General features: G+C 53.7%; 7 protein-coding genes across 12 annotated transcripts; 3 read left to right on the top strand and 4 right to left on the bottom strand.

Annotated features, from left to right (window-relative positions):
• The first annotated feature begins 22,740 nt into the window (after positions 1-22,740).
• ZFAND2A (zinc finger AN1-type containing 2A) lies at positions 22,741-33,325 on the top strand. Of its 2 annotated transcripts, none has more exons than XM_045993778.1 (7): positions 22,741-22,947; positions 24,147-24,244; positions 24,895-24,989; positions 26,868-26,996; positions 30,396-30,547; positions 31,484-31,567; positions 31,919-33,323. In XM_045993778.1, exons 2-7 carry the CDS (start codon positions 24,190-24,192, stop codon positions 31,935-31,937), a joined length of 534 nt encoding a protein of 177 aa, XP_045849734.1. In that variant the 5' UTR covers positions 22,741-22,947; positions 24,147-24,189; the 3' UTR covers positions 31,938-33,323. The 2 variants fall into 2 exon arrangements, with proteins under 2 accessions (XP_045849734.1, XP_045849735.1); XM_045993779.1 differs by lacking the exon at positions 22,741-22,947 and adding an exon at positions 22,956-23,123 and having other exon boundaries at positions 31,919-33,325.
• Positions 33,326-44,067: 10,742 nt separating this feature from the next.
• Positions 44,068-169,136, top strand: C21H7orf50 (chromosome 21 C7orf50 homolog). Its single transcript, XM_045994173.1, has 5 exons — positions 44,068-44,107; positions 53,979-54,108; positions 159,509-159,708; positions 163,525-163,606; positions 168,381-169,136. The coding sequence occupies exons 2-5, from the start codon at positions 53,980-53,982 to the stop codon at positions 168,561-168,563; spliced, it is 594 nt and encodes a 197-aa protein (XP_045850129.1). The 5' UTR covers positions 44,068-44,107; position 53,979; the 3' UTR covers positions 168,564-169,136.
• On the bottom strand, positions 87,461-92,013 carry GPER1 (G protein-coupled estrogen receptor 1). 2 transcript variants are annotated; one of them, XM_045994169.1, is made up of 2 exons: positions 91,790-92,013; positions 87,461-89,727 (listed from the first exon to the last, which is right to left on the bottom strand). In XM_045994169.1, the coding sequence occupies exon 2, from the start codon at positions 89,402-89,404 to the stop codon at positions 88,325-88,327; it is 1,080 nt and encodes a 359-aa protein (XP_045850125.1). In that variant the 5' UTR covers positions 89,405-89,727; positions 91,790-92,013; the 3' UTR covers positions 87,461-88,324. The 2 variants fall into 2 exon arrangements, with proteins under 2 accessions (XP_045850125.1, XP_045850124.1); XM_045994168.1 differs by having other exon boundaries at positions 87,461-89,895.
• LOC123934167 lies at positions 97,999-108,240 on the bottom strand. Of its 2 annotated transcripts, XM_045994166.1 has the most exons (3): positions 107,949-108,240; positions 105,970-106,063; positions 97,999-100,274 (listed from the first exon to the last, which is right to left on the bottom strand). In XM_045994166.1, the coding sequence occupies exons 1-3, from the start codon at positions 108,211-108,213 to the stop codon at positions 99,269-99,271; spliced, it is 1,365 nt and encodes a 454-aa protein (XP_045850122.1). In that variant the 5' UTR covers positions 108,214-108,240; the 3' UTR covers positions 97,999-99,268. The 2 variants fall into 2 exon arrangements, with proteins under 2 accessions (XP_045850122.1, XP_045850123.1); XM_045994167.1 differs by lacking the exon at positions 105,970-106,063 and having other exon boundaries at positions 107,949-108,084.
• On the bottom strand, positions 114,285-132,893 carry GPR146 (G protein-coupled receptor 146). Of its 3 annotated transcripts, none has more exons than XM_045994170.1 (2): positions 132,767-132,893; positions 114,285-120,031 (listed from the first exon to the last, which is right to left on the bottom strand). In XM_045994170.1, the coding sequence occupies exons 1-2, from the start codon at positions 132,813-132,815 to the stop codon at positions 119,010-119,012; spliced, it is 1,071 nt and encodes a 356-aa protein (XP_045850126.1). In that variant the 5' UTR covers positions 132,816-132,893; the 3' UTR covers positions 114,285-119,009. The 3 variants fall into 3 exon arrangements, with proteins under 3 accessions (XP_045850126.1, XP_045850128.1, XP_045850127.1); XM_045994172.1 differs by lacking the exon at positions 132,767-132,893 and adding an exon at positions 132,310-132,543; XM_045994171.1 differs by lacking the exon at positions 132,767-132,893 and adding an exon at positions 122,527-122,823.
• Positions 169,137-172,276: 3,140 nt separating the features above from the next.
• Positions 172,277-177,711, bottom strand: LOC123933955 (cytochrome P450 2W1). The gene is made up of 9 exons (XM_045993754.1): positions 177,535-177,711; positions 175,937-176,099; positions 175,489-175,638; positions 175,259-175,416; positions 174,113-174,286; positions 173,624-173,762; positions 173,342-173,526; positions 172,999-173,140; positions 172,277-172,704 (listed from the first exon to the last, which is right to left on the bottom strand). Exons 1-9 carry the CDS (start codon positions 177,709-177,711, stop codon positions 172,490-172,492), a joined length of 1,503 nt encoding a protein of 500 aa, XP_045849710.1. The 3' UTR covers positions 172,277-172,489.
• Positions 177,712-184,889: 7,178 nt separating this feature from the next.
• On the top strand, positions 184,890-192,954 carry LOC123933941 (cytochrome c oxidase assembly protein COX19). The gene is made up of 3 exons (XM_045993729.1): positions 184,890-185,085; positions 185,458-185,569; positions 190,024-192,954. The coding sequence occupies exons 1-3, from the start codon at positions 185,004-185,006 to the stop codon at positions 190,106-190,108; spliced, it is 279 nt and encodes a 92-aa protein (XP_045849685.1). The 5' UTR covers positions 184,890-185,003; the 3' UTR covers positions 190,109-192,954.
• The last annotated feature ends 11,859 nt before the right edge of the window (positions 192,955-204,813 follow it).

The raw sequence follows: 204,813 nt of genomic DNA on the forward strand, positions 1-204,813 counted from the left end.
GCTATTAGTTCCAGGATTTTTATTATTTATTTATTTATTTAGTCAATTCTTGGGGACTTTTGACAATCATGTCATCTGCAAACAAAGACAGATTTATTTCTTCCTTCTCAAACTGTATAGTTTATTTCCTTTTCCTACCTTATGGCATTAGCTAGGACTTCTACCATGATGTCAAATGGGAGTAATGAGGAGGGACATTCTCATCTTGTTTCTGATCATAGTTCACTTAGGTAATATTCATTTTTTCTATGACTCTTCATTCCTGGGAGAGCTGGGCCACCCAACTACACTGACTTGGAAAGCTGGATCTGTTCCTGGGCTCCTTAATTCCCCAACAGGAGCCAGAGAGCACTGAATTTGTAAGATATAGGACATTCCACCACACCCGTTTTCTTGGCAGCACTGCCCTAATGTCCTGACTTAGGGACTCCCATCCACCTGCTGAGTGTCACACTCAGGGATCCTGAAAACCCAGATCCCTAGTGGCTGCCCCCATTTGTCCATGGAACCACAGCCTTGGCTTTTTCTATTTCAGTCCTACTTGCTGGGATCTTCACATGCTCCTGGTTGAAGGTTTCCATTGCCCATTGGTGGTTCTGTCTGCCCAGAAGACATTCACCAGTTGTCTCTCTGAAAGACCTCATCCTTGGGCAAGGTTTTAACAAGGATTCTACAAAGTTGGTTGTCCTTCATGGGAAGAGGTCCTTGCTCTTTCCAATTTAAATAAATGGAAGGAGAGTGATTTTAACAACATGTAGGAGTCATTCGTCACTGCTTAGACTTCCTGCCTAAAGAGGTATTGGTGAAATAAGATTAATCCATCCACTCATGCACATAGTAATCAGCAGTCAAGGCTTCTCTCTGTGCTAGGCTCCATGCATGGCATGGGGATAATTCACAAATCATTCTTCCTTTGCTACCAATGTAGCTGGAATGAGCATCTGCATGAAGATGCAGTGCTTTGGAAATGCAGGATTTCTTACATCTTTTTCTACTACTTACCTTCAGAATAAATCTTTAAGTACAGCATTATCAAATTCTTTACAGATGCATGCTACACAAAGCATTCTCATTGTCTGTCATAAATATAATATCTTTTAAAATCTCCAACACAACGTATGAGCATGTTTCTTCTCATAAATCTAGGCTGCCTGTCTCAGATCATATTCTGCTTTTCAAGCAATTTTATAGCTAAATCCTCCCATATAATTTGTAATAGTTTTTTTTACAAAGGACATGAAGCTAACTATGATCCTTTACTGACTTATGTAGCATTTTCCACTTTCCTGTTTTTAGAATCCTTATCCCTTTCAAGTGGAATTCTAAAAATATCAGTTAAGCCACCAACTAATTTCTAATCCTTGCTTCTATTAATATTGGCAGAAGGGCAGTTCATCCCCTAGCCTTTGTCCTTGCTTGATTAAGCAATTCTAATCTTTTCCTGACAATTTGATTGGTGACAATATAACTGAGCCTGACTGGAACACCAGGCAAGCAGGTACTCTTGCCTATGGAGGTCCTGAAACCAGATTAGCTACAGGAAGCTGTTCAAGTAACTCTTCTATATTTTTTCCCTTCCTACCCATTCTTTCTTTGGGCAAGAAACCACAATTCCTATCCTAAATGCCAGGTTAACATTTTAAAATATAGATTAATTTTAAATTCTCGCTATCCGCAACTTTCATGGTACAGAGGTAGGCCTCCAGATTTTGTTAATAGCTTAAAAAATCTCGTCATAGTGAGGTAACTTGGGCAAACCCTGTAACCTCAAGGTTTCCTCTCTAAGTGGAGAAGGCTTCTCTGATGAATGATGTTTCTGAGAAGATCTAAAGGACTGGCTGGCACACACTGTGATGAACCACCCAGAGGGTTTCAAGATAGTGGTTCACTCCCCAGCTGCATCTCTTTCCAAGGGCACTTCGACAGACTAAAGGAAACCTTCTCACCAGAAGTCATACCACTTCTTGAGGGAGCCTGTACTGAATAGCTAGTTAATGCAGGGCTACAGTGGCCCAGCCCCTTTGCTTCAACTTGGGACTACCAATAAAGGGCATCCAACCCTACACTCCTAGAGTGCAGTCTGCTACAACTAATTGCACTTCAACCTCACCCTCTGGCCTACCCCACTTCCCTCATGTCCTTAAAGGTGTTGTTCATGAATGTACTGCTTACTAAGTCCCTGCAGCAACTCTCCATCTCAGAGTCCATTCCCAGGGAATGACAGTTGGTACAAAGTGTAGGTCCAGGAAGGAAAATCTAATATGGGACCTCTGAGCTGGATCACCTACTAGCTGGCAATGGTGACGAGAACCCTCCACTGGAGGTCATAGGTGGAGTTCTGATGATCCCTGACACATGTAGTGAAACAATTGTTAAAGCTGTTAATCCTGGGGTGCCTGGGTGGCTTAGTGGGTTAAGCATCTGCCTTCAGCTCAGGCCATGATCTCAGGGTCCTGGGATCGAGGCCTGCATCGGGCTCTCTGCTCAGCAGGGAGCTTGCTCCCCCCCCCTCCCCTGCCTACCTCTCTGGCTACTTGTGATCTTAATCTGTCAAATAAATAGACAAAATCTTTAAAAAAAAGCTGTTAACTCTATCTGACTTCAAGACTTATTAAAACCTACAATAATAATTACAGCAGGGTCTCACCTAAAAATAGACAGATAGATCAATGGGACAGAACAAAACTTGAGAACAGACCACACAAACATAGTCAATTTATCTTTGACAAAGAAGCAAAGGAACGTTAATGGAGGAAAATAGTTTTCTCATCAAATGGTGCAGGAACAATTGGACATCCACATGCAAAAAATGAATCTAGACACGACTTCATAACTTTCACAAAAATTTACACAAACTGGATCATAACTTAAAAACACCTAATTGTAAGATCCAAAAGCATAATACTTCTAGAAGAAAATAGGAAAAAAATCTAGGCGACCGTGGGTTTGGAAATGAATTTTTTATTTTTATATTTTTAAGATTTTATTTATTTATTTGAGAGAGAGAAAGAAAGAACAGGAGCTGGAGTGAGGGTAGAAAGAGAGGGAGAAGCAGATTTCCTGTTGACCAGGGAGCACAATGCAGGTCTTGATCTCAGGACCCTGAGGATCACAACCTGAACTGAAAGCAGACACAACTGACTGAGTGAGTCACCAGTCAGCCAGTCACCCTGGCAATGAATTTTTAAATACAACACGGAAGCCATGATCAATGAAGAAAAATATTGACGAGTTAAACTTTATTAAAATTAAAAACTTCTGCTCTGTGAAAAACATGCTAAAAGAATGAAGACAGACATAGACTGGGAGAGAATATTTACAAAGTAAGTATCTGATAAAGGATTTGTATCCAAAATATACAAATGCAACGAGAAAAAAAAACAACCCGATTTAAAAATGGGCAAAAATCTGACAGACACACCAAAGGAGATGCACAGATGGCAAGTAAGCACATGGAAAGATACTCCACATCAGGAGTTGTTAGGGGAGTGCAAATTATAACAACAACAAGTGCCACTACACAGTTACTAGAGTGACAAAATCCAGAACATGTGCAACACTATAAGCTGGTGAAGATACAGAGCAACAGGAAATCCCACTCATTGCTACTGAAGGACAGTTAGGCAGTTTCTTTCAAAGCTAAACATACTCTTACCATATGACACGGCAGTGGCACTGCTAAGTATTTACCCGATCAAACTGTAAACATACATCCACACAAAACCTACACACAAATGTTTACAGGAGTTTTATTCATAATTTCCAAACCTGGAAAAAACTCAGGTGTTCTTCAATAGATAAACCAATGAATTGTGGTCCATCTAGACAATGGAATATTACTCACCACTGAAAAGAAATGAGCTATCAGGCCATTAGAAGACATGGAGGAACCTTAAATGCTGAGTATAAGTGGAAAAAGAAAGCAATCTGAAAAGGCTATACCCAGTATGATTCCAACCACATGATGGTCTGGAAAAGGCAAAACTGTGGTGATAGTGGGGAAAAAAAAAACAATGGCTGCCAGAGTTTCCAGAGGGAAGGATGAATAGGCGGAGCACTGAAGATTTTTAGGGCAGATACTATTCTGAACGGTAATGTAATGGTGGATACATTTGACAAATGACATGCTTTTGTCAAAATCAATAGAACTGGACAACACAAAGAAACAACTTTAACATAAACCATTGGTTTTAGTTAGTAATAATGTATCAATATTGGTTCATGGATTGTAACAAATGTACCTCACCAATGCAATGTAGTAGTAGGGGAAATTGTACAGGAGAGGCAGTATATGGAAACTCTTTGTACTGTCTGCCCAAGTTTTCCTGTAAACCTAAAACTATCTTACAAAATAAAATCTACTAATTTAAAAAATATCAAAACAGTGGTAAGGAATGACATTAGCTGGTGCGTTTGGAAGGTGTGGGCAATTTGTAAGTATCAGACGCTGGACAGGGTGGCTGTTGCTGGAAGCTGTCAATGCACTAGAAGAAGAAAAGGCTGAGGTTGGTTAATCACCAAATCAAGGTGAAGTGTAGACACCCCAGGGCTTCTCTACTGGCACTCAGAGAGACCCCACATTTTGCAGGAGAAACTGAGAGTTGGGCCCAAGACAATGATATGGTCAGCAGAGATCCAGAAAAGGTTGAATTCTCAAGCCTAGCGAATCCCTTATGCTAAGGTCAGGGTCCCAACTAGAAGAAGGGGGACCCTGAAACTTGGGGGTGGGAACAACTAGGTTGATACACTCAAAAATCTTTGAGTCCCAGGTCCCCCTGAATGCTCTAGGTTTCTAGTAGTGGTCTACTTCACCCTAACAAGGCTATAGTCCCCACTTTCCCTTCTGGCTGTCAGGCTGACATGAAGGTTCAAATCACAATTTAACCCAGCCAAGGAAGAGCTGGGCGTGGCCAGGGAAGAGACTGTACCCTGAAGGAGCTGCACAATGTTGCCAAGATGTGCCACCAAGATATACTGGATCAAGGGGCAGAATATCACATGGGTTAAGAGAGGGTTTATCAATACAGAAACACTTTCCCAGGACGTAGGCTTTAACACAGTGGGGGGCCCTGGGAATTTGCATCTAGGAAGATTCTTGGAAGTTTGGAAAAAGCGATGACCCACACTAATTGAAACATAAATGTCGTAACTGCTGTAGCAAATGGTGGAAGAAGAAATCAAGTCTCAGAGAAGAGGGCATGCAATGTAAATATACCTCATAAGGCTGGAAACAAAACACCAGCCAACCACATTTCCCAGAAGGGCTCAGAGACACTGCATTCATCAGGTGAATAAGGACTGGGCTGGTGGGGCACCAGCATCACTGAGGAGCTCAGCAGTGTCTGTGATCTGTAAGCCAGAGCAGGCAAAGGAGATGCTGTCATAGAATGGGCTCCCTTACAGCAACGAGGATATCAGGATCCCAGAATCATACTTAATAATCAAAAGCAAGGTAGGTGCAATTCTTGTAGGAGCAGCAAGGCTGGAGTGTTGAAGAGGGAGGGAGTGACCTGTACAATGCCATGAAGATGATTAATAAAATGTGGTGTTCTTTTTTTTTTTAAAGATTTTTATTTATTTATTTGACAGAGAGAGAGAGAGATCACAAGTAGGCAGAGAGGCAGGCAGAGAGAGAGGAGGAAGCAGGCTCCCTGCGGAGCAGAGAGCCCGATGCGGGGCTCGATCCCAGGACCCTGAGATCATGACCCGAGCCGAAGGCAGCGGCTTAATCCACTGAGCCACCCAGGCGCCCCAAAATGTGGTATTCTTAAGGGAAAGATGGGTAGCCAATAAGATATTACCTAATTACACAATCAAGAGAATTCATTATTGAATGGGTAACAAGGGCTAAGGGAAGCCACCCCAAAGAGAAGTCACAGTCCTTTGCTCCATTTCCAGATCCGAGCTAGTCTTGGACCTGTGCCCCTTCCCTGAACCCCGACTAAAGGAGAAGCTAGGTCCTTATGAGGAATAAATAACACAAACCACAACAAATGCAAACTGTCATCATGTCTCTGGGCTTTCCCCAAAAGAATCTACAGCCATTGGTCACTCTCAGGCACTGAGGAAAGGGAATTACTCAGATATTCCGGGGACTGAAAGACCCAGGGTCCAAATTGAGGTCCACAGACCTCTGTGTCCCAGAGCTGCCTCAACTGAGACCTCTTGCTGCCTTTCTGTCCTTCAGCCTCCCTGAGGACTATTGCCTCAGGGACACAGAGCAGGCCAACAACAGGCAATCCCTGCTTCTCCTTCATCAAATCACCTGCCTACAAGACTTGTTTTTCTCTTCTGAGGACCAAAACTTGTCTCCATTTTTATGGCCACTGAGAATTTAAAAGGTGGTTTATTCTACTTGTGCTGAGCCTCACAGAGGGCAGGTTGAAGCAAGGTTGTTATCTACAACCATTAAAGCACTGCCTCTGCAAGGATGTTAAAATGTCAGCAGTACAAATGCCGGGTATACTTCTTTAACATGTTAACCATAGAATATTAATAGTCAAGAAAGTTCTTAGTCAGAAAATCAAGGTTTTTTCCTTTTAAAAACATGCAACTGTGATTTTCTTTTTTTCACTTTTTAAAGTAGGCTCCGTGAACATGGGGCTTGAGCTTACAATCCTGAGATCAAAACCTGAGCTGAGATCAAGAGTCAGACGCTTAACTGACTGAGCCACCCAGGAACCCCATCAACTGTGATCTTCACACCCAAGTTCATAGCAGCATGATTCACAAAAGCCAACCCAGGTATCTCTCAGTGAGTTAGTGGATAAACATGATGTGGTCCATCTGCACAAGGGTGTATTATTCAGTCTTAAAAAGGAAGAAAACACTGATACCTGTTACACGGTGGATAAACTCTGAGGACATTATGCTCATTGACATAAGCCAGACACAGAAGGACAGATACTCTGTCCACTCACATGAGGTCCCTGGAGTCACTAATTCACAGAGACAGAGAGTGAGAAGAGAGGGTGCCAGAGTGGATGGGAAGTGAGTGTTTAATGGGACAGAGCTTCAGTTTTGCAAGATGGAACAGTTCTAGAGATCTTTTGCACAATGTGCACATAGTTACACTACTGCACACTTACCAGTGGTTAAAATGGTAAATTTTATGTTATGTGCTTTTTGCCACAATAGAATAAAACCCAAGTAACCACGTGCTGTCAGTATAAATTCCATTCCTTATCAAGAGAGCAGCAAACACTCACAGGTCGGTCTGCTTCCTCTATTTACCACGTAGGAGGCAATACATCACAGCCTCTATTGCCATTACTAATGAGGCTCCAGAATTCAGTGTAGCACCTATTCAGGGTGCCCTGACATAGACAACCTATCTCGCGACTCATTCCTTTGAGCGCAAACATGTCAATACACAAACTCCATTTGCTTAGCCAGGAGAAAACCCAGCCTTTGTGACAAAATTAGAGCATTAAGTGGGGGCGATTTTACCACTGGCACACCGTTACATTCGCCACACGACTATTGACTCTAGTTCAATCCAGCTAAAGCCAGTGTGTTCTAATGGCAGCAACCAAGTCTCTTGGTGCGCTCCTTATTTATGATGCCCACGGGGATTGAGTAACTGCCAATTACTATTGCAGGGAAGGAGGTAAAGAACCTTAAATGTGTTTTATACCTTTACTCTGAAAGAGCATATCGGGCAGAATGGAAAGGAATGGGGTCCTGTGTGCGCGACACTCAATTTCAATGCACTGTGTCCATAGCACATGTGGCCTGCCTCCCTGCCTGATTCTCACCCCCCCACTGGCGAGGTTAGGAAGACTTACAGCTGTTTAAAGTGTGCTCCTGAAGCTGATGTGTAACTGCCCTTGCGTGTGCCTGTTTTACAGAGCTGCACTGCCTCCTTGCTGGGTCTGTTTGCCTTTCGTGAAATCTCGGCTGCTTCAGTCTCCATGTGCGAGCTCAGCGCCCTGTACCTTCGTCCTCCCTCCCACTTAGACTCAGCAGGACTGGATTCCAATCACAGGCGTGTTTCAGGTGTACTGCAAGCAAGCTCACGGGAGGCACTTGGACACGCTGAGTCAGTGACAAGTGATGTGATGCATCAAGGGATGCACGAGGTGCGCATGAGCACCACCTGCTCTTAGCGGAAGGGCAGCTAGTTCAGCTCCACACAGGCGAGTGAAAGACGGGCAAGAGGTCTGCAGTTGCAGCTGCTGTACCACGGACAGAAAAGCCAGCCCGTCGCGGCCTAGTGACCAAGTGACTGACTCTCCCTCTCCCAACTACCAGCACTCATGGTCAGGGCTGCAAACACCATCCCAGGCCAGAGAGGATTTAATCACAGGGAGACCCAGGGAGAGCCCAGCTGTGTGTGGCTGACGGATGTGTGGCCATCTACGTGTCCAACTGCCCCCTCACGTGGCCACACACAGAGCAGCAGCCCCCCATCAAATCTCATATTTCTGCCACTGTGTCTGTCCTTGGCACTCACTACGAACTGCTCAGATGCATTTGAGGAGGCCCTCTCTGCCTGTCCGCAGTGGTAGGAAAGGCCTGAGGGTGTCTGGATAGAAAAGGAAATTGGCCACACGGTGAAGCTCATGTGACGTGCTCTAGCCCCCTTGGTCCACTTGCCCATCAAAAAGTAGAGCAGCTCCAAATGGGAGAGCCCCAGCTTCCTCCTCAGCCTAAACTGGAGCCAGTATAGGACAGAACTCCAAATTCCTCATTAAATCTTTGGGGTTTTGTGCAGGTGGTGGGGGAGGGATAAGCTCCTTCCCTGAACCACTGAACCACTGGTTCGGCTCTGAGATTAAAGCAGCAGAGACTGGGGTTCTGTTCATGCCGCGGTGCCTGCCCGACTCACAGACAGGCCCTGCTGGCTGTGCAGGAAGGTCCTAAAGTGCCTGGGATGCCCCCTACCAAATATGACTCGTACCAAAACACGGACTCCAACTGCTAAGCTGAGTTCTTGCCAGGAGCTGTTCACTGAGCGGCCAGAGGTTGTCAGTTGAGGGAGTGAACCACCAAGCTGTCTTGCTGGGGAGGTCAGCACCCCTCTGCCTGGGACCCAAAGGCCTGTTGGGAAGGGCCTGGAAATTTATCGCTACAATTAGTATCTGTTTTTATAGTTTCAGTTGCTGGCAGAGAAGGACACAAGAGCTCTTTCCAAAGAATACTCCAGGGGGCCCCTGGTGCTGCCTGGGCCTCGGGGAGCGGCTGGCAGGGACTGCTGCCTAGGAGGTCCACACCTGCCCCTTTCCGCCCTCCCCCTCCGAGTACACACTTCCCCCCTTCCCTCATTTCTTCTTCCCCTTCAGGTACAACTCTTTTCATCTAACCACAATGCTTTTGGAATGGCCACAACAACCCACCTCAGCCTGGCATGGGGCTGGACTGGCAGTAACAAAAAGGACGATTCCTCATCTCAAAAGAACAAAGTCTGTATGAACAACACTGAAAACAGACCTGAGTCCCTCTGGGAAAAGTGTGCAGGGTCAGGCCCTTCATTCAAATCTGACTCAGGAGGGCTGTTTCCCTCAAAGACTCCAAGGCCCAGAGCAGACTCGCCCCAGCAGCGGGGCCTTCAGGGTGAGCACTGCCTGCTGACATCGCTGGGCTCTGCTGAGGAGTCTACACCCCCTATGCTATGCCCACAGTGTGACCCCCTTCTCCCATGCACATATTTCCAAGTTCCCGTCCCTGTCAAAGACTCACCTTGTATAACTGCTCCCCATCCTGCAGACATCCGCAGCATCTCATCCATATGACTCATCCTCTCTGCACTGGGCATTGCTTTGGGGTTGGACTTTCGGGTTTTGTTGTTGTTGTCGTTGTTGTTGTTTTCAAATATACATGTATTCACTCTCCAAGCAGCTTACAAGCTCAAATCTTATGCTTCCCCGCCCTCCTGACAGTACCCAGTGAAGCATGTTGCATGAAGCAGGCCTCCAACAGATCCCTGGTGGGGATGGCCTAAATGTTCCTCCCGGGCTGAAGGGAGGAAGGCACAGGGTGTCCCAAAGCCCAGCTGGTCCGTGCCCAGCACTAGGTGTGACAACTACAAAGAGCCAGAGTCTTCACTTTCCTCAGGGCTGGGCTGGTGGGTCATTGATTCCTCCTCATTTAAAACTAGTATTTGTGAAAAAAGAGACAATGTTGCAGTCCTAGCCAATATGCATGGCTTAAACTAATGAACAAATCCAGCAGCCAACCAGGAGGAGTTATTCCACAAAAACCCTGACGCTGCCTCCAGGATGGAGCCGCCAGGGCGCAGGCGGCTTTAATATTTAACGCAGCGATTCAAGGGGGTAGCAAAGGGGCCTGGCCAGAAATGAAACATCAAGTCACTTGGAAATCAGGATAATTATTACTTATTCAGAACCCACTCAGGAACCAACACAAAGTTGGAAACAAATTGGAGACTCTGTATCATTGTTATTTCATCCTGAACTAGATTCTTTTTCCTGAGTTCTCATGGTCCTAAAACTATGGATGCTCAGCAGTGACCAGATCAGGGTGACATTTAAAAATAAAGAACACCAGTGCTATAGTGGAAATGCCACAATGCTGTGGAGTGAGTATAACCATTGCCACGTGAAAACGGGCAGATTTTCTAAGCCATGTGGGAATGATGTCCCGTGATGCCCAAAGACGGAGATGGTGGCCACAAACAGTCAGTTAAAAACACATTTCCTATTTCTCCCAGTTGGTACAGCATAAAGACTTAAATTCAAAATACCGTGCTGTTCCCTACCTTACACTGCTATATGCTCCTCTCCATTTCAGACAGCAACCCGATGCCTCGATACCAGTGGCCATCTCCTTGCATGGTGACATCTCTGTGAATCAAGATATTTTTACCTGTAGTTATAGAAGTTGCCAGATTTTTCAATTTCAGGGTAATGTATACAGCCCACAAGACACTTTCATGCCTCCCTCGGTGGAAATGAGGGAATGGAAATGGGGGCTTGCTTCCTGTTAAGTAATGAGGGCAGCTGCCATTGCTGCTCTGCTCCAAGATACAGCAACTGGGTGCTTTCTTGACAGGCTTGCAAAAGAAATCAAAATCTTGTTATCAAGCAGACAAAGGGAACGCCACCTTAAAGTTTTAAATTAAAATCATTTTAAGTTGACAGAAGAGCTGTAAAGCCAGCTCAGAGGGGCCTGCATCCCTGGGCCAGCTCCCCCTAACATTAACACTTCTTTTTTTTAATTTTAAAGATTTTATTTATTTATTTGACAGACAGAGATCACAAGTAGGCAGAGAGGCAGGCAGAGAGAGAGGAGGAGGAAGCAGACTCCCTGCCAAGCAGAGAGCCCAATGCGGGGCTTGATCCCAGGACCCTGGGATCATGACCTGAGCCAAAGGCAGAGGCTTTAACCCACTGAGCCAGCCACGCAGGCGCCTCAAACATTAACACTACTGAAGACCAAGAAGCAAGTGCAAGTAAGCACTGCTAAATGAGCCACAGTATTTGTGTGGACTTCCCAGTTCCCCACTCACATGCATTTGCCCAAGTCTTCCTTGCAGGCCTGGTACCGCCCCTGCTTGTCTTCCACGGTCACCCACTCAGGGAGACCCACGATCAACAGCAGGGTCTGCCAAGGATACAACATCATTTCCAGAGGTTTCCAACTCCCACCACCCACTGGACCCAAAGATTCCTCACGGTGGGGAGAGGAGCATTTGGATCCATCTCACGGCAACAGGTGAGTGCCACATGCAAAGGATGTGATGCTGGAGGTTAAAGGAAGTCCAGGCACAGCTTTGCTTGTGTGACACTGGAGGAATCATTCTAACAGGAGGTTTGAAAGGTCCTCACAAGGCTGAGTGTTTCTGCCACATTTTCAATGCAGGCTCGCTTTCACTTTTTTTTTTCTTCACTAATTTTGTATTTGCATTTCCAGTCATATACCACATTTTACATGGAAAATTACGAAAAAGCAGAAACTAGCTCCTCACTGTTGGGGGCTCAATGGGCACCGAGCAAAGGGTTCTCCAAGGTCATTTCTAACAATATTTAGAAAGATATTGAAACGGAAGACCTTGCCCTGGTTTGTTATTGAAGGATGGACTAAGAAAGAGTCATGTGACACAAGTTCTATGATACAAGGGGTCCCATATGCTAGATAACCACACATCACAAAATTACGAGATGGAGAAAGAAAATATTAGTGCATCTCTGCTCCACTCAACTGCTTTCCATTCACTGGGGAACGTGAGCAAGTGTATTTTTATTCCACAGGGCTTTTGCTTACTTAAAAATGTGTCATGAGGCAAATCATAAGCCGCATCTCCTGTAGTTTACCTTATGATCACTTTCTGGAATTAAAATCTCTGTCTAGCTGACTTCGTGTCTATGAAATATTTATGCTCTGCTCACATGTCTGGGGGAATACAATTTGATTTCTGTTGGCAATTTCGACTCAAAGTATCATGCCTCCCTCTGTGACTCTCAGATTCACAGAGCCAAAGCCTTTGCAGAGACCTACAACAATGTCACTTAGAGGACAGAGTACTCATACTGGCTGCCATCTGCAGCCCTGGCAGCAGGGGTCAGCAATCCCACCCAGCAGGTCTTTGCTCCTAGTGCTCCTCCGACAGTCTCCAGTAGGAAAATTGGCCTTACTTGAGTTTAGGTCATTGCTGTATTCATTATGAGGCCACTCCATGTAAATGTCTATGTGGCCACTAAGACTTTGAGGAGACACATTTCCTTTTCTTAAGGCTGCACTAAGACACTTCCCCTTCCTCCCTGAGAGTCCTTAGGGTGAAGCCCTGATGTCATCGGAGCATCTCTTTCTGGTTTTGTCACCTGAAGGAGCATACCTAACACGATAAGGTGCATAAGCACCATCGACAAAAGGTTAAAGGGCACAGTCCTTGTCCTCGGGGGATTATGGTCTAACACAAGAATTATATCTCTAGGAGAGCAGATATACAACTGAGCATTAGATAAGTGAATTCCTCTGTTCCCCTCCTTCAGCCTCACCTCCAACCTCTACCACCATGCTAATCATTGTTCCTCATGGACAAATATTTCAGTTCTCCCCTTCTGGGCACCTGCTGGGACTGTGCTTTCTGGACCCCCTGCTGGACTGTGGGCCTGGCTTCAACCAGTGAGCTCTGAGACTTCCAGGCAGGAGGATTTAAGACCAGTGGGAAGCTCTTGCGGCCAATTTTTTTCTTTCTGCCTAGGCAACTAGCAAGACTTCCAGTATTGATCACTCTGTCATCTCAGGCTTAGGAGGTGAGGACAATGTGGAGCAGAGTTTGTGTATACATCAGGGACAGGACATCTGAGCAGGAATCAACCTTTGTTGTTTTGAGCTGCATTGACTTTGGGATTGTCTGTTACATAGCATAACCCCAAGTATCCTGAATGTTAGACCACATAAGACCATTCTTAAAAGTTGTAAACATTCGTCTAGGTAAATTTCTTGCAGCCTTCCGGTCCTCGTGTGGAATTCAGCACAGCACAGGGTGCTGCTTGTCACCTGTGGCCTCTCCTCTATGCTGCTTCAACATTCTTTTCCAACTCGCTATAGGTTTTCTGTTTCCTCCTTCTCCTCCTGTTACCTAGTTGCAGGCCCTCCTCATACCTGATTCCGGCCACTTCTTACTCTCTTTTGGGGACACTTTATTCATTATCTTGGCTTTAAATAGTATTCCAGTTTTAATTCTGTGTCCTCCCCACTCATACAACTTCGTCAGAACTCAACATGACCCCAAGAGACCTGCCTCACTGCCAAATTGCTACCCCTGAAAACCTCCCCATTCCTGCCACTTCAGCTTCTTCAAGCTTGAACTGGTGTGCCTGTTTCTTCAGTCCTTCATGCCCAATCAGCCAAGGAGGTCTCCTGATTCTTTTTGTTTTCTTCACCTACATACGTCCTGAATTTATATCCCTTTCTTCACTGTACAAGCTCCCTCCACCATACCAGCACCCTCAACAGTTCAGGACTCCAGCTTACAATCCTAGCTCCTCTCTGAACCTCCCAAATATCCTGAAACTCATTCCTAGATTTGTCTCCCCAGACATCCGTCATATGTACAAATTCCTTGGACAATGTTTTGTCTTCTTTACCAGTCAAATGAAGTTCAGATTTCTCTCCCTCAAATTCTAAATCTTCTACCTTTATCTAGTAAGCTTAACTTTGAAATTTGTGCTTTACTCGTTGGTCTATTTCTCTTCTTTTCCCTGAATTGCCAACTCATGATGAATAGTGAATACCATTGTTTTTAGGATTCCAGCATTCTTGTCCCTCCTTGATCTGGTAATGGCACAGTGTCTTTGGAGTACCATCTCTCCCTCATTTCGTGTGATTCTGGCAGGCTGTCAGACAGTGGCCACGGAGTGAACATTAGCGTATGGTAATCTTGTGTCCCAGTTTTCCTAGCAGGGTCCCAGCTTATGCCTATTGTCCCAAGAAAACTATTAGCAGCACCCCATTTTCACCCTCAAAATTGTCTCTGTAGCCCAGGTTGCTGACAACTATGCTTCCGTCACAAGAGCAGGCTGTTCCGCCATAGAACAGAGACGCCAGCATTCAGAGGGAAGGTGGGGAGGACCTTGTCTAAATTCCTGGATCCAGGCACATCTCAAGTCTAGGAGCCAATAAATTCCCCTTCTGGGAAAAATCTATTTTGAGATGAGTTCTTGTTATCTGCAACCAAAAATCCTGGCAGACATATGGCTTGGCTTCAGCAGTTCCCTCCCCAGTCCACATCCCCCGTCTTTAAGGATCTGCTGGAGCACCCCCACCACCACTGTGAAAATTGCCTAAATAGTCCATCCCAAATTTTTCAGGCTTGTGCTGGGAAGTTTTTATTCTCTGATCACCAATCGTGATTACAGGCTCTGCCCTGCAACCTCATAAATACAATGTTTACACTTAATGTCCAGTTGTTTCAGGATGTGGGCCTTTTCCCCCCCACAATCAAAACTATAAGCTCCTGGGAAAAGACAGGCACCCCATTTAATCTTTTCTTATATTTTTCTTGAAGCCAAACAGGGTGCTGTGTACACAGCAGGCGCCCAATAAATATTTGTTGAGGATATGAGTTACAAATGTAAAGGTAATATTGACTATGTGTCAGAGGAGGAGAGAGTGTCTTGTGGAAAAGGGGCAGCGGGATGTCACCTGAACCGGGCTAGGCCAGCAGAGTGGGACCAGAAGAATACACTTCACTGTTTTTCTTTATGGGTAAGAGCTTCTTTGCTTCTTTCATCCAGATTCCATTCCTTCACCTTATCCTATTAACCCAGTTGTCTGACGTCCTCTTCTGTCTCTGGGACCATTCCAGAACAATGGTGACCTCTTCATCACAAACCCCAGTAGACACTTGCAGGTTTTGTCTTGTTCTCTCAGCAGCAGAAGCCGGTTAGCCGATTCTCCCTCTTTAAATCTTCATCTTCCCTTGACTTCCTCTCCTTTTTTTTCCTCTTGAGTTCTCTGGTTGCTCATTCTCAGTCTGGTTTTCCAGCGCTGGCTGTCCTAAGGTATAGGCCTGCATCCTCTTCTCCTCCATATCTTGTCCTCCCCTAGACAATCTCATCAACACGCTGTATGCTGATGACTCACAACTTTAGTTCCCAGGTTGGACCTCTTCTCTGAGTCCCAGATGCATGTATCCAATTGCTTATTCACCCTCTTTTCTCTTTTGTCTCATAGCTGGTATGTCCTGAATTGAAATACTTTTTCCAATTATAGGTAACAGTATCTTTGGCTACCAATGGGAAAAAAAGACCAAAAAAAAATCTTAAACAATAAGAATGTGTGTAATCTCATATTATAGGAAGTCCAGAGGCAAGGAAACCAATCAGCAGCTCAACATCACCATCTCTACCTGACTTCTTCCACATTTCTCCTCTGTCAGCTCAGCATAAGGACATGGTCCTTAATGTTGGCCCTTCCTGTTAGTGAAAAGGTTACTATTTCCAAGCATCCCCCAAATACCTTACTGAAAATGGGTTTGTTCTAATGAGTATCTCTTTTTTATTAGGGAGGAAATCTTTTCCCAGAAGGCCCTCTTCCCCTGAAAGCCTGGATCACATGCTCATGCCCTACCTACAGGAGAAGCTGTGAAGATGAGTAAGGTTTCTACATTTCTGTGGTCACTGTCATCTCTTACCTAGACTGCAGTAACAGCTTATTTGCTCTCCCATTTCTGCTCCTGCTTCTCCTCAATCTATCTTACACAGACCGCAGCTGAACAAATGTTTTAAAGTACACTGTGTGTGGGGGCATAATGTCAATGTATTTTCTTTTCTCCATTATTGAGAAGTTTTCCACCATCCAGACTAGGCCAGGAGGTGACACTTACGGCTGCAAAGAAAGGTCTGCCCAAAGAAGTTATTGTTCAGTTCTGAGTTTTAAACCTAAACTTCTAAGAGCTTATAGCAAGCTACAGTCTTAAAAGCAAGACTTTTAAGAGAGAGAAAAAGGAACCAGGAGCCAAAGCTTTGGAGATTTACTCTAGAGCAAGAAACCCAAAGATAGGATGTGAGAGAAACTTCCTGTAACATAGGGAGAAAATTATCTCCAGGGCTAGGGAGAAGTTTGAAGAACTTTGAAAGGGAAGACACCTGTCTAGGTCCCTGAGAATGGACCCGATACTCATCCTACAACCCTCAGTTGAGATGACAAACAATTTAGATGAGTAGGGGGTAATATAAAAGTAGAGGGGTCCATGCCTGATTTCCCCCTCTACCTCCAGAAGAGGCACACTTCTTTGTGCCAATGCAGGGAGAGTGCAGAAGAGGATACCTAGGATGTGGTCGGACAGGGAGAGGACCTGAGGTGGTGCTTCCCGAGCCATAGTCCTCATAAAAGCTATAGGAAACTCCCAAACCCCCATGCGTGCTGACATGGGACCCTGAGAGGTCACTGAAATAGATGTAACCTAGGGTCTGGACAGGTTGACGTTGCACGTAATGAACTCATGGTAAGAGGCCAGCAGCAGCAAAAGCTACCCATGAGCAGAGGTGGTGGGACAGGTCTCACCATCTCCAGGGGCCAAGGAGGAACTGACTGGCACGTATGTCAGAGCCTCTGCTGCCATGAGATTATCTATCCAGCTTCCCCAACCCAGATGGCACCGAAGGAGAAAGGAAGTAGTTGGAGGAAGAAGGCTTGGAATGACCAAGATTGGAGCCCAACAGTGACTGAGGTGCAGATGAACTGGACCCAAACAGACAACAAACAAAAACTGGAGGCTGGGCTATGCTAACCGACAGGAAGAGCTGTTGGCCCGTGGCAGTCTAGAGGCTCCAAAAGAAAGTTGAGTTCCATTTTAGAAAACAGAGAAACTTAAATTATTTTTTGTATAGCTGTGTGAAGTATATGTAAATTTTGTGCCCTGTCCACTACATTCATGATAAAGTCGCATGGTCTGGTCCCTGCCTGCATCTCCACCCTCATCACTAGCTAGTATAGGTAGCAGAGAAAGAATTGCAAATGTGTATTCAGGAGCCTGTGTTTCAGACATTTCTATACTTTCGTCATCCTGTATTTAAAATCAGAGATCATAACAGTGACCTGTTGGTGAAGAACACTTGGCCCCTTGATAGAGGAATGTATAGCTGGACATGCACTGTGGCCTCTTCCTTTGAAGCAGACTTCTTGAGGTTTGCTAACCAAGGCTCCAAGGTCTGTCTCTGCTCCCCTGTGGAGCGTCATGAATATTACAAAGTCCTTCCTTCCCTGCTGACAAGGCAGTTCTCAGAGGGCATTTTAGGAAGCCCTTAATCTTGATGTGGTTAAGAAGCTTAGATGTATGGAGGTCACTTAACTTCCGCTTGGTGACTTTTTGTATGAATGCAGACTTCAGTTAAAAGGCAAAAGCTGTGTTTTAAAAATCTGGCTTGATAATTTTTTGTTCCCACAACAATTTGGTGTGGTCTTAGCTAGATCAGGACCACAAAGAATAACAGAGGTAGACCAAGTGCGCTCCCTGGTAAAGCCTCTGGGTGTCCACTCACATCTTCTCCTGACTTATCCCCATGTGCCAGCTCCTGCTGTGGGCAAATTCTGGTTCTCACAAGGCATGCAAATGCCCATCCATGTATATGTGCACACATGCGATTATTGTGTCTGTGTCTGGGGAGGTGAGATAGTATCCAACCAATTACCTTTTTCTTTGGTTAAAAACTCATTTATGAATCTGGTTGTTTTGAAAACGTTTATTCAAAATTTGGATGTTTTTTGATTGAAATACTTTTTTACGTTTTGAGGAGATAAAACTGTAACACTGAACTATTTTAAAAATTTTACTTTTAAAGAATGTAATCTTGGGGGTGCCTAGATGGCTCAGTCAAGTGCCCCACTCTTGATTTCTGCTCAGGCCATGATCTCAGGGTCCTGAGATTGAGCCCCATTTCAGGCTCTGATTCTCTCTCTCTCTCAAAAAAAAAAAAAAGTTAACTTTGTTTTTTCCTGGCAGTGTGTCACTACCTATGGTAGGCAGCATAGTGTCCCACCTCCCACGCCAGTGTCCATGTCCCAATCCCTGGAACCACGTATCTGTTATTTCACATGTCAAAATGGACTTTGTGGATATGGTCATGTTAATGATCCTGAGTGCGGAGATAATCTTAGATTGCACAGGCAGGCCCAATACAATCCTTTTATGTGAAAGGGGGAGAGTAACAGTCAGACAAGGTGTGGCGACAGAAGTAGTGGTTAAGGTAATGTGATGGGCCAAAGATTATGGCCAACCTTAAGAAGCTGGAAAAGGCATGGAAGGTGTGTCCGGCAGCCCCCAGAAAGAACGTTGCTTTAACCTCTTGATTTTAGGCCTGTGAGGTGAATTTTCAGCTTCTGACCTCCAGAACAGTGAGATAGTTAAGTCTGTGTTTTAGTCCACTTAACTTGCAGTAATTTGTTACAGCAGCAGTAAGAAATATACTACCAAGTGCAAAATTAGGAATTTGCAGCATGGCAAATTTGATTCCACGCAAGAATTTGAATTTCTCTTCTAAAACTCAGTAGTTAATGTATATATGAAACTTTACATTTTAGTGTTACAATTGGTTGTAGCAAGACCCAGATAATCTGGGAATATGTTGCTCTAAAGATTCTTCACTTCAACATTCGGCATAAAATTTACAGGAAAGGGCAATATCTAACCCACTTTCTGATAGTAATTGATTCATTTAATTATGACTTATTTTTTAACACTCTGGTTACTTAACATTCTTCACTTTTGGAAATCTAAGTATCTATAGTATTGAAGTAGTGGGTATTTGCGTTTATCAGAAGACCTGAGAAATTAAAGTTCTGCACTAGGACTGTTAAAAAAAGATAATAATACACAGGAGATTTTTGACCCACAAATGACGATGATCTTAAAAGCCTGTATTTGTATTTATGCTTCCTTAGTAAATTACCTTCTTTTAAAGAATCCTTCTGGAAAAAATTGAAGGGTTTGACTGGCACTGGATTTTGACCAATTTGAAGAACGGGGAGGGAGTTTGTGGAAGTAGCGCCTACAACTGCTCAAGGATGTGGAGCGCTGAGGGGGTGAGCACAAAGCAGGTGTGAAGGTGGAAATGATGGCCAGAGTGGTTTCTTACATTAAGCAAATACAAAGACTGAAAAATAAGAAAATAGAATAATGTAACCTGGATTTTTATTGCTGGAGAACTTATTTATAAACACAAAAAGAGAAGATTCCAAAAATCCTGATGTGTTGGATTGGAATCAAAAGTAAAGATATGTTTTCCTAAAAAATATAAGTGCAAGTATAGGCAATTATAGATGTGTATGTATATATAAGCAAATATACATACATTTCCTTCCAACTGAGAAGATCTCGAAGCAATGACACTCTAGTAGCAATAAGCACACCACACACTCCAATCTTGACTTTTTTTTTTTCAAAGATTTTATTTATTTGTCGGCTGGAAGCAGGGAGGGGGAAGATAGTGCAAGTGAGCACGTGCACAAGCAGGGGAAGCCGAAGGCAGAGGGAGAAATACACTCTCTGATGAGGAAGTAGCCCGATGTGGGATTTGATCCTAGGACCCAGGGATCATGACCTGAGCTGAAGACAGACACTACCCAGACGTCCCTCAAATCTTGATTTTTAAATACCATCCTCCACTAAGAAGAAACAAAGCTCCTTGGAGAAATGGCTAGGCAAGGAAGGGAGCAAAGAATGACAGGATGACAGGGACGTGTCAGAAAGACTCAAGAGCCAGCTAAATGTGGCTCTCTGCCATCAAAATGAACAATGACAGCAATAGGGCACGACCATTGAATAAAAGAGAAATCCATATGTCCGTGTGTATAAATAAATAAAAAACAAACTAAAGGGAATCCTCTTCCTAATAGAATGCCAACTAAGAAATGTGAGATGAACAATGGAAATTTTAAAAAGCACTATTTGGGGGGCATCTGGGGGGCTCAGTGATAAAGCAGGTGACTCTTGATCTCAGGGTTGTGAGTTCAAGCCCCACACTGGGTGTAGAGCTTACTTTAAAAATACAGTTAAAAAAATAAAAAGCATTCTTTGGCAATGATTGTAGTGATCCAGGCAAGTCACTGATAGAACTTCATGTCATTAGGCAAAGGGTGATAAAGAATAAAATAAGGGTGGAATTTTGGAATATCTCTCTACAAAATACTAATCAATTTACAAATGAAAAAAAAGAAATCTAGCAGACATCTACATGACTAGGTAATCAAGATGACAAGATGAGTATCACCCATGATAAGATGTGCTGTGGCACAGCACCATTCCTGAGGTATTCCTACCAATAAACATGACCTGCATTTGGTCCTCAGGAAACATCCACAGATTCGGAGAGATCTCATATGCCTTAGTCTATGGTCTTTAATAAAAATTATTAGGGACAAGAAGGACGGAAGACCTGTCCCAGCATGAAGGAGACTGCACATATGATCATGGATGGGACCCTGAAGCAGAAAGGAAGAAAGAGACACTGACAGTTGGCAAAGTCCAATGGAGTCTGTGGACTGGACCTTAATATCGCTTTGATACTGATTGCCTCACATGGATGGTTACAGACTGGTTACGTAGGAGTGTCTGCTTTGGGGAAATATACATGCAAACATTTCAGGTGATGGAGGAACAAGTCTATAGCACATTCTCAAATGGTTCAGAAAAAGACTAAGGAAAATGGGTATGTACATGTACGAACACACACATGCACGATTCTTGTTATTTGTGAACTTGCCTATCTGCTAAATTTATTTGTAACTCCAAAATCAATACTTGCAGTACTTCAGCAATTATTGGCCAACATGTGCTGAGTGGCAAAAAACTTGAGTTGCCCAAGAAACACACTTCCAGTCAGGGTGGGACAAGATGACACGGTCTTTTTTGTTCAGCACTGATGTGGTAAATAAGCTTCCGTTCCATTGCCTATTTAGTGTTACGGTCTTCACATTTTTGGGCTTTCTGGTGGCAATCTTGCAGTTTCACGTGGCCCTTAAGCTAGTGCTTAAGGGCTGTCCAGTTTCCTAAGTACCAGGGCTGCGATGCACCTTACAGAGAAGAGCGGCAGACAGGCTGGGTTCTGGCCTGACTTACATACAGCACTGCTGGCCATGAGTTCAATGTGAACAAATCAACAACGCATCAGTGCAAGTTGTCTTTAAACAGAAACACACGTAAAACAAGGTTAGGGGGTGACGCCTGGGCGTGACCAGAAGCTTCCAGGGAACCTGACCAGGTACCCCCAGAGCATCCGCTCATTCAGTTCGCTGAGACTTCACACAGTAACCCGCTGGGAGACAGAAAACCCACCACGTACATTGAGGGGGGGGGCAGGAGGGCACAATGGAACCGGTAAGGAGATATGGTAAAGCGACCCCATGAGAGGACTGCGGTGGGTCCCAGTGAAGATATGCAGAAAGGGGACACAGTGAGGAGAGGCAGGAAGGGGACCCAGTGAAAGGATGCGGGGGGGGGGACCCACTGGAGGGAAATGGTGAGGCGGGCCGATGAAGGGACATGGTGAGGAGATGCGGGGAGGGGTGGTGGGAAGGGGATGCGAGGAGAGAACACCGTGAGGGGACGTGGGAAGCGGAACCAGTGAAGTGATGCGAGGAGGGTCCCACTGACGGGACCTGCTAAGGGGACCTCTGTGAGGGGACCCACTGAGGGGACCGCGGTGAGAGGACCCGATGAGGGGACCGCGGTGAGGGGACTCGCTGAGGGGACAGCGGTGAGAGGACCCGGGGAGGGGACCGCAGTGAGAGGACCGCAGTGAGAGGACCGCGGTGAGGGACGCGGCAGCGCCCGGGTAGCCCACTGGGCAAAAACAGGGAAGCTCTCCGTCGAAAGCTTTCCCCAGGGTCAAGGTCCCTACCCCACTCGGGGCGCCGCTCGGCAGTGCCGGCTGCGTACCTCACGGTGTCCCCTCTGCGGCGCGGGCTCTGGCTCCCTCTGCGCACAGCTCCCCGTACGGCCGACCCTCCGCACGACTGCCGGGGGCCTCAGCTTCGCCGCGGTGACTCAGCTTTCCCGCGCCGCGTAGTCGGCCAAGAGCGCCTGCGCGGAGCCCCCTCACCGTGACTCAGCGGCTCCCAGAAGCCGCGGGACTGTTCGAGAAAGGAGGCGGTGGAGCGAAGAGTGGCGGGTCCACGGGGCCGCGGGAGGTTGGGATTGGCCGGCCGGGTCGTGACGTCATCGGGGCGCGCCGGGAACGCAGAGCATCCGCGGGGCGGGATTGGCCGGCCGGGTGGTGACGTTATCGGGGCGCGCCGGGCAGGTACTGGCCGCGGCGTCTCTCTCAGCCCTAGGAAGCGAATAAATGGCTGGAACCTCGGCGGTATGGGCTGCTTCGCACTCCCGCGGGCTTGGACGGCGGGGCGCCGCGCGGCGGATCCCATTTTCCCCGGCTTTTTGGACTCGTCCCCTGCAGCTGACCGCTGGAAGGGACACCCATCTTCCCGTCTCCGCCGCCTCCGGCTCGCCTCCGCAGCCACCCGGGCGCCGACGAGAGCCAGGTCCGGGGACAGGCGCGGGGCCCCGGGTCGCACGGCAGGGAGGGCTCCGGGTGCCAGCCGAACGAGACCACGGCCGGGGGCTGGGCCCGATGAGACAGCGACGCGCTCACCTGCCATGGGCCTGAGCTCCGGGGCGCGGGCAGTGGAGACGTCGTGCGCGTTCGGGACCGGAGTGGGTGGGTGCTGGGACGGGAGTCACAGAGTTCTCTGAGGGTATGGAGAAGCCGTGACGGTCGGGGCAAAGGCCTCTTCGGAGGAGTGATTATGAACCACGATCCGAGGGGAGGAGCGGGGCGGGGGGGACTGGGGACAGCGCGGCGGACGCTCCCCGGAGTGGACCCTCCGGACCTGACTTCTGGCGGGGGAGGGGAACCTGGGGACAGCACGGTGTACGCTGCCCGGCGCCGGGAGTGAATCCTCCAGACCTGACTTCTGGCGGGGGGCGGGGGCGGGGAACTGGGGACAGCATGGCGTAGGCTGCCTGGAGTGGTCCCTCCGGACCTGACTTCTAGGAGGGGTTCTTGAGAGGGTTGTGAGTGCTAGGTCCTGGAGGGGATCTCATGAGGCCTGTTAACAGACTCCAATTCCCTCTGGAGCGCAGTAGCTTCACCCTTCGTCCACCTAGTTTCTCCGTGAGTTAAGCGATTGCTCTTCTCCCTCATCAACTCTGGGTTGTCATTAGGGAGCAAGTTCTGAGTAAACCTCAATGCATGAGGGAGTAGAGAACAGCAGGGGCAGAGCTGAAGCTCTTCTAATTTCCCGTGATTTGGCACCTGGCAACGGTTTTGTGTATGTCAACAAGTATACTCACTCCATGAAACTGTGGCCCAACTTTTGGCCCGCGTTTGTGTAAGTTGAATATGGAAAACCCCTGTCAGCGTGAGTCAGAACGGTTTAAAGGAAACCTGAAGTCCGGGTGAGATTCTTCAAGGAGGAAATTAAAAGACCTAAGAAACAGTGGCTGTCCTAATAGGGTGGATTCTGAAGGAGCTGATACTTATCAGCTTTTTTTTTTTTTCTCTTTGCTGAAAAGCAGCAAGAATTTGTGATGCTTTATTTAGTGCCCTGTGGGGGCCCAGGATGACTTGGGCGTTGAATGCTTCCCACAGAGCATGTTTATTTTCTTATCCCTAAGTTATGAACTCTGGGGACTGAAATGATGGCCATCTTTCCTTACCTAACTGTTTTAATTCTTGTAGGTGATCCATCTCTCTGTCATCTGTGTTTGGACACTTACAAATAATGGAGTTCCCTGATTTGGGGAAGCATTGTTCAGAAAAAACTTGCAAACAGCTAGGTAAGCACTATTAAGAGAATGTTGATAGACAATGTGTGTTTTGTTGGCTGTTTAGTCGAGAAGAACAGACTGTTTTATTAATTAGCTATTCTCTGGGTCTTCGCTCTGGTGGCTTTTCAACATTGAGAGGCTGGCCTGAGGCTCAGGTTCTGTTTAGCATTGTTACTCAGTGTCTGCTGAAGGCCAGGTACCAGGGCCAGGGCCAAGTGGATACAAATGTGCTGCTTATATATTTGTGATATTACATGGGATGGGTCTCTTTTGAAAAGATAGCTTTATAGGGGCATCTGGGTGGCTCGGACAGTTAAGCATCCAACTCTTGGTTTTTGGCCCAGGCTGGTGAGAAGGAGCCCTGAGTTGGGCTCCCGAGCTCAGTGGGGAGTCTGCTTAAGTTTCTCTCTGTGCCCTCCCCTTACCCCCTGCGGCCTCTCTCTAAAAGAAAGAAATTAAATTTTTTTAAAAAAGAAAGAAAAGATAGCTTTATAAGTTCTTCAGTTTTGCTGGCATTGTGAAAGTTATGATTCCTGATGTTTTTCTCCTCAAGGGTATATTTGGTAGGCGTAAAGAAATCAGTATAGGTAAATACCTGTTTAATGTGCTCTAGAATTCTTTTGTCCTAATCTTTAAAATGGTATTTTTTTTTGTTTTAGATTTTCTTCCCTTAAAATGTGATGCATGTAAACAAGATTTCTGTAAAGCCCATTTTACTTGTGCTGCACATAAATGTCCATTTGCATTCATGAAGGTAATTTATCATACTTTATTCCAAGCAGTCTTGTTTTTCATTGTCTACAGCTGTGCTGTCCTAGTAGTAGACATTAGCCACATATAGCTAATAATTTCATTCAAATGAAGTGAGACTTAAAATCCAGTTTCTCAGTCACATTAGCTACATTTCAGTTGTTCAGCGGTCATATGTGGCCAGTGACTACTGTGTTGGACAGTGCCGATGTGGTGCGTTTCCACCATCATGGGGAGTTCTACATGGCACAGCTCTAAAGCAACAGGTTTCATGTTTAGGGGCTCTTGAAGTCAAATTGTATCTAAACCTTCAGAGCTTGCTTTGCATGTTAAAATATTCTGTTCCTTTGATTCATTATACTGAGAAAAAACAGGAGTATCTTTGTGAAGTGCAAGAAATACTTGACAAGGTATCTAATACTTAACAAAGTATCTAATCTGGGAGGTATTAAAAATGTTTATCTAGGGGTGCCTGGGTGGCTCAGTGGGTTAAAGCCTCTGCCTTCAGCTCAGGTCATGATCCCGGAGTCCTGGGATCGAGTTCCACATCGGGCTCTCTGCTTAGTAGGGAACCTGCTTCCCCCTTTCTCTCTGCCTGCCTCTCTGCCTACTTGTGATCTCTGTCAAATAAATAAATAAAATCTTTTTTTAAAAAATGCTTATCTGGGTAACTGTGCAGTCTTGAGAATCTTTTTAGTGACAAATAGTACCTGGTAGAAACGGGAAGATGAACAGGACTCTAAGAAAATCAACCTGTGTGAGTCCAGAGGTGTGATCCCTCTGTTACTGACTTTGCACGTGGCCCCCAGCCTATATTCATTTTGTTTCTGGTGGTTCAGAGGTTATTTTAGTGACTTCTTTGGGTCCGTACTGCCGCTTCCCTAGTGGCAGTTAAAAACATTAATGACTTAGCATTATTACGTGCTTTCATTAGTGTTGGCCAAGGCCTGACCCTCCAGCATTTTCTAGGTCATCATGAGGGTGTGGGGGAGGGTGACTCATATTTACCAGGATGACTAGGCCACAGGACCCAGTTTATTGGTTGGCTGTGACCTCCCCATGTCTCTAGATAGGGAGAGTCTGGCTGGAGATCATTAGTAATGCTTTATTTCTCAATTTGGCAGACTTGTCACCTGACTTCTGGGTGCCCCTTCAGCTCAGCCCCTACAGACAGTTAGGTCCCATTAATTCTGTGATTATCTGTTTGGATGTCAGTTGTCACCTCTGTTTTCTTGCTGAGCTAAGTTTCTTTAGCTCCTGCCTTGGTTCTGAGGTTTTTAACTGCTGGGCATGCAGCTGCTGGGTGCCTCATTCTTCCCTCCAGAGCCACACAGTCTTGGGCTTGGCTGGTCATTATGTACCTGAGACCTCAGCCTAGCCGTGTGTTCCCTTGTCAGGTGAGTGAGTCTCCCTGCGTGTGAGAGCCACAAAAGGATTAGATAGGCTGTTGGCAATTGAAGGGAACCAGAGGGTCTTTATGGCTAGTGTTTTCTTCTTTTTCTCCATTCTGAGGGGTTCGGGCTGCTTCACCACTCACTGAGATGATGCTGGACAGAGCCAGAGTGCCCTGAGACCAGATCAGTTTCTCCAGCTTCTCTCCTTGACTGCCATTTACTAATTGTTTCAGGGTCATTTCCACAGTTAGGTAATAGTCTGTTATGTTTAAATTCCACTGGATTCTACCTTTGGCGGCTCTATCCTGAATCCGTAAGGTTGCCTTACTGTAAATCCTTTGTGTTAACTGTATCTCCTTCTAATGAGCAGTCAGAAGATCAGTGTGTGTACCCTATGTGATTTTCAATGCGCTGTGCTGTTGTACCTTTTTCTTTGGTGAGTTTTGGTTGTCTGAATCTGGAATATTCTCTTATATCATTATTTTTAGGATGTTCAGGTCCCAGTGTGCCCACTTTGTAACAACCCAGTCCCAGTAAAAAAGGGAGAGATACCAGATGTGGTGGTTGGTGAGCACATTGATCGAGACTGTAATTGTCATCCTGGGAAGAAAGAGAAGGTAAGAACAAATTACGTCCACTCTGTGACTATTGGTTTTCCCTAGCGGGGGAAGGTCGGTTATCTAACTGTGGTCTGTAGTACTCATCATTTGTGTACAAAATAAAATCTTCGTGATGTGTCAGTGTTTCCCCATGTTGTCATGGCTTGGCTTCATACGGTTATATGAACATACTCTGAATATCTGAATCTACATTGGGATTTGTTTCCCTTATAGGTTTCTTGCCTTTTTCTCTCAAGATGGAGCATTAAGGTGTTTCTAGAATCATTCTGTTAATGTGTACTTTTCCTAAGCTCCTTCTAGGAAAACGTAAAAGGATAATAGAATTTGAACATTCAGTGTTCCTGCTTTTGTAGTGTTGGTATCTTTGTGAAAGCGCTCCGTTTGTTCATTTGGAGTAAATCATGTTAGGAAAAACAGTAGACCCTATTCTCCACAGCAGGTGCTTTCAACTTGTTTGTTGGCTCCGACTCCTCCTGAAATACAATGAAAATGACAGGAGGCAGATTTTTCTGCTCGTCTTGTTTGTTTGGGGTACTTCCTTTTTCTCCAAGTGTGTGTCTTGTTGTCTTTTAAGTGTCTTGTTCCGTATAGTTTTGGGCATTGCCTATTGACCACAGTGTGGGCTGAGCGTGGAGTTCCCTCCCCCTGTTCCCATGTGGTCAGGTCTCTTGCCACCCCTGCCCTCCTAGCAGACACGGTGTATGCTCCTGGACCAGTGTCCCAGTTCTCCACAGGTGAGAGATTCCCTCTGCATTCCTCTTATGCTAGATCCTAGTTTCCTGCATCTAGCTCCCCTACGAGAGCTCTCTAATCTCCTGTGTCTTGTGTTTTTCTTTCTTCGTTTTCCCCTTATTTGGGGGGAGGCATATGTTCCACATGCGAAGGACCATGGAAGATAAGTGGGAGGTTGTGTATGTCGCAGGGTCTTTGTTCTCTGTTCCTCCTTGCTCAGCTGCCTGGGGGTAGCAGCCTGGCTTTAGAATCTTTGTTTGAATATTTGCAGGGGCTGGTTTGTTTTCTCGTTGGGAATTTCCCAGCTGTTCTCCATTGGGCCTTTGTGGGACCAGTTTTCTGCCTGGCAGCTTGGAGGCTCTCTCCCCACCCCACCCCTCCCCTCTTCTGCCCATCCCCAAGTTTGGAAACTTCACCCTGACTGTTCCTCGTGTGGATCCGTCCTCATCTGTCATCCTCTGTAGACAGTGGGCCCTTCCAAACTGGAAGCTCCAGTGTTTCCATCTGGAATGCCATCTTGGATTCTTTGATTTCCTCTAGACTCCTGTCCCTTGGGTGCTGGACTTCTTGGCTAGATCTCCTTATTTCCTCTGTATGTTTCCTTTTCCTGTGAATTCTGCATCCAAGGTGTTTCTTGTGCATTCCCAGTGAATGTGCTCCTCACATGCTAGGCTGAAGCCGAGTGCTCACTCTCACGGCGGGGGCAGTGTGGACTCTCGCCTTTGCTGTGGGTCATCTGCCTGGTCCACCTTCTGTGCTCTGTGATTTCAGGTCTTTCTCTTGGGCTAATCGGATTCCCCAGAGAAGGCATTCTGTTCCCCGCCCGGAGAGCGTGCTGTGGCTTCCAGAATTGTGGAGCTAGGTGGAAAGAGTTCTCGCATCTCCTCCGCAGGGAGCGTGAAGTCCTTACTGCCTTCTGAGTGCCCATCCCGTGTTTCTTGTGCTCCCCCTGCCCGTTGCTGGCCCTCCCAGGCCAGCAGCCTCTCTCAGACCCTCAGCCAAGCATGCGCCTGCTGCTGGGCTCAGGTGCAGCACTGCAGGTCTGTTCTCAGACACACTGCCACTCCCGTGGTGGTCCCATGGCACCCTGAGCGGCTGCTACAGCCGGTTTCAGAGATGTTGGGAGTTTTGTTTATGAATAGGGGTGTTTCTTGACCTTCCCCACCAGCTTACGGGTTTTCCTTTCTTGTATCTGCCAGGGTTCATTATTACTTGAGTGCTTTTTTCCCCTAAAATCTTGTAACTTTTGTGTTTTTTTTTTTAATCCTTATCATGGTCCTTCTGGGTTTATCCCTTTTCAGAAAATCTGCTTCTTATCATTTTCATTGTATTTCAGGAGTCAGAGCCAGTATACGTGTTCAGTTTTCCTTAACCAGAAGTCCAAGGACCCTCAAACTGAACTTGCCCTTGGTTGACAGCACGTAATGTGTGCCCTCTCCCCTCAGACTGCAGATTCTCAGATGCTCAGGCCTTCCTGGGGTTTGGTCTCGGCCAGCTCTATGGCTTTCCCTTCCCAAAGGCCCTACCAGGTTACTCAGGTGGTTTTTCCGAGATGCCCTACTCCCTCTTTCTTGTTTTTCTCCAAAATAAGTACATGGGCTTTGAAGGAGCTCGACTTCAGGAAATGGGCATTTGTCAGGCTTAAATCTCAGTTTCCAGTCATGAATCCTGGTTTATAGTTATGAACTACCTGGTTATGTTACATTATTTAATGTAATAAGCCAAAGTTTTGTTAACCCCTCTTGCTGTTTTCAGCCTCCAACATGACAGAATAAGCTCTGTATGCCTTAGCCTAACACCCAAAACCTTTTATTCACTAGCCAATCCCAGTCCCCCTCCATGACCCCATTCTCGCTGTGAGTCCTTAGGGCTTTGCCCTCCAATCATTCTGGAACTTCTAAAACCTGCTTGACTCTATATAAGACCACAGCTGCACTTGGCATGCTTTCCTTCTGAACTGACAGGGTCAGTTGACAGGGTCTTCCTTGTTCTTGGCTCACCCCAGATTCGGGACCCAAGCCCATCCCCTGTCCCCACCCCTGCATGCCTGCGCTGTGTGCACTACTCCAGTTGCTCGAGGCAGCCCGTGCCTACCCGTCTTTGCTGGAGAGCTGCCCTTGGGCTTCTAGATGGGTACCTTTTGGCCAGCATCCTTGCTTTACAGAGTCAGCAGTGCCTGGGTATTTATATCACTCCTTCACCCCATCCCTACTGCCCCCTGCAAAAAAAAAAAAAAAACCCCGAACCCCAAAAACATAATGGGTATAGAGACTACAGATTCTTCAGCTCCGTGGAATGTCTCCAGAGCCTCTGGAACCAGCTGCCTTCTGTATAACTGGCATGATTCCACAGTCTTGGCCACCTTCTCTCTGTGTCCCTGGTCCCCACTCCTGTGGAGGGTTTTTTTTGTGTGTGGTGTTTTGTTTTGTCTGGCCTGAGAACACCTCCAGTCGTCCCACATGAATCCCCAACTTAAGATGCTGTTTTTTTGTTTGTTAAAACTTTGCTGTCTCCTTAGTACTCACCTGTGTGCTTGGCAGATGTTTGAATGAAATCTTGACATCTTCATTCCTTGTAGCTAAGAACCATTTCTCGTTTAAATGTTGGTAGTCTTATTGGGGCTTGTTAAATAATTGCTTATTGAAGCAATTCTTGCTTTTTCAGATTTTTACATTCCGGTGCTCAAAAGAGGGGTGCAGGAAGAAAGAGATGATGCAGGTGGCTTGTGACCAGTGCCGTGGGAGTTTCTGTATTCAGCATAGACACCCTCTGGATCACAGCTGCAAGCACGGGGGCCACCCCATTGGCGTAGCCGGGTGAGAAGCGAGGCTGCCTGTGACGTGCTGGCTCATGTACAGGGACACCCATGGGACCGCCTGACCTCTGTGGTGGGGATAGGGCAACTCTGATCATTTACTGAACTAAGTTGTTGAGGTGAAATATTTGTTGTAGGAGTTTGGATGAATATAATCTAAATTAAAATTGGATCTTAAATTAAAGTTGGATTTCTGTTGTGTTTTTTCCTGTGGCTGCCAAAACAAAGCACCACGGCCTGGGCACCTTCACCAGCAGTTCAATCTCCCTGCTCTGGAGGCACAAGTCTGAGACGGACGTGTGGCGGGGCGGGCTCCTCCTGGAGGCTCTGGGGTGAGCCGGTCCAGGCTGCGCCCGAGCTACAAGTGGTTTGCCGGCAGCCCTTGGCATACTTTGGCTGTGGGCATCTCTCCCCATAACCTGTGTGTCCATCACTTAAGTTTTCCTTATGTGTCTATGTCCAAATGTCCCCATTTTATGAGGACATGGTCACACTGGCTTAGGCAGCCCGTGCCTACCCGTCTTTGCTGGAGAGCTGCCCTTGGGCTTCTAGATGGGTACCTTTTGGCCAGCATCCTTGCTTTACAGAGTCGGCAGTGCCTGGGAATTTATATCACTCCTTCACCCCATCCAAGGGTGGATTAGGGTCCCACCCTTCTCCTGTCTGAGCACATTTCAGCTAATTACACCTGTGATGACCTTACTTACTTCCAAATGTCAGGTTCTGAGGTCTTGAGTGTCGGGGACGTAATTCAACCCGTTCATGAGTGGTATAACAGAGCACCTTTCTCAAGTCAGTGAAAACGTTTGCCTAAACTGGCTGTGGAATGCTGAAGTTTACCTTTTCGTTCCTGGTAGTTTCTCGGGCTGCCGCGCATGCAGCTCTCCAGATGAGCGATGAAGGGGTCGATGACTGTTGGTCTGACCTTTCTGTGTAGGTGTGCAGCTGCCCGAGCCTCTGAATCCAAGCCATCGGGAGCGTTAAACACACTGTCCACCAGTTGGCTGGCTCGTCGACTCAGGTATGGGTCTGGACGGCATGCACTAAGGGCAGGTGCTTTATGCCGGGGGCCGTGGTTCTTGTCTGAGTGCCCAGCGCTGCAGAGTTGTTGCAGTACTGTTAACAACTGACCGGTTAAAATGATGTGCTCATCCGTCGGCTCAGTGTAAGCAAGGCTGAGCGATCTGGATGTGAGTTTTCTCAGGCCCTGAGTTACCAGCGCAGTTCATTCCAGAACAGACCATATCTAGCAGTAACAGGTCTACGGCTGGTTGCCGAAATACCTTATTTAGCCTAGAGCTTTTATGTGATCAGTTGCTTCTGGTTAATCAAGACCTAAAAAAAAATAAGCTGTTCTTCTGTTCTCTTTCAGGTGGAAAGTGAAGAGGTGATGGGACTGTGTCAGCCCACAGTGGCGTGGTGGCTTGTGTGTATCACTGTAGCAGGGCAGGTAGTGTTGGCGCTGTAGTGGCTCTGTACTTCTCCTGGCAGACAGTGTGGAATGCCATTAAAACTTTCCCAGTAAATGTACGTGTTTTGGCAGGATAAACAGAAGGATTTTGATATTCTAAGCTAGGCTAAGCTACTCCATCAACCTGCTTCCTCCAAATAAAGTGACATTAAGGTTGATCTCGTGCACTCAGATCCTTCAGAGGGCGGCTCTGCCCTGGCCTGAGTCTCTCAAGAACAACCCAGCGTTCTGGAAGCCTCTGTCACTTACACAACCATACAGTCAGACAGCTGATTTATTCTGTCTTCATCTTATGGCTTTTGTGGTGACAGGTACCTGAACCCAGGAAAGGTTGGGGAGGCCATGGGCCTACTGTGTTAAGGTCCTTGTTCAGAGGTGGCTCTTACACACAGTCCTTGTTCCACTGAGCAAACAGCTCTGTGACCATACAGACTCAAGTGCTGGGCTTACACTGACAGCCTCAGTCCATGAAGGAGCCCCATGTCCTGCGACCCTGGGCACTGGGAAACTGAAGCAAGATGTCATTTGAGTTGGGTTCTGATCTTAACCCACTGGTCATCCACCTAAACATCCAGACCTCCCCCTTGCTCCTGTCCAGGCGATGACTTCTGCTTTCAGAGCCTCAAAATGCAAAACGGGGAGAGGCTTCTGTTCAGTTTCCATTCCAAAAATAGGTGATCAAAACTATTTCTGTGGGCTTAGTTGGTGGTGCGTGTTCTGAACCTGTGGTTCTCACACTTCCCAGGCTCATAATTGTGTGGAAGGCTCCTCCGAAGGGTGCTGGTCCCCTCTCCCAGAGTCTTCTGGTTCTGTGGGGCTGATGGGCCTTGAAAATTTGCATTTCTAGCAAGTTCCCAGCTGATGCTGCCGGTCTGGGGACCCCACTCGGACAAATAACTTCCCTGTACCCGTGTTGTCCAGTACATGGTCACTAGCCACAGTTTATGGAGCATGGGAAATGCATTCAGCCCAACTGGGGTTGAATTTTTAGTTGCATTTAACTTAAAGGCAATTAACTTGATGTACTTTTTAGAAAACTCTTTAGTATGTTAACTATGGTATGTGAGTCTTCTTTCAACTGTTAAATTTTAAATACAGGTCAACCCTTTCTCATGAAAACATAATACCCAAATTGAGAATCGAAAACACTGAGCTTTGAAGACAATACCAAAAAACTATGTGATTGTTGAGATTATTATTTACATGTTGAAATGCTAAAATTTTGGGTATGATGTATTAAATAAAGCAATAAAGTTAATCTTACCTGTTCTTGTTTTAACTATGGCTACTAGAAACTTTAGAAACAGGTAGGTGGCTGGCATTATATTTCTTTCTTTTTTTTTTTTTTTAGATTTTATTTATTTGACAGAGAGATCACAAGTAGGCAGCAAGACAGAGAGGGGGGAAGCAGGCTCCCTGCAGAGCAGAGCGCCTGATGCCGGGCTCCATACCAGGACCCTGAGATAATGACCTGAGCTGAAGGCAAATGCTTAACCCACTGAGCCATCCAGGTGCCCCCGATTTCTTTCTTTCTTTCTTTTTTTTTTTTTTAAACAGTTTCCGGGTATTTTTGTTTTGCTTGAGAGATAAAGAGTGAGCGCAAGCAGGAGGAGCAGCAGAGGGAGAAGCAGCCTGATTCTCTGCTGAGCATCGAGCCGAATGCAGGGCTTGATCCCAGGACCCTGGGATCATGACCTGAGCGGTAGGCAGACACTTAACCAACTGAACCACCCAGGTGCCCTCCAGCATGTTACATTTTTTTAGTGTTAGAAGTTTGCATGCATTTTTGAGAAAAATATAACACGGTTTTGTGCTCTGCGTTCATCTGTGCAAGGTAGGAAGGGACCTACTTTCCTTATCTGTTGGGGTGCTTCTGTGGCAATGTTTGAGAAGCACCAGGCGGTAGGAGGAGCTTCCGAGCAGGATGGGATTGCATTTGCTCAGCCACTTGAGGACCTGGAGCAAGCTGGAACCTGCTGGCTGTAGTTGATCTGCGGACAGCCACAGGGGTGATTGGGCGTGAGTGCTGTTCTATTAACAGGTGCCACGGGCACCTGTGTGTTCCCTGCCATCGAACATCTTCTCCAGGGCAGAGGGTCCTTGGAAGCTCAGGTTGGATGTCTCAGACAGAAACCCGAAGCTTTGCTGAGAGCCATGGACCTCCAGTGTTCACTCTATCCTGAGTCCTCTGCCCAGCCCACGAACCCACCATCCCCTCATCTCCTAGACAAGTGGGTGTAAAAGCCAACCTTTTGAGGGTGTCTTGCCTACCTTGTCCTAGGGAATTTGGATTTGTGGCTGATGGGAGTGACTGTTGATGTATAAGCTGGGTGTTTTCTTGCTGGCTGGGACAGACACAAAGTGGGTACTCCGTCTATCTTGGCACCTGGACCCAGTCAGCAGGTGACAAACGCCATGGGAGGTAAAACTCCCTGCCTGGGTTGCCTTCTTGCTTTTCCCTGAATTGGCCTTGGGCTGGCACCAACCAGCTCTTCCTGGGCAAGGCCCAGAGCCAGACTGCCCGTCATTCCTGGTGTCTGGCATCTTGTCTGCAGCCTGGGGGAACTGGCTGCTGCCTGCCCAGCGGCATGCGGGCTGCAACATCAGACGTTCACAAGGCATCACCAGAGGCCGTCCATCTTGGTGGTGGTGAGGGCTGATGGGAATGTTGGTTGCTTTGGGGAAGTCGGGTGCAGTGTCACAGGGAAGGTGCATACAATAGCCATCAGCCCCACGTCAGCGTTTGTAAGTCATCTATGATGGGAGGGATTGGGGAAATTTTAAATTTATTTTTAATTAATCTTCCATATTCATTCTTTGCAATAAGCCTAAGACCAAACTCAAAACATAGGCTCTGAGACTGGTCAGTGGCTGAACTGGCCTTGGTTTTCCAAGCTTCTGGTCTGAGAGTCAGGGTCTCTGGCATTCGTCCAGTGTTGCAGATGTCTGGAGGCGGTGGTGGTCTGTTCTGGGGAACATGCTGAGGGAAACGGGTCTGACTTCTCTATTTGGTCTGCCAAGAACTTTCCGCAGGGAGGTGTTGATTTGCTTTTCTGTATCTTCCTGAAATGATGTAAAGACTTGTGATCGCGGTAGAGAGTGTAGAAAGTGCAGGGGGGAGGAGAGGATCCGGCTGAGGCAAGAGGTGGTCTGCTGTTGATTTCTAATTTTTTTTGTCCGAGTGTGTCTGCCTCTCTAGGACGTTAGGGGGAGCTCTGCCCAAATCCACAGTTGCAGAGTTTATGCACATCCCTGTTCGAGGTGATGAGCTCTCTTTCGAATGCACCACCAGCTAAGATTTTCTTAGAATAAATACGACAAAAGCAACCTTTTTTTTTTAAAGATTTTATTTATTTATTTGACAGAGAGAGAGATCACAAGTAGGCAGAGAGGCAGGCAGAGAGAGAGGAGGAAGCAGGCTCGCCGCGGAGCAGAGAACCTGATGCGGGGCTCAATCCCAGGACCGTGAGATCATGACCTGAGCCGAAGGCAGCGGCTTAATCCACTGAGCCACCCAGGCGCCCCAAAAGCAACCTTTTAAAATGGTCTGTAGTAAAACAGCAAAAACATGCCAACCGGCAGAGCAGTTGGTTAATTTTACATTCTGTAAAATTATCATTCTGAACTGAAAGCTACTTGTGTAAATAGCTTCGCTTTGGCGCAGTCTTAAGAAGAAAGTGCACCTACGTGTATCTGTGGGCCAGTGTCTCCCTTCCTTCTTTCCTGTGAACATTCTCTGGAGAAGGAGAGCATTGAGAGGGGCTGCTGTTTCCATAGCACTCAGGAAGCTTATGGGATGCCAGGGAAAAGGTCAGGTTCTCTGTATTGAGCGACCAGCTGTTGCTGCATACGTGCTGCCCAGATGTGAGATCATGGCTGTCATTTGGCCATTTGTTCGTGTCATTCGCCTACCACAGGCAGACTCTTTGGTCTTTTGGGGCATGTGCCCTCCTGCCCATCTCCCCGCTGTCATATACCCCTGTCTCATGGAGGGCAGTGACCCTTGTACGGTTTGGCTAAAGCAGGGGTTCTCAAACTTGTTCTGAGCCTGGAACCCTGCCGCGGTGGTGTGTCTGTGCTGGGAGCCTGCTGAGCTGGAGGCCGCGGTAACCTTAGCAGACAGGATCAGATGCGCCACGTCCTGGAATCCATCTCAGCATCCAAGGGTGAGATGGAGTTTGTAGGAAGCATGACAAGTGGAGAAAACAGTATCACTGTCATTTTTGCTGAATTAGGAAAATTGTAAATTAGGAAAGCAGTTTTACTGACTTGAGACTAGAGACCCGTAGGGGGCGCCCAGGAGTGTTTGGCAGGAGTTGGGCTGGATGTGTGTGGTTGGAATTCCTGCTGCAACGGCGGGAGATGGGGCACCATTGTCATGTTTCCTGATGGTTACTTATTTCAGCTATAAGCCTGGAGCAGGATCATTTGGGATTTGACCTTTCTTTACTTGGTAAACGGATTTTTTAGAGCAGCTTTGGGTTTCACGGCAAAACTGAGCAGAAAGCACAGCCCGTATCCGTGCTGCTCCCCAGCCTCCCCCATATCCACACCCGCACTGCTTTGGTTTGCTGTGGTTATCCAGAGAGTAGGGAAGTCGGCCTCAGCACACGTTGCTTCCAAAAGCATGAACTCCATCACAGTAACGAATTCCAGAGCCGTTGCGTGTGATCGCACCTCAGATGTGGCTGGAAGGAATACAGCACGTGCAGATTTGACGTGTTCTCCTGTTGTGAGGTTGGCACTTTTATGGTTGCACTATTACGTGACTTAGTTACGAGACCGGTATGAGGCTCCCACCTGGCAGATGGGGAGACTAGCTACCAGGCTGTAGGATGCTGAGGAATCCTTGAGGGAATTTTAAAATTCCCTGGGAAATTCCCTGGGAGGGCGCCTTGGGGGCTCAGCCGGTTAAGCGTGGACTCTCGGTTTTGGCTCAGGTCATCATCTTGGGGTCCTGTGATCAAGTCCCACGTTGGGCTCCATGCTCAGCACAGAGCTTGAGATTATCTCTCCCTCTGCCCCTCCCCTTGCTCACATGTACCCTCTCTTTCTCAAATAAATGAATCTTTTTAAAAAAATGAAATAAATAATCAGATTACAGACATTGGGGGCTCCATCCGTGGACCATGTGACTCTTGATCTCAGCATTGTGAGTTCAAACCCCATGTTGGGCATAAATAATACGTTAAAAAATTTACAAACATGGGGGCGCTTGGGTGGCTCAGTGGGTTAAAGCCTCTGCCTTCGGCTCGGGTCATGATCCCAGGGTCCTGGGATCGAGCCCCGCATCGGGCTCTCTGCTTGGCGGGGAGCCTGCTTCCCCCTCTCTCTCTGCTTGCCTCTCTGCCTACTTGTGATCTCTGTCTGCCAAATAAATAAATAAAATCTTTAAAAAAAATTACAAACATGTTACTTTCAAAATGAATAATACAGTAATCTGATCCACAACCTAAAGTGGTATTTCTGGCCATTATAAGGTAGAGAATGCATTAGGAGAACAGAGTGGGTGACCTGGGTGCCTGGTTGTGGATCCCTGAAATGGATGGGGGCAGGAGACGTGGAAAATCTGTTGCTGTTAAGTTAACAAGATGTACAGGGTGACTGAGAGGAGTGGGGATAGCATCTTGCTTTTCTTGATGGCACTTAGGCTCTGTGGGGGGTGGGCAGGGTAGTGAGCAAGGGAAGAGGTTTGAAAGGAAGAATCCAGAGTTGGGCTGTGAGCATGTCCTCTTTGAGATATTTACTGGACTACTGTGTAGAGAAGCCATGTAGGCAGGTGGGTAAGCGAGTCCAGGGGGCAGGGTTGAGACCAGAAACAAGATTTAGAGTCACTGGCATATGGTTGGATGGAAAGCCATGGCAACAGATGAAATCACAGAGTGGAAGAGAGGGAGAGGGAACGAAGACCTGGCACTGGGCCCAGACTGAGTGCTAGGGAATAGAGATCTGGAGGAAAGGGGAAGACAAGTGTAGTATCTCAGATCTCTGTAACATAGTGCTCAGTAAAGTAGGATGTGAGATATAATTTCCGTAAGGTCATAAAACATATGTAGCTCCTCTAACAATGTAAGAATTTCAAGAGGTGACAAGATACAAAACTAACGCACTGGCATCAATAGCCCTCATTGCCATAAATGACGATCAGAAGATATAAAGAGCAAAATCCCATTAACAATGGCAGTAAAGACAAAATACTTAGGGATAAACCCAACAAGATCTATGCAAGATCTAGAGCGGACAAAACTTTAAAACACGAAAGACACAAAAGTAGACACAAACCACCAGGCCTGTTCTTGGAAGACAGCATCATAAAGATGTCCATTTTGCCTAAGTTAATTTAATTTTATTTTTAAAAATTATATCCACCAATTTATTATTCTCCCTTATTTTTAGTTCTTTATATATAAAAAGTAAAAATAGCAAAACGACACACAACCTGGACAACAATGAGTCCTGTTAAAGAGAGTTGGTACACAGCCACTTTAACATAAAGACCAACTCTGCTCCAAAAAGTAGAAAAGATTCCCACTCCCTAAAAAATGTTATCAGTTGCTATAAGATTTTATTTATTTATTTGGCAGACAGAGATCACAAGTAGGCAGGGAGGCTGTCAGAGAGAGTGGGGGGAAGCAGGCTCCCTGCTGAGCAGAGAGCCCGATGTGGAACTCGATCCCAGGACCCTGAGATCATGACCTGAGCCGAAGGCAGAGGCTTTAACCCACTCAGCCAGCCAGGCGCCCCAGATGTTGTTGTCTTAATGGTCAGAACCATTTCCAACTTCATCACCTCTCTTTGTCATTTTTTGTTTGTTTTTTGTTTTTTAAAGATTTTACATTTATTTATTTGACAGACAGAGATCACAAGTAGGCAGAGAGGCAGGCAGAGAGAGAGAGAGGAGGAAGCAGGCTCCTGGCCAAGCAGAGAGCCTGATGCGGGACTCGATCCTAGGACCCTGGGATCAGGACCTGAGCCGAAGGCAGAGGCTTTAACCCACTGAGCCACCCAGGCGCCCCTTGTTTTGTTTTTGATAGCAGTTTTGACAAGTGTCTTTGTAAGAGGAGTTAATCTATTTGGAAACTTGGCAGTTTCCAAGTTTTCTATTTTCCTTCTAAGTGTCCTTGCAAAGTGTGTGACTATAGAGCTCAAGGCTTAGAACGGTTGTGTCTTTTCTGATTTTTCTGTGGTGTGCTGTTCGTTTTGGCTTGCCTAAATTAATTTTAAATCTAAGAGGATCGCAATAAAAATACCAACGAGCTGCTTCTCTGGAGCTCCACAAGTTGGCATCAGAGTCATGGAAAACTACACGTGGAGGAAGAGTGAAGGAGCCGCAGGACGAGAGCCCTGCTTGGTCTCACAGTGCACTGTAAAGCCTCCTGCGGAGAACATGTGGCGGGCACAGCAGCGGGTGGCCCATGCAGTGGAACAGGAAACCCTGAAACCCAAGTGCATGTGGGAACTCGGGTGTGATAAAAGGTGTATCTTGGGCGTGTGGGGGGCTCTGTCGGTGAAGCGTCTGCCCTCAGCTCAGGTCAAGATCCCAGGGTCCTGGGATTGAGCCTTGCCTCGGGCTCCCTGCTCAGTGGAGAGTGTGCTTCTCCCTCCGCCCTTCCCTCCCCAACTCCTGTGTGCGTGCTCTCTCTCCTGCAAAAATAAATTAATAATTAAATCTTATGAAAAAAAAAAAAAGATGTATCTCAAGTCTGTGGAACCAAGATGGGTTCTTTGAACAGTAGTGTTGGTTCAAGCAGGCAGCCACTTAGAGAAAGGTCACACTGGGTCTATACCCTAAGACACACACACACAGGGACCCCCATCAGAAATGTGAATGTAAGAAGTGAAACCAAACAGTGTATGGGAAGAAAACTTGGGTGAATTCCTCCAAAACTGTGTATGGTAAGGCCTTCCCAACAATGATTCAAAAGTCAGAGGGATGAAGGAGAGGGTTGTTAGTGTCAAATCACGGTTGCATGGTGGTGACCGAAAGGTGACAGACAAGGACAAGGTATTTGCACATACATCACAGGTGAAGGTTGATATCTCTAATAAAGAATGGACAAACATTAAGGGGAAAAATGATCAGAAACCAGATAGGGGGCGCCTGGGTGGCTCAGTCGCCTAAGTGTCTGCCTTCAGCTCGGGTTGAGATCCCAGAGTCCAGGGATCAAGCCCCGCATCAGGCTCTCTGCTCAGCAGGGAGTTTGCTTCTGATTCTCCCTCTGCCTCTCTCCCTGCTCATGCTCTCTCTCTCTCTCTGTCTCTAATAAATAAATAAAACCTCAAAAAAATAAAGTTGAAAATAGTTTTTTTAAAAAAGCAGATAGGAAGATGGGTGAAGAATGAAGTGACGTAAGAGTATATAAAGATGATCCTGGGATATAGAAAGGGATGTTCCACCTCACTTGAGTTAGGAAAGATGCAAATTAAGACCACGCTGAGGTCCCGTTTCTCAGATTAGATGAGCAGAAATCCAAACTCAAACGGCATATTCTATTGACAAGGCTGTAAGCAAGAGAGATGTCCACACATTGCTGGTGGGGATGCCAAATTGTCAACCATTATGAAGGAAGATCCGGCTATACCCAGCAAAACGGTATTTGGCAGTCCACCCCAGGAGTCAAGCCTGAAGGCATACCACCACAAACAGTAAAATACACGTATGCACAATTGTTCAGAGCAGCCCAATTTACAATCGCAGAGCTGGAGACTGAACGCCTGCGTATGGACGCTGATTAAATGAGCCATAGTCAGTCCACCCATGGGGCCCTGCCAACCCATAAGAAACCATAAGAGGATGCTTGTAAACTGATGGAAGATTTCTAGGATGGATTGTTGGTTTGAAGGAGCATGGTGCAGAGGAATGTGCGCAGTGCTGCCTTCGGTATAGGGAAGAAATATCCACACACCTGCTTGTTTTTGCCAGAGGAAGCTCAGAAAGGATAAACCAGAAACTAATGAGGTTGGCTACCTGCGTGAGGTTGGGTGGATGGGAATGAGGTAGAGGGTTGCGAGCAATAGAATACTTTCTTGTGCCATCTTAACGTTTGGACTCCTGCTATTGCTTCACAGATTCAACAACGTTCAGCAAGACGGCAGGGGGTGGGGAGCTCCATGACTGGAGAGACACAGACACCAACAAACAGCCATTTTTGACGTGAATAACTACATTTATGGAGGAACAAACAATTTTTTTCATAAGAAACCCACAAAATTCACCATTTTAACCATCTTAAAGTGGATACTTCAGTACCACTTAGTACCTTTGCAGTGTTGGGTAATTATCACCACCATCTAGTTCCAGAACATTCTCAGTGTCCCCAAAGGAAACTTCATACCCATTAATACTCCCCATTCTCTCCACAACACCAGCCCCCAGCAACTACTAATCTACTTTCTGTCTCTGGATTTGCTTATTGTGGACATTTCATGTAAATAGAATCACACAATATGTGGTTTCAAAGAGACTGTGGCTTCCTTCTTATATGCCCTCCTGCCCACTTGCCCCAGGGAAGCCAGCCGCCATATGAGCTGCCCTGGACAGGGGTCCCCATGACAGGGAACTCAGGAAGGCCTTTGCCAATGGCCAGGGAGAACTGAGGCCCTAAACCCAGTGACCCTCGGAGAGTGAATCCTTCCAATTGCCACGTATGAGCTGGGAAATGGACTGTCGCCCAGACAAGACTTCTGATGAAACCAGAGTCCTGGCAGACACCTTGACTTCAGCTTTGTGAGGGACCATGAATCAGAGGCACAGGGCTAAGGCACACGGGTGTTCCTGACCCCTCAGAGACTTGAAGCTGCTTCAAGTCAAGCTGCTTGACATGAAGCTGCTAAATTTATTGTTTTAAATTTTGTGTTCATTTGTTATGCAGAAATAGAATATACAATTTTCTGCCTTTTGGATTTGGGAGGCAGCATAGACCATATTTAATATGATCACTATTCATTTACTGGGAAACTTGGAAGTCTGTTGGTGTTGAGTGAGGCCCAAAGCAAAGGAAGGCTCTGCACCAGATCCAGTTTGTGGCACAAGCTGTCCTGCACTTGGGCCACATAATTTGGAAGGTCCAATAGAACTAGAGAGGTATGTACATGGTAGCTGAAACTGTGTGTGTGTGGTCCCTGGCACCATCTCCTAGAGCTTGGCACGAAGCCATGCCCTCTGCTGCAGAGAATTGCAGAACATCCTAAGCAGCTCTGGAGGTGCTACCTTGCCTTAGAGATTGAGCACCTGGCCGTGGACATCATCTGAGGATGTGACTAGAGCTGTCCATCAGGAGCAGGTCATTTTCAGAGCCCTGAAGTTACAACGTTCGGTGAATGTGTCAGCAGTCCCTTGTATGGTGAAAGTGGTATCTTATTTTTCTGGGTTTCCTATCACATTATGTTGTCTCCTTGTGTACAAGGCTGTTTCCTATTGAATGCTGGACATAATATGAGTAATTACAATTTGGGCTACGGGAATACTATACTTTTCTTCGGGAGGTTTTACCCTTTTTTCTTTGAGCAGGCTAGCAGCATCCACAGTAAACCCTGAATCACCTGAGTGCAGTTTCAGAAGTTGAGGTGAATTTATTTTTTTTAAAGATTTTATTTATTTATTTGACAGAGAGAGATCACAAGTAGAGAGGCAGGCAGAGAGAGAGAGAGAGAGAGAGAGAGGGAAGCAGGCTCCCTGCCGAGCAGAGAGCCCCACGCGGGACTCGATCCCAGGACCCCGAGATTATGACCCGAGCCGAAGGCAGCGGCTTAACCCACTGAGCCACCCAAGTGCCCCAGTTGAGGTGAATTTAATCTGGATTTTATGAAGTCCTTACAAGCCTGGTCTACTCAGGTCCTAGTCATTCTTACAGTGTAGCTGTTCAGGGTCTCAACTCAAAGATGGGACATTTACAAGAACCCTATCCCTTAGGAGCCGTAGCCCACCTGTCAATCTCTCTTCAGGTTCTCAGCCTTCCTGCTGCCTCTTCCAGAACCGACTGACCCCTGAGTGGAAAATGTTGCTTAACGTAAGGGGTAGTACTCTGGGTTTCCTTTTATCCCATCAGAATATTTCACTCTGATGGCACAAAACAGCATTTCTTTTAAAGTTTTTAAAGTAATCTCTGTACCCAGCATGGGGCTCAAATTCATGACCCCATGATCATTCATGATCAAGACTGGCATCTTCCACTGACTGAGCCAGCCAGGTGTCCCAAAACCAGAATTATTTTTAAACGATTATATTTTGGCCAGGTTTTTTTTTTCCCCCCGTTCTCAATGGGAGGCTGACCGAAATTATCAGAGCTTTTCCTTTTTTTTTAAAGGCAAAACTAAACAATATATTACACATTTATATACTTTTACATTACATTATATGCTGTTTAAGCTTATGGGAGGAAAACTCTTGGCCGTGTGGCCGCGAGGCCGTCGAGGCAGTCTGAAAACAGGACGGTTTTCCTGAAGTGATCAAGGCTGGACGTGCTCACACGGGCGTGAGCGGGAGGGCGGGGAGCGACCGCACCCGCACCGCACTGCACCAGGGGTAAGGTGGCGTGTTATCCGAGCCGCACCTGCGCGCGCGGGCAGCTACCCTCATACCTGGAAGCAGTGGAGGCACCACAGAACCGCGCCTGCTCCCGCCGCGGCCCAGCGCTGCCCGCCCGGCGCGGCGCTCCCGTCCCTAGGCCCCAGGGCACCGAGGCAGCGACAGTCACCCCACTCGGGCACCTGCCAGCCACGTGGGGCCGCCCAGGAGACCCCTAAGCCGAAGAAGACGAATCTGGTGCGCCCAGACAGACCTCTCGGGGCGGTCCGCCTGGGGTCCGCCGGCCTCCGCAGCCAGAAATGGGATGCGGCGCCCCAGCCCAGGCTGCCCGCGTAAGGGGCGTTGCTAGGCAACTCGCGGCTCCCGGCAACAGGCAGCGCCCAGAGATGACGCCAACAGACCGCGTCCGCACTTGGACCAGCCTCCTCGCGGCCGCCGCATGCTATTGGCCGGCGGGCAGACGGAGGCGGGCCTCGGCCAATGGGCGACGCGGCTCCGGAGGGCGGGACCGCGTTACTAGGGCGGTGCGCCTGCCGGAAGCCCGCGGCGGCGGCCACGCGCAGGTAGGCGAGGGTGGCGTGGTCGGGGGTCGCTGGGCGGCTTCCACGTGGTTGCGGGGACTCGGCGGTTGGCGGGAGGGACTGGCGGAGTCCCGCAGACTGCACGCGGGGTTCGAGCCTCCGGCTGCCCCGGGCTGTACCCCCCGAGCCTGTCATTCCCTTCGCCACAAGCCGCCCCTTGACTAAAGCCTGCGGTGGGCACCCGCGCGTGCGCCTGTCCCAGGCCAGGGCTCGGGGCAGAACGACGCCACCTGAGACTCTCGCGTTCTGCGGGGACAGAATTAATAAGTAAGGTGGTGGTGGGCGCCTGCAGGGAGATGAGGCGGAGCAGGGCGTGGAGAGCGGTTCACGTCGGTGTCCGCACACACAGCGGTGGAGGGGCTCCGGGCGCAGCAGCAGCCGCTGCGGCGGGAGCACAGGCCGGAGGGCGGGGGACAGGGGGGATGTCTTGCAGCCACGTGCGTCCGGAGGCCTAGGTGAGGTCGTGGACTCCTCCCCGAGCACAGTGGGAAGCCTTGGGAGGGTGTCGGGCAGAGCCTGACTTGAGCATTCTCTGAGGCATTCCGCAGGCTGTGTTGGAAATGGACTGGAGGGTCAGGGGCGGGGGCTCTTGAGAAACGCAGGTGGGAGGGTGGTAATGGTACGGAGAGTGGAAGGGAGTCACTGCCCTCTGGACATGCTTTAGAGACAGGCCAGCGGGACTAACCGACACCAGAGTCGTGGAACACCACAGTCTTTAGCTTGAGCTAGAATCTGGATTTCTCCAGATGGCCGTTTGTTGACAGGACAAATTCACAGGAAGATGGGTTTGTGGAGGACCATCAGAAGTATCCATGTTGATGCCTTGTGTTTGAGACGGTGTGTGAGGGAGTAGGTGATATAGTGTACTAGTGCAGTTTCGGGAGAAGTTCGAGGTGGCCAGGTTGCCTATGGATAGTTGGTGTTTAGAGCAGCACAGCAGGCTGAGATCAGTTAGCGGATGAATGTAGGCAGAGAGGAAACTGGGCTCATACACTGGAGCCCTTTAGTGCCGAGGGCCAGGGAGGTGAAGGGGTAGGAGGGAAAGCAGGTGATAGTGGGGTCTGTTTGGAAGCCAAGAGGAAAAAAGAATGTGGAGACAGAAGTGAGCATCAGCTGTCAGATGCTGCTGTTAGGTCAAATAAGGTGAGTGCTGAGAATCTGCTATAGGGTTTCATGTCTGCGAGGAGCAAGCCAGACCGTAGTTTACCGTAGTTAAAGAGGTAAGGCTGGATTTTAATCAGTAGTAACTGTTGCAGTAGGGATAAGAGCTGCGTGAACTGAACTCACCTTGGATTTGTCCAGAGGTGACTGAGGGAATAGGGACGGGAAGGGGGAGTGGCACTTAGTAGACTTAGGAAGTGAAAAACTACAAAAACCGGGGCAGGGGTGTTGGTTTTTGTGAAACCCATGTGGGTTTGCTAATTGGCACTTGTCAAAGGTAGGCTCCTACTCTTCCACAGAGCTGTCCGATGGGGCCCCATCCTTGGGTGTCGCAACATTGACTTTTCTCAGGCAAGCACTTTTTTTTTTTTTTTTAAAGATTCTATTTATTTATTTGACAGAGAGAGATCACAGGTAGTCAGAGAGGCAGCCAGAGAGAGAGGAAGGGAAGCAGGCTCCCCGCTGAGCAGAGAGCCAGATGTGGGGCTCGATCCCAGGACCCTGGGATCATGACCTGAGCGGAAAGCAGAGGCTTTAACCTACCGAGCCACCCAGGTGCCCTGGCAAGCACTTTTTAAGGGTGCCAGGATCATCGTAGGGATGGGGTCTTGAGATGTTAGAAACTGTATTAGTGTTTTCTTCAAGTCTTTGTGGGCCAAGGTTGAGGGCCGGTAGAGAGAGGAGCCTGGCTAGAGTTGGGTCATGGAGAGAGTCTTTGTCCTTATGGTGTGGTTGGTGATCTTGAGAACAGCTGAAGAGTGGCAGAAGTCTGGTGGGAAGGGTGTGGGAGGGAACAGGAGGGAAGGGGTTATGCAGTGCAGGTAGGTGGCTCTTGAGCAGGAGGAAGCAGAAATGGGGTAAACAGCATGTGAGATCAAGAGAGTTTTTATGATGTGGGAAATTTTGGTTGATTGAGTAGAGGGGAAGCTGGACCCATGCAAGAGGGGAATTGCTCAGTGATGTGACTGCGTAGGCGGGGCATGGAACCCAGCGCCAGAGTGGAGGGTTTGGCCTCCGTCGGAAAATGACAGGATCCATCATAACAGGAGAAAAGGGTGGAGGGTAGATGTGGGAGCTTGCAGAAGTTCCCTTCCAGTTGCTTTGATTTCCTCTGTGATCAGGAATTAAGGTCCTGTGAGAGAAGGGAGAAGACATTAGCAGTTTGAGAGGAGAGTCTTGTCCTGGTGAGTGGCTGCGGTGGAGAAATGTGGTGGGACCACCAGTGAGGCTGAAGGACTATTGGACCCTGGGGTGCTGGGGGGGGGGCAGTGGGCTGCAAAGAGGGGAGGTGGGCTTGGTGAGTGAGAAATTTGGAGCTTTTCTAGTAACTGGGCTTCAAGTTTGGCATTTGGAGGAGGGAGAGGGAAGGGTAAGGTACCAGGAGAGCAAAATCCAGAGGCTGTTCTATGTGGGCAAGTCAGAATGCAGACCAGTTTTGGATCAGAATGAACAAGAACAAAGTCCCAGTCCCAGCACAGGAGCTAGGATTCCGCTCCTGGATTCCCTGGACAGATTTCCTCGAGGGTTGTGGATTGTGAGGGCGCACACCCTCCTCCAAGGGCCCTTCCCTGCAGCCTGCCTGACAGGACACATCAGAGGTATCCTGCTCTGGGTGAGAGGGGGGCATTGGGGGCTATGGGTGGGGATTTCAGATTTAAGAAGACTCTTTTCCTATAGGCTGATTTATTTTTTAAAGATCCTGTGGAGTTTCTTTTCAGTCCTGGAGACCCAGCAGCCTCAGCCCATTGGCCTTGACACTTCCTGACTAGTGACTGTAGCCAAGCCCAGATGGTTAGCTGGTCTCTGTGCGTCTGATGTGGGTCCACAGCTTTCTGCTGGTAGAAGGGTTTGTTTGCTCCCCTGAAGAGTTTTGAGCTGGTATTTTAAAAGAAAGGTTGTGTTTCTGCTTTTGTTGTAGAAATTACAGAAAAGTAGAAGGGGGAAAAACCATACTTATAATTCTGTCTCTAAAATGTTAATTTTTTTTTTTTTAAGATTTCATTTATTCATTTGACAGAGAGAGACACACGGGGAAAGAGGGGACACAAGCAGGGGCACAGGGAGAGGGAGAAGTAGGCTTCCTGCTGAGCAGGCAGCCTGATGAGGGGCTCAGTGCCAGGATTCTGAGATCATGACCTGAACCAAAGGCAGATGCCCAAAGACTGAATCTCCCAGGTACCCCCAAATGTTAATATTTTAATGTATTTCCTTCTAGTGTTTTTCTTCGTACATACGTGTGTATCATTTTTCCTACAAAAGGAGGGTCACATTATACATATGTAGGTTTCCGCCCATCTTTTCCCTTTATGTTGTACCCTGAGCTCTTCCTGCCATGACTGAGTGCTTGGTGTGCTCAGGGCAGCCGTGCTCCTGTGCGTGAATGAGTCATTCATTTGCCTGGTCCCCTATTGTTGGGTAGTTACGGGGTTTTCCGCTTTTTAATTGAAGAGGCGTTATCATTCCTTGTACAGTGCCATTGTCGTCCTTATATTTGAATCTCCGTCCATGATTATTTCATCAGGATAAGTTCTAGAAGTGGAATTACGGGCTAAAGCACTTGATAAATGTTATGAAATTGCCTTTTAGAAGGACTGTGCCAATTTATTCTCCTGTCAGTAGGCACGATAATGGCCTTTTCATCATTCTCTGGCTAACCCTGAATAATAGAATTTCAAAAATCGTTTATATAAAAAAAAGGCATTTTTAACCTATGCAATTAGCTAAGTAATACGTGCATACAGCTGGAAACCTGCAGCGGTAGCGGGAGATGGAAAAGAACAGCGGCCCACGGCTGGGCGGGGCTGCGCCTCGGAGGCAAGCGTTGTCCTCGGTCAGCTTTGCAAACCAGGATCACTTCCAGAACTTACGCTGGCGAAGCCTTATGAACAGCTAGATGTTTTGCAGAAAAGCCTGTGAGGAAAAAGAAACACGAAGGAGGGGTCTCAAGCTTTCTGAGGTTGGGGCGCCAGGCCACTGAGCTGCTGCCGGCTTTGGAAGAAGGCGGCGAAGCTCCACCACGGCAGCTTTCCTCGGCACTCTTCCTGGGTGTTGTCAGCTCTTGGGGACGTAGAGGAGCATTTGTTGGCTCTGGTTATGCCGGATGCTTGGACACGCTCTCGCGCCCCTCACGGCTGCTCTGAAGTAGGGTTACTGCTAAGGGTAAAAAAAGGAAGAAGGAAAACTGATACAGGGGTATCATATAGTTTAATTTATTACAGATCATTTTCGAGAGATTAGAGGGGTTTTTTCCTTTCTTTGTGTGTTTTAGTGCTTCATAGGGTTCTGTGACCATCACCGCAACCTGATTCCAGAACATTTTCCTTCTCCCAAAAGAAACCCAGTACTGTTCACAGTCACTCCCTACCCCTGTCCCTCCACCCCCACCCCGAACGAACACCAGGCTACCTTTCTGTCTCTCTAATCACTCATTCTGGAGATTTCATATAAGCGAGATTATACCATCTGTAGTATCCCATGACTGGCCTGTCTCACATAGCAGGATGTTTTCAAGATTTATCCAGTCAATGCTTCAGTCCCCCCTTTTTTTGGCCAAATAATGTTCCATTGCCTGGGCATACATTTTGTGATCTGGTTATCAGTTGTGGACGTTCAGGTTGTTTTCATCTTTTGGATGTTATGATTAATGTTATGAACATTCATGTTTGAATTTTTATGTGGATATGTTCATTTTCTTTGGTGGAATTGTTGGGTCATATGGTAACACAGTTAACTTTTTGAGGGTCCACTAGGCTGTGGTACAATGTGGCTGTACCATTTTATATCCCACCAGCAGTGAAGAAGGTTCTGAGTTTTCCACATCATCAGTATTTATGATTATCTGTCTTTTTGCTTATAGCCAACTTAGTGACTGTGAAGTGGTGAGTCATTTGATTTATATTTCCCTAACGATAAATGATGTTAAGCATCTTTTCTTGTCCTCATTGGCCATTTGTATGTCATCTGTGGGGTAATCTGTATTCAAGTTCTTTGTCCATTTCCAAATGGGACTTTTTGTTGTTGTTGTTGAGATATAAAAATTCTTCATACATGGTGTTCACAAGTCTCTTTTAAGTTAAATGACTTGCGAATATTTTTTTTCCAATTCTTGACATTGTCTTTGTACTTTCTTGCTGACATCATTTGCAACACAAAATTTTCTAATTTTGAGGAGTTCACAATTTATGTTTTCTTTTGCTTCTTATGTTTTTGGTGTCATACCTGAGTCTGTTGCCTTATCCAGGGTCTTCAAGATTTACTCCTATGTTTTAGCTCTTACATTTAGGTTTTTGATCCATTTTGAGTTAATGTTTGTGTTTGGTGTGAGGTAGGGCTCTCAGTTCATTCTTTTGCATGTGGAAGTCCAGGTGTCCCAGCACCTTTCGTTAAAAAGTCTGTTCTTTCCCATTAAATTGTCTTGGCACCCTTGTTGAAAATCACCATAAATGTAAGGAAATGTCGTTTTCTGTAACAAACATTGATTGTCTCAAAGTCATGAGACACCATCTCTTAGAACTATTAAAAGAAACCTTTTTATAATATGGAAAATTCTTTCTTTTTAGCAAATAGACTTAGTGATTAAACTTTTTAATGATAACTTACAGAATGAATAAAGATTTAACTTTTATGGCAACTGGTATGTAAATATTTGCTAAACTTTCCTTATTTCTCCAACGAGGTAATTGGCTGACAGAGTCCTTTGTCTTTTCAAAGCCCTTGTGTCAACAGTCTCTTGTTCTTTCACGATTTCTTATTACACTGCTAATTGAAATTTGTAGCCTCTGGCTTTGAATACTTTTTTTAGATAAGGCTTAATTAAAGACTGTGGAGCTTGGAATTTTTCTGATTCTACAACAGTAAAACACTTTCATTGTGCTATAATCAGTCACAGCCTCAAATGGGGTAGAGGGAGCCCTCCATGCTGGCGCTCTGTCCTCTTGGATGTGGCCCTGTGATCACCTGACTGTTTCCTGGGTGTTCAGCACAGCTTGATATCCCAGGTTCATCTTATACTTTACTTGCTCCAGACCAGGAATCTTAAGGAGCTCCGTACCCCCCACCCACACCCCTTTTTAAAAATAGAGAATGCTATTTAGAACCCAAATCTGGGCTTTTCATGTCTGCATTGCTTCTAGGCCCTTTACAATGTGATCACTCTTTATAGTTGCCCATCCCAGAACGCTTTCCCACTTCTGTTTGCCTTTGGGTAGCACTCACCATCTTCTCACGTATCCTGTATTTGCGTCCCCCCATAAGCATGTGAACTGTGTGTGGATAGGTCTTTTGGACAGCCTGGCCCAGCCTCGAGCAGCTCATGGCCCATGCTCAGCACTCTGCAGGTGGTGACAGTTAACCGGCAAGTGAAGACACAGGAGCGGAGCGTGCCTGCGGTGTGATTGCCGGGATTGTTGGGTGAGGGCGTGTGCGGGCTTAATTCCACCAGCTAATACCTCCATGTAGTTGTCCCCTTATGTCTCCGCGGAAGCAGTTTTGCTTTGGGGGAAATTTACATTTCAGTACCTCTGTTCACAGTGAGAGGATGGGCTCAGGACACACCCAGTTCTTGGTTGCCTAGCTCTGCCTGTGCTGCCTGCTCTGTCCTTCACTGGCCTCCCGGAGGCGTCCTGCCACTGTGACTGTCTCGCTGCTGGTCTGTCACCCGTGCTCACTTTCTTCTGTTTTATATTCTTGGCAACCCTGTGTAAAAGTGTTTTCCATTTACTTAAATACATAGGTCTGTCTTTCCCACTAGAAGGGAAGCTTCATGAAATCAAGGCTTTTATTTGCCATGCTGCTTGCCCTGTGCTCAGCATCTAGCACAGTGCCTGGCACAGAACTGGCTCTCAAAAAATATTTGCTGAGTGAGTTGTATTTCTAATATCTATTGATAGAGTCTAAAATGAATTCTGGTGTCAAGAGAAGAGAACATTGGGTTTCTGTCTCTTTACCTACATACACAGCCTTGAACGGCATGTCTAAAATTATATTTTAAAAAATATGAACATAAATATGCAGTAGATACATGTATTGTGTGTGTGTGTGTGAGTGTAAAATCTGGAATATGGAGGATGAAGCCACTGGGAGTGAGTTTAGGATAAATAAAATGAAATACATTTTTTTAATTTATTAGGATAAAAGCTAGTATTAGTAGGCCTTGTAGGTAGAGTTTTAAAGAACCGGTATTAAAAAGTAATCTTCATTTTTTTTCAAGTATAAAACCTTGAAAACAAAAACGAAGCTTTAAATAAATAGAAAGTTCCCTGTAACCCCACCCCCAGATATAAATAAAGGTAAATGTTTTGTTTATATCCTTCAGACATTTTATATGTATGTATACGTAAGTATGTGTATATATGTTTTTGTGTATCTTATATATCTCCTCTGTTACTGTTTTTTAAATATTTTAAAAAGTTTTTTAAAGATTTTATTTATTGTCATAAGAGAGAGGGAGAGAGAGAGAACACAAGCAGGAGGAGTGGCAGGCAGAGGGAAAGGGAGAAGCAGACTTCCCACTGAGTAGGGAGCCCAATGCAGGGCTGGATCCCAGGACCCTGGGATCATGACCTGAGCTGAAGGCAGATGCTTAACTGACTGAGCCACCCAGATGTCCCAGTATTGTTTTCTTAAAAATAAAATTGTATAATACTAAACATCGTGCTCTATATTTTCCATTCTGTATCTGTAACACTATCTCATTTATTTTAATTATCAAGTTGATTTCCATTTTGCTGGTTTATTCTGATATATTTATTTAACCCTTTGTTAATGTGTGATTGGGTTGTTTCTACTAAAACCACATGTATGAAAAGCAGTATGTAGGGGCACCTGGGTGGCTCAGTGAGTTAAAGCTTCTGCCTTTGGCTTAGGTCATGATCCCAGGGTTCTGGGATCGAGCCCCGTATTGGGCTCTCTGCTCGGCAGGGAGCCTGCCCCCCCCCCCGCCTGCCTCTCTGCCTACTTGTGATCTCTGTCTGTCAAATAAATAAATAAAATCTTAAAAAAAAAAGAAAAGAAAAGCAGTATGTATATGTTTGCAGGTGCTGGTTATTATCATCTCAACTCCAAAAGCACATTTTACACTCCACATTGCGGTGCTCTGCAAAGTGCTTTTCTGTTTTCAGCTCCTTTTTGGCTCCACCCAAAGAGGGCAACGGGGAGACTGGCGCGGTGGGGTGGGTGGGGGTGAGGTGGGATGGGCAGCGGGTGGTGGCACTTCTTGCTCTTGCTGTTCCGGTCAGTGCCACCCAGCAGTGGCCTTCATTGCAGCAGCAGGAGCTTGTTCAGTTCCCCACAGCTCCCTCCAAGAATCAGCCTGGTTCACCACTCAGAGGTCTGTCCTTAGAAATTCTCCAGAAATGCCCCCTGACCCCGAACTTCCCCACCCATTAGATGGCTCCCTTCGATGTCTGCCTTCAGATATTCCCCCTCAGACATCTTCCTTCAGACCTCCCTCCCTCGGAATTCCTCCACAGAGGCTCTCCCTCAGAGGTCCTTCCTCAGAGGTCTCTCCTGATGTCCCTCCTCAGACATCCCTCCTTAAATGTCCTTCCTCTGATGTCCCTCCCTAAGAGTTCCTCCCTCAGATGCCCTCCCTTGGAGGTCCTTCCTCAAAGTTCCCCTCTCTGACCTCTTTCCTCAGATGTTTTCCCACAGACCGCCTCCCTGAGATGTCCTCTCTCAGAAGTCCTTCTTTAGATGCTCCCCCCACAGAAGTCTCCCTCAGATGTCCCTCCCTCACACATCCTCCTTCGGATTTCCCTCCATCTGATGTCCCTCCTTCAGATCGCTTCCCTCAAATATCCTCCTTCAGATGTCCCCCTCTCAGAATTCCTTCCACAGAGGTCCCTCCTTCAGTTGTGCCCCCCCAGACCTCCTCCTTCAGACATCCCTCCTTCAGATATCTGATGTCTCTCCTTTAGATGTCCCTCCCTCAGAATTCCCTCCAATGCCTTCCCTTGGAGGTCCTTCCTCAGAGGTCCCCTCTCTGACCTCTTCCCTCAGATGTCTTTCCCACAGATACCCTCCCCGAGATGTCCTCCGTCAGAAGTCCTCCCTTAGATGTCGTCTCCCTCAGACATCCCCTCCCCCTGGACATCCTCCCTCAGACTTCCTCCTTCAGAGGAATCCTCTCAGAGGTCCCAGCAGCAGCCAGTGCCCCTCAGTGGAGGGCTCTCCTCTATGACCTCTCTGACATGTTTCCAGGTTCTGGTACTTCATCCAGTTCTTGGTTCCCCTGCAGTACAATCCCACAAATGAAATGGGTTTTAGAATTCACAGGCTTCTTTCTGTTCTTTTACATGGAGTTCTAGATACTATTGTGCTTGAGAAAGACATAATCAGACACTTCTCAGATTGTGTGTCCTTCCTTCTATGTGTCCCTGGTTGATGCTTCTTTCACAATCCAAGGAGGCCATCCCAGACACATCATGGTCCCCTCCACCCCTTGGTGACCGAATGCGCTAGTGGCAGGGTGCATGATGGTCACCTGCGGCCTGTGAGGCTGCAGCTTCTCCAGCTGATGGGAAAGGAGAACTGGGGATTTGACTTTGTTTTAATTTGTATATACCATATTTTCTGAAATACCTTTGTACTTCCTCAGCAGTGGAAGAGTCCGCTTCCTCCTCTGTTTAAAATGTCCCGTAGCCTGAGACCTTATATTTCCCATGTATTTAGCAAGTTGCCTTCTCTGTTACAGGATGGCAAAACAGAAGAGAAAAGTTACCGAAGTGACAGAGAAAAAGAACAAAAAACTGAAGAAAGCGTCGGCAAAAGAGAACCTGCTGGCACCCGAAGCCATGCCAGGGACCAAGCAAGCGCACCCCGAGGTAGGCGCACGTGGGGTCGTGTTGGCCTCACCTCGTTTCTTCGCCGGGAGGGCAGGCAGCTGGGGCTTGGATTGCTGGTGTCTGTCCAGGAGGAGCAGAGGATGGAACAAGGGACATGTGGACACACTCGGTGCCTTCTAGAGGCCACTGTAAGGCAAATAAGAGGTCAGCAAATTTTAGGTTTGAGCAGCCGCCTGATCTGCAGGCCGCCGTTTGGGGTGCCGTGCTGCAAAGGGCCCTGAATGGACGGGCTCGGCCCCGCGGTGGTGGCACAGTGGCAGGGCGGCATGGGCTGGAGCTGGCCCTTCGAGCAGTGCTCTCAGGGGAGGGCCGGCACGGGGTACACAAGGAGGGACGCCTTGGGGGATGTGTGGAACGTGGCCTGAGACTCTACTCAGGAATTCAGATCATAACATAAAAATGTTCATGTCTAGCGTGACGTACGTCTGCCACAAAAATAGGTACGTGCATTTAAATTTGTTTTCTGTTACCACCACATTCTGAGTGTTAACATTTCTCTTTATTGAGTGGTCTTTTCAGTTCCTACCATGCAGATGATCAAAATGGCGTAAGATATTATAAGTTCTGACAAATTGTTGCACATAAAGTAAAAATTTGAGCAGGTATACAGCACGTAGTGATGCGGCAGGCTTTCCTTGTTCATGCGTCTGTGGGTGAGCATCCCTGTTCCTCGAGTGGGACAAGGCTGAGTGTGGGTGTTGGTCCTGTTTCCCACGTTTGCCTGTAAGCCCTGAACAGCCTCATTCACATCAGTGAGTGAAGATGGAAGTTTGGTCGTAACAACATTCTTAAATCCTCAAACTCGGAGATGGTTAATGTGATTTGGGGCACATTTTATCAAAATTTATTTTTAAAGATCTGCCATTAGATGACAACTTGACTAGATCTTTCTTCAGTTCTCTTGAAGAAAGAATTGGAAACCACCTGACTTGGTCAAGGATGTGTTGCTGGGGTAGTTGGGGTTGACTTCTGCAACACCAGTATTTCAAATTCTGTCATTGTTCAGTGCCCCCAAGGTGTGTATGCCCTCAGCAGTGTTTCCTGGTAAGATTGAGGTGACAGGTGGCTTTTTAAAAAAAGATTTATTTATTTTAGAGAGCGAGAGCGCGTATGCTCACATGAGCAGGGGAAGGGGCAGAGGGAGAGGGAAAGAGAGAATCCAAGCAGACTCCACGAGGAGCTCACGACCCTGAGATCATGACCAACCCAAGCGGAAATCGGATGCTCAGTCCGGCGCCCCAGCAGGTGGCTTTTCTCCACAAAACAGGGAAAGGACCATTGTGTAGCAGGAGGAGGAGAGGAGGGCCCACCTGACAACCAGCCAACTTCCTGGCTGCGGGCCATTCTAGCCTTTTCTCGGAGCAGTTCAGAATGAGTGCTAGTGGCATCAGGGGCCTGGGAGTGCGCTCCTGAGACCACCTGTGCCATGTGGCTGCCCGGGTGAGTCTCTGTGTCCTTCAGGGTATGTACGGCCGCTTTGATGACTGTTGGTCCAGATCACTTGAGGCCTGCATCCCCTGAGGCATCTCTGTGCTTCTGAAAGGCACTGTGAGCTCAGTCATCTCCCCGTGGCCGTAGCAGTCCAGGGGCCCTGGGATGGGCTAGGTGAGTGCCGGGTGTGTGCAGAGAGAAGATGCTAAGCTGCGGTGGGGCCTGGGAGGTGTGGGGGTGAGCAGGGGGCGGGACCCTCTCTGGTTCCGGGTACCCTTTTCCTGCATGCTCTTGGCAGAGAGCCTACCAGATGTGGCAGCTCATCTGATCACAAGGCCAGTCTGCTCCTGTGTGGAAGTGTGGCAGTTCACACAGCGTCGGTGTCAGGAACCTGCCTGGCATCAGTGGCGCGTGCGTCTTGCTCTGAGTGCGGGCTCTTCACAAACCTGTGACCCCTCCCCACCCCGGGCCAATTCTTGTTAGGCTCTGTGCTCTGCCACTCAAGTCCTGACCGGGTCTATTCTTCCTGCTTTCCAGCTCCAGGTGGAAGCTGGCATCCGGAGAGCTCCTCGAGCTCCTGCTCAGTGCTTCAGTGCACCCCTGGTTCCTACAGAGCCGCAGGTACACATGATTTTCTTGGGCTCTTTCTAGGATACCTTCCTGCTTCTTCTAGACTCCTCCAATTTCTTTTTCTTTTTCTTTTCTTTCTTTCTTTGTTTTTTTTTTTTTTTTTTTTAAGATTTTATTTATTTATTCATGAGAGACACAGAGAGGCAAAGGGAGAAGCAGGATCCCTGCAGAGCAGGAGCCCAATGCGGGACTTGATCCCAAGACCCTGGGATCATGACCTGAGCCTAAGGCAGATGCCTAACCAACTGAGCCAACCAGGTGCCCTAGACAGGGGTGGCTGAGTGGCTCAGTCAGTTGAGCATCTGGTTCTTGGTTTTGGCTCAAGTCATGATCTCAGGGTCTTGAGATCAAACCCCCTGTCAGGCTCTGCGCTCAGTGCAGAGTCTGCCTGAGATTGTCCCGCTCCCTCCCCCTCTGCCCCCCAAAGTTGTACACATACACACTTGCTCTCTGTCTCACACATAAAAAAATAAATCTTTAAAATATAAAATAAACCCCGTACTATCACCTTGGTGAGTTTTAATTTTGTCATAGAACTTCCAGCTTTCCTTTCTTGATCTCTGCTGGCGGGACCCACAGATAATGTGGGTTTATGGTAGACGCCAGCATGGGTTAGAATTTCTGCCTAAGATGCAAGGTGATACTCTCTGTGTTAAGTTCAGGTCATTTTGTTAAAAGTATGTGATTGTTTTTTGTTATTAAAGTACATGTTGATTGTACTTATATATATTCCATATATGTTCTCATATATATTATACTTACATATATTACAAATAAATTTAGAAGACAGAAGAGGAGCTTCCAGTTTCTCTTTTGATGACTAGATTTTTGTTTGGTTTGTAACATAGTGGAGGAGGTTCCTGGTAGAGGCGCATACACTTTTTCTTCCTTTTCTGTCCCTGGGTGTTGAGGCTTGGTGGCAGGCTGGCCCAGCGGAGGAGCAGGAAGTAGGCTTTGAAACCTACTTGTGGCCTGCAGGGGCTCACGAGTGATTGCAAAACTGGGACTGGCCAGCAGGGGTCGCAGCCCCTCTGCCTACAGGCAGCCAGCGCTTGTTTGCCCCAAAGAGCTGCAGTCCAGCGTGTTTCCAGGCCCCGGGAGGATTTTTTAGGTGGGTCTTCCAGTGAGGTGCTGTGCTTGCGGGCTTGTGTCCCGAAGACCCCTTCTTATACTGCCAGTCTCCCAGGGAAGTGGAGACTTCTCTGGGAGGACACACCTTGGACTATGCTGATGAAAGTATTTCTTCACTCTGTGGTTCTCATGGGAAATTATGGAAAAGCGATGTCAGGCAGTTTTCTAAAGAGAGAACATTGACCGCTGCACCTAATCTTAAGGAGGGCGGGTGGACCAGGCCTGGAGAGCACATCCTATTACCCTGGGAGCTCGTGGAAAAGTACTGTGCTGTCCCCCCACTGCCCTGGCTCCAGGATCAACCTCTGGAATCCACATGAAGAACAGAGAAGCCTCTGTCCCCACTTGGACCACTGTGCTGTCCTCCCGGGACTGTCCGTCTGGATAGGCCTGTGGGACCCTGTGTGGCCACTTCCCATAGCACAAGCACCCTGAGCCTGTGCCAGGAGGGCTGACGTTTCCCCAGTGCTCGCCCTCTGTGGCCCCTGGGGGCAACTTCCTCGGAGCCAGACTTCCCACTGGGATGGGGGGGCGCTCGGCACACCCAGTGGGCTCATCTCTGTTTGTCTTTCATGCATTCTGGAACGTAGAAAGCCGTCTGTACAGCCCTGGACACCCCAAACCTCCCGTTCCACTCCTTCGTTTGCGTGGCTCACTAGCCCATTAACTTGCCAAGGCCCGTGCGGGTCTGCATCTCAGAGAAGAGTGTGTGTGTGATGTCCTGGGATGGGGCAGAGCCCTCCTGCTGCCTTCCTCGGTGCCTTGGTAACTGGTTCTGGCTGGCTGGCCACAGGCTTTACTAAGGACCTACCGCCTTAGTAGGTCCTACACCTAGCAGGAGCTACACCTTCTCCCGCCGTTGTGCTGGGTGGGTAACCCAGGGGTCCAGGATGGAGTCCACAGGCCTGTCTTCTTCCATCCTTCTTCTGAGGATGATATCTTGGACCACAGAGTCTCTGCCCATTTCCTGGCTTCTTGAAACTGTCCTGTGAGCCTGGGCTTCGGGACTGGGCAGTCAGACCTTCAAGTTGCTGGACCCCTTCCACTGAGAGGGTGCGAAGATTAAATCTTAGACAGCAGGTGTATTCAGAGGGGCTGCGACCCTATTATCAGCTGGCACAGGAAAGGGCAGGAGGTCGTGGTATTGCTCCTACAGGTCTCCCCAGCCCTGCTGAGGGATCCTCCATGGTTTAGTGTCTGTCCCAGACACTGAGCCACATGCCTGGGAAATGGCCTCCCGCAGCTGTCCCCTTGGGCCAGTCAGGCCGCTACATGCCTTGACCAGCACGTGGGAGGGGCTGCTGTGGTGCCCACAGCCTGGGCTGTCTGGAGACAGGAAAGGGGTGGCTGACAGTGAGCAGGGGCCATCTCCCTTCGTCTCTCGGGTGAGACCCCCTGTGTTTGCAGAGCACCGGAGTTCTCATGGGACAGCCCTGGGGTGCCCCAGGCCCAGGTGTGGCTGGTGAGTCGACCAGAGAGGCTGGTACTTGCTCGGTCACCTGGCCAGCTGGGATAGAGAAAAGACTCACAGTTGGGTTTCCTGCGTCTGGCTACCTGTTGGAGCACCCGAAGAAGACCAGGACGGGGAGCTGCAGCGTTGCCTGCCCTGGCCCTTTAGGGTAACTGAGTGGGGAGGGAGTGCCAGTCAGTGGGCCGCTCAGCCACGTGCTTCGGCAGCAGTGCCCGGCACCGTATAAGGAGTATACCCAGCTCCTTTCTGGCATCTGCTCTCACACTGTAAATGTTGGTGATGTGCTTGGGAGAAAGACCTCGGATTTGACGAGCAGACCGTCCCACATTGGGAATGACAGTGCATTCCTGAAGTCTGGAGGGCATGGTGACAGTAATAGCCACTTTTCTTCTTTCAGAATGTAATGTGCTGTGCATAAGCTGTTGGGCTCCCAAGTTCCTTACGTGCCCCCTGTGTTTTCACAGGCCCTGCAGTGGCCGGTGACAGCTGGGCTGGACGTGGCCCGGGCTCCACACTGCCACACTCAGAGTGCTCGGAGTGTTGCTTATTTGGAAGAGAAGCAGCTACTCCATATGGACCATCTTTTTTCCTTCCTATGTAATCTCGAAAATGGGATAGGAGCTATGGGCATCAAGCCAACAAGCACTTTATAAAACCATTGAACGAGGTTGTGAACTTTATGGCCTTGAGAATTTGCTCAGAGCCAAAATACTTCATTCCAGTGGTATTTTGCTTAAGAGAGATTACTGGTCTGGCAGTAGATTTTTTTGTTGTTAAACTGGTGGGGGTGAGGGGATGCTAATCTTTATAGGCAGCTCCCTGGGAGCCTAAATTGTTTTTCCAGCAGAAAATCCCCTCTGCCATTGTTTTGTTTTCTACTTGGTGACTACTGAACACTTAAGTTGCCAACCAGCTGTGGTTATAAACCGACCGACTTCAGGGCTAAGGGAGTTGAGAGGAAAGGCAGACTCAGAGAAGTTCCGTGACTCCCCTGAGGCCCATGGTAAGTTGGTAGGAGGCCGAGATCCTCTTGTCCTGCCTCGGTAAGCTAGCTCGGCCTCCTCCTGAGTTCTTTCCTTTTTGTGGCTGAGTAACATTCCGCTGTACTTAGCACGCATTCGGTCCTCTGTTCACCAGATTGCAGACATTTGGGGTGTTTCCAGTTTGGGGCTAGAATGAGCATGCTGTAAATATGTGTGTGCGAGGATTTCTGTTTTCATTTCTCTTGGGTAAATTCTTAGGACTCAGGTGGACCACGTGGTAAGTGTGTGTTTACTTTTTAAGAAGCTGCTAAGCTGTCTCGAAAGTGGCCACCCCAGTGCACGTTCTTACCAGCAGTGCATGAGGGTTCCATATGCTCTGTGTATCTGTCCACACTTGGTATTGTCAGTTTTTAAAATTTTGGCCACTCTCGGGAATGTAGTTATGTCTTGCTGTGTGTGTGGTTTTAAAAGACACCTTTTTTGAGGTATAATTGACTTGGAATAAACCGTTCGTACTTAAAGTATAATTTCTTGTGGTTTTTCACTAGCATTCCTTGATCTCTGGTGGCATGAGCATCTTGTGTGCCTTCTGGCTGCCGTAAGTTAAGTTATCTTTGGTGAAGTGTTTGCTCAGCTCTCTTCTCCATTTTTGTTGGGTTGTTTTCTTATGGTTGAGTTTTGAGAGTTGGTTACATATTTTGGATACAGATCTTTTATCTGATTTCTGTTTTGCAAGCATATTTCCCCTAGTCTGTAGCTGCCCTTCTCATTTTGTGAGCAGTGGCTTTTGAAGAGCAGAAATTCTGAATTTTGATCAAGTCTGGTTTCATCAGTGTTTCTTTATGGTTTGCACTTTCTGTTAACGTGTCCTTTGGCTGACTGTGTCCTGCAGGTGGCTCTTCCTCATTGGTTGTAAGTTCTACTTAACATTTCCCTGGAGCGTGAGTGCCGTGTCCTCTCAGCCTCGCTGGTAACAGTCATTTACCTTGTTTCTGTGTTTACCTGTGGAAACGCCTGCCGAGCGCACGTGTGTCTGCTGTGTATATGCGCGTGACTGCTTCTCGTGGGCTCACACCTGGAAATGGAGTGGCGGGTGGGAGGATCGGTAGGTGAACACGTGGTACACAGTGTCCAGGGACCTCACTGCTTCTGTGTCTGGCGATCTGGTGGGTGCAGAGTAGGACCTGCTTGTTGGTTTGTTTAGAGAGTTGGGGGGCAGAGGCAGAGAGAGAGGGAATCCTCAAGTGGACTCCCTGCTGAGTGCAGAGTCCAACACAGAGCTCTGTCCGAGTAGAGCCTCTTTTAATTTGTATTTTCCTAATCACGAGGGACCAAGATGGTTTCTAGTCATTCTTTAAGGATTTGTCTTTCTTCTTGAATTTCCTCATCACATCTTTTGTCTTTTTTTTTTTTTATATATTTTATTTATTTGACAGAGAGAAATCACAACTAGGCAGAGAGGCAGGCAGAGAGAGAGGAGGAAGCAGGCTCCCCGCGGAGCAGAGAGCCTAATGTGGGGCTCGATCCCAGGACCCTGGGATCATGACTTGAGCCGAAGGCAGCGGCTTAATCCACTGAGCCACCCAGGCGCCCCTCTTTTGTCTTTTTTTAAAGAAACGTTTTCTTTTTGTGTGTGTATTACACGTACTTTCTTCCAACTTGACTTTGATGCTGACGCTCTCCGTGTGTGCAGGCTGATGTCAAACCTGTCTGGTATCGTTTTCCCCTTATGATAAAGGCTGCCTTCTCTCTTCCACAATTATGAACATACTGTCTTACATATTTTTTCTAAGTTTTGTTGCATAATAGCCCATTAACTTGTCATGCCGTTATTTATTTAACCCGCTTCTTGCCACATTGTGTTATTCTTCAGTTTTTATAAAAGTGTGTTTTAATACTGAATGGAGTAAGTACTTATTGTTTTGGGGATGGTGTTCTTGGCCTTTGTCACATATTTTCTTCTTTGTATGAGATTTGGAATTGGCTTTCAGGTTTCATGATAAGTCCTTTGTGGTTTATTGGGGAGTTGTTTTTAATATCCTTCATGTAAATGTCATGCTTTTCTCTGAGGAGATCTCTGTATCTCTCCAGGAATGAGTGACCTGGACAAGGCTCCTGCAGCCGACACAGGGCAGACTCCATTGGTCTGTTTTTTGAGTTACATAACATCAAGCTACAACTTGGCGGTGGTGGCTGGTTCGTGACGAGCTATGGTCCTGTTGTTGCCCGTGCCAGATATACCCCAGACCCCTTGGTGCCTGCTCTGGCCTTCCTGCTGTCCCTGCTCGGCCACATGGTGTGGCCCTCCTTTCCTTCTGCCCCACATTCCTTTCTGAAATTGAGCTTTCTGGCCTGACCAACCTTTTAATTTTTTTCTACTTCTTTTCTCACATTCTCCATGTTGACCCCTCACCTAACTTTTCTATAGCCCATCAAACCTAGTGGCAGCTCACTGGGATCAAACTGGGACATTTAACCTGTTCAGCAAGTATGTATTAAAAATTGTTTTTTGTTCTGCTGCATACACGAGTTTTATTGAATGTTGAATTAACATATGTTTTCATATTTAAGATAAACATTTCATATTTATCAGACTGCTCGTTATTGTATATATTATTCCATCAACTCTAATAATAAATTTGTTTTATAGAGGAAGGTGAATCAAGCAAGGTGATTTTTTTTTTTTTTAAATGAAGGTTGGGGTAGCGTTTAGAGGACTTTGGGGTGGCCTTCTGTTTGTAGTAACCTGCAATGGCTTTTCTCACATATAACTTATAGCAAAGCACACAGTATGTAAAACTGTACTTGTATTAGATAGATGGTTAATTTACCATGTTGCTTAATATATGGGTTTATAATCACATCAGTCACTGTTGGGGTGGAAAAATTGCACGAAACATGAGAAAACCCAATGATGAATGGGTTCTGACCTTGGAAGTAAGTAGTATTTCTCACTGATTTCCTCCTATTTGCATTAAGTAGCAAACACTGATTGGATTGGCCTAAGAAGGGGAGCCTGACGCAGTCCTGACCTTAGGTTGGATGTTTCCAGAGGAACGGAAAGGGCCTGTGTCTGTGGCCATTTTTCATTTCCATATGTGCTTGCAAAGCATTTGGTAAAATTTAACATCCATACATGGTTAAAAACAATCTCTCAACCGCCCCCCCGCCCCCACCGAATAATCCTCTTCCCCTTAAAAAAAACCAGTAAAGGTTTATTACAGAATCAGATACCTCTTTTTTTTTTAATTAAAAAAAATATTTTATTTGTTTATTTGTCAGAGAGAGCGAGAGGGAGTGAGAGAGGAAGAGCGCACAAGCAGGGGGAGCAGCAGGCAGAGGGAGAAGCAAGCTCCCTGCAGAGCAGGACCCCGGGATCATGACCTGAGCCAAAGGCAGATGCTTAACCAACTGAGCCACCCAGGCATCCCCAGGCACATCTTTTTAGATCTTACTTCAGCAGAAAGGTGCTCCCAGAATTGTCAAAAGGCTGAGGAGATTCAGGGTGGCTCTGCCACTGGGCTCTCCACCTTGGGGGGCCCTAGCCTTTGAGTCCCTCCCCTCGTCCTGGGAGGCCACCAGAGCCAAAGTTCGGACTTGTGGGCACCTGCAGATCGCCTCAGGACAGAATGGCCCTCATGTCTTGCCATGTCTCTGGGTTCTAGATTCTGGGAACCACTCAGTTTGGGCCTGGGGGTTCCCTACTCTTGTTAGTTCTTGGACACTTTAAGAAAGTGGCTGGTTTTTGTACTTGGCCAGCGTTTTGGTCACCATGCCTCTCCCCCACCTCAGAGAGTTGATCTAAATCAAATCAGGGCTTGGCCAGCTAGGAGCCATCTGAGGCTCTGTGGGCCGTGTGGTCTGTGTCACTGCTCAGGCTGTGTGTGGAGGAACAGGGCACCAACAGTGTGTAAGCAAACGGCCACAGCCAAATAAAGTTTATTTACCAAAATAGGCGGGCATGGGGCACTTGGCCCAGAGTTTGCATTCCTGGTCTAAACAGTCTGGCCCACCCGTGCTGGGCCCTGGCCCCCACAGCTGCTCCCAACCCACATTTGTTCCTTGCTCTGGAGCAGCACTCCCTGATGGAGGTCTGGCAGCTCAGGCTGCATATCTCCCGGCCCCAAGTGACTGGGTCTCCACAGTGTGAAAGGAAGCCCAGGGCCTGTACTTTGGGTAAGGGACGGCCCTTCTCGGGGGCCCTGGGAAGGCTGGCAGGCCTCTGGGTTTGTCCTAGGGACTGCTGAGGGCCCTGTGTCATGGGGGGGAGGTTGCCTTGGGCACTGCCACAGAGGGCTAAGGAGAAAAAGAACACGACGTCTCTGAGCAGCAAGAGAACATTTGATTTGAAATATAAAATTAGTATCTACGTAGACAGGAAGTGGAACCACCAGTGGGTGCTAGTGTGCTGAGCTGGGACACCTGCGGCCTCTTCTGGACACAAGCCCCAATGGTCCAGGATGCAAGTGGGTGGTCCTCTAGCCACCTGCATTCCCCCAGTCCCTGGTTCCTGTGTCCCATGGGGAGGTGACTGCTGAGATCCTGGCTGCAGCTTGTCGGGGGAAACGAACATAGAGCACAGAGCACAGAGGCCCTGACCGGTGATCTCAGAGGGAACCCTGTCTCGGGGTTTAAAGGCTGGTAGTACACCTTAAAGGCTGCAGAGGCTAAAACCTTTTGGTGCTGTGATAGGGGGCATCTGGCTTCTCGCTGCCCAGCCTCCATGTGGGGGCGGTTAGGGGCCAGGTGTCCCGAGGGCCACTGGGAGGAGCTGACCTCAGGGTGGTGGAGGGGGCTGTGCATGAGTCCCTGCGGCTGCCTCTGCATCCCTGAGGGGCTTTCTGGTGCCACAGCAGGCTCTGCGAGCTCGTGTGGGTGCTCTCTTGCTCTCGCTGTCAGCGAGCAGAAAGCACAGGGAGGTAGATGTTGGCCTTGAATGAGGTGGTGCTTTGGAAATGTGGAGCCCTTGAGTACAGGCAGCGACTGTACCTGTGCTGGGGCATGCTCCAGCCAGCGCAGGGTGGGTGTGTAGGGGGCGTGCTGGAGGACTCCTGTGGGGAGGGGGATGGAGACTGGGACACAGGAGGCCCCTTCCAGTCCTCCAGACCCTATCCCACCCACGGTGTGTCCTCTTGGAGCGTGGTGATCCCTCAGCAACCTCTGGTTCGCACCCCAGGGTCTTCTTCCAGCTGCAGCCGAGCGTCCGTGTTCGGGATGGTGGGTTTGGGGGTGGGCCTGCCTGGGAGGGAGCCTTTGTTCCTGCTGGAGCTGCCCCTAGCAGGTGCCCAGGGCCAGCTCGTCTAGAGGGCCTGGTTAGAATGAACTGTACCTTTGGAGTGCTCACTTAGATGTTTTCTGCAAAAGAGTTTATTTTATTTTTTACTTCTCTAAGTAGGCTGCATGCCCAGTGTGGAGCCCAGTAGAGTTTATTTTTGATAAAATTATAGATACATAGGAAGTTGCAAAAAATTATAGGGCCAGTGTGCCCTTTGCCCGGTTTCCCACCAATCACAGACCACAGTGTCAAAACCAGAAATGGACGTTGGCGTGATCCACAGAGCTCTTTCTGACTTTACTAGCTTTTGTGTACTCATGCACGTGTACCTGTGTGTGTGTTCACGTGTGCACGTGCTCGCATCTGCGCGCACACATGCCCTGGTGTGTGTGCTTGTGTTTGTGCTTACGTGTGGTGCTCACATGTGTGCCTGTGTGCACGCACGCATGTGCCTGTGGGTGTACGTGCACATGCAGCCTTATCGCCGGTGTAGGTGGCTGGGGCCACCACCGCAGTCGGGGTGCAGAAGTCCTCTGTCACCGCACAGCTCCCTGGTACCCTCCCTTTCTAGCCATTTGCTAACCGAGCACAGGGCATTTGGGTTGTTTCCAGGTCTTTGCTTTTATGAATAAAGCTTTTACGAACATCCGTGAGCACGAGTGCTCATTTCTCTGGGGTAAACGCCCAGGAGGATAACTGCTGGGTCGTTTGCTACGTGCAAGTTTGGTTTCCCAGCGAACGGCTGTCCCAGCTTATGTTCCCACCACCATCCCCCCCAAGATGAGCCCCTCCACCTTCTCACCGGCATTTGGTGTTTCTCTGGTTTTTATTTCAGTCATTCTGATGGTGGTGCTCACAAAGGTGCCCTGGGAAGTAGGAGAGGGGAAATGAAAACTTGGTTTTCCCGGGTTTGGCGATTTGTGCCCTTGGCATGCTCAGTTCTAGAAACTGCTGGTGGGCTGGTATAGGGGCATTGTCCTGGCTTTGTGGCGGGGCTGTCCTGCTGGGGCCAGGTTTGACGTGGCCTCTACCCTGCCCCTGTGTGACATCCTGTCTTTCTCCAGGAGTTTTCGGGAGCGGCAGGCCTCCCTTGGCATCGTTGGGAGGTGGCTGTGACCGTGGGGCCCATGAGGCCCATGGTCAGTTAGGCTGGTCTCAAGCATGTGTGCCTCATGGTCTCTACAATGGGTTTTCTCCACTCATTTGTCAAATCTGAAGAATTACAGAAAAGTTGGAAGCTGATCAGCTTTCCCTGCTGCCATGGAGACCTGGCAGCCCTCATTCTGGGCCAGAAAAACCAGGGTCCTCCCCCAACCCCCAGTCCAGCTGTCTGCACGTCCGTTGCTAATGCATTCCCTGCTGTTGCTGCCAGCCAGCCAGCGAGATGTTTGTAGCTTTACTTCCTTGTGCTCAGCAGAAAGTAACTCAGCGAAGTGGATTTTAAAAAAAAAAAGCAGTGTTTGTTGTTTTTCCTGACTTATACATGACCAGTGTGAAAAAAAGAAAAGAGAAGCTACAGGAAACGACACAAAAGAAATCAGAAAGAGGCGAACCATAAGAGACTATGGACTCTAAAAAACAACCTGAGGGTTTTGAAGGGTCCTGGGTGGGCGGTTGGGGGAACAGGTGGTGGGTAATGGGGAGGGCACGTTTTGCATGGAGCACTGGGTGTTTTGCAAAAACAATGAATACTGTTATGCTGAAAAAATAAATAAAATGAGAAAAAAAAAAAGAAATCAGAAAGACTGATAACCCTCCAGTGAATATCTTGGAGTATATCCTCAGTATTTTCACAATGATTCTGTGTAACAGAGTACCCACATCAGCCCTGGGCACTGTAATTTGTTTTCCACGTTTTCTAGTATGATAGAAAGGTAGCTCACGGTTGCTTTAATTTCATTTTCCTTGATTACAGCCATGAAAGGTCATTTTCCATGTACATATTGGTCATTTGCTTTCGTGGATACCTATAGGGTTTTTTTGTTGTTGTTTATTTTTTTCCCATTTCTGTCGCAAAGCCTGCCTTCTCTGTATTGATCAGAAAACTTGCTCCTTATGCTAAGAGCTCTTCGTCTTTGCTTTATGCTTCAGATAGTTTTCCAGTCGAGTTCTTCTTGTTCATGGCTTCCTCTCTGCCTCTCCTAAACTGCTCCCTTCGGGCTCTGCATTGGCCTCCCGGGACTCTGTGCACAGACCCCCTCTCCAGACCCTGTCCTGCCCTGTGCCCCCTTGGGGTTCTGTTTCTCCAGCCATTACAGGAATTTGAGGGGCGTGCAGCGAGGCGTCCCCTTGCTGCCTCAGAAAGCCAGTGGCCTCCTGGTTGAGGACTTGGGGACTGCAAGGCAGGCAGTGGGACCCCTGCTTCTGGGCTACGTCTGAGCTTGGAGGGCTGCTCCACCTCGTGGCTGACAGAGACCCCAGATTTTGACGGCCGGTTGTTTGGCTTTTGATGTGGAGTACAAAGGAAAAAGGAAATGTAGACAAAATTAAATTTCCTTAAAACCTGCAGCTCATTAACAAATATTTGAGACGGGCAGAGTAGAGCATTCCTCCAGGAAGCTCCCAATCTTATAATGCCTTGCTAGAGGGGAAAACAACCCTAGCTTGACAATAGCTAGGCCTCCAGGATCTTGGGAGGTCTCTTTAGCAGATGGCAATCCTTTCAGAAACTTCCTCTTCACCTCCCGCAGCAGCTCAGTAGAATATAGTCAGTTGCCCCCCACAATCCCAGGCCAGCGGCAGCCCGTCCTGACCCTGCGTTTTCATAAAAACCACTTTTTGCACCTAAGATGTCTCAGGAACTCTTGGCCAGCAGCTCCAAACCCCAACATTTCCATAGCAGTTTTCACTGGTGATGTGCGTTCTTTTTTGTCTGCTGCCTGCAGACGCGTTTGGAGGGGAAGCGAAGAACGGCTGCGTGGGGCTTACAAGCTCATGCCATTTCGGGTGAAGTCCTCCCACAGACCAGGTGCTGGGGTCTCCCCGCTGCTGTCCAAGAGTGGGTGGCAGCCAGCTTGCCTCGGGTGGGTTGGTCGTTTTTTCCAGTCTCCTGGCCGGACCGGGCTCTGTTGTTTGCCTGCCTGCAGTCCCTCAGCCCCGTGAGACAGGCCGAGGCGTGGCCGTCACACTGTGGCGCTGGGGCATGAGTCATTCTCAGCAGTGTCTGGGGAGCGGGTGCGTGTGGTTCAGGTCCCGTCAGATGAAGGAGGGAAGGAGGGAAGCGGTTGCCTGGTAGATAGAAAAGTGTCCTGGCTGGTGTCTGCCCTAGGTTATGTGTGGGGCCCCGAGATGTCATCACACACAGACCCTGGAAGCCGGTCCCAGCTGAAGGTGTGGTGGTGGGGAAAGGCTGTGACCCTCAGCCCCAGTCCAGGCTCTTGATGTTCACCCTAGAACTGTGAGCATCACTTAAACATTTTCAGTTTTCGGGTGCCTGGGTGGCTCAGCTGGTTAGGCAACTGCCTTCGGCTCAAGTCATGATCCCGGAATCCCAGGATCGACTCCAGCATCAGGCTCCCAGCTCCGTGGGGAGTCTGCTTCTCCCTCTGACCTCTCCCCTCTCCTGCTCTCTCTCATAGTCTCTTTCAAAGTAATTAATTAGATAATTAATTAATTTGAAAAAAAAGTTTTTAGTTTTCATGCCTGGAAGCTACACTCTGTACTTGAGGGAAGCTGTGGGCTTGCATGCTGACCGGGGAGTCAGGCGGCATGTGAGCCGTGACTGTTAGAATGAACTTGGAGTTAGTTGCCATGTGGGAGTGACCAGAGAAGGGCTCCGTGCCGTACGTGTAGGTTATGCTCCTGAGATGATCTGTAGGCCCACGGTTTTCAGCCCATGATGAAACTGGAAGTAATACATATATATGCGTGTGTAAATATTAAAGCAGCACATGTATGTTTATCGGTCTGGCTGATGGGTTGGCAAGAGAAATACCCCCTTCTTCAAACACATAAACGTGCTTGAAGAAATGTGACATCAGAATTATGTGACGTAACTAGGAGCAAGCAGGTTTGCAAGAAATAAAGAAGCTCAAAGCCAGACTGGTGAGTGAAGCTGGAGCGGGTGGCCCCAAAGGCATCAGAACCCAGCCTCCACTATAAGACTTCTGCCCCAACAGCACAGCTGTGTGCTGTGCATGCTTGTGTGCAGACGGTGCAGCTGAGCTCCTGCCCCAACAACATGGCTGTGCGTGGCATGTGCTCGTGTGCAGGCAGTGGAGCTGAGCTCCTACCCCAAATCCAAAAGCCACGTGTGCTTCACTCATGAATTAGAAAATCCTGTCCCTTGGGCAGACACAGCAGCAAGCCAGGGTGGGTGAAGAAAGAGTCTGTGACACAGAATCGGAATCCCAGACCTACAGTGTGTGTCGGAACCAGACCCAAATCCATACCAACCCACAACACGGGAGCCCCGGGTAAGAAAGTCATGGGGGGAGCACCTGAGTGGCTCAATTAGTTAAGCAGCTGCCTTTGGTTCAGGTCATGATACCAGGGTCCTGGGATTGAGCCCCAAATCGGGCTCTCTGCTCAGTGGGGAGCCTGCTTCTCCCTCTCCCACTGCCTGCTGCTTTGCCTACTGTGCTCTCTCCCTGTGTCTCTGTCAAGTAAGCAAAATCTTCAAAAAAAACAAAAAAAAAACAAAAAAGAAAGTAAGTCACAGGGACATGTGTTCGGACCAGTAGGATTCACGGACCCTCCAGCAGGGACAAAGGCAAAACTACCCCACGGGGTCTTCCCAAAGAAAATAGCTCTCCTGAAAAAGCGCAGTCTACAGGAGGAGAGACCTGTCCTCAAAGTCAGCAGGTAAGGCAGGGGACAGGATTCACAAGAAGTACGAGGCAGAGGACCGGGGAGAATTTAAATGGGTTTAAAGCATTTGGGTAATAACGGGAGAGCCAGCATTCTGTCCTTCTTCCCTCCAGCCTGAGAATAAATGGGAAGAGTTGAAAGGAATCAAACAAATTTGTAAAAGTGAAACTCACATCCTGGAGTTCCATGGTAGGCCAGGCTTGGCTAAGAGGTGCTCACATGCCCAGCAGACACACAGTGATGTGTCTCCGGGAAACCTGGGAGGGGAAGTCAGAGGGCGAGGAGGGCAGTATTTGAGGATAAACTGGCTGAGAAATTTGTGGCGTTGATAGTGGTGTGAGCGTCAATGAGGGGTGCATCCAGTCCCAGACTCAAGTGGTGTGCTGAATAAAGCAGCCGAGCAGCACCATGGGAGCAGGCAAGCTGCTGGAAAGGCGAGGCGGGTGGCTAGGGCAGGAATGGGCTTGCTGGGCCCTACCTCTGCTGGGCTGGGGTGTGGGGCCCAGGCCTGGACAGGCAGCGTCCCATGCTGTTGCCACGAGTCCCAGCAGATGGGGGCATGAGGTCGTGGCTGCCTAAAGCTGCAGTGGGAGATGGGTGTCACGGGGAGGACACAGCAGACGACGGGAATGGTCCCCAGGAGTTTTCAGGCATCTCTAAGTTGTGAACCATTGGTGTTCTTTTAGTGGAAAACTTGGCTGGGGGAAAGGATGAAAAATGAAAATCTTGATATCTTTTTTCCCCGAGACTCTGCAGTGCAGCCTGGGAATGACTGGGGATGCGCTCTAGTGGGCTGCTGAGCGGCGATGCTCGGGCAGGGCTGGGCGCACACAGGCCTCTGCACATCTGTGTTCTCATGGCCAGTGCGCACGCCACCTGCTGTCATTCTTGGCCACCAGTTTTCCCCACCTTCCTCCTCCTGCCCGTTCCTGGGGGTGGGGAGCATTCTCCCCGCTGCCCCCTGGAGGCTGGTGGCAGCAACCGCCCCGCCTCAGGCCCTTGCCCTTCGTGGGTGGGGTTTGGGAGCGCTCTAGTCTGTCTCCCTGCAGACTCTGCACTGTGACTTGCTTCCTCTTCCCTGTTCATTTACTTAACCCAGCTGTCCCTGGACACCACGGTGGCAATGTGAGGGAGGAGCCTCTCCCTCCAGACCCCACAGCAGGGCATTTGTCTGGGAGTGAGGGGCTCAGTCAGGACCCCCTCTCCCCATGTAGGACTCTCCTCCACTTGTCACGGACACCATGGATCTGACCACTTCCACCCAGTCCCAGCCCCATCACCTTCACCGAGAGGGGCCACTGCTTCCTCCCTCCTTCGTGACCGTGGGAGGTCTCTCTGTCGCACCACCCTGCCTGTGTGAGAGGTGGCTTCTCGGTATATGCAACACGGCCAGAAGCTTGTGGTACCCTCCAGGCCTCCATGTACCTGTTCCCATGCCTTTTGGCCTCTCCTTCACCGTCTGGCCGCGTGTCCCCGAAGACAGATGGCATCTCTGCTTGCTCCTCACCCTCGCCCCCAGCACACAGGAACACAGCAGATGCTCACGTGTTTCTTGACTGGCTCATTGTGGGGCCTTTGTTCTGGGTGTGGTCTGGATTGTGCGCGTGGATTGTCCATGACACCCAGGCACACCTTGGGGGAACGATGCACTTGCCTGTCTTTGCCGAGAGAGATTTTGGTAACATCCCCCGGGACCTGGGGGACCTGCCTCTGCACGTGTGAACAGCCTGTTGTGTGTGCCTTGTGCCATGCCGGGGCTTGTGTGCCTCTGCGGCCTGTGGTGGCTGAGCTGACTGGGGTCCAGAACACCGAGGAACGAGAAAATCCTTCGTTTCACATAGGTGCCTGTGGTGTGCGCCCTGGAAATGCTTTGTTCACTGGATAAGTAGCTTCGAAACAGTGAACAAGCAAAGTTGACAAGGGAAGCCCCCCCCCCCCCCAGTTCCACCCTCCTGACATCCAGGGTGTTCCCTTCTTTTTAAAGATTTACTTATTTATTTGAGAGAGAGAGTGCACGCATGTGCAGGGGGAGGGGCAGAGGGGAAGGAAGAGAGAATCTCAAGCTGACTCCTCCTTGAGCGCAGAGCCCAATATGGGGCTTGGGCTCATGACCCTGAGATCCCGACCTGAGCTGAAGCCAAGAGTCAGGTAGGCACTGCCCCCGATGGCGCCCCTAGTGTGTTCCATCTTTAAGTGTCCCTTCCATTCCCAAGATACCGATCTCAGGCTGCGTCTTTCCCCCACTTGAGCTCTTCCTGCACACTTGATTTATACATGACCGTTTTTCATGCCATTCTTAACTCAATTTTTGGAAACAAAGCCTCCCACCCCACACTTTATAAAAATAAAACACAGCCATGGTGAAAAATTCAGAAAACGTGGAGAAGTTGAGAAACATTCAGTATGTTACCATATTTATAAGTGTTTTCAAAGACATGGTTGGCTTTCGGGGGGGGCGCATGTCGCTGTCACAGCTTGTGAGGTAAGAATCACAGCCTTACCCTCAAGTCATCCTTTTGCCATTTTGGAGACAACCCCACTCCACCGGAGCTGGATGGCTCTGTCCTGCTTTCCTTGAGGCCCAGCATTGTCACTCCCTGTCCCAGACAGCCCTGGAGGCCCAAGGCTGGGTCTGTCCCCTCCTTGCCCAGGAAAGCAGGGCCAGCAGGAACCTGGTCTCTTGAATGAATCTCTGCTTCAGTGGCTTGTTTTTTGTTTTGTTTTGTTTTGTTTTGTTTTGGGGCGGGGGTTGGTTTTTTTCCTCTTGGCTTTAGAAGGCAGATTTCATAGAGTCTGTGTCTTGAAACTTTCCGTCCTGCTGTACATCAGGAGTTTTAAAGCTTATGGGAGCTTCTGCCCCAAAGGTACCAGGAGATGACTTGTGACATGCGTGTGCTCCTTTCTGGCTGGATTTGCCCGCGACCTCCGGGCTGTCCCCGTTATCAGAACCAATTTTCTAATATTCTTTGGCACGTATTTGTAAGCCAAGAGGCAGAAGTGGGGTGCTTCCTGCCTTGCCCCTTCTTCTGCTGAAATTATCTCCGCTTCCTGGCTGTTCAAAGGAAGCCACTAAATATATTGTTTCCAGTTGAGTGGATGCTACATTTACTTAAGGAAGCTTATTTCATTATAGCATTCACTAATGTTCATAAGGAAGATTAGTCACTGGCTAATCAGACAGTGTATGCAAGGCAGTTCTCCAGTTTTGGGTCTAAAATACCAGAATGGGCAGATTAGGCTGAATATTTGTTCAGTCTTTTCAAAATTATTTTTGTAATGGTATGAAAAGATTTCCCAGGATGAAGTATTCACAGCTGGGAAAACAGTTGTTGCTTTGAAGATGGTTTTCCCAGGCACAGAGCTCACGTCTCCTGCTGTTAGGAGCATAAACAGTGTCTAGTTTAAACTTGCCATTCTTGTGGTCAGTTTTGATGGCATAGAGTGGCCTTTTTCCGGCAGAGCTGCATGGTCCTCTCTCAGGAATATACTTTTATGAACCTGGAGGAAACCATACTGCCGTTGGCAGATACATAAGGGAGTGCGGTTGCAAAGGTGTGGCTGTCTGACTTCATAGGTACTTCTTGCTGATACGTAATATCTTTTAAGGCTAAGAATCACAGTGGAGGTTGGGGACCTGACTCACAGTGGCCAGGTCAGGTTGACCTGGACGATGCCATCCTTACCTCCTTGAAGCCTCCATTGGTCCCAGAGCCCCGCACATTCTCCAGGACTGAGCATAGCTGCCACCTGAAGCCAGGCACATCGGCCCACTGAGCCAGCTGGCTTGGGTACAGGATCGTGGTTCAGGATCAGCACGGAGGTGTATGACTGCAGGACATTAGCAGGCTGGAATGAATCTCCAGGTGCCACCACTGGGGATACCGCAGTTGCCGCACAGGGCTCGGTGTGCAAAATGGGCTCGGTGACTGTTTTGGGAAGGAACCAGAAAGTAGGATCTAAGCATGAGGTTTATGCACATGTCTGGGGTGTAGGCCAACTCTTTTAACACGGAAGCCTTGAGATGCTGTTCCTTAAACAGGCAACATGTTTGTTTCACAGCCTCGGGCTGAGTGGCCCAGGCCTGGGTTGTCCAGGGACCTGCATCCTGTTCATCTTACCTCCCTGCCTTCCCCTGGGGTGGTGTCCCTGCTGTGTGGTCAGTGGCGGCTCACTGTGCTAGTGTTTCCGTTCCGGGCCGGGGGATAGATGGATTGAGGGCCAGTGACTTTGTCTTCACGGAGATGACTGTGAAGCCTCAGGCGTGCCCTCTGCCTACACCCTGCTGACCCCACCTTAGTCATCTGCTCCTGTCTGGCTGCGGCTGAGGCCTTTCCTGTCATCTCCAACTGGGCAGCTAGGAGCCTGGTCAAAACTTGGGGGCTCTATTCCCGAAAGCAGGAAGGGGAGTATGCTCACCAGGGGAGTCTCTCATGGGCGCGATTGCCTCACCGTCAAGTTCACAGAGGAGGGCTATAGGCAACGGGATGGGGTATGACCTGGGGCACCAGGCTTGTCTCTGATGACTGTCAAAGGGAGATCACGCAGGGATGGCGCGCAGGGCGGCTGTGAGGGTGCCAGCGGTGATGGATGGAAGGGTGACCGGTGCCTGCCGTCAGTGAGGCTGAAGACGCGGTTGTTGCTCCTTTCTTGTGTGGTTCGTGTAAGGACACATGTCCTCTGGGGAGGGTGGGATTAATGTTTGTGTGGGAGGCATAGGCACGATTTGAATAAATCTCTACATTTGCTGAGGGCACTTTTATGAATTGGTGTTCTGTTTATGTTGTTACTTAGAAAAGCTGGTAGATTCTGCGGTTTTTTGTTGTTTTTTTTTTTAAGATTTTATGTATATTTTTTGAAATAGAGTGTGTGAAAGAGAGCGATCACGAGCAAGGGGAGGGGCAGAGAGAGAAGCAGACTACCCACTGAACAGGGAGTCTAATGCAGGACTCAATCCCAGGACCCCTGAGATTATGACCTGAGTTGAAGGGATGCTTAACCAACTGAGCCACCCCAAGCCGGAACCCCACAGAAGCTTCCTGCTCCTCCTACCCCCAACCCGAGGTGGAGTGACCCCTCTGTGCTCCAACAGCACATCTGAGAAGTCGGGGTGATCACAAACCTGGCTTGAGGGGGCAGTAAGAGAACCCTAGACCACGCATGGCAAACGCATAGCACGGCATTGTGTCAGTACCATCACTGTGATTTGTTCTTTGAACCAAGTAATACATGAAAATGGGGTCTGGGTTTCTTGTGTCTTGGATTTCATCCCAGGGGGTCAGGCTTCATGAGCAGTTTGATCAGCAAACGTCTGATGGTACGTCTGCACTTGGAGAATTGAAACACAAGGGATGATGTGTGCGACTGCGTGATGACAGCCTTGCCAGCCACGGGGATGGCATGGTGATCACGTTTGTCTGTGTGCTGACACATAATGAGCCCTGGTGGCTCCTGACGGCAGGGTTTCTGTCCTTGCACGTGGTGGGGGGCAGACGGTGGTGCCTCGCAGAGCAGCTTCTGCTTCTGGCTGATGGACCCTCGTGAAGTGCAGAGACTCGCTTGTATGGCCCATCTGTGATGGAAATAGTGTTGAAGGAGGTTAGCCATTCCTGAGGACCAGAAGTGGGGGTCTCACGCTTGCACGCCCGCCTCTCCCAGGGGCATGTGGTCTCTGCCACCCTTTTCAGGATGGAGTGGTCTCTCCACTGAGCCAGATCGCATGGGTGGTATGCTCCCAGAGGGCAGGCTGGGGGGACCCCGGTCAGCCAAGATGTGGGTGATGCACAAGGGAGTGTGTAGGAGCCTGAGAATGTGTGTGTGCGCGCTTGCGCGTGTGTGCGGCTCCACTCTCAGAGTGCCCTAGCACTGTGTGGCCACATTCAGGCCCAAGTTTGTGTCCTGCCCAGTCCCAGCAGAACAGTGTGCCTGGCTCTGAGAGCCTGGGGCTGCGTTTTGCGGTGCAGGGCCTGACAGCGGTCTCTGTTCTCAAAGCTGCAGCTCATCCCCGGTCCAGGCGAACAAGTGCTGTTGCCAGGCAGCTGGGCTGTGATGTGGGTGCTGGACGCACGGGCCGCCTGGTGCCCCCACCCTGCTCTCTCAATGGCACGGGTACCACTGGCGTGTCTGAATAGGAATCATACATTTGTAACTTGGAGCAGACGGTGGAGATGTTCCTGCGCAGATAGATGGAGTTTCCCTGTCGTATGTATTTTGTAGGGAAGAAATTCTAACCTGTGGTATTTTCTGTCTTTCCTGCTGCCCCCACATCCTCTTGAAACAAACACCCTCAACTCCCACATTGGCAGCTTATGCGAGTAAACCCTCTGAAAATTAGAACTGTCCTGAGTTCACACAACCTCATGGAACTTTGGTTTTAAAAAGAAAACAGAACTTTTTTCAAGAAAAACAAACAAGGGGGATTGTACTTTCAGAACTCAGATCCGGAGTGCTCGCATCCGAGCAGGGCGCTCACTTGACTAGTAAGTGGCTTGTTGCTGAACTGGGAGCCACACAGCCCTGTGGAGTCCGGGCACAGGATGAACTCCAGGAACTGGCCCTGGAGCCCGTCCACCGATAGGCAGCTAGGGAGAAGGATAATTTGCTTGCAGGAAATGCAGTCTTGGGGTGGCTTTGTCGGTTAAGTATCCAACTCTTGATTTCAGCTCAGATCATAGCTTCAAGGTTGTGGGATCGATGCCCCCTTGGGCTCAGAACCCCCTTCGGATCCTCTCTCCCCCGCTACCCCTTCTCTAAAAATAAAATAAAAAAAAATAGAAAATGTAGTCTTGGTTTTTTTCTTTCTCAGTTTTTGTATTTATTACTAGTGGGCTAAACTGTACTTAAGAGTTTTTAAGGCAAAACTGTCTATCTCTGGAGCTTAAAGGAAGCAAGAAACCAGAAATCTTTCTAGGTGTCCGTGAGGGAATGAACTAATGTAAGCTTGATAGGGCGACTGGGGGCTGAGTGGCTTGGCCCTCGGGGTCCCTGGGGTTGCAGGGGGTGGGAGCAGGGCCGGGTGACCCCAAGGAGGGAACCAGGAAATGCAGGGAAGCAGTAACTCAGGGCAGGGAGGGAGGGAGGTGGCACCGACAAAGGTGGTGTGTTTCTGTCACTTTTCCTGGCTCTCCCCAACCTGCCCTGCCCCCTCCACCCGCTGTGATCTTCCTTCTCAAGTTTGCCCTCTTAGGGGCCACTTCTCTCCAGATGGTGTTCTGAGGCATGGAGGGGCTGCTGCTTATCTTTTTTACTCAAGCTTCTAGTTCTGCGTCTCGTGTTACTAACGTTCTGTCTGATCTTAGCTTTACCTGACTTCAGCGTTAGGAACAAGAGCGCAGAGTGTGGGGCGGCCTTGCAGTGCTCCTTTGCTCTTACTGAAGAAGTGAGGCCATCTTAATCTGGGCAATGGCAGTGGCTATCAGTGTTAAATTCTCCTTTGAATCTTTGGTTTTAAACCAAGTAGCTGCAGGTTTATTTATAGCTGAACCTGTAAAGGAACCTCCCCGTTCTGTTCTTCTTATGAAAGATGCAGGTAGGGGAGTGTGTGCAGCCTAGACGAAGCCGCAGCCGCTCAGGAGATGGAAGGACGCTGGCTCTTGCTCTCATCCCCACCTGGTTTCTCTGTGGAGTTGTGCTGCTTCCCTGTTCATCCCATTACACAGTTCCGTTGTGCTCGTATTCCAGCTTTATGTGGATGCACTTGCATTTTGCGTGTCTTGCTTTGTTTTACTTTTTCAGCTAAACTTTTATCTGTATTCATTATCCGTGCAGTGGCGTATGGCTCTGGAGTGCCCCTGTTTTGTGTGGTTTACCCATTATTCTGGTGGTGGTCATTTGACTTGTTTCCAGGTTTTGGCGATCATAAACAATGCTGCAATGAGTGCTTCCATACGTGTGTCCTGTCCCACATGTGCACACGTTTCTCTGGGGCTGTGTGTACATAGTTGTAGAATTGCTGGGTCTTGGGCTTAGGGGATCTTCATCGTCACTGGATAAACCCGCGACATTGTTGTCTGTCTGTTGCTGTATAATAAATTACTGTGAAATGTAGTGGTTTAACATAACCAGGTTTGTGTGGCTCTGGGTCCGGGTGGGGCTTAGCTGGGTCTAGGGGCTCAGTCTCTCAAACTGCTGGTGGGTGTGGCTGGGGTTGTGGTCTCACCCGAAGGTCCGAGGGAGTGCTGGGGGTGGGCCTCTGCGTGCAGCCTCACTCCCTGGCTGTTGTGAAGATTCACCCTCACTGGCTCTTACACCGAGGGTCTCGCTTTCTTGCCGGCTGTTGGCCCAAGGCTGCCCTCAGCGCCTTGCCCTGTGGGCCTCTCCATGGGAAGTTCACAGTATGGCACCTGCTCTGTCACCGTGAGAGAGAAAGAGATCTTTTACAGCTGCTCTCAGAGGTGATTTCCCGTCACTTTTGCTGCAGTCTCTGGGCTAGAATCGTGTTGCAGGGTCCAGCCCCCATACAAGGGTGTGGTTGTCGGGATGCGGGGACCCTTGAGACCATTGTAGAAGCAGCCTGCCCCACCCCCAGTGTCTTCTCAAAAGTACAGACCCAACAATGTTCCCACAGCGGCGGATGAGAGTTCACAATAGGCCTTTTGTACAGTACTTAGTCTCATCAGACTTTTAATAATATCAGGAGTTTGAGTAACATCTCTTTGTGGGCTTTTACTATTTTGATGGTTGTGTATTTAGAGATAAAGTTGACTTGGAACACCCAGCTTTGAAGTGTTTTGGTAAACGCAAGCACCTCTGTGCCAGAATGCCTGGGCCTGGTGCCTGGCTGTCCACGGGCTGACCTCCTCCCGCGCTGGCCTCCTGAGTGACTGGGCTGCGGGTGTGGTTGCCACCGCTCTGATGTGTCGCCCCACACAGACCCCGCAGACCTCAAGCCCCTACCCACTCAGTATCCTGCTGGAACGTCCTAACAGTGGACTCAGGCGTCACTGAGACTCCAGTGCTTCATCTCCGTGGAGCCGTCCACTCAGCCTTCCCCGAGGTGGGCGGTGAGAGCACCGGTGCCCCAGCTGCTCAGGCAGAACGCTTTGCTTGTAGTTGTTCTTTCTTATTGTCGTAAAACACACGTAATGTGAAATAGAGCATCTTCACCACTTCTCAGTGTCCAGCTTAGGGGCACCGAGCCCATCCACGTTGCTGTGCAGCCGTTCCCCCATCCGGCTCCAGAATGTTCCACCGCCCCCACGGAGACCCTGTCCCTGTGATGCACGGACCCCCGCCTGCTCCCCCACCCTGGCCCCGCCGTCCGCTCTCAGTGTCTCTGAGTCTGACGACTCCGTGTCCTCGCACAAGGGTGTCTCCGTGTGTGTGCTTTCATCTTCATGTTTGTCTCTTGATGCCGCTGCTTCCCCCGCCCCCGTCCAGTTGATTAGCGAGTGCAGTGACTTCGGAATATCCTGGAGCCTGGCCATGTCCTGACCCAGGTTCTCACCCTTCCCGGCCTTCCTCCCTACCTCTCTCAAGGCTACTCTGAGCGCTGCTGTCGGTTAGTCGTTTCCGGTGGGAGCCCCATTCGGCTTCGGGCCTGGGGGTCCCGCTCCCCTCTGCTGTCTTCCACACTGAATAGATGGTCAGCATCCAGTTGAGGAAACTCTTCTACACCTCGCGTTCTCGAGTTTTTATCATGAATGGGTGTTGAATTTTGTCAGGTGCTTTTTCTGCATCAGTTTTTGTGCTCATGTGATTTTTCCTTGTTAGCCCATGGACTACGGCACATGACACAGATGGATACGAGCGTTGAGCCAGCCTTGTGTCCCTGTGTTGAGCCCTCGGTGCTCCCAGTGGATAGTGACCTTCATGTACTGCTGAGTTCCATTGCCAGGATTTTAAGGACTTCTGCATCTGGATTCGTGAGACATGGATCCGCAGGGTTTTGGCACCGTCTCTGTCTGATTTTGACTCAGGGTATTTGGTGTCAGTTCTTGTAATGCTTGGTTAGCGTCAGCAGTGAACTCTCCGGGCCTGGAGGCTTCTTTCTCAGGGGCTTTCATGTCGTGGCTTGGTTGTCCTCGGTGCCGTGGTACTCCTGGAACGATCTGTTTCACAGGACTTGGAGATTGTGGAAGTTTGTGCTTTGGGAACCTTCGCTCTACTTCCTGTTTCTTTTTATAGTTTCATGTTCCCCGCAGATAGTCTCAAGTTTGATGCTTGTTTCTCTAAGTGCAATAAGCAGTTGTTTTAGGCGTGGCGCAGGGTCTTCGAGTGTGGAGTCCGTCGGAGCCTGTCTGTGCCCCGCTCTCACTGCGTCCCTGGCTGTCTTCCCAAACCTCCTCGTCCCCGCGCCCCCAGAAATCTTTGCAGGTGTTTCCGTCGCCTGCGCTGGCTACGTTCTCCTGGAAGCCTGTGCTGGCTCCGCGGCGTGTCTGGGGTGTGGCAGACGATACCCCTAAGGCCTGCCCCTGGCTGGCAGCCTGGCCCCACCACACCGCCGCGGCCATTTCCTCTGCCCCCGGCACTTGGAGGGTGCAGCGACGGTCGCGGGGCTCAGGTCGCAGGTCATTGGGTAGCCGTTCCAGCTCAGCCTTTTGCAGCCTCAACTCACTGTGGGCCGCGTTGGGTGACAGGCCCTCAGGACATCACAGCTCCTCTCCCCTGATGCTGCGCTTTTCTAGAAATCCCCCTGCCAGGTATAGAAATGATGTATGTCACCCGACTGAACTGCATCTACTGTTGTCAGGGGCAGGTTGATGGGGCCACCTGGCAGATTTGGGTGTTGCCCTGGAACCTGATCTTCGATCCCAGGGCACAGGTTGCGGTCCCTCTGGGGCAGTTCCGTGCAGTGGCCTGCTCTGATTTTCTTCATTTGGCAGAATTTACATTTTTGAGTCCGCGAAGGGAAATGCTGTGTTGTTTGCTGAAGACAGAGTGTCCTGGGCAGGGCTGTGTCTCCAATGAGCGATGTGCTCTCCTTCCTTGCTGGCTTCAGGAGTTTGCTTTGACCCTCTTGGAAAAGACTGGTCTCTTGGGGTGGGGTGGGCGGATGCTGAGGACTTGCCTGTGCTCCAGCTGACCACTCAGAGCCACACTGAGGCGCTGAGAGCCCCTTCCTCTGGGGGCTCAAGTCCCAGGAGAAGTGGGGCCGGGAGGCAGAAGGTGGGCGAGCACGTTAGGAGCTGTCCAGGCAGGGTCAGGAGGAAGGAAGAAGGCATAGGAACTTGTAAGGGACCTCTTGTCAGTAGATGTCCGCATTCAGCAGAACCAGCACCCCTGGGAGAGACTGGGGGACCTGGCTGCTTCTGATACTAGCTGGCATCTTTCCAGGACTCCCTACAGCTGATTGCTTGTGATAAGTGTTAGGTTGATTCCATCCTGCGATAAAGGCCTAGAATTACAGTTAGATTTGATGCACTTTTGTTTTGTGTTCCTTTGGCTTTTAGAACCCTTGTTCCCAGACAGAACCCCCACCCACTGGACAATGGCAAAAATCAGATTAACTCACAGCTGCCAGCGCTTTTCTGCGGACTCAGAACTGGGTGTGGAGGCGAGGCCCGGGCCAGTGCGCATGCTGGTGGGCCTGTGTGGTGAGCACCCAGGCTCCAGACGGTTGATTGGGGAGGGCGGGAGCCATGGATGGAGCCGCGCCAGGCCTCGTGTTCCTGGGAGCGGGTACTCCATCTGTCCCTGCTTGGGTGGGTCCCCCTGCGGCTGTCCTGCTGTCTTAGACAGGGCCAGCCCACTTATATCTGGGAGTCTTCTCTCTTTGGCAAGGGCTTGCTGACTGATGGTGGCTGCGTGGTCCTGGAGGTTGTCCTGTGGGTGGACAGGGGAGTGGGTTGGGCACCTGGGAGGGAGAGGCAGTCTGGGACCTGGTGGGCATTGTACCCACGACACTGCTTCCTCCCTCCCTCCCTCCTTCCCTTCCAGTTTCTGGTGATTGCTGGGCTGGCTGACCCCCACCCTCCAGGAGCCAGGAAGTTGGAGTGCCCACCCTCCCCATCCACAGCCAGGCTGGGCCTCAGGGATGGGCTCTGGAAAGGCGCGCTGCTCATGAGTTGTGAGAAGAGGCACAGGCCTCTCTTCCTGGCGCAGGCGGTGAGCTTGGGTACAAAGATGGGCCTTGGTGTCCAGATACCTCCCCTGACCTGAGAGGAGAGACGGGAACGCAATGGGTATGATGCACCTTGAGCCTCTGCAAGCCCAGGAGGGGCTCTGTCACAGACAGAATGTGCGTGGTGGAGGTGGAGGTAAGAAGAGGTCTGGTAAGGAAGCCTCTTTTTGCTCGGGTCCTGAGCGTCTGGCCCTGTGAAGCTGCCCCAGCACAGTACTCAGCAGAGAGATGGAGAGATGGCTGTTGACCTGCTTCCTTTCTGAGCAGGGGGCTGGAGACTCAGCTGCAGAGACTAGTGCCCTTGGGCTGCTGGCCCTGCCTGACCCCCCTGGCCGCTTCTCACAGCCCTTAGTAAGTTCAGCTTTACTGCTTTTTTTTTTTTTTTTTTTAAGATGACTTATTTATTTATTTGAGAGAGAGAGAAAGAGAAAGAGCACAAGCATGGGGAGCAGCAGAGGGAGAGGCAGATGCCCTGCTGAATAGGGAGCCCGAGGTGGGCTCCATCCCAGGATCCTGGGATCATGACCTGAACTAAAGGCAGACACTTAACTGACTAAGCCCCCAGATGTCCCTTCAGCTTTACTTCTTACTCAAGTTCTTTCGGTCTGTTTCTGATTTGCCAGCATATCAGAAGACACCCAAATGCTTAGTTTCCCACTGTGGAAAAGAAAGTAAAGCCTGAAATCTGGGGCAGTCTGCAGGAGAGAAGGGGCTGGTTACGAGAAGGCAGCTTCTGGGACCCTGCGTGGCTCCGCCTGTCTGTTGGAAGGTGCTGCTGTTGCCTGGTGGGAGGGCCTCGGGAGCATCGGCAGACGGGGAGGATGGTGGGGAGGATGGTGGGAGCGCCAGCAGACGGGGAGGTCACCGAGCAGGGCAGAACTGCTATGGCAACACATGGCCTAGGCAGGGTGGTGGCTTCATTTTTAAACAGCAGCTTTTTTTGAGACATAATTTACGTAACAGAAATTCACCTTTTTAAAGTATGTACTTAGTGGTTTTTAGTGTATTCACAGAGTTATTTGACTGTTACTACGATCTAATTTCAGAATATTTTCTTTGCCCCCAAAAGAAACCTGGTCCCTGGTAGCGTCCCTTCCCGTTTCCCCAGCCCCTGCGCCCACTGTCTGCTCCATCACTGCGGATGGTCCTGCTGAGTAGAGTCACAGACCACGTGGCCCTTCATGTCTGGCTGCCTTCTCTGAACCTCAAGGCTCCAGGGTTCGTCCACGCCGTGGCAGGTGTCCATGGTTCATTCCCTTACGTGGCCAAGTAGGATCCGATTGTGTGGCCAGACCACATCAGCTGTTGGTGGACCTTTGAGCTATTGGCCATTGCGAATGGTGCTGCTGTGAATATTCACCGTACAAGTTTTTGTTTGAACACCTGTTTCAATTCTTTGGGGACCACACCCAGGCCTGGAATGGACATTCCACACGTTTTATCCTGTTTGCTTTGACATTTGTGTGCATGCTTGTCCTCAGTCTGTGTCCTTCTGTGGAGATCTGCCAGCCATGAATACTGAAGGGTGTGTTTTCTTAGAAGAAGGGTATTTTCTTGTGTGCCTGGGACAGTTCTCAGCACCAAGCCATTCCTGCTGTCCCTTGGCCCCACAGCAGTAGCCGTGCAGCATTTCCTTCTAGCAGAGCATCCTGCTGAGGTCCCATGCTGCACTGACTTGCTTTATGTCTTTACCCGTCCTTAATTTGGGACACTTCCTCTGCCTTTGTCTCTTTGAGATAACATTTTGGGTCATTACCGCATCTCCATTTTGGATTTTCTGATACTTCCTCCTGACTAGGTTGAGGTCACGATCCCAGGTAGGACATGGAAACATTGTGGCCTATTTAGGTCCCACATCTGAACTGCCCTTCCCCTTGTGGGGCCTTGTTGGCTCTCCGTGAAGGGCTGTCCTAACTCCCTGCTATGCGGTGCCTCTCTCTCCCGTGGGAAAGCAGCCAGAGGCAGGGGGAGCATGAGGCCTCTACAGATGTCTTGCTCCTGTCGAATTCCTGGGTTTAGCCTTCATTAGGGATTCTCACCCGTCTCGAGCTTCGCTGGGACCCCTGCAGTAGCCTCCTCCATCGCCAGCCTGTGGGAACCCTCTACTCTCAGGGTGCAAGGCTCACTTACCCATTGCCGCGTGTGACCGTATTGTGTTTATTTCAATATTCACTTCACATACATTATGTTTACTTGTATTCGTTACTGGAATGGGCGCATGGATTCTTATCTTTCAGTAGTCTATAATTGTGTTGATGCTCAAAGTGCCCTGGATTTGGCTAGTGAGATCCCTTCAGGCAGGTCCCAGTGTCCTTTTGATATAACTGTGTCATTCTTTTGAAGCTTTCCTTTCTTCTGAAGGAACACCGTGTGCCGTGCTCACCTTGTACTCCTGCCCTGCCTGAATCAGCCATTTATCTGGGGAGCCTGGTTTCTTCTCTGGGGGACAGCCTGGGCACTGCTGGGCCCGCAGCCGCTCAGGCCCTTCCTGCCCCTTTGAGCAGCTGGAACTAGGGAACATAGGATCACGCATGTGCACACACCACGCACGCATGCATGTGCCATGTACACATGCACATCTATGGCCCCTGTGCTGTCCTGCACATATGCTTAGTTTAGAGATCTTGGGGTTCACTGCACACCGCCGGTTCCATCCACCCTCAGGCCCTCCCCTGCCCTTCTCCCTTCCACATTGCATCTCCCACCATCCACTTGAGAAAACCCTGGGTTCACTGATGAACAATCTCTGTTCAGAATGCACATAACGGTTTCAGGACTGCTTCACCGTAGCACCTTGAAAGACGCCAGGGGACATCCCAGTGAGGCTGTCATGACCTGTATGCCTCCACCCCTCCCAGGAGGGCACAGGGTCTGGACAGTGTCACCCTTGTAATCAAGAGTTAATTATTATGCACAAAGAAAATTCGGAAGTCCTGTTCAGTGCTAGCGCCAGTGGGTTTTGTGTGCTTACAGCTCTGTACTTTTGAGCTCTTGGTAGGGTCACAGAGCATCAGTGCCTGGGAGGGCCCGGTTACCAGGAAGCAGCAAGGTAACCGAACACCCTGATTTGATCTTGTGGCGTTCCTGACAAAGTAATTAAATCAGCCTCTGCTCTCAGACAAATGCTTCTGAGGATGGCCTCCACTGGAATGGGCCAGGCAGCCCGAGCACACAGGCTCCATCGTCTCTGACACAGGGTCTGGGATCCTGGGCTCAGAAAAGACTCCAGCAGCTGCCTGTCCAGCCTCGGGCTCAGTAAGAATTCCTTTCTGTTGAGTCAGGACCTCTACCTTGCACTTGGCCTTCTAGCAACTGTCCAGTGGACCCTTGGGGAAGTCGTGCTACCGGTTTACACATCAGGAGATGGGCTTCAAGAGGTTAGAGGTAGGAGCTGTGTCCGACCTTGTTGGACCTGTGCCCAGGGCAAGCACCGGCTGTGCCTGGCCTGGTGCAGAGCCCCTTCAGGAGTGGGGCCCACCTTTTCCAGCTCTCTACCACGGGGAGGGCAGCCCATGTGGAGGGCCACCTGGGGGTAGCACGGTCCTGTTCTTGACCGATGCTCTGGGGCTTTGGTCAGACATAGTTCCTGCCCAAGACATCTTTGGAGGGACTGTCCATTCTGCTCCTTCTTGCCAAGAACATCCTGTGTGGTGTACCTTTGGGAAAGGATCAGGCCTGTGACCCTGATTGACCTCTTGATCCCTGAGTCCTTAGAGGAAGGGATGTGGGTTTTGGAGACGTGGGCTGTGGGTCTTGGCTATATCATTACCATTCAAGCTTTCAGGCAGTGCCAGACTCTGAGTAATGGGGACAGTGTGTGCCTCATGGGGTTGTTGGAAGGGTCAGAGAGCAGGCCTGACGCCCTAGTGGTGCCCTCTGTCTCCGCTCTCACCGCCCCCCCAATTTGCCAGAGCTACAACGAGACAACATGGGTCTCCAGGCTCTGTGCAGTCTTCGCGCCCTCCCTGCCGCTGCTGCTCCTGCTGGGAACGGTGTGTGTGTTTGATAGACCCCTGCACGGAGTCACATGCTCGAAGCTGGGGCACAGGTCTGTGTGTCCGCTCTGCAGCTTGGAGTTGTCAGCACTGAGGTCAATGGGGGGACTTGGCAAGGAGCAGGGTTTGCAAGCTGGGTCCCGGGCATGCCATCTGCTCTGACCAGGCCCTGGGCTGGGGCAGAGCCCATCCTGAGAAGCTGTTTCACGGGGGGCTCAGAGGACGTGTGAGGGAAGGAATGTTAGAACCTCTTCCGGCTTTTATAGGACGAGGTGTCTGTACCCCATGTAGATTCACGACTTTTGGAGGTTCTGGAGAGGCAGAGAGTGGAGGGAGGACTCGTCCTTGGAAGTTGCTCCCCTCACCTTGGCTGCAGGGTGTCTGTCCTGTGACAACGCAGCGGGAGAGCTCACGTGGCCACCCTGTAGTGATGTCCCGTGCACCAGAGCCGCTGGTGCGTGGCAACTGTCCTCAGTGGTTGGGTGGTTTTCCGGGCCTGCAACAGGGATGTTTATTTAGAAAGTGAGTCTGAAGTGGGACTTGGGTGCTAGAGATGGCATTTCTGCAAGGTCACAGTTGGGCAATGCAAATATTTACTTGGGGCAGACACCCTCTTTCTTAGAGATTTACACCCATAAAAACCACTGAAACTTCAAATGGCTCATTTCCCTATCACCCTATCACCTAAACATTGTCTCGCCTCCCCCGCAGGAAGCCCTGCCTGTGTGAACATCCTTGAGGACCCCTGTCTTCTGGGGAGATGGGCCCCCTGAGTGGGGTGGCAGGAGGGATGGGGCTCACGTTTTTCCTGCCCCAGCCCACATTGGAGGCAAGGGTTCCCCACTCTCAGTCCACAGTGGAGGCCAGGGGTCCCCACATTCGGTCCCCACTGGAGGCCAGGGGTACCACTCTCCACTCACAGTGGAGGCCAGGGGTCCCCACTCTCAGGCCACATTGGAGGCCAGGGATCCCCAGTCTCAGTCCACATTGGAGGCCAGGGGTCCCCACTCAGCTCACGTTGGAGGCCAGGGCTCCCCACTTTCAGCCCACATTGGAGGTCAGGGGTCCCCACTCTCAGTCCACATTGGAGGTCAGGGCTCCCCAGTCTCAAACCATAAGGAGGCCAGGGGTCCCTAACCCCAGCCCACATCGGAGGGCCAGATCCCCGGCTCCCGTGCATTAGAGGACAGAAGCCCCCTCTGCTTCCCCAGCTGCCTTGTGAGCACTCTAAGCTACTGCAGGCCCCGTGCCTGATGCTGATAGCACAGAGCCTTCCAGAAGAGCTAGGGCACGTGGTGCACTCCCAGGAATGTTTGCTCTGACACCCAGAGCTTGTGCAGCTGAGCATCAGATGCCCTGGAGATGCCAGGTGCGTGTGGGTGATGGGGTTTAGATGTTGGCCCTGGGAGGGAGTGCTAGCTGGGTCGTGAGCCTGGTGACACCAGGGACAGGGGTGCCCTTGTGAGGAAAGACTGGTTTTGCTGCCGAGGCTCAAGGACTGTTCCCCCCACCCCGAACAACTCAGAGAATTGAGAATCAGGACGTGGCTATGTTTTATTGAGAAGGGCTGGACGTTCCTAGCAGTCACTAGTTTTCTTTTGTACATTTTAAGGAGGACTGTTTACATTGCCATCATCGTTGTCCCCACTGTTGTTCTCAGAGGCCAACTTCCTCCCACATGCGCTGGCTCCCCAGCCTGTAACCCCATGGTCTCCTTCCTGATGGTGTAGGTGCAGAGATGCCCAGGAACAGAGAGCAGAAGGCCGGTGACTTGGACAGCAGCAGGGCTTCTGGTTGCAGAAGTGCTCCGGGTCATGTGGCGACTGTCGGCGGGGCCACCCTGAGGGGTATGTGTATGAAGAAGCACTTATCCCTTCCTCTCTGACTTGAGGGCACTTGTTAGTATGCCCAGTAAACCGTAAGCCACAGACGAGGCAGATGGTCGACGGTTTCCAGTTCAGGTCTGCTGAGTGTGTTCTGTCTGCAGCATTCATTTTACCCGAGGATGGCAGATTTATGGGAGACCGACCTTGAAACTAAGGTCTCTCCTCCAAAATGTCCCCTCTGTTTTGCTTGCATTGGCCAACATGAGAAATGTCGTTTGCTGTGGGACACAGTGTGTGCAGAGTAGACTGCAAGCTCATGCTGGTCCCCATCCCTGTGCCAGCTCACGCCAGTCCCATGCCCTGCAGCCGTGAATGTGGGCAGGGAGCCCCAGTGCTGTGAGCTCGGCCCAAGGTCAAGGTGGCTTGCAGTGAGGGCTCTTCAGAGCCCAGGTGTGCCCGCAGCTGGGGCACGGGTGGGCCAGCCTGTTCTTACTGGGCTCAGAGCACAGTGTGGCCCAGCTGTTCCTCCCACCTTGCCCTGGGGGTAACCCAGCATGGGATCCCTGTGGGTACAGCCCCGCCACCTCTACACGGCGCTGCTGAACCTCACGTCTGACTGCTCCGTGCTGTCCGGAAGGACCGCCTTCAGGGCAGCGTGGCAGAAGCGGTTCAGAGCTGACATGTTGGTTTTTTGCTCTATGTACATTCTCAGTTTGTCCCGAAAAGTCTCCCCCAGAAAGCTGTAGATGAGGGGGTTCAGGCAGCTGTTGGAGAAAGCTGCCAGGTTGACAATGTGGCCCGTTAGTGGGTAGGCGTGGCGGAAGGACTGCGTGCAGGGAGCGGCTCCCGGTGGGCTGCGCTGCAGGAGGTGGACGCTGATGAAGACGTTCTCCGGCAGCCAGCAGATGAAGAACACAAGGACCACTGCGAAGATCATGCGCAGGGCTTTCTGCCGCCTGGGGCGCAGGCCTCGATGCTTGTGAGCCTTGACGAGCACGCGGACAATGAGCGAGTAGCACAGGCCGATGATGGCGAAGGGGATGACGAACCCCAAGGTCACTTCCAGCCACTGGATCTCTTTGACGTCTGCGAAGCAGAAGCAGACCTCCTCCGTGTGCTGCAGGTGCACCGCGGTAAAGGGCACCAGCGTGGCCGAGACAGACGCCATCCAGATGAGGCCGCAGCTGAGCCGGGCGTGGTGCTTGGTGCGGAACAGGCTGGACCGCATGGCCTTGGCCAGGGCGATGTACCGGTCAAAGCTCATCCACGTGAGGAAGAAGACGCTGCTGTACATGTTGATCTGCAGGAAGAGTGACATGAAGGTGCACAGCACGGCAATGTCGTAGTACTGCTCATCCAGGTTGAACACCTCGATCAGGGAGTCAGCCACCAGGATGAGGTCAGCCGCTGCCAGGTTGATGAAGTACAAGTCTGGGATCGTCATCTTCTCCCGGAAGCTGATGTTCACCACCAGTATCAGGATGTTCCCCACAAAGCCGATGGGGAAGAGGAAGATGGTGTACAGGCAGGAAAGGAAAAGCCCGATCACATACTGCTGGTACTCAGAGAGCTCGCCCGTCTGGTTAGCCAGGACGGTGCCAGTGAGCGCATGGGACAGGTTGAGTTCCGGGGAGGTGCTGTTGGAGGCACCTGGTTGCATCTCCATGCCAGGGAACGGCACTGGGGAAGTCACGTCCGTGTCCCCAGAGGTGCACCTTTCAAGGTTTGCTGCGTGGCTACCAGAAATCCGACTTAAACGAAAGCTCCATCTCTAGAAAGAAAGGTGACACTCTTTGAAGTGAGCCAGATGTCTGTAAGAGCGGAAGTCATCGCGGGCACCACTGCAAGCAGTGTGGGTCCGTTTTGCAGAAAGCTGAGCAATCGGAGAAGGTGGTCCATGTCCACACAGCGGGCAGCACCCTGGCCTGCCGTCAGCTTGGTGTCAGCTGTCGTGTTCCACGCGCGGGGTGGCGCCCACTACCTGTGCACCTGAGAGAAGCAGACGGAAGAGGAGTCAGGCTTTGGTTCAAGTCTTTAGGGCTTCCTGGCGAGGACAGTCTCTGTGCCCGATGGCCATTGGGATGGCAGGCACGTGAGTGTGCAGGGAAGGCCAGGACTTGAGATCCTTCGCGTCTTGGAGAGGTGGTTGTCACTGAGCTGAGGGAGAAGAATTAAGTGTAGAAAATGCCCCACATTCTGTCCCCAGGGCTCCTGGCCGCTCAGTCTGACCGGAGCCTGGACTGTGAGTCATCCTAACGCGCAGTGGACGCCTATTTTTTAAAATAGTTGAATAGCAGGCTTATGAAGTAACATGGATGTTGGGTATGGAAATCTCAGGAAAAGTACTGTTTGCCAGCAGAGGAAATAAAATTTATTTCAGCAGCTGTTAGAAAGAGAGCTGAGATGGGAAGGGAAAAACCCAGCTTCTCTGAAGATAGCCCAGAACGCTTTGTGGAAACTGCTTAAGCAGAATCTCTTACAGTAAAATAGATAAAAGAAATCTGGTTTTGTTTTTTGTTTTTTTTTGCTAACTAAGCTTGGGTGCTCCAAATGAAACTTTTTTCGTGATATGAAATGAAAGAGAAAACATAATAAAAATGGTACTTGCATAAATTATTATAAAATCTAATATATTTTTGTAATGTTTGTAACCTAGAAGCTGGATATAAAAGAAAAAAAAACAAAATCCTAAGCAAAGCCCTTTAGACCTTTGCCGCCGACAGGTCTAGCCTCCGGGGCCCTCCACCACAACCTGGTTTGTCTGTGGTCTCAATAGACAAGTCAGCCAGGGTTCGCTGGGCAGCTGGGGAGGGGTGCCTTTGCATTGAGGGGGTGGGTGGGGGCCCATTGCAGATGACGAGAAGCCCCAAGGAAGCCGGCCTGGCACGTTAAAATGGACTTGAATTTTTTTCTGTTGAGAGTTCTTGTTTTACCCTGTGAGATCATTAGGACTCATTTCTGAAGTGTTGCCAACCCAGACTAGACATTTATTGAACCACTGCTTGAAAATACTGCTTTAAAAAGGGGGGGGGGGCAGAAAAACCTAAGTCGCAGCCTTGGGGTTAGTTACGATGTAAAAAGTATTCAGTTAGCTTTGCTTAGCTGGGGTTGATAAGTTACTTATTTTGCATTTTTTACTCATCTTTAGTAGATAATACCAATTTGAACCACATAAATGTCATCGTTCCCAGATACTATCTGTAACGTTAAAAGCCTCTGTTTTTAATTTCTTTGTAAAAAGTGCTCCAAGTACTTGTTTTGCTCTCTAAATGTGGAAACTTGGGGCTGTTTTCAATGCTTCCAGAGGAGGGCTTGAAGGTGAAGACGCTCACAGCGCACACTCGTCCTCCTCAGTGCTTGTCAAGATAGGCTGTGTGGAAAGAGCTTTAAAGCGAGTCCGCCACTTCTTTCCCACAGACACGAGTCTTTTGATCCTTGGCAAATACCGTTACTTTCATAGTAGCCTAGAACGGACTCAGAAAGTAGCGTGGGTTTCCTACCTCCACAGCACCCTCCTGAGAGTTGACCATGACTTTTTAAAGATGAGCATGAAACAGTTTTGTATCATTTTTGTTTCATGTTTCCACTGCTTGTCTAGTTCTAGAAAACTAAAGCCACATTTGTCAAAGCTACTGGGTGTGTGTCTTCATGAAAGAATACTAATCCTCCCAGACGTGTGGCTTGGGCGAGCATTTTCATTGAGTGAGACATGATGCTGTAGACAGAGCTGTCTGACTGTCCTAATGTGAGACAGCCCCTGGCTTGAACGAAATACGACAGAATACTGCATATTATTTTCGGCATGCACTATAGAAAGAACCTTTGTGCTTAGCCTCCCCGGCTACGGTCATGCTGAGATTGTTAGAGCCCCATCTGGGTCCTTATGTGGAGGTGAAGGGCTGTAGCCTCAATGGCCCTCTCACCAGAGGGTGGCCTGCATGCCCACGTCTGCTGCACCCTACGTGAGACCACTGAGCCAGGTGTCTGCCTGGTGGTCCCCGTGGTGGCACCAACCCTAGCACAGAAACAGGAACCCAGGACGGAGACTCACCTGCAGCACAGCCAGTTTGGAGCAGACCCTTCCCCCGTCCCTCAGAGGGCTTGTCAGCCAGCCTCAGCCACCGTGCTCGTGCTCGGGGCCGGCGGGAGGCGCAGCGGCAGCTCTCCCTTGGGCGGTAGGGATTCTAGACTTGCTTCCACCCGTTGAAAAATGCCGGCGCAGTGGTCCTGGGACGGGAAGCCTAGTGCATGAGGCTGACCCGCCAGAATACCCATCATCGCTCCGTCATTGCGCTGGACACCGGGACACCCAGGCACTGCAGGCTTTATAGGCTTCCCAGGGCCGCCCATTGTGCTCTGCACCGCTGGACGGCCTCCGAGAAGGCCAGCATTAACCATTTTTTTGCTGGCCTTTTTTCTCCCACACTGTGGCGATGAGCTCAGTCCCATTACACATTTTTATGGATGTTTCCAGACTTACCTGCTTTTCTTCACCCACTGATAGGACTTTTTTAAGTGTGAAAACATTGTAATTAGGTCTTGTGTACCTTTCAGATGATGACCCATCGTCATTTGCTGGAACTGAAATGGTCTTGCTCGTTTTTAAAATGAGACACTAGATTTCCTAAGCTGAGAGAGGATTGTACTAATTATACTTGGAGAATTGAACCTAGAACTTTCATAAAGGCATTTCCAGAAAGACATATAAACCCAAGAGATAACAGGTATTTGGGGCAAGTACATTAGGAATCAGAGTTGTTTTTCTGCTCTCAGTGTTAGCCTGTCTCAGCTCTCACTTTCTCTTTGCTCCTGAAACCGCCTGAGTGCACTTGTCCTGCAGGAGTCAGTGACCCATCCAAGAGGCCCTGCTCCTCCTCCTCGCCACGGCCGCGGCCCTTGTGCAGTCAGGGTGAATTCTATCCCAGTCCCTGGGACACCGCCCCCATAATGCCTGACCATCCTGCAGGTAGCTGCTGTCTCCTGCCCACCATCCCCACCCCCAGCCAGTGGTTGGGTTCACCATCGGCTCAGGGAAAGGCCGGCAGAGTCGTCCCAGTCCCCAGGTGCATGCATATCAGGTCTGAGGCCTGTAGGACCGGCCGCACCCTGGCTGCTCACGCCAAGTTGTGCAGTGTTCGTGGACATCACTTTTTTTTTTTTTTAAGATTTTATTTTATTTATTTGACAGAGAGAGAGAGATCACAAGTAGGCAGAGAGGCAGGCAGAGAGAGAGGAGGAAGCAGGCTCCCCGCGGAGCAGAGAGCCCGACGTGGGGCTCGATCTCAGGACCCTGAGATCATGACCTGAGCCGAAGGCAGCGGCTTAATCCACTGAGCCACCCAGGCGCCCCTGGACATCACATTTTAATTGATCTCATACTTTCCTCTTGGTGACCTTTTACTTTCTGAGTTTTTTGAAGCTGTGGGATTGACCTGAGCGTGATCTTTTGGGTGACTTGAGTGTGAAAAAAGCACACGGCTTGTGGTGTTGGCAGCACGGAGGCCGGCACATGCTCCTCCCGGAGGACAGAGGCTGGTTCCGGGCTTAGAGCAGAGGTGTCCAGTTGGACAAGGGCATGGCGGCCACGGGGTCCCCCTGCGGTGATGGGCCCTGCAGGCCACCAGGTAGCTTCCCTGCAAGCTTTCTGTTTTGTCAGGAGCCTGTCTCAAACGCTTGAAGGTATTCTGAATGGTAATAATCTAACATCTTTCAGATTTGTGTTTATACACATGTATTTCAACAGAAAATACTATGTTTTTTATGGAAACATACTAATATCCAGTGTTCTTTCCAGGTTTAGAATCCAGACATAATTCTAATCTGTAATTCTTCAAATTCTGAATGACTTGGTAACGTGGACAAGGCCGGTGTGATCTCACACCTACCTGGAAGCCACAGACTCCCAACAAGTCCAGCACTAACAATGCCCAAGGACACCATTTTGAAAGAAATGAGTCATGAGAAAGTATAACTTCCTGTTGTGTTAAAAAAATAAATAAAAATCCAAACCTTGAAATAGCCAAGACATGTCACGTAAAAATAGCCACTGCCCACTCGCCCCAGCCCAAGGCCTGTGGCCCCTCCGGTCCTGGTGGCTGAGGAGGTGCTTCCCGCGGCTCCAGGCGCACTATCCCTGCAGCTCCCCCCGAGTTCCCGGCACTGTGGCTGGCATGCCGGCTCCGTGCTTGCCTTAGGCTCATGAGGGCTGCCAGCTGGTGACCCTGGGTGGCTAGTAACCTGTCAGCCCTCACACGACAGGACCCTGCCTTAGGGATTTCAGTCCCCAAACTCAAGCTGATGTTTGCATGCATCAGGGAAGGGAACATCTTACAGATGTCTCTGTAGAGCAGAAAGACCTTTCGATGTTAAAATCTACTCTCCAGTGGGCGTTTACTCACGCCAGGCTCTGTTTGCTGACCGCATTATACCCATGGCTCACGTAGCCCTCACTGAGCACCCTGGCAGGTGGGGGCTGGTCCTGTCCCTGCCGTACAGATGAGAAGCCTGAGCTCAGGTGCATTTGGCCTAGGCCTCGGTCTGGCTGACTCTGGCCCACGGTCCTTGTCATTGCACTGAATGCTTCCCACATGGCCAGTCCCCTTGTAACAAGGTTGTCTTGAGGCTGAGTTGGACTTCTTTACGGATTTTTATCCATCCCCAGAATCGGATGATGGGGAAACTTCAGAGGGAGTCTGGTCTGCTTGGCGTTCATTTAGTTAAATTTGCAGATGTAGTCCGGTAACAGGTAGCACATAAAGAACAGACATGCGGTAAAGCCAGAAGGTCTGCCTGAGTGAGGGCCCCACCAGAAAGAACCCTTACCCCCATTTCCAGTTCCTCCAGGCCTGGTGCGGTGTCCCCCATCCCCGCCACCACTGCTCTTCTGTAGCAAAGAATTGTCCCCCTGGCTGCAGAGGGACCCCTGTGGTGAGACACGTATCGCCCCAGTGGGAACAAGCCTGGAACCGCCAGGTTCCCATCTTCTCCCTCCGCAGTTAGTCGCTCTGGGGCCCTCGGTAGAGTGGTGGTAGAGTGGGGGCACTACCTGATGCCCATAGAGGAGCTATGAACACCGGGACACCTGGCCTGCGCCGTCCTTGTCCTCGGGCGGGGCCGTGTGCCCAGAGCACGTGCTTGCGCCACCCTTCACCAGGATGGCCTGGTCAGCAAGACGCGAGCGGCGTCCCGGGCAGCCGGGCTCCTGTTTCCTCTGGGTGCATCGCAAGGAGAGAGAAGCTCAGTCCCGATGTTTGTAGGCTCAGTGGCAGGATTCGGCTCATGGCTGAGACCCCAAGTGCTGTGGCAGCTGCACTTCGGAGTCTGCCGGCGCTGGGAAGCACAGCATGGCCTGTGTGCTGCTTATGGGGGAAGCTCATGGGCACCGTGGCTGCGCCCGCTCTTGAGAGGCAGCCCTGCACACTCAGCCTCTCATGCGTTTTCTCTTGATTATCCTGAGTGGGGGGGAGCAGAGAGCCCTTCCCCTGCATTCTTTGTGACCTTTGCAAAGCCCTTGGGGGCTTTTGTGGGCTTTGGGCTCACACGCCCCCAAGCATTCAGGCTATAAAAACAGAGGCCAGGGCCCAGGGAGGGGGCAGGGACGGGCTCACCTTGGGGAAGTGTGTGGATGGACGTCCTGCACCGTCTTCATCGGCTGCAGGCTGGCACGCAGAGGTATGTGCTGTTGGGGAGTACTCTGGGCCCCCATTGGGTAGCCGTTGGCCAGGGCCGAGTGTCAGAGCCTCCGATTCTGAGTGTGTGTGTGGCCCAGGGAGCAGAGGAGCGACCACCAGGCACTTCCTTCCAGGTGAGCTTCTCTCTGGAAACTCAGCCTGGAACCTGTGTTGGCAGGAGTGGACGCATTGGCGCTGTCCTCCCGTCCTCTCTGGGGCTACCAGTCAGCGAGACCCAAGTGGCAGTCCCGTGTGTGTGCAGAGCTGTGTGTCCAGACAGTAGCGTGCCAAGCCACTGCTGTCTACACTCCAAAGCTGTTCCCTAGAAAAAGCGGACAGGCCTTCTGCAGACCCACTGTCCGGCCCCTTCCATTACAGGATGGGATGTTGACGGTGCAGCTTCTTTCCTGCATCAGAGGCACCTTCATGCCCACCCACCCTGGGGGTATTTCATGACATAAAGGAGCCGTCCCCATGGTTTTACTGGTGTTGACTTTTTGGACAGCTGGGCTCCTCTCAGCCGTTGCCTAGAGCTTTCTGGACATTTCCTCTAATTTTCTGAGAGCGGTGTGCCAGTGGCACCCAGAATGCCGTGTGTGTGGCCCACGGAAGCTCAGTCAGATGGTGCCCACCAGGCTCTGCCCCAAGGAGGGCTGTTTGTGGGTGGCATGTTCTAGAATGCCAGGCTGGTGGCCTGGGTCCTCAGGGAGAGGCTGGGAGCCTCAGGAAGTGGCTGCCCCTCACCCTCCATCCTCTTCATTCTGAGCCATCCTTTTCAAATCGAGGTTTCATGGGCACCTTCTGGCCTAAAGCAACCCCCCACGGTGGAAAACCACAGTTCTGTGTGTTTTCTCCTCTGTGGCTCTTGACCTTTCTCTCAGCTTGGTCCTTGAGGAGCTCCTGTTCTCAGTGTGTCCTGTCTGTCCCAGGGCAAGGGGTGAACAGATGACACCCACGCAGGGCTGGTGGTGGGGGCCGGGGGCACCTTGGTGCTCTAGGGTCGGTTTCCCCACCTCCTCTCCCATCACCACAGTACCTTTTAGTGTCTCAGACACTGGGCTTCCTCATAGGATTTGTTTAAAGAAAGGATCCTGTGGCTCACAAGAAAAAGTTTGAGAACCACCGATTTACATTCCTGTGGTTGAGTTCTAAAACTATTCCTTTAGCCAAAATACTGAGAAACTCAGTGGGATCAGATTCTCCGGGCTTGGCTTACGTGTTTGCTGTCCCAGCCTGAGTTGGCCATTTCTTAGAGGAGCCTGAGCACATGTGAGCCTAACCCCTCCTTATGTTCTAAAACTGGCAGGCTGTTGGCTTCTATTATTGTGTATTTATACATTAATTTAGACCGTTCCACTTCTGGCCATAAATGAGTAACGCCAGGGAACTTGCCGTAAACCGTTAAAAGCTGGATAAGATAGAGGACACGGCTGTTTCCAGACACTGGGGCAGGGGGCAGTGCAGGCTCTTGGTCTCAGAGAGAAGGAAGGAGGCACAGTGAGCCCCCTCGTCCGGGGGCAGGAAGGGATCTGAGCAGCTCAGGTGACTAGACCACATTGAGGTGACGGGATTAGGTTTCTGGGAGGCCAAAGGAGCTGGAATGGCAGGAGATGGGGCTGGAGACAGGGAGCCATGTCAAAAAAGAGCAGAGAGCTGAACCTGTACGTGCCTGGTGGGAACAGTCAAGGCTGGACTGAGAACAGCTACAGGCCAGCTCCAAGCTGAACAACTTCCAGAGTTTAGGTAGGCCTGGGCCACGTTCTCATTCCACCTGGTCAGACCCGAGATGTTTCTGAGCATTTGTGACAACGAGGAGAGAACCCAGAATGGGACACACCAGACCCTGACTAACAAAGCTTAAACACAACTCTCCAGAGAATCCCACGGATCCGCAGGGAACAACGTGCCTGCTGGAGTAAATGTCAGTACTCTTCAAGAGAAGAGAGTAGGGGCACCTGGGGGGCTCAGTCGGTGAAGTGTCTGCCTTCGGCTCTAGTCATGATCCTAAGGTCCGGGGATCGAGCCCCGCATCAGGGAGCCCGCTTCTACCTCTCCCTCTGCGGCTCCTCACCACTCATGTTCTTTCTTTCTCTCTCTTTTGCTTGCCCTTTCAAATAAATAAAATCTTTTTTTTTTTAAATGAGAGTGAAATTTAACACCCAGCAAGGGAAATTCATGACATCCAGCATCTAGTAAAAATTACTCTATCGTGTGTGAAGGAGCAGCCTTGACATGTCAGTCCTGATGCCATTTGTCTTGCTTGACCCTCCTGGCAGAAGGGAGCGCACTGACTTCCAGATGCTCCCAGCTCCGTCCTTTGTGCGCCCTGCCAGCCCCTGTGGGCCTCGCGCCTGCCTGTGGTCCAGGGCCAAGGCTCCTGGAGTGTGTGAGCACACAGAGGAGCAGAAACAGAAGGGAGCGGGTTTTTAAAGCATTAGGATTTTAGTGGTGTTTTACAGAAGCTACTTAACAATGTAATCCAAATTCTTTTTTTTCCAAAGAAATAATGCAGATGTATCAACATCGAAGAGGCAAGTTTTTGTCCTGTAGTTTGCAGAATAACATAAAATAGTCATTAAAACAGAAGCTATCCAGACAACAGAGTATTGGCCCTAAAAAGAAACCAGCTACCAAGACATGGAGGAACTTGACATGCATGTTCCCAAGTGACAGAGGCCAGTGTGAGCTGGCTCCGGACTGTGGGATGCCAGCTGGGCGGTCTGGAAAAAGCAGGACTGCGGGGACAGTAAAGATGGGTGGGGGCCCAGGCCCGGGGGCAGGGATGAAGGGGCAGAGCACCGGGGCTTTTCAGGCAGTGGGTCCTCTGTGACGCCATAACGAAGGCTGTGTGTCCGCATAAACCCATCGGAACCATGGAATGTCCAGCGCCAGGAGTGAGCCCAGACTCGTGAACTGTGGACTCGGCGTGACAGCGATGTGTCAGTGGAGATCCATCACTTGTGACAGACACTCCATCAGGGAGACGTCAGTGTGGGGGCAGGGCGTGGAGGGAACCTCTTCATTCCTTTTAATTTTATTGTGACCCTAAAATTGCTCTCAAGAGGTTTTCATAAAAAACCAAAGCTGTCAAAGGTACAGATTCCCACAACCAGAGACCCCTTTCCCTTCCACGCCTCCTTTCTCTATTCGACCAAGAAGATCTTAATGTAAACCTAGCAAGAATGGTTAAGTGTGAATTCTGCATTAAGATTAACTACTGAACTTCGTATTTTATGTTTGGTACCTTATGGTGGGCACCAACCACCTGCCAGGTCGCAGGGAGCCAGGAGCACTGTGTGACACTTGATCAGTGTGTGGGTGGTACTCTCAGACCTCCAGTGAGGATGGTACACTTAGAGAGATAAAACCGAGCTCCTTCGCACTCAGCAGTATGTCTGTGGTCCAGACTCTCTGACAGTGTTAAAGGTTAACCAGTTAACGACCCTTTAGGGCTAGATTATAATATGACCCCAAAGTTATTTGAACAATGTGTTTATTTTCAAGATTCTGTCGTCTGGCTGGGAAGGGGCAGAGAAGGATGCCAACTCAGGCTCACGGAATTGCCCACCAGCATGTAGGACGTCTCCACCTGGTCGGCCCTGTTTCTGGCCAGCTTTGGCCGCCACAGTCGCGGAGCCCTTGATTTGCAGGGTTTCCTTTAGGTGCAAGCCTTTGCTTTGATCTGGGGTGTGGAGCCACATGCCAGGCAGCTGGTTTGCCATGCCTTCCAGACAATCCCGTCTTCCCCGTTGGTGCTCACCGCGCAGACTGGAGTTTCAACAGATGGTCCTGTCCCCTCCCTGCCAGGAAGACCCCCTCTCTTGTCCGGCTTGCTCATCCACTGCAGGCGGAGCCCTGCCTTAACCACCGACTCTCTTTAAGGAGAAGCTGTCGCTGGGCTCTGCCTTCCTGCACCGCTGGGTGAGGCGCTCTGGAAGGCTCAGCAGTGCCAGCCTGCAAGGCCTGTGGAGGAAGAGGATGGCCAGGGAATTCACGCAGCTCTCCCCAAACAGGACCAGCTCTGCCAGGTTCATGAGCAGCTCGTCCCTGGGGGAACCGATGTCCCTCTGCAGCTTCAGGCGGGCCCGCTGCAGGAGTGCAATGTTGTAGAGGAGGCGGCAGGCGAACGTGGTCAGGGCCATGGCCAGCACAACACAGGGAGTGGAGGCGGCATCCCTCTGGGGAGGGGCCGCCCGCCAGGCCAGCTGGACAACGAGCAGGATGAAGAACGCCAGCTTCAGGACAAGGGCCAGCCCGAAGCCCAGGCTGACCTTGACGATTTCATACTCGGGCCAGGCAGTCAGCGGATCCACCTGGCACAGGGTGGTTCTGGACAGCTCCCCAGATGTGCCCAGCAGGGCTGCCAGTCCCAGGGAGCTGCAGAAGGCACAGCCCCCGATGACAGCTAGGCTCTCCACGGGCCTCTGGGCCACCTTGGTGGCCACGGGCAGGCAGGGCGCAGAGCCCTGCTGCAGGAATGCAAAGAGCATCACCAGCTGCACATACTGCACGTTGAAGTAGCAGACGTTGGCCAGGAAAGAGAGAGTGGCACAGCTCAGGTTGGTGACGACCATGTAGTCTGGCCGGCTGATGGCGGTAAGGGACAGCAGCGTCACCAACACATTGGTGATCGTGAGGTCCGAGAGGAATGCGTCCAGGCCGCCCCACCTGGCACGGCCCTTGATGAAGGTGGTCAGGTTGAAGAACCCAGCCGCCAAGCTCACCGGGACCCCCAGAGCCATGTAGACGTGCAGGCACCTAGAGACGATGCTCTGCGCGGCAATGACGTCCTCGAATGCTGTGGACACACGACTCGGGTACTGGACCCACGACATGTTGTGCAAGCTCATCCTGGCTGCGTCCAAGCTGCAATGGAAGCACACCACGCTATTACCAGCCATCACCCTGGGGTCATGAGAAGGGTGGGGGTGGGGGGTATGCCTGGAGGAGGGCCTCCTCCAAGGAGGGTGGGAACAGATATTGGTGTGACTGCCAGCTTCCCTGTGGGGGTTCTAGAGCAGGGGCCTGGATGCCCGTCCGCCTCTCCTCCCCCCACATCGGAACGAAGCTTACTGCTCTTAAGAGACAGCTTCTTGGAATGAGGTCACGTCTTAGTCCTGCCGCTAAAGCTTGTGCGCCAGGGGCCCCGATCTCCTAAAGGACTGCCGGGGAGCAGAGTTGCGGGACCCAGATTTAGAGCTCCTCCTGGGCATCATGCTCACTCAGGGCCTCAGCGTCAGGCAGGGGAACGGCCGGAATCTGCATTTTGCGACATGTGTTCATGTCACCGTCCAGCTTCTGGACCCAGAGACCCGCACTCCATCGTGTTGACTGTGGAGACGGAAAGGGGGGCGTGTGTGGACGCTGGCCCTGAGGATCACAGCCCTTCCTGCTCTTTCAACCAGGAGCTGTTGGTTTGAGCGGAGCTATAAAGTCCTGTCTTGGGGCTTTAAATCACAATGTGGACAGACTCACAGCCTTCCTGGCTGGTCTTTTGTCACCAAAATTGTTTGGTTTCTGTATACATGGATCCTCCTCTTCAGTTTTAACCAAAGAGCCCATGAGGTCACGTAGCTGCTTATTCAGAGGAGGTTGAGGGGGTAAAATTGGAGAGTTGATGTTCATGGAATGCTCACGCATAGGCCTGGCCCCACAGCCTGCTTTCGTGTTCTCCCCCGGGGTGCGGCCTGGGGCCCAGCTGGCAGAGTCACACGGTGTGATCACGGACTTCCGAAGGAGAGAGCACAAGCGCATGGCCTCTCTTCCTGGCTACCCACCACCAGAGCCATCTCAGTAGCAGACTTTGCATCTGGAAGCACCTGTTATACACACAGGGGGTCTGACAGGTGGCCCCTTGCGTATGCAGAGGTGTCATGGGTGTCCCTCCTTCCTGGACGCGCCCAGTGCCCAGATGCATTGTCCTGGTCTGCCTGACAGCCACGGACACACCATGTGGAGGTGGCTCGCATGTGCTTGCCTTCTCTGGCACGTCAGCGGCTGTCCGTCCCACAGGCCTGCGGAGGTGACTTGAATGCACACATTTCTCCATGTCTGTGTCTGGCTGGCATCATCTGAGAGATGCAGGGAATTGCGCTGTTTTCCATCTGCTTCTGCTGAAGGTGATGAGTGATTGCCAGGACGCAGAATGCCTTCAAAATTAAGAATAGTGACCCGACAGAGAGGAAGTGATTTGGAATGTTAATCTTTAATTAAGGCAAATTGGAAAGAAGATCTTGTGAACATTGACCACAGGTCAGGAAACAGCATTAGGCTGGGCCAGCGTCTGATCTCTGCATCTGACTAGTGTTCCGGGCATTTCCTGGGGACAACTATACTCTCTCTGGTTTCGGGGGCGCTCATTGTCAGAGGCCCCCGGCTTGTGGCAGTCAGCTCCGTTACATGATTTGGTAGCCAGGCTCTGGGTCACCCAGCCAGGTGGACAGAGGGTGTGCATCCCCAAATCTGGCCTTGAGAGAAGGTCCCAGACTCATCAGCTTGTTAACTGCTTCTTGCCTTATCCTATGCTTTTCTCCAGAGGCAAGGGGCCTTCTTTGGAGTGGGGTGAGCTCCAGCCTCATGCTCCCTTCTGTTTGCTCTGTGAGTTGTCTGGTGAGAGGTCATGCACCTGCAGGCCCACAGCCAGGAGTGGGTGTGCTGCCGTCGACACTGCTCACAGCGCCTGTTGACCGGAGTTCTTGGTCCCAGCTCCTCCGTCTGCACGCTAGGCTCATTCAAGGAGAGGAAGTCGCCCAAGGATGGGTGGGGTGCACAGGCCCCCAGTGTGCCAGCAGCACACAAAGTGGGGTGCTGCTCCCTGCCACTGGCGCCATGCTCCCTCTCCTGTATTTAACACAGGCATGTGATTCTTTTGCCCCAGGGTGAGGACAAAGGGTAGAATTCTAGCACCTTTTTATGCCTTCAGGATTGGGACCCAGGGGAAGGCATCCCAGCAGGTGAGACCTGATGCGCTTCCGAATTCCCTGGCCTTGCGATGGCCAGCCTGGGAAGGGTCGGTGGGCTCTCAGCTTTGCCCCCTTCTGGGCCCAAGGAGCACGGAGCTTCTCCCAGCGGACCGGCTCTGCGGCGGCCTCACCCACCCCACTCACTCTGTCTCAGGCCTGAGCCTTCGCTGAGCCGGGTGGCCACCAGCCCTCCCCTCACCACCACTTACAGGTTTTATTTAGAAAGATAATAAAACATGGAAGATACCTTCTCCTGAAATTGTCCGTGATGACGGCTCTTCCAGTGAACCCCCACCCACATCCCTGACTTTTGTCTCTTCTGTTTGTGGCTTCTCTTTGGCTTTGACAGTCCTATGCCTCCTGCCCCAGAGGGGAGCGATGGGGAGCTGGGGTCGCGGGAGTCGGGGCCTCCGCCGACAAGCCGAGTATTCACCACTGCTGCACATTGTGGGGAGCACTTTACACGGGATGATTTCCTCAAACCGTAGCTCTCCACAGGAGGTGGGGACAGTTGAAATCCCACGCTGTGGTGGAGGTGAGCACGTCACAGAGCAATGGGGTCATTCGTTCAGTGAGCCAGTAGGTAACGATGGCATCAAGATCAGAACCTGATGGTTTGGCCCGAGAACCTGTACATTTTTAAAATTTACATGCGCCAAAACGTACCCTTTTTGGTGTATACCACGGATGCATCTGGTCACATAAACGCCATAACGCACAGTGGACAGACAGGGCCATCAGCCCCTAGATTCCTCTGTGCCATTTCTCGGTGCTCAGCCCATCCTTGTGCCACACCCCAGGCAACCCCGCACTGTTGTCCCTCCCATTCGGACACTGCCAGGACATCACAGGAGCAGACTCCGGGTGTGTGGTGCCTTCTGCATCTGGCACGTTCCCACTGGGCGGCTGGCGACGGAGGCTTCCCCATGATGCACGGGCAGAGCTCACTCTTCGCTGTCACTGAGCTATGTCCCAACTGCGCGTCTGCCGTTCCGCTGATGTGAGCCATTTCCAGGTGCGGGTGCTTACAAACCAGCCACTTGAAATATTTGTGTATACATTTTTATATACGACCATATGGCTCCTTGTAGGTGAGCAGAAAACTTTTTCTCTTGGGTGAATACTTAGTAGCGGGATGCTAGGTCTTGCTTTTTTAAGAATTTTGTTTGGTAAATTTGACATGGATCACGTTATAATACGGTGTGCGGCACGTGGCTGTGATACAGTGACGTGTTGATGATCAGCCCGAGCTCATCGGCAGTGCAGTAGGGCCTTGGGTCAGTCACTTCCTGTTTCCTGTCTGTGCCCTCTCCTGATCCCCTTCCCACCCTTTCACTGGTTTGTTCTTGTTTTTGTTAAGATTGATTGATTGATTGATTTGAGAGAGAGAGAAGGTGTGTGCCAGCGTGGGAAGGGCAGAGGGAGAGGGAGAGAGAATCTCCAGCAGACTCCCCTCTGAGCGTGGAGCCCGATGCAGGGCTCAATCTCACGACCCTGAGATCATGACCTGAGCTGAAACCAAGGGTCAGAGCTGACTTAACTGACTGTGCCCCCCAGGTGCCCTGGTCTGCTTTTTAAATAGCTTTAACTTCTTTCGACTGTGCGGCTGTGATGTCCTGTGGTACTTGTCCTCTCTGCCTCGCAGAGCGTGGCGTGCTGCGGACCCATGTGTGCTGCCGTGAAGGGCAGCGTGTCCTCCCTCCCGGCCAGGTGCAGTCCCACTGTGTGCGTGTGTGCTGCCCCGTCTCGGTCCGTGCAGCAGCTGAGGGGCGCTGGGCTCGTGTCTGCAAGTGTGCGTCAGACTTGCGAGGCTGCCGGTGTTCGCCTGAGAGGCTGTGATATTTTGTGTCCCCTGCTAGAGCCTACGCTTTCCAGCACGGTCTTAGCTGAGGCTCCGAATTCCCCTGGAAGCCAGCCTGACCCTCTGAAGCACAGCCTTACCTTGTTCTGGTGCCAGTTTCAGGCCAAGAACCAGAGCTTTGGGGGCCCTTTTCTGAGTCACACAAAAGGGCTGCCAGGGTCCAGCTCTGGGGTCCCCTGGGAGCTCTCCGAGGCCAGAGCCTTGAGAATTTTGTGTTCTTTACACCAGCTCGTGGCTGTAGCTCCTTAAATAGGCTTTCAGAATGGGAGGGGCGTGTGGGGTGGCTTCCTGAGGGTTTGTGCACCCTTGGCCCCCCTGGGCTCTAGGTGGCCATCCAGCCTTTGCTCCGCTGGGCCCTCTCCCAGCAGCCCCTCCTCACACATTCTGTGTTACAGGGCCACATTTATGTCCCTAGGAGCTCTGCTCAGGCACTGAGCAGCGGGGTGGTTCTGTGTTTTCCCTGCATCCACATGGCCCTTCTTGTCATCCCCGTGGACGAGCAACAACTCCAGTTGCTAGAACCTCCTCACTGTGGATGCTTACAGAGTCTCTGCAGTTTTGATGTCCTTTTTTGCTGGGTGCTTTCCAGTTCTGGGCTCATTTCACATGTGATCCCAGAAAAGCTTGCAAACTCTTTCTATATGGAAAGAGCATAAGCCTTTGAGGTCAGGATTTTGCTCAGTGACTGTGCTGCGTCCTCAGCCTGGCCGGCGCGACCCTCTGCCTGGGGCTCCCCATGGCCCCATCGGTCTCAGATGTGAACCTCGACTGTCACCAGGACTCCTGTCACTCACGAGCTCTGGCTAAGGCTGCCTCTCCACCACCAGCTCCTGACGTTGCAGGCGCATGAGAATGTGATGGGCGCACTCCCTGCTCCATGTTCATCTAGTGAGTTACAGGACGGAGCACAGGGAAAGGAAACTGCCTCTTGTCCCTGTCCCTTGGGAGGATTCCTTCCTACCCTGTCCCAAGGCACCAACCCATTCCCTCTTGGCCAGCTCTTCCCGCTCTCGCTCCCTCTGGCAGGACTTGGCTTTTTTAGCGCCTTCTGGTCTCAGCTGCGTAAATGTTTCCATTCCATCCGTCTTCTGTGCTCCTGGCCGACAGGCAGCCGTGGGCCTGATGAGTCACCGTTCAGCCCATACATGGCCAAGCCCTGTGCTGTCCAGCCTGGCCAGTTTTACGGTGCTGTGATGTGGGGAGCACGAGCTTTCGTGGACACTGGGCATAGGGTACCACCCAAGACTCAGGCCAGATGGCGTGTGGGAGCCGGCTACAGGCTCCCACCTCTAGACCCCATCTGGGGGCTGGGAAGGGAGTGTGACCAGCTCTGTGGCCCCCCTTACCCATACTGCATTCGTGGGGATCTGGTACCAGGCGTCTCCCTCCTCGCCTTCCTGGTGGTCCTAAGGTGCAAATACCTGAGCCATTCTGAATGTCTTCTATGGGTTTTGGGGAAAATAACTTCGGAAGTGTGAAGATGAAAAGGTTTCCACTTTGCTCCTTTTGTGTCTTCTGAGACCACCTCTGTCTCTCCTGGACACACTTACATGCACGCACGTGCCTCCAGGAGACACAGCTGCTCCCAGTCTGATCCGGTGCTGGGCAGTCCGTTCCTCATACAGTGGACGCCCCTGCCTGGACAGGGACTGCCTCGCCGCCAGCCCTGCAGCTTTCATGGACACATCTTGTGTCCCTGTGTTAAGTCAGAGGCCAGAGCCCACCATGAGAGGCTTACCTGTGTGACAGCTGAGCTCCGGACCTCTGGGTGCTCGCAGAATCTTCCTCTGACACACAGCGCACTCCCCGATGTCCCTGTGGCTTCTCAGCAGCTGTTCAGGGACATGGTGAGAGCCCCTTGTCTGTACTCAAGGGCCCTTCTTTGCAGAACCACCTTCCCCCTCGACCACCGCCATGAGAAGCTTCCCACTGGTTCAGATGGTTCCGAGGGCAGAGACAATGGGGGTCTCCTAGCCTAGGGATGCCCATTTGTGTCTGCTGGCTGCTCTGTGGGCCTAGGTGTTTGCCAGCACATCCCAGTGCCCTGGGGGCAGCCTTTCCCCCACAGAGCTGAGCCTGAGAGAACTGCGCTCTGCAAACCCACTCCTGGTCTAGAGACGTACACTCCATCTACCTGTCCCCGCACACTTACCGAGCGCTTACGAGGAGGCTGGCCCTGCTCGCCAGGTGCCACTATCCTGTCCTCATGGGCCATCTGTGCCTTAGCTCGAGAACACCTGGCCCCTGGACCTCCAGAACCTCTGGGGACAGGCTAGGCTGTCCCCTCGCATGGTGAGCGAGACCATGCACCCCACGGAGCATCGCGCCAGCAGGGCCTGCTATAGGGTTTGGGCTTGGGTGGGTGATTTGGAGGAGGATCTGAGGAAGTGGGTGCTCTCTGTCAGAAAGCAGGGGCTGTACCACGACCAGGGTCCTCAGTGGTCCTGCCTGATGGGGATGTGGCATCTTTGGTAAAGGGGCAGAGCGTACACTTGTACTGGACGGGAGGGTGTGACTGTTCTGTGGCCTTTTGCAGCCTGCTTCATGCCGGTCCCAGGACTACATGGCACACTGCACGGCCAGGTTGGCGGCCAGACCCTGGTTTTGTTTCTCCCTCCCGCACACAGCCCCCGTGGGGATGCCACATCATGCTCTGGACCACAGCACCTGGCCGCCACATGGCCCTGCGGACCCCTCCCCAGCAGTCTCAGCTGTTTCGTCCAGCCCCACCCTCCGTGGCCCTGACCCTCCTCGGGGCCCTGATTGAGGGGCACTTGCAGAGCCCAGCCCTGTCACCGGAGGTCCTGGAGGGCTGTGCTCTGTGGGCTTCCGTTGCTGCCCTGTCCCAGCAGCCCCTGTGTGAGGTGGACGGCCCCGCATCTCACTCCATAGGCCTGTGGTCTTGGACAGATGAATGAGCTCTTGGGTATGTGTCCACAGCATGGCACCCCTGAGCGCCTTTAGGAAGATTCTGTCAGACCAGGTGGCACATGGGGGGCACTCGGGTGGTTCCTTTCCACTTACAGAGAGGAGTCAGGTGGTCACGGAGACCCTTTCCTTCCATGCCATACCGAGTGGCCCTGAACACAAAGCATGCCTTGTGCAGAAGGCTGGCTGCCTGCTTGCCTGGAAAACTCAGGCCTTTCCTTCCTTCCTAGGCTCCTCCCTCTGGGCGGAAACACCACAGGGTCTGGGTGCCCCGCCCCGCCCCCACTGCAGTTCTGGAAAGGGCCCCCCATCCCAGGCTTCATGCCCCATGAAACCTATATGTTCCAGATGTGCCTCCTGAAAGACATTCGCTGTCCTCTGCCAGAACGGAACCTCTCGCGTTGCACCCCGGATGGAGAGCCAGTGTGAGGGTGTGTCTCTGGCAGCTCCCGTCGGCACCCAGATGTGCCAGCGGACAGTTGACAGGCCTCTCCCAGCTCTGTCCTCGGGACACAGAACTAGAGCCACTGTGGGTCTTTACTTATGAGGGGACCTGAGGGCTCTGCGCTATCACTTGCAGGTTGAAATGCTGGCAAAATAAATCTCATTTTCGTTTTCACTGGAGCCAAGCTATCGCATAAAGAAGCCTTCATTTTCAGAGAGAAATGGCGCTTAGCTGTGAAATCACCCATCAGCCCACACTGTCAGCCCGAGCTCAGGCCACAGTCCCCGGCGTGGGGACCCCCAGAGGCAGGGAGAGAGAGAAAGCCAAGAGGGCCAGCAGCTCACCTGGGCGAGGCGCGCACACTGTGTCCGTCCCCAGTCCTGCCTGTGCTCTGTGCTCACAGGGACGGCAGGCACAGACTGTCGCTCCTGTACGGAAGACAGGAATCCAGCCGAAGTCGTTGAAACCACACACACTGCATTTTAAAGAGAGTGTGGTTTGGCCACGTGACCCAGAAAAATTCAGCTCGGCCCACGTAGAGAGGTAAGCTTTGCCTCGGAGACAGAAAAAGTGAGGTGTGTGCTTGCGCCTCCCGGGGTCTGTGGCCATCCAGCGGTTTCCCTGCAGACTCCACACACTGGCCTGTTCACCAGATGGTCCCTCCCAGAAGGCCGGCAACGTCTGCAACTTAAAATAGGACCTAAAACCCCACCCATAACACAAGGAAAAGTTCTCCCAACCTGTGTAGCCCAAGGAAAGTCCCCCAAAGCCTTTCCCTTAGTGCACTCCACCCCAACCGGGTACTGCCGTCTGTCCTCCGGCAGCAGGGTGGATCAGCAAGCCAGAGGCCTGAGCACACAGCCCTGCAGGCCTGGGCCTGGAGCCTCCGTCAGGATCAGGCAGAGTCAGAGCGCTGTTACATGCAAGGGTCATCCACATCTGGTCACCATGCCCTGGCAAGGGGCTGGGCACGGGGCAGGTAAGAATTGTGGAGGGAGAATGGTCCGGAGCCCTGGGGGAGTGAGGAAGTGGCCCCGGGGGCCCCAGATCCCTGAAGGAGATGACCTGCATAAAGGAAGCAGGAGCTCAGAATGGACCTAGAGGCTGGTGAGGCTTCCCTGGCGGCTGTCCCCAGGCCAACCCCAGCTGGAGACACGACACACAGAGTCCTCCTTATGTGTCTGCACCCATGGCAGCTGGCCCTGTGTAAGATTGAGGAGCACTTGGGGGACGTTCCATGCAGCACCCGGCCCACCAGGGTCCCTGATGGCCTCCACAGCTGCATAAGCTCCAGAGAAAACCCGCCGAGCCTCCAGGGAGGCAGAGAGTGCCCCGGAGCCCCTTCAGTCGCTGAGCCCAGACTGGGACCAGGGACCACATGTCGTCTGATGTCTCTTACAACTTGGACTCCCCACATGGGTCCTGCAGTGTTGTTGGTGATAAGCACTTGAGAGCAAGCCAGCCTGGGGCCTCCGTGCCCAGAGCTCTGAGTCCAAGCAGAGCTTAGGAGCTTGCTCAGAAGTGGGGAAGCCTCGCTGAGGTTTGAGGACCGCCAATGGGGGCTAATCTCTCCAGATGGGAGACCGGAGGCCTGGACAGGGGCAGCTGGGTCTCTGTCAGTGTCGCTGACCAGCATTCGCTGCTCAGCTCCCAGGGTAACGAGGTGCCTTGCCGTTAGAGCCGTGTGGCCATCGGCTCTGCCCACTGGTACCTACAGAGAGGCCCTCAGCCTGGAGTCAGGCCCTGACAAGAGTGCATGGCCGCAGGGGAAGCGAGGTCCCCAACCCCCATCACACAAGCGAGCAGAGGCACCCTGAGCTACTGTGTGGCTGGTATGCCTCCTCAGCCTCCCGGTGTCCAAGCCCTTGTGCACGACCCTGGCCAGCTCTCTGGGCTCTGAGTCTGAACGTGCAACTTAAAGCTGGTGGTCACGGGCCTCCCGCCCTTTGTCTTGTGAATGGGTTTGCAGAGCTGTGCCTGCTTGTTGGAAGGGTGCCTCAGGATTATGGAGCTGGTGGGTGGGCCTCATCAGGCTCATCAGAAGCCTGACTGGGGACAGGGGGTGCGGTGGGAGCCCCGCCCCATGTGGATGGTGCTCATGTGTGGGTTCTGCTGGCGTCATGGGGGTGTTGCTCCCGTAAGTGAGATCTGAGGCCCCTCCAGGCAGAGTGAGTTCCCAGGGAGCAGCAACCACCTCTGTCTTAGGCTCTAGGGCATCCTGCCTCCTGCTCGCATGAGCTCAGGGCTTGGGGGTTTTGAGAGCCGTGAGTTAGAGATGTAAGCCTACCCTCTGGGCTCTCCCAGCCTTGCAGGGAAACATCTGAGCTACTGGTCCAGCTGGCCTCTCCCGCCCTGACCTCCTGGTCTTCCGTTAAGCTGAGAAAACCACACTGTCTTCCCCAGCTGTATCCGCTGGGAGACCTGGTGTATGGTTTGGCTTCATTCTGCAATGTCCAGAAATGTGTTCCATCTGCGCCGTGGCTGCTGCTGGCAGACAGGCAGTGTCCGTCTCTAGGCCGCGAGCTCGCACTGCCGGCCGCCGGTCCCTGGCCACTGGGCCGTGAGAACCACCACAACACTGGAGCCTCCTGTTCTCGTGGGCGCCTTGCCCGCTGGGCCCAGCCCCCCACTTGCCTGGGCTCCCACCGAGCCGTCAAGGCTCGGGATGAACAGAGCTGCTAAGAGAAGTACCCACGCACAAAGCCTGAATTTCTGGTGCTGAGCAGAGGGGAGAGCCCAAGGCTTTGAGATGGGGGTTGTGAGGGCAGGCCGGCTGGCTCCCAGCTCCCGTTCGCTCTGGCCGGAGGGCAGTAAGTCCAGCAGCGCTGCACAGGGTACCTGAGGGTTAGAGGAGTTGGCAGTCCTGGACGTGTGAAGCCAGAGACCATCTGTAAACGCAGGTTTCTGCCACACGGTGTGACCTGCACAAATTGAAGGTCCCACATGGGTCTGAGTTGGGCCGGCCTCTGCAGCCCAGCCCCAGGACCAGCCTGGCCTGGATCCCTCTCCTGCCCACTGTCCATCTATCTCCGGACACCCCAGCGCCCTCCTCCCGGGGTGCCTCGAGGCCTTGTCCCCGCCTTCTGTCACACCCTATCTTTGCATTTCTGTGGATCTGATTTACTCCCCACAGAACTGTCTGCGCCCTGGGTCTGTGTGCTTCGTATCAGGGTTGGGGTGCAGGAGGACATGACTTCCGGGGTGGAGCGCTGTGCCGCCTCGTTCCTGGCCTGGCCCATCCCGTGTTTGCCCCACGCTTCCTCAGTGCCAAGGGCAGACACTGGCGAAGAGGTTGGAGTGTGTTGGAACTCTGCACACGCGGAGTGCTCACAGATACTGGACGTGAGTGAAAGTGGGAAAGAAGGTGTGGCCTCGAGCCCACGCCCTCCCCTGGACCCTCCCAGAGCACGGGGCCTGCCTGTCAGCTAGCAGCACTGTTCCGCTTGTGCGGGAACCGGCAGCGGTCTCCCTGTGCCCACTGCTCCTCCTGTGTTCCTCGCCCCGTGTTGAGAAGGCGATGGGACAGCCCGTTCGGGAAACAGTGGCTCTCCTGCCCACTCCTCTGTCCTAGAACACACCATCTTGGGAAGTGTTGTCCTTGTGTGTGAGCATAGGATGGTCAGGCTTCACGTTCTCTGCAGTGAGAGCATCTTTCCTGGTCTTTGCCCACGGCCCAGCCCCGGTTGTGGACGTGACTGTGCTGTACTGCGTGGCCTTCAGAATCTGGCACACTCACGGTCACCCGTGTTCGCGGCAGCTCTCCTCACAGTGGCTGTGGTGGGAGCGGCCTGAGGGTCCGTCAGTGGAGGAACGGGTGAGAAACATATCCCCACACGGTATACAGAAAGGACTGGTGGACTGATGCCTCCCCCAGGCTGGAGGGACCTTAGCAGCAGCCGCTCCATGGGAGAAGCCTGCCCCAGGGGACCATGTGTTCTGTGACTCCCCTGAGAGTTGTATCTGGGAGAAGCCGGTCCACACAGACAGGAAGATGAGTGGTTGCAAGGCGCTGCAGGGAGCCGCCTCATGTATCCTGTTCTAAAATACCAGCTCCGGGGCGCCTGGGTGGCTCAGTGGTTTAAAAGCCTCTGCCTTCGGCTCAGGTCATGATCTCAGGGTCCTGGAATCGAGTCCCGCATCGGGCTCTCTGCTCGGCAGGGAGCCTGCTTCCTCCTCTCTCCCTCTCTCCCTCTCTCCCTCTCTCCCTCTCTGCCTGCCTCTCTGCCTACTTGTGATCTCTGTCTGTCAAATAAATAAATAAAATCTTTAAAAAAAAAAAAATACCAGCTCCGACGGCCCCTGCGAGTGTCTAGACTTTTGTCACTAAGACATTTGTACATGTTTAAAATTGGCTTTATTTGAGCCAGATGCCATGTAACTCCACTGTTACGAAAATGCGGGTCGCTAACACTAGAAGCCCTCACTGTGGCCCACTCCAGTGGCCACTCCGTCGTCTCACCGGCGCGTCTGTAGCCGATCCCTGTACTGGACTTCTGGCTCTGCTCGCCACCAGGCTGTTTGTTTTGCTTTCCTTGTCCTGCTGCTGTGTGGTCAGCAAGAAGAAGGGAGAGTAGGCTGATTACGGACTGACTCATCTCAGTTCCAGCCCAGGCCACAGCGTGTTTCTCTGCGGCTGTGGGGGACGATGGGAGCCTTGGCGGGCGAGCCCACAGGTGCTCCCAGGACAGGGAGCCGAGCCAGTGCCGCAGCAGGCAGTCCATCTGCCCGCGTGCCCGCGGCCGTCCGGCTAGCTCTTTCCCGATTGATCTCCGTGCTCATCTGGCCTCGTGGTCATTCGAGAGTCTTGGAGCAAACCCATAGTGCCAAGTAACAGGGCCTTTGCAAACTCTGGGGGAACTTGCTTGGGGTGTTTGGACAAATGTTTTCCTGAAGAAGACCATGTTCGGGTTATTTGTGGTCTGAACCTGGCTTCCAACACCCGCAACCTATCTCCGCAGCCATGTGGCGAGCGCAGTCCTATCCTTAGGGCCCCAGTGTTCGGCCCGGTCAGCCCTGCCTGGCGGGCCGTCTCCTCACAGATGAGGAGCTGCATGTGCAGAGGTCAGAGGTATCCACAAAGGCTTGGGGGGAGTGCGGGCTCCTCCTCCTGGGGGGTGGGGACAGGGGGCGGGCACTTTTCGGGAGTGCCCTTTGCACCATGTGGAATTGTGAGTCCAAGCGTTTCCTTGATTATGGAGCCTTGGGAGCAGGCAGAGCCTCACAGAGACGGGCCCCTCCGTCTGTGACGGAAACATCTGGATGCTTCAGGCGATGGGCAGCTCCCGAGTGGCAGAGGCTGGACCCATGTGGCCTTCCAGCTGGCCATGCAAGAGAGAGCAGGCCTAGAGAGCATGCAAGAGATAGTGGCCAGAGTGCTTCCCCCCTCCAGACTCTAGCATTCACCTGTGCCTTTTTATTTTATTATTGTTATTTATTTGACAGAGATCACAAGCAGGTGGAGAAGCAGGCAGAGAGAGAGAGAGAGGGAAGCAGGCTCCCCACTGAGCAGAGAGCCCGATGAGGGGCTCGTTCCCAGGACCTAGAGATCATGACCTGAGCTGAAGGCAGAGGCTTTAACCCACTGAGCCACCCAGGCGCGCCTCACCTGTGCCTTTTTAGACGGAAACTTTTCCAACAGTTTTTAAAAGGCATGTATAATCTTACGGTTACGTCTTATGTACCTTTCTAGCCATGGCCCTTCTTTAGCTCCCTGAGGTGTAGACATTGCAGTGAGCGCTCAGCTTCACTTGGATATGAGAAATTCCAGGGAGAGGGTGCCCTGTGGACGGCAGCGTGCAAAGCCTTAACTGCACAGCAGTCCAGCATCACGGGCCTACACCTGGCTACTGTCCCTGCTGGCTCCAGCATGGCCACCTGGGGCTGCGTGGGCTTGGCGTGGCCAGCGTGTGTGTGTGTGCATGTGGGCGTACACATATATGTGGGTGCCCACACCTGGCGGACTGCGTGCTCGTCTCCACTGCTGCCAGGGCTGTGTCTTGGTAAAGGCACAGTTTGCTGTGCATTCTGTGAGCCTCGTGCAGTCTGGGCCTGTGTCTGCAGGGATAGCTTGTGAAGGACAGTCCCTTCGGGGATGAGTAGCAGGCTGTCTGCATTTCAGCAGCTGGTTTGGGGGTGAAAGCCGCCGTGAAAAATCACTGAATTACATCACCAAATGTGACCCACCCAACCCCAACCATATCAGCGCTGAAACCCGTGAGAAGCACCCTCTCGTGGCATGAACATGGGTCCCAGCGGCCCGGCGCACCGTGGCCCATAGTCAGCCGCCCTGCTGAGTGAAGGTCTGCCGGCGGCCACTGGATGGAGCTCCACAAACATGCCTGCTCTCCGAGGCTGGAAGGGGGTTCTGAGTCACAGTTGGTCGGCGGAAACTCTAGAATGTCCCGGCCGGTCTCCCAGCATCTCCGGCCCTGGCGTCTTATTTCCCAGGTTCACATGATGTCAACAGCAGATGGGCTGAAAGAGCCTCTCGTTAAGTGGTTTTAAGTATCAGGAGAAAGGTCGAGAATGCAATAGGCACTCAACAGATGCTTTGTACTGAGGACTCCTGTCTTACATACACGATTGACAGAACAAGGCAAATCATAAAAAGTCTTTAAACTGTATCTTATTTATTAAGATATTATGGGTATCTTCAAATTCTTTCATTCCTGGATGACTCAGTCACTTTTCAGCTTTATGAGAGCTCATTGTGTGCACAGCATGTTGACCACTTGCCGAGGGGCTCACACCCCACCCCCCCACGCCCCCAGAACTGCTGGGGCCACCAGGACATTCATTCTGTCTTCAGCCCTCAGGATGTGGTCAGCAATCTTTAAATTTTTATTCTCAGGGAAGAGTAACATTTGCAAGAGTCATAAGGCTGTCTCTGCTGGCCCTCGTGGACAACCTGTGTGGTGGTGTTCGCGGCACACTCTGCCACCATCTGAGGCTGGCCACGAACGGTCAGATTACTGTCATTGTAACCGAGGAGCTACAGAGAAACAACCAGAGATGGCAGGATCTGTGCCACTAGGGGAAATGCCGATTTTAGGTTAATACGTTCTGATCTACATTCTATGCCCCTGGAAATACACATTTGAAGAATTCCAAAATCGGGTAATACATATCAAATAATTTAAATCTTCAAATGTCTGGGTTTTTTCTTTAGCAGGTTTTTCTTCCTCATTTATGTAGAATTTTAGGCCAATGGGTACATCATAAGATTTAACAGATGAGAAATGAAAAAGCCCCCAAATTCTCCAACTGATTTTAAATTGAAGAACGGGACTTATAATTTAGCATCTTAAGCATTTATTCCAGATTTATCCTTTATCAAGTGTTTTCTATAAAAGAATGAATGTTTGACTTATCAATATGTCTGCCCCAAATAGCAGCACGTCTGGTTTCCTATGATAAATTCTATAACCTTCACGAAATAAACCTAAGATTAAACTCATCTTTTGGAATTTTAAGCATGGCAAGATAGATGTGTGTTTGTGGATTAACAAAATCAATGAGCTTGGAATATATAACCTTTCACTGGGAGAAATATAGATTGGTCAATTAAAAATATATATGTAATCTTTATTTAGCATTGAGTTCACAGTCTACTTTAGCTTTTTCCAAATAGTTCCTCATTCTTCTCTCAGCCCAAAAGTCTTTCCATTTTTTTGGCCAGTTCGCAGGAGCACTGGAAGCCCCATACCTGGAAGAGAAGTGTCAGGTCACAGCAGATTGATCCGAGATGAATTTAGCACAAAAATGTGGATGAACAAATGTGAAATGGACAGTAGGTTCTGCAGCATGTGAGGTTGGTGGCAGAGGTGTCCCCAGCAGGGAGAAGAGCGTGTCTCACGTCTGTGAGACCCAGGTATGCTGCAGAACCAGTGGGGGGGGGTCTCCGTTAGAGGTAAGGGTCTGCACGGGAGCCCCATCCTGCCTTGGGTCTGTGCTCCACCAGGAAGAGCTGCCAGGCTGCCACGTGCCTCGGGGGCCCCCTGTCACCAGCACACATGGGTGTTGGGATGGGGGAGGGACCTCTGGCGGGACCTTCTTGGGCCCCCAGAAGGGGGGTCTGGAGGTCACCAGAAACAAACCAGTTTGCAACCAGAGACACTGAGAAATGGAGAACAAATCAATAATTTTAGGTCCCTCTCCTGTTGGAGGGACCCCAGCTAGGGTGAGGGACTGTGCCCCTCCGCTCTGTGCTCTTGGCATTTCCCTCTCTCCTAAGGAGCTCTTTCTCCTCAAGCAAAGAGCAGAACAGGTAAGCAAGGAAAAGGGTCTTTTTATTTGAAATAGCACTGCCACTACAAACCAGCCCACCCGCTGGATCCCGTTTCCACTAATAACGGTGCTGGCTTCCTGACCCAAGAGCCTGGCTGTGTGTGGTGGACCATGGCCTGACCCCGGCCCTGAGTCTACCCGCCAGCTGGGACAGCCCTAGAAGTCCAGCAGGAGCAGGCATGTCGGAGGTGGGAGGTTCTACAGCTGCAGTACTGGGACCTGTGCCGTCACACTGGTCACTTAGGAACACCAGGCTTTCCCAGGGGAGCCATGGCCTCGGGACTACCCATCGTTCAGCTCACAGCTGGAGGAGGGTGGAGGGGGTCAGGCCTGAGGCTTTCAGGATTTGAAAAGAAACTCCAGTGCATCTGAAGACCTACAGCAGCAGTTGGGGGGGTTGGGGGCGGGCGCATCCTTGCATAGAACTAGCACATTCCTGACAGAAGCAACCCGAAGACTTGTCTCCTTCTGCCCCGGATCTACTGCCAGGGCCCCACAGAAGCGGTCCGGACTTTCACAGCTGGCGGGGCTGAGCAGGGCCAGGGCCCTGGTATCCAGTGTACTTTCCGGATCCTGCTCGGGCGGACTCTTCACTCAGTCCCATCCCAGCATCCTGGAGGGGATACATTCTGCAGATGGAAAAACAATTGCAACCAAGTCATGGGCTAAATTTCCCAAGAGACCAGGACCAAATGGAGCAACTTCCCCGCATGGAATGTGGCAAAAAATCGAGCCACACTCTGTTATCCTCAGACCAGATGTGTCAGAACTCAGAAGTTTTCAGGTTATCACAAGTTAGTATGTTAATATCTCCACTAGGGAACTAATATCCAAAATACATAAAGAACCCCTACAATTCAGTAGCAAAATAAAATCTGATTACAAAATGCAGAGAAGGTCAGAAGAGACATTTCTCCAAAGAACACAGACAGCCAACACATACATGAAAGGCTTTCTGCGCCCTTCGCCACCGGGCAGGTGCACATGAGAACCACAGAGGGGGACCCCCCACACCTGTTAGGGTGGCCGTCATCAAGAAGACAAGAGAAGAGCTGATGAGGATGTGCAGAAAGGGGAACCCTCGTGCACCATCGGTGAGAATGCAAACTGGTGCAGCCACTCAGTCAACACAAGGTTCCCCAGAAGTTAAGGAAAGAGAACTCCCCTACGATCTAGTCCTCACACTTGTGGGTATTTACCTGAAGGATACAAAACCACTAACTGGAAAGATGTCTGCGCCCCCATGTTCACTGCAGCATTACTCCCCATGGCCGAGACACAGAAGTGGCTAAGTGTCCGTCGATGGACAAGTGGACACAGAAGACACGGGGCGGGGGGCATACACACACCCGCAACACACACTGCGGAACAACAGCCATAAAAAGGAATGAAGTCTGGCCACTTGCGACAATACGGACAGACCTGGAGGCCACTGTGCTGAGTGAAGTCAGTCAGACGGAGAAAGACAAACACCATAGGCTCTCACTTATATGGGGGATCTTTAAAAAAAAAACAACCAAGGTCAGAGAAACAACAGACTGGTGGTTGGCAGGGGTCTGAGTGGTGAGAGAATGGGTGAAGGGGAGTGAAGAGATATAAATAAATAAATAAATAGGGTGCATTACCAAGCAACGACCAAAAACAAAGCAGGTGTTTTTTTCTGGATGCACAGCCCTAAAAGCAGGGTGGAGTTACCCTATTACCAATTCCCAGCCCTGTTCCTCTGTAGCCGTAAATGGCAGGAAAATTTCAGTTGAAACATAAACCACATTTTAAGGAATGTGCATGTTTATGATTTTCCTTTTAGCACATCACTTCTGTGGACCGGTTTTCTGCACACGCACACACACAGTTAACACCGCATGTACTGCATGCTACGGGATAGCGGGGCTGGGGCAGGGCCTCTGTAATCACACTCCTCTTTCTGCAGAAAAGTGCCCTCCTACCACTGGAGGTCAGGGTTTGCTACCAAATGAACTTGCTGCAAACCTGAAAAACAGATCTTCCTGTTTTTAGAGTTTGGTGGGTTTCAGAGTTGGGAGTTAGGGGCTGCAGGCCTGGGGTGTATTGTGATGGTGTGACGGGCAGGGCCTTCTGTTTGCACAGTTGTAAAGCTGATGGTTACGGGCACGGTGTAGAAGAATCCAGGCAGGTTTTGGGCTCCCCGTGGCAGATGCCACAGAGGACCTGACGGGTGAGGTGGTGGTGGTGGCCCCATACTCTGCCCCTGCACCCCACGAGGCTCAGTCGTCCAGGCCTGTCTCTCCCCTGGGCAGTCCCTTCCAGCTTCAGCATTAACCGCCTTTTCCTCTCTTCGGTGTATTTTTATTGTTCCGTCTGGTGCCCACAGTGGGGAGTCGAGCCCTAAAGGTCAGCTGAGGTCACCCATGAGGGCAGCAGGGGTAGTGGGTGCATTCAGTGGGCAAGGAGAGAACCGCGAGCTACTTTACTCTCGATTTAGACCAGCCACCCTGCTGGCTTTGTTCATCAGAAACATCTTGACACCACCTCTGTGTGAGACACCGTGTGCCTCTGCTCCCCACTGCCCCCACGCAACCCTGCAGCCGTCACGCCCACCCCCACCCGTCCGAAGAGGGTGCTCTTTTGTGTTGCTTCCTTCATTTTCATACTTTTGCGACTTTTCTGTCAAATCTTTCTATGAACAAAAATAAAGTAAGAGAGGGAATCAAGGATTGTAGCAAGACAGAGTATAAATACTGGCTTTTGACTGTCATCACGTCATTCTGGGACCCGGTGTGGAGGAAGCTGAGGTCGTGGCCCCGGGGATGGAGCAGTGCGCAGGTCTTGGGCAGAAGCAGGTGGGCTGACGCAACTTCCCTTCACACCAGGCCCCTGCTGTTTTGAACAACGTGGCCTTCGTGTAAGAGAGGCCTTTGTGGAACAACAGCAAACTTGGCGAAAACACATCCAGTGCTGTCCTTTGTTCTTGCGGCACTGACCTCCTGGGGAAGACGGTGACACGGTGCCGGGCACCCAGCTCAAGTGTCAGTCACCTGTCTCCCAGGAGGGGGGTGGGTCGTGCCTCGAGGGCATGCACCCTCGGCCAGCAGCCAGGTGACCCCGCAGTGAGTGCTGGTGGTGGCCCCAGGACTGGCTGTCTATGCCATCACCTGCTGGACCCCCACCTGGTCTGGGGAGCAGCTCTGATGCCCACAGTGCATTTTCTTGATGAGCCGCCGGAGTTTGCCAGGGAAGCTCCTGTTGATGTAACGGTAGAGGAGCGGCATCACGGAGCTGCTGGAGAAGGCCAGGAATCTTGACAGGTCCTTCGCAAAGAGCAGAATCCCCAAGTGGTGCCCGTCCACGGGCTTCCCCCGCAAGACCAGCAACGTGTGCCCTAGGAGGGTCAGGTAGTGAGGTGTCCAGAGCCCAAACTGCGTGCACACGGTGGCCACCAGAAGCCTGTGCACCGAGGGCTCCAGCCTCCCCATGTCCTGGTCAAGGGGTGTGTCTTCCTTGCGGAGCCTTGCAATGAGCACCAGCGCATACAGGACGGCCAGGGTGGGGACCAGAAACCCAATGAACACCATGATGGCATCGGCAGCCTCTGTGTCCTGCATCTTGGAGCACTCGACGATCCTGGCTGCCACGTGGCTGCAGATGTAGAAGAGCAGGGAGGAGAAGCTGGTGAGCAGGGCCCCGCCCCAGACAAAGCCACACACGTGCCTGGTGTTGTAGACACTGGACATGTAGGTGCGCGGCAGGGCCCGCTCGATGTAGTAGTCAAGGCTGAGAAGGGCTGTGGAGTACATGGTCACCAGGGAGGAGACATTGAACAGCACCAGCAGCGTGATGTGGGCCTCGCTGCTGAAGCCCCATAGGGCCCAGCCGGAGGCCGTGGGGCCCAGCAGGTACACGGGCGCCAGGGCGCTGAGCACCAGGCCTGCCACGGCCATGTTCACGAAATAGACATCAGGCATGGTCATGCTGCTCTGGTCGTACAGGTTGACCAGGATGAGCAGGGCATTGTAGCCCAGGCCGATGGGGACGCCGACGACCAGGTAGAGCAGAGAGAAGAGGGACAGGAGCAGGTGGAAGTGCTGGCAGAGGCTGTGGTCCTCACTGCCACCCGTGCCGTTGAGCGGGCCGCAACTCCACATGGCGGCGGCGGCGGGCTGGGCTGTATGGGAGAAAGCAGGAGAAGGTTACTGCCCCGGGCCTGCGAACCCCCAGAAACGCAGAGGTAGTGCACAAAGAAAGCCTCGCTCCTTAAACTAGCAGAGAACGGTCAGAGGCTCAAATTCTGTCCTGCGTGCGCGTGTCTCCTGTGAAAGCAAAGGTGCCGCCCCACGGCTGTTTAAGTCCCGAGCTGGGCCCACAGGGTCACGAGGCTGCGATAATCTGACTGGCCATGGTGAGCTCCCTAAGCCTGTGGCGGCAGGAATCTGAGCCATGGACGATTTACCCAGGATACTGCAGGGGAACTTGCTCCCTGCACGCTCTCTGGCTCCTGCTGGGTCCCTGCTTCTCTCTGCCGGGAGGGGACATTCTGCAGGACCTCCCCCACCCCCACTGTGGCCTCACTCCTCTGCCTGGGCTGCGTGGCTTTCAGTCCACGTAACTCCCGCCTGCTCAGCCTCTTTACTGAAAGTGGGTTAGAAAGACAGGTGACTGTGGAGCCCGTCAGCCAGGGTGGCACCCGCACAGCACTCACATCCCTGCACAGCCGGGACACGTGCCAACAGGAGCCTTCCTGAGACAGGGTGACCCTCCACAGCCCCCCAGGTGAGAACAGCAGCCTCTCTGCCTAGCAGGCAGGCCGCAGCCTTGCCCAGACCCTTCTGGGCATGCATGGGAATCGTGTACACCTTCCACGCCTATGTCTGTGGTCTGGTGGCCCGAGACCCACCCTGTTTCACATGACACCCAGGCTGTGACAGCAGGCTGCACTTCCAGCCCTGGGAGCGGGGGCGGGTGCACACGTGGGAGCAGATGTGTGGGCGGCTGCAAGACTGGCATGTGTCACCAATGTGTGCGGTGAATGGAGCTGGGAGAGCAGGAGGCGCTGAGCTGGGAGGTGGGAGGCTGCCCCAGGCTGACACGCTCATGCCTCCGTCTCCACAGGGCCATCACGAGGTCCCAGTGAGGCCACGTCCACAAGAACCATCATGGAGCCTGGGGTTCCCTGGGGGACATGCTCCCGGCTGGGGAGGGGGCTCTGCCCTGTCAAGGCGCCCGTGCCCATGCCAAGAGAGACAGACGGGTGGGCCGTCGGTCCTGGCACCCTCACCTGGCCTTTGAGGCAGCGCCCCGGCAGGGTGCAACCGAGCGGCCTGTGTCCGCGCAGCGCCTGGGAGGCGTGGGCACACAGCTGGCCGTGAGGGAAGAACACACTTCACAAATGTCAGTTCTTTGGAGGAAAACCTTACTTTCAAAATGTAGTTTGGTCCAACCTGATCTCCTGCTCTCAGAATAAGAAATCCCCTTGGGCAAGCACATACAAAGCAGACATTTGTTTCCCGAGCCTTGGGACAGGGATCAGCCAGCCCTGCTGCCCATGAAGGGGCTCAGGGGCCAGGCCCTGGCCACACATGCTGCTGCGCCGCAGGCCAGAGCCTGGCGTGGGGGTGGGAGGTGACGCGGAGAGAGGGCTCTGAGAGCACAGACCTTACCCACTGGTCTGCCTCGCCCTTGCCCCACCCGGGCCAGTGGGATGACAGGGGGTTAACAGTGAAGGAAACAAAATTTTGGAGGCCAGGGGCCCCCATAGCAGAAGTGTGTCTGCATCGGAGTCCCCCAGCCTCAGACTGCGGTGGGCACCCAGGCCGTGCAGGCATCGGGGACGTCCAATCCGGGGGAGTGTTTTGCAAGCCTCACTAATGCTGCCCAGCAGCCTGCCATGATGTGTGTCAGACAGTAGTGACACTCAGGGTCAGGCTGGGCACAAGGCTGGCCGGCTCTGCCCACATTGGTTACATCATTGTTACAGTGTTTACTGTCACCCACAGTGTGGGCTCGGCCCTAAGGTCTGGACGGTGCTCCCGCAGGGAGCTGGGGAGGGGAGTCATCTTCTAGCTGATTACATGGCCGGTTTCCGCTCTCCTTCTTCCTGAAGGCCTCCAGAGCTGGCTGGGGATGTTTCAACAATGTGGCCTCTTCTCTGTTCTGAGGCTCCTCCGTGCTGAACCATGGCTCCAACAGTGAGCAGGGGGGACAGGGAACAGAGGAGGCTGTGGGGAGCTCCCCTGCCAGACTTCACTGGCCTGGAGTCCCCCAGAAACTGTACATTCTTGTGGCCACTGTGGACATCTTCCATCCCAGAGCATCTATCTGTGCGGTGACCAGCTGAGCTCACGTCCTGCCCAAGAACCCATAAGGTCTGCCTGAGATGTTCCACCTGCTCTCGTGTCCAAGCCTCTTTCCTTACAAGAGGAGAGAGATGCATCCCTGAAAAGGCAGGGCCCTGTGCCATCGTTAGGACAGGCACTGGCTCAGTGGGGCGCCGGCCAGCAGGAACGGCCGGGACCTGAGGAGCCACACTCCTGGTCCAACAGAGCCTGTCCTCCCTCAGGCCTGCCCCAGGTTTGTGCGGGACCCTCAGCCCTCCCTCCCGTAGCCTGTCCCTAGCATCACCCCGAGTGGCCCGCAGCCGCACCCGCGCCTCAGGCTGCTTACCTCTATCCTAAACGCCCCATGTCTGTGCGCCTGGACTGCAGACCCCGTGAGCAACACGGCAGCACGGACGACAGAGAGGATCCTGTGTTTCTCAGCACACACCCCACCACCACCACCACCACCCCGCCCGCCCTGGGTGCTTATCAGCGGCAGCCTCGCGGCGCTGGCTTCCTGCGCTGTGCGTGTGCGCGCTCCGTGCCCGCGTGGAAGCCACTTGTTTTCCTCCAGTAAATCGCTCAGTGTCGGCCTCTCTTGGCAGGCCCAGTGACCCCTCCCTATCTCTGTTTACAGCCAGCTCTGCAGAATGAGGGCTGTGCCTGGAAGGGCCGGCACCGTCGGGTCGGGCTCCTGCCCCGTCACACCAGTTCCAGGAGTGCCAGGTTCCTTCCTCTGCACCCCAGCCTGTGCCGAGTGATGGGGCAGGTGCGGCAAGTCTTGCCCAGAGCCAACATGGCCATTCCTGTCACTCGGGGTGTAGGGCGTGTACAGTGACAAGTTCCTCTTTCCCTTGAGCAAGGAAACTGAGAGGCAACTTAGGACAGAACCAGAGGCCACAGCGAGTCCCCATGGAGAGGGGCTCTGGCTGCCAGCCCTGCAGCACGGGCCCCAGGGCTCTTTGAAGGGGCAGCAATGGCTGAGGACAGGTTTGGGACTGGCAGGATGAAGGCAGGTGTCTTCCCTGTGTCGCTGTGGCACCCACAGCTGGCCTGAGCACGGCTATGGCAGCCGGTAGCCACTGGCCGTGTCCCCTCCCGGCCAGGGGCTTAGGGAGCCACTGTCCTGCCTGCCCACGGCTGCCCTGTGGGGCCACGGGGAAGGGCCACTGGCGAGCGGCCATGCTGGGCCAAGAGTGGCTCCATTCTTGGGAAACGGTCACGTGGAGCACAGTCTGTTTAGAATTTCCTTCCCAGTTCTCGTGCCTGTGTGGCCTGGCTCACAGGTCGTGTGGAGAGCAGGCGGCGGCCGTCAGTGCTCGGTCTTCAGTTGAAATAGGCCTGAGTTTCTGTTTGCTGATAGCCAGGAAACACAGAACGTACTGACTTGATTTCAGAAGCCAGAGTGCGCGTCCGTGCATGGTTCTCCTGTGTATGCAGGCGGAGGATGACAGCTGTTGGCTTTCTGTCAGCCTGACGATGACAAGCTTTGCTCTTTTATCTTCTGGGGAATCCACTTTGTTTTCTAAACACGGGCGTGCAGGTATTTGCCAAAGCAGGAGTGTTCATTCCCGTCTGGGAGGATGGGACTGAGAGGCAGGGCAGGGAAGGGAACAGCTGGCAGGGAGGTGGGGGGCCAGGTGCTGGGGTGACGCCACCATCGCTGACGCCACTGGATAGCCACATGCCCACCTCAGGATGGGCTCACCCATGCCCTATGCAAACCGAACGTGGGTCCCTGTGGCCACGGGTGGTCCTGCTGCCCAGGAGCTGCAGGCATGTGGCACAGGTGGGCAGGAAGCAGATGGAGGTGCTCAGGAGGCCAGGGGATAGCAACTGCATCCCCAGAACTGACCTGTGTCAGTGGGTCTGGTGCGTGAGCCTGCGGTGGTCTGCCTAAACCCTAGTCACAGGCGTTTGGTGAAGCCTGGGCAGGTCTCTCAGCTGCTGGCTCACGTCACCGCTGACCTTCCAAAGGATGAGTGCCAGGGCGGGGGGCGGGTCCTGTCCGGGCCGGGGCTGCTGCCTATCATTCTGCACCTGGAGCCAGGCGGATGCCCCCAAGCCCCCAGGCCTGCCCTCCCGGCTACAAAGGGACTCCAGTGGGGGCTGGCCCGGCCTGCCTTTCTCTGGTTCCCGTTTCCTTGTGGTGACTCCACTTCCCTTTTGCACACTCTGGTTTTGCAAGTCCAGGAACCTGGGAACAGAGACTTCCCTTCAGGGAGGAGGCGGGCCTGGGAACAATAGTCTGGCTCCCGCCCTCCTGCCCAGGCCTCAGACCACCTTTCCAGCTCCTGAGAAAGAGGAACTTGGAGTACAGCCGGAGTTGGGGGGGAGGCGGGGTTCCAGGAAGGCCCTCTCTGCAAGGCCACACGGGGTTCAGTGCACTTCAGTGCCCAACATTCCCCACTCCACCCATTCTCATTTGGAAATCTGACACATTCTTCCAGGACAGCAGGATGGGTAATCTAGCTTCCCGGGCCCTGTCACCTGTTGCATGCCCTCAGCAGAGGGGGTCAGGATCAGTGAGGACCCCAGTGGGCTTCTCGTCTGGGCTAGCCTTACAAACAGGCTGGGCCTGTCTCCACACCTCCTCCCAGGACCCCCCCGGGCCCCACCTTGCCAGAGCTCCCTGCTGCTTCCCTGGCTCCTGGGCCTGCCTCCTCTTCCATGCACCCTAGAGTCTTCTAGAAGGGTCTGTTGGCAGAGCTCCCTGGCTTGCTCTGTCTGTCCTGCCGCCACTTCCTCCCACCTAACCAGCTCCCTGCTCCTGTTCCTCTGCCCTCCTCCACTGGGCCTGCCTCCAGCCTCTCGGTGCCAGACTTACTACCACCTCTCCCCCGCCCCCAAAAGCTGTATAGGTCCCACGCCTGCACCCACAGCCTTGCAGCAGACAAGGCGCCGAGAATGGTCCCAGCACCTGTCCTCCTGCCTCTGCACAGGACTGTACTCGGGGTCCCCCTGGATTTCCACTCCTGCCAGCCCCAGGTCTCACCTCATCTGGGTGCTGCTTCTGTCACAGCCTCTCCCTTCCTGGTTGGGGTCGCAGCCTCCTGGAGGGGCCCCTCACAACCGTGACCGTCCTCCCAGAGCACTCTCCTCTCTGTCCCAGATCTCCGTGGGGAGAAGTGACCCCTCACCCTCGAGACCCCCGCTGAGCCAGGCCCGCGGCGGCTTCTGCACGTGTACGGTGTGTTTTCCGGCGAGCCAGGACTGCCTGTCAGCCAAGCTGCACAGAGCAAGGGTGCCCCGGACATGTGTAGGTGTCTTGCTGCCCGTGTCCGTGGCAACGGCAACAGCAGGCCTGCTGGGCCTCCATCCTCTCTGCGGCTGAACGTGGGCCTCTGTGGTGACAGAGTGGCGGCCCAGCTCCAGGCCGATGGGAGGAACCACAGGAGGGCGGTGCACGGTCAGGCTGGCCTGTTCCTCATGGGCACCGGGCATCTTGGCTGGGCAAGAAAAGAGAGGCAGCTCTCCAGGCCAGGGACCTCACACCTGCTTGGGGCTGTCCAAGACAGAAACCACTGTAATCTTCTTCTGGCTTTTTCCACAAAGGTGACTCAGGTACTCTCCCTCTCTGAGGGCTTTGTGTGTGTGTGTTTTGTTTTCTAATGACACTCAGAAAGAAGAAAGGTGCACATCATGAGGACAGGGCCAGTTTTTCAGGTGCCTGCTCCCCTTCCTGGTCCTCTTCCCATGGGCTGGAGAGGCCAGGACGGCTTGTGGGGAGCACAGTTCCAGGCCTGAGGGCCAGCGGGCGCCCGAGAGAGGAGAGCAGATAAGCAGCCAGCCTGGTGGAAGCAGAAGTAGCTGGACCACAGGAGGGTGCTAGGCCCCACGTCAGGTCAGAGTGCACAGTGGGGCTGGCCTGGGAAACGGCAGCCCCAAGCTCCCTGCTGGGCCAGCCCTCAGTGGCTCGGATTGTTACTGTGTCCGCAGCCACGTGGCGCCCCTTCCCTGAGCTTGGCTACGTTCGCACCCCAGCGAAGGGCAGCCTCCAGACAGGCCAGACATTTCCCTCCAGAAAAGCCTGAGAGGACCCGAAAGCTGAGCTGCCATCCCACTCGTGAGGCGGGCTGCGCTGTGGCAAGCCCTGGGAGGGAACAAAGCTGTGGTCATTTCTTCTCCGTGTGGAGCGATCACCTCTTGGGCCTCAGAAGCCCTAATCTTTAGAGGTGAGCAAGGCTGAGGTCCACAAGGACAGAGTCTTGTGGTCCAAGCTGGCATCCATTTGTGGATTTGGTCCCCAGCACTGCCGTCCAGGCCTCTGCCACCTCATGGGGTGCCCCGAGGCCAGACTGTCAGAAGGGCCCGGTCCGGGAGCTGCCTTCTGCAGGGCAGGGAAGACCCAGTGAATGCTGGCTGAGATGGAGCGAGAGGCCGGTGGACGTGCAGGATGCGTCTAAGTGTCCGCTCGGAGGCCCCTGGGGCACAGAGCCCTTTTGGGTTCTGTACCCCATCCCAGTTTCTAGGGACTTCGCGGTTTCCAGGTCCTCTCTGTCCCTTCATCCCCAGCTGGAGCCTGTGTTTCCTCAGCTGGGTGAGAGTCACCTGCAGATGCTCTCATGCATAAAAGAAAAGCCATTTTCTTCCAAGATGCCTTCTGGGCTTCAATAATCCTATTTCAAGGAGACGCTTTCCTAGACTTGCCAGTTTCTAACCGCAGGAGAGTTCTCGGCTGCCTCCTGGTCGTGGAGGCTCTCAGGCTGGGTTACGGGCTCAGCACGTGAGTTTGGAAGGGCTGTTTGCCTCAGGCTGGAGGCATGGAGCCATCGGAGAATGCTGAGAGAAGGGAACCCGCGGCTATCTGACCTGCAGACCCGTGGGCCTAATGGAGGAGGACGTCCGGTGGCCACAAGTCTGGCCTAAGCACCCCTCTGGGCAGCTGTCCTTACTGGCTTGGAAAACCAAGGACGCGCCCTCTGCTCTGGACCCTGAGCTGGGACTTTAGGGCTCTCCGGTTTCTTCCCTGATGGTACTGCCAGTGCTCGAGTATGGTGGCTCTGTAGGGGTGACACAGACAACCCAGAGGGCCGGCACCAAGAGCAGGCACAGGCCTGGCCCCTGGTGGCTGACCAGTGAATCAGCACATGGGGAGAGAGGGCCCTGCAGGCCGAGGGTTTAGTGGGAAGTCCTGTGGGTGGGAGGCCAGGCCGCAGGGAAGATGAGCTGACAGGAAAGCTGGGAACAGACAAGCCACTTCTCTGCTCAGTGGCCTGAGGAGCCCCGGAAGACCGGGAGGGTCAGGGTGTCCCAAGCAGTAGAGGTGATGCCCAGGCCCGGGGGACAGAGGGTGGGGGACGGACAGGGACAGGTGCAGAGCGGGCCCTCTGTGCGTCCTGGGACAGACACCAGTCCTAGGCTGCTTTCCTACTTTGAGGAAGCAGCTCTGAGGGCAGGCACTGCCTTGAACCCTGGCCTCCCTCCTCCCCCGCTCGGTGGGGGGGAGCTCTAATGCGGGCCTCTGCAGGGCAGGGGGCGGCTTAGGCAAACGCTCCAACTTTGCAGAGGGAGCAGTGTAGCCGCCTGTGACCTAGTGCCACACGCTGTCAGGAAAGGTGCAGGTACCCCGCATTTTGCTCAGCATCCCGCCCAGTCGGGAATTCCGTCTGCAGAACCAGCCCCCCAGATTGCTGCTTCCCCCCAGGGGGGCGCTGGTTAGGCGGGTAATGTACTACCTCAGTTTCCCTAGCTTAGGAGACTGGTGTGACTGCTGGGGGGTTAGATGGATCCAGCCGTGTGGAGCACGGCAGGGCAAGCCTCAGCAGGTCCCCGGAGGGTGAACGAGTAGGGTGTGGGCCCACACCCTCCTTCCTAAATGCGGGGAGCTCACCGCTGTGTACCGCAGGGACGTCCCCATCCCAGAGGCTTCATGGTCTGGGTCCAGGCTTTGGTAACACCACCAACGGCGCGTTTGCTGGTTTGGCACTCATGACACAGGGTCATGAAGGTGCACTTCCCTCACCTGGGCCCACAGCATACAGAGAAGAGGGGCCGGTGGACAGAGCAGCTCTGACCCTAACTCAGGAGGACTGGGGGAGTCCTCTCAGCAGTGACACACACCCCCTTCTCTGCTGGCAAGGCCCACACCCCAGTTGGGCTGCCTGTTAGAAGCATTTTGAGGCAGGACGTTGGTAGTTTTCTTTCTGTGCCTTTTCAAAAAAGAGCCCAAAGTGGTATAAAGCAGCCCATTAAAAGTGGATGTCTGTAAGCAATGAAAATGCTAAAATCCAGGGCTAAAGTAAATAGTGATCTCTGTGCAAACAGATGCCAGGAGTGGGGAGTGGGTCTGAACAGCAGCCTGGGGGAGGAGGGGGATCGTGGGCTGTGTGGAAGCACGCCAGAGCAGGCTGCTGCTGGGTTGGGCGAGGGTCACGCCTTCTGGGGGTCGTGTGTGTGTGTGTGTGTGTGTGTGTGTGTGTGTGTGTGTACATGCATAGAGCCCACAGAGATGAAAGACCAGCAAAGAGGAATCAGCCTGTTCCAGGGTAGCTGAGATGGTTTCACTAAAACCTTCCCGTTATTTCCTTGCTCTGTTAATCAGGAAATCCTGTCCTCTGCTGCTGGGGGCCCACTGGTGCTGGGCCTCCTGCCCATCTCCCTGCAGGGTGGGGGCGCACATACTGATCCCCCTGCTCACTTGATAAGTGCTAACTTACCCCTGAAGTTTTGTTTTGGTATCAGCATGGTGAGGGGCCCTCTCTGACCGACGTCCCTACCCCACCTCCAGCCAGTCCGGCTGCAGCCCTGTCTTTGCCACCTGCTGAGAGCTTTCTGAATGGGAGGGGAAAGCCTCTTGATTCCTGCCGGAAGCCTGGCTGGCTGGCTGGGGAGGAGGGTCAGAGGCTCTTTCCCAAGGTGAGCAATAGACCCCCACACCAAGAAGGGTAGGAGAGTGGGAGTACCTCTTGTCACTAGGAGATGGGGCTGTGGGGCACAGGCAGTGCACCCTGAGTGGGCAGACAGCTCAGCCTGGCTGACAGTCTTGTGGGTTGTTACTGTTTGACGTAGACCTGCTGTGCACCATGAGACTTAACTTCAGATGAATGTTCTAGAACAATCAGAATGCTTTGAAAATGACTCCTGAATGTTTATTTCCTTTTGTAATAATGGGCAGAGGCTTTAGCTACAATTAACATCCAGCTGGTAGGAGCCAGACACTCCGGAAAGGCCGGTGCTTTCATAGGTTTTTCAATGCAGAGAGCTTACACATACTGATTCCTATCACAAACTCTGTGCCCTCCTGGGGTGTGATAAGAAACTGTTCATCATATAGATGGGTTGTTTTGGTTTTTATAGCCTTTTGCTTTTTATGGTTCTAAACAGCAGAGTAGTGAGCGAACCAGGCAGCATGGCTCACGCATAAACAAGGAGCGGCCTCTCTCTGTGGAAGAGAACAGGCCTGTCTGCTGGCTCAGGAAGGGCTGCGGGGGACTGAGACGAAGCAGCCAGGTCCAGGCCAGCAGGGCGCCTGTGCCAGGCCACCAGCTTCCTTCCCTGGAAGGAGATGGGACACACATTCTTTTGTCAACAGAGCGCTAGTTTCTTGGGCTGATTTTTCCCCGACTAACTTGGTTTGAGGCTAGTGCTCCTTCCAGGCACAGCAGGCCAGGAAAAAAATAGAAACTAAAAGACTCACTTAGAAATTCAAGGAGCTGAGAACAGATCGGGTCTCCATTTCAGACTCTGGGCAGGCCTGGCAGCCCAGCCTGGCTCCCCGATCTCCCCCAGCCTTTAACTCAGTGTGCTCTTACCTCAGCGGCAGTGTGGGGGGGGCGCACTCAGAGCCGCTGATCTTATCAGCGCCTGTGGTTCTTTCCCAGGGAGGAACCTCTGGTTAGTTTTACTCTGCACAGTTGCTTCCTCAGTTTGCTGGGTTCTAATTAAAACTGGGAAGCTCCTAGGCACACCCCCACTGGCATGAATGGGAGGAAAGGGACCCTGGGTGGGCCTGCTGGGGGACACACAGGACACCTGGTCCATCTCACCCTGCCCTGTGATGTGAGAGATGTTGTGTTTGCATGGGGAGGCTCCCAGGGGACTGAATTCTGTTCCCTGGCACCATCATATTTTGGCGTCTCAAATTAGAGAGAAGATCAGCCTTTTTCTTATCTAGACTGTGGCCCCTGCCTGGGTGGTATTTTGGGTCCTAGGCCTGTGAGACCCCTTTGGGCAGGTACTGCCCAATTCCACAAGTGGCTTTAGCCTTGGAGCCAGCAGCAAGCAAGGGGAAGTGATGGGAAACATTGTTTAAGGAAGAAGCAGCATGATTCATCATGTGTGCTAATGCAGAGGCCCCAGTTCTCTGGAAGGGAACTTACCCCCTTCCTCCACTACCACCCCAAAGATGCTGCCCTAGTGTGTGGTTGGGTCACTAGAGGCCAGGTGGCAGTTTTGTTTCCAGGATTCCAAATGACATTGGAGGGACCAGAGATGGGTGCAACTGCTCCAGGAGCCCCCTCCCTGTCCCACCCCAGGAGGCAGCAGGGCCCTCTTCCCACCTGTAAATCACATCGGCGTAGTTCCCAGCAGTGATCTCTGCAAGTATGTCACTCTCTCATTATGTAATAGGTAGAAATCAGTCCTCACATCCCAACCTAAAAGCCTGTGTGGCCCACATTAAGTGGACGTACCTTGCCTGTCATCAGCCTACCCTGGGCTTTGAGTTACAGGGACACCAGTACCACGCTGACATTTGCATTCTGCCCTAAGACTGTGTTTTTCCATCCTCGGGGTGTTTCCACACTCACGACAGAAGCAGGACACTGCATGGTCCAAGAGCTGTGTGTGGCCCTGGGGGACGGCCTTACTGCTCCAGCCCCAGCTTCCTATGTGTGACGGGCCTGGTGAGCACTGACCACATGAGGGTACTTATTTGGAGGCCTGCTTCATTCAGGAAAATACTACGGGCTCTGGTTTGGAGAGCTGGGCCCCACAGCAGTTGCTTACAGAGCTACGCTGCAGGTCCTGGACAGTGACTGTCTACTGGGTGTAGTTTTCACTCGGCAGTGCCCCAGCTAGACCCAATCAGGACATTGGAGGGTCTGGTCACATTATGCATGGTCAGAGTCACTTTCCCATACCATTGTATGTGCAGGGGTCCAGGAAGCCAGCTTCTGGCTTTTTGCAATTGAATGCTAACCTCTGCTAGAGGCTGGCCAGCTGAAATATGGAACTTGTTACTTAGAGCTAGAGTGGAGATCTCAAAGGGATAAATGGTGCTCTGGACATCAAATGTACCCTCAGGCTCTCCACATCTGGGCAGGGCAGAGGCTAGGTAGATGACCACAAGCAGATGAACACCCAGCTTAGAGACTGGACTTAAGGTGTTTATGATACTAAGTTGCTGCTTGTTGCGTTTCTTGTTGCTAGCAGAGTGGATGTTCAAAGGCGGGGGAGGGGGGGGGTGTTTCCACTGCCTTCCTATGAAGTTTTGCTACCTTTCCATGCGTGGGGAATTATATATTTTCATCAAGTGTCCAAGATAGTTAAAAACAGACTTGCTATAGCTATAGATGTAGTTCCAGAACTTACTAAAAACTGTAATCATGAAGAGGAGGAAAGCCGTAAGCATGCTGATCGAGGAGAACGTAGTCAGTACCCCCTACCACCCCCCAACCCCTGGCGCCGGACATGTGAGGAACCAGTGGTGTTGCTAAGCCACATGCCCCTCCACAGGTTAATGACCGCAGGGCAGCCGCACGGTCAGCACACAGCTGGAGACTGGCCCCAGATGCGGGACAGCGTCCCTGCCCCTTCAAGGGGACACCCCCAAACCTCCGGGGGACATCGTCCCCGTCCCGCAAGGGGACAGCACCTCCAAACCTCTGGGGGACCCTGTCCCCACCCCGCAAAGGGACAGCACCCCCAGACCTCCGGGGGACACTGTCCCCACCCCATAAGGGGACAGCACCCCCAAACCTCCCGGGGGCGGCGCCCCTACCCCCGAGGGACAGTACCCGCAAACCTCCGGGGGACAGCGCCCCCACCCCGCAAGCGGACAGAGCCAGGGCGGGGCCGAGGCACCCGAGAGTAGGTGCGGGGCCGCCGCTGCCCCGGGCTCGCTCCCCGCACGGGCCAAGACCCTGTAAGTGCCGGTTGCCCGACCCCGCCTTCGGCGCCCACTCACCGGCTCGCTGGGCCGCGGGCCGCGCAGTCGCCGCGGGGCGGGCAGCTCCAGGCTCCGAGGAGGCGGCGGCAGGGTTCACGGCGCGCACGCCGCGCGGGCCTGTGTACACACGTGACCGCCGGCCGGTCCCGCCCCCCCGACCGGCTCCGCCCCCGCCCCCAGGCTAGAGCAGCTCTCCGACCGATAGGGGCGGGGCGGGGCGCGTTGTGTGACCCGAGGTCAGCCGCGTGCTGGACGCAAACCCCGGGCGCGCTCTGGGGCTCCCTGAAGCGCTGGTGCTGGTTGTGCTGAGTCAGAAGGCGCTCTAATCTGTACGGCACAGGCTCCCCCCCCAACCAAGGCCGTACCCACCCTCCAAAGGCAGTAGTCTGGTCGGTACAGGTGCACCTGCTCTGCCCCCGCAGCATGCGCTGGCTGTTTTCGCAGTCCCCGGTTACTTCCCCGGCTTGGGAATTACCTTGTCCGCTGAGCGCACCGCAGGAAAACCTCTGAAGCACACCGTGCATTGTTTGCAGCCCCTTTAATTTTGTGGCTGTTGTTATAATTAAACGTTGGGAACGTTTGAAGACCAAGGTGATTTACTCTGCTCTACTTCCTACGGTGTAATGGTACCCTTAGCCGCACATTCTGGCTCAGGATCCGAGAGCATTTCTGTCTGAAAATCAAAGCATGCGGGTTGCAGAACTTAACACAGATGTGCTGCGTGAGCTGGGGCTTAGAGGAACTGCAACAAATGAGGATAGCAGCCAAGGCTGCTGCGAACGCCCCGTGCCGCCTGCGTGCTCACAGGGGAGCTTCCTGACCACTGATAAGAGAGGGAGGTCGTGGGTGAGCTGGGCGGGCGGGCCAGACTCCCCTTGGTCGAAGGGCACAGCAGAGCCCCATTCTCTGTCCAGCCCAGGTGTAGACCCCCTTGGCCCTCTTGTCATTGCCTTAACTTTTCAGCCCAACACCAGAAGTGAGTTTGTGGGGTAGGCATCTGGCCACTCCTGGCGCTTCACACTGCTGGGGAGCCTTACTCTGCCAGCTCTTCTTCCAGGCGCCCAGAGCAGCCTCTGGAGGTATTTATTGCATATGTCATCACCCCCAAGACATCATTAATGCTGCATACACCACTGCTTAATGAACCACTGTAAAGGAAACAATTGGCCAATTAAATTCTGACACGTCAGTTTTAAGAAGCATCCCAATTTTAGAAATGTTAAAATGAGAGAAAATGTGTCTTAGCAGCAATGAAATACAATCCTCTTATTTTAAGTTGCATCAGGGCTCAGAAAGCTTATGCAACTTGCCCAAGGTCACACAGCAGATGGTGAGATCTGGACTTGGCACCCAGTCCGCCCAAGTGAAGCACTCTGCTGTCTGAGTGGCCTTAGCAGAGTTCTGTTCAGAGCCCCTGGAATGCCAGGTCCACTGAGGTCTGCGCACAGGGTGTTTGGTGGCCAGAAGAATGGCTGCTTGTAGCTGAGGTGAGCTGACAGCACTCAGGTCACCTGCACTGTCTTGTCTGCAAAGAAAGACTTACTCTGCCAAGCAGGCAAACAGGGTCAGAAGAATGGCAGAGAGTCTGTGTGTAGGGAGGAGGGGGGTGGGAGATCTTCAAAGTAAGCCCACTCTCCAGCTGAGCCAAGATCAGCATTTTATAGCTAGGGAATGTAAATAGGCTCCAGAGGGTTGCAGCTTCATATCATGCTGCTAGCTGATCCCCAACCATTCAGGCCAGTTCCCATGGATGAGCCTGGCGTCCGTGGGGACAGCAGCACCATCCTGGGCAGACGTGGACTGGGGTGTAAGGGTCGTGTAACGGACGTGCATCCTGAGTTTCTGACTGCATCACACTCAGATGTCACTTTGTGAAAATCGTGCAGTTGGCCTCCCCTGGATTGCTGGTGAGGGTTTCTGAGGAGTAGGAGTTGGGGGCCCCTGGCCCCCAGCGCCCCAGGGCCCCAGGGCTGAGCCTTTGTAGCTGCCTTTGCTGCAGCCATCCCAAGGCTGGTGTCCTAATTGTGCACTGCACTCTGCAGTGAAAAGGGAGACTCCGGCCCAGTTTTCTGCCGAGATCATGGAGCTGCCTCTCCCTGGATTACAGAAACATCACAATGGCCCTTTGGTTAGCTTAGTCTGGAGACTTGGCAAGTCTTCCTGGTGATTCTGGAGTGGCAGTTGATAAGAAAGACTGCATTCCACTCTGAGGGGACTCTGGACGACTGGCTGGGGACCTGGGAGTAACCTGCTACACTGAGTCATTCTCTTGGGGGCTGGAGACCGGGATGTGGAGGATTCCAGCTGCCCTAACCTGGACAGAAAGGCAGGGTCATCTTCCTTTTGAAAGGTGAACCTTCTTTCAGCCATGATGTGCTTACACTGTACATTTGATCCTAAGTGACGTGTTGATCAGGGACAAGGAATGGTCAAAGTTAATTTGTTTTTTTCTTATGAGTGTGGTTTTAGAGTAGGTTCTGTATGGTGACTTACTTCTGTGTGGTTCCATTAATGCAAGTAAATGTTCTTCAGGGCTCCAGTAAAGTATAGTAGACTTTGATAAGGCAGCGTGGAGGGCTTGGTAAGAGACAGCGTCCCATCGTAGGAAAGCCAATGGGCTAGATGGGAAGCATGTGACTGATGTCTAGCTGTTGGTTCAGAGCTGGGACCGTTGTTTCTCTGTTGTCTTCACCGGCATGCACACCCACAAAGGCAGAGAACAACTTGGCATGTCATTGGACTCATCTGATCAAACTTTTCTGCCCCAGTTTTAGCCAGGAAGAACTCACCATCCAGCTCCCACATAACACAGTTAATAAAGATACTCTGTTTCTTAGAGAAAGCTGTTCTTTGTAGTTATATACTTTTATTTATATAATTTTATGTCTAGATTTTATACTATATACATACACACAAATTATGTAATAATGTTAACCCTACAAATAGAACAGTCAGTTACTTTATCAGAAAAAAAGCTCCTTCTTCCAGAATGGCAAAGGAATTGCAATTAGTGTGGGCATAGCGAGGTGACCCACAGGCCAGTCTTAGAACGGAGGGACGGGGCATGGGGATGCTGCTTGGGACGGGAACCCACTGGAGGAGGCCCGAGTGAGGGCTTCACATTGGCTGGGCTGTTGCTGGGTGAGGAGAAACCTTCCTTCCTCTGGGTCCTGGGCCTGGGAGCACAGGCTCCTCACCTCCTTTCCCCACAAACACAGTGGAGTGTGGTATATAGTGAAGGTAGACGTGATGTCTGGGCTTTGCTTCAGAGTCATCCGAAGCTAGGGCAGGAGTGGAAAGACGAGCCATACTGCTGAACCCACAAGGATTCAACATAATTTTGTGTATCTTTGGGATCTCCTGTAAAATTTCCAAAAGAGGGGGCCAAAGACAGAGACCGCGTACCACTCCTCCCAGCACAGGGGCAGGTCATACCAGGCCTGGGGCCTGGGCTCGACAGGACCTGGGCTCAGCTTGGCGGCCTCGGCCTCGCAGGCCCCTGTCCCCGCCTCAGCCTCAGCCTGGGTGGAGCCTCGTGGGCGCGAAGATTGCAGGCATTGGGCCCCTGTGGGACTTAGCAGGAAGAACTGGAATCTGGAGGCTGGCTGTTTGCTTTTCTTCCTCTGAAGCCTTTCATCGGCGTTAAAAATAGCGTGCTCAGGAGCATTTCCTGAACAGAGTGGGAGTGGGCGTGGAGGAGCTGGCACCCAAGTGGGCCTGTGACAGCCGGCTTGGTCCCGGAGTGCAGCCACCTGCCCGGCAGGCTGCACCTGTTGTCTTCTGCCCAAGAAGCTCAGGAGTGGTGAGGCCAGAAGGGCTGCCGTTTCCACAACAGCAGAAGACCCCAGCCCTCAAGTCTGGCCAATGTGCCAGTATTCTACTGGGCGGGGGCTTTGGGAGAGAGTGGGAGATAGTTCTGCTTGGTACCCCCAGCACAGCCTGTCAGGCAAAGGCAGGAGGGGCCCAGGCTCCACAGTCTGGAAAAATGTGGGCTTCGGGCAGGGAGGGAGGGGTTTGCTGGCTGCTGGGCCTTTGGCCAGTCCTGGAGCCCAGTGAGGACTGAGCGAGGCAGGGTCCCGACAGTGGCCTTACTCCTTCTGGCTTGAAAGTTGAGCTGTCACTGACATATGCAGCTTATGTGGGGACAGCTTGTCTGAGCCACACCCAGCCCCCCCATACTGGGGGCACAGAAGTTGCTTTTTTGGTTGTGTTTCTGTTCTGGAGCTCTCCTTTTTTTCCCTGCCTTTTTAAATAATTATAGATTCCCAGGAAGTTGCAAAAATAGCAGAGAGCAGTCCTTGTACCTTTCCCCCACTTTCCCTGATGGCTATATTCTGCATGGCTCTAGAACAATACCAAAACCAGGAAGCTGCTGTGGGCACTGTGACACAATGCTCTTGCCATGACCACCAATGGCAAGACACAGAAAGTCTTCTCCACCACCATGCTGCCCCTTACAGTCACACACACACTCTGCCCCTTCCTGGCAGCCACCCATCCCCTCTGTGATTGTGTCCTCACAAGGATGTTACATAAATGGAGCCATCTGGTGTGTGTCCTTTGGGGATGGCTGTTTTCACTCATCCTGATATCCTGAGAGATTCAAGTTTTTTGTCGTGTACCATTGGACCACTCCTTTTTACTTCCCAGCAGCAGTCAGGGGACAGAGGGCCGGGTTAATGTTCACTCACCGCTTGGAGCTCAAGCTGCATCCATCTTGGAACTACTACAGACCAAGCAGCCCAACAGTTGTGACAGGTTTCTGCGTGGACATAAATTTTCATTTCTCAGTTGCTGGGTCATAGGGCACGTGCATGTTCAGTTTTTGAAGAACCAGCCAGATGGTTTTCCAGGACAGTCGCAGCATTTGTGCCCTCCCAGCGGCCGAGTGTGGCCTTGTTGGCCCTGGCGGTCATCCCCGCAGCTCTCCCCTGCTCCGGCAGGTGTGGCCTGGTCCCTCCTCGCGTTCTTGGTTTGCTGATGCGCCGTGATAGCACGCGTCTCTCTGTGTGCTTGTTTGCCATCCCTGTACCTTCTTTGGGGACGTGTCTGTCTCTCCCATTTTCTAGTTGGGTTGTTTGTTTTCTTCCTGTCAAGTTGCAAGAGTTCTCTGTGTGTTCTAGATATGAGACTTGTGTTACTCATGGAGTTTGTAAATACTTTGGCCTGGCCTGTGGCTCGTCTTTCTGCCCCCTCAGCAAGGTCTTTCGAAGAGAAGAGAAAAGCTCCTCACTTTTGGTGAAGTCAGTTTTTTGATTTTTTTTTTTTTTAATGGATCTGCGTTTAGTGTCATGTTTAAGAAGTTCTTCACTAATTCCTATGTCCCAAAGACTTTCTCTTATGTTTTCTTCTAAAAGTTTTATATTTGATAGATAAGTCTATGATCCATCTGAGTTCATTTTTGTATGTTAATATTTCTGAGGATTAGGTCAGGTTTTTGTTTTGTATAGTCTCTATACCCAGGGTAGGGCTCAAACTCCCGACTTGGAGATCAAGTGGCACCCTCCTCTGTCTGAGCCAGCCAGGCACCCCCTTTTTTTTTTTGAATAGACTATTTTAATGCCAGTTTTAGGTTCACAGCGAAGTTGAGCAAAAGGTACAGAGATTTCCCATATTCCCCTGTCCCCACACATGCACAACCTCCCCCCATTATCTGCCCACCCCACCCCCCGCATGGTGCATTTCTCACGGTCGATGAACCTACAGCGACTTGTCATCACCCAGAGTCCATGGCTCCCGGTAAGCATGCAGTCTGGGTGGCGTACATTCTGCGGCTCTGACAGATGTGGAGGACAGACATCTGCCCTACAGCACCATACAGAGGAGACTCGCCTCCGGAAGAGCCTCTGTGCTCTGCCGATTCCTCCACGCCCTCCACCCACATAACCCCTGGCACCCACTGATCTCCGCAGTGCCACCTTTTCCAGAACGTCATACAGTTGGAATCGTTCAGTGGAAGCCTTTCCACACCGGCTTCCTTCACTGAGGAACGCACATTTACGGCTCCTCCTCCGTGCCCTCCATGGCTTCAGAGCTCACTTCTTCTTAGTGCTGCACAATATCCCACTGTCTGCATGGACCACAGTTTGTTTATCCTTCACCTGCTGAAGAACATGCTGGCTGTTTCCAAATTTTGGCAGTTAAGAATACAGCTGCTGTCAACATCTGTGTGCAGGTTTTGACGTAGAGCTAAGTTTTCAGTTCCTTCGGGTAAATACCAAGGAGGATGACTGTTTGGATCATGTGGTGAGAATATGCTTAGTTTTGTAAGGAACTGCCAAACCATCCTCCAGAGTGGCCGCCCCACCTCGCATTGCCGCCAGTACCCCACGGCTCCGCGTCCTCGCCAGCACCTGCTGGGGTCGGTGTTACGGGTTTTGGCCATCCTCCTGGGTGTGTGTGATACATGACGTTGAGAATTTTTTTTATGTTTGTCATCTGTACATCTTCTTTGGTTCAAGGTTCCTTTTTCACCTGTGGATGTCCTATTGCTCCAGGATCATTTGTTGAAAAGACTGTCTTTCCTCCAATGACTTACTTTTACACGTTTGTCAAAATTCAACATGTGGGGGCGCCAGGGTGGCTCAGTGGGTTGGGCCTCTGCCTTCGGCTCAGGTCATGATCCCAAAGTTCTGGGATTGAGTCCCGCAGGGGGCTCGCTGCTCAGCGGGGGGCCTGCTCCCCCCCCCCCCCCGCCTGCCTCTCTGCTACTTATGATCTCGCTCTGTCAAATAAATAAATAAAATCTTTAAAAAAAAATTCAACATGTGGATGAGACAGTTTTGAGCTCTCTGTCCCTGACATTCTGTTCGTGCATGTGTCTCCCTCCATCAGTAGCATGCTGTCTTGACTGCAGTAACTAAACAGTAAGTCTTAAAATGAAATAGAGTGATCCTTCCTACTTTGTTTTCCTTTTTCAGAATTACCCTAAGTATTCTAGTTCCTCCGATCTGCCATATGAATCCTAGAATCATCTTGTATATATATGTGCGAAAAGTCTGGCCGCGGTTTTGCACGAAAGTGGTCTCTCCTCTTGGGAGGAAATGGCTTTACCAGGTTGGGTTCCAGTCCGAGAACGCAGCCCATCTCCCATTTCCTTACATGGATTTCTTTCATCTGATTTCTTTTTGGTTTTCAGCATACAGATCCTGAATATGTTTTATTGGATTTCCAACTAAGTTTTGTTTTGTTTTGTTTTGTTGAGCAATTGTAGGTGGCATTGTATTTTATTTGTTTTTTTGTACACTTTTTGCTAAGTCCTACAAATACGATCAACTTTTGCGTGCTGATCCTCTGTCCTGTGATCTTGCTGGATTTGTGAGTTCTCAGAGTTATTTTGTAGGTTCTTTGGGATTTTGTGTATTGACCGCCATACCATCTGTAAATACAGGCTGTTGTATTTCTTCTCTTCCAATCTGAAGTTTTTGGTTCCCTTTTGCTGCCTGGTCATGCAGGCTTAGGACTCTGCTAGCAGTGGGCTAGCAGTAGTAAGAGGGTCTTCCTGCCTTGCTCTTGGACTGGCGGAGCAGGTGGGGGTGTGGATGTTATTTCTCAAGTTGAGGAAGCTTCCCGCAATTAGCAAGTTTCTAAGGAGGTATGTCATGAATGGGATTTGAATTTTGTCCTGTGCTTTTTCTGCCTCAGTTGATAGGATGGTGTGTTCTTCCTTCTTTAGTTGGTTGATAAGGTGGATTATACAGATTGATTCTTGAGGACTGAATCAGCCCTGCGTCCCTGGGTAAACAGTTGCAGTCTGCGGTTCTTTGTATGTGTTGCTGATTATGATCGTTGCGTTTATATTCATGAGGGATGTCGGTCTGTGGTTTTCTCTGTTTCGTGCTGTCAGGCTGGTACTGGCTTCATGGCTGCGCTGGGAAGTGGCCCCTCCTGGCCTGTGCCAGGCCAGAGCTTGCGTGGAGCTGCCTCGTGTCCTTCTGTCAGTGGGTGACAGAACTCCAGGGAGACTGCTTGGGCCTGGGCGAGAGGCTCTCTAGGAGACATCCCACGGCTGGAGTGATGGGGGCCCTGGCCTGCCAGGGAGGGAAGGGGCTGACGTGGCCTGGAGACCAGAGCTGGGAAGGCCTTCAGCTGTACTTGGCTTGGCTTCCTCTTGCTTATGGCTGACAGCAGACCCTGCTCGCCTGTGGCTTTACTACTTAGCCCCCCGTGTGCCACGCACGGCTTCTGTCCATCAGACACGCCACAGCCAGGCTTCTGTCCATCAGACACCACGCCCGGCAGGGCCTCTGCCTGGAGGCTCAGTGGGAGGAAAGTGCTGTGTCCCGGAGCTTTGTAGGGTGTACCTGTCCGTATCCAGGTGGGGATTCCAAACCCCCTGCAGCGTATCCTGTGGATTTCACCAATGATTGGTCCTCTGGGAGGCCGCGTGCCCGGAAAGTTGGGCATGCGGATGGACCAAACATTCTAGTTAGTAATGTCTATGTCCAACACAGTTATTCTTTCTATCATGACTCAGAATGATCAACATGATCTTGGAGGCCTGGCACCCTGGTTTTTTTTTTTGTTTTTTTTTAGATTTTATTCATTTGCTACAGAGAGAAAGAGAGATCATAAGTAGGCAGAGAGACAGGGGGAAGCAGGCTCCCTGCTGAGCAGAGAGCCCGATGCGGGGCTCGATCCCAGGACCCTGAGATCATGACCTGAGCCAAAGGCAGAGGCTTAACCCACTGAGCCACCCAGGCTGGCACCCTGGTTTTGAAGGCTAGTTTGTATTGCCTCTGGGGGAAGGTCTGGTGAGTATTTCATGGTTCTAGAACTCCCAGCCTCATGGGGTAGCTCTACATTCCTCCCGTGGCCCAGCCACCCAGCTTCTCATCTGCTGCATGCGGGCCTCCATGCCCCCTCCCAAGGACTTGTGTGCTCACTGTACCCCTTTCTCCCACATACCACAGGCTGTGCTCTTACCTTGGGTCTCAGGTACTGCGTTCCCACCACTGTTTTTCTTGACCTTCATCCTCCCCCAGACGTTTCAAACACAACACGTTAACATCATCTTACTCTCCAACTATACTCCCTAATTGTCTCCTGAGTATTTTAGTCTTCTCATGGAATCTCACTGTGGGCAGGTGTCTCTGTCACTTCAGGCCACTGTAGCAGAATGCCGCAGCTGGCGTGGTTTACAGACAGACAGTGATTTCCCACAGTTCTGGAGGCTGGACGTTCCAGATCAAGGTGCTGGCACGGCCGGGTTCTGGGGAAGGCCTCCCCCGGTTCACGGAGGGCCATCTTCAGGATGTATCCTCACACAGTGGAAGGGGCGAGGGAGCTCTCTGGGTCTCTGCCCTCATGACCCGTGCATTTCCCCCAGAACCTCACCTCCGGATAACATCATACCAGGGATTCGGTTCGAGCATATGCGTTTGGAGCACATTCCGACTGTGAATGCAGGCGTTTTTGTCTATTTTTTACCCCACAGTATAGTCACCACTCAGAGGAGTATTTAGTGTGAAAACATTGCTAAACAAATACGTGTGAAATGAGTACTAGTCCCCGATCCCGGCTCTTCCTGACCAGGAGATGCTGAGCTAAGTTGCCTGGAGAGGGTGGGGTTCTGGGTCCCTGGGGTGGACGCAGGAACTGCTGCCAGGCCCACACGGCAGGCAGGGCTCTTGGTCATTCTATCAGCTGGACCTTGTCCCCAAAGGCTCTCAGGCTGTACTAGGTACCATTTCTCTTGGGGCCCCTACCCTGAACCCCACAGGTTCAGTGAGTAGCCCTGTGCCTGCTGCTCTGCAGTGAGGCCCGGGCTCAGACAGCTGCTGGGAAGCATGGCCTGGCAGTGCCTGCTGTGGGGGAGAGCCCCACCTGCCCAGTGCCCGGGCCTTTGCATGTGCCCCAGGGGTGGTAGAGCGTAACTTGCAGGGACTGGAAGGGACAGTGGGTCTGGAGTAGCCAGGTCTGGCACATATGGGGTCCTCACTGAGTCCCAGGCCATTCCTCTGTGAAGTGTGGGTACGTGGTAGAGGGCATGAGAGTGCACTCAGAGCCATGTGTCCTGTCCCTGCGTGTGGTGTGCCAGGCCAGCTCCTCCCCTTCCCGCTCCCTCTCCCAGGGCTGCTGCTGAGTCACCGAACCAGACAGGGGGTGCGAAGACAGTCAATCAGAGGGCTCTTAAAGCTGAGTAGTGACCCTGGAATGCACTAGAAAATCAGCACGTAGATCTTCTCGGACTCGGAAGTCCCAGAATGGAGTCCTTTCCAGGAAACTGGCAGTCTTGGGAACTTTTTAAATAACAGTTCTGAGTCTCAGTTTCCTTATCTGTAAAGTGGGGATGCTGATGCCTGCATTCCAGGGATTAAGCAAGACAGCACAGGCGAGAACACGGGGCACAGAGGCTGTCTCCACCCTGCCCCCTGCCTTCCCCTTCATCCATCTGGCTCTAGCACAGGCCTCTGCAGTCCCTGTGTGCCTGCCCCCATCATCACCGTTGAGCAAGCCTCTGTGTGGATCAGCCTGTGGGTGGGGGTGAAATGACCCAGAGGAAAAGCACAGAAAGGGTCCATCCCAAGGGCGCTTGGGTGGCTCAGTCATTAGGCATTTGCCTTCGGCTCAGGTCATGATCCCAGCATCCTGGGATCGAGCCCTGCATGGGGCTCCCTGCTCGGTGGGAGGCCTGCTTCTCCCTCTCCCACTCCCTCTGCTTGTGTTCCCTCTCTCGCTGTTTCTTGTATCAAATAAATAAAATCTTTTAAAAGAGAGAGAAAGAAAGAGTGAGTCTGTTCTGGCTCCTGCACCTTGGAGATCCTTATCAGACTGGGAAGATGGGACAGCCACACCTGCCAGCCAGCACACAGTGGGCAAATGAAGAAATGGCTTCTTGAGCTGTCCCAGCAGCCACAATACAGAGTGTCCTGGGACGCCTGGCTTCTGACCTCTGCCAGAGAAGTGGTTGAGATGCCCTCTGCATTTGTCCCCAACCAGCCCTTCCACTGGAGCCTCCAAAGGCCCCTGGGTGGATTTGGAAGTCTCCTGGCTGCCTGAGTGTGTTTTTTTTTCTTGCGTCCTAAGATTCACCTGCCGTCTTACAGGAGGGAACACATCCTCCAGAAGATTGAGGTGTTCACATGGTGAGGGAAAATCTTTGTGACTGATTTATTCAGTGGGTCTCTGTTGAACACTTAAACATTTGGCTGGGCAGTGTCTTAGAGCCTTACCCTTCAGAGCCCCCAGCTGAGGGTGGGGGGGACTAGATGTTAATCAGTGGGTTCCAGTGGGTGTCCACTTTGAGAAGGGCTGCGGGGCTGTGATTGGGAGGGTGCTCAGAAGGTGAAGCAGAGGTTTCTCAGAAACTGAGGCAGACTGGTCGTGAGACTCCAGGCAAAGGGAAGAACTTGTGCAAAGGCCCTGGGGAGGAGACAGCAGACCCAAGGGTGCTCAAGAGGTAGAGAAGTGGGAGGGGGGCCAGTGCCGGGACCAAAGCCTGCCAGTCAGATGGGGGGTCCATGTTGTGGGCTGACAAATGGGGAGCGACTGGGGGCACTGCAGCACTGGTTTTTCCTGCCTCTCCTGTCGGGAGCAGCCCGGAAGCAGGGCCTGGAAATAGGCAGACCCCTGCCGGTGGGCTTTTGGTGGCCCAGCTGTGAACGGAGAAGCTGTCCTGAATCGCCGTTCCTCTTCTGAACAACCTCTTTAAATAAGGAACCTGGCGCCGCACCTCTCCTGCCTCCTTTGCAGAGCAGGGCTGGGGTCGGGTATGGGGTCTGGGCGGGGTGGGGTGGGTCTGCGCCCACCGGAGACGACAGTCTCCGCCCACTGCCTGCAGCCACACCCACACGCGGCGCCTGGCCCGCCGGGTCCAGCCCACCGCCCGCAGCCACGCCCGCACGCTGGGTCCTCACACGCCGACTGCCCGCGTGCTTGCGTCACCGCCCGGCCGGCTGGATCCGGTTCCAGCCGAGCCCGGCCGGCCTGACATGCGCAGTGCGCGGGCTCTGCGGCCGGGCGGGCCCTGGGCACACTGACGGCCCGGGACGCGGAGGTCAGTACGCTGAGCCCGGGAGCGGATTCCAGTGGGTGTTGGGGGGTGGGGGGGGCGGAATCGCCCTGCCGGAGCGCGCGGAGGGCCGGGCGCGTCCGGGTGGGGGATGCTGTGGGGGGCCTGGACCGGGTAAGACGGGTTCCCGTAAGACGGCTCGCTGTGAGGGCGGGGTGCCCTTCCCCCATGGGGTCGGGCGCGGGGTCACATCGTCCTGGGAGCTTCGCCCAGCGACACGGGTCCACCTTCCCCCACCTCCTGGGGCCCTAGAGCGCCCTGCTCACCACCTCGACGGTCTGCGCCCCAAACTGTGTCCTGCAGCGGGGGGGTAGGGGTAGTCGTGGGGAGCTTCGAGCTGGGTCCTGCACCGGGGGGAGGTGGGAGGCTCCGAACTTGGTCCCATACTGGCTGGTTTGCGGGGAGACGGGGCGGGATTCGACCAGTATCCTGCACCAGAGGGGAGGGACTCCGAGCTGTGTCCTGCTCCGGGGGTTGCGGGGGGATGGGGTGCGTGGGGGAGACTCTGAGTTGTGTCCTGCCCTGGGGTGGGAGGCGTGGGGGAGGCTCCGAGCTGTGCCCTTAGCAGCTCCTGCCTGGGGAAGGCCTCTGAGACTGACCCTTGCTTGCTGCTTCAGAGAGCTGGGTTCTAGTCTCAGACCCGGGCCATGTGACCCCATGGGAGTCCCCTGGCTCTCCAGCTCTTCTCTGTAAAAGTGGGGAGGGGTCTAAACCGTGTCCCTGCTCTGCACCCTGGGACTCACCTGTCCTTGCCCTTGCCTCTCCTGGGATGGGTGTTGTCCTTTGGCAGGGACACGTCTTCAAAGCTTTCATAGCCCGGGCGGCCTTAACTTTGCAAGGCCCACCCACACATGGCACATCCTTGTTTGGGGGAGTAAAACTTCACAAGGGTATTATTGTTTTGCTTGTGAAATTATGTGACTGTAACTCCTAATTTGGGCATGTGATTTTTTACTGTACATTCAGGAGATCTTGCAAAGTGAGAAAAACCTAACCCTTGGTTTCCAAATGTGATGAAATTATATTTAACAGTTGATGGAATTGACTTAATGAGACCCTGTAGACATTCAGTGAAGCCTTTGTTTGGATTTTGCTGTTTCATGATGGAGCCAGTAACACATTTTGGTTTTTTCCCTGTAGCTCAGATCTTTTGGGGGTCCTGACCAGCCCACAGGGCCCAGAAGGCAGCAGGGCCCCTGAGATGAGGATTTGGATCGAGGTGTCCTGTTTAGTTTGTACCCAGCGGCTCAGCTGTCTCCTCTTCCTCAGGGCCCAAAAGCTGCTGAGGGAGAAAACAGTCCAAAGACTGTTCAGTTGGAGCAGCGTGAAAACATGTTGGAGAGTCTTGTGCAGAACTGTTGGCTATTTTCAGAGAGAGAAGCCGTGTCAGCGCTTCTTACCGCATCACCTCCACGAGAGCTGGCGCTCTGTGCCTGCTCCCAGAGCCCTGGGCCTGCCTTGACTGAGGTGGGGGTAGGTGTTCGCAGTTTTGTAGTATGCTTTCAAACATGAAGAACCTGATTTTTGTTAGTGTGTGGCAAGGTCAGCACTGCCAGATTAGGAATGAGTGTCAGATTTTTTGGCAGTCGTTTAGAAGCATATTTTTTTGTATATTACATGTTATTTCTAGACTCATTTACGAGTCATACTTAATACTCTGCCTGGCTCTGCCCGGTCTGGTGTTTCCAGATTAAACACTATGTGCAGCCTTCATTCAGTTCCTGGCCAGTTCCACGTTCCCGGAAATGAAAGGAAGGCAGATTCAGAGTTTACTGGGAAGGAGGTGGGCGTGGCTGGGGGGCCTGCTGTGAGCATGGGGCAGGGCCTAGGGTGTGACCTTTGCCTTCCAAGCTAGCCCTCAGGCCTAGAAGCTGTAACTGACACTCTGCCTGACGCTGTTGACCTGCCTGGTGTACCTGGGCTCCACGCCTGTGCTGAGTCCAGATCATGAGTTCCCTAAAATCAAATGAGGGCCCAGTCAGCCAGTCCTACTTGTGGATGACAAAGTTCATACCAAGAGGAGTCATCAACCCAAGGCAGCATGGGATGGCAGCAGGGGGGACGGGGGCGGCATGGCCCTCAGGGCCTGGAGGTCCGGGAAGACCCAGTGAGCTTCTTGCCTCCAGTGAGAGGTTAGCCTTTCCCTTTAGAGGGGTGGCATCCGCACCTTCTCTGGGTGGCTATGAAGGGCTGGGGCTCTGCCTGGCCCGGTCCTATGCCTGCCTGCTGGGAGGCTTGGCAAGGAGGGTCCCTCACAGCCTCTTTGGGGACTCGGCCTGCTCTCAGAAGGCTCTAAGACTGTGCTGAAGCAGGCAACAGTGTCTGCCATAAATCCCCAGTAAGAAATGCTGACCCCTCGACTCGGCGGGGTGGACCCACTTACCAGCTTCGTTCTCCGTGGAGTCGACGTTCTTCTGATGAAGAGCATGGAGCCTTCCCTGTCCTCGTGCCCTCCTTTGCCATGTTTTCTGTGATCTCGTGGCCCTGAAGACGTCCCCGAGCCTCTCCACAGCCTGTGCAGACTTCAGCCACACCCTGGTGCGCTCTCCCAGCCTGAGGGGACACTCAGGTTGACATCTGAGTGTGTGTCCTGTGAGCTGCCCCCCTCCCCTGTTCTCCCTCCTCAGCTGCTGCAGTTGGCATTCTCCTGGTCCACATCACCATTCCCTTCCCCCATGGCCTTTCCTCTCTGTGTAACCGTATCCACAGGCTGGGAGGCAGAGTCACAGCTCAGCCTGTTCGCACGTTGGCCCTCTGTCCCCAGCTAGGGCCCCTTGAGAACAGGGTTGCTCTTCACTTCTGTCCCATGGCACCTGATTTGTGCTATGCCATGGACGTCCACCCCAGATGGTGCTCTGGGCAAGGCAGTGCCGAGATGGACCACGTTCCATGTTGAACCAAACTCCAGTGACGGTGCTGACTTAGCGGTGCCCCATCAGGGCCGGCCCACCATTCCTGCGAGGAGGGGCGGCTTGCTGGAGTCTCTACCAGTCAGGACTCTCTATGGCAGAGACGGGGCTGGCTGCAGACAGTTCCCTCTGGCCAATGAAGTAGGAGGAGGAAGGTGTCACCGAGGTCTTCCAGGTGGCTTTCCCCATTGGTCCCCAGTCCCTGTGGGCAGCACTTGCACACCTCCTTCCCTCTCAGACAGGAAAGTAGAGATTTGTCTGCCCCCATCTCCTCCCAAACCCTAGCCTATCTGCTCCTGGTGTCTGCTGCCACTAGAGAGAGGGCCCTCCAGGGACAGGGACAGGGCTGGACATGCGGACTGTAGATCAGTGGACAGACCAGCTGTGAAATGGTAGATGTGTCCTAAATAAAAGGAATGATTTGCAATATCAGAGGACTTTGTATCCAGAGAGCTAACCTGACCTTTGTGAAGATGGCATCTCAGGGCTGGAGGTCACTTCCCTCTGCAGACACCTGTGGCGTCACACCTCAGGAGTGGGGCTGGGCAGAGCTCTCTCTGCTGGCTTGGGGCCAGCCTGTCTCCCAAGGACCCAGTAAGCTGGTCCCAGCACGGTGTGGGAGAGCAGTGGCATCCTGACGCCCATCTCAGGCTGAAGCTCCGTGGGACTGTTCACAGGGTTTTGTGGGGCCAGTCATCTTGCCCAGCTCCTGTACCCACGTCTGTGTACCTGGGAGCCTTTGGGCTTTTCAGTGCATATGGGTCTCTGACAAACTTCACCCTCACACCACAAACTCCATTTCTGCCCTGGGGTTACGAGAAACAGCAGTAGAAGCTGAGCCACCCGGCACTCATGACCCATGCTGGTCTCCTGGCCCTGGGTTGTGTGGTGCTCACAGCCTGCCCAGCACAAAGTGACACTGTGTGGCGGCGGAGGTAGCCCCCGTGGCTGGGAAGCTGAGACTGGGAGGCGGCGCCCACTGACAGTCCAGCCCCTGGGATTTGAAGAACATTGGTGTGGGACACCCTCCCTGGAGTGATGGACAAGATTTTACCCCTTGGACGACAACTCCTCCCTGAAAACCAAGGAGGTGAGCTCCATTGGGGTCCTGGAGTCTGTTCTTTGAGGCGTGTTCCTGTGTGTGTGTGTGTCTGGGAAGAGCATCTAGTGGCTTCCATCCCATTCTCCGAGGCCGGGTGGATTTTGATGGGGAGAAGCAGGTGGGGAAGGAACCTGGCTCTTCTGGGGCACATGTGGACCTGCAGGCTTGGGGAGCCGGGCTCAGGTTGGGGTTACGTTCTTAACCCCGGCTCTCAAATTCAGGGAGCTGGAGCCTGGAATTAAAAATAACCTCCTCCTATTGACATTTAGCATTTCCTCCCACTGTGAGTGTCAGCTGCAGACCACAGTGGCATGGGCGGGACCTGTGGAGGGCGTGGGTGTGTCCTGGCAGGTGGTGGGTGGAGACCTACCCCCTGTGCTGGCCAGCACCTCCCAGTAGTGTTGGCTGTCACGCCTGCGGCTGACGCTTAGTGAAGCACAGATGGGGTTTCTCCTGGTAACTGTCTTCGTCAGTGTGTTGCATCTTGCATTTGAAAGCCTTCTGAGGGGGTGCACAGGCCCCACCACGTGCATAGGCGTCTGGATCCAGGAGCTGTGCTCTGCGAGGAGCCTCCGCCACCCTGAACAGCTGCTCTGGCCGCCGCTCTCCCTGTCCTCCAGGAGCTCACTTACATCCGGCCGTGAGCTCCTCGAGGCCAGAGCCCGCGTCTGCCTCCGCTCAGCACCAGCGCGACACCCCAAGCATGCGCACAGGGCCACGCGGCTCCGGTTCGTGGCAGCTTCCATGGTTTATCAAAGCAGCTTCCTGAGTTGTCAGTGTGCACGATTCCTGAAGTTCCTGTTTGAATCTGGTGCTGCAAACAAAATGAAACAGGGAAATTGTCCCATCCGTGTGGTAGCAGAGGCGTCACTGTGTGGGTTAACTTGGGCAGATGTGTTAGAGAGGCAAGAGGGACATCAGCCTTAGAAGGATGTCATGGTTGGTCCCTACACCTTTTATATCACTGGCTCTATCTGGAGTCTGCTGGGTGTTGCTGTGAGTTTCTGGTCGCTGAGAAGGCCTGTCCTGGTTGCAGCCTTGGCGCTAGTCCCGCAGGCTGTGTCACTGAGGAACCTGTGGAGGGGGCGTGCGGGGGGGTCTCTCTTGCCTCTAACAGCTGCATGTGTGTCTGCTCATTTCAGAATAAAACATGGCGTTGAAAAATCATAGAAAACACTCCCTTTTTCTTTATTGTTTCTAGAAAAGGAAAAGGTAGTTTGTTACTGTAAGTTATCTTTCTGAATTTTCATAACTGGGGTCATGAGTCTGATGAAGGTTCAGGGTTCAGTCTTTGAACTGGAGCAAAATTTCCAGTGGTACCACAGATGGAGCCGTGGGCTTCCTGCCTGCCCCCCGAATGCCTGGGTTCAAAAGCAGAAGGAAGAGGGACTCCATTGTGGGGAGGCCTGCAAGCTGGAGTCAACTTCCTTTTTTCCTACTCAACCCTGGACCCCTGACTCCAGAGACCCTTCTGTCCCCTGAACTCTGGGCTCTGGAACAGTTGATTTTGGGGTTCCGAGACTCAAAGGGTCAGCAGACCCACTGTGGCACTGGGGGGCCCCCCCTGTGCTGAAACTGCAGCTGGAGCATTCTGGGCGGTTTATGGACAGCAGCTGTGGTTGCAGATCGCCCAGAGGCGAGAACCAGCACTGCCCGAGCCGCTCTGATGGAGGACATGGGTGTTCTTCTCTCTGCACGGTGCGGTGGCCTCGTGTCGGGGAGAGTGGGCAGGACTCAGCCTAGGTCTGTCACTGGCCTTCCCACCTCCTCCCCAGGCCTTTCCTGCACACCTGTCACTGGGGAGATGGGTCAGTGCCCGTCATGGACACCATCTGGGGAATGCTGCTTCCCCTCGGGGAGGCAGACCCTCCGGATTCATGCAGCAGGTACCACGTACCTCCCCTGCCATGTGCTGGTTTGGCTTGCGTCCTGGAAGTGGCAGAGGAGCCCTGCCTCCAGCTTCCCCCAGTCCCCCCACTACCTCCAGCCAAGCTGCAGACCCGGTGGTGGGAGTGGGGGCTGTCCTCTGTGGCCCCAGGGCACAGGTGCCAACAGCCCCCTGCCTTCCTGATGCCACACCGAGGTCTGGCTGGAAGGTTGCCTTCACTCAACCTGCTTTCTGGTCCTCGGAGCCTCCTGTGCTTGTCTGGCGGGAGCCAGTGTGGCCTCTGCTCTGAGCCCGGGGTTAGCCTTGCCCCTCCTACCGTCAGCTGTGGCGAGAGGCCCTGTGAGAGAAAAACCTGGCAGCACAAGGCACGTTTTCTATTTTGTAGGGAGCAAGAGCCCCCCCGCCCAGGCCCAGTTGGACCCCACTGGGGCAGCCTCTGAGCCTCAGACTTGGTGCCCCCTGCCCCCCCTCTGTCTCCCTGTCCCCCGATCCCTCCCTGGCTCTTCATGAGTGACTGCTGCTGGGAACTGCTGCCCGGGGCTTGCCTGGAGCTGGCAGACCAAGCTCCACCAGGACCAGGCTCTGGGCTCAACTCCTGCTGGGGCTGACAGCGGACATGGGCCAGGTGGAGGCTTGTATGCATGCCTGGGGCGATTCCTGGGGTTTTCGAAGACCCGGGTAAAGTCGACAGTTCATAAAAGTTGAACCTAAAAGGATCTGGGGCTCAGTCTTAAGCCCAACCTTCTGGAAGGCCCAGCCCCGCTCAGTTCTTGGTGGGGCCCCTGCCCACCTCAGAACTGGTCCCTGGTGGGTCAGGAGCCAGCACCCAGCCTGATGAGCAGACATCTCTACCCTTCACGACCCTCATCCAGACCTGCCACAGACTGGCCTCCAGGTGGCAGGGCATCTCCAGAGCACTGTGTGCTAGTCTCCATCTGTAAGGATCTCTGAATGGGCTGGTGGAGATGAGCTCTGTCAAACCCCAGAGCTTTCTGCAAATGTCAGAAGTTAAAATAGGAGCAAATGCGGTGGGAGGCAGGTACGGGCATCAGGAACCTGCAAAGACCCATCCTGTCACCGCTGGCTGCCCTGGGCCAGACCTGGGGGTGGCCATGTGGGAGCCCTAGAGGTGGGGCCCTGTCCTGACAGAGACGTGCTCTGAGTGTACAGCTGCAGCCATTGCAAACACTTAGCATGAAAAAGAAGGATGCAGAATTCCAACTCCTGTTGTTTCTGCGCTGTAGTGAGGACGTTGTGTTGTGGCTGCGCTGGGCTGCTGCAGGCCTGGGCTCCCACTTTCTGCCTTGGATGGCACCTGCCCAGGCCCAAGCTGTGAGTCCCAGGGGCCCAAGCCCCCTGTGTGGTAGAGCTGTGGGGTGAGCAGAGAGAGCTCCCCACAGCAAAGGGGTGTGCACACATTTCTTTGTCTGGCCTGGGAGGCCTTTGAGGACAGCCCGGATGGAAGAGTTGGGGGTTTTTATCTAAATTTGGCTACATTCTAGATTCTATTTCTCCTGTTGGAGTTACTTTTTCCTTTACCACATTTTGAAAAATAAAACGTGGCCACCAAATGTCAGGAGGCATTACTCCACCATGTAGACAGGCGGAGAGAGGGTTCTAGAGCCCGGGGAGAAACCTTCATCCCCTCCCCAAAGCCGCTCCAATGCTGATCGAATTTTGGGTTTCCACACACGATCTCAGGGAGGAAAAACAGTCTCCCTTGCTTTATGAAACCTCATAAGCATTGAGTCTAGCATCTCCTTTTGGAATTCCAAGTGGGAAAATCAGGAGGATGGCTGGTTTGTCCCTACTCTCCTCTGTAGCAGGTGGCAGGACCATGCCGACCTGTGGGGAGCATTCTCCATCACCCTTGGTTTTTGCCACGTCGCTGGACTTCAGCAGCTCTGGGCCCATCCTGGGCTCTGGCTGCCACCGTGCCATGGCTGGGCCAGCCGCTCCATCTTCTGTCCAGGCGACATTCCCTGCCCAGCTCTCTGTGTGAAGAGGAGTACTTGATGATCTCTGCTCCTGGGTGCTCTGGGAAAGACAAGGGGCCTTTCTCTGGGACACAGAGAGCTGCTGTCCACCCTCCTGGGGCCTGAGCCAGGGCCAGAGGCTGTGGCTGCATGCCTGGGGACGGGCCGGGAGCTGGGCCTGGGGCTGGGCCTGGGGCTGGGCCTGGAGTGAGCCGTCTCTCCTGGGGCCCTGAGGCTTAGAGCCATCCACATTTCAACCAGGGCAGCTTCTGTGCTTGGGAGCAGGTGCAGACAGGTGATGAGACACCCATCGGTGTGTGGCCAGCGCTCATGTCACGCTAGCGTGCACTGCCTGTGTGTGTGTGTGTGTGAGACCCCTCCCCGAGTCTCTCATTTGGCAGAAAGCCCACACTGGATAGTCTGGCTCAACCCAGACACTGGTGTGAGGTCCGCGGGAGGGGGCGGACGGGGCATGTCAGCCAGCCACTGGCACCACCACTGGACAACGCCAGAGAAGGGGTGGGGGACAATGCCAGGGGTCCGCTGCTTTTGGGGTGGTGTGTCTGTATGGCCCGGTTTCTGTGGTCAGCTCGGTCTGGAATGGGTAGTCTCCACTCACATCGTGACAGCCCATCACCCAACGTCTCCGGCGCCCCAGCGCGGGTCCGCAGGGCAGTCCACCCACAAAGCCACATAGAACCATTGGAAAGCCTCATCCCAAGGGCCTGATACCACAGGGTACAGAGGGGGCCCCAGAAAAGGCAAAGTGGCACATTGAGCAGACTCTGGTGGGCTTGGCACCTCGTAAATGCATGTTGTTCCCGCTGTGGTTTCACCAGAATGAGCCAACAGAAGGGTGAAACGGGCCTCCTGCAAGCTTGCTGTCTTGTGTGCTGGAAGCCCTTACCCACACGGCAGAGGACAGCCATCACCTGAGCCCACGGTGAGACCACTCGTTCTGTGGCTCGAGATGCCCCCAAGCCCACATCAGCCAGCACAGGCGCCGCCGGTAGGCGACAGCGAAGCAGACACAGCCACCAGCGTCTCCAGGTGACCCTAAGAACACATGAGCGAGAGTAGGCCAGCAGGAGTCCTGGCTCCCAGCTGAAGCTGGGCCTCCTCTGGAGACGGGTCTGTGCTGTCTCCTGAGAGAACCAGAAGCATGGCAGGATTTCAGCCGCACATTTGAGGTCCTTGGGTACTTTTGGGGGTGACTTTGTGGCTCTGCCCCAGCACGGCAGCCCTAGAGCAGGCAGAGAGACCAAGGAGTCCCACTGCACCTGCCCGTCCCCTCTGCGGGTACTGGCTTCCATGGGCTCCCAGGCCACAGTGCTGTCCCTCTCTGTAGGGGAAGCCACGGCCTTCTGGGACACCCCACGCAGGTACATCCCCAGGGCCACCCCTGGAGGGAAACTGCAGACATGTAGCACTTCGAGGCACACGTGGTGCTGTGGGCAGCCCTGGGTCCCATCCCCACTTAGCCCTGAACTCACCCTGGGCTGCCACAGGGACCAGTTTCACACAGTGGGCCAGGATCGCAGGCGTTCAGAGTGGCTGAGCCAATGTGGCCACGGGACTTGTGTACAGCCAGGGCCTCATCTCCCTGCACCCAGCACCGCACCACGCTCTGCTGCTGCCACACCACCCTGGCAGGTGTGGGTGCACAGCCGGGACCGTGTACCCGAGAGCATGCCCCTGCCAGGGAGGGAGGGTGTCCTGGCAGACAGGGTGGTCAAGACCCCTGTCCCTTGGGTCACCTAGGTGGTTCAGTGGGTTAAAGCCTCTGCCTTCGGCTCCCAGGAAGAGGGTCCCAGGGTCCTGGGCTTGAGCCCCGCATCTGGCTCTCTGCTCTGTAGGGAGCCTGCTTCCTCCTCTCTCCACCTGCCTCTCCTCTTGTGATCTCTGTCAAATAATTTTTTTTTTTTTTTTTTAAAAGACCCCTGTCCCTTGAGTCCACATGCGATCCTCCCTGCCTCCCAGGTCTGCCTTCTTTCCTACATGAAGGCTATGCTTCTTGATCCTGGAGAGAAGGAAGGTCTGCTGTGACCTGGAATCCCCCAGCCTGGGTGGGAACAGGGCACCCTAAGATCAGCTGGCTGCTTTGGGAGCCAGCTGTCATGTGCAGGACAGCAGCCCTGTGTGCCTGCTGGTGGCCGTAAGCTCCAGGCCCTGGAACTGAGACTCTGGCATCTGTCCCTGAACTCCCAATCCTGGAACAGAGACTCTGGCATGTCCCTGAACCCCTGTGCTTCCTGGTGGCCCTGAACTCCCGGTCCTGGAACCGAGACTGGCATCCGTTCCTGAATCTTGGAGCTGATCATGCCCCAGAGGTGATGTCACCCCACTGTTGTGCCTGCAGGGGCCACACACGTGCTGGCAGCTTCCATGCCTTCAGTGCCCTATCTGTACCTCTTTTAAGGCTCAGGGGGACCGGGGGAGCCTCAGTGGCCACTTCCCTGCCTGCTGTGAGGCCAAGGCAGCCTTGGATAAGGGCTCTGGCCAGGCTGTATCTGGGGCTAGGAACACACGGCACCGCTGTCCTTGCAGACCATTTCTCAGGACCCCAGAGCTGCCCCCACTCCAAAGGCCGCCTGCTCCCCAGACCCTGGCACCACAGTGCATTGCTGGGCTGCTGTACTGCGAAGGGGATGGGCTGGCCTGGGGCAGATTAGGGGTTCTGAGGGGCTGGGACAGGGGTGAGACCCCCGCCTAGTCTGAGATGCTAGCTGCTAAGTATGGCCTTAAGCCAAGGGTGCAGGACCGAGAAGCAGGTACACGCAGCCACCCTTTCCCATCAGAGGCTTAGACCAGATCCTCCAAAAAGCAGAGAGGCAGACAGATCAGGCACAGGATGCTAATTTGGAGCCATAGCCCCAGGAGCCTCAGCACAGCCCTGGAGGAAAGGTCAAGCACCCCTCCCACCCATAGACCTGGCCCCAGTGTCCTCCAGAGCTTTAGGCAGGTTCCCATCACAGAGATGAGCCAAGACTGTGGGGCCAGTGGCCAGTGTTGGCATGGCCACCCCTCAGGAGTCCCATTTGTGTGGTTCTCTTCGCAGCAAACCCCGGGGTGAAGGGAGGCGGGCCCAGGGCCAACAGCTCATGTGAGCTCCCTTTGTGAGGTCAGATACTCACCAAAAGGAGAGAACCGCACTGGGTATCTGCCCCATCCCACGCTGACACTGCGGCGTGAACCTGCCAGCCCTGCCTCTGGCCTCGCCCGCAGTGTCCCCTTCCTGGAACCTACCGGTGGGCGTTCGCTTTCACGGCTCTCCTGTTCCAGGCCTTGGGCGTCTGCAGGGGCACCTGTGCTCCGTGACTGAGACAGGTGCCCGGAGAGGCGTCCTTTTGTCGAGCCTGCTCTCCCTAGAACCTCCTTCCTGCAGGTCTGGTCTGAGGGTGTTTCTGCCTGGCCAGAACACGTGGTAGCCTTTCCAGATCAAAGTAATGCCATTTCTCCCTGTGTCTCTTGCCAGGAGTTACCAGGGTAAAAGAAAACGTTTATTTCATGCATTGTATTTTCTCAGATAACGGTCGGCTTTTCTGTCAGCGATGCCCCTGGATTTCCTTGGGCTAATCGACTCCACTCTCCAGTCTGTGGGGCTTTTGGATTTGTGCATTTTCAGTACATTTAGTGCATGTACTCAGTGTTTTCATTGCCCTCGAAGCCAGTAAGGATTGTTTTTAAATGCATTTCTAATCACACGAGCACTCCATGACTTACTATCGTACACGAAAACATTTCCATTGAGACACACTGAGGCGACGTAGACAAAATTCACCGTCTCTCGGCCACACCACCTGTTGTCCCCTGCTCCCCCCTCCCCCAGTGGCCATGGTGGGTCCGTTCGTCCTGCCCAAAGTTTTCCATGCACGTTGAATTGTTTGTGTGCCTTTTGAAATGCAGCCCAGGACCCGTGTAATTGTAAGAGAATGTGTTGCCGCAAGTAGGGTTTCCCGTATTAGGAAATTGTGCATGCCGTTCAGTCTAGAACACCGGAGACCCTAATCCATCTTTGTAGAGCTGTGTGTCTGCGCAAGACCACAAGCTGTCAAGTCCACGTGTTTGTGACAAGCAGACAGGCAGTAGACGTGCATGGTGGCAGCTGACCCCGACATGGTCGGTCAAGTCTGTGTTTTGGAAAAGGGTCGTGTTCACAGCTGCCCATGGGAGAGTGGGCTGGGCCTGCGGGGGGTACTGGGGGTGCCGCCCCTCCCCACCCCGTGTCGCTGTCTAAAGACCCCTCCTTCCCCTGAAAGTTGCCTCCCCAAAAGAGGCCCCAGTAAGCTTCAATTATTGGACTCCTGCATTCCTTCCTTTTCAGAATTTTTTGTGTTTACATAGGCGTTCCCAAGCCCTTGGGCAACCTTTAACCCGAGGAATGTCGGGAGGCATTGGTGATGGTGGCAGCTGTGTCCCAAGTGTTATTTGCTAATTAAAACCTAATTCTGCAGAGGGTTATCAGATCAGTAGGAACTGGAGAAAGTTCATTCGCAATCGGAGGAAATTAAGCTCCACCTCCAGGGACAGTGGGGTCGCGAGCTCCCTGATGGTGGATGGTGGCTGGCAGACGCTGGGCGTTAGAAATGGTTTTGCTTCCCAGGGTGCTTGCGCTGTCCTCCCACTGCAGTGGCAACGCTGCGGGACGAAGGTAGCCAGAAGGGTCCAGATAGGCCCCCACTGCCTTCATCCAGACGTGCTGAGAGGTCCCTGGGTCCAGCCAGCCCCAAGGCAGCTGAGACAGCTCTGCCCCCTGCAGCCGGACACCCTCACAGGGCCGCAATCATGACGGTGGCAGCAGTGGGGGCATCACCCGGCCCAGGACAGGACGGTCAGGGCACCCAGAGCAGAGAGACCAGGCGAGGCCCACAGCTGGTCCACGGCTGCTGCCCCCACCAGGTCACAACCCTGCACACCCGGGCCCCACTTCTTTATCTTCCAGCAATGCCCGGGACCCTTGTGTTTTTCCCAAATGGTTGCTTGGGTTCATGTGCTCCCCTCCAGGGCGAGGACTGCAGCTGGGGGAGGGGCAGAGCTCCATCACTCCGTCCCCCTTCCCAGCAGGAACAGTGGGAGAGGGGCTTCGGCTGCTTCCTTGGCATCCCCTTTCCGTGAAAGAGAGCCAGAAAGGGCAGGCTGCCAGAGCTTAGGGAAGGGAAGGCTGGCCCAGCAGGTGCAATGGCTGTCGTGGCCTCAGGGCTGGGAGGTCTGGGGCAGAGGGGCCGGCTTCCTCTCCAGCTTCACAGGCAGTGGTTGGTCTCGCCCACAGGCTATGCGATGTTGCGTTGATAACTGCCAGCATTTAAAATTCAGGAGCTTTCACCTGTCACTCTCTGTTTCCAGCTTCTTTGGAGAAGCCTTTCGGCATGGGCCGTGGGCTGGCTGTGGGCATCTGGTGGGTCTGGACCCCCTCAGCGTTCCTGGCTGGCCCCTGGCGCCATTGAGGGCGGGCGTCACGACCCTCTGAACAACTCTGGAGTCATACTTAGCTTCCTAAGGACATGGAACGCAGACTCCCGCCACCGCCATGCCGGGGTGACCAGAAAGAGAAGGAAGCTATGTGTGTCCTTCCCAGGTTTCTGTGTCTAATACCACACATGGGCCCTTCGTGCTGGATGTCACAGAAGCCCCAGGCAACACCTAGGCCGTGCAGGCTACTCCGCACTTGGGTCCCAGCTGCCCAGCTGCTGGCCCCTCCATGGGGACCAGGCCCTCAGAGAGCCCCGGAGTCCATCTTTTGTGTGATGGGCTCCTCCAGCCTCAGGGGCAGAAGCCACATTCTGATGACGGCTGACCCCGTGAAGGGTGCAGAGAGTCATGCCAGCAGCCCTCATCATGGGGGCAGGCGCTTCCTGCCCTCCCAGCCCCACCCAGGCCCCCCTGGGTCAGTGTCCACATGCTCTTGGCCCTGCACTACTACGGTCCTGACCTTGCCCCAGGACTTCGGCCCTAGGTGGCTGCTGCCGTGCTGCCCGCATGGCTTCCGCGGGGACAGAGGCTGGCCCGCACCCAGAGCTTGTTTGCTCCTCTCAGAGTCAGACTTTCTGTGCCGTCCGCAGTGCTGGCTGTCGTGGGCCGATGGTTCTGAGTAGTGGGCGTCCATGTCACACTCCTCAGACCACTCCGCCCTTGGCCTCAGGAAGCCCCACCTGAAAACCAGACCCTCTCAGGCAGCTGGGGGTGCTGGGCTTCTGGGGCCATGTCTGTGTACGGGAGACTTCCAAGAAGGGGGGGTCCAGGGACCCTCCTGTACTGGCGGCCTGCAAGCCCCATGTGCGTGTGTCTGTGTGTGCATGTGTGTCTGTGTGTATGTCTATGTGTGTGAGTGCATCTGTGTGTGTGTCTGTGAGCATGTGTGTGAGTGTGTCTGTGTGTGAAGGTGCGTGCATGTTGAGGCTGCTGGAGTCTCCCTAGGGCAGGCCTGAAGCCCCACAGCTGGTAAATTCAGCTGTTTTTAAAGGAGACAGAGGAGCTAGAGAGAGCTGCTCTCTTGTTTTAGAAGATTCTGGAAGGATCTGGTGTTGAGTGGGAATACAAAGGTTGTCAAGGCACGAGCACTTTAGGAAGGGGCCTGAGTGGCCTGTGGGGACACTGGAAGGGAGGGGGTGCTGTGCAGACACTGGATGGCCCGGGGCAGTGTGCTCGCCCTTCCTAGAAGCGTTGGGGGCAGTAGCCTGGTCCCTGGCCAGAATCACAGCGACCAACGTTGGCGTTCCAGGTTTTCCAAGAAGTGGGGAGTGTGCAGCTGCCGGGTGAGATGGGTGTCCTCAGCCTCCGTCTGGTTTATAGTAGGTGTCTGGGAAAGTGGCGGTGTCAGGAGGCGAGAGGCCACACTAGCGCCGCATCTGCTTGGCCACCTGCTCCCAGGAGAGGTTCACACAAGCATAAGGGCCTCGGTGGATGCTTGTGGTGGGAAGACTGCCCCTCCCCATCTCCTACAGCCTCTGTGAACCCTGGGGTCCAGAAACTCCTTAGGGTTGGGTGGGTGGGGAGGGGGTGGGGACAGGGAAGGTTCGGGGAAGGGCGGCTCTAGCGCCTCAGGGGATAGGGGCCCTAGAAATCAAGGCCAGAAATCCTAGCCCCTGGTGCAGAGGCACAAGTGCAGGGCAACAGGGCTGAGGTGAGTGAACTTGGACCCATCCTGGGGGGTGAGATAGTCATGCCTGGGTCCCTGGGAGAGCAGGACTCTTAGCAGCCCCGTCCCCAGTTCCTGGGGTGAGGAGGGCACTGGGGATCCCAGCACGGGGTACAGAGGGGCTCAGCTCCCAAGAGCAGGGGTCCAAGATGCCGTGGGACATCCTCACAGGCCAGTTTTCCCTTGACTTGCAGGGAGACACAGTGTCGGGGACCAAGCAGGAGACAGCCCCCCAGCTGCCTGTGCTGACCCCAGAGGAGAAGAGGATCCGGGACAGGAAGCTGAAGAAGGAGCAGAGGAAAGAGGAGAGGAGGCGGCTGCGGGAGTCGGGAGCAGCCCAGAGCCTGCCAGCCAAGCGCTCTGGGTCCCAGCTGGCCCTGGACTATCTCCGTGGGTAAGACAACCCTGTCCCGTGGGGCCCTAGAGTGTCCCAGGGCGTCTGTGCCAGGAGGGACACGGGCTCCACGTTCAGTGACCTGGCTCCCCTGCAGCTCCCGGGACCACTGGGACCCCAGGGTCTGTAGCGCCACCTCCAGTGGTGTGCCCATGGCCACCCCAGGGGCTGTCTGAGGGAGGGGAGGGCCGCCATCCTGTGCTGCAGGAGTTTGCCGTGCAGGGGGAGCCGAGCAGAGCATGGTCACCAAAGCCTCGGCCAGAGCCCTGGGCTCTGTGTCAGTCATCCTCTCATCACACCCGGGCAGCAGCTGCCAAATGTATTCTAACAGCTTCATGGGAGACTTTCTAGAAGCTCCGGGAAAAGTGAGGCTGCTATGAGATCATTGGCTTCTGTTTGCTGAGAAACTTATCGGGAAGTAGAGGCACGTGTTCCAGCCCGGTCCCTACGCCTGGTTCTCCTCCCCAGGAAGTGGGTCGCTACTTTCTGCGATCCATACTCACTCTTCAGGCGGGAGCCTTAGCAGCCGAGACCAAGGGGGAGGGCTGGGGACCAAGTCTTCACTCCACTGTATGGAGGGCCCAGCTTCCCGGCTGTCACCTCAGGAGTGGCACGCGCTGCAGCTCCCGTCAGCTCCTCCAACTCCTTCCTCTGGGCTGGAGGTGCCCTCTCTTGGCCCCATAGCCCCGCCCCCAGTTCAGGCCGTACAGTGGGTCACCTGCCCGGGCAGGGTACAAGCAGGGAAGAGGCAGGGTAGAGGCCCCTGAGTGGGTAGTGATGCCACAGGGCCCGGGGGCTGGCAGGGTATGGAGCCCCAGCAGCCCAGGGCCTGCCTGCAGAAGTGAGAGGCTGCCGCACCCCATCACGGCCGAGAACCCTCATTACACCTGGGTTCTGGTCCACGCACGGGGTGGATCTTCCCATCAGAGGAGATATGTTCATTTCTGCCAGGAAGTCGGAGCTGGGATTGCCGTGAGGGGCCCTGGCTGCGTCAGGCTTGAACGTGGGAGTTGGGCATGTGTGTGGTCTGGGGAGGGGTTCTCAGGATTGCTTTGAGAACCCTGGGGGCAGGGGCTTGTGGAGGTCGGAGACACATTCCCCAGCTCTGGGGCTCCAGAGTCTGCCCCATGGCTGGGGCTCAGGCAGGGCCTTAGCCCTGAGCTGCCCATGGAACGAGAGCCTCAGAGCTGCCATCACACCTGTTACCCCTCTTGTGCCGCGCCCCTGGGTGGCCATGGGCTTGAGGCCTGGGCAGTGACTGTGCCTGCCTCTTGCCTGGCTGCGTGTTGAAGTGTCCTTCATCCGTGACCTTGGGGTGCCCAGAGTCGCATTCTCTAGGAGCCACTTTGGACTCCACACTCCCTCGGGAAGGTGGGGCTCTGCCCTTGGCCCCGGGGAGTCTGCACTGGCCCTGGGTCCCTGCTCACTCCCTGCTGACCTGCCTCTCACTTTCTGTGCTCCCCAAAATGCAGATTCTCAGTTGGTGCCAGCCGCTGCCTGTCAGCAAGGCATCTCCTGGATGGAATGGGAGCCCCAGCGGGTGGGCTGGCTTGCCCCTATTTATTGCCACTTTCTTTCATTTTTTTTTTTAAGATTTTATTTATTTATTTGTTTGTTTGTTTGAGAGAGAATGAGTGAGAGACAGCATGAGAGAGGAGAAGGTCAGAGGGAGAAGCAGACTCCCCAAAGAGCTGGGAGCCTGATGCGGGACTCGATCCTGGAAGTCCGGGATCATGACCTGAGCCGAAGGCAGTCGCCCAACCAACTGAGCCACCCAGGCGCCCTCATTGTCACTTTCTTGTCATTGTCCTCATCGTCCTTGTTTGTCTAGGGACCTCCTCTCTGCCTCTCGTGGAGGTGCTTGGGGCCCCCAGCTGGTGCCCCTCGCTTTCTGTGGGCCCACGCGGCATATCTGAAGCCATTCGGACACTCCCTGGGGCTCAGGTGACCAGAGCCCTGGGGTTGGGTAAGGGGTGTTGCTTTAGGCTCACAGCCCTTCCACATCCGTCCATATGCGGGTGATAGAGCCAGGTCCAGGGATCCCAGGTCCCAGCCAATGGAGCTTGGAACCACCACACCTCTCTCAGCCCAGGAGGGACCCCACAGGCCCTGGGGTGAGGTCATGTGCCATCCTCGAGGTGGGGGGACAGGTTGATGGAGGCACAGGGAAGTTCATTACAAAGAAGCACAACGAGGGCTTGCTAGTGAGTCGAGAAGCCGAGACCCAGGAGGAGCAGACTGAAGGGCAGCCACTCCCCCAGGGCTGCAAAGAGGCCCAGCCGTGGCTAACAGAATGACAGAGAAGTCACAGGAGCTGAGCCCAGGGGACTTGCCAGGAAGGCTGCTCATGGGCTGTCTGGCTGCGGCTACAGTGGACCGTTCGCTCCTGGGGGTTGCTCACCAGAACCAGGCTGGAAGAGCCTTCCTCTTTTATCCTGAAATATCTCTCCAGCACCTTCTCCTTCCATTGGCCCGTCTGGCAAAGGAAGCCCCCTGCTTCTGTGGAGTGGGCGACGGAGGGAAGTTAGAGGCAGAGGCCGTGGCTTGATGACCAGCTTGGGGGAGAGAGAGCCCCTCGGGATTACCCTCAGGAACCAGCCAGAGGGTTTCTCTCTTCGTTCCATCCCTTCCTCTAATGTCGGCTGTTGTGGTGTCTGCTTTCCCAGTTCTGCCGGAGCCCGTACTGAGTGCGGCTCTGTTCCGGACGTCCGGCATGCTTCCTGTAGGGGGACTCCTGGCTCGGTGATGCGAGGTGAGGTGAGCCTCGGTGAGGCTCCTGGCCTCCTGGCCTCAGTGATGCGTGGTGGATTCATGCTGTGAATCTGGCTGTGGCCATGGTGTCTGCTCCCCCGGGAGGATGGGAGCACCAGTCCAGTCTGGCTCAGGTCCTACTCTGTGACTGTCACACAACGTGCCCGTGTCTCCCTGACACCCAGGCAGTCCAGACCAGCATGGCCCTTCAGGTCGGGATTCTTGGCTCCTCCAGCTTGCTATCCCTCACCCTCCACCACACAGCTCTTGATTTTGGGTTTTTGGCTTTTTTTTTTTTTAAGATTTTATTTATTTATTTGACAGAGATCACAAGTAGGCAGAGAGGCAGGCAGATGGGAAGGGAAGCAGATTCCCTGCTGAGCTGCGAGCCCGACTCGGGGCTCGATCCCAGGACCCTGAGATCATGACCTGAGCTGAAAGCAGAGGTTTAAGCCACTGAGCCACCCAGGTGCCCACAGCTCTCAATTTAAATGCTTTCCGCACTCTGGTCGGCAGACTCTGCTGTAGCACACAAAAAAGGCTTTGCAAGAGGGACGCCTGGGTGGCTCAGTTGGTTAAGCGGCTGCCTTAGGCTCAGGTCATGATCCCAGCATCCTGGGATCGAGTCCCACATTGGGCTCCTTGCTCGGCAGGGAGCCTGCTTCTCCCTCTGCCTCTGCCTGCCACTCTGTCTGCATGTGTTTGCGCTCTTTCTCTCTCTCTCTGACAAATAAATAAATAAAATCCTTAAGGAAAAAAAAAGGGCTTTGCAAGAATGGCCGATTTCATGAAATTTCAGATATACATGTTGCATCATAAAATGGTGGCCTTGTCGGGCTGGAAGGAAGAGCCCCGTGCCATCTGCTGCAGGTGTGGAAGCAGACCCAGTTGGCCGAGGCCTCCCAGGCCTGTGGAAGTGAGATGTCCTCCCAGCACCAGGCCCCTGATCCCCCTCTGCTCCTCGTCGACTCCCCTCTAGCTGGGGGGGCGGGGGGCTGGGGGGGGCCACACAGACCCTTCCGCCGTCTCCTGCCGGCATCTGAACTTCCTGTCCTTGCTTCCTAGCTGGGCCGAGAAGCACGAGAACTGGAGATTTCAGAAGACAAGGCAGACGTGGCTGCTGCTGCATATGTACGACAGCGAGCAGGTGTGTGCGCGCTGGGTGGGGAGGGGAGAGGAAGCATGTGGTGGGGGACTAGGTGGGTGTGCACGCTGGGGGAATCAGTTGTGTGCTTGCTGGGGATGCAGGTGTGTGCATGCTGGGGATGCAGGTGTGTGCATGCTTGGGGCCGGGTGTGTGCACGCTGGGGGAGTCAGTTGTGTGCTTGCTGGGGATGCAGGTGTGTGCTTGCTGGGGATGCAGGTGTGTGCATGCTTGGGGCCGGGTGTGTGCACGCTGGGGGAATCAGTTGTGTGCTTGCTGGGGATGCAGGTGTGTGCATGCTGGGGATGCAGGTGTGTGCATGCTTGGGGCCGGGTGTGTGCACGCTGGGGGAGTCAGTTGTGTGCACACAGGGCGGGCAGGTGTGTGTGCGCTGAGGGGTGGTGTGTGTGCGCGGGGGGGGAGGTGTGGATTGTATGTCAGTGTGGACTTCCTCACAGGTCACTGTCCCTTGCTATCATCGTCTGCTTTGACACATGCAGTTTTCATGACAACTGTGGTGGCTCTGCGGCGGGGAGGTCGCAGGTGCCCGTGTGCACGTGATGGGGGTGATCTCCGTGAAAGAACCACTTGAGAGCCGCAGCGTGAAGTGAGGCTGTGGGTGTGGCAGGGTGGGGTGGGGACAGCTGTCCACACAGGGCCCAGGGCTGCGGGCGATCTGGCCTGCAGCAGAGCCCCCTCAGGGCCAACAGCACCACACCCTTTCCCCATGACCCTGCTGTCCTGCACAGCCCCATGACAGCTCCCCACTCGGAAGACTTCGGAGCCCGGGATCTCAGATCCAGGGACACGTGGTCCCCAAAACTCTCGGGAGCAGCTAGCACACATGGGCCAGTGGGGAGCTACGCACACAGACCTCGCTGCCCTGACCACCCTGCCTGGCCTGTGTGCCCTCTGCTCCCAGAGCTAGAGCCACTCCTCACTTCTGGGGACACGCTACTCCCTGGGGGAGGGGACCAGGGCGCCCCCGGGGACCACTGCTGTGGTCGGCCCTTGCTTCCCAGTCGTGCCCGTCCCACTGAGACCTGGTTGTCACAGCGGTGGGAGCTGTGCTAGGAATAGGTCATCATTTTGATGAAGCGCATTTTCTCTATGTTTTCTTTTGTTGTCTGTGTTTTCCACATCATAACTAAGAAATCACTGCCTAACTCAAGGTCAGGAAAATTACCGCTCTTTTCGGTAAGGGTTTTTTAGTTTTTGGTCTTAGTTTAGGCCTTTAACACATTGGGGTCAACCCCATCTGTGCTGATGTAGGTCTTCTGCGCGTGTAGCCACGCACTGTCCGTTGAGTGGACCATCCTCCCCAGAATGGAGGGATGCCGCACCCTGCTGCTTCCTGGTGTCCTGCCAGTTCCTTACATGTCTGCCCTGCTAGAACAGAGAGGACAAGGCTTGTCGGCCTCACTGGCCCTTCCTAGTGTCCTGGGCTGCCCTGGAAAATGGGGCGTGTGTATCTGAAAACCCAGCTGGGGTACTGGTGGTTTTCGGAGGCTTTCCAGAGAGGGTGCAGTAACCCGGATGGAAGAGTGGATCGATCGACGGCGAGCCCGCTGAGGTCGGGGTCAGAGCTGACCTGGGTCTAGCATGGGCAGTGGGATAGAGGAGAGCTCCGAACCACAAGTAGGTGACTATAGCCAAGGCGCCCAGGGATGCCGGGAAGGGAGGGGAGAGCCAAGCTGGCTGTTGGTGTGTGTGGTCCTGATAACAAGGCCTGGCCCTCCATTCAGCAGACACTCCCAGGGCCTGCGTGGCTCAGCAGGGTTGGGGGCGGGCAGCAGGGAGGGCAGGGAGTGGGGAGCCCAGTGTGAAAGCCAGGGGGTCCTTTGATGCTCTGGACCCCCGATTCTGTAGACAGCGGTGTCTCTGCCTCCCAGCCTGCGTCCAGCTGCCTTCTGGTCCCACAGTCAGCCACACTCCTCATGCTTCCCTCTGTGGCCCTCACGCTGTCCTGCCCTCAGTCTCCCTCCAGAGCAGCCTGCCACCCTGGACGGGCCCTGCGCTGCTGGCTCCATGTGGCACACAGTCGGGCCTCTCTGTGACCCCCATAGCACAGTGCTGGGATGCTCCTTGTCGGGACCTTTGCAGCAGTGGCCCTCCAGCGTGCTTGCCAGAGCAGCAGAGGCCGTGACCTGAGGCAGAACCGTTCTGCGGTCCCACACATGTCCGGTCTTCCTGGTGCGCTGTTGAGCAGAACCCAAGCTAGCATCTTCCTCCCCTGGGAACCTTGTTTCCAGCCCCCAAGGCAGAGCCCCCTCTTGTGGCGGCCATCTGGCTGCATAGGACAAGGGTGTGTTTGTGTGCGCGTGCACATGTGTGTGCACATGGGTGTGCGTGCAAGCCCCACTGTGTTCAGGAGTACTTCCTTCCAGGAGCAGGACATAAAATTGAGTTTCGGGGATGAGACAGATCCGTAAGCCCGATCTAATCGTGAGGTGGACTGACTGGGGCTGGAGGGAAAGCCTGGAAGTGGCCCACACGTTCAGGACACCCCGAGGAGGAGGGAGCCAAGGCCAGTCGACAGGGAAGGAATCTGTCCCCAACAAGCCTCATGGGGCCAACTGGATGCCACACATCAGAGAATGAAAGTGACCTCAGCCGACCTCTAGCAAAAGTGAAAGTGAGCCCGAGCCGCAGGCATCAAGGCTGATGCTCTCCCGTCATAACCTCAGGTCGGGCACAGCTGCCTTGAACACAGCTCTACAAGCACGGTAACATGGAGGGACGGACAGACGGGAATGGGACAGCCCCCCACAGGATGGAGAAAGTGCGCATGTGTCCCATGTCCTGCGGCCAGTCTGCTACCCGGGCAGAGCCTTCTAGCTCGGTGACGGGACAGCCCAGTTTCAGAGTAGACAGAAGATCCATGCAGACGCTCCTCCAGACCAGACAGTCCAGGTGGGCGGGAGCCCCTGCAGCAGAGCCCCGCGTCGCTGGCGCCGGGGGGAACACCCACCAGCCCATGGCGGCCAGGCCAGTGAGGGTGCCTGGTGGCACGTGTTGAGCAGGACACAGCTTCTCTCTGCCATGTGCCTCTTGGAGCACCCTGTTCCCACGTTGGGGCTGGATCTCATCTCCGGACTTCTCTGAGGATGGCAATAATGCAGTCTTCACATTTTGTTCTCTCCATATAACCTTTATTTTGTCCAGGTTGCTTGTGGTTTGTGTGCTTGGCCCCTGACTTTGGAATCAGAGACTTTGCTCCGACACAGTGCCCTGTAGGTGGCCAAGGCCCGCACACTCCTGTGTGGGTTGATGTGCTAGACTCGTGATCTTGGGTTTTCTCTCCTGTATCCTCTGATTTCAGAATAGAATCTTCTAGTCTTGCTGCAGGACACAGGCTTGGCTACTGACGCTGTGGAAGCTGGTGGAGGGCAGCCCATTGGAGGAGGCAGGGGGCAGCTGTGGGGGAGACTTGGGGGGCAGCCTGTCAGGGGAGGCAGGGGTGTAGCCCATAGAGGGAGGCAGGGGGCAATGCGAAGTGAGTGGGGGAAGCAGCTGGGGAGGAGGCCGGGGGGGGGGCAATGCGGAGGGGGTTGTGGGCAGCCTGTCAGTGGGCAGCGTGGGGGGCACAGCAGGGGGAGGGGAGGGGTGGGGAAAGCTGCCATTCAGCAGGTGAACTCTTGCACCCCCTCCCTGTGCCCAGCCCACCACCCGGAGTCCCTGCACAGGGAGTCCCTGCGCCTCCCGTGTCCGTGGCAATGGGCTGCTCTTAGCGCGGAGCTGCTTTGTGCTCTGAGTTGAGCTCTAACTCATGCACTGTGACATTTAGCGCTGGAGCGTTTAGCTCAGATGAAGTTCACGTGTCTGGGGTTTATTTAGCTGCTTGGGTGCTCTGTGTCCCATCTAAGAAATCGTTGCCCAATCCCAGGTCACCGAGATTTTCTGCAGTGCTTTCTTCTAAGAGTTTAGTTTTAACTCCTCATTGACCCATTCTAAGCTGACGTCTGAAGCCGGTGTGCGGTAGGGTCCAGCTTCCTGCTTCTGCACGGGGACATCCCGTGGTCCCAGCAGCGTCCGTTGGAGCATTAGCTCTTCCCCACTGAAGGGTCTCTGTGCCCTTGTCAGAACTGGCTGACCGGCGTCACCTCCTGGTGACCATGGTGGGGGACTGTTTAGGGGGCGGGTCACCACCTGGGCCCCGGCTCTGCCCTTGCCCTGGATGTCCGTGCCAGTGACTCTGCCTTCAGGACTCTGGCTTCAGAGTCGAGACGTGGGAGTCACTGCCTGCTTTTTGAGTGGACCTGGCCATTCCTTCAGTCTTGCCTCTGGATGGTACCAGCTGGACCTGGAGTCAGGCAGCCTGGGGTGATGGCAGTTAAACTTGGTTTGATCAGCTTCATCTCTCTCAGACCTCCGTTCTTTGTCGTAGAAGATCTCTCTCCTCACAAACACACCTGTCTCTTTAGTGGCATTTCAGGAGGGGTGAGAACCCAGAGCTGCTGAGCCTGAAGCCCATGGAGGGAACAGCCCAGGACTGGGAGAGGGTCGCTGCAGGAGGTCGGACCTCCCTCCCTACCTCCCCCAGTCCCGTGGTCCTACAGGAGGGGGGGGACAGAGTGGGAGCAGGTGTGTGGCATGGGGTGGGGGGAGTCCTCTCGCCGGCACAGGGGTGCAGCCCGAGATGCCAGTTGCTGGGCCAGGAGCCCTGTGCGGAGCCTTGGACCCACACTGCGAGTGCCTGGTTTCCCCACCACTCAGTGTCCACACTTCCCATGCCACCCTGCCCCGCCTCTGACAGCCTCATCTTGTCCCCTCCCAGGTTCCTGACGAGCTCTTCTCCACCCTGCTGGCCTACCTGGAGGGGCTCAGGGGCCGCGCCCGGGAGCTGACGGTGCAGAAGGCGGAAGCCCTGATGCGGGAGCTGGACGAGGCCCGTGGTGCAGAAGCCCTCCCGCGGGAAAAGACCCAGCGCATCCGGCAGGTGCTGCAGCTGCTCTCCTAGGGGGTGGCCGGCAGGCCCGCGGGCCACTGCCACCGCTCAGGATGCAGCCACCCCCCAGCACGGGGCCCTGACGAGGAGCAGGTGGGGTACCCACTGGCCAGCGGCCCTGGGGACTTCCAGGCGCTGAGTCCCTGTGCCTGCTGGCACCTGACCTTTGCAGGGACTGACTCTGCATGGGCAGACTGTTTATAGACAATGACGTGTATTCATCCCTTTACAGCAGAAAGTGACCACTGCGACCTCACCTAGAGGTTTATCCTGGCCTCTCAGTGGCCCTCAAGACTGCAGGGTCATTGCTTGTTGAGGGAAAGGTCTATTTTTCTACTCGGAATGTCTTAGAGATTGACCAGAGCCAGCCCATTCCTCCAGCTGTTGTCCATCCCCGCTGGGGGGTGAAGGGGGGGTCCCTCTGGAGCCGGCCGCCTGCGTCCGGGTAACCTGCCTGTGTTCCCCGACAGGTCCGGGCCATGCTTGCCCATCCGTCACCTCCTTCTTGGGGCCTTCACTGACCAGTCCCAGGGAAAACCTGGCTGCATTTTCAATAAAACTGGCCCGTGTTGGCCGTGGCCCTCATTCTGTGCACCCCGTTCTTACTTGCCTGTCCTGACTGCGAAGAACTTGTCATGACAGTGAGCGTGCGTCGGGCCAGAGCCGAGGCCCCCGGGGACGGCATCCCAGCAAGCCCCCTATGTGGCTCTCCTGCCTGTTGGTGCCGGGCACTTGCTCTGCGGGCCCGCCATTGGCAGGTGTCAGCAGCGTCCACGCTGGCTGCCCTCCCACGGCCGTCCCCGCTGGGAAGCAAGCCTGCTTGCCAGAAGAGCACACATGTCGAACCCTCTAGAAGTCACTTCAGGCATGGCAGCCCACGCCTCCTCGGCCAGTGGGAAAAGTCAGCAGGCCCTTGGGGAGGACCTGCGCTTCCTGGGACCCGTGGAATCACACAGGGTGATACGTGCGGTAGTCTTAAAACTTGTCTCCTGTGGTTTCGGCGCCCTGCCCTGTGACGTGGGTCAGCTTCCAGCGCAAATGAAGCAGAGGAGACACCGTGTGACCCCTGGGGTGAGGGCAGGAGGAGGGGGCACCACCTCCCACCCAACATCTGTACCTTGATTGCCCCCCATGGAAAGGGGACATTCTCCGCCACGCCCTGGTGGGCATTTGGCCCTGTCCCCCACCCACGGGTGCAACTGGAATTCCGGTCACACACATGAGCATGCGTCCAGTTCTGGGTGGGAGCAGCTGGCCCGACTCCTCTTTGGCCCAGGTGGCCTTGGAGACAGGTAAGTCCTGACTCCATAGTATCCACCAGGGGAGAACTCGAACACCGAAGCACTTTGGAAGCACGCGTCCATGCAGGTCTGTGAGTGCGTCAGCAGACCAGTGTGTGGGTTTCACAGCTCCACAGATGATCTGGGGACATGGACGGTCAGCCTGCCAGCCTCACTAGGCCCAAGCTCGGAGGCATCCTGAAAATTGCACTGAGAACTGGACATACGAAGGAAGACCCGTATCTACAAAGAAAGGGCAGGTTTTATTTTTTTTTTTTAACGGAATCAGGGTTGACTGATTAAGAGCTATGGCTCTGGGTTTCCTGGCAGCCAAGTTGAAAAGGGAAACCCGATTGGTCCCAAGTCCTCAATGTTTGTTACTGGATATGGTGGAGAGAGCAGGGCACTCCCCAGTACCAGACTGGAGCACTTTCCGCCCTAAGAGCTCCTGTCTGAGCATGAAGTGCTGTTCCCTCAAGGTCCCCAGGCAGAAGGGCAGAGGGAGGTGACACAGACATGTCACCTGGACAAACTGTCGAGAGGCATCACTTGGTGTGGGTCCAGCCTTGGTTGCTGGGGGTGCCAGTCGGAGATGGCCCTCTGATGAGGCCCCAGGGCAGTGATATGGGAGGGCCTGGGGCCACAGGGTCAGGAAACGACTTGACCGTGGCTGATTTCCCGCCAACACCCCCCTCACTGGAAATGACCCAGATGCCCATCATCAGCCAAACAGGAAACTGAAGTGAGCACCGCTCACCAGTAGAAGGGAAGAAGCCTGGATACAGGTCACAGAATGGCTCTGGGTGGGGGACGATGGACCACAAGGGCACACCGTTGACACCACTCAAACAACATCCTAGAGACAGCAGGCCAGCTCATCTGCAGTGACGGAACCCCCGGGCCAGGGGCCAGGCGGGCACTCGGGCACCAAGGTGGCTTGTGGCTACACGGGGTGTGCAGGTAGGACACGTGCTGAAGCTCCTCATTCATGACGCCCCAACAAGAGCAGAGACAAGCCTCGCGGGGCAGAGTTCATGGGGAAACGGTAAAACAGGTTTGTTGTGGCCTTAAGGTCTGTTCTCTGCAAAGTTCTGCGAGTCCATCACGTAGACAGCGTCAAGCACTGTCAGGACGTCAGAATGGGTGATAGGGGGACGGGACTGGGGTGGGCCTTGTCAGTCTAGCAGGCCATCGGCACCACCCACAGCCGCCCGGCCCCGCCCTGCTCTCTGAGGAAGCAGCCTTCCTCCACCGGCTTCCCTCTCGTCCTGGGAAACATGGCTTGGGCTCTCCTGACCGCTTACGGTGAGAAGTGGGGACTAGCCGTGGAGTGGCCCCTCGCCCACTTTCCCTTGCCGGGGCCCCCAGGAGAGCTGTGCATGTGTTCAGATTAACCAGTGCTGACCCAACAGGGACGTGCCTCATGGCAGGCAGGGGATTTGGGGGTCCAGACTTTAGATGGCCGCAGAACCAGGATCCCGGCCCCTGGGATGCACTCTCAGCCCCTCTTGTGTCTGCCTCTGAGGGTGGGCGCCCTACTGCCCTGGAACCACAGCCACGTCTGGGGCCATGAGCCGCCTGCCGGCCCTCAGAAGCTCCTTCTCTCACATTCAAGAGGCGGGGGTGTGGGAACCGACATGCAGGGCGGCCGTCAGCACCTCCTGACCCACAAATGTCCTGGGACCCCTAATGGATGTGCGCAGGGGCTTCTCCCCATGGCCGTGCAGCCTGGAGGCTGAGCTCACTGGAGGTGCAGCCGTGAGGAACAAGACCCCGAACTTGGAGGATGGGCCAGCCTTCTAAAGGGAGGAACGAGCCCCGAGGACACCAGGCAGACACACAAGGACACACACAGGGACCCCACGCACACGAGGACCCAGAGTCATCAGACTCACAGACACAGAGAGCAGACAGCGGGGTGGGGGCTGGGGGAGTGGGCAGGGGTCCATGCATCACGGGGACAGGGGCTCCATGTGGGGATGGAACGTTCTGGAGCCGGACGGGGGGGACGTCTGCACAGCAGCGTGGATGCTCTTGGTGCTGCTCCCCTGCAGGGTCCCTGATCCTCTGGTGGCAGCTGTCCCTCGCCTGGTCCTGGTGCTACGGGCAGAACACCTCCTGGATGTGGCCCCCCAGGAGCTGCAGGAACAGGGTCGGGTCTGCAGGGGAGCACGGGGCTCAGGCTGGCCTCTGGGTGGATGTCTCTCGCACCCCAGCTGCCCGGGGCACCCCTGTGCCTGGTGGGTGCCTGGCCAATGCTGGCCCTGTGGAGAACTGGGCGGGGGCAGCATGGAGGGCCGTGGGGAGAGGAGGCCGCAGGGAACCCAGGGAGGCATGCATTGGGGTGTGGAGAGGGGGTGCTTCACCCCTGGTGTGTGAGGGCACCCTGAGGTATGGGTGGGGGGCCTGGGTGCAGACAGGCAATGCTGATGCCCAAGGGATCTGGGGGCAGAGGGCAGAGAGCAGGGAGCTCAGGGCAGGGAGGGGGCCCCAGTTGCCTTGGGAGACTGGAGGAGAAGGGGTAAGGGGCAAGGGGAGCTAGAAGGGGGCAAAGCCCCCAAAAGAAGAGGATCAGGCCCAGGAGGGGCTTTCTGCCTGTCCATCCCTTTATTTATCCCGCATGCATCCTCCACAGAGTACCCCAGGCTGGGACCTGGGTCAGAGCTGGTCTCCTGGGTAAGAGCCTCCGGGCCTGGGCACCACACAGAGGGCCTGGGCTGGCGGCCGCATCGTGAAGGCGGGGGCGGGTGTGGTGTCCAGGGCAGTGGGGCTGAGGCCGGGCGGGGGCAGCAGGCGGTATCTGTGGAGGAGGCCGGCAAAGAGCAGGAACAGCTCCGACCTGGCCAGGCTCTCCCCCACGCAGACGCGGCGGCCTGCAGAGGAAACCGAGGCACAGGGTGGGGGCTCCAGGCCTGCTCTTCGCAGGGCTGTGCCAGGGAGCCCGGCCAGTTTCCTGGAGCGGAGGGAGAGGGGAAGCTCTGGGAGGACGAGGGAGGGCTGGAGCGGGGGCGATCTGAGGGCAAGGTCTGCAGTAACCAGGACACGGCCAGCTCTGGGGGCAGAGAGGCTGTGGGCAGCAGGAGGCCCAGCAGGCTTGACCCTGAGCTTCCGAGGTCCCTTGGGGTGAGGGGCCCCGTGATGTCCCCACCTGTGAGGGCTGTGGGTACCTGCAGAGAAAGGCAGGAAGGCGGCCCGCTTCACAAAGCGCCCCTCAGCATCCAGGAAGTGGCCCGGGTTGAACTGGCGGGGCGTCTCCCACTGTGTCTTGTCCAGGAGCACCGAGCTCAGCAGGGGGATCACAGGCGTGCCCTGTGGGCAGGCAGCAGGTGGGCGGGGCCCGCACCCCTCCAAGCAGGGATGTGCACTGAGGGAGAGGGTCCCCCCAGGAGGCCAGCCTGGTCCTCCAGATTCCCAGCTGGGCCCACCCTGACCCAGAGTAGAAAGGAGGAGGGAAGGAAGGGGGAGGGAGGGCCTTGCCCACCCGTCAGGGTCCGGGAGGTGGGTGCCCACCTTGGGGAGCAGGTAGCCGCCCAGCTGGGTGTCAGCCGCCACGCACCGCGGCACATGGGGCAGGAGGGTGATGAACCGCTGGACCTCGTGCAGCACGGCATTGGTATAGGGCAGGGACCGCTGGTCCTCCAGCCGGGGGAGCCGCCCGGGTCCCAGCACACGGTCCAGCTCTGCCTGCACCCGGCCTGCGGGTGAGAGGTAGGGCCAGCATCCCTGGGCCTCGACGGACCCCCACCCACCCCGCAGGTGGCCATGTCCTGGGAAGACAGGCTGGGAGCTCACCTTGCACACTCGGGTGCTTGGCCATCAGGAGGGCAGCCCACTGCAGTGTGGACGACGTGGTCTCTGTACCGGCCATGACCATGTCCAGGGCACAGGCCACAATGTTGGCCTCGGCAAACAGGCCTTGGGGCTCTTTCCCCTGCAGAGGTGAGTTGGATGGGACTCAGCTGGAGGCTGGGTTCCATGGACCACCCACCCCCGACCCAGCTCTGGGCTCAAGAAAGGAGCAGAAGACAGAGCCTTGGCAGGAAAGCAGAGCCGAGTCTGCTGAGCACCTACCACATTCTGGGCTCCCCACATCCTTGCAGGCATACCTTGAGGTAGGCACTGCAAATGCCCCATTTCACAGATGGGGAGACTGAGAGGCCCTCAGCTAGGAGATGGAGGAGGTTATGCAGGACCAGCATGGACCCCTCCCCAACCCCACTTCTCCGGGGGGCGCCCCAGATGCCCCAAGCCTCTTAGGCGGTAGGGTGGGTCTGCCCACACCTGGCCCTGCTGGATCAAGGCGTCCATGTAGCTCTTCACAGGGCCTCCCCTGGGCGTGGGGGGCCGCCGCCCCTCCAGCAGGGTCCTCAGGATAGAGCGAACCTCCTCTATCTTCTGCAGGACAGGCCGGTGCAGCCGGAGGAGGGCCCCAAGCCAGGGGTAAATGTTGAATAGCTGAAGGCGGAGGGCGAGATAGCCGGTGGGGTCAGGGTGCAGGCCCCACACCCCCCAGGTGTGTTCACCTGTCCAGGTCACCAGGTGCTGCCCCAGACCCCAGGCAGAAGTGCTCGGTAGGTGCTGTCAGTGGCCACAAGAGGGCGCCTGGCTCTGGGTGGGCTGGGGGGTGGGGTGGGGGAGGAGCCTGGCCCTCCTGGTGGGACAAGCAGCCCTGGGGCTTCCAAAAAACCCTCCCAGGTCAGGAAAGGGGTGCCACAGGACAGGTGCTGGTTTCGTGTCTGCAGACAGCTGTGATCATGCCCGTCTCTGTCCACCAGAGCCAGCAGGACAGTGGTGGGGGGTGGGGTGGGGGGTGGGGTGGGGGGTGGGGTGGGTCCCACTCATTAAAATCATTAAAACAAAGAAGAATTGGCAAACTTAAGAGTTTCAGCGGACCCTGCTGTGACCAGGTTGTTTGAGGGGCTAGCACGTGTCCAGCATGCAGATGTCTGCGACTCTCCTGATGCAGTGTGACCGCTGGATGTCCCCTAGAGCATTAGTGATCCCTGGATGGATTACACAGGGCGCCTCTGCGGTGAGGAACAATCTGCTCCGACCCCTCCGCTCCATCCTCCTGGGACTGGCCATATCCTCCGCCCAGAGGCCGACAGAGGCCCCTAGGACAGGAGCGTGAGGACTGGAAACTCTGTCCAGCCCCTGCCTCACGCACATGACCGTGGGTCTATAAATACACGCACCGCGATCAGAGGCATGTGCTTAGCGACCTATCGCGGAAACAGTCACGATGGCCAACATTTCACACTTTGAAAAAGAAATATGCCTGGGGTCACATGACCAGTGGGTGTCAGAAACAGGACGGGCCTTGGGCCTCCTGGCTTGGAGTCCGGTGCTGTTTTGGCAAGGTGGCAGCTCCCCTCTCTCAGGCAGGGACCACCCCCCACCCTGAGGCCAGGAGCAGCCACCTCTCACCTGCAGGCTGGGGGTTCCCAGGAGGACCATGACCTCATCGATAAGGCTCAGCAGGGACAGGAACACGGGATCCTGGTATTCGAACCGCCGGCCAAAGAGCAGCGTAAACGTGATGTTGGAGGGGGCCCAGCCCAGCAGGGCCAGGGGGAAGGGCTGGCCTGGAGTGGGAGGGAGACGGGCCTCAGGGGGTGAGGGGACCCCCACAGGGGGGTGCCCTGGCCCCCACTCACCTCTGTAGCCGTCCAGCTCCCCCATGAGACACTTCAGCTCCTGCAGGACCTTGCTAGCCACGGGCCCCCTCCCCACACCCAGGCTGTGGAGGGTGCGCACAGTGAACTGGCGGGCAGCCCTCCAGCGCGCTCCAGATGAGAAGAAGATGCCTGCAGGCCAGATAAGTCACCTGTGAGCACTCCCGGGTGATACAGGCAGGGAGCAAGGTCAGGGGGCCTGGCTGGGGCCTCAGCCCCACCCCGAGCCTCTTCACCCAGGAGCTGGTCTTGGTAAGCCACACCCACCCTTAGCGTGTCCTGGTCCCCGGCCATAGGGACACTGTGTCCCTCCCCAGGAGCCACGCTGGGCACACTCTCCTGCTGCTTGGAGAGGCAGAACCCGCCGGGGTCCAGGGACTCCTATGCTCAGCTGTCCTCTGCCCACTCCCTGCCCGCACCGCACACCTACCCCCACCACCCTGGATGAGCTGGAAGATGGCGATGGGGGGCCGATCAGCCAACTGCAGCCCGGTGCCCACCAGGGCCTCCCTCACAGCCTCGTAGCCAGCCAGCACCACCGTCTTCTGGCGCCCCAAGTGGACAGTGAACACCGGCCCGTACCGTTCGGAGAGCTGGTGGGGACAGGCAGGAATGAGCCAGCAGCCCTGCCCCCAGACTCCCATGAGCACCCCCAGGCTGTGCCCACGCAGAGCAGACGCGGCAGACTTGGAGCCAGGGCTGGCACAGGCAGGATCTGTAGAAACTGGACCCGCCGCAGGTGTGCGCAAGCAAAGGCCTGGGAGCCAAAAAGCAGGAGCCGGTCCCCGGGGGCAGTGGCCTGCCGGACCCCACTGAGCCCCATCCCCATCCATTCCTGGAAGGCAGGGAGAGCTGCCGCTGGTGCTGGGTGTCTCTGTCATGGTTTTCTTTTCCGGGGAAACAGCAGAGAGGGCTCCTTGGCACCCAAAGACGAGGAAGCAGGCAGTGAGAACACCTGTCTGCAGGGTGGTCTGTGCTAGAAGCCTAGGGGTCCACGCAGGGAGCAGAGGGCCTGTTCCTACTCCGACACCCCCCAGCATTGAAGCCCAGACAGGCAGGAGCAAGGGGTGTCCAGACCTCCCGCGAGCCCTCCCGCCCAGTCTGGAGGCACAGAACCAGACTACACGGCAACACGTAGTCTGACGTCTGATGCTTCCGTGTGTACGCATTCCCCTTCTGTGCCTTTACACGTGGGGACACTGAGGCCCGGAGGCACGAAGTGAACTGCTGTCCATCACATGCACCGAGGGACAGAGCCAGACCTGCCCTTCCTGTCCACACCCACTCCACTCCCCGCACGCAGGGCAGTGGTCCCCGGGCGCGACACCAGGCACAGCCTAAGAACCCTGGCGCCCTGGGTGCTTCCTGTAGCAGCCCCCCTGAGGGGCCAAGGCTGCAATCCTTTCCTCTCCACCCACATGCAGGACTGGGTGTTGGGAGGGGGCACCAGGAATCAGCAGTGCTTCTGGGGAAGGAGGGTGGAATGGTGGTGGGAGCCGTGGTTGGGGTGGGGGGCCAGGCCTGTACCTCTGCTTACCTGCTGGGCCAGCGGTTCCTGGCTGCAGGGCAAGGCAGCCTGCCCTCAGCGTGGGGCCAGGACTGTCTAGCCTCCAGCCCAGGCTGGGAGCAGCCACACCGAGCAGGTGCTCCCTACGCCCCAGGCACACCTGTGTGCTCATCCAGGTTCCTTTCCACAAGGGCCCTCTGCTGCATGGTACTACTCCTGGGAGTACCTGCCTCCTCCCCTCCCCTGCCCCCAATCTGGGCTCTTCTCATCAAGTGCTGCCTCCTCCAGGAAGCCACCTGACCTGACACTCCTGACCCCCTGCTCCTTAAATGGCCCATCTGCTTCCCCGTAGGGTGGGATGTCTTTCTCTTCTTCAAGGCAGGGTGGGCACTTGGGCCTCTTGTGTCCCCTGCCAGGCGAGCACCAGGCTGGGACACAGAACTACCCCCAAAGGGGTCCTGGAGCACAAGCTCAGCTTCCCCTGAGATGGGGCTGGGCTGCCCAGGACCCGTCCGCCCTACCTCCATCAGTGACCGGTCCTGCTGTGACACACGCAGCGAGTGCAGGTTTCCAATGAGTGGGAGTGGGCGTGGCCCAGGGGGCCAGCGAGGGGCTGGGGAGGGGGTGCGGGTGCAGGTTCGCAGCAGCCCCCAGAGCCCCAGGAGCAGCAGCAGGATCCCCAGGAGCAGCAGGGCCATGAGGACGGCAAGCAGCGAGGCCCCAGCTCCCCACCCTGTGCCTTATAGGCTGCTGGGAGGGCGTGCCAGCGCCTCACCCCCCACCCCGAGAATGTGGACCGAGCAGTTTGCAGGGGACAGTCAGGCAGCTTAAAGTGACAGACGTGCGTGCAATGTGGGGTCGCATCTGTGGCAGGGGGCCAGGGGGCCAGGAGCTATCTGGGGGGTGGGCATCTAGACCTTGCCCTGGGGGCATCTTTGTCCCTTGCCTTCTGGAGAGAACACACCACGGGGTCCAGTCTGCCCCTCCCGCAGGCCTCTGCCTTCTGCCTCAGTCTCCCCATGAGAACTGGAGCTCATGGGGCTTTGGGACACGGGCCCAGCTCTGAGGGGAGCTCCGAGCCTCCCTCAGAAGGGCCTGTGGGGTAGGAGGTCCGTGGAGACCCCGGGGCGTTGGGCCAAGAGGGTCCGCACAGCAAATGCCTTCCATCGCAGGGCCCTCAGTGTCCCCTGCAGCGTCCAACGGCGAGCTTGCCCTGAGTGACAGCCTGCTCCCCGATGGCTTTGTGAGTGTGGTCACCTGGAGCAGGAGGCCCTGGCCGGTGCAGGGCGGGGCAGGGGGTGCCGGCTGGGTTTACGAGCCCCCGTCTGTCTGTGTCACACTCCGGTCTCCTCACCCCCCGGTGCCCCGGCTGGGAGGGGAGGAGGCGCCCCGTGGAAAGGAGCTGTGAGGGGCGGGAGGGCTGCTGGCATCAGAAGTGGCTGGGCCTGCTCTGCACCACCTGCCCTGACATGAGGCAGTGGGAACCCTGTCCCATGTGGGGCCCCTCGCTGCGTGGCCTATCTCCTGAGTATGCCGTCCGTGCCCATCCACAAAGCTCAGAGCCAAAGCAGCCTGACGGCCGCCACCCCCTTCCAGCCTCTACTTGCACACCTCCTGTGACGGGGTGCTCACTGTCTTGCGGGCAGACTGTCCCGTTGCACAGCCCGTGGCCGCGACAAGGGAGGACGGCTCTCTAACAGCTGTGTCTCCAGGTCATTTGGGCCGAGTGCCAGGTGCCAAGGCCACTACGAGGCGTGTGGGCTGTGGGTCCTTGCGGCCCAGGATAGTCCACTGGATTAATTCTGCCAGCATTTATTTAGCTCCTGTGTGTGCTAGGCTCCGTCCGCAGCTCGGGCTGCAGAAATTGGTGGTCAGAGATCCAGAAAGGGTCCCCCAGCCGCACAACAGAGACCCACGTGGCAGGGCCTTTGCCACTGAAAACACCTTGGGCATTGCTGCTGAGCATTCGAGTCGCAAGGTGGAACGGCATTCCGGCCACGGGAACAGGCTGTGCAGAGCCCAGAGCAGCAGCAAGCGAGGTGCTGGGTGGACAGCCGTGAGAAGAGGTGCAGTGCGGCCCGGCGCGCTACGGGTGGGGACTCGGGGTCCCTGGGGTGAGGTTTGAGGGTCGGTCCTTCTTCCTCCTTCAGGTCCGTGAGGCCTGGGCGCCTGTGAGCCACGCTGGGCGTGAGGCCAACACCTCAGTGCCACGGCCTGGGTGGCTGCAGAGCCGGTGGGCCCCTGCAGGGTGCGGCTGCATGGGTGGAGGGGATTTTCCAGAACCTGTGGGGCTCAGCCAGTTCCTGGCGTTTTACCTGCAAGACTCTTGAGGTCCTCCCAACAGCCCCGGGGGGTTCACCCCCATTTCTCAAGAGAGGAAGTGGGACACGGGTTTGAGGGGCTCACAGCACCCCCCAGCCTCTGGGTGCACTTGTGGTGAGGGGAATCAGTGTGGGGCCCCCACAGCACCCAGCACACGCTCTGCGGGCATCCCACCCCATGGGGCAGGGGTGTGGTGGTGAGGGACGCAGACTTGAGAACCAGACTCATCTCCCCGGGTACCATGAGTGGGAAGGGTTCTTCCACATCCAGGTCCCAGAAAGATGAAGCAGGAAGGCCCAGCGGATTGTCCCCACCTCCCTAGCTGGTGGTTCTGCGGAGCCATGCTGCCCCGCCTGTCTGCAGACGGGCCTCAGCTTGGGGCCTCAGGGAACCCACCTGGCAGGAGTCCTTTCCTGTAAATGCAGGTAGAGTTTATGCTTGTTCAAGTCCAGCCTTTTCAAGGTACAGTTCTGCAAGTTCTCACCAACTCCTGCAGTCATATGACCACCCCCAGGACCAATATAGAAACAGTCCCATCCCCCCACCGATTCCCGCTTGGGAACCAGGAGTAATGATTCCTGGAAACTTCAGGTAGAAGGTGAAACTGAGTTTGCTCATCAGCTGACCCTAAAGTTGGGACTGTCTTGGATTGTTGGTGGGGCCCAGTGGAATCACAGACCCAGGAGGGAAGGAGGCCGTGGAGGTGAGCCAGAGCGAGGTCCTTGTGGGGGCTCCCAGGGCCTGGCCGGGCTGCGCCAGGGTGGCAGGGAGAGCCGTGTTGGGACTCTGACCTCGGGAACAAATTTGATGAACTTGTGTTTTCAAGCTTCAAGAATGAGGGTTTGAACATCAGAGGCCACAACCTGTAACCTATGACCTGTGACCTAGCTTTTGAGTCACCTCATGGGGGTCCCGAGGCTGCCCCAGTCCCAAGAGGAGGAGAACTCTATATGGGAGGAGCAAGGTTCTAGAAGAGTCCATGGAGGACGGAAGTGGGGAGCACCTGTCCCATCTGCCCTGAGATTCAGCCCTTGTCCCCTGGGGACAGGCTCAGGGTTCCTCCTCCCCAAGGGTGTGGCCTCTTCTGTGTGTCTCTAGTCCCGGGGCCTCGATGCCCTAGACCTCGCTGACCCTGACAGTGCTGCCCAGGCCTTGGGAAGCCCCCTCCCCGTGACTCCCAGGCCACCTCTCCTCCAGCTGCTCAGCCGGGGCCCTTCCCCTCCTGGGCCCAAAACTGAAGCAGCAACAAGTGTCCCTTCCACTGGTCCCTTCCTCAGCAATTTCTAGAAAGGGCTGCTGCCCCCCTGGCTGGCCCCTGCCCCCTAGCACCGGGGAGGGGTCCTGTGCAGGTTGCTGGCGGCCCCACCCCTCACCCCTGTGTGAGTCCTGAGGCTGCAGCAAAACCAAGAACCACAGCCGGGTGTCTGAAACTCCAGAAATACACTCGCCGGCGGGACCAGAAGTCTGCGAGGAGGTGTGGGCAGGCCTGCGGGCTCTCGGGGAGGACCCAGCCTGCCGCTCTGGCCTCGCCCGCCATGGCCCACAGTGGTCTCATCTGGAGACCCTTGCCTTGCGTGCACAGACTGCTAAGTGCGTCTTCTGTGGGTGCCACCTGTCCACGCCCCACAGCACCCAACAGGCTCTCGGCTGGAGGCATTCGTGTGGCTATTCATCCATTCAGACAGAAACGGACACACACCCCGCTGGGGCTCCAGAGTCCACCAGGGGTCGACTGTGAAGTGAGCCCCCTCCCCGCTAGGCCCCCCCGCCCCGCTCGTGCGTCCTCCCAGAGGCTCTTGGTATCTGCTTGTGCCTGCGTTTGCTGTGTTTGTAACTGTATTCACGCAGCTGGTGTCCAAGCACGCCCTTGGACGAGTTCACGTACACGCAGCCGTGGAGCCTTTGCCACATTCCAGACCATGAGCATCCCGTTCGCCCCGAGTCTCCTCCTCCCTTGTCTCCCTCCCTTTGTTCAATCACCTTTTATTCTTGCAGTGACCATGTGGCCGGATCAGACCCCGGACGGGTGCCTTGTCTCCTCTCCGCCATTCTGTCTCAGTTGAAAACATCCCACTCGAAAAACCTGCGTTCCCAGTTGCAAGGGATACACTGGGTAATATAGGTTCCCAGCACCAGAATCCCTGAGCCAAGGGGCTGCCCTTCGTTAGAGGCTGGCCAATGTTCCCTCTGTGCCTGGCGGGACATCATACCCATTGTCCCATCGGCAGCCTGGATCTCCCCACCACCACCCCCGTGAAGGGCATCTGAAGGGCCCTTGCCTCATCGGCTCCCCACCCCCATGCTGATGCTGGGTAGTAGGGTCTGCTGGGCTTCCACTCTGCCCCCTCTCATCTCTGCTCACCCCTCCAGTCAAGGGCAGCTCAACGATCTTCTTGGCATAAAGATCATCTTACAAACGTGAGACTCCTGAACATCAGGGCCCTGCCCACACCTTCTGGGCTCCAACCACCTAAGGGGACCTTCCTCCATGTCTCATGGCTTTCGCGCCCAACCTTTCTGTGCCATCTGGGACTCTTTGTAGGGGGAAAATAACCCCAAAGTGGCTGGAGTGTTGGACTGGGTGGAATGGCCTCCCTCCTCCCCAATTCATGTCTCCCTAGAACACCAGAATAGGCCCATATTTGGAAATGGAGTCTTTGGAGACATAATCAAGTTTAGGTTAGGATTAGGGTGGCCCTAAGTCCAGTGACAGATGTCCTTATAAAAGACAGAAAAGTAGAGGACACAGACACAGAGAAATTCAGGTGACCCTGGAGGCCGCCAGGAGCTGGACGAGGCAGGAAGGACACCCCTCCCCGAGCGCCCCCAGAGGGAGCACGGCCCTGCCTGACCCAGGTTCAGTCCTCTTGCCTCCCTGGTAGGAAAGAACATGTTCCTGCCCTCAAGCTAGATGTTCACATGTAGGAAACAGAAAAGCTGCAAGTGATTGTTTTTCCTGTAAAAATGCAAATCATTTCTGTCTGGTAGAAAAGATAATACCGAAGGTCACGGTTTATTGCCCTGTGAGCTATTAACCTGTTGTAGGTCCAGTTCAGCAATGCGACTCCGGCAGCCTTACTATTCCTCTGACCAGCTGTGGCTGTGTCGGGGTTGGGTGCCCTTCACAGAACCAGCTTTGCCATCTGGCCAAACTCCTCCATCCTTGCATTAAATGAAACTAACACACGTGTAGCTTCTATTTCTCTGAGGACCACGTTTTCATCCTTTTGAAAAATAGACTTTTGCAGCAGAATTATCAAAGTGGAAAGATCTGCGATGTCTAGTTTCAGGCAAGGTTCGATCTAGGGGCTGTCTTCAAGGGGGTGTATCTCAGCCCGAGGAGTGTCCCCAACTGATGCCGGTCAGGTCATCTCCACCAAGGCCAGACCACGCTGCAAGTTCTTGGCAGAGCCAATGGTCTCTGTTTTACACCGCTGAGCTGGGGATGTTTGTTACACGGTGCTAGGTAGCTTGTACACTGGTTGCATCCTCTTGGATGTGGTTCTCTCCATGAGAGGTGAGGGCTAAGTACCCCTGCCTAACCGGGTTCATCCTTCAAATGCTGAACTAACTGAACTCTGCTGTATGCCCGGCATTGTTCCAGAGGCCTCATGCCAAAAGCCTGGCACTGAAGAGGGTTTCCAGAAACATCAGTTCTTCCCCGACTTCTTGTATCTGTGCGCCGCAGATGGAAATCCTGTCCTCTCCCAGCCAAACATCTCATATAAAGCAGTAATCATTTGCCAGGTACAGACGTATCTATTAAAAGCTGTCTGTCACCTCTGGGTCAGCGGGCCTCCAATGCTTCATTGGTCCTCAGGGCTGCTGGACGGAGAGGCTGCAGGCAACCTTAGGGGGCAGGGCTGACCTCTTTACTGCTGAGTGGTATGATCTAGTCAAGTGGAAAAGTGCTATTTGCTGGGTAATAAAAGTGTCTTTTGTTCACTGCTCTGGAAACATATTAATGAATAACCCAGTACGTGGCCCCTGGTTCCAGTTGCCTAAAACGGTCATTTATTTGACAAGATCAAGGTGCAGTTTTCCTTTTGTAGGAACACTAGGCTGACCAAGGCCTCAACAATGGCAATGGGCTTTCCCTGTGGACCCCCACTAACCCTGGCAGAATCGGGGCCAGCTCCATGTCGGCCCTGGACACACAGCTGAGTGCAGCCTCAGGCACGGAGACCCAGTGGTGGACACCACAGAGGGGCAGGCGTGCTGGGGACCCAACGAGGAGGGAGCTGGAGGCCTTCCGGAGACCTTGAGAAGGGGGCAGGCACTGTTCTGCAAAGCCCCTGAGTTACAGAAAGTGCTCCTAGTCCTGACAGTAGAAGGAGGCACGGTGCTAGACCATGTCAGGAACTGGGGGTGGGGGGAGGCGGGGAGCTGGTAAGCCCAGCTCTAAGGCCCAGCACGTGGTTGGCATTGGGGTGGCAGGGATGCAGTTTCACAGAGCACAGGTGTGCTGGGAGGGCAGTGGATCCTCTTCTTCCATCCAGATGAAATCCAGAGTCCCAGTTTGGGGACAAGGGGTGGTTGCCCTGGGGACGGGGCTGGGAGGAGGCTCTGCATGGAGAGCTGGGGTCTCCATGGAGCCCTTTCGCTGTTGTTCTTGTTGCTGTGATAATAGTAATAAATGACCGCCAGAGCCCTAGCTGTTCCTGATGCACTTAGAGTTCCGTATAGGTGGAGTTGCCTCCCTTGCCCCCCACGAATGCATAGCTGAAGACCTAACCCTCATTGCCTTAGGTGACCTTTTTTTGAAATAGCACCCTTGCAGATGTAGTTAGTCACGATGAAGTCATTAGGGTGCGCCCACCCAATCTGGCTGGTGTCCTTGCAAGCAGAGGACATATGGACACAGACACACAGTGGGGGGGAGGGGAGGCACAGGAGGGTGAAGGTAGAGACGGGGTGTGCGCAGGCGCTGAAGAGCCCTCGGACTGCCGATGACCAGGTGCAGTTGGGGCGCAGCCTGCAAGGGGGTGTCCCCCGAGCCTTCGGGAGGAGCCAGCCCCGCCACACGCGTCCGTCTCAGATGTCTGGCCTCCAGAGCTCAGAGCAATCATACTTCTGTGGCTGGAGCTGCCCGGTGTGGGACGCTGTGTCGTGGAGGCCCTCGCTCCTTCCTGCTCAGCAGGTAGGCCCTGCGGACCCTTGGGGATGCAGAGGGCCGCACAGCCTGCTGGGACCCTGCCAGTGCACCTGCTCTGGGCTTCTTGCGGGCTCAAGCTGTGAGTCTTTGCGTTAACTGCGGAGCCTCTCCGGACTTCCGTCTCCTCGTCATAAGATGACGGCTGGCCTCTACCAGTGGGTCTCTGCGAAGGTCCGACAGGAGACTGCCAAGGACTGGGCAAAGCCGCCAGATCAGGGCCTTTCAGAGCCCGGCGGGTGCGGGGCCTCTGGTGCGCGGGCGGAGCCCGGTCCGTAAGGGGTGGGGCCTGCAAGGCGGGGCGGGGCCTCCCGCGGCCCGGGAACTGGTCCCGGCGGTGGGGAGGGACCTTCGAGGTGGGGCGTGGCCTGAGGCGTAGGTGGCGGGACACGGGGGCGGGGCCTGCCGCCAGCGGCCGCTCTCAGCTCGACTTGCTCCGCTCTCCCGCGGGGGCCTGCTCGGCGCTCGACCCGCCGCCCTGCGTACGGAGCGCGTCGCACTCGGGGGCTCGTCAACATGTCGACGGCGATGAATTTTGGGTCCAAGAGCTTCCAGCCGCGGCCCCCGGACAAGGGCAGCTTCCCTCTGGATCACTTCGGTGAGCGGCGGGCCGCGGGTCCTGAGTGTCCGGTGGCACCGCGCGGCCCCGCGGCGCAGGTGGGGAAACCAGCGCCGAGCGGCTGGCGGGAGCTGGGAGTGGGGCGGACCCGCAGCGTCCGGGCCCGCACTGCTGAGCACCGCCGGTGTGGGGCCGGCGTCCGGGTTCACGGGGAGCCTCCGTGGAGGCCGGCGCGCCGAGAGCAGGTGACACACTGTGCTGTCGACACCCATGTTTTCCTGTGGAACGTTCCAGACACGCCCCGAGCGAGAAACAGCCCCGCGGGAGCTCCCGGTGGCCGCCTTCCGGCGTGTCCCGCGTGGCCTGACAGTTTTGCTTGAAGAGGAGATGCTGTTTTCCTTCTCGTTCCAGGTGAATGCAGAAGCTTCAAAGAGAAGTTCATGAAGTGTCTCCGCGACAATAAATTCGAAAACGCTTTGTGCAGAAGGGAGTCAAAAGCCTATTTAGAATGCAGAATGGAGAGGCAAGTACCTGGTGACATGTGTGACTTCTAGAAGCTTCCTCGGCTCCCGGAGTATTTCTTTCCTGGCAGCTCATTGCAGCAGGGCTCATTGAGGCTCGGGTCTTTCACAACGTAGAATTGCTTGTCCCTGGGATTGAGGCCTGCCAGATTAAATGGTCCCAGAAGTTGTGCAGCAGCCCCGGGTACATTTCCATGAGTGACAGCGTCATACCTGACTGCATTCCTCAGAGTATTTTCTTTCCAGATTTGGGAGCTGCTGACCTGTGGTTAAGGTATCGGAACCGTCCGTCATGAAAATGCTGACCGAGCCAAAAGATTTGAAGGTTGTGGGTACACAGTTTTTTCTTTCACATTCTCAGATCACAAAAATGTTCAGTGTAGTCTCAGCTGTGCTTGAAATGTGACAGGGGAGACAATAGACCATTTCAGAAATGATGAAAGATGAAGGATTTGTTCTGTCTTGACCAGAATTCACCAGAGCTCACTTTTAAATAAAACAAAGGTTTGTAACTATGATCTGTTAAGATTTTATTTAAGAACTGTTCTAGTCCTTAGTGGGGAAAGGCAGGTAACATATATAGTGGGAGTGGGAACTTTTATTTGTGATTTTTAAGCCCTTTGTTAGCTCATTAAGGAATCCAGTCTTCACTTGGCTCTGTGTGAAGATAGGTTGACATAAACCAATCCAGTTGGAGCCCCATTTCGACTTTCCCATAACAAACTCAGACATTGCCCTCGAGGCAAAATCTCTTGTGTTTCTCAGGCCCACAGGTGTGTGGAGGGCTCTCTGTAGACTCGGAAGGCCCTCGCTCTGTCTCTGGAGTCGTTCAGGCTCACAAGGGCTTAGATTTGACAGCAGATCCCCCTGAGTCCAGTTCTCACCATCTTTAAGTAGCACATTGTGGGATCATGTGTTCACATTACTGTCTTTTAAATTAACACATCTTTTAAAGATGGAAACTAAGTAAATTTTTTCTTGGAGCCACCACATTTGGAGACAGTCTGAAGTTGGTGTCTGTCAGTGTGAGGGTGTGAGCAGGTCATCTGTCCCTCTGAGGTTTGCATTAATCATCCCTGTGCGGGCCAGAGGACCCAGCACACACGGGTGGCTGCCCCTGCTGGGAGCTGTTCTGGGGTTGGGCTGCCTGGGTCCCCAGAGAAGCTCCTGGCTTGCCAGGTGAAGGACCAGCAGAAGGGTCCTGTCTTTTCTCCCCATTTGACCCAGGGAGTGAGCTGCCTCCTCTCTGTGTGTCCATGCCTTGCTCAACACAGCTGGAGACTGGCCTCCCCCGAGGCCTGCTGAGATTGTTGGGGACCAAGGGAGGCAGCTGGCTACTCTGTGGGTTCCAGCCAGGGTCAGGCAACGTTAAGGTAAATGTAAAGGGTGCATGTGTGTTTCTGACTTGGTCAGTGATTTCGGTCTAAGACTTTTGGATGGTTTTTAATGAAAATCCATGGCCACCCAGATTCAGGAATGAGATTTTGCACATTTGCTTCTCTTGTATTTTACAAACCTCTTTTTTTCTGTTATTTTTAAAGATTTTATTTATTATTTGAGAGAGAGAGAGGTATCATAAGTAGGCAGAGAGGCAGGCGGAAAGAGGGGGAGAAGCAGGCTCCCCTCTGAGCAGGGAGCTTGATGTGGGGCTCGATCCCAGGACCCTGAGACCATGACCTGAGCCGAAGGCAGAGGCTTAACCCACTGAGCCACCCAGGCACCCCTTTTCCCTTTTGTGCTGAAATCCCAGACGTGTCTTACCTGTTCGTGTCTCTCTATGGATCTTTGTAAAAAAAAAAAACAAAAAACTGCACCACAACAAGTTTTTAAAGCTGCCTCTTGGGACGCCTGGGTGGCTCAGGGGGTTAAGTGGCTGCCTTTGGGTCAGGTCATGATCCCGGGGTCCTGGGATTGAGTCCTGCATCAGGCTTCTTGCTCAGCGGGGAGCCTGCTTCTCCCTCTGTGTGCCTCTGTCTCTCTCTCTCTTTGACAAATAGATAAATAAATCTTTTAAAGAAATAAATAAGTAAAGTTGTCTCTTGAGGCCTTGGCCCATTGTAGCCAGATGTGGAAGTATGTGTGCTGTTGTAGCTGTGGGCCACATTTTCTCACGGGAAGAGCTGTCTGGGGTTACCAATAGCAAATACATGTATGATCTGCGATCTCAAGGCTCTGTAATTATTTCAGTTTGATTCCTGTGCCATGGGGTGGGCCTCCGGGATCATGCAGGTGCATCCCAGAGTGCAGGTTGGCGTGAAGGCCAGGCCTCCCAGAAATCTGGCTGCCCTAAATCATGGGCTTAATGCTGCCTCAGTCCCTAAAGAACTGGACTGGAAGTGGGATGTTTTCTTCAGTCTCTTCTCTTATGCTAAAAGGAGGCATTGAAATCATCCTTTGAGCTTTAGAACTTGCTAAATGTTCTATTTGTTGTTTTTTTAGGACCTTTCCAAGGAGCTGGATTTTGTGAAGATTTAGATTTGTAGAAAGAATATCTTGAACTGTTTTACTTCGTTTCTGTTTTTTTCTTCCTGATTACTTCTTTGTGCTGCTAAACTCGCAGGTCCTTCCTGTCCCGACGGCATGTCGGGAGGAGCACCACTCGCCCCTGTGGGCCACCAGCCCACCTCACCTTCTGTAGCGGGTAGTTGGACATGGGTGTCGCCAGGTTCGGTCAGGGCATGGACAGGCTGCATTCCTTCTGGAGGCTCCAGGGCAGAGTTCCCAGTGGCCGTGCTCCTTGGCTCATAGCCCTCTGCCCTCTTGAAGCTGGCGTGGGGTATCTCTGACCCTTCCTCACTTCCCGTCTGTCTCTCATTTTAAGGGTTCACGTGATGAGGTTGAGTCCTGGGTCACTTCACTTCAGAATCAGCCAGTTAGTGACTGTCCTTCCACCTGTGGCCCGAACTCCCCTCTGCTGTGGAGGGTGACACGGGCTCCAGCGATGAGGGTGTCATCTGGGGGGTTGTTGCTCTGCTGATCACAGTGTGAGACCTCAGTTTTAAGAACTGTTGGCCAGATGTCCTCTTTTGCTAAGATGTGAAAGTTTCTCATTGTTTTCCTCATTTGGGTTTAAGGAGTGGCACATGCGTTGCATGCTCTAGATTTAATCTGCTCTAGAGTAAATTCTACGGACTGAGGTTTGCAGTTCTGGGGATGTTTTCCTGAGGGATAAGTGACAGTCCTTGTGAGGTTTGTCTGGAGATCCTCTCTCTCTGCAAGGCGCTGTTTCTGCAGAAGCGTGGCCTGCTCCCCCTGGGGCCCCGCAGAACCTGCGGAAAGCGGGTCATCTGAGCAGGTGACTTGGATGGGCCGCGGTGCCCAGCATGCTGGCTGAGCACCAGGCTGGGTGCACGGGCTCTGCAGTGGGGGCTGGGACACAGTGTGTGAAGTGGTGGTGGGCTTTGTGCCAGCTGAGCCCGGCTGTTCCTGTGGGGACACGCTGCTGCCCCCTCCCAACCCCAGGCAGGCAGGACAGATCCTCTGAGAGTTGGGGTCGACCCACCACCCCTGACCCCCAAAACAAAACAGAATGAAAGCCAGGCCTCCCTTTCCCTGGAGCATGGGTAGCAGGAAGCCAGACGGGGGGAGACTACTGAGTTCAGCAGGGGCTCTGTGCGGGGCATTTCCGTCTTCATGGCCCTGACTTCTGTGGCCGTGGTGGGAGGCTAGCACATGGCTGGTCACAGGAGGAGGTGGGAACGGGACATGGCTGCTGGCCAGCTATGAGACCCTGCAGGGCCTGGGGCAGGAGCGAGAGGATGGCAGAGCCCATGCACCACGCATCTGGATGTTCCTGAGCTACAAGTAAAGCTAACACATGTTGACCATGGACAGAACAGGTCTCCTTACATGAAGACTCTTTTAGATAAACGTGGTGTGGTCCTGGAAATATGTTTCTTCCTTGTGTTTTTCTTATTAGCGCTTTGGTTTTCTCTGGGTTACGTCTTGCTAGGATACACTTCGATTATAGCTAAGGTTTCTGGTCAGCGGTAGGCTGTCGGTCCTTAAGCTTTTGGGGAGTCAGGAGTTATGGATGGATCCTTGACCAGAAGGGTGGTTGGTGCCCCTCACTCCTGCATTGTCCAGGGTCTGTTGTACCAGATAAAGTCTGTCCTGGCCTGTCCGCACCTTGTCCAGGGTGTCTTCACAGGGACCTGGAGGTCAGGTGTCTGCTCCTGCTGTGCCCTCGGGGAGCCTCACAGTGGTCTGCCCGCTTCATTTGGGTCCTGGCTGCGCCCTGTGCGTGGGGAGCTCTGTGCACTTGTTGCCAGTGGCTTTCCCTCTGGGGTTCAGAGGTGCAGGTGTCAATCAGCCTGGAGGAGGAGGGCGCAGACGGTGACCCAGATGCAGCGGTGTCCCTGGCTGCGGGCAGCCCCCCAGACACCGGTTGGGTGGGATGGGATTGAAAGTGCAGGCCCGTGCAGACAGTGTTCTTCGTTTTCTTCCCTTCTCGTAGGCAGCTGATGGCACAGGAGCCCCTGGACAAGCTGGGATTTGGAGATTTGACTGATGGAAAACCAGAGGCAAAAACTAACTCGTGATGGAAAAAGACCACCGGCTGCCTGGCTTTCTGGGATGGAGCGCGTTGTGTGACCTTGTCAGATGCCAGCTTAGGGTCAGGTCCTATGATGGAGAGGTTCTGGAATGCCCTCCTTGACAGAAAGAGCTCATCCCGATGTTTCCCAGGTGGTTTTGAAAACTTACTATTATTTTTAGATCTCATTTTTCCCCGAGAGTGTTAGGTTTTATCTCTACATCAAGTGTGGCGGAGTTCCTAGGGAGACCCGTGCCAGGTGGGAGGTAGGAGTGCGGAGTCATGCCCACCTGGCGAGGGGACACGTGGCCTGGGTGACATGGTGACTCCACGGTGTGGTACTGTGCCTGGCTCCTCGGTGCTGGCGTGCTGAGTGCTCTCAGCTTCGGCCTCCACGGAGACACAGGTGCTGTCAGAAAGCACTCCCAGGCAGAATGGTTTCCTTGTGCTTCTGGGCACCAGTTCACTCCTGTTTTTCTAAACAAAATATGAACTTGGGAAGTCTGGCCTTTGACATGTTTGGCCTAGTGATGTTTCCGGTCGTGCCTGAACACCAAGTACCTTTTAACCAAAGGCTCATTTTCTGACCAGTACAGACTGTGTTTATAAAACAAGTAACAGTGACCCGTGTACTGTAACTGAGAAACTAAGTGTCAGGACGCTCGTAGCTCGCCTCATGCATGTGGTCTCCAGCGTCTCCCTCTGAAAGCACACCCACACGGTCCTGGGGCGTCACCTTCACCAGGGCTACCCCCAGAATTGCCTGCAGTCACTTAAACCTCACGTGTGCCCTAACCCAGCCAGGGTTTCCAGGCAGCTTCGCTACGTGGCCAGGGTTCAGACGCCCGTGCAGAATGCCGCCTGTGTGTGGGTCTGGGCCCAGTGCTGCCCTCCCTGGCTCCTGGCCCGCCGGCTTTGGTCCCAGTGTGGCTAATGGAAGACGGTGGACATATCCCCTCCCGGACAGTGACCCCGGGAGGGACCGCCAGCCATGACTGAGGCCTGGGCTCCCGAAAGTCCCCACTGCCTGCTCCTCAGCCATAGGTGGTAGAAGTGTGGCTGTGTCCCGGTCTCTGCCTTCACGTCCCTCTGATATCAGCCCGTCCGCAGTGGGTGCCTCTTGGCTTAGATCCTCCCTGGAGTAAGTCCCTCCCGCGTTTGGTGCCGTTGCCACGGTGCCAACTCTGCCCCGTGTACCCGTGAGTGGTTAGCTCCTCCTGCTCCCGCCCGCCGTCTGTCACCGTTGGGTATTTGGGCTCTGTCTTACGTCGTCATCGTGCTACAGACTTTTTCATGTTAGCATCCAGTTGCTAAGGTGTTTTGGCTTTTAACGCCAAACTGAGCCATGAAACTAGTTTGTGTTTGCTAACCGTCCAGAATTACGTACACACAAGGTCGTTTATGTGGTATTGTTTATAATTACGGAACGCTGAAGTGACCCAGATGCCCACATGTACGAGCTTTTGGTGAACCGTGGCTCTTGGAGGGACCGTGCAGGGAGTCTGAACTGACACGGGCTGGCCTCCTACCACAGGCATGCTCTATGTGAGAAAGGCAGATTCTAGAAGCATCTGTAGTGACATTAACAAGGAAGACAGGAAGCTAGAAGTATCTGCACATTTGTGCAAACACAGAATTGAGGAAGGACAGAGCAGACGCTAAGGAGGATGGTGGCTGCCATGCCGTGAAGCCCTGACTCTGAGCCGAATTTCTGTTCTCTGTGCTCAGAGATGACACGGCTGTGGGGCACCCAGCATCAGCTGCGGTGGGGTTGGGACAAGAAGACTGTTCTGTTGTCTGGCCCACTCTGAAAGCCAGTGTTCTAGGACTAGAGAACTAGGGAACACGGAGAGCCGGGGTCTGGGAGTCCCTGTTGTGTCACAGATAAGGTGGCTGCACAGAGAGATGTACTGTAATGTGTGCGTGCATCTGCGTGCACCTGCCGGCCCTGAGTGCCCGGGGGCCTGGAGTCGTGACCCCTGCAGCAGGTGCTCGCCCTTGCCCCATCCCGGGCTGGAGCGCTACTCCTGACGGCTAGAACCAGGCTCCCAGAGGGACCACTGGTGCCCGGGCCAGAGTGGGAAATCCAACCTGAGCCTTAACCATTTGTGGCAGAAAGCAAGAAATTGCTGGAAATAGGATGGGGGCTTGTTGGAAGAATATAGCACCACCACCCCCCCGGGAGCCACATCCGGTCAGTTGGAGCAACAGAATATGGTATTGGGTTATAGTCTTCAGAATCAGTGACTCTGCACAAGTCCATGCTAATATAAATCACTAATGGGGTTAAGTTGTGGGCAGAGGAGGGGCAGTGGGCAGTGGTCTGCCCAGCACAGAAGCAGCAGGTTGGGGACAGAAGTCACAGCACAGTGGCAGGGGTAGAGGCGAGAATTGGCTGGGAGCTCGGAGTCGGGCCGAGTGTGGTGTGAAACCTGGGGCCTGTCCTGGGGCCTCCTCTCAGGTGTGGTAGAGATGGCAGTGTGGTCACACTCGGTGGCCTACCCACGGCTAGCGTCCCCCTCTGATGCCCTCCTTGGTGTTCCTACCTCACTCCAGTGAGCAGATGCCAGACTACACACATTCTGTAGAGTGAAGACTGGTGCTCATGGGTGTCAGGGTCCAGAGAAAGGAGGGCTCCGGGAGATGGATGGACTGCCACTCAGGCCCTGGGCCGGGAAGGACAGTGGCGGGCAGCTCCTGGGGCGTGGCGGTCTGCAGCCCGGTTACCAGAATGCTGGGATTCTTCTGATTATCTTACGGTGGCATTTGGGGAAGCTGGATATGAACTCTCCTGTTTTTTCAAATTTTTGGAAATCTAAAATTATTTGCATTAAACTGTGTGGTTGAACTTTGTGCGTGTGTGGTTGAATAAATTCTCGTTGTGAGGTGTATCCCGTGGACTTTGAGGCAGGTGATGTGACAAATGGTTTCGGCAAGTGGGGGAGGAAGCGTAGGAGGAGAGGTCTGAAAGCAGCCCCAGATTTGCGGACAGCAGAGCTCTTTACAAAGGGGCAGTGGCTTGCCAGTGCGACCTTTGATTTTCCACATCTGAGTTGCCGGCCCCACGGCGCGTAGGGCGCAGACGTCCTTCCTGTCCACGTCGAAGCGCCTGCTCCTTCGGCCCTGCTCCTGTAAAGCACCCACACACTTGTCGCAGGAGGCCAATAGCGGTATTCAGCGGCCCAGAGACACCTTCCAGAACGCTTCCCAGGTGTTCTCACGCGGGAGATAGGCCAGGGAAGCTGGGCCCTCCTCAGAGGAGCCCCTTAGTCCGCCTCCCTCCAGCCCCTGGGTAGTGCTGTGTGCTCAGGGTGCAGCACCCGGATTCCCTCCGCCCAGCTATTCCACCATCAAGAGCAAGAAGGTCTCTTCTCCGTGAAGCGTCCTGTGCTCACTTAGGTCACCTCAGAGCCAGTGGCGTAAACAGTACAGATTTATGATCTTATGTCGTAAATAGGTCCACGAGGCTGCGTTTCTGCAGGGGCTCTGGCCGGAGTCGTCTTCCTTGTCTTTCCAACTTCTAGAGGCACTCCCCGTTCCTCGGCCCGGGGCCCATCCTCCAGGACAGTGAGTGTCCTCTCTGTCCTGACCTGTCCCTCCCATCTTGTCCCTGACTCTGATGCTCTGCCTCCTCACCAGAACGCTCCTGATGACACCGCCTACCCAGATAATCCGGGGTCACCTGCCAGCCCAACATCTTTATCCTGATCACCCCCTGGTAAGTCCGATTCACAGGGTCAGCCAGGGACACCGATGTGGACTCTGCCAACCACACTAGCCGTGGTGTGAGGGGGACACAGAAGCATCGGCCCTGGATGGGGCTCGGCTCTGAGCTCTGGACGGGGAGCAGCTCCTGCATGCCGGTGCCCAGAAGACGTGCTGTCACACGGCTATGGGGCTTTGCCTTGTGAACTGCAGCAACCCGCCACAGATAGAATTTTCTCAGGGCTGGGTTTAAAGGCCATCTTCTTCTGAAATCTTTGGCGGACGACGGAGAAAGGGTATGTGCTTGGTAAATAGCATTCGGTTGGAGCCAGCCACAGCAAGTAGGATGTGATCCCATTCCTGCCACATGTTCCTCTCTAGACAATTCCTGATGTTAAGGATATGAGAGCCATGTCTGGGATCCAGGGCAGTAAACGTTCACGATAGGCGTGGGGGTAACAGAGTCGTCTGTATCATTTTTATAGAAACAAATTGCTAGTTTAAGAACTCACTGTGTGTGGTTATTTTGTATCACCTGTAAGTCACTGTGACTGTGATTTTACATTGTCCATAAGTAGCTTGGTTGGTTTTTCCTGGTGGAACCTCACCGGTTTTGTGGCTGCATGTAGTTCTGCAAAGCACTGAGGGCAGCTGGGGGCGGGGGCTGGGAGCTGCTCACTGTGGCTTTGCGAGCTCTTTGAGGGACGGGAGTGGCAGTCCGCTCAGGTCTCCCCTTTGGAGGCCGGGACCCTCAAGCCTCTCCGAATGAGGGCTGCTCTCTGCTGCTCGCTTCATGTGGTCTTACTGAGAAAGAATGAGCTGTCTGTGCCTGTCATTCCAGCCACCGGCCGTTTGGATTCAGTCTTTCAGCGACATTATTTATAGGCGAGAAAGCGAGATTTTATTATTGCAGGAGACATCAAAGAACTTTCTATCAGACCGCAGAAATGACTGTGTGGACGTGAGTAAAATTACCAGCCTCCAGTCTGCAGGAATGGAATCAGATTCACAGCGGCCTGTGCGCAGAGGCTGAGCAGGTCATGGTTGGTGCCTGGCTGGCCATTAGGCCTGGCCTAGAACCCAGCAGCAGCTCTGTCTGCAGAGAGGCCATCCAGAGACTGATGTGGCCCAGGCCGGAGACAGACTGGAGGGATAGGATCACAGCCTGGCCTCCGGCCTCCTGGCTTTGACTACTCGTCACCAGGGGCATCCAGTCCCGAGGTGGGCTGGGGGCCGGGGAGCCGTGCCCAGCCACTTCTCGGGAGCCCCACTGGAATGGCTCAGGCCCTTACACACTCACTTCGTGTGGACCCTTCCCTCCTCCTCCTGGTGGACCCCCCTGATTCTTCCAGGCCAGGCCTGTGTTCCCTCTGAGAGCAGTCCACAGGGAGGGGGTGGGAGGTGCCTGTCTACGTGGGAGCAGTTGGGTGTGTGGACACAGCCCAAGGCCACACCAGCAGGTCTGAGGGTGTCTGCGATACCAGAAGAAACCGGGAGAATGACATATCTCTGAAATAGTGCTCGTGCGTGCTTGTTATCTCTTTTTATAAAGATACTATTTATTTGAGAAAAGAGGGAGCATGAGCTGGGGGGAGGGGCACACGGAGAAGCAGGCTCCCCGCTGAGCAGGGAGCCTCATGTGGGGCTGGATCCCAGGACCCCGGGATCGTGACCTGAGCCAAAGGCAGACGCTTAACAACGGAGCCACCCAGGCACCCAGTTTTTTTTTTAGACTTTATTGGGATATAATTCACATGCCATAAATTCACTTTTGAAACAGTAAAGTTCACGGAGTTGTGCAAACATCTCTAGAATTTTAAGTAAACTCCACCCCCAGCGTGGGGCTTGAACTCACGACCCTGAGATCAAGAGTTGCACGCTCCACTGACTGAGCTGGGCAGGCGCCCCATTGTCTGCTCCGTTTCTAATCATTTTCCCTTTTTCTTCTTCAACTTAGAAGGTAGCCAACGGAATCTCCAGAAAGCTGTGGATTTACCGCTGAGTCCTGGACGGGAGGGGGAGCAGGGGTGAGAGCGGGAGAGCGCCTTGTTTGCGAGGCTGCCCTCCAGTTCTGGGCTGTCTCGGGGTTTGGACCGGCCTCTTCCCCACATTCCAGTGAAATCCCAGAGTCGTTTGACCGTTTCAAAGCCTTTGCACACATTCTGCACCGTCTTCACTTGGGGGTGGGGTGGGCCTCTGTCCCCTCCCCTGAGTTTGGTGTTAGAGGCCACTGAGCTCTGAGAAACCGACCCCAGATTGAGAGGATGGGGGGCAGGAGGAGGGACGCATGCCTGCAGCCCCCCCCTCCCCATAGCTGCACCTGGAGTCCTGGGCGGACAGAGGGTGGCTCGACCGTAGCGCCCGCAGAGTGTGCTGGACAGCGAGCGAGAGCCGGCCCGGGTCACTGGAGGGGAAGGAGGTGGGAGAGGAAGTTACCTGGGTGCCCAGGGAGTGCGAGGCAGGGGATGTGCCTGCAGAGCTGATCCCGGCACCCTAGCCACTGTGTTCCAGCAGGGTGGGCTTCCCTGGCCAGAACATGGGGGGGCAGGAGCTCCCAGACCCAGACTCTGCTGCATTAGTGGAGTAGGTTTTAGCAGCTGCTCTGCTGAACAGTAGAGGAGAGCCCTGCCTGGGGGATACCCAGCTTCTCTGCACCCCAAGGTGCAAGAGGAAACGGTTCTCTTGGGCCCTGGGGGTGGAGCAAGACTCATGGATGGAAGTGGGGGCTGTAGGTGTGGGATCCAGGAGGTTCATGGTGGGCAGGTAGTGTTGGAAGGACAATGGGTCCTGGACAGGTGTGGGGGCTGGGCTGGGGGACACCCCCAAGGGAGCATCTTTCCTCCAGGCATGTCCTGGAGCTGAAGGACGGACTTTTCTGAAGGTGCTATCCTGGTTACCACTTCGGGGCTTTTAGGACTGGTCTGTAGGGTCCAGTGGCTATGCCCCCCATTATTACAAAATCCCAGTAATTTGGGGCAGCGGGAGGGCCAACCACTCTGAGGAAGCCAACTCTCCCCATTGACTTGCAGGGTCAGTGGCGCCTCCAGGACTGAATGTGGTGGCTTGGCGGCCCCTGCTGGACAGGGCTGGCACTGCAGTGCTTGAGGAGGGTCCCCTAGAGCGGTCTCTGCCGGGTTCCCCAGGAACTGCAGATAGGACCAGGGCTGGTGGACCTAACCTGGTGGCCGGGCTGGGGGCTTGGGGTCTTAGAAATAAGGGGGGCTTCAGCTGCCGCCACCACCTCTGTGCCAACTTCCCCGTTCATGTCAGGGCAGCACAGAGCTGGTGCGCACTGTGGGCCTGGCACCACAGGGAGTCAGTGATGGGTGGCAAGGCGTTCACTGCCTGCACCCACAAACTGTGCCTAAGGGTAGAGGCTACAAGGGGTAGAAATGGTATCTGGGGGCGGCAGGAGCCACCCCCCCCAAGAGAAGATGCCACTGGAGACAAGAGGGTCATTGTGAATAAGGGGCCTCCCAGCCCTTGGGACCGAGTGCTTAGATGTGGGTGTCTGCCCAGGGCTGTGGGGTGCCAAAGTACTCAACCTTGTGGCCCCTGCTTTTCCAGGCTCCTCTCTCTCTCTCCCACCACTGTGCCAGTTAGCCTTTTCTGGGCTGCAGGCCACCTCAAACTTAGCTTCAAACTGCAGCATTATATGGGACTGGTTGCCCCATCTGAGGGTACTCACTTGCATGGGCGTGGCTGGGACTTGAGCTGTGAGGCCTCAGCTCGGGACATGAGGGAGGTCATCAGGGATGGGCAGGAGCATCACCGTCTCTCTGAGCTCTCTCCACATAGTCTCTGCAGTGGGGTGGCTGGGGCCAGGCTTCATACCTGGCAGCTCAGGCTCCCAAGGAGAGACAGAGGGATTGGGGTAGAAAGAGAGAGCGACACAAAGTGTGCAGCAAGTGGAAGTCTTATGATCCAGCCTAAGAAGTCTGCAGCCGTCCTTCACTGGTTGGAGCAATCACAACCCCCACTGAGATTTGTTAAAAGATTTTGTTCATTGGGGTGCCTGGGTGACTCAGTGGTTTAAGCCTCTGCCTTCAGCTCAGGTCATGATCCCAGCGTCCTGGGATCGAGCCCCACATAGGGCTCTCTGCTCAGCGGGGAGCCTGCTTCCCCCTCTCTTTCTGCCTGCCTCTCCGCCTACTTATGATCTGTCAAATAAATAAATAAAATCTTTAAAAAATGTTTTATTTATTTGGGGGGGGGGAGAGAGTGTGAGCACCTGAGGGAGGAGCAGAGGGGGAAGGAGGGGGAAAGAATCTCAAGCAGACTCCATGCTGAGCATGCAGCCTGGCATAGGGGTCCATCTTACAGCCCTGGGGTTATGACCTGAGCCCAGACAAAGAGTTGGAAGCTCACCTGACTGAGCCACCCAGGTGCCTCAACCCCCACTGAGATTTAAGGTGAGAATATAGATCCTACATCTCAGTGGAAAGTGGGAGCAATGTCAGTCACATTATAGATGATCCTGTAGGAGGGGAGACATGGATGGATGACAGAAGGATGGATAGATGTTGGATGAATGGATAGATGCATGGATGAATGGATAGGCAGATAGATGATAAATGATGGATGGATAGGTGGATGGGTAGATGTTGGATGGGTGGATGGATAGAGGATAGATGGATGGACAAAAGATGATGGGTGGATAGATGATAGGTAGATGATGGGTAGATGATGGATAGATACAGATGCATGAGTGGATAGATAGATGATGAATGGATAGACGATGGATGGATGGGTAGATTTGAAGGAGTGGGTGGGTAGATGAAGGACAGATGATGACTGGATAGATGGATAGATGGGTAAATGATAGGAGTTAGAAGGGTGGGTGGATGGATGGATAGATGAATGGATGGGGAGAGGATAGATGGATGGATAAACAGATGATGGATGGGCAGATGATTGATTATGGGTAGATAGGTAATGGATGGATAAGTAGATGATGGATAGGCAGGTGGATGGATAGATGATAGATTGATGATGGGTGGGTGGAAGATGGACGGATGGGTGATTGGATGGGTGGATTGATGATGTATAGGTGGGTGGATGAATGGATAGAGGGCAGGTGGATAGAAGGTAGATGGATGAATAAATGATGGATGGATAAATAATGGATAGGTGGGTGGATGGGTGGGTAGATAACTAGATAATGGATAGACAATGGAAAGATGGATGATAGGTGATGAATGGATAATGTATGGATAGGTGGATGGATGGATAGATGGATAGATGAGTAGATGGATGGGTGGATGGATGGATAGTATATAGATGATGGATGGATAGATAATGGGGGGTCGGTGAATGGATGGCTAGATAGTTGGGTAGATGAATAGGTGAGTGGATGGGCAGATAGATAATGGATGGGTAGGTGGATGGATAGGTGGATGATAGACTGAAGATAGATGATGGATGGATGATAGGTAATGGTTGGATAGGTGGGTGGATGGGTAAATAGATGATAGAGACAGATGATAGATACAGTGTACAGATGGGTGGATGGGTAGATGGAAGAATGGATGGATGGATGGATGGATGGGGGATAGGCGAGGGACCTCCTTTGAGAAATGCAAGTCCTGTCTCAAATGCCTGGTCCCTTTGCACTTGTCTGAGGCCTGTCATGATGTATTGGTTCATAGATTGTGTTCATGGCAGATGGGCTCAGTGTGTGGCACTGATAAGCTGTGACATACTTTCACACCTTCCTTCCGGTGCTTTGTGAGGCTGCAAGGCTTCTTGACCACCTTGTCTGGGGTGTGTGGGGGTCCTTGTGCTTGACCCTGTCCTTAGGCCTGTAATCTGGTCCTGGAGAGAAGCCTGTAAGGTGCGTGACCCCCTGCCTCCCACCTCAGTCTCCCCATCCTTTAGGGGGTGTGGTGTTAGCCTTGTGTGGGGCTGCCGAGGGGTGGGAGGCAGGACCCCTTCATTCAGCCCACTCAGCGCAGGGGCCATGATGTCGGACACAAGAAACATGGAGAGCCGTTCTGTTCTCACTGGAACACAAGGGAAAACCCGTTCATGTCTGAGAGCTATAGATAGGTGTCACGTAAGTAGAATCATACATGTATCCTTTGTGACCGGTTTATTTCACTATTGAGTGTTTTTTTTAAGCATCTATTTATTTATTTAGAGAGGGTGCACGAGCCAGGAGAAGGGCAGAGGGAAAGGGAGAGAGACCACAATATCAAGGAGACCCTATGCTCAGCGTGGAGCCTGAAGTGGGGCCCGATCCCACAACCCCGAGGTCATAACCTGAGCTGAAACCAGGTGTCAGACGCTCAACTGACCGAGCCTCCCAGGCGCCCTGAGGATCACCTTTCAGGGCTCACCAGGCTGTGGTGTGTGTTGGTGCCTCGCTTCTCTGTGGCTCAGGGCTGCTCTGCCGTGTGGGCGGACCACAGCGTGTTTCCCGCTGCTCGTGTGAGCAACACTGGGGCTGCATCCACCTTTGGCTGCTGTGAACAACGTGAACATCCACGTACAAGTTACTGTGTCAGTGTGTTTGCATTTCGCTGGGGTCTGTACCTCATGGGGCACTTTCCAGGTCACTTGGGAACACTGTTGAGCTGCCAGAGGACCCAGCGGAATGTTCACACAGCGGCTGTGCATTTTCCATCCCCCGTCCCCAGAGGATGAGGGTTCAAGGCCCCACACCCCCGCCGCTCTTTTTCCTGGTACCGAGCTGCAGCCATCCTCGCGCGTACGTGTGCGCATGTGCATGCATGCGTGTGAAATGTGTGCATGTGCGTGTACGTGTGTGCATGTGTGTTTCAGGGGGAGTCGGATGGTAGCGGTTCGATTTGCAGCTCTCAACGCTGGCAGTACCGACCGTCTCCCGTGCACCCTGGCCCTTGTAGTCTTCCTTTGAGAAATGTCTGCTCAGATCCCTTTCTTCTGAATTCGCTGGGTCACTTGCCTGTTTTATTATTGACTTATAAGCGTTCTCTCTAAGTGGATTTGTGGAGTTGTTTTGCATCACTTTGCATAGGAACTTAAGATGCACTGCTGAGTGTTGTTCTGGAGGGGGACAGCGTCCCAAGGTGAGCAAGCCCCGTGGCCTCTAGTGGGTCTCACCCTTCTCCCCACACTGCGTGCCGGAATGGCTGCATGCGTCCACCAGCCCCAGAGGACTTGCACAATGGGCCTGCCCTGGCCCTATGGGGGTGGCTGCCAGAGAGGCCTTGGGCGCAGCATGGGGCCCACACCTTCGCCAGCCCTCGCCTGGCCGGAGAGCCTCCCACCCCCCCTTCCCCTTCCTTGTGCCGTTGCTCTTTGGAAGACCAAGCAAAACATGTGTTCAGGTGCCCCAACACTGGCGAAGCAAACCACAGTTCCCACCCCCACATCATCTGGGGGGCTCCCCTGGGGACCCCCAGCTTCCAGGGGGGTTTCTGGGCCAGTGCCACTCCCGACAGGGACGTGGAGAGCATCAGTGGCCGGGACCTGCTCCCCTAGCCTTGCAGGGCTGTGACCACCATGCCTCTGCTGTAGGGCAACAGGGCACCCTGCATCTCAGCCCTTCTCCTGCGAGGAAGTTCCAAGCCGCTCAGGTCATCTTTCTTCTGGTTTTTCTGTGTTTCTCTGGGTAAGGAAACCAATGAGCCTTTCTCCTGAGGGTCAGGCTGCAGGAGTTGCTTGGGGGCAAGGCTGGCTTCAGAACGCGAACTGTCCCCAGCCACACCAAGAAGCTGTTCCTCGTGGTCAGGCATGTGGCTGTGTACATTCAGTGGTCTGCTTGCAGCCTCTGCCCTCGGGGGCTGGCTCACTGGGCATTGTGCATAAGTCCCTGGGCCCCCCATCCTGTCCTACTGGGGGCTTTCCCCACAGCTGACCCTCGGGCCCACCACCAAAGCAGGGGGCCCCAGGGGGTCTGGCATGGAGCAGGCCCACGGAGGACGGAGGGCAAAGACACTGGGATGTGGCCACCATGCCTGGCGAGGGCCAGAGGAGGGTGTGAGGCCCCGGGAGGGTTCCTGGCCCGGTCCTGGTTCCTGCTCTGCTCACAGCTCGCCCAGTGCCAGTCTGGGAGCTGCTGGCTGCCCAGCCTCTGAGCTCCGAGCTCCGAGGTGCTGTGTCTGCAGGGGGGCAGAGGCTGGGGTCTTCCCCCCCCATCATGCAAGGGTGAGGGCTAAGAGGGCCTATACCTGCAGGGCCTGTACCATGTGTGCCAGCTGAGTGCTGGCACGGAGTGGACATGTCTGTGCTGGCAGCTGGAGGTCCCTGTCTCCTCCCCTGCTGGCTGGCTGGCCTCTCCAAACCGCTGAGGGCTGTGCATGGAGCAGGTGCTCGGTGAATAGCTCTGAAGGGCTGAGGCTGCCACCTGGTCCTGGAGAAGGAAGGGCCCAGGTGCCCAGAAAGACAGTGTCATGTCAACCAAAGACCACATGCACTTGCCCAGCTCCTCCTGTGTGCCTGGGGCCAGGTGGGGCCAGGGATGGCCGGGATTGGCCTTCACGCCGGCCACCCCCTCAGCCTGGGTGTGTCCCCTCCCCTGTCCTGGGCAGGAGTGCCAACCCCACCTGCTTTACAGAATTTCCTCCAGAATCCGGAGACAGCAGGTGTCTGGGCAGAAGAAGAGTTAGCAGACACAGGCGGCTGGTGGCCAGCACCCCTCGGGGTTTCTGGTGTCCAAGGAAAGGGGCCACTTCTTTGCAGACAGCAGACACTGGAAGCATCCAGGCCTCTTGCTGCTTCCTTGTCTGAGCTTGTCCTCTCCACCTGCTGTCTGCTCCGCAGCTTCCCCACTGTCCTGCCTCACTCACCCCTTTCCTGAGAGCTCCCCCCTGCCTTATGCATGGCCCTCCCTGTGCCCGGGTCACCTTTCCCCTTCCCCAGCTCAGCCCCTCCAGGGGGCCTGCCAGCTGCAGCCTCCCCACACTCCGGGGGCCCCAGTCCCTGTCTCCAGCCCTCTGCTTCTGTGCCCATGATCCCCCAAGTGGACCCCTCCCTGATGGTCCGTGGGCTTTGGTGGTGCCACCATCCCCAGGGTCTCCCGTGGGCTGCAGAGTCCTGAGTCCACCTTTCCCCATGTGCATATCCTCCACACCCAGATGAGCACAGCTGTCTCCCTGGGTTCGTCGGCCTCAGGCCTGCCTTTCCCAGACACCTTCCCATGGACCTCCAAGGGCAGACATATAGTCGCTCTCCTTACTCCCCACACCCTCGGGATGGGGTCAGCCCCCCCCAAACTGTGTCAGGACCCTTGGGTCTTGCCTTGAGACCCTCCAGCACTTCCCCTAAAGCCCCAGGCCTGGTGCTTGTTGGCCTGAAATGCCTTCCTGTAGCTAGCTCAGACTCACCCGGGGAAGCCCTGCCGACCCCATCCCCCAATACTGGCTGACATTCCCTGCCCCCTCCAGCTAACACAGGTGATGGCCGATCTCTTTCTCCTCTTTGGAGGCAGGGCCTGCCCTATGGGGGCCCCTAGCCAGGCTGGAGCACACAGACTGCTGCTGTCCCTGGCCCTTCTCAAGGCCTACCCTTCCCCATCGGCCTCTGGAGGGAGGACAAAGAGGTGGGACCAAGAAGGGAGTCCCACAGGAAGGCACAACCCCAGGATGGGCTGCAGGCCAGTGTTGTAGGTGGGAAGCTGGGGGCCCCAAGGAGGCTGTGTGGAGGGAGCATCCTGGATTTCTTTTGGCTTCAAGGGGAAGAAAATGTGCCCAGACTGGGCCTGGGGTCTCTAAAGCTATTGGACCCCCAGTCCCTTTGTTCTTATCTCACCCCAAGTTAGATTGGTCCAGACAGCCTGGACCCTCCCCACTGTTGGCAGGAGGCAGAGGGAGGGAAGAGAGGCCAGGAGTCTCCAAGCAGTGGGCAGCCGTGGGAGCCCAGGTACCCACCAGCCACCTGTCAGTTTCCTGACTCTGTTGTACAAAAGCAGCTGAGAAAACCGATGTCAAACTGTGTTCCTTTGCTTGTGAGGCTTTGAACTGCAGACCTTTGTTCCCCCCAGTCCCGGGTCCATTGCAGGTGCCTCCTGGAGGCGCTGAGGGCGGGGCTGGTCCAGGCCCGAGCCCCCCCCCCCCGCCCCCGAGCCCCCTGTGGTTCCTTGGCTACAGACACATCTCTCCCCACCCCTTCCTCCGTCACATGGCGATCTCCCCGCATGTTTGTCTGTGTCCAAATACCCCTTTTGGTGCTCTGGTTTCTCTTCAGATCGAATAAATCTTTCGCCTTTTACAAATACCCCTTTTGTAAGGACACAGTCATGGAGCAGGGCCCACCCCATGACCTTGACTTGACTTGCTCATTTGCAAAGACCTGGTCCCCAGAGAAGGCCACATTCACCCTCCCAGGGATAGGGGTTCGGAGGCAATTCAACCCCAGCATAAGCCAGCAAACACACTAGTGCACCGTGGAGACACTTCTGGCCCTGGGTGGGGAGCACTGCCCTCCAGGACCCTTCATTTCAGGGTCACTACCCCTGGGCCCGACCACCTCGGGGGCCCTCCTGGCCTCTCTGACCTCTGCACCCAGCCCACCCTTTTGCCCCAGAGCAAACCTCACTGGCTGCCTGGAGGTGCCTCGGCCAGATGCCCTGCTCCCAAAGCATTCCTGTGTCCCCTTCACCTCTGGGAGCCCTTGGTTCTCTGTCCTGTCTCCCTGGCTGGGGCACAGGGTCTCTGTCCAGTGCCCACTGACAAGGCCAGCTCTCCAGTGCGGGTCTCAATCACAAGGCCTGAGTTGGGAGCCCAGAGCATCCCGGCAGCTTCCCAGCCCGCCTCACTCCTCTGAGCTGCAAGCCAGCAAGGACCAGGCTCCCTCTGCTTCCAGCCACCTCAGCGGCATCCTTTCTGGGACTGAAAACATGGGAGATGCTGGACAGAGACCAGGTGCCATTCTGCTGCTGTGAAGCCAGTCGCATCCAGAGGGCTTGCTGGGAGATCCCCGGTGTTCATACCGGTGCCTGCTTTAGAGATCTTAGAAATCAGTTGGTAGAGAGAAAACACCTAGTTTATAGAAAGAAATTGGTTGAGAGGTGGTTTTCTTTTGTAT

The sequence above is a fragment of the Meles meles genome, chromosome 21 (genome assembly GCF_922984935.1).
Source record: "Meles meles chromosome 21, mMelMel3.1 paternal haplotype, whole genome shotgun sequence".
In the NCBI taxonomy this organism is placed as follows: Eukaryota; Metazoa; Chordata; class Mammalia; order Carnivora; family Mustelidae; genus Meles; species Meles meles.

Bases quoted from the DNA above. Each gene is read 5' to 3' on its own strand.
- ZFAND2A (XM_045993778.1), top strand. From the start codon at position 24,190: ATGGAGTTCCCTGATTTGGGGAAGCATTGTTCAGAAAAAACTTGCAAA. The intron at 24,245-24,894 runs GTAAGCACTATT...TTTTTGTTTTAG, and splicing joins AAAAACTTGCAAACAGCTAG to ATTTTCTTCCCTTAAAATGT. The intron at 30,548-31,483 runs GTGAGAAGCGAG...CTTTCTGTGTAG, and splicing joins CACCCCATTGGCGTAGCCGG to GTGTGCAGCTGCCCGAGCCT.
- C21H7orf50 (XM_045994173.1), top strand. From the start codon at position 53,980: ATGGCAAAACAGAAGAGAAAAGTTACCGAAGTGACAGAGAAAAAGAAC. The intron at 159,709-163,524 runs GTAAGACAACCC...CTTGCTTCCTAG, and splicing joins GCCCTGGACTATCTCCGTGG to CTGGGCCGAGAAGCACGAGA. The intron at 163,607-168,380 runs GTGTGTGCGCGC...GTCCCCTCCCAG, and splicing joins ATATGTACGACAGCGAGCAG to GTTCCTGACGAGCTCTTCTC.
- GPER1 (XM_045994169.1), bottom strand. From the start codon at position 89,404: ATGGAGATGCAACCAGGTGCCTCCAACAGCACCTCCCCGGAACTCAAC.
- LOC123934167 (XM_045994166.1), bottom strand. From the start codon at position 108,213: ATGGCCACAGACCCCGGGAGGCGCAAGCACACACCTCACTTTTTCTGT. The intron at 106,064-107,948 runs GTGAGCTGCTGG...GTCCCTGAACAG, and splicing joins AGTGTGCGCGCCTCGCCCAG to CTGCTGAGAAGCCACAGGGA. The intron at 100,275-105,969 runs GTAAGCCTCTCA...CTTCCATTGCAG, and splicing joins GGAGCTCAGCTGTCACACAG to CTTGGACGCAGCCAGGATGA.
- GPR146 (XM_045994170.1), bottom strand. From the start codon at position 132,815: ATGCACGGTGTGCTTCAGAGGTTTTCCTGCGGTGCGCTCAGCGGACAA. The intron at 120,032-132,766 runs GTAATTCCCAAG...TCTCCCATACAG, and splicing joins CGGTGCGCTCAGCGGACAAG to CCCAGCCCGCCGCCGCCGCC.
- LOC123933955 (XM_045993754.1), bottom strand. From the start codon at position 177,711: ATGGCCCTGCTGCTCCTGGGGATCCTGCTGCTGCTCCTGGGGCTCTGG. The intron at 175,417-175,488 runs GTGAGTGGGGGC...CTCCCACTCCAG, and splicing joins GGAGCTGGACGGCTACAGAG to GCCAGCCCTTCCCCCTGGCC. The intron at 174,287-175,258 runs GTGAGAGGTGGC...CTCCGCCTTCAG, and splicing joins TGGGAACCCCCAGCCTGCAG to CTATTCAACATTTACCCCTG.
- LOC123933941 (XM_045993729.1), top strand. From the start codon at position 185,004: ATGTCGACGGCGATGAATTTTGGGTCCAAGAGCTTCCAGCCGCGGCCC. The intron at 185,086-185,457 runs GTGAGCGGCGGG...TTCTCGTTCCAG, and splicing joins CTTCCCTCTGGATCACTTCG to GTGAATGCAGAAGCTTCAAA. The intron at 185,570-190,023 runs GCAAGTACCTGG...CCCTTCTCGTAG, and splicing joins TTAGAATGCAGAATGGAGAG to GCAGCTGATGGCACAGGAGC.